The sequence below is a fragment of the Ambystoma mexicanum genome, chromosome 10 (assembly GCF_040938575.1).
Source record: "Ambystoma mexicanum isolate Mex_15411 chromosome 10, UKY_AmexF1_1, whole genome shotgun sequence".
Classification (NCBI taxonomy): Eukaryota; Metazoa; Chordata; class Amphibia; order Caudata; family Ambystomatidae; genus Ambystoma; species Ambystoma mexicanum.
Window position 1 is genome coordinate 1,028,755,572 of NC_090932.1, and position 288,358 is coordinate 1,029,043,929.

Sequence of the window (288,358 nt, forward strand, 5' to 3'; positions counted from 1 at the left end):
TTGGGTGGGGACCGTGGAAGAATACTTACCTGGAACTTCTTCCAAGGCTATTTAAACCACGCCCGGACTGCCACACGTGCTTCGCGTTGCTCTGCATTTAGCAGCTGAACGCTCACCGTGCCTGCTCCTGCATCTTGCCTCCAGCCACGCCCGCCTCGATCTTGGGATACCTGAAAGGAAGGAAGGGAAGAGAAAAGGTGAAAACCAAGAACTTAATCTAACTTCCTACCTGTGTCCGGAACCATCACGCCAGCGATCCTGAAGATAGACATTCTTTAAAAGCATTGCGCTACTTGTTGCAGCGCCGCGCATCACTGACCTGCCTCGTGGGCTCTTCACTATCCACCGCGACCTTCTGGGCATTCCGCCACATCTCTGCACCTGCAGGGGAGAAGAAGAGACAAAAGGTGAGCAGGAGGAACAAATGAGGAAAGCCTGATTTTCCGTCACAAGACTTACCTGGCCATATCTGACGGAACCACTCCTCATTTCGGGTCGGCGCCACTTCTTGGCCTGGTACCGCACCCCGACCCCTAACGGGAAAAAAGAAAGACATTACTAGAGGGATTCAAAGACATTTAAAGGGATCATTTTATCACAAACTCACCTGAGTTTATCTCCGGCAATATCCCTCGAAGCATCACTTCCACTCTGCACCTGAACATAAGGACAGATCGCAGGTTAAGAAAAGCAAACAAAGAGAAGACTCTACTCTGGAACTTTTTAAACTGCATACTTACGGCTTTTCGCCTTCCGAAACCAGTGAAGTAACTGGTCAAATAAGCGCCCCTGCACCAGAAGCAGGATGGAGAGCTCATCCATTCAAACATTAAGGTGAGCCTTGATTGGGGATTTCGGAGGTGGTCAGAGAAGAGCAAAGGGGAGGTGGGAAGCAATCACAATACTCTGCAGACAGTTAATCCCCTTTCTCAACCTACAGATAGATTTTTCTACGGGCCAGACAAGCCAGATTTGGGGGTCCAGTTCAGTCGGTGTTTCGAATCCTGCGCATCACGCTTGAAGAGGTCACAGCAAACCAGACCAGGTCAGCGCCTCCGTGGGAGCCAGGTGAGCGTTACACTTTGTCTCCCTAGATGTCTTGGACTACAACTCCCATAAGACCTGTAGGCGCCATCAGCATGTATGGCTAATTAGAGTTGTAGTCTAGCAATGTCTGCAGAGCCATAGGCCTCAGTCCCATGATTAACTGTGTCTCAAAATATCTATTGTCGTTTATGTGAATCAATTGCTTGTGGTTCCTGGGAGTGAATAATGAAATGTCAGCTTATGAGGACAATGCCAATTGCACTTTTTAATTCCCTTGATCCATAGGTCTGTAACCTGAGGCTATCTAGAAGTTATGCACTAATACTCCCATGATCCCTCCCCATTCACTAGGCTCGCTAGAGCCGATGGGGATTGGGGTCCATAACATCTGCTGAGACAAGAAGTGGCAGACCCCTGCTAGGCTTTCCAAAGAAACTCTTTGGCGAATGTGCTCCTTCGGATAGTACGAGCACCTTAACATTCGTTTACTTGTGCTAATGGCCACACTTGATCTCAGAACGTTACAAATGCCATATCATATCAATGACAGTGCATGCTTGATTTGTGTTACACAAGCTAAGTGACAGACACGGGGCCAGAGTTGAGGAAAAAAGATGACCAAGCACGTTAGAGCTCAAATGACATAAATTCAAATGTGTTCTTATGTTGTTCCCCTGCCCTGTTTCGACCCTGTTCTCTACCCTTATTCCTCCCTGCATCCACTTCCTGGCTCCCTTCCCTCCCGCATCCCAGTCCACCCTTGTGTGCCCTGATTGGGCCATCCACCTGCTCTGTGTGTCCAGGTTGCCTGCAGCAGCCCTTGCCTCGCCAATTTTCTCAGCGAGACTAAGGTGAGCGCACTGCCTCACTCGACCCTCCTGGGTCTCTAAATTCAAATGTGTTCTTATTTTATGCCCCAGCCCCGTTGCGACCCCGTTCTCTACCCTTATCTCTCCCCGCATCCACTTTCCAGCTCCTTTCCCTCCCGCCTCCCAGCCTGCCCCTGTGTGCCCTGATTGGCGTATTTTCTTGTCATAACTGACCCTCCCAGGACATCCCCCTTCCCGGCAGCCCCTGCGGCTAAGGGCGGCTCCACTGTGGCAGCTCCATATCATGCCTGCATGTGTCAGCAGGGGAAGCCAGTTCCATCCATCATCCAGCAGCGACTAAGTAAGGTAGGAGTGGCCCGGTTCAGGCGTAGAGCCTTCACTCCATCCTGTTAACCTGACCACATAGCAGTTTCGCAGACTTAGGTGTGTTCTTCCTCTTCTTTTCTCTGGTATTTAAAATTGCATTCTGAAACCTGGGCCTTTTTTCCTACTATACAGGGCTCTCAGACTTAGGTGTTTTTTCGCCGGTATTTAAAATTGCATTGTGAACGTATTTAAAATTGCATTGTGAAAGCATTTAAAATTACATTGTGAAACATAGGCCTTTTTTGTCACTATACAGGACTCTCAGACTTAGGTGTTTTTTCGCTGGTATTTAAAATTGCATTGTGAAAGTATTTAAAATTTCATTGTGAAACCTAGGCCTTTATTCCCCCACTATACAGGACTCTCAGACTTAGGTGTGTTTTCCACAGTATTTAATATTATATTGTGAAAGTGGTGCCATTCTGTTTTCATGCCTTCTTAGCAAAGCATTCATCTAGCAAACTTTTGTTCCATTATCTGAGCTCATGTTGTCTTGTCTTATTGTCTCGTCTCTCTCTGTCTCGTCTGTTTGCGCTCTTCCCTGTGTCCTTCCCTAGTGTTCTCCTCCCCCTTTTTTCTTCTCTCCTCTCCCCTACCTACTCTATGGTGCTCTCTGTTTCTCCTATCTTTTCAAACTGATTCTCTATTGACTATCCTCTCCCCTACCTACTCTATGGTGCTCTCTGTTTCTCCTATCTTTTCAAACAGTTTCTCTATCGACTATCATGCTCTACTCACTAAATCTGGTAGGAAGAAGTTTTAAAAGGACATCCTGGTCTCCAACCCAGGCATCCCTATCGCTGACAACTATACCAGCGCCACCTCCAGGCAAACCCTCACTGACATCCTTTTTGTCGTTCCCTCGTCAGACCTATGGACTCTTCATATGGTCTCTGTGCTTTCTCCTTTCTCTTCTTCTCCCATTAATGGTGGCACCTGGTGGGAGGCCCTCCTGGACCCCTTCCACTCCTCTTAAGGTAATCATTAATGTTTATCTGAATGGTACCGTCTTGGTCCAAGGCCCTCAGGCCAACCTTCTCCTCTTTGATTGACGCTTCGCATGCCTCATCAATTTCCTTTCCTCTTCTGCTGTCCCCTATCTTCCACATATAGCTTCCTTGCCTCCCCCTACTGTCTCCTCCTTGGCTACCTTGCCCTCTCCTCCTTCCTCTTCTGCCCCCCCTCAGGCTTCTTCTACACCTCCGTAGGGCGTACCTCTGATATGTACCCCTCCCCAGAAGTCTTTCAAGGATGGCAACGTCCTCCATATTGCCACTCTCAACTCTCACTCTGCTGTCAAACACTCCTCTGACATCTGCCGTCTCCTGGAAGAACTTGACCTTGATGTCCTTGGTCTCTCTGAGACATGGTTTACAGCCATCTCTGTCATGAGCTTTGACACTCTCCTCCCTGATGGCTACAATATCCTCTCCGCGCCCAGACCCAACCGATCTGGTGGGGGTGTAGCCCTGATCTTCCCAGAGTGGACCCCTGCCGCTATCATTTCTACGCAAGCCTACTCCTCTTTCGAATGCCTCGTCTGCAGGCTCTCTCTCCTAGCCATTCCCGTACTGTGGCTACTATCTATCGGCCATCTGGTCAGATTTCCTCCTTCCTCTCTGAGTGGGCGGACGTCTCCTCTTCCCTCCTGGTATCGACCACTCAACTCCTCCTTCTTGGAGACTTTAACATCCGCCTGGATGCTTCCTGTCCTTCCTCTGGACTCTTTTCCGATCTCTGCGACTCTCTTTCTCTCTCTCCATTCTCCCTTCTAGCTGTCAAGTTCACCTTCTGACAATTCTTCCCCCCACTCCTCAACTATATCGACGGGACTGATGACAGGATATCTTTTACTTCTGTAGTCCTTTTTCTTATGGAGGTAAGGTCTACCACAAGAGGCCGCCACTGTGAGCACTCATAGGACAAGTCGTCCAGTGGCGGGGCTCCCGGGATAGCAGAGAGGGGAAAAAGCCAGATTGGCAAAAAAAAAACCTGGTTGTAGAGTGTAGAAGGTCCGTAGATTTCCAGAAACAAACTCCTCCCAATATGTCTCTTAGTGCAAAGTGGCAGTTGTAGATCCAGTAATGGTGACAATAACGTAGCGATATAGTCCAAAGTAGAGTATTCAAGACCCAAAGAGGAAACCAGCACTCATGGGTTGAAACACGGCGTCCGTCGGGGAGAACTGAACAAAGTACTTCCTGGTGGCGGCCATGCTGGAAACAACTAGACCGCTGAACTACGTTCATAGAAAACGTAATGGCCCGTTAATGGCGTCTGGAGTGCCATTTGTCCCACAACCGCCAGGAACGATGGAGCATGACACTAGCCCAACTCACTCTGTAGAGCACACTTCGGATGTTCTGATCTCTTCACACCTTCCCCTTTCTATCCTTCTCACCACTCCTCTTTCCTAGAGTGATCACTTTCTCCTTTCCTCCCAGCTCATGCTCTCTACCCCTCAGGCCAAGCCAACTCCAACACTGCCACCTACCTTCTCGGTTATCCGACCCATGAAGTGTGTGTCAGTTGAGGCTTTCGCCACCACTTTCTCGCCCCCCTGTACTCCTTTGGCTGACTCACACCCTGACACAGACCATTCCATGCTCCACTCTGCTATATCTGATACTCTCGATGTTCTTGCCCCTGCCATGAGGATCCGCTTGAAGCCCAAAGCCAAGTGCAACTCCTGGTATGGCTCAGACCTCGTTACTCTCAAACACAAGTGCAGGGTGGCTTAAGGAAATGGCGTGCTTTTGGTACATCCTCTGACAAACTGTCCTGCCGCCTGCTCCAAAGGCAATACCGGCTCTCTGTCTGCACCAAGGAGAGAGCTCACATCCAAGCCCGCCTCTTTGCGGCATCTAACGACTCGTCCAAACTCTTTAAAATCTGCAAGGAGCTGGCCAATCCTGCTGCAGTCTCTACCTCTCCTGTCCCCTCCCAGGCCCTCTGCATGGCTCTGGCTTCTCATTTCATCTCGAAAACTCAGGACATCCTGTCCTCTCTCTCGTCCGCTCCCCCCTCCCTCTACCCCGTGCTCTTCCTCTGGCCCTTTCTTCAGCCCCCTTAACTCCCCCCTTCTCTAACTTTCCCGTGTTCTCCCCAGACGAGGTTTCTAGACGAGTCTGATCTATGAAAGTCTCATCAAAACAGGTTCATCCCTGTTCCTCCAAAACCATCAATGACCACATTGACTCCCTGGCTCCTGCTCTGGCCGACTTCTACAACCACTCGTTCACCACCAGAGTCTTCCCTTCCCCCCTGAAGCACTCCCTTGTGCACCCTCTTCTTAAGAAACCCTCTGTCGACCCGTCCTGCCCAGCTATCGCCCAATCTCCATCACTCCTTTCCTGCCATCTTCCAGTTTAATCTTAACACTGAATCTGTTGGTTGTCTTCATGACCATCGGTCTGGCTTCAGAGCTGCCAGAAGCACGGAAATTGCTCTCCTGAACATCCATGAAGACCTGCTCTCCAAACCTTGATTCCAACACCCCCGTGTCCTAATCTTACTTGATCTCTTGAATGTAAGTGTCCCCAGAAACGCACCCCCCTTAGTGAGAGGCAATAATGGACACACCCCAGAAGGGGAATGAGGCCAGGACCAAGTGCGGGTAAGATCAAAAAGACCTTTATATAATTCAATAGAGGGCATGCAAAGGACTCTGCAAACTCTGAGAGCGCTCTGTCTGACAATAGCAAAGACAGTTAGTTATATTACAAATACATGTCATGCATGAGGTAAGCTATAGGGGCCACAGAGTCTCAGGGATTGGGTGGTGATGGCTAGGTGGTATACATTGTATACAGTTCCTTCTCCACGATTGGCGTACGTTGGTGCTGGGCCAAGTGGGGTCGGAGGTCAGCTGGGCTCATCGGGATGTAGTGCTGGGCCGGACATGCCTTGTGACATCGATTGATAGCTAAACTAACATTTGCCCTTCTGGCCACACATTCCCAGCCATTCATCACACTTCATGTGTCCTGTTGAGTTGCAACTTCTTGTAAGCGCTGACCTTAGATCAATACATGGCCAGGAACATTGATATGCGATCTGGAGTGTCTTAATACATTGGTTCGGGAAGTGCCTTAGGTTCAAACAATCAGGTCCCATGGGCGTAGTCAGGGACATGGCCACGGGTGCTTGACTAACCATCCTTGGCAATTTTGGTGAGGGATAGTATTATGATCTGTTGGTACACGTGTGTGCGCCCCCCTTTCTAGGGTCATTAACTCGGGGTTGAAGGAGGTACTACTGACCCGTGGGGGGCATGTGACCGGTGCCTGAAAGGCGGCGGGATTTAGGACCAGGTAGCTCGTAAGTCACATAGACAGGCTGTGGTGGCCTCTGACACGGGGGAGGGTGGCGGATGCTTGAAACGGGTCCAGCAGGGTCGGGAGGGAAGGCAAGGCTTTGCTGTTTGAGCACCGTCTATCTCGAGAGAGCCTGGGCAGGGGGAGGGTGAAATGGCCTTGCAGCTCCGTGCGTGGCATCTTGCACGAGGCAGTTTTACTGTCGTATGGGTGAGGGGCGACTAACAACACAAGGGGTTGCTGAAAGCACTCATATATATTTGTATTTACATGGGCTACTAGCTGATGATCATACTTTTTTTACATAGCATTTCACATTTACAGTTGACATACGAACATGAGGTAGTGTCAAGCAGTTGTGTGTAAAGAGTGTATTAAGAGAGCAACACAAGTTTTTGTTCACAGTTATCAGCTGTCTAGTCTTTGTATATCTCTTAATTACATGTAATATCGTTCGCACAACTTTCTCTTTACCCATTCTCCTTTATATTAGCAGCGAACGTTAGTCAACAAGGCACATATTACATAAATGGTTTCTGCACGTTGCAAGGGCTTTCGGGGTGTGTAGGGGTGCAGGCACCACGCCGTCTATAGCTGGGGGGCTTGGTGCAGGGGTCAGGGCCTGCAGGGTTTGGGCTGATCTCAGTTACATCTTAGTATTCTCGTTCATAGCTGGGGCAATGATGTACTGCGGAAGGTCAACAGCTACAGTGTTTAATTTTGTTGTTCGCTCGCGTCTGGTGACTCGTGAGAATGAGTCTTCAACGGATCTGCCATGCAGTGGGAGGTGAGGGAAGTGTGGGCCTCTGTGAGCGCGGTCAAGTGGGGGTCACTCTGCAGCATTCAGTGTTTCTGCCTTGGATTAGATATGCACGTTTCTAGCAAGATGGAGATGGCTTAATACAAGATGGCGTCTATTCTCTGCCACATAACGTGATGGTGCAGCCCCACGTGTCGGCCGGCAGCCGCCCTGCCGCCTGAGGCCGGGGGGCTGCTGACGAGTCATGGGTCTCAACCAGGGTGGGGCATGTAGTGGGAGGGGGTCCTATTGACCTACCCTTCCCTACACTCTCTTCTGCCTTTTGATACGGTCAACCATGCCATCCTGCTCAACCGTCTCCATGACAACCTGGGTAGCAACGGCAGGCCCTGGCTTGGCTGACTTCTTTCCACTCCGATCGACCCTCCAAGGTCCAACTTGGTTCCTTCCTCTCCTCTATCTCTATCTCTACCTGTGGTGTTCCCCAGGGGTCTAACCTCTCTCCCTGGCTGTTCAACCAATACCTGGCACTTCTTGCCCACCGCATTGCCGCCCTCTTCCCCAAATTTCAGTGCTATGCAGATGACACCACAATTTGACACAATAAGACCCTTCCTGTCACAACAAAATTGCCTTACCATTGCCAGGGCCATAATCGGATCCAGATTGGACTACTGTAATGCCCTCCTGGTAGGCACCTCAGCCAAGAATCTTGCTAAACTACAAATTGTTCCGAACAATGCGCTCAGGGCCGCCACTGGACTCTCGCATTGGGATCATATTTCTGCACTTAGAAGGCAGGTCCACTGGCTACCAGTCAAAGAAAGGATCATATTCAAAACCCTTGCCCTGACACACAAGTACCTTCATGAACAGCCCCCCCCTACTTGGCACAGAGAATCTCTAAACCCCCTTCCTCCAGGCCTACCAGAACCCCCTACTCCAATTTGATTGCTATTCCTATAACACGCAAAGCCCGGGCTGGCGGCACCAGTTTCCCAACTATGGCAGCCACCCACTGGAATTCACTCCCCCCTCACATTAGGACTATTGACTCCCATGCGGCCTTCCGCAAGGCCATCAAAACCAGTCTCTTTGTATGACTTGCATTATGCAACCGCAATCCCCGCAATGTACCATGATCTAAATATGTATGTAACCCTATACCATGCATTGTATCGTCACTAAGTCTATCTACCTGGGCGGCTTCACTGTAACCCTTAAGCGAGCCTTCTTTGAGTACTGCTATAGCGCCGCGATGCCTGTGGGCTGTAGTGCGCTCTACAAATACAAATAAATAAATAAAAATGACACTCAGCTCATTTTCAGGCTACTGTCAGCCACCTCTCCTTCTCTCATCTCTGACTGTCTGTCTGCTATCCAGGAGTGGTGTGCCGCCAATGATCTCTGCCTTAATGCCAGCAAGACTGAGATTCTCCTCATCGGCACACCCGCTCCCGCCTTTCCTGTCACTCTCTGGCCAGCCTCTCTTAGCTCTCTTCCTGCTACCACCTGCGAGGCTAAAAGCCTCGGGGTCATCTTCGACTCCACACACCTCTGACGTCTCTAAGAAGTCACACTACCAGCTGCACCTCCTCAGAGGTATTTTCCCTTTCCTCTCCTTCCCTCAGAAGCTTACTGTCTCCAGAGCTCTGGTTCTCTCTAGGTGGGACTATTGCAACAGCCTCTTTCTAAATCTGCCTGCCCCTACTCTCCGCCCTCTGCAACTCATCAGAACAGAACTGCAAGACTTGTCCTTGACCTCAAGCCCAGGGATCGTATCTCTCCAGGACTGAAATCTCTGCACTGGCTCCCAGTGGCTTGCGATGATTAAGTTCAAAACCCTTTGCATTGTCCACAAGGCCTTCTGGGGCCTGGGGCCTCAATACCTTCAACTCTCTCTTCCTAAATATCTTCCTTCTCAAGCTCTTCACTCATCCGCCTCCAACTCCCTCAGGGTCAGTCGCTTCTCCAAGCAACGAGTTAGTGGTAGATCTCTTTCTTCGGCTGGGTCCGCCCTCTGGAACTGTCACAGCTGCGGCTTCCAGGCCCAGGAGTGGCGCGAACCAACCACCCCCTCCAAGGTCTCAGCGCCTGCAAGGCAAAGCTTACACAAGGCTCTGAGACCCTAGCGGGGAAAGAGGGTTAGGATCTCGTCGGTTGGATAGGTAGAATCATGCAGGATCACCGGAAAGAGGGTTGGGAAAAGGGGGAGTGGTTAGGGAAGGGAAAACACAGGGAAACACAATGCAGTACAATTATACTACGTTTTCATTCACAACTTTAGGCAACCAGAAGAGACTTATCTCTGGGGTGAGTGCTGGCCTCCTGCCTGCGCACTCTCAGGTCCGGAATCCGGAGCAGAATCAGTGCTGCAAAAAGAGTGACAGTTACTGACTAGTGTGTCACCTCACATACCACACACACATTATTGGTTGGTACAGAGTACAAGGTTATGCTCTTGCTTCGGCTGCTGCTGCGGCCCACTACAGGGTTAAATATCTGGGCTACAGCCCGTTCAATGCGGATCTACGCCGCGTGTGGCTCCGCGGTGAAATGCGTGCGTCTGGCCACTACGGGGTTAATAAGTTGTCTGATATGGGCTACTGCCCATTCCATGCGGATTTAAGCCGCGCGTGGCTCCGCGATGAAATGCGTGCGGTTCCTGGCCAGTGCAGCCCCCAACTCGATCCGTTAGTTGAGGCGAGTGTTTTTAGTGTGCCGGGAGCAAGCTGCGATATGGTCAAGAACCGCAGGCGTCTCAAACGCGCCTGCGCTGGTAGCCGCGGCACGTGGCTAATTTAATATGCAAATCGTATGCACTGCTCGCGTTATGGATGCGGGCTGAAATCGGGTAGCAACCCGAAGCGCTATAGCCTATGGAGCCTAGGACTTAGCTTGCTGGAGCAGGGGGAGCGGGAACCCTGGGCGATGCCCCCCTGTGCATGCCCCTCACTGCCAACTCAGCTCTCCCTCTCTCTCTACGGTGCGGCGCTGGGCTGGCTTCCCCCGTGTGACCTTGACTACCCGAGCCCACGGTACTTAGCTTTTGCAGGCGAGGGGCCTGGAGTGAAGTCAGGTGGGGCGTGGCCCCTCGTGTTGAACCCCGTGCTCGGAGCTCCCTGGAACACGTCTTCCTCGGTGAGACTTCGTAGCACAAGCCCCGTGCCTTTTGCTGCGTGCGCATGCGTGCGCGTGTCACGCCCAACGTGGGCCTTGGAAAGTAGTTCCTGGCCCAGGGCTTCCTGGGTAATGTAGTCTGTAGGCGATTTTGTCTGAAATAGGGACAGAAAAGCCCTTTATACGGCTGGATTCTTTTGCCTTTGACTTGATTTTGCACACAGTGTTCAAACAGAAGTCTGTGGGCCCTGATAGGGTCCTGCACACAGAGTCCTAGACTCTGTTTCATGACAGTACTCCCCCCCCCCGCGCAGAAGGATCTGGGTTTAGGTTTGTCTGGGTAGTTACGATGAAATGTTTTTATCAAACGTGGAGCATGTATATTACGAATTGGTTCCCAAGATCGCTCCTCGGGCCCATAACCCACCCAATCCACCAGATAGTAGAACCCATCCTTACGTTGTTGGGAATTCATAATTGCTTTCACTTCATACTCGGGATGTCCCTGCACTAAAACAGGTGTTTTTTTTTTAGTGCGTATGGTGGATGGGGCTGGTTTCAGTAAGGACACATGAAATGTAGGGTGGATCTTTATTTGACTGGGTAGATTCAACCTCACTGCCACTGGATTGACTATAGCGGATATAGTAAATGGGCCAAGGAACCTGGGTTGTAATTTACGAGGTCCTGGCAACTTAACGTTGCGTGTGGATAACCAAACCCAATCTCCTACCTTGTACAATGGGCCTTCTCGTCTTTTTTTATCTGCATAGGTTTTATAGGTTTGTTTTGCTTCCTGGAGATTTTTTTGTATCTGAGACCAGACATATTGGGCATGAGTGTGGTGTCCTAACAAGGTGGGCAACTGTATCAATTGGGGGCCAGCGGCGGTGGGCAAAACCCTTGGGTGAAGGCCATATACTCCAAAGAACGGAGTATGTTTTGTGGAACTGTGCACGGTATTGTTATAAGTCAGTTCAGCTAACCACGCATATTGCACCCACGAAGTTTCTGCACTGGTGGCATAACAGCGTAAGTATTGCTCTAAACCCTGATTTACCTTTTCGGTCTGGCCGTCAGTTTCAGGATGGTACCCTGAGGACAGACTTGCTTGCATGCCGATCAACTGGCAGAAAGCCCGCCAGAAGCGGGAGGTAAATTGAGGACCCTGATCGGTGATTATTCGATTGGGTAAACCATGTAAACGTACCACGTTTTGCAGAAACAGTTCAGCGAGTTCACCAGCCGTGGGAGCCCCTTTACACGGGATGAAGTGACTCATTTTTGTAAGAGAGTCAACCACAACTAGAATCGAGGTGTGACCCTGAACCGATGGTAAATCTACAATCAGGTCCATGGTTACTGTATGCCATGGTGTTGGTGGGGTAGGTAAAGGCTGCAGTAGACCCGCCGGTTTCTGATGACTAGCTTTTTGTCTTCCACAAATGTCACAACCTGATACATATATTCTAATGTCCCTGTTCATAGTGGGCCACCAAAAGTGCCGAGCCACGTTACATTGAGTTTTTGATATTCCCGGATGACCACCTGTTGGGGCATCGTGACACCATTGCATAACTTCTTGTTGAAGTGCTGTCGTAGGTAGGTAAAGTGCCTTGGCATAATAGGGGAGCCCATTCTGCAATGAGTGCTGCGCCCCTCTGGAACACCAATTGTGCAAGTCCTGTATTGACATAGCCTTAAGAACATCCTCGAAGATATTAGGCCTACCCACGACTCCTATGATACTCGAATCTGGGATAATTGGGCGAGATTTTATCTCTTCCTTAGCATCCCCTTTGGGATATCGTGACAACATATCGGCTTTTTTGTTATGTGTGCCAGGACGATAGGTGACAATGAAGTCAAAGTCAGCAAAAAATAACGCCCAACGTAACTGACGCGGACTGAGAGTCTTTGCTGTCTTTATAAATTGTAAGTTGCGGTTATCAGTTATAACCGTCACTGTATGTCGAGCCCCTAAGAGATAATGTTGCCATTCTTCGAATGCTGTTTTCACAGCCAACAACTCTCTGTCTGCGATGGTATAGTTGATCTCCGCCGGGAGTAGTTTTCAGGAATCAAACGCCACTGGATGCAATAACCCTGTCTGTGGATCCCGTTGTGACAATACCGCTCCTAGGGCATGGCTGGAGGCGTCTGTCTCTACTATAAAAGGCAAAGCAAGGTCTGGGTGTCTTAACACCGGAGCTGAGGTAAAAGCCTGTTTTAACCGGCGAAACCCTTGCTCTGCAGCCTCGTTCCATTGATATGTTTTTCCTTTTTTCAACAATGCCGTAATTGGGGTTACAAGTTCAGAGAAGTTCTTTATAAAGCACCTGTAGAAATTTGCAAATCCTAAAAAGGCTTGCACTTCTTTGACCGTTGTGGGAGCTGGCCAATCCAAGACTGCCTGAACTTTTCGCTGGTCCATCTGTACCCCAGCAGGTAATAGGAAGTACCCCAAGAATTCTACAGTGGTCCGATGAAATTCACATTTTTCTATTTTGACATACAGACGGTGTTCTCTCAACCTCTGCAGTACTGCCTTTACATGTTTTATGTGTTCCTGCAAGTTCTGAGAGTAGATCAGTATGTCGTCTATGTATACCGCCACAAACACGTCCAAGTATCCGTGCAACACTTCGTCTAGAAAGTGCTGAAAAGCCGCAGGAGCGTTACAGAGGCCGAACGGCATGACCTGGTATTCGAACAGGATGAATTTGGTACGAAATGCCGTTTTCCACTCGTCCCCTGAGCGAACCCTGACCAAGTGGTGTGCACCCCGCAAGTCCAACTTAGTATAAATCGTTGCACTACGCACCTGATCTAAAAGGACTGGTATCAACGGTAATGGGTAACGGTTTTTTATGGTAATTCTGTTCACCCCGCGATAATCTATACACGTTCTCAAGTCCCCGGTCTTCTTTGGTATGAAGAAGAGGGGGGACGAGACGGGTGAATTAGAATGCCTAATGAACCCATTCCGCAAATTTGTGTCTATGTAATTTTTTAAATGCTCAGTTTCAGCCTCTGTAAGCACGTATATCCTGCTACAGGGCAACACTGCCCCTGGCTCCAAGTCAATGCGACAGTCAAATGGCCTATGGGGAGGCAATGTCTCTGCGGCTTGTTTACTGAATACATCTTCATACTCCCGATATTCCGGGGGTAGGGAACTCAAATCTATACCTTCTGTGGTTGCAAGACCTGTGCCCACTTCTGGGTTCTGCCTTGGTGACTGCTCTAGTTCACCCGCGACATAGTGGGCTGAACACTTTGAGGAAGTTAAAGAAACCTTTCCTGTGGACCAAGTCACAAGCGGATTGTGTTTACAAAACCATGGGAGACCTAAGATTATACCAAATTGAGGTGCCGCAATTAAATCGAATTGGATTTCCTCCAAGTGCTTGGACTGACTTCGTAAAGTTAACACCTGTGTACAATGAGTAATGGGTCCTGAATGCAAGGCCGTACCATCGACAGCCCTTACAACTTCTGGTGTGGTTTTATTGGACAAAGGCACTCCCAACTTTTTAGCATACTCTATATCAATGAAGTTACCCGTGGCCCCAGAGTCTAAAAGGAGGGAGACATGAACCTCCTTACCCAGAAATCCTAACTCCCCCGGCATACTGACAAGGGGGGCAAAATTAACGAACCTGATGGCTGGGGTAACTTTTTTCTTTTGGCCCGACCGCACTACCCCTACAACTGCCGAGCCGAGGCGTTTCCCTGTGACTTGGGTTTGTTAGGACATTCCTTTACAAAATGCCCAGTAGCTCCACAATATAAACATAAGCCTTCCTTGCGGCGGCGTTCCGTTTCTTCTTTGGCAAGTGGGCCTCGTGTAGAACCAATTTGCATAGGTTCATCCATCACACTTTTATCTGGGGGGACGGAAGATCGAGATGCACGATACTGATCAAACCTAGCTATGGGTCTCACTTCCCCTCGCCTCTTATCTCCTCGGCGCTCCGCTTGACGGTGATCTAAGCATAGCGCAAGATCCATCATGGCTGCAATTTGCACTGAGTCAAAAATGTTTGGTACTTCTGGGGATCCCCTGAGTATCTTTCGGGCGTAGCCAATGGCACCACAGCTTCTGGAAAAACGTGGACCTGCACGGGAGACGGCCCCGCAGAGGCACTGGGAAGGGGGGACGCCTGAGCAGTCAAACTTCGCACTTGTGTTGCGAGTACCGCATAGTCGTGCCTAGTGGCAGTGAGCTCGGCTTGTAAATCTTGCAAGACTTTCGTAAGTTCCTCCATGGTTGGCCCGTACCACCCAGGGGCCTGATTCACTTGGCTTGTGCTTCTGTCACAGCTGCGGCTTCCAGGCCCGAACCAACGACCCCCTCCAAGGTCTCAGCGCCTGCAAGGCAAAGCTTACACAAGGCTCTGAAACCATAGCAGGGAAAGAGGGTTAGGATCTCGTCGGTTGGATAGGTAGAATCATGCAGGATCACCGGAAAGAGGGTTGGGAAAAGGGGGAGTGGTTAGGGAAGGGAAAACACAGGGAAACACAATGCAGTACAATTATACTACGTTTTCATTCACAACTTTAGGCAACCAGAAGAGACTTATCTCTGGGGTGAGTGCTGGCCTCCTGCCTGCGCACTCTCAGGTCCGGAATCCGGAGCAGAATCAGTGCTGCAAAAAGAGTGACAGTTACTGACTAGTGTGTCACCTCACATACCACACACACATTATTGGTTGGTACAGAGTACAAGGTTATGCTCTTGCTTCGGCTGCTGCTGCGGCCCACTACGGGGTTAAATATCTGGGCTACAGCCCGTTCAATGCGGATCTACGCAGCGCGTGGCTCCGCGGTGAAATGCGTGTGTCTGCCCATTACGGGGTTAATAAGTTGTCTGATATGGGCTACTGCCCATTCCATGCGGATTTAAGCCGCACGTGGCTCCGCGATGAAATGCGTGCGGTTCCTGGCCAGTGCAGCCCCCAACTCGATCCGTTAGTTGAGGCGAGTGTTTTTAGTGTGCCGGGAGCAAGCTGCGATATGGTCAAGAACCGCAGGCGTCTCAAACGCGTCTGCGCTGGTAGCCGCTGCACGTGGCTAATTTAACATGCAAATCATATGCACTGCTCGTGTTATGGATGCGGGCTGAAATCGGGTAGCAACCCGAAGCGCTATAGCCTATGGAGCTTAGGACTTAGCTTGCTGGAGCAGGGGGAGCGGGAACCCTGGGCGATGCCCCCCTGTGCGTGGCCCTCACTGCCAACTCAGCTCTCCCTCTCTCTCTACGGTGCGGCGCTGGGCTGGCTTCCCCCGTGTGACCTTGACTCCCCGAGCCCACGGTACTTAGCTTTTGCAGGCGAGGGGCCTGGAGTGAAGTCAGGTGGGGCGTGGCCCCTCGTGTTGATCCCGTGCTCGAAGCTCCCTGGAACACGTCTTCCTCTGTGAGACTTCCTAGCACAGGCCCTGTGTCTTTTGCTGCGTGCGCATGCGTGCGCATGTCACGCCCAACGTGGGCCTTGGAAAGTAGTTCCTGGCCCAGGGCTTCCTGGGTAGGCTATTTTGTCTGAAATAGGGACAGAAAAGCCCTTTATACGGCTGGATTCTTTTGCCTTTGACTTGATTTTGCACAAAGTGTTCAAACAGAAGTCTGTGGGCCCTGATAGGGTCCTGCACACAGAGTCCTAGACTCTGTTTCATGACAGGAACAACCTCCCAGGCTCCCTGAAACTTGAGGATAGCCACCTCTGGTTCCAGAAGCACCTCAAAACCTTCCTCTTTGCTTCTGCCTTTTCTCCTCCTCTCCCCTGCTGACCTCTTGGCTGAAACTGAAACTGCACTGGTTAACTGGCCACCCTCTGATCTCGGGCCCAGGTCCCTCCCCCGCCAGTCATACACACCTGCCCTGCCTGCCTGGCAACCCCTGCACTTGTAGACTGTTTCTGTATCCCTACAGTCTCACTACCAGCACTTGACACCTGATGTCTGCACTTACCTTTGCACTTGCCACCTGCTGGCCGCTACTTTTACTTATTGCTATTACACTATCTATTCCCATGTACTGCACTGTCCCTTCCCCCTCCCCCGCACTTTTCCCCTTCCCCCATCCCATGCACTTGATAGATCTGAATGATACCTGGCCTAGTAGGATCGTTGTCTGTCCTCCCTTTGTTCCACCTCCCTTGCCTCGTCGCGCCTTGAAACGCTTGTGTATAGGCGCGATAAAAATGCCATATCATATCGGCCTCCAACTCCCTCAGGGTCAGTCGCTTCTCCAAGCAGCGAGTTAGTGGTGAAGATCCCAGTGTTATTTCAGACTACTACCACAATTGCCTCACCCTCACAATTGATGAAGTAGCACCGATCAAAAGTAAAACATGCCGCACTGATAAAAGGGCCCACTTTTGGTTTAATGAAGAACTAGCCTCCTTAAGAAGAATCAAACGTTCTCTCGAACATGCCCATAACAAACAGCCCACCCCTGAGTCTGCAAAAGCCTACAAGGACTCTAATAAAATCTACAAGTCAGCCATCATATCCCACAAAGCCAATGCTTACAATACACGTATAAACAATGCCTCGTCTGATGCCAAAGAACTCTTCTCTATCATCAGAGAATTAGAAAATCCTACACCCAACTCCACTTCAGAAAAGGCCAGTAAGGAATGGTGCACCACCATTCAAGACGCCTTATCCGCGAAAATTACCTTACTACAAAATAAAATTACCACTAAAAGACAGCTCCTAGCTGACAAAAACCCCATAGACACAAACCCCACCTACCTCCCGCGATAAACCCAAGCCTCCCTTCCACTTCAGTCCAGTCTCCCAAGAAACTGTACTCAACACCATCACCAAACTCAAAGCTTCCAACTGCAAAGGCGATAGTGTCCCAGCTAAACTAGTGAAGGACTGCGCAAGCACACTCCCCCCCTATCATTACCAATTTTGTCAACTCCTCCTTCAACACAAATTCAGTCCCAGTCAGCATCAAAAAAGCATGGGTCACCCCACTCCTCAAAAAACCATCATTGGACCCCACATTACCCACAAATTACCGGCCTATAACAACGGTCCCTTTCCTACTCAAAATTATCGACAAAATAGCTTATACACAAATTCAAGCACACCTTGAACAGAACCAGCTGATAGGAACCAGACAATCAGGCTTCAGGCCCAACCATAGTACGGAAACAGCACTCCTAGACCTCAAAATCCAGATGGACACTATTAGAGATTCAGGTAAACTCTGCATTCTCCTGTTGTTAGACCTCTCTGCTGCTTTTGACCTCGTGGACCATGATAAACCCTGTACATCCCTAGCCAATGACTTTAATTTCTCTAACGATGCCACAAAGTGGGTGAAATCTTTCCTGGCTGAACGTACTTCCAGAGTGGCCATAGGCAAGGAAGCTGCCGACCCAATACCAGTACCCATAGGAGTTCCCCAGGGCTCATGCCTCTCCCCTACACTTTACAATGCTTATACCAAGCTCCTCTTCTCTGCCCTTGACGATATGGGTGTCATCTACACCAATTTTGCAGATGACGCCCAGATCCTCATACCCATCACAGGCAACTATGACCAAGGCACCATAGTCCTTAACACAAATTACACAATCATCCAAAACTGGATGGCATTGAACAGTCTCTGTCTCAATGATGAGAAAACTGAAATTCTCATTGTGGGATCCCCAACTAAAATCGCCTCACTTCACCTGGACTACACCACCATCAACATAGACGGATCTCCAATCCCAGTTCTCAAGCAAGTCAAAACTTTAGGGGTCCACCTAGACGCTAACCTCACAATGACCAAACACATCAGCACCCTCTCTTCATCCACAGCATACACGTCCAAACTGATTGCATTAAGCCGCCAATTCCTGACCCCAACCAACTGCCTTACATTAGCCAGAGCGCTGGTATTATCTAAATTGGATTACTGCAATGTACTTCTGCTAGGTAGCTCTAAGGCTAACATCAGTAAATTGCAACTTATGCAAAACAAAGTTCTAAGAGCAGCATTAGGAATAAAAAAATCTGATCACATCTCAAAGATTAGGAAAAATGCACATTGGTTACCAATTGAAGCAAGAATAATCTTCAAAACCCTATGTATTACACACAAATGCCTGACTAAAAAAGCATCCATGTATCTGATTAATGTAGTACAGAAACAAGAAAGCATCAGAACACTATGTTCTAATGACAACCACTACCAAATGATTTCCCGCTACAAAAACACCAGAGCGGGGGGAAGCAGTTTCCGTGTACTAGCACCACATCACTGGAACTCTCTCCCTACCCACATAAAAAAGACACCACATTCCCCAGCTTCAAAAAGCAATTGAAAACTGGTTATTCAACCACTACTAATACCCGTCTCTCACCTGTACTAGCCCAATGATTAGCTTTTTAATCAGCAACCCGGATTGTACCTAACCTGTATGATGTATGTACCGATGTAATGTATGACTCGTATGCCTGCTTGACATGCTTCCTGTTTTCCTTCTACAAGCCTTTCCTTTACTGTAAGACTAATTATTAAGATGTCTGTAACCACGCCGTGATACCCCAGGGTCTGGGCGTGTAACAAATGTAAAAAATAAATAAATAAAATAAGTGGTAGATCTCTTTCTTCGGCTGGGGCCGCCCTCTGGAACATCGTCCCTTCCTCCCTGAAACTTGAGGAGAGCCACCTCTGGTTCCGTAAGCACCTAAAAACCTTCCTCTTTGCTTCTGCTTTCTCTCCTCCTCTGTCCTGCTGAACTCCTGGCTGAAACTGCACTGGTTACCTGGCCACCCTCTGATCTCAGGCCCAGGTTCCCTCCCCCGCCAGTTGCCCACCCGCACTGCCTCCCTGGCAACCCCCAAACTTGGGGACTGTTTTCTGTATCCCTACAGTCCCCTACTGGCACTTGACACCTGATTTCTGCACTTACCCTTGCACTTGCCACCAGCTGGCCGCACTTTTATTTATTGCTGTTATTTATTCTATTTTTTATTGTGGTTCCCATGTACTGCACTTTCCCCTTCCCCCTTCCCATGCACTTGCGTGATCTCAATGACACCGGGACTAGTAAGGTCGGTGTCTCTGTCTTCCCTCTGTTCCTTTGTCTCGTCACACCTTGAAACACATGTGTACAGGCGCGTTATAAATGCCATATCATATCATATCAGATGGAGTGATTATGAAATAGCAAATATTATGCCAAAGCTAGTATTGGCTGCGTGCAAAAGAGTAAAACCGGGACAAAGGTCTTGAACAAACACGCCTGGGTTACACTTGCTACAGGAGGTATAAAAGAAGAGGACAGACACAGAGAGAAAGCAGTACGCCACAAGGGGGAGAGGCGACACTGACCAAGAGACCTGAAAACTAAGGGGTTTGTGAAAACTAGTGAGAGGGCCTGGCAAACTGGAAAGCAGTGATAGGCTGACAGAGTATCGGACTGGGCATGCACTAGAGAAGGGGGGAAAGGACTAGACTGGTGGGGTACAGCAGGGTAAGTCAGGGACAGCAGATACAGGAAAGAAGGGAGGGCACGTTCAGGATAAAGAAAACGATATAACGTAGTCAATAAAAGAACTGAGAAAAGAGGATAGAGGGAAAAAGAAAAGCGTGGACAGAGAGTAATAACGAACGGCGAACACAGGATACATAGAGGGAGGAATAGGGGAGGGGAAGGGAAAGGGTGTTGGTGAACAGCGGCCGCGGGCACCATGGTTGCCCTCAGCGCAGCGTTACTGGTGCTGGCTGTGACCCTCCTGGCTGTGCAGTATTTCAAGCTTCAATGGTCCAGGGGCAGGTTTCCACCCGGACCGAACCCACTCCCCCTCATCGGCAACATGTGGACCCTGAGATTCGAGCTTCGCCACGACAAGCTCATGCAGGTACCGTACTCTCGCGAGACCTATCATGGTTCGTTTAAGTTTAAGGAAATCCTAGCTCAGTGTGTCGTGTATTGCATGCATCTGCCAGCGTTTACATCATACTAGTTATGTGACCTGGCAAACCATTAGTGCCAGGTCTGCAGCTTGTGGAGAGCTTTGTACATTGGTCTATGTGTTATTTTTTTGTATTGTACTGTTTCAGGAGCGGACCTAGCTCGAGGGCAGCAGAGAGCTGCACACAGTGTGGGTAGCCAGCATCTGGGCTGGCATCTTTTAACAGTAGCTCAGTATTGTGAGTTGGGGTTTGTGTGTCGCAGTATTGTGGGTTGGGGTCTGTGTTTTAGTATGTGCATCCGGTGGAATTAGTGCTTGTTTGTGAAGAAGAAGGAGACGAAATAAACACGATATAAGCATAAAAAAGAAGACAATCGCATTATGTACATTTATTATAAGTCTGAAACAATTGGCTCTCCAGGTGTTTTGGCCTACAAGTCCCATCAGCTCTAGTCATAGTCAATGGTGAGGGATCATGGGAGTCATAGTTCACAATATCTCAGAGCTGCAGCTTGTAAACCCCTATGAATAGGCCTAAGAGGGTAGAGGTTAGTGGGTTTTTCTTTGGATTGGCTAGCTGCGTGTCAGCTGCCTTGTCCAGTTGGACTCCTGGAGAGGAGCGATCGTATTCTAGTGGGAAGCCTGGGTGGTAATCCGGGGCAGAGCCCATCTCCAAATCTTGGGGGGCTGAATGGCAGTTATAAAAGTTGGTATTAAAGCCGCTGTGCTGTGAAACCCACCCCTTAAACCTTGCCTAGCAAGAAAGTTGGCACTGCCCATGGGGGGTGGGGAGGTGGTTATTATAGTGCAAACAGTAACATGTCAAATGTGCTGGCTGATCACTGAGAAATGTCTGTGGGTAGAGTCAGGCAAATTGGATTTGCTCAGCCACCATGTCTTGGAGTCAGCATTCTCTAATAAATGCCCTTGAAGGGGCACAATGTAGATTCAATGTCAACATGGCTGGACCATAGTTGTGGACCAGCGCTCCTTCTGTAAAGTATGCTCCCCGCCATTTTCATTGCATTATCAGCACCAGGTGGGCATACATTCCACTGAACCTCCTCCCCCGGCTCTGTGCTGAAAGCTTGCCTGCATCTTTGCTGCCTGCATAGAATGTTCATGCAGTGGAGAGGCATGACACCCTGTGGATTCCACCTGTGCTTTACACCGCTTAGAACCTACATTGCGACTGGCATTACTGCTTAGAACCCACGTGGCAGCTGGCATTACTGCTTGTTAGGTTGAGCTATTAGGTGTCGGTTATGACACCTATAAGCCAAAACTATTGCATTACAGTACAGAGAGGGAGGAATGGCATATGAGGAGGGGCACAGCCTGTAGCTGTTGTTTGGTTATGTTCCCACCCATTGACTGCCCATGGCCATGCTAATCCCTATGACCATTCCCACCTATTCCTGCATCTTCCCGCCCAAACCTCTCCTCATGGGAACTCTTTGAGCTTGCTTTAATCAAGCCTTACCATCAAACTTTGCACTCAAAGTGTCTGCCAGTGTTTTTTCACTGCAGTCTTCTGAGAGTTAATGACTTCATTGGACTGTAAAGCCCCTACTGGGTTAATAAAAGCATCTTACCAGACCTGCCTTCAGCCACTCCATTTATAAGCACTCTGCATGTCCTTCACAGAAGTTCTGTTAAAAACAAGCATTGGCAAAGCCAACAGTTTTGACTTTTGTTTAAGTATTAAGGTTTTGCCAGGCACTGCTATTGGATGCCCAGGTACTCGCACCATTTTGCACTCACTACCATCAAAGGTTAGTTAATACCACTTCCGCAGGAGAGTAGACAGTATTGCAAGAGTGTGGGGGGGGAGCCACGAAAAAAGTCCTGCTACTTCCCCCCAAATACAGTGCGTGCAATTCCATATGGTCTCATTTGCTCCCACAACCCGCCCACTCTGCCCCAATCTACTTTTTTGGTAACATTAGTGGTACATGGCATTTTAGCACATAACAAAAAAAAGAAAACTTCAGAATCATTACAGATGCAGGAAACACATCTATTAGAGCTCTGTCCAGGCGATCTGGGTCAAAATACATACAAACCTCATAATTTGCATATGGCTTGCACCAACAGAAATGACTTCACAGAAAAGGACATTGCAAGGAGCATCATCGGTCTTTGATACTTGGAGGCACCATGCAAGTGACTTTATAATAAGTTGCCATAAGTTTTACCAAGTGGCAGGTAACTTTGCAATGCAAAATACCTAAATTGCACTATTGTTATATATGGAGCAACTCTATAGTCAGGCTTTTTTTTTTAAAATAACAGCATGATATATTAACATAAGCTCTGATGTGAATCAGAGAGCTGCAGATAAGACACAGTGTAATTAAATGATCTGCCCAGGATCACACACTTTGGCTAAATGGTGAAACCGGGATGTGGACAATTTTAGCAACTGAGCACATTTTCACAGGTTTAGTTGATATAGATATTTATTAAGGTCTCCCTTTGTATTTCATTTGCTTAAACAATACTTTATTTATAGCAATGCCTCGGAAGCAAAGCACATTACATAAGAAACTACCCTTTCATAATTAACTTTACACTATATACATCATCATAGAAATATATTGAGCAATAAGAGGATGGCTTCAGTTTTATTCTCCCCATCCTGCATGCAAAGTCACAATAGCGTCATGCAGATTAATGTTAGCCTAACAAATCCCCCTTGGGTAAAGCCATAGTCATTATTTCATAAAACCTGCAGCATGATGCACCCTTCTCCCTGCTGATCACTCCTTCCCATGCACATTTCTAAAGGGCCAAACGTTCCTGCTAATAGTCCCCCCTCCCTCCCATCAGTGCCTAATGGCTCACATTGAAATGCTCTGTTAACACAGAGCAACGTGAGAGCCCCTCTGCAGCCCGGAGCTCCTTGGGACATTGTCCTGGCAGTTGGACACTGTTCCCGTTCGGAAAGGGTAAGGTGTCCTGCTGCCAGGAAAATGACCGTGCTGGGCAGGAATTGCTCAGCACACGTTGTCCTCCCAGCGGGACACCTTTCCCGTTGGGCACCATCATTAAGGTGTTGGACAGAAGAGGTGTCCCACTGACAAAAGTCCTGGTCAGGCTCTCAAAACAGCCTGTGGGGGGCTGCTTGCCCTCTCTGTCCCTCCCACCCCCCGCTCGGTACGCCACTGCACTACGGCTGTGCCTGGCAAGTGTCTTTCCCATGCCTACACAAAAGCCCAAACTGCATTGCCAATGCTTGTTTTTAGTTAGGGAAGCCAAAAGTCACAGAGACTTGGGCCATTCCGATTTGCATGCCTTTTTTACATCCCTAAGAAAACAATCAGAATTAAAGTGGGCCACCGATATACATGTGTTATCGGCCGCGGCACTCACCAGGTATATTACAGGCCACCTACAATGAGTCCCTCCGCCTCCGGGGTCCGGGTTTTAGCACCTTGCCGGAGGTGCACTAGTTTGCTTGGGGGAGTTTTCCATAGTTGTGGTGCTGGACCCTGTATTCACTGAGCTTTTCACATCTCCTTTTTGGGTCTGCCTTGAAAGAGGTTGATTTTTCACAAAACGAATGCCTACTATTCACATGGACTGTTATCCAGACAAACAACCGTCGGCCAGTCAGACTTAGGGTGCCACTCGCCTTTATTTATGAAAGACAGTCAAGAAATGAGGCCCTCCGTCCGTTGTCAATGTTAATATACTTTGCACATGGCATTCGTTCGTTTTTTAGCTGAAGCAACGTTTACAGGTCAAACTGAACCTGATGGAGCTGCAGAAAAGGAAAGCTGCTCACCCTGCTACTGCTTCGAAGGAGGTTTGGCTGCCTCCCCTAGGTGTACGCTTCCCTGGTGGGGGTGAAGGGAGGGGAGGTTTCCCTTTATGCTGCCCAGTTTACAGCCCCTCTTACCTTCACACATTGGTCCTTCCTAATCCCTGGTTTTGGAGCCTGGAGAATGGAACTTTAGAGTTCTGTCTGCTGCGTACCAAGGAATGAAAAGCACAAATGGATGCTAAACCTCCAGGCACCTGCGACTTTGACAATCGGACAGTTGTGTAGATGGGGACTTCACCTGCTGGACCCTGGCTGGATGGGAAGGGACCACCAGGCACAATAGAGAAGCATGAAGGCGCTGGACAAAGTATCCAAAAGCGAAAAACCCGCAATTACAGGGTCGCTGGGTTGGGCGGGCAGGGGGCGGCCAGCTGAGAAGGAGCAAGTGGATGACTGTTGGTACTGGCTCCCCCGTGGGGTGGGGGGGTGGAGGAGAGAGGTGGGGAGGTGGCTTTTGCTTGCTCAGGTGCGGCAGGGGAGGGGGCATGGAGGCACCAATCCTGGGGGCATAAATAGTGCCCTTTGGGGACGAGGTGAGCACAGGTGTTCACCTAGTCCTGTCGGATTGTCGCCGCCGTGCCTGCACTGCCGCCTGGAGCCCTCAAGCCACCTGGGAGTTCTTTTCACACCCTACCCACTCTGTTCTTAGGAGGAGGGGGGCCGGTGGGGGAGGACCATGGGGACAAGGAGATTCCTTTCTGTTGGACTCCAGAGCCGGAATGGGGCACAGTGACCGGAGGAGCCCGCCGGGGAAGGAGGCGCCTGTCCGGGGCAGCTAGACCCGGTCAGAAAGGGCGGCTGCCTCCCGGTGACGCCTCCAGTGAAGGGCATGGTGGGGAGGGGACAGATAGCCATGGTCCGCCTGGACCACTTGACAGCAGAGAATGTTGTGAATTATGTGGAAATTGTTGATAGTGTGTAATATTTGTAACCTCACATTTTTGGGAGTGCATTTATGATTTGCTGTGAGATAAAAAAAATGTGGCCGGTTTGTCATCCAAAGAAGTTATGTGTCACATATGTTCACTCTTCGCCTGGGCATGCCCCCTTGCACAGCCCACTGGCGGGTGCCAATGTGGCTAAGCTCTGCTTGGTTTGCTAAGAGACTGTCTGCTGGCCACGAGCCCCAGAAGAGGATGCAAGTGGTGGGCTAAGACGTGCTGCATGCAGCTTCAGCAGCACGGCCGCATCTGACTGCATTCACAACCATGGCTGTGCCTGAGTGCAACATCCCATCCATCTTGCTATTGGCAACAGGTAAGCCGGAGGTTGGCTAATGATAGTCAGCTGGTGTGAGGGAGAAACCAATGCCCAATACAGACACATACAGATTGCGCTGTTCCGAACAGTCTTACTGGGCTGTGGCACCACTGGACTGAGCACACTGAGATCTGGCAGCTGTGAGAAACCTGAGGGCATGCTCACATTTACTCCCCTTGGATCCTTTATGCAGGAGGCCAGGGAAAGGCCATCGCTTTTGGATAATTCCACTGCGGGTGGGCAAGCGAGGGAGGACCACCTGGATGGAGGGTTTTTGGGGTTCGGAAGTAGGATGCCCTTAGGTAAGATGCAGTATTCCACAATCTCCTTTCAGGAAGGAACCCCTATACCAGAGGTGATTATGGGATATTGTTCTCCATGTTCTCTTGTTCCAGAGAAGGACAGGAGATATTATCACCCCAGACGTTTCAGAAAGAGGAGGAGAAGGTTTGAGGATGAGGTACTTCGGGACAAAACACAGTGTTCCCCTTGTAATAACCAGCATAACCCTTCCCTGACCTTCAGGGATTCTTGTAGAGTAGTTCCCTTTTATTCCCCTCTTCGGGGTACACTCTAGTACTGAGATGAGGAAGAAGCCACTGAGAGTAATGAACACCACTTACTTTCACCACGTTGGTACTGAGATGAAGAAGATGATGAAAGAGGCACACCAATATACTGAACAACCATGTCCCACTAATATGTTCAGGCAAAGTCCGGTAACTGAAATCAGGTATACTCAGCTGTAACCTATGAAAGTGTCAGGAGAGTATAAAAGAAGTGGTCACTGGAAGGAAGGCGATTGAGTTGGGAAAGCAGCTGAGATGCCAGAGTCACCCAGGACCAGTCGGTGGAGAACGAGACCCAGAGATAGAGTCTGCACAGTAAGGCTTTGAGAAAATACATGGCGAAGGAGCCGTGTCTCCAGGGAGCTGGAGAAATCCAGAGAAGGGAGACGGAAGGTGTGCTGACACTTTTTTGAAGTGGTTCGGCGAAATGCTCATTCCCATGGGCTGAAAAGGGAGCCCAGGAGTGTCTTAGGGGCTGATGGCGAGGCCCTGACCCAGCAAGGAAAAGACGCTTCACCCATTTCCAGCGTGAAGCAAAGAACACAACCGGTGGGCTTCAACTAATAAGAAACCCGGTATGTCAAAGGCGCTAGTGTAAATAAGAAACCCGGTATGTCAAAGGCGCTAGTATAACTGACTGACCTTGTGTGAACGAATACATGTCCTCAATCTCTGAACAACGTTAAACAAATGAACAATGCTGAAAATAGAAGGCTAAGTGATACTTAGTGACAGAGTGGTCATGTATCAAAGGATATGTTCTCGAAAGCCTCTGGAAAGAAAGAAAGCCTTTTGATAAGCAGGGAAGCCACGCAAAAAGCAAAGTATGAGAAGAAATACTGAACTGAATGAAAATAAGCAAACTGCTAATCTAGAACATTGAATTGAATTAGAAAATAAGCACATTTCTAATTTTGAATGCTGAACTGAATGAAAATAAGCAAATTGATAATCTTGAAATATTGAACACCGAACTGAATGAAAATAAGCAAACTGCTTATATTGACCACTGAATGTAAATACAACAGCACATTGCGAACACTGAATATTTAACTAAATAAAACATCAAGAAGCTGCCTTTAAGAAACCACTTGTTTATTGAATATTGAGCTGAATGAAACAGCAAGAAGCTTGTAAGAAGCTTTTTGTTTATTGAATTTTGAACTACACAAAGAGAACTTCCTATTTTCCTTTTGTTGAACAACAACCACAGGATACCCTTATGGCACCCATGGGTGGGGGTACACCCTTGTACCTCGTATGTGTGTTTTTGGGCACCTGTGTGTTGCCCACAGATCAGGGTCTGGGCTGATGACAGCTACATGCTGACTTGGCAGTGGCCCTGAGTGTCCTCCATTTTTGGAACACCCAGGCACTGCCATAGGAATCATTGGATTCCCGAAGGAAGCTAAGATGGCCACTGTAGCCTCTTGGTTGCTATTGCTTGTACCTTGTTTCCCAAAGCCTTGGGAAGCCCTGACTCGGCCTCTTCCTCCTGAATGTCTATTGGTTGAAAATACCATATATGGCTCTGGGGTTGCCTCCTGTCAGACTGAATGGAACTTTCCCAGTGGCTCTGTGTTGTGCGTACACCCTTGGGGTGGGACCTGTGTGAATTGAGTCTGAAGTGAACTCACATTCTGTGTTATCAGTGTCTGCTTTCTGTGTGTGGCACAATGCCTGATACAGCCCTGACTAAAACAGACATGAATGCAGTGCAGTGTGCTGAAAGGATGGGTGCTTACCCCAATCCACATTCTTTGTTATGGGTGTCTGGGTGGAGTGAATGGCCTGAATGCCTGTGAGCCTGATTGGCTGCCTGTCTGCATGAATGCCCTTCTGCGTGATTGGTTGACTGAGCCTGGCTCAGCCTGAGTAAATGGGGAACACATGTGTATAACTAGGGTCCCTGCACTGACCACTTTGTTCAGAAGATGAAGTTGAAGCTGAAGCAAGAAGAAGTTAGTCCTTGAAGCCCAGCTGGAGGAGATGTATGCTGCTGCATTTTCTTTGTGTAATCCAAAAGCTACTATGTTCTTCTAAGGACTGATCCAGAGAGGACCTGCTAAGGAGACCTCTCCCCATGCTACGAGGGACCATTGTCCAACCTGCTACTCTTCATCTGAAGTGTCCTGTAAGCCAGTCTTGTGTGCCTGCCATCTGGAGAAAGGGTCTTTGTGAATCCAGAAGATGAGTACCCGGACATCTCGAGTCAGAGATGTCCATTGGTGTTACGTAGTGTCCAGAGGAGCGTTTGTGACCGCTGGAAGCCTGTTGTGTCTACCGCCCAGAAGATGGGGTACCCTGGCATAGTGCTGCTTGACACCCAGAGTTGCGAAATTTCCAAACTGCCTAAGGATACTTCAAGGGACATCCTTGCCATTATCACTGACCACTTTTCCCCACCGGAGAAAGTACATGGCTGCTGAGTGCTGAGGAATGTCTGCATGTGGGTTTCCCATCACCAGAATCTAAAAAAGACCCTCCAAGGGTCCAGATATGGTGCGGGTCCATGGTCGAATCCAGGTCGACAGAAGCCACCCAGAGGTCCGTCCTGCCTCTGCAGCACCGAAGTACCGAAATGTGGAAACCGTGATATTCTGAAACCTGACACCAAAAGTGACATATGCACCTGTGGCTGCCAGAAGTCATCAAGGGTTCCCATGAGTCTTATTCTCATCTGTCAAGCCTTTGAGGATCCCGCACCAAGTTTCATCTTCCCAGGACCTCTACCGTCGGAGAAATCATCGATCAACAGAGAGCACTGCAAAGAGCAAAACTGCTGCACTTCAGAAAGACTTTATTTCCATTTTACTTCTTGTACGCAGCATCCCACTGGCTCATTCTTCCAAGGGGGGTGGTCCATCCTCCAGGGGAATCGTCGAGTGAAACCGAGAAACTCTGCCACAAAGGTACTGTGATGAGGAAGAGCATCTTCTAGCCTTTGGAGTAGTTCAGAGGTCCCACATTCATCTTGGATCCTATTCTCCTGTGGCCTCTCAGGTACTTTGGGGTGGTAGAAGCTTAAATAACAACGTAGAGGGTTATTGAATGTTTTTGGACTGGACTGTAAAAGACAAGATAGGTTACTCCCTAACTTTTCCATTACAGGTTGCCCAGTTGGGGGGACCTTCACACGGAATTACTTATCTAGTCTAAAGAAAGTGTTCTGCCACTGCTCATAACTAACCTGCCTTTCTTCCCTAATCTATGCTGTTACACCTCACTTAAGAATTCTCATGCCTATTTAAAACTCTCTGCAGTTGTTGCATTTATAACTGAATTTAAGTATTGTGTGGTACCACATAGAGTGTACATATTTACCATTCTTTGAATAGAACTGCCCGAGTGTTATTATTTATATGTATATATATATATTCAGTAAAAAAGCTTTGTTAAAGGGACGTTATGGTTCAAAGTAAAACCAAAAAAACCCTGAAATTCGCTAGTTATGGTAAGGTAAGCAACCATAACTCGTTCCACCACTGTGTACTGCTAAGACTAACACCCAAGACATCAAAGATGACATCACAAAGGGGGCAGGGATGGTATCTTTTTACTGGACATCTATCAGTAAAAAATGTCATGCCTGCCCCCTGGACCCCCAGCACCAATTGCAAACTGTTTGGCTATTTACCCATTTTTTTGTTAAAAGTATGCTCTACAATGCAACATTTTAACCCATTATTTAAAAAACATTCACAGGGGGAAACCCCCCCGAACCCTCCTTTATTGGTTCTGGCTCCCTCACTATGCTCGGTCGCTATGGCATTTTTGGGGGAAATAGTTATGCCCCTCCACTTAAAAAAATCACCAGCCGCCACTGGCCCCTTAGACTGTGTTGGAAACGGGATGGGGGAACCCACATTCTATGGTGGTAGCACAATGGGCGGGAACCATGGGATAGTGGTGGGAGCAGAGTGGGGAGAGCCCAGGGTGTGTGATGGGGAGCGGAGAGACCAGGGACTCGGTAGAAGTGGGATGAGGGAGCCCAGCGACTGTGATGGGAGCAGGTGATGTAGCGCAATATATACTGTCCATTTGGCATTTCTGGGGGGTCCCAACCTGCCCAAATTTTGCTCAGGGGTGCCCCTGCCAAAAGAATTTGAAGACCACTGGCCTAAGGTGAACTGCCCTGACGGCACTAAATCATATGCCCCGCCCTTGAGCCTCAAATCATCAAACCTAGTGATATTGTCCGCCTTTCTCGGTGACGTTCCTGAGCAGTGTACCCAAACGCGCCCAGTCATCACCTACGTGACGTGATGCAGAACCCGAAAATCAACACACAACTTCTCACAACACAGCATGGCACAATTCGGAATACTAAACCGTACTTTAAAAAGAAACAACAAGACTGTACAATTTGTAAAGCACTTTTATTTCACAATAAACGCTCCGACAACATACGACTATTGCCATATTCAATCAAATTTGAAATTTCTTTCTTCACTCACGATCCAAAATGTTTATCGTGACTCACGCGTTGTTCTTTTTGCGTACACAAGGTGTTAGTTTTGGATAAAAGAAGTGCTTGGGTCGCACAGTGAATTCCAGGGCTTGTGCATCAACTTGAAGCTAGTCCAACCGTAAAGGATGTTATGTTGCTCCTAATCACTAGTACAGCGTAAGGGCATATCTGCCCTTGCCGATCGTCTCAAAAAACTGTCAAACACATCCAGTTGTTCACAAGTAGCTGGAGCTGCTGATTAAAAAATCTGTCAGTTAGCATCTGGAATCTATGACAATCGCAAAATGGCAAAATGTACCAGTTTCGGAAGCATAATAGAAATATGTCTCACTAGCCGATCTTTATTACAATTTGCTTCCAAGAACATTGCTATGTAGTATGATCAACTCTAAACGGGATACGAAAGCTGATGCTACAATTCTATGTGCTCATACATGGCATTTTAATGAAATATTAGCGTTGAACCTGGGAGAACTGAGTAGTATTCTACATGCATATCAATGCTGGCCTGCCCATCTGTAGGGTAAAAAGAACATTACACACAAAGGTTATAATTGCGTTTCATTGTAATATGCCATACAGAACAAACAAGTACAATGTAACCCACAAATAATGCTCAGATAATGATAAATTGATGCTCATTTGAGTCTAAAATCATCCAAAATTAAACTTACATTACATTCACCATTTCCATTCTCTTGGTGTAACTCAGACCGTAAGGCAGACTCCGTTTGCACAAACAATTTTTCATAAACTGAATTTACATGTTCCTTAGTCCACTTTTTGAATACATAACTTTATCATATCTTACATTATAACAACCCTCCTTCATTTAATTCCTTTCGGAATGGTCCCTTTCTCTCAAGGTCAAAAAACAATTGAACCTTATACTGTGTGTCCGATGCGTGGGCTTCCTGAGCTCGCAAACAAAAATTAAAAGCTGGTGACCTTCACTCAGAATCAAAATACATTCTTACTTTGCAACAACTTGCCACCCCGCATCCATGAGAACTGTAATTCTCATGCACGTGCAGGGCAGTCTATGCATCAGTCAGTGCAGGTGGCTGCCTGAGGTGCCGACTGTAGGAGGCGCCAGTCTGACTCCATTATTACTTTCATTACATTTTCACACAGACATGAATAGCCCTTTCTTTGCCACGCTCTGGGTGTAGCACAAGCACATCAATTTATAAACATCAAGAGTTTTAATTAAGCGTGTAAAAAAACCTGAAATTACTTCTATTTAATATAAATAAATATTGGGCAACCAATATAAACAATATAGAAGAACGGGCATTCGGAATGTAGTATTACTCTGTAATACCACAAGGTAAGGTTGGCGTTGCAGACTGCAGAAGCAACAATCCCACATGGGGCTATTGCTAGAAACACTTTGACTCTTTTTTGTGTACCCTCTACTTCAATGTTGGAGTAGGGCGCATTCTGTCATTGCAAAGTTTCCTTACCCCTTAGCAGTGGGTAGTGTATCACTTCTCTGCACAGTGCTTTTAGCCTGCAACCTTCACTAATTTTCAAGTTGATTGCATTATTTCAGTGACAACACAGATGGTGAGGCAGAAACGCAAATGGTGGACTTGTAAACATAGATTGTAAGTCAATCAACCACTTCTTCCGGTCCTGCACAGGACTGTTCACGAACATCCTAACTGTTTGCACTTTTCCAACAAAAAACACCTATTTTTTGCTTCTTGCAGCCATATCCCATCCCATCCTCATCACCCCTCACCTCCCCAGAGATTATTTGATAAGTTTGACAAGTGCAATGTTGTGTTTTTTAATATGTTTATACCGCGATGTCCGCGGACACCAAGCACAGATCCAAAATGGTGGGCGTTTCCAAAAATCTGACGCACTTCACGCTCTTCACCATCCAATCAGGGGACACGTCGCATGTCCGCGGACATAACGTGAGCCGATTAGCCAATCGGTGTCCTGCCCGCAGAGCGAACAGGGAAGTGTGTCCACGGAGAGGACATAGATATCACAAATTTTTTGTGACCTGCTTTTTGGTAGTTTTTAAAAAAACTACCAGACAGATTTTCACCAAATTTACAAAAGCACGCTTTCGGGACCAAGCCGCTGCTCCTGCCGCAAATTTGGTGAAAATCCGTCCAGCGGTTTGGGCTGTAGGCGTGAGCAAAGTTTTTTCCCCATTCAGTCTATTGGAAAAAAAGTTTTGGGACCCCCCCTCTATAATATTTCCCCCCCGCACCAAACCTCACCAAACTGTGCTAAAACATTCAGAGTGGGCCATATACTATTTTTGCAAAGTTTGGTGTGGATTCGTACAGGGGGAGCGAAGTTATAAGCTGCCCAAAAAGTGCTCTTCCTATGGGTTTAGCAACTTAACCATAACTACACGGCCACTACCGTGGCAGTGTAATATAACTGAACCTTATTTTATATAAAGAGGCTATGTTATCATCTAACATCGGGCCTCATCACGAGGTTGGCAGTAGCCCAGCGATAATTGCACCTGGATATCGCCAATGCAAATAGCGCTACCGCTACTCAGTCCTGTGCTATTAGCGCCGGATCTCGAGTAGCGGTAAGGCAGTAAATCCCCATTCACCAATAATGGGATTTTTCGGCGCTATTACGGCCGGCGCAATTAGTGCTGCGCTAATAGCGCCCAAATTACCCATACCACTGGCGCATTCACCTGCAGCTACAAGCTGGAGGTGACTGTGGCCATTCTCGGGATTGGACCAACCCTTAAATGTGGCAGTAATAGCATTACCACCACAATGAAGGGCTACCACCCATCTCCTGATGAGGCCCATAGTGTGTGGACATTCCTTTGTGGGGCTTCGGGACTCACTGTACTTAAGAACCTGCCTGCATCACCTCCTGAGTGCTTAAGCCTTGGTTGCTCTTCCAAGCTGCCATTTAGAGAACCTTGGATGGGGTGCTCTGTGCCTTTGTCACAACCATATAGAGGACAGCAGTATAGATTCCCACCTCCAGTCTTTACATAAGGCAAGACCAGAGAACCTGTATATGCTAACAGGGAGACCTGCTAATCTGTTGAGAGGAAAACTACTATTCATGCCTTTGAGACTTGGGGAAGGGAACCCTGAGCTGTGACGAATTGCTGAAAAAAAAGTTTAAAGACCAAGCTTCAAGATACTTCTTTTGTGCCATCTTTTTGATATTGAACTTGGAGAAGGGAACCCTGTGAACCACTAACCTGGAATTACTTTGAACTTGGGGACGGGCCTCCTTACATTTATAAAGGTGTGGAACTTTACTACTTTAAGTCCAAGAGAAGGTAATTTAAAAATTGGAATGAACTTGACTTTTGGGTGAAAGGAAGCTGAAGATTAATCCCGAGCTGGAATAAGCTCAAAACTTTACTTTTGGAACACTGTTTAGTTTATGGTTAACATCCCTCATCATTGTTTTGATGTTAGTTGTGAGGACAAGCATAGGGTTTGGACATAGACAGACATTTGAGTTGAACCTAATGACACAGAATGTCCTTAGTATCTTTAGATAGGGAAATCTCACCTTAACATAGGGCAGGTTAGGCCTTACTCCATCCTGACATTTTCTTTAATAAAAGCTGTTTGTTATGCATTGAATCTGTGCTCTGTGTCTACTTTCCATGATGCCAACCTCACACAGCACAGTGTTCACTGTGCATTCTGGCACCAAGAACCATTGCAACAGCTGGGCATACTGAGATCTGACACCACTGTGCATCCCTGTAGTTGGCACCATTGGAATAATGCCATAGCGGGACCAGGGGCCACTGTGCCATCTAGGGATAATGGAATCTAGCTCTACAGTGAAAACTGCTTGTGGTATATTCTGGCACTATTGTTTATTTATTTAGGGTATTTATTGGGTGCAGAGTTAACTTTGAGATGAAGCAGAGCGCTTTACAACATTGCGCTACTTAGAATACAGGTATGGGGACACAGGTTACAGTAAGACATTAAATTGAAACAGCATGAGCAGTGATAATGGATGATGTGGGGGTCAGCCGGTGGGCGGTTTTGGGGGCGTCTACAATGCATGAAGAAGGTGCTCTTTGAAGAGAAAGGTCCTCAGCTCCATTCTGAATTGCATGACACTGCTATGATAACATATCACCACTGTGCCTACTATGACTGAGTGGAGGTGGCATTGCTGTGTAACTGTGCAAATGTATCCAGCATTACTGTGCTTTTTGTAACAGACCCTGCGATAGTTATGCCAACTGGGCCTAACAGAACCTCCTGTTGCTCTGCTTCTTCGGTGTAATGATATGATATGATATGATATATGATATTTTATTTATATCGCGCCCATAAACAAGTGTTTCAAGGCGCGATGAGGCAAGGGAGGGTGTACAAGAGAGGAAAAACAACGATCTTACTAGGCCCAGTGACATTGAGAACGCGCAAGTGCAGGGGAGAGGGATGGGGAAAGTGTGAGGGGTAGGGGAGGAGTGGAAAGTGCACAACACAAGATCAAAATAACAAAAGTTAGTGCGGCCATCGGGTGGCAAGTGCATGACTTAAGCGCAGACAGCGGGTGTCAAATAAGTGCAGGAGAGGGGACTGTAGGGTTGCAGATACAGACCCAAGTGCAATGATTGCCAGCGGCAGTGCAGGTAAGTCGCAGGATGGGCACGGAATCTGGGCCCGAAATCAGAGGGTAGCCAGATGCCCTAAGCAGGAACAGACAGAAATCAGCAGGGTAGAGGAAGAGAGAAGGCAGAAGCAAAGAGGAACATCTTAAGGTGCTTCCGGAACTGGAGATGGTTCTCCTCAAGTTTCAGGGAGGCTGTTCCAGAGGGAGGCTCCAGCCGAAGAAAGAGATCTTCTGTTAAGTTGTTGGTTAGAGAAGCGACTAACCCTGAGGGAGTTGGAGGTAGAGGAGCAAAGAGCTTGAGTAGGAAGGTATTTATGAAGAGAGAGTTTGAGGTATTGAGGACCCAGGCCCCAGAAGGCCTTGTGGACAATGCATAGGGTCTTGAACTTAATCCTCGCAGCCACTGGGAGCCGATGCAGAGATTTCAGTGCTGGGGAGATGTGATCCCTGGGCTTGAGGCCAAGGACAAGTCTCACAGTCATGTTCTGTATGAGTTGCAGTAGGCGGAGAGTAGAAGCATGCAGATTTAGAAAGAGGCTGTTACAGTAATCCAGTCTAGAGAGAACCAGAGCTCTGGAGACAATGAGCTTCTGGGGGAAGGAGAGGAAAGGAAGAATACCTCTGAGGAAGTGTAGTTGGTAGTTTGACTTCTTAGAGACGTCAGAGATGTGGGGAGAAAAGGAGAGTGTGGAATCGAAGATGACTCTGAGGTTCTTAGCCTCACAGGTGGGTGCAGGAAGAGGTCCAAGTGAGGCCGGCCAGAGAGTGACAGGGAAGGAGGGTGCACGTGTACAGATGACGAGGATCTCCGTTTTACTGGGATTAAGGCAGAGATCATTGGCGGTAGACCACTCCTGGATAGCAGAAAGACATTCAAAAATGAGAGAAGGAGAAGAGGTGGCAGAGGGGAGCCTGAAAACAAGCTGAGTGTCATCCGCATAGCACTGAAAGTTGGAGCAGAGAGCTGCAATGCAGTGGGCAAGAGGTGTCAGGTATTGGTTGAAAAGTCAGGGACAGATGTTAGACCCCTGGAGAACACCACAAGTAGAGAGTAAGATAGAGGAAAGGAAGGACCCAAGTTGGACCCGCGAGGGTCAGTCAGAGAGAAAAGAGTTCAGCCAGGCCAGGGCCTGATCGGTAATAGACAGGTTATCACGGAGATAATTGAGCAGGATGGCATGTTTGACTGTCAAATGCAGAAGAGAGATCAACTAAGATGAGGACAGAGGGGATATTAGAATCGAGGTTAGAGAGCAGGACTTCACAGATGTTCAGGAGAGCAATTTACGTGCTTCTGGCTGCTCTGAAGCCAGACTGATGGTCATGGAGACAACCAACAGATTCAGTGTGAAGATTAAGATGGGAGATGGGCAGCTTTTCCAGGAGTTTGCCCAGGAAAGGAGAGATAGAGAGCGGGCGATAGTTTGCCAGGCAGGACGGGACGGCAGAGGGTTTCTTGAGAAGAGGGTGCACAAAAGAGTGCTTCAGGGGGACAGGAAGGCTCCAGTGGCGAAGGAGTCGAATGCAATCTGATACTGCTGTCCTGACTGCATAATAACATCGGAGATGGCTGAAGTTATTTACAACACCTACATGTTATTTGTAACACACACATAGTTGACTCCTTTGTTCTTTATTTCGACTGTTTGATCCATAAAATTCACAAAAACATAACTACATCAATTACAATTTATACACTATTAACAAGAAACATTAATGCCATAAGCATCCATAAGGTACATATTTATACCATAACAGTTCATGGTATTATCATGCAAGCATAGAAATATATACACAACTGATTATACCAATACATTTAACACAAACAAATGCCTTAGGCATACACTATTGCACTTTCCTTCGTCTAATTCTTATGGCTAAACAGAAAAAAGTACCCAAATGTCCAACATATCTTCATATCCCTTGACTCACAAAATATTGTACATGCTACTTGACATTGCCTAAAAAAAGAACAGAACATGTACATATGTCTAGCAATGCTAGGGGCAGTACAGGAGTGGCAAAGAGGGGCTACACCAAAGTATGTGCTACAAGTCATTGTGCCTCATTACGAGTCCGGTGGTAACTGAGGCGGTAAAACCACCTGGTTACCGCCGGACTCGTATTACCATTCCGCCTCTGTGACTCCCGGAATTACCGGGGCATTACAACCCCGGTGTCCCATGAATTCCGGAGGCGGAATGATGTTAATCCCCATTCCCATTGAGTCCCATAGGACTCAATGGGGATGGGGATCATGGAAACACCGGCACCATCTTGTGATGGTGCCGTTGTTTCCTCGTCCCCCTGCAGGCGGGTGGTGTTAAACACGCCAGGACAGACCTGGCGGGTTTGACGCCTCCGCCTGCAGGAGTTGTGATCGCCCGGCATGGAAACAACAGTGGCGGCGGGTTTACCGCCACTGTTGTTTCCATACTGGGTGAGTTATAATGAGGCCCAGTGTATTACATTTACTGAAATGACAACTTATTGTTCAGGAATAATATACCTAATAACAGCAGCCACGAGTGGAGCAATATCCCCGTAGATTGCTTTACAAAAAAGGGTAGTGTTAAGTGAGCAAGAAGTGAACTAGATCGAGGGAGATACCAGTTGGAAAATGAACTGGACCTTCGCAAATTGACAATGCATTTTATGTATTATTTACAGCTAGGTCTATTTATAAATTGTTTACTGTTAATTAGCTCCCAGGGTGGGGGAAGTAACCAATTAGGTTGCTCTGATCGTGGGCTGAATCTACTGATCCAAGCCCGCATTCCGAGCAACCTGAGGGCTGCTACATCATACCATGTAGGGCTCAGTCCTGATGAAGGAGTACCACTCCGAAATGCATTGGCTTTAGGGTTCTTTTTGATGAGGCAGCAGCAGGCCTCCCCTACGTTTCATATTAAATTTTTATTTTTACAAGAAAATCCTACAACTGGTGTTTGAAGCTTTATTCTACTTGAAGAAACCATTCATAGAACCTCTCAGAAGGGACATCTCTTACACTTACCTTTCTGCAATTCAATAGTTACTCCGGAAAGGGAACAGAGCGATGTGAATGGCTAACTGTGTGGTTCCCACCCAGTTTTTTTCTGCTTCCTCTGCCTGCCATCTTCTCCTACCCTTCTTATTTTTAATCCCCCACCCCCACTTACCTGCTGACTAATGCGGCGGCAGCACCTGCAACAGCTGCTGCTGCCTCCGCTTTGTTGTCTCATTGGCCACCATGGAAATGGAAGAAGGACTCTGTATGGAGCCCCTCCTTCCAGATCCATAGAGGCCCTCTTTAGTAAGGATTTTATTTGAATGAACGGGACGCCATGAGGCGCCTAGCACCCCAGGTTACCGGATTGGCAACCCGGGGTGTAATAGCAATATTCACACGTTCCACAGGCTGGAAAGGGTGGTAACAACACTGGAGACTCTCGTTCAACAAGTTTTAACTCAGGTCTTGGACTATTACCACCCGTTCCAGCCTGTGGAATGGGTAATTATTGCTAAATGAATTGTATTTGCCTTGGATAGGGATGTTGTGGAATGGCAAGGCGTGGGAGGTAGGGGAGAGCAGGAAGATGCCATGCAGAACTCCAATGCCCCTTCCCTGGAGAGGGGTGCTTTTAGAGAACATGAATTGTGCCCTTTTTTTTATATAAGGTGGTGGGAGTAATAGGGGAGGAGCAGAATTGGGACACAGCACAGTGGGGCTATGGAAGTGAAGAATTCAGTAAGGTACTGAGATTGCAGAGAGCCTGGTGGGCAAAAATGGGAGACAGAGCTAGCTGGATTAGGTGAGGGAGCAGACCATGAATGGATTGGAATGCAAGTAGGATGAGTCTGGGGAGTGACACCTGCTTAAAGGCAATAGGCAGAGGCAAGAGAGGACTGTGGGAGGTTGTAGAGAGAGTGAGTTGTAAGGTCAAGTATTTCTGGGATTAATATGAAAGAGTAGAGAGGAAGGCCAGGGGGGGGTTCGAGCAATAGTCGAGACGGCTGAGTTGAAGAGTGGCCATCAATGTTTTTGTCGAATGGCAGGTGAGGTGGTGATGAATCAAGCGTGTGTTCAGCAGGTCCATCGTGGCAGCAAGGGGATGAACTGTTGAAGCTGTAACTGGCTGTCAAAGAGGCATGCAACGTTGTAATCTTTGTGGATGGGGGGAAGAGATCAGGGGAAACAAATAGTAGGGACGGGAGAAGGGGTGCAGCACAGGGAGCTGAAATTTGGGTGACTCTAATCTTAGAAGTGGAGCACTAGCCATCAAAGTGGCATCCAGCGGCCTAATAATGAAATAATCAGAAGTGCCCAGAAAGTGCCTGTTGAAGCCTGGTGGAGCCGGGCTGGAGTCTGACTGATGCCACGTTTCGTATAGCAAAAGCCAACGAGACTGTTTTCACTTTGAAGTCACGTGCTACTTCGCCCCGCCCCTTGTCTATGGCAAACTTTCTTCAAAATGCACAGGCATGCGCCCCTAGGCATGCACCCCGGAAGTGCCCAGAAAGTCCCTGTTGAAGCCTGGTGGAGCCTGGCTGGAGTCTGACTGGTGGCGTGTTTTGTATAGCAAAAGCCAACGAGATTGTTTTCACTTTGAAGTCACGGTGCGTTTACTTTACATCCCATCATCTGCTGTATTTGTTATCATTGGACATTGGACTCGTGTTCTGGGACATTGGTATTTATTCTTTTTTTTTGTGTGTTTGTTTTTTTTGTGATTGCAGTGCTACTTCGCCCCGCCCCTTGTGTATGGCAAACTTTCTTCAAACGGCACAGGCAAGTGCCCCAAGGCGTGTGCCCCGGAATTGCCCAGAAAGTGCCTGTTGAAGCCTGGTGGAGCCTGGCTGGAGTCTGACTGGTGCTTCGTTTCTTTTAGCAAAAGCCAACGAGATTGTTTTCACTTTGAAGTCACGGTGCATTTACTTTACAGCCCATCATCTGCTGTATTTGTTATCATTGGACATTGGACTCGTGTTCTGGGACATTGGTATTTATTCTTTTTTTTTGCGATTGCAGTGCTACTTTGCCCCGCCCCTTGTGTACGGCAAACTTTCTTCAAAAGGCACAAGCACGAGCCCCTAGGCGCGTGCCCCGGAAGGGCCCAGAACGTGCCTGTGGAAGCCTGTTAGAGCTCTGTGAGGGTCAGGGTTCCAACTTATGTTTGAGGTGACATATATTGTTAACCAACAAGTGATGCAATATCATGCAAATAGGTAATTGGCAATCTCTTATTTTTTCACCTTGCATGATGATTTGACAGCACTCGCTTAATTCTTAATGACGAAATATGCCCTATGTGTACATCTGTAAATAGTGAGTCATTGCCTAATGCAAGCACGTGTTAGGTAAATGTACAGCGACTATGACGCGTGCGTATAGCTCAGAAAAAATCTTGCCTTGTATAGAGCGGTCACAAATAGTTGCCGGTAAAAATCTTGAGTACTTCTATGTGAGTGGTTGCCTAGCTGCTTATAGTGGTAATTGGAACAAAGGAGTTGCATGTTGTCATTATGGGCCTCATTACGACCCAGGCGGATTTCGCGGTGCTAAATGCACCGCGAAGCATGGCGGAAAGCCGCCGATAGCGCCATGGGGGTTGGCGGATTTACCGCCCCATTCCGACCTCGGCGGAGCGGTAAATCCCCAATCCCCATTCTGCCCTTCCCCATTCCCATTTTTGCCCCATAGGGTATAATGGGAGTGGGGAAGGAGTTAATTACGCCACCGTAAAATACGGTGGCGTAATTAACAACGAGGTCCCGTAGCGCCATGGTTTTCTCCGGCTGGTAAAACCAGGCGGAGAAAACCTCCATGGCGCTACGGGAACTCGTAGTATGGCGGAGAGGTACGCCATGCACTACGCTGGCGTAATACCCTCTCCGCCAGGGTCCTAATGAGGCCCAATGAAATGTTCATATAATTGTGCAATTGTGTGAGCTCTAAAGGTGTATTTGAAGTGGTCAGCATCGTGGAACAAGAGGTTGAACAAGCGAACTATATGGTTCCATTTCTCCAGTACAAGTTCTGGATCCAAGGATACATTTGGACACTGTGAAGTGTTTACGTAACTTTAGTGTTATGTTTCTCGGAATGAATGTCCTATATGATCCTCTGTTCTCTAGTTAAGGCTGATGCAGCCATTGTGCAGAAAGATTTGTATGAGAAGTGGGTTCCTAAAATATGGTTGGTTCGCTGCGTAGTGGCAAATTGGTACGGTCAGTAGTGGCAGAGAAAAAGATCTATTCACTGGCCATTTCTTCTCTTGGCACTAACACTGAGGCCCTCTCTACCAGTCCCCTCGACCTCCTGTAACATTGTTAAATATGTTGAGTGATAATGACGAGCAACCCTCATTGGCAGACGGTAGTGATAAGTGCACAGGCACTATACCAACCCTTGCGCTAGTTGAGTGTAACGGCGATGCACCGAAAAAATTTGCCTGTGTCTGCCCCTCTTCAAAAAAACCTACTAAGCATTCAGGAAAATCAGAATATTCAGCCGGCTGGGAATGCAGAAGAGGCTGAAAATCCCAAATCTGGGGGGGATACCTCCCTATTGGCTCCGGTAGTTCGGAGTTGGGCAGAAGGGTACGTTTGTCTAGGGGACCTTCCACCCCAGTTAGGGCCAGGGGGGGCTGAATTGATAGTGTTTATTTACTTGAAGCATTCTTACCTGTCCCTGCTATGACCCCCACAGGAGAAATCCACTTAGGATCTCAGGCTGAGACTCATAGGCCAGGGGACGTAGGATGGGACAGTAGAGATGGGGCAGGACAGGGAAGCCCTCCCGTCACCGCTCAAAAACGCTCCAGTCTTGCTTCCTCTCTCCAACCTTCTTCCCCTGACCATGGAGCCTCTCTCGCGGGTCCCATATTTGAGGGTCTAAACACAGAGGATATTGCCTCTTCATATGCATCTTTTCCTGTGTTGACCAGAATCTTAAATCTCCTTAAACGCATATGGATATCCAGGAACTTAGGTTCTTGATTCTGGATAGCTCAGAAAAGATAAGCAAATTGGAAGGTTTTGTTTTTGCAGTGGAGAGATGCTGCACACCAATGGGGCCCACTATGGTGCCAGCTAGATTGATCACCCATGATCAGACCTCACAAACTGAACAGGAGAACCAGGCCGGGTCAAAATCCTATGCGGATGCTTTGATGAATGAAAATAAGGACGCACTATCAGTTCTATTGTTTCAATAAGACCGGAGGCGGCAGGCCAATGCTGCCCCAGGTAAAACCCCCGGGGCCGTAGTTACAGGCCCGAGCGTAGTGAGGGCCTTAACGAAGCCCCGGGGGCATTACCGTGGGGGGTATTGGGCCGCCGCCGAGGGTCTTATTGCCATTAGTACCCCGGCCCGTTAGACCAGGGTACTAATGGCATTTTTTTTCTGTTTCGTGCGTTTCTAAACAGAAAAAAAAAAATGTCCACCGCGAAAGGGAAAACGTAGTCCGTTTTCCCTTTCCATGGCGGCCATCGGGAGCAGACGCGCTGGGAACAGAAGTTTTCCCAGCGAGTTCGCTCCCAAGACCAGAAGAAAAAAGAAGGTAAGTGGGGTTGGAAGGGTCAAAGGGAGGGAAGGGGAAGGAAGAAAAAAAAATAAAAGTACTGCAGTCTCCTAAGGGGGACGATGGAAGCCTCCAGACGTGTGGAGGCTTGGAGCGGGGATGGCCCCACTCCGAGTCTCCACACGACGAAAGGTTTCCATCGTCCCCCGCCGGAGACCGCGGGATAGAAGGTAAGTGGGGTGGGAGGAGGAAGGAAAGGGAAAAGAAAAAAAAAATGTCTTACCTGAGTCCCCAGCGGGGGACGAAGGAAGCGTCCAGCCATGGGGAGGCTCGGAGCGGGGATTTCCCCGTTTCGGGCCTCCTCATTGGCTGAGGGGCTGCCATGCCCCTCGCCGGGAACAGAGTACCCGGCACGCACGGAGTACAAGGGAATACCGTGTGGTATGGCTCGCAAATGAGCCAATCACCACGCTGTATTCCCCTTGCGCCGCGCGTGCCGGGTACTAATCAGTAGTATGGATGAACTAAAGATCATGGTGTCCAAGAACATTGAACAGATTAAAGGCAGGGAGACTCGGATGGACTGGGTTCCCCCTTCTGCAAATTCGGGTGCCCCAAATCAGGCAGCAAGTGAGTCATCGACATCCACCCTAGATAGTCCATCAGCTTTATTGAGGGTAATTGAGGAGGAAGGTGGAGGATTGCATTCACAGAAGGGTGGTTCGATGGATAAGGACTCCTCGTTGGAGTCTGTTGCTGCCTTTATACCACATATCTCTCGTAGAGAAAGGAAGATGGGGGCAAGAGCTCTCAAACGCAGGACGGTTAGCTCTGGCGCAATAAATAAAAATCCATGCAAAACAAGTAAGAACTTACCCTCTCTTAAGGTCCTGAATACTAATGCTAACATAAGAGATATTTGCGGACTATCTGCTGAAGGTGGTGGTATTGATCTATCACAGCTGGATGAACGAAGCCAAAAGGCTTTAGAACTAAAGGAGTCAGGCCTCCAATAAAAAATAAAGAAGGAACAAATGATATACGCAATGAGTTATCTGCTCATCGGGCTATTGACTATGGAAGGGAGTATGGAGAAGCCTCTAATACCCTGACAGAGGCAATGAGCCACAAAAGTACTAATAAAGGAAAAAAAAAAATGACTTAAAAAAAGAAAATATGTCTATGGAGAAAATGCCCCCGCAGGGCATAAAGCCCTCCACAGACACACAAAAGCCACACAAAAAAACTCTTAACAAAAAAAAGGGGTGACCGTGAGTCTGGAAATCGAAAAACTGAGGGCTCACCCAACAACCCGGGCATTAAGCAATTCTTTACACCTAAACCCAAGGCACCCCCAACTATAAATTCATTAGAAGATCATAGGCAGGCCTCGCTTAAAAACCAAACGATCTCCTCTATGCATTTACACATAAATTCCCTCAGCAACATATCCTTGGGGGAACACCCTCCTGACATACCCATGGAAGGTACAGGAGGGGGGATCTCAAAAAACTGGCCAATGCAATACTCGCTCCAAGTGAGGATATTAAAATACTAGTCCAACAGACTTTGACCAACATATTAGAGGACGCAAGAAAGTTTGGGTCACAACTTCCTGGTCATATAAATTGGGCACAAAATAAGTTCATGCTGCCAGGAAACACTGATGAGATTGAAAGACACTTGATTGACCCCACATCAATGACAGGACCGGCAACCCAATTGATCACTTTGGATCCCAATCCAATTATTTCACTTAGGCATGGGGGACCAATCAATGCCCAGTCCGCCAATAATTCGGAAACTGTGTGCCAACTCAAAGATTCTGTGTCAATGTCACATCAATCCAGTTCCTTAATGTATAAATCCTGCAGAGAATCACGAGTCAACAGAGCGGATCACCAAAATGGGAAATGGTTACCAGAAAGGAGTAAAAACTACTCCCAATATAGGGAGTGGGAAGTGGGTCCACGCGAAGAGCGAGCTGCGGAGGAAGGCAGCAACATACCACGCACTCACGAAGAACAATTGCAACTAAGTGAATCCCATAATAGACTGGAATGGAGGTCTCCCCATTTTTTGGAATTCCCTAGCGTTATGCTCAATTTTATGTTCCCTCAAGGCTGTCCTGAGACACTAAATCGTGAGAGAATTTTGTCGTTATTCAGGGAGGTGCCAAGATTAGCATTGATCTCCTCCGGAGATATCAAATTGGTTGACTTTATCCATCCTCTCAGGTTTAATTATGTTAGGCTGGTCTTCTACTCACAAACCATTATGGAACTTGTGTTCTCTGAAATTGATGCTCTGCATCGTTTTGGCTTTCATCTTGAAGTCTATAATGATAGGCTCTTTGGGCTGGGGGTGGTGACCAAGGGGAGTAGATTTAAAGATACTGACTTAGCCCCACAGGAAAGAAAGAATGACCCACAGAGTCAAACAAAAGAAACTGATTTTACGTGGCTTGCTCAGACACTCAAAGATTCACTTGAAAAAATCCATGCCCTAAAAAAAAAGCCATAGATCGTTACTCCACATATTTTTATATCTTGGAATTCTAGGGGTAATCAAGCACCTCACCAGACTTCCTCCAGTGTTACGCTGTTACCTGATGCTAGCATCTTCTGCCTGCAGGAAACCTGGGCCTTGGCCCCGCTGGCGTTAGATGGATTTCTTGTGCATCAAGTACTTACTGAAAAAAAAATCCAAAGGGAGGCCGTCAGGTGGTCTTCTTGCTGTAAAAAACTCTTCATTAGTTAAATGTATTACACTCTTTACAGCACACAGGGGGTGTATTGCTATGCTCCTAAATTTTTTCATCCCGATCCCCTTGGCAATCTATTGATCGTTAATGTGTTCTGGTGCCCTGATCTTGAGCTGAATTTATATATTGAAATGATTGACTGCATTATACAGGAATGTCAAGTCCTATGTAAAATACTCAATATCATTATTACAGGGGACTTCAAGGTCGATGTGGGTCCAGGGAAATTTGATGCACTTGAAGCACAAAGCGTTAACCCTGTAGAGCATAGCTGATCTCGAAAAAAAGTGCAGGGAGCACTGTGGTATAATTTCCTTTCTGATTGGGGTCTTTTTTGCACTAATGAGCTCCTGAGGGCTGACATGGATTGTAATACATGGACAAATGGGACAGAATGCTATGACTATGTTTTTGTAAATAGGGCTCTGTATAACATAATTTCAGACTTTGCCATAATACCCACAACTGACATTGATCATAGATTACTCAGAGTTTCCTTCCTAGCGCCTCAAGCTCCCTGTAGGAGGACCTTTGAGCAGTCGCTGGAGCTGAATGAAGCATGCAATAGGATTAATTGGCATTGTAATAATATCTTGAAAGTAAATAAGGCTTTTTTGCAAGATTTTGAAAGGAATGGTTTTGAGGCAAAACGGATAATTTATACGCATGATGATTTTGACAGGTATGTAAAAGGTATTATTCTGGGACCGTTGGGTATCAAGAGATCTATGGCAGCTCGTCACTCTCGTGTGCATGTCTTCAATCCATCTATGCACAAACTCAAGAAAGAGAGGAATCGCGAGATTCACTTATTACTAAAAATGCCTGGCATCCATCTACTCAGTGGTGACATAAAGAGGGTAAAAAATAAATGGAGAACAAGAGCTCGAATTTTGAGAGCCTCTCTGCAACAGAAGGATGCCGAAAATATGTTGCAGGCCCTCTCCCAGGCTAATTCTCTGAATTTCTGGTCACTAATAAACAAGAGAGAGGATGCTCAACTAAGAGCACAAATAGTCTGTATCTCCTCTGAGGCTTGGGAAGGGCACCTTGGCCCACTTTATAGTTCCCCTGACAGTAAATGGAAGGTTTCGCATGATATTAGGTCATGTCAATGGACTGTTCCCTTTGAACTGACTGATAGTCAGAGAATGATAACTTGTTGTTCTGCATCTCAGGCACCGAGACTCAACCTGCTCGCTAATGCATTATTTAAGGGTAATCCAAATTTGTGGGCAAGGATCCTGTTCTTCCTAATTAAAGACATCATACTTACAAAAATATTCCCGAAGAGCTGGCATTTGTCCTATATAGTGCCCATCTATAAAAAGGGTGACAGGTCTTCCCCTTACAGTTATAGACCAATTGCCTTGCTCGATGCGGATTCCAAAATGTTTGCCTCTCTCATTCTGGAACATATACAGGACTGGATAGGGGCTAACAGGATCCTCTCCCCCTTCCAATTTGGATTCAGAAAGCATGTGGGCACGGACGCAGGGGGCCTTTTGGTAAACATTATGCAGAAACAGGCTTGGATCCCGGGAAGTACCCCCATTTATTTGCATCGACCGATCTAACGGCTGCGTTTGACCTAGTGAATCGAACCAAACTATGGGGGAAACTGTATGCAATGGCTATGCCTGTGCCGCTGTTATCCATACTTTACTATCTGCATTTAGAAACAACAATAAAGGTGCGTTTGAACATGGATGGAGCCCTGTCAGAAGAAATCAAGGCCAGTAATGGCCTCAGACAGGGCTGCATATTTGCGCCAACGGTTTTCAATTTGTATCTCTTTGATATGGGCCCCCATCTGGAAGGTTCCTCTTTTGCAGCTCCAAAAGTAGAGTTGGACAGCATACACAGACGTTATTTTGTATGGCCACACTCCCATCGGTCTGCAACGTCTGCTGTCCTCTTTTAAGAACTACACTCATGTTAACTCATTAGTAATCAATCATTATAAAACTATCATATTGCATCTAAGCCATCGTAAAAGCCCCATCAGGCTTTCATGGTTTCTTGATCATGTGAAGCTAACAGTTTGTCATGCCTTTAGATATCTGGGCTTTCCCATCTTTGAGGACATAAAAAGGGCACATTTCCGAGAGTATCTGGACAAGAAAATCAGTCCTCTGATCTCTCAGTTGGGTAAAATAGACAACAGGTATGGGAAATTCTCCCTAATACCTTGTCTTCATATGTATAGACACACAACTGTGGCACAGTTTAGCTATGGGCTTGAACTTGCCCCGTTTTGGTGTAGAAAAGAAATAGTTAAATATGAGGCCAGACTGTTAAGATCTATCCTCTGGTGCCTACCTAAATGTGTACCTGTGGCAGCAATTCAATATGAATTGGGGCTATTTTCCTTATCATCTACAATCGAATGGAGAAGAGAGTCATTATACAGGAAATTAATGGTGGGCAAGGGGACCAACCTGTATGGAATTATGGATAGGGGGCTTGTCAAAGGTAATGCCAAATCCAGTGTCCTGGCGGATCTGGAAAGGGAAGTACTTGAACTTCTTCGAAAAACAGGAGTGTCCCGAGAGCTATTGATTGCAAACCCTGTGAAGGTTAAGAGTTTATTGCAGCATTGTGACTGGAATACCACGGTCAGTGAAGTTTTTCAAAAGAAACTCTATTGTCAATTGGTATCCAATAATAAAACACTGGGCACTGCGGAACCCTATTTTATTAAATTTCCCGAGAAAGTGTGGAGGCAGGATTTTTTGAGATTACAGGAATGATACTAAAGATTAAGTCTGGTGATTCCACCACAGTCCATCACTGTAGATTCTGCAAAATTGAGGCACAGGTTGAAACACTGGAACATATCTTGACTGAATGTGTTGGCCTAAGGTCAGAGTGTATTAAATGTTTTTTCAGAATTCGTACCTAATAATGAATGTGTTGATCTCAAAGCCTTATGGCTAGATCTGCTACATGGGAACCGAGTTAGACTCCAACTTGCTGTTCTTCGATTTATAAAGACCAATTGCGGATTGTGATGATGACATTTTGCAAGAACTTTACTGGGTGGCGACTGAATTGTTGTCATATCTGGATGTAATTTTACGGAGTGTTTTATGCTTATTTTATATTGAGAAGTTGTACTAATTTCCTTGTCTTTTGCTATGTGTCTAAATATAACGTGTAAATAGTGGTACATGTATTTTGTCTTCTTTTAAAGTTATAATTGAGTCTTTTTTTGTAAAGGTTACTGTGTAACCAAATGTTTTTTTAAAAAATAAATAAATAAATAATAAAATAATCATCAGGATTACTCAAGGATGACAGATGGCAAGCCGAAGAATAGGGTGTCCTTTGCCAACAATCTAAGGAAGTGATTACTTTATCAAGAGAGAAGGCAACATTTTAAAATGGAGTCTTAAATATTGTGAGTTAGCGATTCTGATACATCCCATTGGATTTGGTGGTGTTTTCTCCCAATGAAATCTTTTACAAATGATGGGTTGAAATGGTGAATTTTGTATCAAAATATTTTGGGAAAGTTTTATACAAAGCCTAGGTTTTACCGGTAGTTATGTGTGGAAACATGCACCATCTTCCAATACTGTAGATGCTAGTTCACCGTCAGTACACAGGAACATTTTGCAGCAGCAAAGCATGTGTGTGTGTACCCATTAGAAATGTGTGTTTCTAAGAGATGTGTGAATAGTTGTGCCACTTCCCCAAAGCAGTGGCCGTTGCAGCGTACCAATATCACCAGGAGGAAAATGTCAATGGTAAATCATATCCAGTCTAACAAATGTGCATCACTGCTCCTGTACTAATTAATAAATGTAATCAAAATGACTAGAACATCATATTTAAGAGGAATATACGTATGCAGTCCTTTGAGGATTGTGAACCAAATTCATGCCTGCTGGTGCTGCAGCTTGAAAATAACGTACCTTCTCTGCACTGCCTATCCTGGGAGTGCCACGCTCACTGTGCTCTGCCATAGCAAGCCACGGAGAAAGAAGGACATTTGATAAATAGCAGAAAAAGAGTCCCTTTGCTGTCCACTCATGGCTATAATACCCAGAGAGGGCTGCCTCCCTCTGACAAAGGGAAGTCTGCAGGGCACCTGGGCAGAGCAGCCCCGAGAAGAGGAGATGGCACTCGCATTAAACAACATTTCTTGCAGGCCTTCTGCTAAATTCGAACAGCTAACTTCTTTCAATGCAGAACCTACCTGCCAAGTGGCTGTGATTAGGCGCATCTGTCAATTATCGGATAAAACCTGCAACAGTGTTTTATTTAACAAGTTAGCATAGTCTCATAAAATAAAAGGAGGCAAGCATTGATTCTGTAACGTCAACTGAATTGGGTAAATATTTGAATTCAATGAATGATGAAAATGTGCAGTCAATCATTATTTATTATAATATTTGTTGAGCGCCACACACCCAAAGGTGTATGTAACGCTCACCTGGTATCACCTGGGACTTCACTCAGCCTGTTCTGACATCTTACGACCTCGAACCCTTTCCTGGAGGCTATTTGACTGGAGACTGGGCCTTGTTTTATTGGATAGTGTGCTCTCTGTCCTGCTTTCAGCGCGGGGCGTGTTGGTTGATGCGGGCTCGTTGCTGCCTAGTTACTTCACTGGCAAGAGTACGACAGGTAAGTATAATGAGTCTTTTGAACAATTCTCTAACTTCGTTCATTTCCTTCCTTAGATGATGGCCGGCGTCCGGGGATGGCGGCGTGCTGCTGAGATGAGTAGCGCTGAAGGTGAGTGAGAGCACGATGCGCGATGCACCCCTTTCGTATTTGCATTGAACTGAGTTCTTTTTCTGTGTCTTTTAGGTGCCGCGACGTTTTCAGCGTGGATGCCGGTTATGAAGAACAAATGTGGTGGGTAAGCGCGGTAAGCGGCGCCTCTAGATGTTTCCACGCTAACCTGGAGTGTCTTTTCCCTCTTGCAGATGGATGAGAAGTTCCAGAGACAGAGTTCCCCCAGAGCGGCTGGGATTCAGGTAAGCGTTTGAAGCTCGTACAGTATTTAAAAATAAGCGAAGATTTGCAGAATGCTTACTAATGCCTTTTTTCTGTTCTTTTCCCTTTTCCTTAGGAAGCCGCCTGCCGGGATGGGAATGACACCGCCCAAGATGCCCGCAGAACAGAAGGAGCGATGAATGATGGGCAGAAGCGCCACAAGCTAAAGCTGTTCCCAACAGTGTTCTTGTTCTTGCAGGAGCTGAGCGCAGAAGAAAGATGCAGGGCTACTGGAGACCGATCAGAACACGGTGAGTGTCACGCTGCAGATGCAGAAAACGCAAAGCATGTTTCTCAGCCTGGGTGTGGCTTAAATAGTCTCTGGGTATCCCAGGTGTCTCTGGGCTGAACCACACCCAAAAGACTAGACCGCGCATGCAGTTCTGGGAACCGAAATATGTGGGGGCATCCATCTTGTCCCCATCCATGCACTACAAGTCCAATCCCCAATGTTATCCTATTGGAGTGAGTGAGTCTGGTGCCACAAGCGCCAAGTCTGACTCCAAGTGGGTCTTTGGAGGGATGGAGAGGCCCTTGAGGGCCATGTAGGTGATTGTGGCCTGGCTCCAGCCTGACATCTTGGAGGGCTGGGGACATGAGGGGCAGGAATCATGACAGCGTCAGAGCGCTATTAGACAAGCCACAACACAAAGCTTGTAGAAACTGATTGTGTCCCTGCCAAGAAAGACTTAATCTATCCCTTTATTAAACAGATATGGTTTAAGGTCCTTTTTCAAATTTTGGGATACATTGACAAGCACACAATGCAAAAGGTAATTAATTTCATGCCTTCGGAGACCAATCGTCAAAGCATGTGACTCTGTATCTTGTAAGTTGAAAACAGGATTGGCTAAGGGATGTGCCTTCATTGGAGCGTAAAGCTCTTAAGGGGGTTTTAATGTGAATCCGGTTCTTCAGAAAGTGTGGAGCAGACCCGGACACACATTTCTTAGTCAGTGTTAAAAAATGTTGTGTTTTATGCAGTGTTGCACTGGTAGCCATGAAGGTCTCGTCGCCGGGAGGTGAAATGTTAGCCTCTCATGAGGACATGAATAGCAAGTGGTCTGTGTGGACTGTAGAGGCTCCCTGTGCTCCTGTATAAACACATTCTACTTGTGGAGAAATATGCTATGTTATTTACAGCGCCCGTTCTGTGGTGGTGCTGTTGCTTTAATTTCTGAGAAGGCTGGGCGATGCAATCAGGAAGAAGACGCTTACCAATATAAAATTCCCTTTTGGCGCGAAGCGCGTGCAGAAGTGTGGGCAAGTGGTTTGTGGTGGTCTGTGGGAGACCAGGGGGGAGGGGCCATAGGGAAGTATCTTCTATTAAAGCTCAAGACCTCAAAATTGGTAAAGTGAACATTTAAATATTTAAATATGTTTGCCTTCTTTGACTGATTGCATTACAATTGCGATACAAGTGAATTATATTTTAAGCGAGGAAAACCCTGTGCCAAAAACGAATTAAACGCTTGCTATTTTACCTCGGTGACTGCGGGGCTCTTGCCCTTTGAGCCGCTGCACTTGTAAATCTGTACTCCTGTTCCTGTGTTTGGACTTGACTGCTGTGGTCTAGGTGATTTCAGGCCACAGTGACTGTAGGGTTTATCTACTCTTTGAGCTGTGGAAGTGAACTATGACAATCTTCCCAATCTTCACAATTTGGAAGGACTATTGTGAACTATTGAGTCTTTTTACCTCAATGACTGCTGGGTTTTTTACCCTTTGAGCCGTGGGATTCAATTGTGTAGGAAACCTCCTGCGTGGTGAATTATGGCCTTGCGCTCGGCTTTGAGAAGCCAGATTGGGGCCACGGGCCCTGCTCCTCTACCACCCTGGTAAATAGCAATTATAATTGGGCACAGGCAAGCAAAGTTATTAACTTCATTGAACATGGTCCCATTTTAGCCGGCCAACCCCAAACGGAGGCAGAAATTGTTGCTGTACTGATGAATAATTTGGGGAGGACTGTCTAAATGTAATGGAAGCACAAGATAAAGAGGCTATGCGCAACCTGTACTCGCCCCAAACAGGGAAGGGTTGCAACAAAGTCTTCAAAACGGTTTCAGGGATGCAGCTCATCACCACATTCATCGATGCGCCTAATTGCAGGGCAGACTATTACTGACTTTTTCAAAGTATCAGATGCAAATACATTGAATAAATCTGCTTGTGTTAAAGCTGTCTCTAAGATAGACTGTACCCATATGAATTATCTGAATGATCTTAGTTTAATTGAGCATGTAAACTCCATATTTATGGAAGATGTAAGGCGTAATGGTAACGGCGTAGTACAACATACCTGTGATCCATCCCTCTACGGTTCCCCCGACGGAACTTACAAACATTATAGAAAATGTGGTGGAGGATGATTTAACAACTAATTTTGGGAAGGTTGATGGTTCATATGGGGTTGATAATATCCATCATACCCTTAAAGAGGTGGACGATCATATTCCCTTTACCTCAACTAGCATACCTACCTCACCTACCTAATACAGTTTTAAGCTCTTTCATTACCCTTTATGACAACATATTCCACGAGGTAAGAACACATACTATCATGCTTGCCAATATCAATGTTAAGATGGAAGAACTGTCTACTACTGAACGTCCTCTAGTTGCTACTTGTCATACTCCCATAAAAGAACATCCTTTGAGGCCTGATATGCAAATCTCAAATCACTCGCCAATTGTAATTTCAATAGAGTCCAGCGAAGAAGTCAGAACGACTACTGCCAACATTGAAGTTAACACTATATAGATGTGAATAAAGATTTTCACTCATCTGTCAATGATAAGGATATATGCTCAGTCCAAACTGTCTCAGAGACATAAAATGCAGAACCAAAGGATGGTGGAAAGATGACGGACAAAGATTCTGTGGGCACGACTTTTCAAATAAAGAAAACAAAAAATCAGAGAATATTGAAAAGGAAAAATGCGTCTTCTCGTACATGTCTAAAAGATTTGACAATAATGGAATCACTGAAGGGTAGGAAAATTGTCCTATTGACATGCCTGCTGTTGGACAGTTATCACAATTGGATAAGGGGACAAACAGCAAGCCTGTTGGCAATCATGGCCTCAACCATTGTGTTAATAAACCTCCAGCTAATAATGGCACAGGTAGTGCCACATGTGCGGTTCAGACACGATGTATAATTCTGTGGAATCTAGTAATCATGCTTATACAATTGAGACTGGTATTACTCATGAAATAGAGATGGGTGGGAAAAGTCAGTCCACTGTCACTATGGCAACTCAGACAGGGTTAGAGTCGCTTGGTTTAAAAGGTCCATATAAGCAGCCAACTAATGTTGATATCAAGCATTTTAAATGTTTACAGAGGGCGTATATAGCTGATCTGGCCAAAAATTCTATTTGTGAGGTGGCGAAAGATTCAGCAGCTAACAGTGAATGTGGGATTATGATGACTAAAGGAACACTAGCTAATGATTCTCAGAAGGACAGCAATAGCTCTCCTTCATTACAAAACAATGTGGGTGCCCAAACGAATATCTGTTATGGAGAGTTGACGATGGATGAAAGAAGGCAAAGAGATAATCCAACTCTGGTACCTTCTCTACTTATTAGGAAGGGGGACAGTGTCAATTTCTCTCCTCAGTTAGAACTGGGTGCCAAATCAAGTCCTGTAACCAATTGTTTTAGAGAGAACCCCTCTCTATAGAATGGTAGCAACTATGTGCAAGGTTCACATGCAAGCGCAAACCCAAATTAATTTTTACAGCAAATGTATAAACCGCCCACGGCGGAATGCAATACTCCACATTTAATTGGTCATCTTGCTGAGCAACACTCCAATTACTCTGGTAGAGAGAACATCCCTAACCTAAGTGAGAAATCGAAAATCACTGGAAACAATGGGCCTCATTACAAGTTAGCCGGTCCGGATTTAACGGTGCCGGTAAAACCGTACCAGCACCGATTCCGGACCGACTAACTATGAGTTCTGCGGCCGGTGGTTTTACACCCGCCAGGTCTGCCCTGGCAGGCATAACGTCACCGGCCGCAGATGTACGTGGAAACACCGGCACCATTACCATGGAGTCCTATGGGACTCCACGGGAATGGCGAGTAATGGAATGCCGGCTGCAGAATTACCAGACCACTGGGGCTGTAATGCCCCGGTAATTCTGGCAATCACAGAGCTGGTAATTCATTCCAAGTCCGGCAGCTACCTGCTGGGTTTTCCGGCTCGGTTACCGCCGGTCTTGGAATGATGCCTAATATGCCCGTAAGTATATTAAGAAATGTAAAAGGTTCTGAGGGTATGGATGTTACCATTCATGGATATCAATCTTGTATGGATTATGAGATCAGCCAAAACATAATGAAAACGTATCAGCTAACGTTTACAAACATGTTGGGAAATGGATACAATTTGTGTTTGAAGAGAAGTAATGCTCTTTTGATCTTTGCTGAAATACCAAATCTTAGGGTTTTGTCTACAGTGGATATCGAGAGAGTTAAATTTCCTGATCAGATAAGTACAAATTGCTGTATACTGCATTTTAACTCTGAATTGGTGTTTGAGTTAGTCCGCTTTGAAAGGCAAAAACTATGTAATTTTGGCTTTACAGTGGACTATCTCGATTCAGTAAAATTGAAAGAACTGAGGAGCGAGAGAGGTGATTGGCAAAGGAGCTGTATGCTGCCTGGTAAGACTAGTGGGGGTGTAGCAGCTAATAACTTGCCTAAAACTATATAAATACAGTCGACTGGTCTGCCATCACCTCTTCTTTGTGGAGAACAGCACATTGGTGACAGTAAGCATTTGGGGGCATCATTGAACGAAGAGCCTGAAGCTATTATTAACCATTGAATGAGTGTAAATGTGAACCCATTTTCTTCAAACTTACATTTGAATCTGCTGTTCGAACCCTGGGATCACTACATCCATAGGGAGGTGAGCTCATTTTGATTCGTTTGGACAATCTTTGAAGTGGTTGAAGGGATTGAATCTAGTCTAGGGGGCCATTAGTAGGTTTGAACGTTATACCTTCTAGGTTCGAAGGAATGAATTACAGTCTATTACACATTGTCTTGATGACTATTGAACAAGGGAATGGAAAATATGAGGACAATATGTATAATGTTTTCCTTAAAAAAGTAGGGATCTAGATGGATTTACTAGATGGAAGGACAGAATGTTCTAGAAAGCAGGACTTCATTTGCGGAATTTGTAGACAATGACTACATGGAAATTGCATTTAATGATGATAATGTGATTGAGTTTATTATTGAGATTAGCAATTACACAATGGAGTGCATCATAATTATTTGTTTTTTGGAAACCGTCTACTGATGTACTTTATTTATACTTTTTAAAACTTATGTAGAATACACCCCAATAAAAGCGTTGGGCTTGAGGAATAAACACCTATGAAAAATCAAAGAAATTTGTCTTGTTTGAATTTGGATTCCAAGGACTACCTTTTGAAAAATAACTGTTCACAGAAGATGTGATTTTGAATAAATCTTGCTTATGATATTACTGCTATTGAGAAGCGTTGTGAAATACCAGAAAACCATTGTCTCAAATATTTTCCCTGGGTGGGTGTACTAACCGCTAGTCCACCAATGTTCTGGTGATAATGCGCTTCTGTGCCTGAGAAACATGGGCCCAATTGCGTCATTGACAGGGCGCACATGTGCAGGTATAATGACCACTGTTGAATGACTAGGACGGCCTCCCTCCACTAACGATTGTGATTGGCCCTTATAGCGGATTCGGCAGCGGATTCCAATGGAATTTGTCAGCTTTTGCCAGGTGGAAAGGTCAGGCAGATTTCATAGGAGTCCATTGGTTGAAAGCCAGAATGAAAATACATGCTACCGTTAAACAAGGTGTTTTTTAGGTGGAGTAGGGTAACGTAACAGTCATGATGTTTCCATTCCGTGCTGCCACTCCACAAGCATTGACAAAGCCAATAGTTTGGCCTTTGTTTAGGTATGTGAAAAGCATTTGCTAGGTACCAATATAATTTTACTACGTGGCCATACAAGTCTAGCAGCTGAAAAATGATGTGATTACCTGGACATTTGACAGCAGTGCTTGGCAAGTGTCTACTTAATACCTACACATAAACCACAACTGCTGGCTTTGTTAATGCTGCTTTTTAACAGGACTTCATTGCAAGGAACAGGTAATAATCAAGTGTCTGATGACACACTTGCTTAAGACATGTTTATTACATCACTAGCCATTTTTACGGCTACAAGTAAGCTATTAACTCTCAGCAAACTGCTTAGGAAAAGGACTGGCATGCTAAGGTTTGATGTTACTGCTTCATAGAGTGAGCTCAAAAAGATCCCAAGGAGGATGTGTTTAGGGCGGGGAGTGACCGGCAGTGGGAGGAATGGCCATAGAGATTAGCATGGCCATGGGCAGTCAATGAGTGGGTAAATAAACAACGCACAAAAGCTGTTTATCCCTCCTTATATGCCATCTCCCTCCTACCTGTACTCAAATGCAAATGTTTCGACTTATAAGTGGCGCTGAAGTGCCACCTAATAGCTCAAACTAATGAAAGACCCACATACGATTAAAGAAGGCTCAAGGCAGCCGTAACACATACATGTTTTTCTTAACATCTACTTTAATGATTCATGGGACTTGTAAAATGAGCCTGAATACCTCTACCTATCATGTTGTTTGATCTAGCAGTACAGACTACTTGTATGGGGCTCCTGCACACTGCATTATTTAGCAAAGCTGGGTTGGAGGAACTACATTGATCGCAAAAAGAGAAAGCTTATTTATTATTTGTATTTACTTGAAATTTAAAAAGGTGTATTTGCGTACCTTTTCCTAGACAATAAAGATGTGTGTATTAGAACAATACTACATTGTGGCATGAAGACACAATGCCATAGAGTAATGATTTTGTGAAGAACTTTGAAATTAAATAATTTAAAAATGGCCTCCTTGTTATAAGGCCAGTTGACACCAGTGTAACATGCTCAACACATGTTTTTGTGTGAAAAGGAAAGCATTTGAAGAATTGTTTTCAATGACAAAAAATCCCAAACAAAGTGTTCTTAATTTTGAAATGCCAGTTCAAGATTTACCTTGCCATATATCAGTGGTCTTCAAACTGGGGGGCTGGCTCCCCTAGTGGGCCCCAAAAGATGTCTGTGGGGACCCAGACTCTTCAAAAAGTGATTAAGATGACTGCTTTAATATATAAAAGGTTTAAGGTCGCTACTTTTAATAGAAAATATAAGCAGTAGATAATCTGCTTATATTTAAAAAAAGCCTGCCCCCCTGCCCCGGACATCCTTTGGGCCAACTCCTAGGTGGGGGATGGCCCAGAAACAATATTTTTACTCTCAGGGTTGGGGGGAGAGGGGCTCGGTATGAACAAGTTGGAATACCATTGCTGTGGTATTCAAACATGTTCATACCGAGTAGTATATACTCATACTAAAACAAGGTGTATTTCTAAAGCAAAACCTATGCACATGCTTAATTACCCCATCCAGGAAATATACCTGTTTAGAATGTCTATACATTACGGTTAATCTTCACGTCTTTTTTCTACCGTTTACCAAATTTGATGCTGAAAAGGGATTGATTGGGCTAGATCCTAGAACCAATCCATGTCAAACTCTGTAGGATAACTATCCGATGTGAAAGTGACCTTGGTGTACTAAAATCCCCCTAACTCCAAAAGGGCTCATAAAGTCTGTGTGTAGACCGGGCTGAAGATGATCCACTTTCCTTTTTTTTTCTTTCACAAATCTTATGTCTGCGAGAAAGTGGACAGAGAGATGAACTGCAAGAGAAATGCCACCTATTCCCTTAAATCCCAGGCACGTCAGCGGAACCAAAAGAAGGAGCAGCGTGAGAGATGAGAAAGCAGAGAGGGTCCCGCAAGCAGGGGTGGGAAGACCTATAGGGAACTCTGGAGCTTTCCCACTAGGCCCCTGCACCCTGGACCCCTTTTGTGTTGTAACCTATTTTATTTCTACATGTTCTCATAGGAAAAGGGTTAGGCTTGCTGAAAATGTGCAACATGGGGCTCCCTGCCCACAAGGGCCAGAAGAACTGCCTCCAGACAAAGCAGAGCAAGCAAAGCCAGGGACTAGACAAGGAAAGAGGCAAACGAAGGCCAAGGAGTAAAGATGGAAGTTGGGGTTCTAGACCCAAGGCTCAAGCGAGCCTTGGCAAGTCAATATTTGAAAGATAATAATTCGGAGGAAAAGCTTGATGTTGGGGAACTGAGCACCAAGGCCCATAGCAATTTAGGACTCAGTCATTCTGAGAACGCTGCATGTTGGAAGACTGAGTCCTGAGCCCCAGAGCTATGTGAGAGTCATTAATTCTGAGATAACGCTGCCTGTTTGGAAACTGAGGAATATGTGCAACAGCGATTTGATGGACGTTCCTTCTAAGACAATGCTACATGTTAGAAACTGAAGCTTATGTCACATAGTGATTTGAGAAGCAATGATTCTGAGTTTCAATGCTGGGAAAATATGTCACAAATCCCAAAGAGATATTAGAGACCATGCAGCATATTTTGAAACTAATTCCTAAGCCCATTAGCAGTTTGAGAGGTATTAATTCTGAGATAACAATGCTTGTCTCGAGACTTCAAATTCACCTCTTCTATTAGCTGGTTGTTTACTCTTTATTTTCTGATTTGGATTCTGTTGATGAGTCGCTCCCTCTAAATGGCAAATTTAATGCATATATCACTACTATATTATTATTATTATTATTTTTATTTCAGTGTTCATTAGGTTGCCCGGAGTCTGAGCTCCCGGGCCACACTCCCATGAACCGTTGGCGTGCTGCACATGTACAGCTCCCTGATGCTTCTCTTGGCCTCTCTGCTGCTGCTTCACCATCACCGCTACTGCCTCTACTTCTGACACAATTTTATTGGGATTTCTTTTATACACCTTCAGCCCTTTAACAGGCTGCAGGTGCGATTGTGCAATCATCCGACCCGACCTTCATTATGGGGACATGCCTGACCTCTACAACTCTCAGCCGGCGTCTTCCTCATCCCAGTACGAGAGTGGTAAAAGCACCTAGTCGTCATTACTCCTGGTTGCCTCATCTTCACCCCAGTACCGTTATTGGTTATATATGAGAAAGTCAGGGAAATTGACTCACAATAACCCATGAAGGTGAGGGAAGGGTTGGGTTGGTCGTTAGTAGAAAAAGGGGAATACCATGTCTGTCCCAAGGGCATCCCACTCCCAGTCTGCAAAGAACCTCCACCCAGGTGATCCTCTTTCGCTTGTCAACCCCCAGGGTCAGGATCCAAAAGAAATGACCTTTCCCTCGCCACTTGCACAGACCCATGGGGAATAGAATTGAGAATACCCCCCCCCCCCCCGGTTTCTCACAGTACTTACTTCAAACTCAAACCCTTATCCCCAAAGCCCTGACACAAATGGTGTCTAAATTGCTATTTTACCATCAACCAATCTTTTCATGTCAATGCGATCAATGCAGCAGATACCTCATTCTGCTCATTTGATTGTTGCTATCCCCTTCTAGGTGAAGCAATATGGAATAACCTTTTCTTGTTGCTTATGAATATGGCCCCATGATGATTATTGTAACCACGAAGCATGTCAGACCATGTTCTGTTCTTCTCGAATACTCATGTTTTATGGTTGCAATCTTTTTTTTTTTGAACTGTTTATAAACAAGAATTATTTTGTAAAGGATTTTTAAGAGGGAGCATTTCTGCAAAGATAATCCCCCCACATGAAGGCAGTGTGCAGAGGCGAGCCAGGAATGTGGGGCGTTTTATAGGGTATGGCTGACAAAGTTTAGTACTTTATTGAAAGGAGCAAATAATTAGAGGAGGAGTTCCCCGAAGAGACCAAAGCAATAATGCAACCTGCTAAGGATGGCACTGTATATAAGTGTTTTGGAGTGTGTGGAAGTTTAGATGGTGGTGGATCATGAAGATGTCTTGCCGAAAGAGCTTGGCAGACTTGGCTGTGGAAGTGATACATTGTTGAAGTTTGGGCTAAATATCAAACAGGACCCAAGACTGTGGGGATCATGTTGGATGGGGTAAAGCAACAAGATGGAATTGATAAAGAAGAAGGTAGAAGCAGTGTGGTGTTTGAGGACGGGATATACACTTCTTCTTTTGATGAGTAATTGCACCTCTGGCAGTACAGCTCCATCCGGTTGTGAGTGGAGGTGGGGCAGTTCGGAACACAACGATATAGGTTTGATTTAAAGGACAGAAGAAAGTTTGAGCGTGTTTGGCAAATAGTTGATATGAGAAGCCACAGGGGGTGATACGTTTTCCAAGAGAGAAGGTGCATAATCTAAATGAGAAGGCACTGAAGACAGAGCTTTGTGGAACTCTAGCCAAGTGGATGTGATAGTGGAGGTACTATGTTTTCACCAGCTGGAGAGCCAAGTAAGATGTGGCTCATGCAAGGGCAGTGTCCCCATAGCTAAGAGGAGAGAAAGTCTGGAGGAGTAGCAGAAGATCAACGGTGTCAAAGGAGGTAGATCCATCTTGTAAGATAAGGATGGAAGTGAGGTGACGGCAGCAACCAATGGTGAGGATGACGCCATGTGAGAGAGTGCTTCTTTCCTGGACTGTCTGATGTGGAATCCATATTGGAGAGGATCATTAAGTCGATTGGCTTTCAGGTCGGCAGTGGAAAACCAAATTTACTTGGACTTGGGAGTATTGGAAACTAATAAGGACCAGTCGATAGTTGGCTGGGATATTGGGGTCAGATGAAGTTTTCCTCAAGATCGGAATGAGTACAGTCTTTTGGAATCAGGCTGAGAAGATACCAGTGTAAACCGATCAAGAGTGTAGATAGGTGTAGGTGGACAGAAGGGAGAGTACGGCAGAGTATCATGCGTCTTGAAGTTCTTGAAGGGTAAGTATTTGGTCACCAGTTGAGAGAGTGGAGAAGGACTGGGCTGAAAGGTTTAAGTACTGACTGGAGGGCATAGATACATTGGGCCTCATTACACGGTAGGCGCTAAAAAATGTGATTTACCGTCATGGCGCCATTAGCGTGTCCGCCATCGTAGGAGACCGCTAATAGCGTCACATTACGAGTTAGCGGACACGCGCATAGGGCCATGACGGTAAATGACCCCACCGCCATGGCGGAAAAGCACCTTACCGGCTCCGACCAAAGTGCTGATAGCACCTCCGCCCTCATGCTGCACGCTATTAGCGGCCACCGCTGTTAGCGGTCACTGCTATTAGCGGTCACTGCTATTAGCGGTCACCGTAAAACACCGGAACCGGAAATAGCGTCATCGCACCGGAACGGGAAAGAGCCCGGCGGCCATCTTTAAAAACACAATCCATTGCCATCCCCTGCACTCAGGACCTGCAGCAACACCACGACTGGCAAAACCACATCCCAGAAGAACAAACAATGCCCAAGGCCCTAAAGAAAGCCGATGCGCGCCAGCGCAAAGAACGCTTCTCAAATGAGGAATTGAAAATGCTGGCAGACACCCTGGCTGCAAATGCAGAGGTAGTGTTCGCTAGCGACATGCGGCGCCCGGCACTCCTGAGAAAAAAGGAAATCTGGGCTGAGGTGGCGCAGAAAGTCAGTGCGGTGGGCTCCACCCCCCGCACCGTAAAGGACGTGCGCAAGCGGTGGGATGATCTGCGCCTCCGTGTACGCAGCATTTTATCGGCCAACAGGAATCTGGCCATGGGCACAGGAGGCGGAGGTGGATCCCCGATGAAGATGCAGGAGTGGGAGGAGACATGTGCCAGCACCATTGGCATAGAATCCATCGAGGGAGTGGGCCGAATGGAGTGTGGTGTGGCAACAACGTCAGACGGAGGTGAGTGACCACGCAAGACACAGCAATGCCAAGCATGAGTCCCTCCCCTAAATGTGAATTGGGAATCAGCTAATGGATGGGGTCATCACACACACATGTACACAACCCTGCATATATGCCCTGCACATCCCCACACAACCACATGCATGCAGCACCTCACACACGTGTCACCCTGACACATGTCCGGATGACCCACCCATCTGGCCAACAACCTGCAGGCCCAAAGTAGATGTCCAAATCCAAAGAACTGCAGCAACAACAACATATGCATGATGCACGTTGACCCATCACTGATGTTATCCCTGTCTTGCTCCCCCACAGGGTCACAATCTGACAGTGAGGAGCTGGACGCTGCAACGCAGGCCCCACCACCCAAAAAGCAGGCCAAGGGAAAGGATGCAGGCACCAGGCCCAGTACATCGAGGGGCACTGGGATATCTGGAGTGGCCCAGCGTACAAAAGCCACCCACGCAACGACCACACCAAGGGTCGAAATGCCATCCGACACTGTGGCAGCACCCCCACCACCCACCCCCACCACTCAGGAGCCAGTGCCAGAAGGCACGCCGTCCGCAGCCAATAGCTCCGTTGGGGAAGCAGCAGCCACGGCACCTATGAGTGATGTGGACGACCCATGTCCGACACCGGAAGGGCAGCGTACACCCAGCCCCCAGCTGTCCCCACTCCACAGCCCATGCAACACATCCAATGGCAACATCCATGAGGTGCATGCCGGAGATGCAATGGATGGGTCATTCAGTCCCGTGGCGAGCTCACCTGATGTCGGCCACATGCAGCAAGCTGCGCCGAGGAGTAACAGGGGCAGGGCCGCAGACGACACCATGAGCCTGATACGCCAGCGCCAGGAGGAGCTCAATGCCCTGGTTGCCCGGCAAGTGAGCGAGGCTGCCTCGACCAGGGAGGAGATCCGGGGGTTGTCAAGGGACATGAAAGCTGCCATGGACAGCAACACGACGCGCCTATGTGAGGAGATGGCCGCTGTGAGGCAGGTCCTAACGCGCATTGCTGAGGCGATGGAGAGCATGCGTCACTCACAGGGAGCAGATCAACCAGCCACGCCCTCGTCTACTAGCTCCGACCAGACAACCATCCTGCGCAGGTCCAGCCGGTCCTTGCGGCGGTCAGACTCACAACCCCCCAATGGTGGTAGTGGAGGAGGGAAGTAGGGCCAGCCTGTCCCTGTTGACACTTGGGAACTAATGCAGCACTGATGTGCACACCATGTTCGGTGGAGTTGTGGGGGAAGGGGGGTGAGGGTGTTTGGGGGAGTTGTGGGGGGAGGGGGGTGAGGGTGTTTGGGGGAGTTGTGGGGGGAGGGGGGTGAGGGTGTTTGGGGGAGTTGTGGGGGGAGGGGGGTGAGGGTGTTTTGGGTGGAGGGTACATGCACGTTTGAATGTCATAATGCTCAATACAGACGTAATGGCATGGATAATCACATGACTGGACATTGATAATTGTGTATGTGTGTTTTATTGTTGAAGGGTGCACTGTGATTATGTCCTCCATACACCCCGTGCCCTGAGCTGAACACCAATTGCACCCTCCTAATCCATGTGCATCAGAAACAATGGTCTATCATGTGCTGCCGCACAGCACGTCCCTCATGGGCATCGCCACCTGCATGACCTGCAGCCCCCTCTCCTCCATCCTCATCCCCGTCATCATCCTCAGACGGTGGTCGCAGTTCTATGTCAGGGGGCATTGGCACATTCCGTCTGATACACATATTGTGAAGCATGACACATGCCATGGTGATCTTGGCCACCTTCTCATGCCCGTACAGGAGTGCCCCGCCCGACCTGCTGAGGCACCGGAAGCGTTCCTTCAATAGGCCGAATGTCTGCTCGATCACCACGCGGGTACGGGTGTGTGCATGATTGTAGTCCTCTTCGTGCCTGTTCTGTGGGTTCCGCACAGGGGTAAGGAGCCACCTCTTCAGGGGATAACCTGCATCACCTGCATGGGTGCAACAATGGGTATGTGTAAGTGTCTACATAATGTGGAGCGTGCACATGTCACACAAACAAACATTGCATATTCAACGACATCCACTGATCCAAGCACGCATGGCAATCAGGGTAACTGCAATGTGGGAAGGTGAGGTGGTCCTTGCAAGTGGACATGCACCATGCATGCATACAGCAGGGATTGCCATGTCCCGCCAGAGTTTAAGTGATTTGTGTTTCCTGGCCCTGGCAACGTTAGTGCCACACTGCTAGTACACTGCCATTCCTTAGTTGATGTCCCCATGCTGTTTGATGGCAATTCTGTGGTGGGGTACGGGTGTGCCTCACCACAATGGCTACAGGGGATCCATTTGTATGCACTCATGTGCGCGGACCATTTCTGATGTAGTTCAGCGTACATTTCAGTTGTGATTTTGATATGCATGTTGCTGATTTGTGTAATGGGGGAATGGTGTGTTGTGCGGTGTGCATGTTGTTTGGAATGGCCTGTTTGGCGTAATGGATTGATATGTTTGCCGTGGCACTCACTTCCGGCATGTGGTTTTGTCTCTGGTCCATTGTGGGCTGCCTCACTGTACAGTGATGCAAATATGTATGTCCATTCTTCTCATGACACAAGTTCACGCACAGTTGGAGTATGCATCTCCCCCCCCCCATTCACGCCCAGTTGGAGTATGCATCTCCCCCCCCCCATTCACGGCCAGTTGGAGTATGCATCTCCCCCCCCCACTCACAATCCACATCACACTGACATGTGGTCAGCCTGCTACTCACCAAGTAGCCACGAACGTTGTCCAGCATGTCGCTCCATGTATCGTGGTATTGTCGAGTTCCGCAGGACCATTGCATCATGGGTTGAACCGGGATATCGGGCACAGCAATGTGTGATGATCTTATTGGAGTCACATACCATTTGGACGTTGATGGAGTGGTATTGCTTTCTGTTACGGTACACTACCTCATTGGCATGTGGGACCACCAGTTCTACATGGGTACAGTCGATGGCCCCAATGCAACTTGGGATGCCTGCCAGTGTATGGAAGCCTACTTTGGTGTTGGAGATCTCCTGGGCAGTCCGTGGCATGTATATGTGTTGACTTGTGTGCTGCAGGAGGGCATCGAGCACCTGGTTCAGTGTGCGTGAGAATACTGGTTGTGATATGCCATGCATCTGACCTACCGTATGCTGGTAGGTGCCTGTGGCCAAGAAGTGGAGCACTGTTACTACCTTCAGTAGAGGGGGGATGGCAGTACGGATGTCAATGAGACTCACAATGTCGTTGTATATCATGTCTACTATGGTGGTGATGGTATCCCAGTCCAGACGGTACAGGGTGTGTATCTGCTCAGGGGTTAGGTTGACTGGACTGGCTCTGATCCTGGGAATTGGTGGCTGCCTCTGTGGTATCACTAGGTGCACTGGTGGTGCTTGCTGCGCCTGTCTTGCCCTCCTCCTCCTGCGTCTCCTCTGTGCTGCCTGTTGTTGTAGCTGCTGCACAGCAATCATGTCCTCTAGCCCATGTAATGCTGCTAGTATTGCATCCATCTTGGTGTGGGAATGGGTGTGGGGAGGGGTGTGGTGTGCTCTTTTGTGCTGCCAGTCTCCATTGCCTCCACCTGTGCTGATTTTGTCCACCTGTGGCAGGTTGGAACTCTGCTGTGCTCTTTTAACGTGTGGTTCGCGATGCCGGTATTAGCGCCTTGCCGGTAAGGGTTCTTTGGGTCTAGTACATGCCGGTATTGCCATGTACGCATGGCTCGTGATGCCGTGATATTAGCGCTATGCCGCTATTTCCGGTCTGAGGGGCCGCGCGCTCACGGACTTGCCGCTAATAGTGCCACCGTACTTTGCGGTGCCGCTAATAGTGGTATGTCCGGGTCGTGATTGGGGAGGGGATTTACCGATATCGGTAATCCCTTACCGGTAACGGTATGTCCCTACCGCCTACCGTGTAATGAGGCCCATTGTAAGGATCTATACTAAAATGGGATGTTATCGTGTCGAGCTACCTTCCAATTTATGTTGATAAGCACAGTATTATAATGACCAAATATCATAGGTAGGAGGGTGAAGGCATGGTTGCAATCAATAACCCAAGCCCTAGGTCATACATAGTAAAGTTAAACCAATGTGACTAAAACACATGCGCTCCTGAACTCCCCCAAAACATTTTTTTCAAAACCAGAGCCTGTAATGAGTAATGTAGTAGTACCAATAAACATTCAAGTCTCTAGTTGTAAAGAAATACGCAACAATTTGCTTGCTTCAGTCTTTTTGCGTCATTGGCACGCTGCACCCAAACACTGGAGGAATGCAGAACCAGCCACATGTCATTGTCAAGAGAGCAGAGATAATTTGAGCACACCGGATTACTGCGGAAGTATGAATGGGAACTGTTTCTCTTACATTAAACAAAGACTCAAGTTACAGATGTCCTTGTATAGGTTTTTGAGCACTGTAGCCAAAGATCGGATGGGCATTTCGAAACTGGGTCTATTGAGGATACAGCCTGTTAAAGGCACTGTGTTGATTTAACACTAGCCCTGATGAAGACATGTGTCAGCGGCTATTCTGTAGACTATAAAACAAAAGCCTTAGACTTTGATCTAAATCATCTTGTTGTGTATTTCTTTACAACTAGAGATGTTTGTTGGTACTTGACCTATATTACACATTACAGGCTCTGGTTTTGAAAAAATGTCTTGGGGGAGTTAAGGAGCGCATGTGTTTGAGTCACATTGGTTTAACTTTACATTGTACTGATGACTGCATAGCGTTGATGATTTTGGTGTAGTAGAACCACTTGGCAGAGTCAAGGGCAGTGGTGAGGGTAAGGAAGGGTTCTTTGTAGGAGGCAGGGAGAGATGGACAGTGGGAGTCCCAACAGTGGAGCAGATGGAGTTGAATGGGTGTGCTCAGCTGGTAAACAGCTGTGGAGATTCTAGGTTGAGGACATAGGAAAGATGGATGGAAGGAGCAAACAGCCCCAAGGTAGGTGCCATTCTAATGTCGAGTTCAAGTCCAGAAAGAACTAGTAAATGGAGTTAGTGAGAGGCGGAGAAGGAGTTTAAAGTGAGGGTCTGACTTGATCAAGATATGGGATCATGGATTTAGGTTTGAATGTATGTTTATCGATAGATGAGGATTTGGTGGAGAAGTGGTGGAGAGACAGGTCTGGTGATGGGCATGTAGGAGTGGTTGGAAGGAGAGGTATTATTGGAGATGGCAGTCACATTGATGGAGGAGGAGAGGAAGGCAAGGTCAAGTGAGTGGAGTGTGAGTTGGCTGCTCATGGAGGACATCAGGCAAGAGGTTAGAGTGTGTGGAATCCAGCTGGTGTCATTGGGCCTTGGCCATGTTTGGGAGGTAGAAGTCTCACATGAACATGGCTGGGAAAAGATTCAAGTAGGAGGTTAAGGTCCTGGCAGAAAGGGTTGACGGGAACATGGGGCAGTAGAAGAGGGGGTAAAGTTAGAGATGTACAGTGTGCTGGGCAGGGGTGTTGCTAGGTCTGGAAAAGATCCAAGGCTATGCTAATTCTGGGAATGTTGGGACTGGGGGCTAGCTAGCCTTTTTGGTTGTAACCCCTGAGCTTCTATCCAGTGCTACAACCCAAAGACCCAGGGCTATAGCCCCCTCAGCCACCGCCTAGCAACGCCTCTGGTGCTGGGTGGGCTGGCTTTGTTGATCATTATGTCAACCAATCCACTATCCTTAGGTGACAAAAGTGGGATAACATTGTTGGTTGGCTGTGCAACGCTACAAGAATATCATTTCGTTCTACCTTCCCAAGGATAGAATTTTGGCTGTGCATCTGAAATTTAGAATTTGTTTTTTGATGCATATGTATTTTCTGCTCGCCTGGGAGGTTAGAAGAGATCATATAATTCTGAATACAATGGTACAAAGTGAGAAAGCAGGGGGAAATTGACTAATGGCATTCAATTGAATTCTGATTTCATGCCACTGAAGCTTCAACACTGCTCCTGAACAGTCCTGATGTAGCAGAATCTGTTTCTCAAAGGTTCTTAATTTCCCAGGGCTTTTCCAACTTTCCTCTGTCAGTCTCTTTGCTTTCTTAAGTTCTAGCACCTAGATGCCTGTTGGCTATGTGTGCTTTATAAATGTAAAAATAAATAAAATAAATAAATCAGCGTGTGGCCACTGCGCTCCTTTTACAGGTATGTCCACTAGTGTTGAACAGCAAGTTAATAGTTTTTTTTTATCTCTATGACATAAATCTTTCTTCAATGTCTATGAATGATTTGCATTACTGTTTCCTTTCCCTTGTTCAGTACTATAGATACTCTGAGGAACTGTACACCCAGTTAGTGTGCTCCTGGACTGACTTGGAGCACTTTTTATTTTCATCTCTAGCTTGCAAAGACCTATGGCAACATTTTCACCGTGTGGCTGGGGCATACACCGCTGATCATGCTGAATGGATGCCAGACAGTCAGAGATGGTCTCATTTCCCACTCAGAGGAACTTTCAGGACGACCTACGACCGCTGCTTTTGATGAACTTTCAAAAGGCAAAGGTAAGTAGATCTTTCTGGACAGAAATACTCCATAAGACTGAAACGCCCCAGGGCAGCCCAAAAGCTAACAATGGAAAAACAGGGTTCACCATTTAGTTTGTCGTCGTTGATGAAAGTATATCTATCAATCAATGAATCTTCATTCTAATTAACTATACATTGGTAAAGCTTCTACCTTGGAATCACTCTTTCACAGATGGCAACTGATTGTCCTCACATCCTGAAGGTCAATGCAGGCAACACATATAGGTATTTGTGTAAGTCATACTTTATTAAGCAGAACACAAGGTTAAGTGCAAGGGGACATTTCCAGATGTTGTGGTATTCCAGTGAAGGCAGGACAATGTGTTGCTGCCACTTTTTGTGTCAAGGAAACATGGCTGATTCAATGTTGTACTAGGTTTCCTTCACTAAAAGACAATAATGGTAGCCTGGGCATGGTGGGGCTGTAATAATGTATTAACACAGACCAGCAATGGGAGTTAAAACATTTAATATACCATGGTCTATTCTATGAGGGATTAAGGTAATGCTTTAGTCAAACTTGAATGCATTGGCTAAAGATATCATTTGGACATGTGCAGCCCCCCCTGATCAGCTTCATGAAATGTATAATAGACGTTGGAGATCCTACACACAACATTACTCGATGACACAAACATTTTGAAAGGAGACTTTAATGACTGCCTACTTGCAGGTTAACTGAGCGATGAAAGACTGAGGAACCTACATGAATTCTGGTGAGTCCCGTAAAGATGCAAAAAGGAATTTGGCAGGGGGATAAACGACTATATTTTACTAATAGGTTAAACTTGTGTTGTAATCAAAGTTGAGGTCTCAGCAGATGACACAGGAGGATTTAGGACAGATTATCAAAGATCCTTTCCAGTTACTCTTGATCTAGCTTATAAATTCACTGGTCACCTCACTTGGGCTAGTTTAGCCCCCAACTCACGTGCAGGGAGAATAAATAGCTTCAATGCACTCACCCAAAATGCTCCCACTCAGAATAGCAAGCAGGACACAGTACTTATTCTCTTACACATGACACATTCACAGATCACACTCCCTGCCAACAACTCAGTCACTAGAGCCAGCACTCTTCCCATTTTTACACACCAAGAAGTGCTAACAGATATGCCCAACAACTTGTGTTTTTTATATTTGTTTAAATGGAACTGCATATACCAGGATAAAAGATCTTTGTAAGTCAAAAGCTCTATTCCACTAGCCCACTACTGATTATCTCTATATTTCAATCAGAGAAGCTGTACTATGGAACTGAGTCCTAAAACAAGCTACGACCATCATCCATTTAAGTATAATAGTTATGTAAGATACTAGACAAGATAAATACTAACATGTGATCGGGTTATTCTTGCAGTTAAGAAAGGGTTTCATATAAGGTGGACCCAACATGCACATACCTATTGAATCTGCATTTAATCTTTTACCAAATACTTTTGTCCAGAAATCAAAATATGAAGAACCTGAAGCACCTTGAGTCTTTCTGGAGAGAGATTAAAAGGGCAATTTATAGTATCTTAAGTGAGCGGAAAAGAAGAAATAAAACAATTGGCTTCCTGTAAAAAACAACACATAGGTAGTATTTACTGAAAGTTAAGTTTGCAAAAAAGAGTTAACAAATACTCTAAAAGAGAGAAAGGACAAACAAAGTGATCAGACGTGGATCGAGCTACTAAATGCCAGGAATGCTAAATAGTTTTGGGTTTGCATTGCTAAATGAACAGAATTGTCCCAAATGCGATTCTTAATATTACAGACCTGTACAAGGTCCCATTACACACAGATTGCTGCGACAAGTTTAAGAAGTTCAAAGATCCTGGAGCTGTCACACGTGGTCTGCAAATGAGGTAACTAGAACACACCCTTTGCAAGCTAAATGAACTGATGGAAGCCCCACTAGTGTGTTGCAGCAGACTGTGAGAAAATGTCCCAATATATACGGACCAATAGAAGGAGGCGGTTGTTTGGGTAATGGTATGGCCACTTTTTGATAATTTGAAGGAGTGGTGCAAGAAAAATAAACCCTACCACTCAAAGAAACGGTATCCAGTGATAATGTTGCCTGTGGAAATGTCACCATGAGGCAATGTTTACTCAAATCTGCACACTGATTACAATTAAGCACTTTCCCAAATATTCAAGGACTGGAGTTTAGAATAGTAAATAATACAAGTCCTAGAATAAATTGGGAAGGATTATTACAAGGCAGGAAATCAAGATATCTCTGGCAACACTTTGCAGGTTACATTTTCACATAGAACTGAAGACACTGCTTTTTAAGAGACAGAATCCACCTCGTACAATTGTTTAGCATCAGGAAGATGAAGTGAACAATAGTTCTAAAAGAAAAATAGGCATTTATTCTGTACGTTATCTATTTCATTACTGCATTCACCCCAGCAGTCCAGGTCCCATTATGGCTTAAGTTACATACATGGGGTTTCCTCAGTGTCCTTGAATGCCTTTTAGTAGAATTGCAACTTAATGTTGTAGCCACATTACTTCTGAAATAATAACATATAACGGCTGAAGCAGAGATGTATTTTATCTTCTTTTGCCTTTTATTATTTATGTCTATTGCTATACTGGAAAGCCCACAAAGATGAGTGTTTCCTCCTTTGCTGGGTACAGAGCAAGTGTAAAACAGAATTAAAACAAGGCTGTGAACGATGGGCAAAAACAAATGAAACTGAAACCGAGTTGGAAAATTAACTTTGTATCAACAGTCAGACTAGGTGATTACCACATCCAGCTATAAAATACAATCAATTATATTTAGCGTTCTGGAATTAAGAATGATGACAACTAAAAAAAGTATCTTTGGTCAAAAACATTTTCCCCTTTTTTCTTCTCTTATTTTCCTTAAATCTTTCTTCAAAATATTCTTTTTTTATCTTTCCAAAATGTATCCTGTTGGTTGTGTGGGATGTTTTAACCCAGTAGTCCAGGCCCTGCAACATTCCTGTGCATTGCTTGCATCAGGAACATCCGAATGGCCGCCGGAAAGCATGCTGCTCACTAAAAATCACCCAAAAGTGCGCAGTAAAAATCTGAAAAATAGGCCGCCATCCACTTTTGCCTATCTCAGTGTTAACACAGGAGACCACTGCCAAAATCCACCATTGGCTGCCCACAGAGCAAGGCTGATTGCAAAAGAAACACAGAGCTCTGTGGAAATCTGTTTTTTTCTTGGTTGTCAAATTTGCAAAAATCATGGCTCACAAACCACCCAAAAGATCCAACATCCTGTTGGGTGTTGAACATCATTCTACTTCAAGAATCCACATAAATATAATGTCAGCAGAAGTATATGTTATCTGAACAAAGTCCACTTTTGAAGATGGTTGCTGGAAAGAAATATGTCAAAAATGGGTGCAATACCATTACTCACCTCTGTCAGAAGCTAGCGATTTTTAAAACCTGTCATGTGTAAAGTTGGACATTGTACTCAAAGTATGCCAAAGAAAGATTTGCCGTCAGAAGCCTAAGAGGTGGAGACAATTCAAAACTATATTTTGAAAGGGCTTGAATTAAGAAATTGGTTGATGTATTTGTTAAAAATGTAAGTTATATTTTAGGACAAGACAATTTCAGACATTGGGTTTAAAAGTTAAAGTTTCCCACACTGAGCTTCAAACACATTCCACACCTCATCCCAAACAAAGGAATCTGTTCCCCTGTGCTCTGCTGAGTATCTGACAGGCAAGTGTGAAAGGAAATGGGAGGGGCACTCTGGCTGTTGCTCTGGGAAAGAGACAAAGAACTCCTTTGAGCTGAATGAAAATGCTAATTTGGGTGTGACTGACATCAACTGCCCTGGCAGGAAGAAGACCATGTGACTCTCTGACTCAGCCAAGCTTTGGAGGCGGGCCAGACTGAAAATGTGGATTTGAAACTGGACTAAATATATGTTTAAGGAAAAGTACCGAACTGACAAAAATATGAAACTTACAGATTATTAAAATGGAAAAATTCACTCACAGTTTAAAACTAGTCTGGAATCTGTGTGACGTTCAGAGACTGAACCACGTAATTTTTAATACTTTAGCTATTGTGATTATGCTAGGAACATGAAAAATTACAGGAATATGCCCAGAGGGTATGTGCATGTATGTATAAAAAACTGTACAGATCCGAAAATGTGTAACCAACCAAAAGCGTGAAATATTGTCATTTATGAACCAAAACTCGTAGGAAGATAAGATTTGGACAGAAACGTACCTTAGTCAATCTGTCATGTAATTATGTATTATTAACAAGTTGTGCATATTGAAAATATGTTTTTGGGAAAAATAGATTTTCTGGGTAAACGCAAAGGAGAGGTTCTTCCCTAGATTGTAAATGGCAGCATCACTCTGACACATCATGACACACTGTTCCTTTCTCAAATCAGGGGACAGGGATTTCTCTGACCTATCAGATCCTTATAGGGTTGGGCATAGACAATCAGCCTTCCTACCCACTTTGGAAAATGGATAAATAGGGACTGTTGAGGACCCAGAGACACACACTTTCACTAATCACTGATCCACTGGCGAAGCACCCTGCAGGAAGATCCAGACTCCAGAACCTAGAACCAGACTCCAGAATTCTGAAGCAGAAAGGTCCAACCCAAAAAGCTGAACCCTTTTTAGCAGGCCTTTAAAATCTTGTAACCTGATTTAATCCCTAAACTTCCACGGGGCCTAACCAATTCAACAGCCTGGCTGTGCTGTGTGGCTACCTCTGGCCAAGAACCTGTTCTAGAACCCAAGATCCAGACCAGTCGAGCAGAGCTGTAACCCAGAACCCGGCAGATCCAGTCCTAGAGGCTGCAGAGATCAGAGTGCTGAGAGCAGAACCAAGCGCCTGAGACCTGTCCGGTGGCGAGCGAAGTCCAGTCCAAACCTTTGACCAGATCTTTGACGGGTCCATTTGAAACCAGAGTTGTGAGTATTTAGCGTAGAACTGTCCATAGTCATCTCTTAGTTTAAAGTAATCCATCCAACCCATTCCAACATATCCAGACTGCATTGTAGAATCTCTTTTGTCCATTCTGAATCCTTTCTCATCCATCTAATCCTGTGCTAATTGTTAGTGTAAGCCAACCTGTTTGTAATTCAAAGCGCAATTTCATTAGAAATCTTGACTCCTTTTGAGAAAAATCAACCTCTACTAAAACCTCTCTAACCTTTGAACCGTACGTCCTAGAAATGAAATTTAAATGTCATTTTGAAGCTAATATCCTCAGATTTCAAACGAACCCGAAGCCATTCCAATTCCTTATAGTTGTTCCATAATCACGTTTCCCGCATGCAGAAAAGCTGCAGCAAATTTGCATTTGGCTCAATTTCACCACCTGTAAAAACAGCTATTTCTTGCTTTCAACTTCTGAATTTCGTTTTCCATCTGCCAACCATTCAACAATCATTGATAGTGTCTACCTGAACCAATCGAAAGCCACGCTCACTAGTTCTGAATCCCATTTAGTGAATTAAAATCATTTTTAGCATTTTCCCCATTCAATCCAACCACATTTAAAAGCAATTGACCTGTTTTGAAATCATTACTGTTCTCTCTAAGCTTGCTGGGGGGAATCGGGATTGAAATTGCAATTGTTGATTGTTATTCCTGATACTTGTGTGCCCTCATTCATCTTTTCATATTACATATTGGGGGGAGTGACCAACAACAGGGGGAAAGAGTGATTATATTGTCTTTGGTTGAATTCATATCCAGTTTCTTTCTGTGTTGCATTCTTTCCTATCATAGCATTTCCTTGAACTACACAAAGTTATTCTCTGCTACATTATTCTTCCTATTCCTACTCCTAATTGATTAAAGAGATTGTTGATATTGTAATATTACCCATTGCTGATCATTGTTCATATTCATAAGTGTGATATTCAGATATTATCCATACTTATAAAAGTGTGATATGTATATTGTTCAATTCTTCAAATAAATCTTTTAATTTGCAAAACAAATCTATTTCTTGGTTCAGTGAGACCGGGGGAATTCAAAGAGAGGGGCGTTATATAAGGGTACATCATCCAGAATTAAAAGAACTTTTGACATAAAAATATATAAATAAGGGTTTCCATTGGTCATCCCATACTATGCATTGACTTAGTTGGAGTGCTGGGTTAAAATCACTTAGAGATGTTGTAAAATTTGTTTCATATGTGATAGAAATATTTGTTGATGTTAAAAGATTTAATTCATTGGCTAATTTTCCTTGAAGAATCTCACTCAGGATCTCAGATGGGACGAGATTGTGAGAATGGCGCATGCGTTGGCATTCAGATAGGCTCGCAGAGAATTTGTTGAACATTTTAAGAAAAGGTGTAACCAAGAAAAACAACATATTTTTTCTTTGGGAAAGGGAACCTATGCAACATGTTGTTCCTTGGGTTAGAGTTATTGGTGCATTCAATAATTTAAATGCTATATTGTATTTGCTATACTTTTTCAATTCTTAAATACATCAGATGAACAATCAAAATTGTGTGTTGCACAATTATTGAGGTTACTGTTTATTGATAAAACAAAGTCAAATCTTACATGCAGACAATGCTATCTGCTTGGACTTAACACCAGAAGTGCTTCAGTATACACTCTTGTGAATTTCATATCATTGTAAATCACAGAGTCTAAATATAAATCTTAGTAAGATATATTTTTACAATACAATCTATGTATAATATTGAAATGTTTGGCCCTGTCCTAGACGCTACTAGGAAAAAGATTGCTTTAAATATTCTGCGTTTGTTGTGATGGCTTCCATTGAAATCCATTAGCACCTATTTCTGTTTCCTGTGGAAACACCACCAACTTCATTTACCATTTTCAACACTCACAATCCCAGTAAGAGCAGCGGCGGAATACGAGTGGCAAATGGCACGATTGTTCCCCATTCCGGGAGCCCATACAACTCCATTGGGGAGTTGGAACATTGCCCGCTGCTTAAAGTTTTGCTTGCGATAAATTGTCAATCATTTTGAAATAAAGTATAGGAAAGAAAGCAACTGCTCAAAGTATTTCCTCCCCTTTACACTCAAACTGAGATTTTGGCGTTGCAGGAAATTGTTGGTATAGCAGTGGTTGGCGAATTACCACAGCATAACTATTATTTTTCTTGACTGGCCAAAATGTTATGAGGCCCTGCTTATTATTTTTTATGTTGTATGTAGTCCTTCATGTCTTCAATCTAAACTCCCTGCAATGCTCGTCCATAAGGGAGATCACAGGAGTTGGAAAAGGGGTCAGGAGGGCTATTTGCAACAAAAAATGTTAGATGAGTAGCTTTCCACTACGGACATCCCAGGGTTCTGTGTACATTATATTCAAATTGTAAGTACAGAAGGGGCACCCCTTGGTTATTGAGGTTCAACTATAACAAAACGTGGTTGTTAAATTTATACATGTCTTTATAACTTTAGTTCTAGCATTAAATGCAATTCATGTAGCAGGGCATGTCTGCCAATAACTTGAATTGTCCACTGGTTGAATTCAATTACTTTATTTAGCAAATGAATTAATTCTGTGGTGTATGTATATTTTTATCATCATTTTTTCTTTTGTATTTACACATCTGAAAAAGCAGAGAAAGAACATATATTATACTAAATATTGTATGCGATTTATTTCAAATTCATGTTATGATAACAAATTTGACGTTCTGAAACAAAGACCTATCCATAACATGAATAGAAACGGACACAATTAACAAAACAATTGACACATCGTACTTCAATGCAACATAACAACAAAATGTGCAAATGAAAGCAAGCCCACTTTCGACGTAAGCATTGGATTGCAACATAGAGCAGGCTTTACTATTTTCACAACTCCTTGGGGGTAGATTTCAAACAGCAATCTGTGTTTGTCAGCCAACTCTCAAACGGGCAACACAATTTAATTGTTTTGTGAATCAATACATGGGGCAGTCTGCTCTACAACAGTGTGTGTTACAGTGATCATTCTTGCTGTGCTAGTTTGAGCGAAGAGCCCACCCCCCTGCTCTTAATACTAGGAAACTCTTTTGTGATTGTCAGAGTATTCAATTTTAGAGTCTCTATTACTGCTGTCTACGTCTCCAAACTTTTGGAAAGGGGTCATAGTTTCCCCACTATTACAACGCGAAGAGCTTGAACCTTGGCCTGCTCTCCGATGGAGGTTTCAGTGGAAGAGTCATGAGGCCATCTTCTTCAGGACTTGTTTTTTTTCTTTAAAGTGTTTTTATTGGTATTTTGCATGAGTAACAAACAGTACCAACCCACCCCCTCTTCTTTCGCCCGCTCCCTTTTGGTTCTTCTGAGACATTTATTCATTCGAGTTCGCACTATTGTACAAAACCCCACAACAGAATGCAGGAAGGCATGGTATCAAGAATAGACAGACTCAAATGATCACAGTTCAAGGGTGTTTATTAAAGTCTATAGGTGGGGCAGAAAGACATCTAATCTAAACCTAAATTTAAGATGGGAGCAAGCTTTGACCATCAAATGAAAATAAGGCTGTCCTAGTGGCGTATTGTCAAAATAAAAGAGCCTATACAACTAAATACCAAAAAAGAGTCTGGGATGGGATTCACAAGAAAGAAAGAAGTGTTCACAAATGATAAGTCAGGATGTGCTAGCAGGGGGTCTCCCTTCCCTACATTTAGAGCACGGGACAAGATGAGACTCCTGAGCACAACAATCGCTCGAACTTTCCCAGCACAAGACGACAGTTCCCATTCAGGTATCAGGGCCGTCGGTGGTCAAGTCTCTTTTCTACTAAATGTCTCTTGCCTCTGAGGACCTGATAGGCTCCAAAATAATAAACCAAAAGTTCATTTCAAATGTACACTAGGTGATGCCTTTACCCTTGGGTCCGGCTCTTCCGGACGCAGACCCTTCTCAACTCGTTTGCCTCTGTCCGTTCACTCTGGCTTTTGCAAAGATATTTTCTCCTTGGCATTCACAAATCTTAATGTCTTATTACACACCTCCCTCTGCCGGGTTCAGTTTTGTCAACACACTCTTTCTTGGGACTTTCGATTTCACCCCTCTTTATTGGCATCCCTCCTTCGGGTTCACTCTTGCCACTTCTCAATTCCTTGTTCTCTCTCTCTTAATGCGTGATTCACTTCCCTTGCATTTTCAATGGTTTGTCGGTCAAAGAATTTCGACTGTATGGGGATTTTACTCGACCCCTGAATGACCACTTTGAACTGTCTTTGCGGCTCTCCTATGGCCTTCTGGCATTTGCAGTTTCAATCAACACAGGATCAACCAGAGTCTCCTGAGTGAGCACCCACGTGGTGCCTATTCCCTCTCCAGCTGTTCTTCCCTTAACAATGTACAGTTCTTTAAACTTTTCTCAAAGTGCCACTTTGCGACTTTCATTCAACACAGTTTGGTTTCTTTATCGGTTCTCCCGTTGACTCACTGGCTGTGATGAACCGCTTGGGTTTCTTCATATCTGGAGTCAAGGCCGGTACCACGGTAGCAAGAGTCTCCCTCTGTCCTGCTTATCAGCGTAGGCACGCTCTGTGTACTCTTGGCATCTGCTGCAACACACTTGAGCTATTGTTCGCGGTCTTACGATTCCTTCTGTGAAGGTCTTATTGGCCTGGCTCAGAAAGGGCAAGGTCGCTTCTCTCCTTGTTACCCTCTTGGTTCGCACCATCTTTCTTCTCCTCTTGAACTGCCGTGCCTTTATAGCTGTCTCGTCGTGTGGTCTGCCTTGCTCGTATTGTGCTCTTGTGCTCCACCTTTTATCCCTGTAGGGAAGGGAAAGGGCAGTCAGGTGTGTGTGATTCTGGTCAATTGCCTGACTTTGTCTGACCCTTTCATTGGTACATGTCAGGTGAACGGCTCAGGTGTTAGTCTGTTGTCTGTGGTGTGCAAGAGTGTTCATGTCAGAAAAGGGGGGGGCAGTGGTTTTGAATATCCTACATGGTAGAATGGGGAAAAGGTGTTGAAAGAAGGGGGATATCATGTTGCACATGTCAGTGTCCCACTTCCACTCCCCAAGGACCCCCCATCCAGGTGATCCTCCCTCACTGGTCCACCACCAGGAATTGGATCCAATAGCGATGGCCATGTTCTGGCCACCCAGATGACAGATCCTAAGGGACTTAATAGGGAGACACCTTCAGGTTTCTTACATACCCATCCTGCATGTGATTTAGCCACATTTGTTTCACATGGGAACCGGGAAAGAAAATCTATGTTTCCCTGGTCTTTTCCTTTTCGCTTTTCCACAGTGAAACAATAGGGTTGTAGCTCTAGAAATCATTGCATGACCTGAGAGTTGGAGTCTTTGCTTTGGCTAATCCAAACTAGGGGTGAGTGGTCTGTAACGAGTGAGAACTTTCGTCCCAATAGGTGGTATCTAAGATGGATAATGGCCCACTTGATGGCCAGGGCCTCTACTTCCAACACAGAGTAATTATTTTCACGTGGGAACAGCTTGCAGCTGGTGAACAATATGGGACGTTACAATCCATCGCAAACCTGGGACAGGACAGCTCCTAACCCTGTAAGGGAGGCATCTGTTTGTAAGAAAAACTCTCTAGAGAAGTTGACTACCTTCAGGATTGGGTTCTGGCATGGAGTCTGTTTTAAGGTGTTCTAACATATCTCATCCTTGTCATTCCAATGAAGTTTCTGGGGTTATACAGGGAAACTGCCACTTCCTGAAGATCTGCCCTTTTTCATCGACTGCAACGCCACCCATATGTCCGCCTCTTCAATTGGCCCATCCAGCCCTTCCCTGAGTTCTGCTGCCAGGACTGGCAGCTGAACCAGCTCTAGCAACTCGTCCGCCTCTATTGGTAAATATATCCCCTCACTTGTAAACAAATCTTGTTAAATCGAAAGGCCTAATTAATTCCTTCATGAGTGCAGGTCAGTTCCCCCATCTCTCTACGGATTTGAGTGATGGTGTGCCGTGGCTGCTCTTGTTGCAGCAGCCAAGAAGCCAACAACCTCCCTGCCTTGTTTTGTTTGTGTTTTGCATTTATATAGCGCTACGAACCCTCGGGCATCTGAGCGCTGCTTATTTTTACCCACAGTGTGTGGTGCTCATTTATTGACCTCGGAAGGATGAAAGGCTGAGTTTGGCCCTGCCGGGATTCGAACCTGCTTCGGCAGGCTCTGCATGGATGTCAAAGCGAGCACTCTACTCGCTCTGCTATCTGACCGCCTTATTTCCCTCCAAATGAATCCACACAGTCCAAGCCCTCAACTACCCCTCGCAATGCTGCTGCTGCTTATCGTTTCTGCAGCCCCGATGTCCCTGTACTATCTAATTCTGGGTATAGCAGACAATTAAAGTGCCCCCCATATAAATAAGCCCTCCCTGTACTCACCCACCAAATCCAACGCAGCAGGAAAATAACCTTTATCATCTATATTTCTCCCCTCCAGTACTCCCGTGTACCCAACCGACCTCCGAACCTCATCCATCAGGACCTTCTCAACCTCGAAAGCAACCCCTGAGGCCACCCAGATAAATACCCCTCCTTCCATGGGACTAGTAGGACGCTCCCACTACCAACCCCCCCATTGTCTCCTAAGTGTTTCTGTATCTTTCTGGACCTTTTTCCGATCCCTCAAACATTCCACACCCTGATTTTCAGGCAATCACCCTCTTACTGCACCCACCCTACATATCTTCCCCAGTCTCCCCCCTTTACCCGGCCAGAGCCTCCTGCACCGTCTGTATGACCAGTATAAACCGTAATCCCATCCCCTCGACCACAGTAACCTCAACTACCCATGCGGCTTTCCCCCCAAGAACCCCGGACAACTATACCAATGACCTCCAAACTCAACCCCCCCTTGTCCCAAAAGTCCACCTCTGCCCTCCCTACCCCCTCCCCAGGACTCCCCCAACCACCCCCTTTCCCTACTCTCCTTCTCTACCCTCCTCCCCTCCCAATCCTCAACATCCCCCTCCCCCACCCACTCTTCGCTCAACATACACCCTCCCCCTGATCTTATAGTCATCCCATCCACCCCCCCTCCAGTGAATAAGTAACCATAAGTCCGGGACCTGACCTCACCAGCCACCCGCTCTGCCCGCTTGACCAAAGAAAAAATCACATCGATGTCTAGCTGTCACTCCTCCAACTACCAATCCTTCCAACCCCTATCCTGGTCCTTTCCCCAGTTTACCAGCCCCCTGCCACAAGCTGCTCTCAGTCTTCAGTCTGTGGGGCTTTTCCTGCCACCTCTCACTGCCATTCCGCGTGCCACCTCATGGATCCAGCCAGGCCCACACCACCTACAGTGTTGCTGGTTGAAACATCATAAACTTCATGTTCAACTTCCTGAGGCGCTGTGGCACCCCATCAAAAGTCATACGTTGCTGCTGTACATCCAAGGTAAAGTCCAGAAAGATTTTTATTTTTGAGCTGCAAACCTCGTAATAGCCGACCTTGCAGGACTCCTGCAGGATAGCGTCCCTGTTCCTGAAGATAAGAATCTTCATCAGTATTGCTCGTGGTGGGCCCCATGGCAGAGGGGCCCTGCCAGGCACTCTGTGTGGCCCCTCCCTACTGTGAAGAGCTTCGAGAGCCACCTCACTTGCAGCTTCTCCAGGAGCAAACTCTCCACAAACAACTCTACACATGGGCTCTCCTCTTTTGATGGTACGCCCACCAGGCTTATGTTACACCACCAGGAACAACTCTCTACATCTTCTGCTCTAGCTTCCAAGGTCTGAGTCGATCCCACTAAGCCCGCCATCTGATGTTTGAGGTGCTGTATGTCTTCCTCCACTGATCTTACTCTCTGCTCTACCTCAGTTACCCTCTCGCACACCTTGCAATGGTCCGCCCGCACCAGGGACACATCTACTGCCTTTCTACAAGAGGGCATACCAGCTGCTTCTGTCGAAACCTCTTTCAAAAACATTGGAACACATGAAACAATATTGCATCATTAGAGCATCAAAGGTAAAGTTGACCAGCACACGTAACTTTCCTCCCAAGTAGGGTAATTTGAAAGTTTTAAATCTGGCATACTCTGACAACCTGGCAATTTCAATACTAAGTATGTCGCTCTATGTAGAAGGGCGAATGCAGTGATTGAATAGGCCAAACTTAACAACTTGATCGTTAACCTAAAAACATTGAAATGTATGCACTTTATAAACATTAACAGAGATAAGCAAAGCATTGTGACATCAGGGGAGATTTTGCACTAAGTGTATCACTATTGTTACCTAGGATACAGGGTCAGATCGCATCCAGACGATTTATTGGCTCTAGAAAAATGTATACTGAAGCTATTGCAATAATGCTGGCGATAAAGGCATTTGTTATTTCCAGTGCAAATTTTAGTATGATTGGGATTTGAACACTCTACTGTCAAAAACTAGTAACAAGTATTTCATATGCACTGGAATACACTTATATCAAACATGAGCAATGGGCCAATCAGTTGGAGGGTCGTATTTGGTGCCATATAATAGGGCTTACAAATGCGACACCTATACAGGCTATAAGATTCGAACTAAGCTTAACCTCCCTGAGCATGATTCCAAATGTGAATAGAGGGAATCCGTTTATAAAAATAATGTGCGATGAATTGTCATCTGTTCTGCGTCTGATTCGCTCTTTGTTGATAGCATTTAAAAATAAAGCCCTGGAATGTGACTGACCTGCTGCCACGACCACATAAGAAGGTTATCCTCATTATGCACTTAATCTAAACTATATTTTTTCCTTATCCAAAGGCCCACAAGTATATATATATCAATTTCCCAACCCTAGAGCTAGGCAGATATTTATGCAGATGAGGTTTAATAAACTTCTGTTTATGGAGGTTAAAGGGGTATGGTTGAATCTCCCCAGTGAAGAATGTGGTTGTCATCTCTGCAAGGGAAAGCAAGTCATTCAATCTCTCTGACATGCACTTACATCGTGTAGTAATATGATCAAGTATTATGCTAAACAGTATATGTATTTTGCTGACAGTTTGCAGGATCTACAGGGAGAAATGTTTCGGTTAAATACCCTTTTGGCTGTAGTATGACCAGATGTCTTGCTCTGGTCAAGGTATGGCAGACATTTGAGTTTGAAATCATTGGTTTGGGTGAAGTGTGTTTTTAATTTGTGAGCTAAGAGTAGCTTGACTTTCTCACCGACCCATGACCTGACTGGTGCTATGATATTGATCTATATATAAACCTTCGAGAATTTACGTTGATACTAAGTGGGGTAGAAGGAAATTTACATTTTAACGTGGTTTTGTATTGTGTTTTGTAATATGATTTATAGTTGAACGTTTTTACTTTTCTAGGACAATTTTATTTTTTAGTGAATATTTTTAACTTGAATTTGTTTACATTTGATAACTTTTATATTTTGGAATATTTTTCTATTTTTTCATATTGTAAATTTGTGAAAAGTTTTTGATGACTTATAACACAATAAAAAAAAGAATTGAAAAAAGTTGACAACCAAAAATACTATGGGCCTCATGACAAGTATGCCGGTCTGGAAATAGCGGTGCTGGTCACTCCGTACTGGCACCTCTTTCCGGATCGGCATATACCGAGTCACGATGCCGCTAACACCATCCCCGCAAATGACCTACCGTATCCGGCATGAACGGAATCTGCGGAATAATGTGTCTCCCGTGCCAGAGACACCGGCATGTGTCATGGTGCATGCTCCCAAACCCTTGAAACTGGTGAGGGCACCCTTGACACTGGCATCCTTAAGGGCTTATCAAGCCCCTAATGAGTACCCAAGAATCTCCTGGACTCAGTCCTGGCGCTGCTGGCTCATGGAACTCATGGAACTATATTCTCGGCTTAGTGAGGCTGAGCCTTCCGGTACAGGGTGTGGCTGTGGGACTACTTTACCTGAAGTGGTGGTATACGGTTAAGAGACTATTTGCCTGGAACTACTTGCAAGGCTATTTAAACCGCACCCTGCAAACAGAACACGCTTCGCGTTATTCTGCACTCTTGCAGCGTAATGCTCACCGTGTCTGCTCAGCTCTTCTTCAGCCACGCCCGTCCAGAGTTTTCTATCCATCAGCACCTGTGAATGGAAAAGAGAAGAACAGGAGTTATTAAGCGACGAAGGCCTTACCTGCAATCGAACATTCCGGCCCTGCCTTCCGCTTATTCCTGGACCGCTGCATCTGCATAGAAGAAGCAGAAAAGAAGGTACCGCACGAGCATCCACCCTCACCTGGGCCGGCATCTTCCAGGAACTTCATCGAGCGGTCCTTCCATCATCTTCCTGGAATCGCACCGCACCTGCTTAATAGAAAAGACACAGCGGGTTAGTCACGCATAGCAAGAAAGGCTATTCAAACATTTGGCTCGCCTCGCATGGCGTTATACTCGCCTGCAAGAAACCTGCTTAACATTGCAAGGAGAGTCAATCCATCATCCGGAAACCGCTCGACGATACGCCTAAAAGAAAAGAACAAAACACTAGTTAAAAACTTGGGCGACAGAGACTTTAAGCATCTATTCCAAGAAGGCATTGGTATAGAGACTTACCTGCTTACTCAGGTTCTTCCAAAATCAGCAGAAACCTCCATCGGATCAGTGAAGTAACTTGATCTTGGGGAAAGACTGTACATACCGCGCACCTGCCAGAGAGTGCAGGACGGAGAGCCCACCTTTTAAAAACCCAAGGTGAGCCAGAAGAAGAGAAGGAAATCGGAAAGTGGTGAAGCCAATCCGGCTCCATTCAGTTGGCTAATATCTTGTTTCGACGTTGCAGGCAAACACCTTCCGAGGTGAGAACGAAGGGAAGGCGCGGGCTAGCACCATCTTAGAAGCAGTGCAACACCAGTGCAGACAGCAGCCTTCAGCCACGAGCTACGCCCCCATGGAGACCAGGTGAGCGTGACAGTATGGCGATAGTATGTGCACACTCTGAGTACCATGTACACGGAAACACCAGAATGAAAGTGGCAATAGCACTGTGATGACCATGCTGGAAACACCGGCTTTGCGGACGTGGCGTTAAACAGTACCAGGTGTTCATAATCAGGCCACAGGTGGCCCAAATCAGCCCAGGTGTCCACCATGAGCACTGCAAAATGCACAAAAGGACCAATCCCACACCCCTTCCAAAACTACCATACTTACAGCAGCAGTAGCAGTAATGGAGCTGGAGGCCCAGCATGCAGGGATACAACTTGAAGAGGCAGAGGAGCAGAGGAGGCGCAGGAGGAAAAGGAGGGCCATCATGGCCATGCAAAATAACAATGTCCAGCTGGTTATACCCTGCAGGCAACCACCCATAACACGCATAAGGGCCACACCGTTCAACCTCAGCCAAACCCAGATCCACACCCTGTACCGGCTAGACAGGGACACCATCACATCCATAGTGGAACTGATCCACAATGACCTTGTCAGCCTCATTGAGATCCGTACTGCCATCCGCCCTTGCTCAAGGTAGTGTCTGTGCTACACTTCCTTGCCACTGGCACCTACCAACACACTGTGGGTGAACTGCATGGCTATCCCAGCCCTGTTTTTCGCGTGTACTCTTTCAGGTTATTGATGCCCTCCTTTAGCACGTGTCTGATCACATAGGCCTGCCCAGAAAACCTGACCAGATTAATGCCATGAAAATGTCATTCCATCCCCTTGCCCGCATGCCCAATGTGATTGGTGCATTGGACTGGACACATGTGGAGCTGGTGGCCAGGCATGCCATTGAGGCAGTGAACAGAAACCACTCCCTCAATGTGCAGATGGTGTGTGATGCACAACACCTCATCACCCATTGCTGTGCAAGATTCCTGGGATCAACCCACGATTCCATGGTGCTGCGGAACTGCATGCTGCCAGGGTACATGGCACATCACAGCGGAGAGTGTACCTAGCTGTTGGGTGAGTGTAATTACTAAAGCATGTGCACTGTGGAATTGGGGGGGGGGGCATAATATAGCAGAGAGTACCTGGCTGTTGGGTGAGTGTAATTACCAAAGCATGTGCAGTGTGGAATTGGGGTGGCATAATATACCCAAGCATACCTGGCTGTTGGGTCAGTGTAATTACCAAAGCATGTGCACTGTGGAATTGGGTTGGGGGGCACAACTGTCTGCAGTGCATGTGTGCAATGTAATGTCCGACACACAAATAGCATGCCTGAGTTGAAGGGCATGACTTGCATGTGGCAATTGGCCAAATGGAGCATAAACATGCATAATAACATCAACGCTGGACTGCAACATATAAATGCACTACAGATACCAGAATGCATCACACCAGTGTCCCAAATCCCTGCAACAAAACACTGGGCACAACCCACACCGCCTGCAGCACATACGAATCATTCAAATGCAGCATAACACCGCACCTCCAGACCACTAGCGTACCCCACAGCATGTAGCCAGGTCGCCTGCCTGTTCCAAGTGCACATACGCATGTGACCTGACCGGCAACAAAATAGTAAGACATATGAATTGATGGGTCATATGACCATCATAGGACATGCAAATCGAAACCAAACCAGAACACGCATTAGTCTGAGTTGTGTGTGTCGTAGTCAAAGGGTCATAGGGCAAGGTGGGTGTAAATGGGCGATGGAAAAGTGCCAACAACCCACCCATCCACCACGCGCAGTGATGAAGCATATTGACTGCTTGACAATCCTTAGCCTGTCATCGCCTTCCCAATTCAATCAATTCCTTCTATGGTACCCCTCTGTGTATAGATCCACATCCATCATTTTGTCAGATTCATAGATGCTGATCAACCCTTCCCATGCAGCAAATCATGTACATCAAAATGCAAGTATGCCTTCACACATGTACTCAATCTCTAACTAAATGCAGTTATTTTTTTGCACGTAAAGAAACGTTATCACCTGTGACAGATCTGCCTACGAGGTCTGCGGCCCCCGGCAGGATCTGACCTGTCGGGCACACCGACTCTGGCAGGCAGTTTTCTATTTTGCAGGCCCAGAAACAAGCCACCTGGTAATGCCACCGGCACACTTACACCCGGACAAGCGAAATTTACAGTTCGCCCGTGTCATTCCATTGACATTGATGAATGCAGACAGAAATCGGTCATATCACTGATTCTACGCCAAACTGTCGATACAATGCATACACATCAATTACCATTGACAATGCGCATGTTACCATGCTCATCTATGACATATAGTACGTCTTCTGCCAATCGCATTTAATAACGTGCATTAGTGAGTGAACACTGTACAGACTGTACCAACATGATGCAGGCCCACAATGATTTTTCACCCTTTCTGTCCCTCCCGTGCAGGTTATGCAGGATACCCCTTGATGCCATGGCTGACGACCCCCGTGAGGCAACCACAGAACCAGCATGAGCAGGGATACAACCCTGCTCACATCAGGACACATTGGGCCTCATTACAAGTATGGCGGTATGGCAACAACAGCGCCGGTATCGCTACCGGCGCCGTTGATACCTTACCGCCATACTACAAGTTCTGCTTGCGGGTGCCCTTGCAGCCACCAGGTCTGACCTGGTGGGCGTACCGGCGCCAGCAAGCAGAACATGATGGTAGCACCGGTACCATAATTATCGGTACCAGTGCTACCACCCTCCCCATTCCAATTGAGCCCTATGGGGCTGAAATGGGAATGGGGATGTACGAGGCCTGGCACCCGCGAAAGGGCAATTATCGGGTATGGCTGGACCGGAATAGCCCGATAATTGCCCATACGCGGGTGCCGGACCCGGATGCGAGTTTGGAGGTAGCCTTGCCGGTTTTACCGGAAAGGCTACCTCCAACCTCGTAAGGAGCCCATTGTACGACTGAGCAGACATTCGGCCTGTTAAAGGCAAAGTTCTGCTGTCCTGAGCAGATCGGGGGGCACTAATGTATAACCATGTGAAGGTAGGCAAGATAGTCCTGGCCTGTGCCATGTTGCACATACCACTGCCCCCAGACGTGGACATGCACCCACCTGATGCAGAGGATGAGAATGACATTGATGAGGAACTGCCATTGGCACATCACAGGGATGTACTGATTCACCACTATTTCAGAGCACATCACAAAAGCACATGGCCTCAGACAGCTAATGCACTGAGCACTGTACAGGAAATAAAACACTCAGTCACACTAAAAATTAATGTCCAGGCATGATTTCAATGCAACACCAAGTGCAATTTATAAAATTGAATGATAAACAAATGTGGAACTACATCAACTACCCAAACTATCCCTCCCCACTGCCTCTCCCCAACTATCTCTCTACAACTCCTGTCATGTTTTCTAAGTAGTCCTTGCAGAAGACACTTACAGGGCACATGTCTGTTGTGGGCCTATTTGCGTCTCCGCTTGCTATCTGGCGTGTGACTGTGTGCAGAGGAGGACAGGGGCATTGAACGTCGCCTTGGGTAGCTGGGCACAGAACTTGCAGGTGTGGAACTTGGGGATGGTGTGTGGGCCTGCTCAGTGGGCTGTCTGTCAAGGAAGGCCTGAAGGCACATTGCCATTGTCTCGGCAATGGAGGACATGACACTATTACCCTCATGTACCCTGCTGGAAATCTGGACGATGGCAGTTGTGCAACATCCAAGGGCACGAGCATTTCGCCAGCCACTGGCCTGTACACTCTCAGAGATGCTACTGCACTATGGCAGTTAATTCAGCCTGACGTTCCTCGATGCCCCCGGAGTCTGCCATCCATTTCCCTGACACTCGGGAAGTTTGGGCGTTGTGGGCTCATTGGGTCAGTTGGGCTGAATACTAGAGGCTCATAACTACTGTTGTCGCTGGTCTCCCCTGTGTAGACTCCACCATTGTCAACTATGTCCTCTGCACTTAATAGATGGGCATGTGCATGTGGCTGCTCTGCTGGTGGTGGTGGTGGTACTACAGCAGCTGGGGCTGGCGGGATGGCCACAGTTGTGCTCACAGTGATTGTTGGGGCTGGTGGAATGGCCACAGCTGTGCTCACAATGATGGTTGGGGCTAGCGGGATGGCCGCAGCTGCGCTTACAGTGATGGTTGGAGCTGGCGGGAAGGCTGCAGCTGTGCTCACAGTGATGGTTGGTTTGAAACAAGGGGGCACATCCTGTTACATAAATTTGGGTATTCACATTCATTCATGCAACTGTGTTAGTTTATCATCTTGACACTGGTATCTCAATGTCTACTGTTATCAACATGCAGGTAGAAGAACATTGTACTAGATTGAGTTCACACAGCTTTTATTACTAGGCTTGTGAGACTACACCATTAACAGATTTTTAGTATAATTCTGTTAACTATTTGACTTTTTTTCTTTCTTTGGTCGTGTTTCATTCATCATAAAGTGAACAGTGCGGAAGACGGTGCAACAACAAATATATACAACAAAAATAGGTAACCAAACGTGTTCTGATTTGACATATCATGAGAAAAAGGTTCTCATGTGCACGTCAGTACTTCACTGACTTTAATAGTGTTTCTCTAAAAATGGTCCCTCTAGTTGAGGAAACTGTTGGCTCACGTTGGTCCCGTGGGGTTTCTAGCAGTGGGCACTACTGTAGTATTCTGGGAGGGAGGGCCGAAGAAGAGAATAGAAGACTCATTTTAATCTCTTGCTTTTGTGCTCTCAGGGTTCCCTGCTCAAGGGACCATATATTGGATAAATTAATTATACAGTGGATGTCGTTAACTGGTAATTGCTTATGTGATGTAAGCTTTAATAATCCGACAGGCAGTCAAGATAGTCTCTCTTTCCTGTAGGGTGTCAGGTCCTATGGCTCCCTGGGAATGTAGAACATTAGCATTAGCATGGATGCGTGCTATGTCTATAGTTTGTGAGCTAGCGGTCGTTATTGTTAAAAGGACCGTGGTGCCAAACATATTAGGCAGGGTGACTGCTGGACTCCATTGCCCGCATAGCTGGTGCAGCTGGTGAAGGAGGTAGGCAGTCGATCGATCCGCGGGCAGTGCCTACACAGCTACGTGGCATCTGCTGTCTACATAACCTTCAGGCGTATCGGGAAATGGAGGTTCATTGAGCTGTGCAATATATGTATTGCGCGTGTGCTGGAAGGTAGTATTTCAATGTGGGGGCATGCGTTTAAAGCTGTTGCGTCCCATTACCCCGGGAGACCAATGCGCTGTCTGTCAGCTATTGTAAACTGGTGCTGCGATAAGCTGGTGAGAGCAGAGAGTTGAGGGGAAGGGCAGACCAGGGCTGATATGTTGGCGGTAACGTCCTATGTGGAAAAGAAAGTTCAGGATAAAGCCTGAGGAAACCTAATAGTACGTGTTAATGGCTCACTTGGGAACATATATACATATTTCTGAGGCTTGTGGAATCTACTTAGATCACATGCTGTGCATAGGCCGACATCTAGTGGAAGCTGCGGAGTATTACAGTGTGTTTTTCGAAACTCGAAAATGGGCGTCGACCTAGGGCGTGCCAGTAATACTATCCCTAGTGCGACATCCACTTTACCCATGATCCCTCATGCGTGTAGGACCCTCAGATTGTTTTTTTCCGCCATACTTGTCGGAAGCATAGTTGCGGAGTTCCCTGGCTTTCAGCCATTTGTGATTAATTATTCATAAATTCCCCGTTCCTCTTATCCCACGTCGAGGCTCCGAAGATCGACGCCGGTACTGAAGAACGAACAGCCGTCGAGACTGCACAACGGACCTTGGGCCTTGGAAGGCCTCTGGCCTCGGCCGGGGCCTCGGAAGGGCTCTGGCCTCGGCCCTGCAAGTAGGGAGAGTCGGGGGTGGACATACTCACACTCGTTTATTTCCTACATACACTCGCCCGCTGCCATACATTAACATATGGAGAGTACTCCTTTTAAATTCTGCCCCAAGTGCAACCGTAAGTTCCCTTGGGTGGATAAGCATAACACCTGTAATCTCTGTTTGCCTAGGGACCACCCCGAAGCCAATTGCAGAGCATGTAAGCTCTTTAATGCTAAAACACTTAAGGACTGCTCCACCAAATGTTGGGCCCATTACGCCAGGCAACTGGAGGCCATGGACGCTGTGGGTTCCTTCAGTGATGGCAGCAACGCCGTCGTTTCGGACGGTGAGGGTACTGGAGTGTCGTTAGACACCCAAACGCGCGCCCCGACCTCGGAGGACTGTCCAGCGGGGCACTTATGGGGACCACATCCGGTGGCATGAGCGCTACTCATATACCTACATCTAAACACACTAACCCCTCCCGAGACTCGACACGCATGTCGAGCGATCGGCAGAAAAAAGCACAAAGAGAGCAGTCCGCAGAATCAGTGTCCTCTGTGCGTTCCAGATCTTGATCACCTCACGGCACACAGCAACCGTCTACGATTGCTAAGGGTGCCACGCTTCCTAAAGTCACGGAGGTTTGGTCATCCGAAGACAAAACCGACCTCCACCCCCAAGCAGCACGTTCAAAGTCGGCTCCGGCAGTTCGTTCTACGTCTGCCTCCGAGTCTCGACATCCCCCCTCTAAATCTTTAAACCCTATGGAACCCACCTCCGAATCTCGACGCCAGGTGTCGAAAGATTCAGGGAAGTCCAAGGAGTCAGGGAAACATGCCTCCACACATGGAAAAGGGGACAAACAACAGAACAAACCATCAGAACACCAGGTTCAGAAGGACAAACATAGATCTTCTGAAATGACTAAGACCCCTGACCCTGTCACTAGGCCTAAAGTTGTCCCTCCCACTCCAGAGGATATGGGAATGGAAGATGAACCTCAACAAGAGGTGATCGTTCCCAGTTCCAAGGAATGGAGCGCTGAAGACATCGACAGGGTGATGAGGCAAATGTCTTTTATGGTAGATGTTTATGAGAAAAATCCTGATTACTTTCTGAGCTATCAGAATACCCCTGCTACCTCTACTCCTTCCAGATCCAAAGACCCTCAGCCTCCTAGTAAGAGACCTCGCACTGAGACTCCAGTTCAGGGCCTGATTTCGGACCCACTCACTATTCAACCTTACCATCAGTATGCTGAAGATCCAGACATACAAATACTAGAAGACCAGGCAGGGGTCGAATATTATGGGGACGATGAGGACCAGGATGAGGAGGAGGAAGACGAGGCAGAGGCCTATAGTCTCGACTCCCCTATTCCCAAGGACCCACCGGTGAATGACTCACCTGTGGATAATCAGCCATTACTAAATGAGGTCTTAGCTAAAGCTGCAGAGCACTTTCAGATAGACACTCAAGGGGCTCAAGAAGAGAGGGACATTGCAGAGGAAATTATGGGGGATAGGAAATCCGTTGCCCAAGCCATACAAATTCTGAAATCCATGCAACGCAGAATTGATCCCTCCCTCCTCACCCCTAACCTTACCCGGGCAGTCAACTCAAGAATAGAAACATTATTCAGGGCCGTCCCCTCCGACTCACTTTATATAAGGGGTCAGCTTAAAACCGACTCTTTGGTAGTCACAACTACCAGAAAGAGGGCGGGTACACCTCTAGCATCCTCCAAAGCTCCCCCAGACAAGGAGAACAAGAGGACATATGGACTAGGAAGGAAAGTGGCTTCCACCTCAGTTTACCAGGCAAGAATTGCTAATACCACCACTCTGTCACCAATGGGAGCAGGTAGCTGCCCTCATTGCCTCCACACCTGAACCTCTAAAGGGCCAGTTGGCCCAGATTGCATCAGAAGGGGGATCGGTGTCCGGATGCATTCTCAAGACGACTTTTGACGCGGCAGACAATGCAGGCCGGCTCATCGCAGAAAGCACAGTCATCAACAGACACGCTTGGCTAAGGCAGTCGGGGTTCAAACCCGAGACACAAGCCACTCTAATCGACATGCCGGTGGAACCAAATGTCTTGTTTGGGAAAGCGGTGGAAGAGATACTCAAAACAGCAAAAGATGAATATGAGACCCTTAGGTCCCTTGGTCAGCTAACCAATAAACCCACGAACCAACGAGGGAACAATAATTTTCGTCGCTCCTGCGGCCAAAATTCCCAAAGAGGGTCCAATTACTCCCAAGGGCAAGGTACATCGTGGGGAAACAACCAACAGAATACCTAGAATTTCACCAGAGGTCAAAAAAGGGGCCGTGGTAGAGGGAGAGGCAGTCCAGGTAGAGGCGGTTTGCCTCCCAACAAACAGTGACGCTCCGCTCAGGGTCCCTTCCCATGCATCCCCAGTAGCGTGGCGCATTTCCAGCTTCACCCACGCATTAGGAGGGGATTACATCGGACAGATGGGTGCTGTCCACAGTGTCCGCGGGATACTGCATCGAACTGTTGGAGCGCCCCTGCGGCCATCCTCCAAGACAGAAAATACACTCCTTGGAGCACCAAAGAATACTCCTCGACGAGATCGTCATTCTTCTTGCAAAGGACGCAATAGAACTCGTCCCGGGCAACCAGGTAAACAAGGGTATTTATTCAACTTACTTCCTTGTGCCAAAAAAAGATCTAACAATGCTCCCAGTATTAGACTTACGCCCTGCAAACAAGTATGTCAAGCATCAAGAATTTCGCATGACTACCCTCCAAGAAGTAATCCCCCTACTAAAAAAGGGAGATTACATGGCAACATTGGACATGAAAGATGCCTATTTTCATATTTCCATGCTCCCAGCGCACAGAAGATTCTTGCGCTTCAAGGTGGACAGACAGCACTACCAGTTCAAGGTGCTGCCCTTTGGTATAGCCTCGGCTCCAAGGGTATTCACCAAGGTACTGGCGGTGGTGGCAGCGCACCTACGCAGGGAGGCAATCCCAGTGTACCCTTACCTGGACGACTGGCTCATCACGGGGGAGACCCCAGTAATTTGCAGATCCAACAACCAAAGAACGATCAACCTCCTCTTCGAATTGGGCTCCTCAATCAACAAGAAAAAATCAAGCCTGGTGCCAAGCACCTCCAAACAGGTCTTAGGAGCTGTCCTAAACACTCAAGAGGGGTTGGCCATTCCATCAGAGGAAAGAAATCAGAATCTATAACTGCAAATTCCTCAATATCAGTCCGGTCGTCAGATAAGGGTTCGCAAAGCGATGTGTTTGCTAGGCATGATGGCGTCATGTATTTACCTGGTTCCCCAGGCGCACCTGCGCATGCGACCCATGCAGGAATGGTTGGCAAAACAGTGGTCTCAGGCAAGTGGTCAGTGGGACGATCTAGTGGTCGTTTCACCAACACTAGTACAGAATCTTCGCTGGTGAACAAGGGAGAATCTTTCAAAGGGGAAACCCATTACGATCCAGAAATACAGGCTGTAGTCACTACAGACGCGTCCCTCTCAGGATGGGGAGCATACCTCCTTCACCACACAGTGCAGGACCTCTGCTCTCACACAGTGGCCAAGAATCACATCAACCTGCTAGAGCTTCCGGCAGTCTTCAGAGCACTTTGAGCGTTCGAAACCCACCTATCAAACCTGTCAGTGCAGATCCTAACGGACAGCATGACAGCAATGTTTTACATAAACAAACAGGGGGGCACTTGTTCGCCAAATCTGTCCAAGCTTGCCCAGAAAATGTGGATATGGGCACTGAGACGAAACATTTACCTGTCATCTCAACATGTTCCAGGGGATCTCAATTCACTAGCAGACGCTTTGAGCAGAGACCCCCTCCCGGTAGAACACGAATGGTGTCTACATGAGGAAGTCGTAGGAGACCGCTTCTCACAGTGGGGTTTTTCCACTATAGACCTATTTGCCCCAAGGATGAACTGGTCGGGGATGTTTGCCTACGCTTTTCCACCAACCCCTATGATGAGGAAGGTGGTGAACAAGATGCACAGGGAATCGATGATGCTCATCCTAGTTGCTCCCATGGGGGCGAGACAACCGTGGTTCCCGCACCTGCGCAAACCGACAGTGTGCAAACCCATCAGACTCCCGTGCTGGCACAACCTACTATCCCAGCACGAAGGACAAACAGTGCATCCCCAACCCAGCTCGATGAACTTGGCAGCATGGCTCCTGAAGTCATAGAGTTTGGCCATCTCAATCTACCACAGAGATGCATGGATATCCTAAAAGAATCAAGGAAACAAAACACAAGACACTGTTACTTTGATAAATGGAAGAGATTTGTTATTTGGTGCCAGAATAAACAAATCAACCCAGTTGATTGCACTCCTTCCAATATTGTCACCTACATGCTCCACCGGCTGGACGCAGGGTTGGTATTTAATTCACTCAAGGTACACCTGGCGGCGCTGTCAGCCTGCACCACCTCCCATAACAAGGTGTCATGGTGGAAAGTACCAGTGGTTAAGGCCTTTATGGAAGGGGTAAAGAGACTCCACCCTCCAATATCGAACCCACCACAAGGATGGGACCTTAATGTGGTGCTTGCTAAACTCATGGGCCCCCCCTTTGAACCCATGCATAAAGCTAGTCTCAAACACCTGACTTATAAAACAGCCTTCTTAGTAGCCATAGCATCCATAAGAAGGGTCAGTGAAATTCAGCCTCTGTCAGTGCAGGATCCTTTCTTTACTGTTCATAAGGATAAACTGTTTCTACAAACTCACCCTAGGTTCTCACCTAAGTTAATTTCAAAATCCCATGCTAGCCAGTCCATTGATCTACCGGCATTCTCCCAAGAACGCAAAAGCTCTGCTGAGGTGAAACTACACACAATAGATGTGCGAAGAGCGGTCCTCTACTATGTAGACAAGACCAGACCGCTAAGAAAGACAGATCAACTATTTGTCTCCGTAGCTACAGGCAGAGAAGGAGATTGCGTATCTAAAGGTGCCATCTCTAAATGGATAGTCAAATGTATCCAGCTGTGTTACTCCCTTTCAGAAAAAAACACTGCCTTTTACGCTAAGGGCCCACTCTACAAGAGGCACAGGGCCACTCTGGCTTTAATTGCAAATGTACCCCTTGACACCATTTGCAAAGCAGCTACATGGAGCTCTATTCACACTTTTACCCAGCACTACTGCATTGACACTCATTCCAAGACAGATACTGAAGTGCGGTTCTAAGACATTTATTTGCTCATGACCCTTCTCACATCCCACCTCCTTCTTCTAACACACTTCAGAAGGGATACATTACTCACCATAATCGTATTTCTGATTCTTGTATCTGCTTATATTCACATGCGCCCACCCTTCCTCCCCTCTGAGAGAAGGCGCATGGAAGCTTGTAGACTTATCTATCTTATCTGCTTGGATACTCTGTACTCACGCTACTCCTCATGCTACCTCATGTCAGAAAAAATACAATCTGAGGGTCCTACATGCATGAGGGATAGTATTACTGGCAGGCCCTAGGTCGATGCCCATTTTCGAGTTTCGAAAAACAAACTGTAATACTCCGCAGCTTCCACTAGATGTCGGCCTATGCACAGCATGTGAATCTAAGCAGATACAAGCATCAGAAACACGATTATGGTGAGTAATGTATCCCATATGCATCTCGTCCCTTGTGGCAGAGCTGCCAATCTGGTATGCAAAGGGGTGACCTTACAATAGCTTACAGACAGCGCGTTGGTCACCCGGGGCAACGGGATGCAACAGCTTTAAACGCATGCTCCCACGTTGAGATACTACCTTCCAGCACATGCGCAATAAATATATAGCACAGCTCAACAAACCTCTGTTTCCCGATACGCCTGTAGGTTATGGAGACAGCAGACGCCACGTAGCTGTGTACTGCCCACGGATCGATCGACTACCTACTTCCTTCACCAGCTGCACCAGGTAGGCGGGTAATGGGGTCCAGCAGTCACCATGCCTAATATGTTTGGCAACACATTCCTTTTAACAATAAGGATCGCTAGCTCACAAACTACAGACGCAACACGTATCCATGCTAATGCAGATGTTCTGCATTCACAGGGAGCCATAGGACCTGAGGCGCTACAGGATAGAGAGACTATCTTGACTGCCTGTCGTAATATGAAAGCTTACATCACATAAGCTAATACCAGGTTACGACTTCCACTGTATAAATAATTTATCCAATATATGGATCCTTGAGCAGGGTACACAGAGAGCACAAAAGCAAGAGATTAAAATGAGTCTCCTATTCTCTCTCTTCATCTCTTCCTCCCAGAATACCACAGTAGTGCTCACTGCTAGAAACCCCATGAGACCAACACAAGACATTTCATGAGCCAACAGTTTCCTCAACTACAGGGAGCATGTTTAGAGAAACACTATCAAGGTCGTGAAGTACTGACTTGCACATGAGAACCTTTTTCTCATGATATGTTTTTTTTTTATTTGAGTTGTTTTTAACACCCTTGTGTACATATGTAGTTAAGAAGAGCCCTTCACTAATTGAGCTGCATTTCTGCCTATAGGGAGACCTTGTCTGTGGCCCAGAAGAAGGCTATTCCACTCAACAGCCGAAACGTCACTGGACACTGCACCGTTTGTGCTAGCTGCCCTCATTAAGAACCCTCAGTTTATGATTCACCCCTTGACGTAGACCTATGGTTAGGTCACCCTTCTGCCTGGCATCCTTGACCTTGGAGAGGTCTAGAGAAAGGAGTTTTTGACTTTAAAGCACTTTTGAAAATAAGCAAAAGCTCAATTTATACTTACCTGTATGTAATGAATTATGTGACACCAGCACGGGACTGAGATATGTGAAATCAGAACATGTTTGGTTACTTATTTTTGTTGTATATATTTGTTGTTGCACCGTGCTCCGCACTGTTCACTTTATGATGAATGAAACAGGACAAAAGAAAGAAAAAAATCAAATATACTTTATAGAATACTAATACCAATAGAATTATACTAAAATGTAAGATGTAGTAGTCTCACAAGCCTAATAATAAAAGCTGTGTGAACTCAATCTAGTACAATGTTCTTCTACCTACATGTTGATAACAGTAGACATTGAGATACCCGTGTCAAGATGATTCACATTGCATGACTGAATGTGAATACCCAAATTTATGTGACAGGACATCCCCCCTTGTTTTCTTAGCCAACAGTCCTCTCACAAATAGGGCTGTCCTTCTTGTTACTCCTCACAGTGATGGTTGGGGCTGGCGGGATGGCCGCAGCTGTGGTGACTGTGGCAGTTGTGCTAGTGGAGGCTCTGGTGTCCTGGGTGTTGGTGATGGTCCGTGGTGTCAGGCGCCACCAGCGGCTTGTGCCCCTTGAGGTGCTTCCATGGGCCACTTCATTGTCAGATGATGTGCCTGAGGGAGTCAGAAAGGCATGTTGTCAGTGAATAGTGTGGATTAATGTAGCAGAGATACATACATTATGTTGGTTGTGGCTGTGCTGTGTCAGGGACATGGTGTGGTACGTGGCATGGTGCACGCATGCTTGTGTTATGCGTACTGAGCTGCAGGATGTGTGATGTTTGTCCATGGTAGAGTAGTGCGCTGGGGTTACTGTCATGGTGTACTGCCACTTGCTGGGTACAGTGTTAGAGGGGGACATTCAAGCTGTGGGATGTTGGGGTGGGGAGTGGTGTGGTATGGATGAGGGAAGCATGGGCTTGCTGTCTTTTCCAGCTACGGGGACAGTTGTGCATTTATGATCAGGGGTTGGGCTGGCGGGGTTGAGGGGCCACATGTTGACTTTGTGTACAACAGTGGTCATTTGTGAGTGGAGATGGGGCTTAGCACTGCTGTGATTTGGTGCCAGGGGAAGCACGGTGGGCACACATGCAGTACGCTGTGGCAGGTTAATGTGTGTCTGTGTGGGAGCAGATGCATGTTCAGTTGGCAGTACAGGCTGCCGGTGCTGGGATCTATGTGTATTACTGGGATGGGTCATAGTTTGGTGGCCAGGGTGTATGTCTATGTATGCACCCAGGATGTTGTTTTCTTGGGAGGGCGGCATGCAGGGGGTTTTTGGGGCTGTGGATGATGCAATTACCATTTCTGCGATATGTTGGTACAGTGGTGGGTGCAGGGTGGCCAGGGATGTTGATATTACATTGGGGTTACGTGTACTCACTGGCCTCTTTGGGTGCCCCGGCTCTGGCCTCTGCAGCGCCAACCCTTTCAATGGACAATGGACTCTAGGTGCAGCACACAGCTGCACGTCTCCTCCCATGGCATCAGGTGTATTGGGAATGTGCTCACGCCGCCTGTGGCCATGCCCTGTCTCTGCTGGGCCGAGAGGAGGTTGCGTACCCGCAGGCACAGGTCGTCCCATCGCTTGTGGCAGTCTCACACTGTGCGTGGGGTTGTGCCGACTGCCGACACCTTATGGGCCACCTCCTCCCAGATGTTCTTTTTGGGCAGCTGGGTTTGCCTGCTCTGGTCATTACTGAAGAGCTCTGGTGCAAGGTGGACAATGGTGTCCGCTAGCATGTTGAGCTCGGGCTCAGAGAAGTGTGGCTTCCGCTTGCCGGTCTCACAGATTCTAGATGACATGCTGACAGTGGAGTTTGTCTGGTCAGCAGCGGTGGATGTTGGCTGTGCTTTGAGGATTGGAATGGATTGTGTTTTTGTAATGGCCACCGGCCAGTTTCCTGTTCCGGCGATCACTTTATTTGCAGTCACGATAATTGCAGGACCCATGTTACCGGTGCCGGTGGGTCTGGCTTTGTGATGCCGGAATCAGAGGATGACGTGTTGTCAGTTTTGTGATAGTTTGATGGTGTTTCCATGATGCCGGTACTGGCGTTTCTGGCATGCCAGAATACGCATACCCGACAACACATAATCATCCGGTGATTCCGGAATCATGGGTTGCCGGTAACGGTGGCACCGGCATGACGGTAACTGGGAATACTAATCGCCAAACTTGTAATGAGGTCATATGTCATTTGGGCAGTTTTGGGCATAGCGGTGATTTTCAAATCCTGTTTCATGGCTGAATTATTATATTTACAGTGTCCACTATCACCTTTGAGGCACCATAATGGTGCTTAACAGGTTAGGCAGAGAAAAGAAATGGCTGCTAAGAAAAAGGACATACAAAGTGAACCAACCAGAGTAATATACACATTGGAGCAGAAATGCTTTTTTTGGTGCAAGTTATGCTCAAGTGCATCTCATTACTTGTGCCAAAAAAGGAGCACCCCAATCCACAAAGGACATCTGAATGAGCGCATCTCAGATGCGCTCATTCAGATGCCCTTTTCATACCTTTGCGCACTTGCACAAATCAGGGAGCATTTCTGAAAGTGCATTCTGAATTTACAAATGGGATGCGCTTTAATTGTTCAGAAATTAAGGTCAAACCCCTGCACCTCTTTTTAACAGGTGCAGGGGGAGTGGACATAATGATACAGTAATTTCTGACCATGTCGTGAATTTTTCTTTGAGAGAAACCGCTGCATTTGTATCGTGATGCTCACACCTACATCTGCAAATGCCTTTTTTCTCGAGCATCTCACAGAGACAGTCATACATTAGTGTCGGGAGCGTGCTTAGGAAGGGACTCTTCCATTGTATTAATTGTTTTTACTCTGAGTCCCTACAGAACATTAATCATTTTGAGAGCTTGTTGCCTCCCTTGCAAATGATTACCACAGAGTGTCTTTGTTGATAAACAGGTGCAGCCTTATGCACACCTTGACGCTGACTCAGCAATAGTATAATGCTTGAATGCAAATGTCTGGTCGCCTGGACGTAGACAAGATTTCTTGCAAATCCTTGATTTTTAAAATAAATAGTGAAGTAACACATTATTGATTCCCCAAGGCGTTGTCTTTTCCAACGGACACAACTGGAAGCAGCAGAGACGCTTTGGCCTCATGACCATGAGGAACCTGGGACTTGGGAAGAAAAGTCTTGAAGGGCGGATCCAGGAAGAGGCGCAGAGCCTGGTCGAGTTTTATGCATCGATAAAAGGTAAATGAACAGTCTACCCGATTTTGCACGATTTTGCACTATGTGTCCATTGTCGCAGTGCTCTTGTGGAGTAATGTGGTGCTCTGTGCATGCACATTTTGCATGTGACCCCATCGTGGTACTGTGCTCCAGTTGCTCTCGAGCAATGATTTATCCTGATTGGGGAATAACAGGGTCTGGCTGAAGGGAGCTTCACTTGCTTCCAGGGAGAGCTAGTGAAGATTTACTTATTGAGCGCAAACCTAGCTTCGGGAAGCAACAGAGCGCTTTAAAATCATAGGGGGAAGAGCACTGAAGGAATACATGGAGGGCGGCCTGGGTGTCAATTCTGCTGCTTAGTCATGCTTACCCAGTGCAGCTCAGTTTTAACAGTGGCCATTTTGTAAGGGCCAATGGAGCTCTCAAAGCTGGGGAGAAATTTCTGAAATGCTGCCTTTAAAGGAAGATTTTGTTTCCATGATGCTTGGCAAATGTATGTTTTTCACTTTTGCAATATGTTACACAGTGTTTTCATTTGTTATTTATATGTGCTTCTATGCTTTCAAAAGTATGTTTTCATCCCAATGAATCGTATTTAATACATTAAAACTGTTTTTTTTAAAGTTTGACAAAATATATTGATTAGTCAAATGAAAACAGACGTTACTGTTTATATATCTAACTTGTGACCCAATAATAACACAATTTCATGCAACACAGCGTCTTGGATGTCAGCCAAGTACAGCCTATGTTACCTTTAGGTTGTGTACTGTGGTGTACGCACCGCCAGTTACTTCCGGCCCAGTGGGCGGCCAGCAGAGAACACATCAGACATGGTCCTCATATTGCATGTTTTATTTTCATTTTACTTATAACAACAAAACATGAAATAACAAAGAAATTCGTAGCAAAAACTATATACATAATTACAAACACATAAATACCCCTGCCTTTCCTTACAGATGCCAGGTACACATCATATAATATTAAATTGTCAGATTCAATACAATGTCAGAAATTTGACCCAAATGTTCATATTGCATAAACGGTTAAACTGGGATTTCCATGTTAACTGGGCATGTAATGACCAAAAACAATCAGAATTATATGAACTGGCAGCATCTCCTTTCATTTCACAGGGCATACATCCAGCCAGGTGTTACATTAGCACTGCGTTCTTGGTCCCTTCACTAGATGCTTAAATGGGGCTCTTCCCATTTTTCCAGTTTCAGCCCATTGCCCTCCCTCCAACCTCTCCCTATTGCAACCAAGGGTGCAACTAGACTAAAACATCAGGGGCAGGGGCCTAATCCATCAAATGTTGGGTGAGGAGCCAACGTCACAGACAGTGAGGGTAGGGATAAACCCCCAAGGCAAGTTTGTGGGAACTAGTGGTAAGTTAGCAGCAAACTGTGCAATTTAAAGCACATCAGGCCACTGCCACTGCCTTTAATCATCATAGGATTGAAAGCTGCACATTTCCATTGGTACTTGCCAGCAGGGCAATGCAGTGGTTGGGATGTGGTGTGTGCTTGGCTTTGTCAGCTTCTAGTTCATTGTGCATATTTCTATTGGTACTTGCCAGCATGGTAGTGGTTGGGATGTGGTGTGTGGTTGGCTTTGTCAGCTGCTAGTTCATTGTGCATATTTCTATTGGTACTTGCCAGCATGGTAGTGGTTGGGATGTGGTGTGTGGTTGGCTTTGTCAGCTGCTAGTTCATTGTGCATATTTCTATTGGTACCTGCCAGCATGGTAGTGGTTGGGATGTGGTGTGTGGTTGGCTTTGTCAGCTGCTAGTTCATTGTGCATATTTCTATTGGTACTTGCCAGCAGGGTAATGCTGTGGTTGGGATGTGGTGTGTGGTTGGCTTTGTCAGCTGCTAGTTCATTGTGCATATTTCTATTGGTACTTGCCAGCATGGCAGTGGTTGGGATGTGGTGTGTGGTTGGCTTCATCAGCTGCTAATTCATTGTGCATATTTCTGGTGGTACTTGCCAGCAGGGTAATGCTGTGGTTGGGATGTGGTGTGTGGTTGGCTTTTATCCGCTGCTTGTCCATTGTACATATTTGTATTGGTACTTGCTTACACGGTACTGGTTGGGATGTGGTGTGCTGTTGGCTTTGTCAGCTGATAGCTCAGTGGGCATATTTCTATAGGTACTTGTCAGCACAGTTGTCTTGGGAGAATATCTCCAGGGCAACATGCTCATCTTGTAAGCAAGACGACGCGGTTCAACAGAGGTTCAATCCCTGGGTCTATGCTTGGAGACCTCTCGGTATTAAGCGCGCTATACATAACCAATTACAATAATTATAATTCTAGTAATACTGTGGGTGGGATGTGGTGTGCCGTTGGCTTTGTCAGCTGCTAGCTTCACACTTGCCAGCAGGGTAATGCTTTGGGTGGGATGTGATGTGTCTTTTGGCTTTGTCAGCAGCTAGTGCATTGTGCATGTCCAGCTGCATTGTAGTACAATCCCATTTAAACCGGGGTCTCGCTATGGTTGGAGTTTTCGTTTCGTCTTAAACTAGTAGACTTCCTGAATATATTCTCAGCTTTAAAAGTAGCTTTATTTTGCGAGTCACTTTCTTTCTGTCGGCATTTTCGACCATATTTAGGGCATCCCTACTTGTTTACACATTGTAGTGAGACTATTCTGGAGAAGCTTTAATGTTCAAAACAGTTAACTCTCCCCTTCATGTCTTAAACTCGGCACTTACATACTGTTGTGATGCTGAGTTGTGTCCTGTTTCTTTCCATGCACTCACCTGGCATGCAAGTCCTAACATCCAATCGCCGTTTCAATTGCCTAAAAATGTATGCATGCATGCGAAAAGCATGGTTGCTAACAATGAAATGTTTTGGCAAAGCCAATAGTTTTGACTTATGTATAGGTAATAGGCATTTATCAGGCACTGCCATTAGATGCCAAGGTACTCACACCATTGTGCACATGCTACCATCAATGGGCAGTTAATACCACCACGCCAGTACCTGGCAAGTGCTTTTCTCATGCCTACACAAAAGCACAAACTGTAGGCATTGACAATGCTTGTTTTATTTTAGATGTAAACAATACTGAGCTGGACACGCAATTGTCATGGGATATTTGAGAGCCAGGCCTTCTCACTTGTATCCTTCTCCCCGTGAACGATGACAAGTTATTCACATCCACTTCTTATTCTACCAATCCGCCCCAGGCACATTTGGTTCCACATAACATTGCTGTCTGTACACTACATTTACATTTTGTGTGGTAGCTTGCTTGCTCAGAATGACCTTACTTAAGCAATAAGCCCCGAGCCACGGGGGCATTACTCAGTCAGGTAATGCCCCGGGGCCCATAGTTACAGGCCGAGCGAAGCAAGACCGGGTTACTAATAGTTTTGTAAAATAATGGCTGCTGGGAAGGGAAAACGGAGTCCGTTTTCCCTTTCCATACCAACCATTGGGAGCATACGCACTGGGGACAGAAGTGTTCCCAGCACCTTCGCTCCCGAAAAAAGGACCAAAAAAAGGTAAGTGGGGTTGGGAGGGCAGGGAGGGGATTGTTTGGAGGGTGGGGTGGGGGAGAGGGACAAAACACTTACCTGAATCCCCAGCGGGGGAGGATGGCAGCCTCCAGCTTTGTGGAGGCTCGTAACAGGGATTGCCCTGTTTCGAGCCTCCTCATTGGCTCAGGGCTGCCACGCCCCCAATCCCCCCCCCCCCCGGCCGGGAACAAAGGAAAGAAATCCCGGGCAAGGGATTACCGGTCGGGTAAAGCCCTGGCGAGGGCCAATCAGATTGTTTGTTAAATTCTGATTGACCCTCGCCGGGTACTAATATGTTATACAATGTCACATTTATCAATTGCCTAAATGCTTGATAAGATTCTTATAAGTAGCTTATAATAATTTGTTAGAAATTAGCAGGATTTTGGGAACAATAATAAGAGATTTGTAAGAACTTATATGACACTGAAATACATATTTAATTCTTTTAAAACATTATAAGTTTGAAGTGGAATTTATGTAAGATCTTAAAAGATTCTGATATGATCCTTATAAGAACATCAATAAGAAAGGTATGGGAGAAATGCCCTGCATCCATGCCCCATTTATGCCCACTTTACAGCAGATGAGAGGCTGATCGTGTCTGGGAGTGGCAGCGGAGCATCAGTAAGTGAGAGTGAAACTTAAAGCATGAATGAGAGATGGTAGCTTGAGGTTGTGACAGGGGGCACATTTAAAGGGGGGTGTAGAAAGGGAGAGAATGGGAGACAGAGGTAGGAACTGAGATAGTGGGAAGAAAAGTCAGAGGGGGAAGACAATGGAGGCAGATGACATGAAAGTTGGGGTAGTACGGAATGAGACTAAAAGGGGGAACACATCACAGATTATGCGGCAGTAAATAATCAAAAGGTATTTCAAACACAGAAGATGGGTGTTTGTGTCCGAGGGATAGATGGACAAGGGTGTGCAGATTTACCAGGGCAGGTATTCAGCTGCAAAATAACTATTGGTATACTGAATCTCGGCTTCGAGTAAGTATTCGGAGAGGTGAGAAGTGAGCATGGTCTGTTCCTATGGGAAAGGCCTATAGAAACTTAGAATTCACAACAGGTAGTGGGGCCAGTGGGCTGCAATAGTCCATTATGTCAGCCACAGTGACATGCCCCCAACTAAGAGGCCTCTGGGAGGAATTCCATGTAGGAAAATCCCTCCAGTTCCGCTGGGGCCTCTCTTCGGATCTATGAGAACTCACTGTAGGGAGCATTCCCCTCTGGCATTTTATGGGAGGCCAGCTCCCCCATACCCTCTCGTTCTACTGCCCCCCCCCCCCCTTACTGCTTGACCCTCTACCACCATATAAATGCTGGCAGTAAAATGCAATAAAAAGTCCACTTACGTGCCTGATGAAATGGTTGTGGTGGGTTGGTGGGATTCTCAGTCTGCCAGAGGGAGTCCAGAGCGATCGGTGTGAGGACCTTATGAGGGACACAGACAGAGAGATATGCTCTGCTGGTGAAATTGGAAATTGGAAAACTCGCTTATTGGAAAATCTCTCAAGCAGCATTGCATGCCAGTCTGCCCGACAGGAAAAGTGAGAGAGATGAGAGAACCTTTCTGTGTGGACAGCTGTGTCTTCTGGTGTCCTTGGTTAGAGGGATTAGTGAGAGACATAGAAAAAGCCATAGAGCTTGCATGCTGTGGGGTGATGGGAAGGAGGTCGCGCATGTGGACGTGGATTGAGAGTTCATGGAATCAAGCGACTCTCCTCAACAGGCAAGTTACTTCTTGGAGCTTGTAGGGTTTTGCCCGGCTCCAACACTGCAGGCCTCTTTGGGAGAGTCCTCTCCCACATTTGGCCTATTGGGGAGATACAGCTACTCATGTAGCATGTACCCTGATCCCGTGTCCGGCACTGGACAGAAACCATTTGTACATTACTTTGCAATGTGTGTGAATCACAATGGCAGTTGCAAAGTGCCATTTCTTTTTCGCTCATTGCAACCTAGTGCTGTGCATTTGTGAAGCCAAAGTCCGTCCATGTATTTGGCCCATGCTTTTTTGGTAATGTCTTCTTTTGTGGCTTAAATAGTTTAGTTAAGGATCATACGTTGCTCAATAACAAGAGAAATACATGAGCCATGAGACCACATTTAAAACAGTGCTCTAATTGTTTACTAAAAAAGTGTGTTTTTCAAGTTTACAACTTGATTTTTTTAACTTCAACATATTTGCAAACTTTATTTGGCTTTGGCCTAATACTTGATTATTTGGTGTTTGGCTTATGGTCTCATTACGGGTTTAGTGTTAATTCAGCGGTAAATGTGCCGAATTACCACCAGGTGTGTTTACCGTTAATGCCACTCAGTGTGGTGGCATTAGCATAGGATTATGAGTGGTGGAAGGGTAGTGTAAATCACAATTTTTGGAGTCCATAGGACTTCACTGGGATTTTAGCAGAATAACCACAAGCTGCCAATGTACCCTTCGTAAAGTGGAGGATTTGCCTCCATGATGATGATGATGGAGGTAAATGCTCTAATTCAAGGTCAAACTCACAATTCGTCTGGACAGTAAACACAGTCGTAATTGCATTACCACACAAAAAAGTGGCAGTAAATGCATTAACGCCAATTTTTTGCTGCACCGCCAAACTCGTAATGAAGCCAAAAGCATGCAATTCAGTGCATCCCTAAAGATAACACACTTGCCAGAACAGTGACACTAGGTACGTTACGTTGTGTTATGTCACCCACAATTGCATGCTGTCTGTCTGCTGTAACTCTCAGCTGCATGGCTATTTAGTTATGTTTTTTATAGATATTTTAAGAACGTTTTACCAGGTTAAGGGTTGTTCTTTACTTTAAATAATTATCATGGGTGTAGCAGCACTCCGCTCACAACCATGGTGATTGTAAAAGACACATGACCCTGCTACAATTATGATCATTATGTCCCTTGTCACATGACCCATTGTGAATAATGTTCCACCTGGCAGGCACATGAGTTTTCATCATCAATGGTTCCATGTCCGTTTGCCGACAATCATTATTTTTGAAGTAATTGCTGATGCCGAAATTACTTCGAAAAAAACTCATCTAATGTATTTTTTTTATTGGGGTCCCCCACAGCCCCTCTTTCCCTGTACTATTTACCCTCCCGAAACCCCTCCCCATATATATTTCAGTGAGTTTACAAAAAAGTAATTTTGGCATCAGAATTTACTTTGAAAAAATGTTTGTCGCCAAATCAACGCGATACCTCATCAATATGTGTGATCATAAAACAACTCACACCACTCACTTCCGTACATATCCTAGAAATGTGTGCTCACACATTTGCTTCACATAGAGAACAATAATTAGAGAGAATAACGACGGCCACTGTGACAATCACTGCGAGCTACTTTGTCTCAGAGCTGTGTGTAGCATCGACACTGATATGCGGGGGCCCATGTCACAGGTAGGACAGTGTTGGAGGGTAGGGTTAAATGAGGATGACCCTCCCACTGCCGGATATCATCCAAGGAGACAGATAACTAGATAACCACTGGGTCTGGCTTGCAGCCATGCAGTAAGGCAGCTGAATCCCAGAGCTCCCGACAGATCCTTTTAAAACCTAAATAAAATGCTCCAATTTGAGTTGAAACTCCACGACGCGGTGTCGGTACACTGCAGGAGCAGATGTTTGAAAAACCACCATGGGAGAAAGTAAGAGGCCAGCACACATCAGCTTGTAAGATGGAGGTGGAGCGTGGCGTGGCAAGATGGTGGACCAGGGCTGACTGGTCTCCGGAGGACGTTGAGGTGGCGCGCAGGCAAGTGGCAGCTGGAGGAGCCGGAGTGCAAATACGAGGGAGGCGGTGCTGCAGGAGTGAGTGTCCCCTGGAGGAAAGCAATTGCGTACCATGCTCGTGGAGGCGGCGACCTGCGGTGACCTGAGAAAGGGAGAGGAGGTTGGCGCTGCAGGGGTGCGTGTCCTCCGAGCAGGACAGTGAAGCGGACCGCACTGGTGAAGATGGTCGCCAGTAACAACGTGGGAAAGGGAAGGTGAGCCTTAACAGACACAGCCTGCGACCCACTGGGGGACATAAGGTCCGTAGGGGGGAATGAGCTCAGAGGGCACTGTAAACGGCAGTCCCCTCCCCTCACAATGATAATAAAGATCTAGCTAAGATTAGATAGCCCGCGCCCGCGAGTGCAACGGGTGACCACGCGCGACCTGGGGGGGCACGTCTGATTAAAAATTCATACATATCATAGCCCCAGCTTTGCCCAGACCAACATTGGTACAGAACATTTTGCTGAGCAGGCAGGGGTTGGAGGAGCTGCGCCCCTCCCTGCAGCGCAGATAGGGCACGAAGGAGCGAAGCACAGCATATGAAACAAGGAAGGAGGCTAACACATGATGAATAGGAGTGGGGGGTACACTGCAAGCATCAGCCCCCCCATCCGAGAAGATCTCAAGACATAAGTGCAAGACCAGGGGCACAGGGGCAGAGCCTGAGACCAACTGAGTTGAGTTACCCGCTGTCCCAGACTGTCAATCCACTGGGCTGAGCGCCACTTCCAGGAGACCTCAGACCAGCCTGACCAGGCTGCACCTGACCTGCAGCAGCGACAACTACTGAGGCAACTGCGAAACCCAGGGTGATAGCAACATGCCAGAAAAACAATGTAGGGGCAAGGCGTAGGACTCCAAACCAGTATGGAGTCCTACGCCTGCAAGGGCAAAAGCAGCCCGCACTCTTCAGCAGATACGGGCGCAACAAGGTCAGATCAGCAGACAACACGCCAAGAAGATGGCCCTATACTAGAGGCGATGGCAGCATTGAAGACAGCTCTTGCGCACAAAATGGACGCAGTAATTGTGGACGTGGGCCTGCTACGCCAGGACGTGAGGCCCCTGGCGGACCGAATGGGCATAGCTGAACAGCAGGTGCAGGACAACGCTAACGGCATCGCCAGCACCCAATTCCAAATCACAGGCACGCTGGGAAGAATACAAATTTTGGAGCACAGAGTTGAGGACGCGGTAGGGCCAAAAGAAACAACATCCGTATTGTTGAGCTACCTGAGGGAGAAGAGGGCAAAGACCCTACGAACTACATAGAGAACATGCTGCTGCAGGAGGTGGGTGCGGGCACATTGTTGCAGGGCTTTGCAGTGGAAAGAGCATATAGATCCTTGGTTAAAAAGCCCCCCGGCCCCCAGGATCCCCTCTGAATCCCTTGATAGCTAAAATCATTAACTTCCTTTTTGCTTAATAGTATTTTATTTTGCAATACAAACAAATAAAAAATAACAATAACCAGTCAAGTGTTCTGCATTAAAATATAACAGACGTATACCATATAACTGAACAACAACAATAATGAATTAGCCAATAAAATCTAACTAATGAAGTCAAAGGAAAGAAGATAAAATCATTAACTTCAAAGATCGAGAAAAGATCATTACTGTTTCAAGAGAAGGCAGCATGATCACCAGGAATTCGTCAAAGCTTGCGATTTACCCAGACTGCACAGCACTTGTACAAAAGCAGAGAGCGCAGTTTGGCCCAACAAAGGAGCGCCTCAGAAAATTAAACTTATGATACATGCTACTATACCCTGCTAAACTAAAAGTACTGCAACGGAAGTTCCTATTTCTTCGAGAACACCACAGAAGCCCATGCCTGGATGGACCAGCAAGGCATACCTTTACTGGAGGCCAGGAATAATAACAATAAGGACAATGCACCTCCATAAACACATGAGTTGACATGCTTGAGAGACCTGAAAGGGAATTTAGACTGACACAAATGATGTGGAACCAAGACCAACATGATTAAGAAGCGGGAGACCGAGAAAGGGTAATCCAGCGGCTGCCTTGACAGTTGCCCTAGCAGGCAACCCCAGACCGCTGGTAAAGTTTACGATGCCATTTGGAAGGCATTGCGCTGCAGCGAGCCACTGCCAGGAAACTGGGACTCGGCAAGAGAAGCAGCAGAGCCTGTGCAGGGAGAGGGTGGCTGGGCATTTGTCTAAAGTTCAAGTGTGTTGGTTAAAAGTTGAAACAGAGGCAGGAGAACCCATTATTTGTTATGGACATACCAAAGACGCAGAGGGTAAACCGGTACACACAATAAGTAAACCAGAACCCTACAGGACGAGCGAGGAGTGGGCAAAATCCCCTTGGCCTCCCCTACTGGACAGCCCGAGACACAGTGATGAATCCTACAGTTATAGGCACAAAGGTGAGGGCCCTAGTAGAAACAGGCAAGATGGTGAACATGAGGAACAGATAGGCCCATGAGAAAAGAAAGGCCATACGAAGAACCGTTGTGATCAGTCCTGATGGGATAAATATTACCACATGGAATGTACGGGGTCTGAATAACTATGTTAAAAGACAGAGAGTGTATGCATGGCTAAACAGAATGAAAGTGAAAGTGGCACTGCTACAAGAGACACACCTGACAAAAGAAACACAGTCCAGGATAGCATGGAAGTGTGGGGGTAAAGTATATGTATCAACCTACTCTACCTATGCCAGAAGGGGGCTGACGTGGATAGCCCCTAACATCCCCTTACAGCTTACAACTGTGGAACAAGACAAGGAAGGATGGCTTGTAATAGTACATGGATTAGTAGAGAACAGAGAGGAGTGCGTGGTGAACACGTATGCACCGAACCATGATGCCACAGGGTTTTTCGGAACGCTTGCTCCCCAACTCTCCCCATACAGAGGAGCGGCATACATCTGGGGAGGGGACTTAAATTCACACTTAATCCACTGTCAGGCAGGCCAGACACCAAATTCAGGAAGCCAGCTCCGCCGGTAAAAGCCCTAACGATACTTCAAAGCCAGCTGGGTTTGGCGGACACCTGGAGAGAAAACCACAATGAAACCCGTAGTTACTCCCATTATAGCGCCCCACACGGTACGCACACACAAATAGATTATGTTTTCACTGGGACGGAAACCCTAAGCGAGTTCTCAGACATAGAATTTAATGCAAGGACCCTTTCTGACCATGCCCCGCTAGTGACAACATGGAGGTACACAACCATGGGGACTCCTATGCCAAACTAGCGACTGAGAACGGAAGCGTTATTGGAAAGCGAATTCCAAGACACATGCAGGAGGCCATAGAAGAATACTTCCAACTCAACACAGGCATGTAGATAAGGGGGGAACTCTGTGGGATGCCTTTAAATTAGTTGTCAGGGGTGCAGCGATTGGGAAAATGGGGTGCCTCAAGAGTAGCATGCCAAGGGAGCTATCTACCATAGAAATGGACATAGCGCAGGCCAAACGGGAAGCTTGACTATCTGGGGTGGAATCGGCTGCATTAATAGCACTAAGGTTACAATGCACTGCCCTTTGGGAAAAATTGGGGAAACTAGATTATGGGAAATACATGCAGAAACTGCATACTGACTGCGATAAGCCAGGCAGGCTCCTCGCTTGGCTAACCAGGCAAGAGGTGCAACAGGACCCGATCAATGCAATACGAAACAAGGAGGGGGAAATCGTTAGAACCCAGAAGGATATAAATCGGGTATTCTTGCACTTCTGTGAGGAACTGTACTCTCCGAGCCACGGCACGGAATCCGCAGAAATACAGGATGCCATATCCCAAATTGAATTACCAAAACTAACCGAAGAACAGGTAGCAGTTCTAGACGCCCCACTAACAATAGAGGAACTGGAAACAGTAATCGCAAACCTCCCAGCGGCCAAGACCCCTGGTCTGGACGGACTACCGGGATAGTTTTATAAGAAATATAAAGCAATAATACCACCCAAACTGCTTGAGGCCTACGAAGAAGCATATACACCGGCCAAACTACCGGACAGTATGCGAGAGTCACTAATAATACCCATTCTGAAATCGGGGAATCCACCCCTTGACTGTGGATCATAAAGACCACTCTCTATGATCAATCAGGATAGTAATATCCTCACGGCAACCCTAGTCAAAAGGTTAAAACAGGTCATACATACCTTGGTGCACCCAGACCAGACGGGATACGTCCCGGGGTGTAACACTACGTGTAATCTGAGAACATTACACCACATCATAGACCAAACCAACCATAGGCAAGAGGAAAGTGTGGTTGCTTCCCTAGACGTGGTCAAAGCCTTTGACTCTGTGAGCTGGGTACAGGTTTCCTGCGGTGGATCAAGTTGATATCTATGAAACCCGTGGCTAGGGTGAAAACGGGCAGACACATCTCAGTAGATTTGGAAATGCAAAGAAGGACGAAGCAGGGTTGCCCACTGTCACCAATGCTCTACATCCTCGCCCTGGAAGCACTGGCATTCTTCCTCAGGAGGGAATACGGCAGTGCAGGAATAAGCATACACACCACCGCTCACCTAATTTCGTTATATGCTGTGCTCCTGTATGTCAATAACCTAGAAGATAACCTGCCACATTTACTGGATGTCATAACAGAATTTGCTAAGCTATCGGGCACATGCATCAACAGGGATAAATCCTCCTTGTTCCCCTTGGTGGCACTCAAAGAACGAAACATCGACCACCTGCCTAATCTGGGCTTGAAATGGGCGGCAACCTCCTTCCACTACTTTGGATAGATACACACCATGACCCGGCAGAGTCACACTGACGTAACACACTAGTGGCACTTGGGAACGCCACAAAGTCCATGGCGTTCTGGAAGACACTGCCTATGCGGATGCCGGGCGGGCGGCCCTGTTGAAAATGATAGTGCACCCCCGCCTCCTGTACCACTTCACCAACATACCCTACAACATACCTGGCCTGTTCTTTAGGCAACTGAACACAATAATAAGAGAATTTCTGTAGGGTGGGCGCAGCAACAGATTAGCAACAGGCACACTACAGAGAGATTATGAGCTGGGCGGGATTAAACTACCACACTTTGAGCTGTATTACCTGGCAGGGCAGATGCAGTTTGTAGCTGGGAGACGAACCTTCTCTAGACAAACTACTCCTGCAACCCACACTACAACGCTGCTATCTGAAGGAGATTATATGGATGAAGAAGCCTCTACACCAGAAACTCCCCTTACTCGTCACGCTGGGCCTAACCCTATGGCGAAGAGCATGGAAGATCGTGAAATGCCCTGACCCCTTCTCAGTACATGTCCCTCCAGCAGGACTGATTGATACACTACCAAGCGCTCAACGCATATCGTAGACACTGGGTAGCCAAGGGAATAGCCCAAGTAGGAGAGCCATGGAAGATGGGGCAGTGGGTGGAGTTCCAAAGACTAATGGATGAGAACAATATACACATATGCCAATTCATACTACACAAAAGCATGGTGAAGACCATGAATGACAAATGGCCAGGTCTTAATACCGGAGAAGGAATGAGTGAAGTACTGGAAGCATGGTAGGATGTGGCGGAAGGAGGGCACACAGTGTCTAGACTGTACGAATTGCTCCTTAGTAACCAAAACAACACAGAACTGCCTGCACGCGTGAACTGGGAATTGGAACTTCAAAAAAGTTACACAGACACAGAATAGGAAAGTGCCTTGATGTATATTAAGAAAGTCTCCAGAAATGCGAGATTCAAACTAACGCAACTATATGTCACGCAGAGAGCATATCTCACTTCGAGCAGAATATCAAAAATGGGGAACAAGGCAAAACAGACCTGCCCCCGATGTGCAATGGAAGACGCACATATGCTGCACATGTTCTGGGCCTGCCTAGTGATAGCGAAATTCTGGGAACATATCAAAACAAAAGCTGCTGCATGGGGAATTCACATGCATGCTTGGACGCCGGAATCCTACTTGCTGGGACTGTGCCCAAGAAGCAATAGACAGAGAGCGCATCTGGCTAAAATGAAGGATTTAATATGCATCCTAGAGAAACGCCAAATAGCGATAGCCTGGAAATCCAGAACAGGCGCGCTAATCGTGGCATGGTGGGCAGCCTTGAAGCTATGGTCACTGGCTGAGTCGACAGAATGGACTAGGGCATTACAAAGGGGAGCCCACGAAAGTAGTGACACGATAGCTGCATACACACTGGTGCAGGAAATGCTTGCACCCCAGACCGAGAACATCCTGGAGTGCCCCAGCGAATGAGGAAACTGCAGTCACGCACCTGGACAGAGAGCGGATGCTCAACAGTAACTGCGACCCATTAACAATTGGAAGCTGGCAGACTGAGTTTGTATCCCCCCCACTCCCAAGGGAACACACCCAGCAACTCACATGCAACAATGGGAAAAAGGACACATAGTAAGACCGGAACAGCGGCAAGAGAAAAAATGCTGTATGGTACTCCCGCCACTGTGTTGTATTGTATGTAAGGTTGGATGGTTGTTTGTTGGTTAATGTTTTGTGCATAAAAACCAATGAAAAAGATTTTTAAAAAATAGATAACCAGGGGTAACAAGGCTAGAACGATATGTGTGCACCAATTTCCCATATTAAAGAAGTACAAGTAAGATGACCGGCCCAAAGTGAGTAAGTCTGTTTACTATTTCTATGGCAAGCAGGATTACGAGGAAGGGATCAGAGAGAGAGGGCAGACAGGTACGTTGGGGGACAGGTTTTTCGTGGTGATTGAGGAGAGGGGGATTAAAGTGTCTGGGTCACTAGCTGAGTGAAAAAATGGCGAACCCGCAGGAGAGAGTCAAGTGGCCAAGATGGAATGTGGGTATTTACTATCAGATATTGCCAGGGTTCCTGGCCACATTATTGGCTGGTGACTCTCCTGCATGTACTCATAAACAGATGGTGCACCTGAAATATACCTTTCATGTCTTACTTGGTACTGTCTCTTCCGGTGCTCTTATAGGAAAACCAACTGACCCTTCTCCTTCTATGGTCCATTCTGTCACCAATGTGATCTCTGCTCTGGTGTTTGGGCACAGATTCTCCAGTGAAGATAAAGACTTGCATCAGCTTGTAGAAGCAAATGATTTCCTTACGATCTTTCTAGGCACCATGTGGGCACGGGTAAGTTTTAAAGCAACATTTTATTATATGTAACAAAGTAATCATATGAAACAATGTTCATGTGCTGCTAAAGTGAAAAAAGTGGAGGAGCGGAGGGGAAACAGGTAAGAAAGGAGGAGGGTAGGTAAGGCGGAAGGAAAAGAGAGAAGGGTTGGCAGGGGAGTGAAAGAGGAAAGGATGATAATTTAAAGGAAAGGAGAGAGGAAATTTGAAGAGAGGACAATAACAGAGTGACACCTGGACTACTAATTCACACATAGAAGAATAAAGGAGGAATTCATCTTTGGTATGTTTACAATGTACAATTATCATGATTCCAGAAATCTGCAGAAGTGACCTGTGTAGTTTCACAACAATTCCATCAGTGCACACATACATGTATGCATACACTGTTGCCTGTTGTATGCACTACTCAGTAATTATTGGCAAGGGTTATAGTTTAGGTGTTCGTGGCCAGAACACCTCTTAGATATCTTGTGCAAAAGGCAAAGCAGAGCATGATTTACTTGGTCTAAATTCATTTATTTACATACAGGAAGCATGCAACATATTGAAGAACAAGTCCATATTAATCTATCAGGGCATGTATCTGGAACCTAACAAAGTCTTTGTGAATGCAAGGTCAAATAGACTAGTAGCTCCAAGTCAACAAAGCCCCTAACCTTGCCTCTGCTGGAAAATGCTCTCTTAGCAAGTCTCTGCAGAAGGACCATTGCCACCCGGAAATCATCAGCACGTTTGTAATGCAAGTATGCACAACTGGCAGGGCTCAGCCAGGGAGAAGGTCCAACAGAGGAACAGAAGAAGGATGATGCCATGTTGCAAGGGAATGCACCCTTCTGGCAATATCCCTTACATATGACGCAGTCAGGAAGTGTGACTTCACGAAATGTAGTAACACAGGGCATTAAAAGCCATCCATAGTCATGAACACATACCCTTATTTCAGGTATTTTTCATCAGCACAAACCCATGCGAACCAAAAAAGTCTACATTTTCTGTCCTTTTAACTGTATTGTTAACTTCAGTGATACCTGTGGGATGAGAGCATCTGCTGACACCAATCCTCTGCCAGCCTCCGTGAACCGCCATTCATCCTTCTCCACTGCTACTCTTACATCGGTCCGGGTGAATCTCAGTCACCAGCCTCAGTGTTGTAAAGGCGGAGTAGGTGAGTCGCACGTCTCTGTCTCAATCTCAGTCACCAGCCTTAGTGTTGAAAAGGCAGAGTAGGCAGGTCGCATGTCTCAATCTCAGTCACCAGCCTCAGTGTCTCACAACACACTGGTTGGACTCCTCTGTTTGCACCTACAAGTTACATGCACAGCCCCTTCCCTAACCTTAAGATGCCCCTGTCTTTAATATCTGAGGACAGTGAGCTTTTTTACATGCTTGATTCTTTTAACCCACCATTCCCGGACACACAGTTGCTGTTCTTGGTCAGTGTCTGTCAGGTTTGATAGGGTTGATAATAGCTAAATAGGTTCGAAGGACAATGAATGTTTCATAATTTAGAGCTTTGAATGAGATGTGAATATGAATTATTATCATACTGGAATGATGAGGTTTTTAAATGCCTTTTTGATTTGTAAAGTTTAACTAATGCACATCAGAGTGAGGGCTCCCCAAGCCAACATGGAGGAGGTGGAGCTGATCACTGATTGGAGGCTTCATGAACTTCTGAACTCTCTCAGGATTCTAAACTGTTTTTCATTGTTCACCTTCAAGCAGGAAGGTCCTGTTTTAGTGATTCCCCAGGTTTAAGGCCCATTTGCAAAATTACATGTGGAGAAACCATTGGTTTACCAATTCCTGTGTGTACAGATCTTCGTGGGACAAGCTCAGCTGACAAGTGGTGGGAGCGCAGCGTTTAAAGTTTAAGAAGAGTTAATTCAACTTTCAAGTTTGTTAATTTTAGGTATTTAGTTAGTTAGGTAATTAGTTAACTTCAGCAAGAGACTTTGAGACTGATCAAGTGCTGAAAAGGAACTCTATGAATGTATCAGTACTTATGATGCAGCATTTCTCTTCAAAGAAATGACAGCGCAGTTGTAATTGATTAGTGCTGGCAATATTGACATTGCAATGTTACACGCACATGCGCGAAAGAGAGTAACGTTGTGTGGAGATCTCCATTCTTAACTGCGCAACTGTGACTGTTTAGTGCTGGTTGCCATAATCCATAATTGTTACGATGCTACTCGCTCATGCGCAAAGGAGAGTAGCGTCTTGTAGAGGTCTTCATTCTTAACTGCGCAGCTGTGACTGTGTAGTGTTGTTGCAGTTACTCTTATGAGGTTTCGTACATGCGCGAAGGAGAGTAGCGTTGTGTAGAAGACTCCGCGTCACGCGTCTGATCTTTGTTCTAAAGGTATTTATGATCAGAGCGTGTTTGCGTTTGAGCATATCTGTTCGAACAGTGAATGTTTTCTAGAAAGCACATCTGGAAGACTTTGATTAAAGAAAAAGTGCGCATGAGTGTTGTTGTTTCTCATGATTGGAGAGAGGAACGGGAATCACGCCTGTGCACTAGAATGTGAGATCGTTTTTTTTTTCATCAGTTCTATGTTTGAAGATTGAAGGAGACTTCGACTGTATTCTCATGCACATAAACCATTTTTAGCAGTTTTGTTTTTGTGCTAATTATGACAGCCGTCCATCCAGAAGGAGAACTGAAGTTATAAACTTTTGGTGTTGGTTTGACTACAGATTAATCTATGAACCATATAATCCATGAAAGCACCAACTCAAGCAGAGTGATATTGTAAGATTGTGAACTCTAATTAAGAGACCAAGGATCTTATTATTTTCAAACAAAAAGAGTGTTACAAAACCAATTATTCTTATAAGGAAACGAAGAATTCAGAACTCTTCAACCTCCAAGTCAGTGATGGAGGTTTGGCAGGTATGGGTTATGTTAGGTTGCAAGATATGAGAAGTTAAATGTTGGAATCTTGAATATCGGGTAATTCTTATTTTTTCCTCTACAGATTGATGCTGTCCAGGAGTAGAAGTCTGTCGCTTTTTATTTTATCCACCTCCCCTTTTCCCTTGGCAGTGCTAGTTCTTCAACTGGGTCTCAAATCAGTTGTTGGTCCAGCGTTCTTGAGGGATCTGTGGGGCTCAGCATCTCCTGTGGACCAGGAAGGCAGGACCGGACAGTGTCTCTGCAATTCTCTTCCAATCTGTTTGCGAATGCAGAGCTCCTCAGAAAGCACTGAACACTCCCCAAGTCTGCTCGGGTTCCTCCTCTGTGCTCTCATTGATACTTTCTGCATTTATTTACATTGACACCTAGACGCTGTGAAGTGTGTCCTGTCCTCTATGCAGCTGACAAATGTACATGAATGTAAACATAAACATATATGGCCAGGTTCTCAAAAGTTTTTTGGCACAAGTCGCAAGATGCACTAGCGCACCTCCTCACTTGCACCAAAAAAGGTGCAGCCAACCCTCAAAGGGCATAGGAATGACCGCTTCTTTGATGTGCTCATTCAGATGTCCTTGTCCCCCCTTTGCGTATTTGCGCATTGAAAAGTGCGTTGCACATTACAAAGCACACAAACGGGAAATGCTTTTAAATGTGCAAAAAACCCCTGCGCCTTTTGGCAACAGGTGCATGGAGCAGTGCAAAGCGTGGCAGGGTCATATATGACCCTGTTATGATTTGTCTTTAAAATGTGTCAGCTAACCGTGGCTGTCATGCTAGCATTTCCATCCCGCAAACAGGGCTGGAAATCCTTTGTATTCCCTATGGCATTTCACCAAGTCGAGCCCTTTAACAGCCTGCCTCTGAAATGCGATCCCCGCAACCACATGGTTGCGGGAAGCCTATTATGCTCCCAACACTAATGTATGCAAGAAGGCTGGACAGCGCATCTGAACAAGGTGACCTGATCATTTCAGCAATGAGCACAAATGAAATGAGCACATTCTCTGCACTCTTTTCATGAGAATCTTGCATGCAGTCTTCAGATACACCCAAATGTGATTATCAACTTAATTTAAAATTATTTAGCATCTTCTAGATAACAAAGCGAATCATAACCAATACCTCTTTCATGTCTATTGGCTGCTTATCAAATAATGGACAGTTCATTTCTGCAGCACTATAACTCTGTGAGGAACAGCCAACAACATACACTTTTCTTTCAAATGCAACTCCTTCCACAAAATCCTACTGTTAAAAATGGATTCAGGTTTCCATTAGATTCCTTCCTCCCACAGATTCCCATCTTAAATACAAATGTCTTCCAGAGCCTTGTTCACTAGGAGAGGAATTCGCTGACGGGCCCATTGGTCAGCACTCACCCTCTAGAACTTGTAAGACAAGATAGCTGCACCATTTGAGGACAGGGGGTGCAGGATTCACTTACTCCGACACAACACAATAACGAGGACTCAGTAGTTTGGCAAAGGGAAGTCTGTTTAATGATACATACATCAAACAGGGAAACAAATGGGAATCAGCTGTAGTGCGATCACCGGTCTCGCTCTGACTTCCACGAACTTTGGAATAACAGCAATTCTTATCACCAAAAATCGTCATCACTGACGTCTAATTTCTATAAAAAATCATCATGCAATATAATTGTTTAGGAAAGGTAACTTAAGTATAGGTGCTATATCTGTATACAGAAATAAAGCATGTGGATTGGATAACTCTTATCGGGTGGGCGTCTACGCCCATCCCTCTATATCACACGTGATAGACGTCACTACAACTACGACGTCCTATTGGTTACAATATCTATAGGACTCCAGATAACTTTGTCCATTGTGATTGGGCAGGTTCCACCCCTAGACATAAATTTCCACTTTTAATTAGCAGCATGCAGAATAGACACCCAGGTTCCTAGTGCCCAAAGATTCACCCTTCCTCCTTTCCATCAATCAGTGTTTTAGGGCTCTGTGTCAATTAGTTGGCTGGGTATGGCCTCGGAACTGTAGTCTCTTATCAGGAAAAGGTATGGCATCCTTGGGTTCTTATTGAGGTAGATATACGGTTGGCGCTTGCCGCTCTATCTTCAACTAAGCATTGCAAGCAGTATCGATTTCTTAGCATCTTGCATTTCAAGCCTATTTACACACGTTTAACGGGGCGGTTGCTTCCATCTTGTCTTGCAACACTGTTTCCTCACATTGTAACATTGTCTCCTCTCTGTGCCTATTCCATTCAATTTCGTAGTTACTCGCACTGGCGTGGTATCTTCGATAGCTGCTTTTGTTCATTCACGGATCTGTTCAGGCCCTTGTGTCATTTCCACTGGCCTTCCATTAAGGCTTTTGGGATCTCTTCGTGGACCGTGTGTAGGTACTCCTCATTTCGTATCAGAGGCTGGTATGGCTGTCTAATAGGGTACCATGCTACCCAGGGTTGTCTGGTTATGGGTGCTCCAACCGGTATGGATCTTCTGATGTATACTGGGCAGAGTCCCAGTGCAGCTCTTTATAGGTTCATTTGCTCTTCTTACGTCACGTGCCTTGGCGAGTTCCTTCCTGGTAGCTCGCAATGAGCGGCAGGGGTGCAGGTCATGTCTGGGGCCTCCTTTACAGCCTGCTGTCTTGGGAAAAATGTTTCAACCAGTATGGGGTACCATGTGGTTCTGCGTCATCCCTGCCTGACTCTAATGCTCACCGGTGACTCCGTACGGGACTTCATGGAGCAAGATATATGGAGCCATTGATGCAACTTACCCTCGGTTCATTTTTCCTGCTGGCTCAGTACGGTGCTCAGCAACACCAATGGCATTTTTCAAAACGTAAATGCTTCATGGCAGGTCCAAGGTGAGCTTCAAGCCTTGTAGGGACTGCTCAAGGCAGATGTCCGATATTGACACCTCACATGGTCTGTCTTTACTGACTATGGGAGGAACAAAATACCAAAGTCTACAGCTTGTGACAATCCACGCAAAGAAAGAACCTCAGGAGTATAATGGCAAACTGTACGCCCTTCCTGGGCGGGAAATCCACTCACTACAAATCTCTTGTTGCTTCGAAGCCGTCTTCCAAAAAGGTCTAGTTTTTAGAGGAGAAGGGGGTGGGTTTTGCTCAAGGAATGACACGCATTGAGATTCCAGCTCACACAAAGTGGACCCGAAGGAGAAGAAGAAGAAGCATCGCAAGAGGTCTCCTTCTCCCAGCACATGACCTGAAGGCCATTCTTTTACCTTATTGTCCAAGAAGAAGAGCTATCACCTTGTTTCAAGGGCGATGAAGAGTCTTCAGGGAAATCCCCACTGTTGAAGGTACCAGCCCCTAGTTACGCTTTTCACACAGAGCAGCAGGAGGAATTCAGGCAACATATTCTAGATGTCTCTGCAAAGGCCCTGGCACTGGCATCAACGGTTTTAGCACTGGTGGCAGGGCAAGGGCGCAACATCTTTGGACAAGCTGGCAGAGGCATCTCTTCAGACAGTGACTGCATACCTGTTTGTTCATTTCCAGTGCTGTCAGTCAAGACTGCTTCCCACCAACACTGAGTGGCTCCATTTTTGAGCATTGTAGCCCCAGTCTCGGTCACGTGGTTGGAAGGGGCTTAACACTGGCTGTGGAGGATTCCGGAATGCAGGCAGCAGAGGCAGCAGCATAATCCTGTATCTCATGGCTCTCTCCTTTTCTTGATTATATCAGGTTATGAACTAAAAAAAAAGATTGACACTGCTGAAAACCCTATCCCTAAGAAACCTAAACCAGCTTCAGAGATGAGTGAGGTTTCAAATACACAAGATATGTATTCCTTGCTTCTGAAAATGGCTCAAGATCTCAGAAATGTGGCACAGGATGTTGGGGATGTTAAATCCTCCATGGAGGATATTTCCCTGAAGGTCTCCCGTTGGACAGCCGCGTTTCTGCTTTTGAAAGTGGTTCAACATCGATTTCTACAGAGATTGCAGGAAGTTTCAGGGCTTACAACAGCTTGAAAGATGATTTGCAGAAAGGGAGAGAGAAGAGCTTGGAATTGGATTTAAAGATCAGAAGCAATAACCTGCGGCTGATAGGAAAAGAAGAAAACACCAATGAAGAATTGTTACATATGGTGATGGATATTCTGAGAACATGCTTCAGCTGTGATCAAATTTCTCAAGGTGTTATTGATAATGTATACAGAGTTGGCAGGAAGACATGTCCAAAGGCTAGACACATTCTCATCTCGCTTATGAATACAAGGACTAAAGAGGACATCCTGAGAGTTGCAAGAAAGAAAGGAAATGCTAACTACAAAGGTAAACAGATTTTCGTTTATCCTCACTACCCTAAGGAATCACTGGCTATCAGAAAGTCCTTTAAAGAAGCCAAAGACCTAGCCAGACTTGTGGGTGTGAAAGCGTTTCTTAATAGAGCCAATCTGCAGACTCTGTCCCTTCCTGGCGATGAGTGAGAAAAGCACCTTGGATCCTAAGGAAGCTGTAAACTGGATGGAGCCCTTGAAAATTGAGGGTAACTGAGAATGTATTTGATTAACTTTCTCCCCACGTCTGTTTTGAATTTTTGGCATGATTTTATGAAGGTTTTTTTCATAACTCTGATATATTTTTGTTTGTTTTGCTTTAACATGATGGAAAATGGCGCTGGTGCATGTTTCAGTTAAACAATCTTATTTTTCAAAGATCGCTGATTTTGATTCTAACATCGCAATGAAGAAGACAGAGTTTGGAAAAAATGACCCTGCAACGTGCCCTAAGCATGGGTCAGCTGACTCATGGAGGTCCATTTGTCCTTTCACCTACGCGAGCTCTGGGTACAGTTATTGGCTGCGCATTGCAAGAATACGTGACGATTGATTTCCGGAAAGGGAGACACTGACATTGCACTCAGACTTTGGGCTTCAAGATCAGACACAACAGATCACGTCTGAGGTAAATGTATCGCACTTTAAGGATGTCATCAGGTACTCGCTTATCGGACCAGTTTTTTTACGACCGAGGGATTCAAAGCCTGCATTTGTGTGACTGCTGTGTTACGTTTAGGATCATTATGATACTGGCTACCCTTTATCCATATTGTGATAGATGTTGCAAAGTTCTGAACGACATAACCTATTCTAATTCTGATTCTGAAACCTGGATGACTATCTATAGATACATGAAGTGGATTAAGCATATTGTGGGCATTTTCGTGGCCTTACCTCAAGTTATTAATATTATATACAGTATATACTAAAGTTAATTTGTGCTAACCACCTAAGTTCTTTTATTAGGGCTTTTGGATGACTTAAAATATGTCGCAAACCTGTTCTATTACTATTCGCAATTGTTTTTTAAGGTGGCAATGAGATGAATGATCTAAAACAGATCTCTATGTACACTATGAGCAATGCATTTATATCGGTCTTGAAATTTTGCCACGAAACTTGTATAGCCTAATTATGGATTCTGTGTTATGTTTGTTCTATTAATACTATGAATAGGAGGGTGTACATTGACTTTATCATTTGTTATTTCATAGACAGTAATTGCACATATTATCGTATGAGTCTGGTATTTAGGATTCGTGATATCAGCTATGACTTGCATGCAGGGAAATGAATATCAGATACAAGATTGGGATCTATTCAAGGCTGGTTTGGAGATATGAGATACAACAAGAGTTGGTATGATGTCAAGCTATGCCTTAATTGGTTGAGTTTTCTGAAGGAGTAATGCTTACCTTAGAATATATTAGGAGTAACCAAGTAGACGGTCATTCGTAAACAAATATATGGATGAAGACGGGCAATCACTTTATAACTGCGATACTCTTACCTTCATCTTAAATGATAGACAGGGTATCTGTGATTTGGTTGCATAAGTTGCGGTTGAGTGTCTCATCATTTTTATTCATGAGTGGAGATTATGTAAATGGCTCAGGTTTAACAACAATCTATATAAACTAATGTATTCTGAAATTATGCTACCTGGGAGTTAGATAGACCGTTAGGGGCTTGTGCAGGTTGACTTCAAAGAATGACAAAACCAAACGGGCTTGATGAGGAAAGGGACAAGTGCTTAATTAGCTATAAATTCTGTCGAGGTCATCGGAAGTATCAGGGTGCGGATTAGAATGTATATAAAGAGTACCGGAACAAATGAGTGATTGAAATAAGTGCAGACCAAGAGAATTGGCTTTGGGAATTGATAAAGCTCTAAAGGAAACAGCGATGGAGTTTGAGAGAAGAGATAACTCTTGTTATGGACAATATGATCTAGCGCAATCAGGGAATTTTGCTGATATTACAAACATAGGCAGAATGGATCTAGTTGGGGGGACCTAATATCTACCATAAAATGAATAAATTATAGAACTGATAATGTAATTTGAGCAGTAAACTAGACTCAAGGCTGTTGGTGAATTCAAAATTCCCAAAGGAGGAAGAGAAGAAAAACATTTGCAGGATTTCACTTTACTAATGATACCATGTGATGCTGAGTCTGGCAGTTGATGGGTGAATTGCATGTGGGGAGTGGGTTAGAGATGGGGTTTTCAGAAATTAAATTGTGTGTATATAGTTAGTTTGAGTTCATTTAGGAGAGGTAGCCAGGGCACTAGGAAGCTTGGAATGTTTTATTCAACTTATTACATTAAACTGTGGTTAGCGTACTGCTTCTGTTTCAGAGGGGGTGGGATTGGGTACCTTGTTGTGTGTTTAAATATATTACTGAATTTAGTACATTTGAATGATCTAAACTCTGTTGTGCAGTTGGAAATGAGTAGAGTGGGGAAGATGGTTGAAGATTTGCGTGTGGTAACTTGGAATGTAAATGGCTTGAATAATGTGAATAAGAGAGTGAAAAGAAATTATGGACTATTTGAATGACTTAAAAGGTCATGTGTGTTTCATTCAAGAAACGCATCTTGAGAGAAACTGAGGAAGGGCTGGGTAGAGAAAGTTTATGGCTCCTCATTCAATTCAAAGTCTAGAGGGGTAGCAATTCTGATTAGGAAGAACATTCCTGTTAAGGTACTAAAAGACATTTCAGACAGAGAAGGACGGATAATTGCATGTTAGTGTATATTCAGGGTCAAGTTGTGTCCCTTTGTAATATTTATGTGCCATCTGTAGATGACGGGTCTTTTTTCAGGAAATTGGCACAGACATTACAAGATTTGGGTTCTAGGGATATTATCCTAGGTGGTGATTTCAATATTGTGTTAGACAAAAATATGGACAGAAGTAAGCCAACAGCTAGTAGGCATAATGATAGGCAATATTTGGCCTTGAATAATTTACTTTTTTAGCACAATTTAAAAGATTGTTGGAGGTTGGAGCACCCTTCAAGTCGGGGGCACACTCAGTTTATTCAAGACTTGATATGTTTTGACAGCTGGGAAAATGACAGAGAACTAAGGCACAATCGGAATTGGTAACATTCTATTGGCTGACCATGCTCATGTACTTATGCACTTGCGCTTGGAATTTGCGCTGCACAAACAATATTTGTGGAGGATGGATACCTCGATCCTACAAAATGATGTGGTGGAGAGAATAGTAAATTTGTGCCTGAAAACCACCTGGGGGGATTTGAGTCCTGGTATTGTGTGGGAAGCTTTTAAGTGTACCATGTGTGGACATCTAATTGGTGCGACTAGCGGACAAAGAAAACATTACGACAACAAAGAAGCACAACTGGAGGGGAAGATAGGTGAATTATCACAAAGAGTCATGGCTAATCCAACAAGTGTAGACTCAATATCTGAGCTTAAGAAAATGAAGAAAGATTTGAAAAAACTGATAGATGAAAGTACAGAGCGGAAAAACTTGTACCGAAAATGTGCATATTGCGAGAAGGGGGAAAAATGCGACAGATGGTTAGCTTATAGATTACCGAAGAGGCAGGCTGAGCGGTCCATTACATCAATCCGAGACAAGAATGATAAAATGACCTATCATCCGAAAAGAATTAACAACATCTTTTGGGATTACTACGTGGAATTATACCAAAATGAATTAGGCATAACGGGCAAAGAGAATAACTTCCTGGAAAAAACAACATTTTTAGAGATTACAGAGTGTAATTCACAACTATTGGAAGAAGATATTACGAATGATGAAATAAAATGGGCAATTAGTAGACTGAACGCAGGGAAATCCCCTGGCCAAGATGGATTACCTGTAGAATTTTATAGCTTATTACCGAATTCCGCCCTAAACCTGTTGAAGGACATGTATTCTGCGTCATTGGCGAATGGCTTGCTACCAGCTACTACGATACATGCGATGATCTCTGTCTTTCCAAAAAAAGGGAAGGATGATACCCTCCCCACAAGATATAGGCCAATAAGCCTTATTAATACAGACAACAAGATCTTGGCTAAAGTTTTGGCATTAATATTGGAAATTCTACTTCCATCATTAATTTACAGAAACCAATCGGGTTTTGTGAAGGGGAGAAAAGCCTCGAGTAACATCAGGAGGCTATTCCATACAATCTCCAGGGCAAATGACCAGCAGGAAGACATTGCTGTTCTATCCCTCGACGCCAGGAAGGATTTTGACAGGGTAAACTCGGATTTTCCCTTCTCGGTACTCGATGGGATGGGATTTGGGGGAAAATTTGTGTCATGGATTAAATTACTTTATAATGAACTGACAGCTGAAGTTAATACCAATGGAATACGTTCCAACACCTTCACTCTTAAAAGAGGAACTTGGCAAGGATGCCCTTTGTCGCCCTTATTATTTGTTATTGCAATAGAACCATTCGCCGCGGCCATCAGGGAAGACTTTAGGAAAATGGGATTTTCGTGCTGGGGATTACAGCAAAATCTATGGTCATTTGCTGATGATATGCTTTTAGTCCTCAGGGACATGCGGCAGTCGATACCGTCACTTATGGACATGTTGCCAGAATTTCATTTGTGTTCTGGTTACAAAATAAATTGGACAAAGTCTGAGGTCCTCCTGCTGGTGCATAATTGTATAATTGTGATACAATGTTTGTGACGGAGTTAGGATTTAGATTGTGCACTGACAGATTGTTATATTTGGGAATTTGGTTGACACCCAAGATGACAGACATGGTACATGACAACTAGAAAGTAGTTTGTTGTAAATTCAGGGATGATCTGGAAAGATGGAGTCTGTTGAATCTGTCACTTTAGGGCAAAGTGAATGCATTGAAAATGTTTTCTGCCCCGAAGATTAACTATGTCCTGAGTATGATTCCTCTGACCATAACTTCTACATATTGCAACGATTTGGACAGACTAATTCAAGCATTCCTTTAGGATAAAAAACCCTGAAGGTTAAAACTATGGAAGTTGCAATTACCACTGCCAAAAGGTGGGTTAGGGGTACCTAATTTCAGAGCCTATTACCTGGCATATATTTCTAATTGTATTGTTCCCTTCCTAGAAGCTTCACATCATGGTTGGGTGTTGACAGAAACTAGTTACAATGGCCCTCTGTCACCGGGAGCGATCTTGGCCTCAAACTCGAGGCGAAGTTGTGAGAAAGATCCATTGATTGCATGTCTGAGAAGCTCTTGGAAAAAGCGTTTGATTTACGGGGAGTGGACACGTTTACAGAACCTGGGGCGTCAGTGTGGATGAACCCATCTATTAAAATAGAGGGCAGAGTGGTTTTCTGGGCTGAATAGTTTCTAGGTGGTGTTCAGTGGATAGCTGATCAATTTAAGGATGGGGTCTGGATGACAGCGAGAGAAGTACAGATGCGTTATAACATTATGAATTTCAAAGTTTCAGACTACAGAAAGCTCAGGAGTGCGATTGGAGATATTGATTTGGAGAAAAGGCTTAACCTAGATTTGTTTACAAGGAAGGCAGTGAGGGGGGAAGGTGGGTTAGCCAGCCGTGTTTACAATATGATTGTGTCTGAGTACAAAGGTAATGACTCATTAAGAGAAGAATGGAGTAGTAGAATTGGTTCGGATATCTCGGTGGAGTTGTGGATGCGAATGTGTGTGAATGTCCGGCTCTGCTCTTTAGGATTTAGAGAGATCACGACAGATTAAGATCCTAAATCGGGTCTATTGGACACCCAAAAGACTGTGGGTGCGTGGTATGTTGGAGAATTCAGACTGTTGGTCATGTACACATGAATCAGGTACCCTGGAACACATGTTGTGGGACTGCAGGAAGGTGAGAGTGTTTTGGAGGGAGATAGGTGCAGTTTGTGAAAAGGTGATTGAGGGAATGCCTGTTCTGGACTTCAAAACAATGGTGTTGGGGAGCGATGAAACATTGGAGGATCTTACTCAATGTCAGAAAAAGTGGTTGTTTAGAGGAGCCATGATTGGAAAGAAAGTAATTTTGAGCAATTGGAAGTCTGCTTTGAACTTGAAAAGTGAGGCTTGGACAACCGACATGCATGCACTAGCAGAAATGGAGAAAGTACTGTACAGGGGGGGGGGATTATTTGAAAAGATCTGGGGAACATTTCTTTCACTGTACTAAACTATGCATTATAAGGAAGTGGATCTGAAGGGGTGGGTGTTTGGGTGGTGTGATTAGGGAGGTGGGGTGGATTCAATTATAAGATGATGCAGACATTGTATCCTTCCCTGTAAATAGCTGTATTGTTTATTTGATTCGTATGCTATTATTCTGTCCATTTGGTAGCATAACTACGATTTATTCTGTATTTTGTTAACTTGTAAATAAAAGTTCAAAAAACACTGGCTGTGGACCCAGTCCTTGCCAAAAGCATTGTCTAGCTCTTGCTGATCCAGGTTTCCTGTCTACATACCCCAATCCCGAAAATATGGTGATTCAGGCCTCAATAATCGTCTCGAATTCGTCCACATTTTCCGTCCTTGCCCCAGATGGAGAGAGCACAAGTTGTATGCTTTTATCCAAAAGGTGTTTGCTTATGGCAGCCTAGCCTTCTCAGTGTTGAATGCCACCTCCCCCTTAGCTAAAAACACACTTTTCTTTTGCAATGTAATCTCTGAGGCAGCAAAGAGTCTCCTTTTTCCCATGATAAAAAAAGGTTTCACTTCTCCTGTTAATGAGAAAGATAAGGCACAGGTCCTCCTGTTAGGGCTTGACATGGCAGACTGTGCAGATAGACCTATGGATACAAGCTCTGTCAACCACAGACATTCATGGATGTGACCATCTTGTATTGCCCCTGACACTAAGGATAAACTCCCTTATGGTTATGCCCTTCGATGATGAAAAGCCCTTCAAAGCCACTGCAAAATCCATACAGTTGCTCGTCCAACAGCCTGCCTCTGCTCCCTCCAGGGGTGAACTATTTTTTGTGATTTCGGACTCGCATAGCATGCAAGACCAGCATCGTTTCCCCTACCAAACAAGGAACAGAGCAGCAAAGTGGGGTGATGTTGCCTCTGCCTCCTTCCCTGCTATGACCCATGTCCAAAACCCCTCTGAATCAGACTTTTCCCCTCCCTCTCCATTGGGGAGGAGTCTGTCCTTGCACACCAGGGTGGGGGCACTCGGCACTTCCGACGTCTGGCTTTTGCAGGGTATCTCACATGAATCTTGCCTCCCATTCTTTCAATGCCCTCACGTCTGTCCCCATTCTCACACACTCTCCCTCAAGATGCCCTACTGCTTGAAGAAGTGTATGAAAAAGCTGGTGTGTTCAACAAAGCCTGGAAAGCGGTTGGAACTCCCTTTGCCTTCTTCTGACAAAGGACTTTGCACTTGGAGCTGAGGCTTCTGAACTTGTACCTGTGCAAGGGCAATTTCAAAATGGTCACCTTGGCCAAGATTGTCCTGCCCCTCGAGTCGCCAGACTGACTGGTGTCACTGGATATTCAGGACCCCAACTTCCACATGCTGATTCATACCAAGCACAGGAAGTACCTGAGATTTGTGGTTGGGAACACCTCCAGTTAAATGTCTTGCCCTATGGACTGTCCTCTGCTGGGAGAGTCACCACCAAGCTGTTAGCCCATCCCTTGTTAGAAATGGCTTGGAAGGTTAACAGAAATAGGAAGTGTGCAATTAACCTGACCCATAGTTGAATAATAATAATAATTTCCTCAGTATACAACTTATTTACTTCTAATCTCTGAGTCTGTCCGATGTTCATCCCTTTTGCTACGTGCACTTCGCACTGGCAATGTGAAAGAACATACATAAGCTTGTCTATTGTTAAAGGTTCTAGATTCATTGGAAGTCATCACACATATCATATATTCTGATGCATACCATGCAGTAACCTCTGCACAAGTGTTAGCTTGGTAACATTTGAATCCCAACTCAGATAATAGACTGATGCAAGATGGGGCACTGCAGCATCTCGTTTGAGCTTAAGGGTGGGTTTTTAAGACTGTTTTGCTAGAGTGCAGATAAACAAAGTGTAAACCGCCCTTTTCAGTTGAGTAACGTGTGGTAAAAACGTGTTCTCAGATATGCCAATCCAAGTCTCGAAATCCTTTTGCATTAACAGGAAACATATTTTCAGATTTGTAAAATGCCTATGAACCCTTACATATGATGCACAATTCCTCAATCCAGGTCGGTTGTTCATGTATCTGTGTAGGTGACATTTCCAACAAAGCAGCGAATTGAGATTGTCCATCTATATTTGCACGTGGTGTTTGGTATTTATGTTTTGCTATCTGACAGTACAGACATGTCAGGGCAATAACAACAACCACTGTCCACTACGCACTTTATATCATGCACTAAGCACTTTGACTATTCAGTCATTTTGTATGCACTGTGCGCTTTACTCGAATTTGCACAAATCTATTGCCTCTACATATCATACAAATGCCATATCATATCATACATATTTGGGTAATCAGAACAAGCACTGTGAACTACGCACTTTACTCCACGCACTATGCACTTTGACTATCCACTCATTCTGTATTCTGCATGTACTGTGCACTTTATTTGAATTTGTACATGACAAGCGTGGAAGGAGCTGATTCTGGAGTTCTAATTTCAATGATGGACTTAATGTGTTTGCACAATGTATTTCACTTCTGAATATGAAGTAATTTGGAATCTGTTCTTACCACCACAGCTAATGTCTGGCATTGAAGATCTATTATTTGATCGCCTGGTTGTCTTTGTGCAAGACCAATAGGCATTATGCATTATATATTTTATTCTTTGCATCACGCACTTTTGTCTATCTTGCCATAATGTAATTTGAATGCACTATGCGCTTTATTTGTATCTGCACATGTACTTTAATTCTGGATGCGTTTACCAATTACTAATTCGAATACCAGACCAAATGTTTTGGCATTTTGCATTACACTTCTGAATATTAAGTAATTTGGTTTCTGCTTTTGCATCTGCAGTTAATGTTCGACATTAATGATCTGTTATTTGATTCCATGGTTGTCTGTGTGAGATAACAATGGGCACCATGCATTATGCACTTTATTTCATGCACTAGGCACTTTTGACCATCTTGCCATAACGAGAGTTGAATTCTTTGTGCATCCAGTCCGGATTTAAACCAGTACTGTAGCTTGTTTTGGAATTTCGTAATAACTTAAGTGGTACAGGTGCTTTTTCACTGGTTTTACACTAGTTCTATACTGCCTTCACACCTTAAGCATAGTTTGGAGTGAATGACATATTGGTTCAAACATGTCTAAAAATGTTTAAAATGGCCGACTGTATTTGCTAAGGCTTCGTCTTCATTACTTTAGCCACACTGTAGCTATAGAAATGATGAAAGGACTGCCTGCAATGAACCATAGAGAACATGAACTGTCCTCCTTAAAACACGATCAGAGCAATGATTGAATTGTATATGAACAAGTGGCCAGCAGGCTATGAAACGTGAAATACTGTGTTTCCTTTTTACCGTGTGATCAAAAATAAACTGGAATTGATCCTTTACACCTTTCTTGGCTGACGGAATTTATTCTGGGCACTTTTGTGGGACCCCAGCGACTGCAACCTCACAACATGATTAAATGCACCTTTTCTTCTTTTTAGTATGTATATACGTATGTATATATATATTACAGGATCTGCGCTAGCGACCCTGTAGTTATGGTTAAGCTGCTCATCTCATCGGAAGAGCAGTTTTTGGGTGACATATCTTTGGCGCTGTTTGACAAATCCTCACAAACTTTGCAAAACTCTGAATAATTTTGCGAAGTTTCATGCGATTTCATGAAGAAGGGAGTGCGGAGAGGTATACTGGGTCATCTCAAAACGTTTGAAATCCGGATAAACTTGAATGGAAATATATTTTGCTTGTGGCCACAGCCCAAACCACTGGTCCGATTTGCACCAAACTTGCGTGAGGATCGGCAGAGGCCTGGTCCTGAAAGCGTAATATTGCAACTTTTCTGGTAAACCGTCGTGTAGATTTTTAAAAAATGCCCCAAAGGTAGGTAAAGAAATGGGTGATATCTCTGTTTGGTCCAATGGACTCACTTCCTGGTTCTGTGTCCGCGGATGCCTCTGGACTAATCAGAGAGCTGGTCAACATTCACAGATCGTGTACGCGGCCGTTGATTGGTCAATTGGGAAACATGAGATGCATCAAAACATTTGAAACAGACACCATGTTGTATTTGCGAACTGCGCCCGTAGTCCACGAAGATTGTGGTAAAAACATATTCAGAAAACACAACATTACACTTGGCAAACAAATTAAACAATAGTAGCTTCCCCAATTACAAGTCAAAGGGTACTTGGGCCCCAACAAAATCCCTGCTGCGAGAACGGATGACTGAACCATAGGGCAAGGTTTACTGTGTTTATTATCAAACTAAGTGACAGGGATCTCACTAGATAGGCATAGCATTTCACAGGTTCTCATTCTCCAAACGTGTGTTGCACCGTTTTAACCATAAATGATGTCACAAAAGCAAGTTACACCATCCACAATCTATCAGAGATGGGGATTGGTCAGTTTAGGAAAACTACATATATAATACAAAGGGGTTAGTTTGGTTATTGGATCGCCATATCTGGTGGCTCCTCCTAGGACCACCTCTAAATGTAACAAATACAAAGTTGCAGGTTAAAAGGGAAATAGCTAAGGATTGGACAGAACATGTCTTCCCAGCCTTGGGACATTGGACAGCTACCAGGCTGAGTGGAATCACTCAAGGTAACAATCACGAAGGTGCTGTATGTTCCCATCATGTTGCCATCTCTGATCGCCTAAGCCGTGAGAGCATACATCCAGCTTTGCACCTGTGTAGCAATTGTATCTTTCCACCTCTGGTTTGATGGGAAAAGATTTCCTCCATCTGCCTCGAATGAATAGGCACTGTCCTAGTCTTCCAGGTCATGTGTGTGTGGACCACGAAATGGAGCTCTCCGGCTTGTAATTATGAAGATTTTAAGCTGTATTCCTTGCAGGTGTCTTATCGCCTTGGTAAATTGGAGACTTTCCATCTCTGCTCGTCCTTGGCTAGGATGTGCACTGTTTCTGTGCAGGAAGCTTTGTCTGGCTGCCTTCTACGGGACCAAGCTGCCAACTTCCTCATGTATTCGAAGTCTGTCTTGTCTTTCCCATTCACTTCAGTGCACCTATGGCTTCCATCTTTGTTCTTATGGCTGCCCATGTTAGTCGCAGTTAAGCATGTGCAAGCTGAGTGTATGAATTCTTGGTGTTTTGCTGTTTCTGCGTAGCTTAAGATTTACTGGTGTAAGTGTATCATTCCTCTAACTACCATGAGTCATAAGCATTTGTTTTGTGCCTATCTGCAATAAAGTAAATGTGTTGGTGTAGCTTTGTGCATGGATGCCTATATACTTCATGTCTAAATGCATCTAGGTCCTGATGTCAATAGTGATGTCATCCGCTTTCAAAATTCTAGTCAGTCAACTTGTTCGATCGATGACAACTCTATCTCCTCCATATTGTCAATCGGGTACGGTTGAATGGCTGTCTGAGAATGTAACGTTTCTCACATCTGCGATACATTGACGATGGTGATGAATTGCCCAAGTGTAATGTGCATCTCTTGTTTCTCTGCCTTCGGGCTGCAAGCCAAGTGGGGTCATGTAAGTGACTTCAATCCAGCAGTCCAACTAAATCAATGTTTAGTATGGGATGCCCAATGGAAGCCCTTATTTATATATTTTTATGTCAAACTTCTTTAAATCTGGATGATGAACCCTTATATAACGCCCCTCTCTTTGAATCTCCCCTACCTCACTGAGCCAAGAAGTAGGTTTGTTTTGCAAATTAAAAGGTTTATTTGAAGAATTGAACAATATATATCACACTTTTATGAATAGAATAATATCTGAATAGCACACTTATGAATATGACAATTATCAACAATGGGTAATATTACAATCTCAACAATCTCTTTAATCAGTAAGGAGTAGGAATAGGAAGGATAAGGTAGCAGATAATATGTTATATGGTTCAAGGAAAGGCAATAATAGGAAAGAATGCAACACAGAAATAAACTTGATATGATTTCCATCAAAAGATAATATTATCACTTTTTCCCTTGTGACTACTCACACCACCCAGTATGCAATATGAAGAGGTTGAAATGAGGGCACACAGGTTTCAGGAATGCAATCAATAATGCAGTTCACTCCCAGTTCCCCCAGCAAGCTTAGAGAAAACAGGTATGATTTTTAAACAGGCAAAATACTTTTGAATGTGATTGCAATGAATGTGAAAACTATGGTAAAATGATTTTAATTCACTAAAGGAGATTCAGGATAAGTGTGAGTTACTTTGGATTGGTTCAGGTCACCACTAGCAATGATTCATGATGATTATCAGATTGAAAACGAATCCTAGCAATTGCAAACAAGAAACAGCTATTTTGGCATGTGTTGAAATGGAGTTAAATGTCAATTTGCAGCAATTTATCTGCGTCCGTGAAAAATGATTACGGAAAAACTATAATGAATTGGATTGTCGTTTTGGGTTTGTTGGAAAGCTTAGGATCTTAGCTTCAAAATGACAGTTCAATTTTGGTTCAAAAGTTGCAGATGTTTTTGTGAAGGTAGATTTTTCAGAAAAAAGTCAAGATTTCTAATATGACAGATGTGCTTTAAAGATTTGGAACCAATATGGACTTAAACTAAGGGGTATGAAGAAACAAGACACTCAACGGGCAGCCACCAGAACAGCAGCGCCACCGCCCTGATCTCTGTCCGTCAAAACACTTTCCCTCTTCAGAAAATATCAGCACAAAGACGATTATTGCTACAATTATCAAGAATTATGTGGAGGAGAGAAGAATTTAGGATAGACAAAAGAGGTTTTATAATGCAGTTCTGGACAGGTGGAGATGGTTGGAATAAGATTACTTTAAACTAAGAGATGACTATGCACAGTTCTAGACTAGATACTCACTCCTAGGCTTTAGAATGGAATGGGCCTCGTCAAAGATCTGGTCAAGGGGCCACCGGACAGGTCTCAGGCACTCTGGGTTCTGTTCTCAGCACTGCACAGCAGTCTGGGTGGCCTCTTGGACTGATTCTGGCGGGTTCTGGATACAGCTCTGCTTTCTGGGTCTGGACCTTGGTTCTAGCACAGGGTTCTTGGCTAGAACAGCAAAACAGCTCAGCCCGGCTGTTGAAGGTGAGAGCCCCTGGGAGTTTAGGGGTTAGAATCTGGTGGCTAGATTCTGCAGGCCTGCTGAGAAGGGTTCAGCTTGTAAATTAGGCCTCTCTGCTTCAAAGTTCTAGAGTTTGGTTCTAGAGTCTGGTCTCTGGAGCTATCTGGAGTCTTCCTGCATTGTGCTTTGCCAAGAATAGTTGAGCAGTGGAAAAGACTGTGTCCTATCTGTCCTACCAGTCCTTATTTAATAATAATACATAATAAATGTATTGTGAATTAGTTCAAATTTGAACTTTACACAAAATATACAAGTACAAAGTACAAAAGTACATAAAACTTAACACAAACATAACAATCAATACATTAAATGAAAATTATGTAAGGATTATGTAAAATTGAATACAATTATACATATATATATATATATATATATATATATAGTCAGACATAATACAGTACAGTGCAAAAATGTAATACAGAGATAAAGTGTAAAATACTCCGTACATGTCCTATTCAACTCCATACACAAAGAGCCTAGCACAGAAGAATGCTTGCTGCCAAGTACCAGATATCAAAGGTAATGATCCGGCCTCAGACTACAACCTTCAAATATCAAGCATAGGGGCTAAGTCCTAAGTACCTAAGGAGCCCCGCACATTTCCATTAAAGCCAGCTGGATGGGTAATAAACTTTTAACTTTAACCCAAACACTATATAGTGCCAGTTGAGTCTTAATTGAGACCGAGTTTAGAAAGTAATCCCACAAGGACTCACCCTTAATAGTCTCATAGTTGTTTACCAGCTTCTCCAACAAGCACATATCCAACGGACCCAAATGAGGGCACATAGTCAGGACATGCCTAGTGGTTTCTAAATGTTCTCCCTTTGCACAAATACGACAACACCTGTCCTTAGGTAGAATGCCCAGCCGTGGCCCAGTGACTGCTAGCACCGGTAACTGGTTCGTCTGCAGCCTTAACATGAATTGACGTACCTCCGGATCTGGGCATAATAACAGGTATTGTTGGGGCTTTCTATATCGATGGATTACATGAGATACGGCTTCGTACCCCTTCAAAGTTGACAAATGGGTGTAGTTCCGAGTCCAGTCCCATCTATTCATTTTTTGTATAAAAGATTTTTTTGATGTATAAATGGCATAAGCCGCTTCTTGTCATGGGGCCAGTCTATGTCAGCAAAGAGAGCTTCATTTAGCTGTTTATAGCTATTTCCTTGAGGAGACCTTTCATTATCATAATTAGTGCTGGCCGGGGTAAGCAGTTTACAAGATAAAGGGGAGATAGCTTTCAGATAAAACACACCTCAGGCTCGCAATGCCATGCCTTTCAACGATGTTAAACCTAATTCCAACCAAATATATTGGACAGAATAAGCCGGGCCCAAGCCCAGAACTGCTCGCCAGTACTGGCCCTCAAGGATGTTAAGCCAGTTCATGTCTTGAATAGCTAATGTCTCTAAGCCATATAAGATAGCGGGGACGAAACACTGTTGGTAGAGTTTAATAATCCCCGCAATACTGAACCCCGCTGTGCCTTTGGCAAATTTACAAGCCTGCAGGAGAAGAAGTTTTGCCCGCCTCTTTTTTTGCGAGATGATCAAATTGTAGTTGGGATGAGTGTCAAATTCTAACCCAAGGTATGGATATGATTGATCAATACTTATGCTCCCTAAGCTAGTCTCAACTCCTGACCGGCAAGGGCCACTTTTGGCAATTACCAATATCTTTGTTTTCCTTAGATTAATAGTAAGTCCCAACTCCGCTGAGTCAAGAGACTGCTCCTCAAGCATACTCTTTATTCCAGACAACGTACGGTCCAACAAAATTAGATCGTCCGCATAACGCATCCCAACAATAGGAGTGTCCCCCAATTTAGGGGGGCAATTTGCTTTAGCGGCCATCCTGGGTAATAAGTCGGCTATGTCCAAATTATAGCACATGGGCGCGCCAACACAGCCATGTTTTACTTCCGTGTTAATACTGATGGGATCGGTGACCTCTCCCTCATTACTAAGTCTGACCCTAGCACTGTTGTTACTATGTACACTAACCAATGCATGGAGTATCCACCCAGGGCACTTCAAATTCCTTAACTTGTCCCACAGGGTCTCCCTCTTGACTTGGGCAAATGCACTACAAAAATCGACAAAAAGTACGTACAGGGTAGTGTTTTTATTGCTCAGAGTATTATTAATCAATAGATCCAAAACCCTGATATTATGGGTTGTCCCAAAGCCCGGTCTAAACCCCGCCTGTGCATAATTCAAGATGTTATTTCTGGTGACCCAAGATTCAAGTTCATTAAGGACAAGTATCATAAAAATGTTACTAGTTACATCAAGCATGGAGAGAAGTCGGTAGTTACCAGCATTGCCTCGATCTCCCTTTTTATACACTGGTATAAACACCAACCTTCTCCATGAAGCTGGAATTACGGCCGAACTACAGATACGTGAAAATAATGTTAAGAGTACATGTGCCCAGTTGTCTGGGTTGCTTTTTAGTACCACGTTTGCCAACCCGTTCGGGCCAGGGGCTTTGGAGGGTTTAAGTGTCATAATAATCTGCTTTATCACTTTATGGCTTAAAGGCAAGGGCCAAGGGGATATATTTGATACCACGGTAGAGACGGGTGTGTTTGCGTTAAAAAACTTGTGCTTAATATGTTCTACCCACTGTTCCTCACCAATAGGATTAACAATTCTTAGTCCCTGGTCCCCTCCTGCCTCACCTAATAATTGCCAAATTCTACGGGTATTTCTGCTCATAAGAGTCTGAATAAAGCCCTCCCATCTTTCACGTCTTTGAGACTTCCGATAGTGATAAAGCCATCTGCGATACTGTTGCTTTATGAACTTAATCACAGTCATACTCTCCTGCAGGCTCCCGATTTTGAAAGAGGCGAGTCTACAAGAACGAATTTCTCGCCTCATTAGCCTTTTACGATCTCAGATCTTGATATCAAACTTGCCCCTTTCAGCAGCTTTCCATTTCTTTTTCGAAGCCTGAGTATGCTGGGACAGGGACTGGGTGAGAGATTGTATCCATACCTCTATCTCCTCAGCGGATTTTCCCCTTAATTCATTCTTCAGACAACAGCCCTCCGGGAAAATCAAGGTCCTCATTCTTTCAATGTTAATCTGGGACCAGCAGATCGGATTCCCTTGGTTTGTTGTAATCACATTGCCACAAACATTCCCTGAGCCTTTTCCCCCTCCCCCACTCAGGGACAAGACAACTGGAAGGTGGCCACTATAGGTGTTAGGTGCAATATGAATACCCATGACGTCACCCAAGACACCTTCGGAAACCAACATATAATCGAAACTGCCCTCTTTGTGCCCATATTCCAGGTTGATTGACCTGGCTTATCACCGGTTGTGCGACCATTTAGAATTATACACCTGCATTCATTTAAATAATCAACCCATACCTTGCCTTTGGTATTAGAGGTAGTTTGTGGCATTTGGCTGAAGTCAGACACGTTTTCATAATTGCCACAACCTTCTAAGTCCACACATCTCGCATTCAGATCACCACATAATATGATCAGGTTGCTTTCATGATCAGCATCCCAATTCATTAATATGGTGTCCAATTGCTCGAGGATAGACTCAGTCTTCAATGTACCTGGTGGATCATAGATATCAATGATTAACAACTCTTGGGATTTACCTTCTTTCTCCATTATGGTCGCTGCCACAGCTAACAGGTTACTACCTGGTTTAGGGTCATGGACAAGTCTCGGGCTATATGATGACTTTATACCTATTAACAAGCCACCCTTACGGCTACCACTTTCCCCCTTAGTGGCCTCTGCTTGGAAAGTCACATACTCATCGAACGCCACATCAAAAGTAATCCAGGTCTCTTGAAACACAAAACTTTCATGGGAGAACAAAACTTCCTGTGCGCTGCCACCATTAAGCCAGTGATTAAACTCCCTAGTAATCCAGCTCACCACTGACCAATTTCAATCTGAGCAGCTTTTAGTAACAATCATGTTCTTTAGCCATTCCCAGCCTTGCGTATCATTACATTTAACTGTTGACTTCAATTCAGCATTGGAGACCCTTGTTTGAGACTTTTGACAGTTGCATTTAGTACATCCTTCTTCAGGCACCGCCATCTTTGGCGGTATGTCTAAAACATAACCTAAGTATCCCAAAGAAGCTGAGTGGAGTCTGATTAGGGCAGTGGGTTCCAGCAAGCTACAATGTACTTTGGTAATCATAGCATTCAGAGGTCTCAGTGGCTCCACAAAGTCAAAATCTCCACTATTGAGTAACCTTAAAGAAGGGACCTTGTTAAGCAATGACAAAAGTGTAGCACGATTCAACAGCCGCCCCTCTACCGCTGATTTAGGTGCAATAGTTAAAGTTCTCTGGGGTAACATCACTGAGATAGTAGGAGATGAAAGCACCGCAGGAGAATCGAGGGAAGGAGCAACAGTATTACTAGAAACCGAATTTATGATAGTCAGTGGATTCTGGATCACCTGCGGGGGTACATTAGGTCTGGCTACTGAATTGAGGTCTACATGAACCTGTTTTGTGACTGTATCCTCCTCCTGTAAAGACGTGGCACAGGCCGGACCTTCCTCTATCAGCCAGCTAGTAAGAGTGCCCACAGTTTGCGCCGACCGTCTTTTGCGTCTTGCAGCTCTTTTTCATTGCTTTTTTGACATGTTGGCACTGCCAGGCCTTATTGTGGAGTTTAAAACAGGGCGGTTCACATCCTGGTTATCCGACGGTTCAGCACTGATCTTTTTTTTCATTGGGATGTTCTATTTTATCTGCTTCCCCTGCCGTTGAATAGCAGGCCCCATATCAGATACCCCCCTTGTAAGGTCTGCCAAGGACAGAGGTAGGGGCCTGTCCAGGTTTACTGCCCTCGGTTCCACAATGGCGCAATCTTGTGACGCGCCTTTTACGGCAGGCGATTTCTGTTTGGCAGTCTCCTGCAAGTCATTAATTGCCCTTTCTTTGTGCTGCTTTTCGGTTGAAAGATTTTCACATTTATTTGCAATTGCAACCCCCTGCAGCTTCAGATCTTCATGTATAGTGCCACATAGTATTTTTACTGCAAAATTTAAAGTGCTGTTATTATGATTTGCAGAGGTCTCGTGGGTGCTGTATTCCTCCTCCGTAAGCGTACTTGAGGGCAAAGCGGTGCCATAGAACATATTAGGACTGGCAGATAGCCTGACTGCCCCCCCTAAGTTGGACTGTTGGGGCTGTGGGATTTCCTTCATTTCCATATCCGCAGGAGAACCCACTGCCGCCCCCGTGGGAGGTGCTGTGCCCGATGAATTCTTCTCCCTTAACAGTAAAGGGACTTGAGCCTCCTTTACGTATGGACGGACCGGAAAGGAGGGCTGCAGCTGTAAAGGTGCTATATCTTCAGCCTCTTCATTCCTCCCCCTTACAACAGGGGAGGTACGATCTTGTAAGGCATAACCTAGCTGCAGTAAGGAGTCATTATCCAAATCCAGCGGAAGATAGCTACTGTCCGCCTCAACTAGCGGTGGAATTGCATCTAATGCTGGCAGAGAAGTTATCTGGGCAAAGGTTTTAATGGGAAAAAAGGCATCTAATGGATCTTTTTTTTTGTTGGTTAGACTCCTCGGGCACTTTCAGTCCTGTGTCCCCATCCTTATCGCCTTTCTGCAACCCAATACAGCCTTCGTCAGGCTGCTTAGTGGAGCGCAGTGCATAGGGTTTTTTCCCCCTAGTGCCAGCTGCTTTGCCGCGACTGGAAGCTTTCCCTGGCATTATCGATCAAAAAAGTAAGGGGGGGAAAATGAGAAAGCGGGGCTGTGTAGAGAGGAAGAGAAGAAGATAAGTAACAGCACCAGAGCAAGTTGGTTTTACCCAATTGGGCTTACACACTCCCCTTATTTGAGTATTAGTGTTTTTATGGCCTGTGTAAACAGGGCATTAGGTAGCAAAGAGCTATGCCCCCAACCTCCTGGCGCCCACTCACCCCACTCACCCAGCTCCTGCGTGGCAAGCGTAATAGATGCAGCAGGCGTGGAGGCAAATAAACCTCTGTCTCCAGGATCCAAAATCCAGAAGGAGCGGAAAGAATCGAATGGCCGCACTGGGCACTGGACACTCCCGGGGCCCGACTCCCAAATCCAATGGACAGCTCATGACTTCACTCAGGGCTCGTACAGGGCTCAACTCCTACAGTTTGCTCCTTCGGTCCGCAGCCTGCAGCCCGCTCGAGCGTTTCAAGCAAGGGACCCGGCACCCAGCCGTCATGCCGACACGCTCACAATCACGTGACCGTCAAACCGACACTGCAGGAAATTACGCGTTACGTGTTACGCGTTACAACAGCGAAGGATCTGCAGCCGCTTCCGACAGTCAGAATACATTATGACCAGTCCTTATTTATGTATTTCAAAAGTGGGTGGGGAGGCTGATTCTACATGCCCAGCCCTCTAAGGATTTGATTGGTCAAAGGATTTCCTGTCCCCTGACTGGAGAAAGGATCAGCGTGTCATCCTGTGTCATCTTTATGGCTTAGGGAAAAAACCTCCCCTTTGTGTCTGTACAGGATATCCTATTTTCCATAAAACACATATTTACAATATACACAACTTGTTAATGCTACCTAAATTGCATGACAGATTGCCTAAGGTACATTTCTGTCCAAATCTTATCTTCCTAGGAGCTTTGGTTCAGAAATGACCACTTTTTGCACTTTTGGAGGGTTTCCCAAGATTATTTCCGCACTCATTTTTAGCCACGCATTCATATCCTCTCTGGGCATATTACTGTAATTTCTTATGTTCATAGCAACAACAGAGCAGCTGCAATATGAATAAATTCTGGGGTTTGGTCTCAGAACATCATCCAGCTTAGTCTTAAATCGTGAGGGAATATTTAATTTTAAGAACCTCAAAGTTTCCCATTTTTGTCAGCTTGGCACAATTTGTTGTAAGCATTTTTATAAAACATACATTTGCTTACAATTCAATTCACATCTCAATCTGGTCCGCATCCTAGAGCTGGGCTGACTCAGAGGGTCACATGTCTTGTTTCCTGCCAACACTGTGTTGACAGTTACACCCAAATTTAGCATATTCCTATTAATCCCAAAGAATCCATTGTCTTGACTGAGAGCAACAGGCCAGGGTGCCTCTGCTAGTTCCTGTTCACACCAGCCTGTCAATCTCTTGGCCAAGGGCAGGGGAAGCTTCCTTTGTCCAGGGAAAAGGTGTGAAGGGTTCCCAGGAGAAGCAAGCCTTTTGGAGTTTTAACTGCATCAGGTTACTTTCTGCTCAATTGTAACATAGTTCCTTGTGAAAAAAAATAACATTTATAAACTTAAAATAAGCAACATATCTTTAAATCAAGTCTTTTTCAAAATGAGATCACTGTGTGGCACTCTATATGGCATTTTGATGGAATTCTCTTCTTTTGGCATATTTTGGGTTCAATTGTTCAACTTTACACAAATGGTTTTAAAACGCCAGCTTTCTGGTAGAGGTGAGCAACAGTATTACACCCATTTTGACAGCTGTCTTTCTATCAAGTATCTTTAAAATAGGATTTTGTTCTGAGAACATATGATTTTTGCTGACATTGTATTGATGTGGATTCTTGCAGTAAATGATGTGGAACACCCAACAAGGAGGTTGGATCTTTTAGGTGATTTGTGAGCCATGATTTTAGCAATTTTTGACAATCAAGAAAACAGATTTTCAAACAGCTCTGTGTTTCTTTTTCAATCAGCATTGCTATTTCCAAGTGGTTTCAGGCTACTTTGTGGGTAGCCCAATGGGGGTTTTTGGCAGTGATCTCCTGTGTGACCACTGACATAGGCACAAAGTAGATGGTGGCCTATTTTCCAGGTTTTCACTGCGCAATTTCTGGTGATTTCTAGTGAGCAGCATGCTTTCCGGTAGCCATTATGATGTTTCTGCTGCCAGCAATTCACAGTGATGTTGCACGGCTTGGATGAGTGGGTTGATACATCCCACAGTCACGAGGGCCACACTTGGACCTCCGTCTTCAATCCCCCCTCTGATCGACAAGCGAACCACACTCCCCAAATTAACCTCTCTATTCACGTATAGTTTTGGGACCCAAACATTTGTTACTCCTCCTAGATGATCATGATACTCCGCATGGTCATCCAAACTCCAGGTCATGTAGCTGCAATCTCTGTCAAGGACGCACCATACACATTTTCCCAAATAGCCACGAGAGTTGGCAGGAAACTCAAACTTTGCGCTTTGCAGGAACAGTGGACACTGCGTCATTTGTGCCTTCCGCACATTACATATTTATGGGCCCTCGTCCTCTTCTGTTTCTACATGCAGTAATACTTTCATCCCTATAGTCTTTTCAGTAGTCTTTCTGCATTGTGATATTGCTACTTTGATGACATAGAAGGTGAATAACACTAGTATCAGTGCTGCTATCAGTACTTTCAATCCGCTGGCCACCCATGATGATATCCAGGAAAAGATGTATGACAACCAGTCGTCATCCTTTCCTACAGCATTTGCCCTTGCCTCCATTCCAGCATGCAGGTCTGATAGTTGGGTGATAACCTCTTTCAGGGTACCATTCTCTTCATTGTGGGCGGGTGAGAATGTACAGCAAGAAGGCCTGATCTTGGCATAAATGCCTCCTTAGATGGTCGTAAGAAGGTCTAGAAAATATCGATTCTGCAGGGCCATTCATTTGACTGCTCTCAATTGTTCTTTGATGGCATTGAGCCCCTTAACTGTTGAGTTTATTGTCTGCATCAGTTCCCATTGTGTAATTTTGAGCCACTTGGAATTCACATTAACTTGAACCACAGGAACAATACACGCAAAGAACATCTCGGTCCTGCTGAACAGCCTATGTTCTGGTGGTATTACGTCAAGTGCATCTTCCATTTCTGATGATAAATAGTTCCCTCTCTTCACTCGTGTCAGTTCTACAGATCTCTTTTTCCTTTGATGAGTGTCCATATTGGGGAACCTGTCTACTTGTATGTCTTTACGGGGTACTTCTAATGCTGGTGTGTTTAACTGTACTAGAGAGCATATTCCTCCCCAATTAGGCAGCAACTGCATGTATGCCTTTGATCCACAGGCCTAGTAGTGGTCCATTAGCACTGCAGTGCCGACCTTCATGTCAGGTATATTCGACATCTGCTTGCATCCCTTATTATCTCCAACCTTTACTGGACCATCATTCTGGAAACACAATGAAGCACTCTCGAGTGGCAGAATTGGCATAGCACCTGCTTCATTCTCTACCCTTGTGAGCAGTTTTGCACTTGCTTCCCATTCTTTGACGAAGTTGTCGTTTTCCGTCTGTCCCACTTCTACTGGAACTGAGAGGAGCGCATGTGCTTTGCTCCCAACCATTCCCTCTTTCTACCCCTCGGCTGTGCAGATTTGTCCATATAATAATACTATGGTCGTTCCCAGCATCGTAGGATTCCTCCTATTTTCTTTTGTGTTGTCTTGGGTCACTGTAATTCCTTTTGTGCCACTACATTTGCTTCTCCACTGTGTGGGCCAACAGGAATGTACACTATTGTCTTGTCCGTGCTCCAGTAGTTATCTTTCATGTCTTGAGTCTTGATGTAACAATTTTCATAAGGGAACGTCTTCCACTTCATCCACCTTAGTGTATCCCATTTTCCTTGAAATCGACCTCTGGTGGTGCAGAATGACTAGTGCTTGAGGCATTGTGCTCTGGCGGCTGGAATTTCAGTTGCTATGTATGTTCTGGATGTACTCATTGCATAGGGGATGGGAGAGCATACATAACAGCTCTCCCTCATAGTTTCTTTCCCCACCTTGGACATGTGCTTCTACCACATGTTGTTGGATAGATGGGACAAATCCGTTGGATATGAATTTACCTGGCCAGTCTACGTCTGCACTGCATTTAAGTCTTCTTGACAGCATTTGCCATCTGCCCAGATATGGCTTCTGTAAAAGCATGGATCGGGGTTGCATGAGTAGGAGTCAAAGCATGTGCATGCAAAAATAAAATCCTTCATAGTGCAAAAAGGGTAAAAAAGTAGAGACAACAGAAGGAACTAAACATCAATACCGCAGTTTGAATTACTGTTCCCATTTTTATAGTACCGGATGTCCTCTGTATTGTTCTGAAAGTCCGTAAGAATCCCCTGAAAAGCCTAAAAAATGTGTGATTATTGTTTTAGTGTGTTAGTTAAGCTCTCCGTCTAAAATATTGAGCAAGTGCTGCATAAAACAACCATTCCCATAGTATATAAATCCTAGCACTGCTCAACAGCCTGAAAATGGACAGATCCATGTGGGACAGACGTGGGTGAGTTTGTGCCACGTAGAGCAGAAAAGCATGAAAAAATAATCTAGGAAGGATCATCCGTTCAGTCTCGGTTTCAATTACAAATCTAATAAAGTGCACCTCAAAGATTGTGTGCAGGTACGGAATCATATCTTAAGCAGTCCTTTTACTTTCACGATTTAAAGATAGTGTGCTTAGTCTCATTCTACGTTTTGTCCTTCACTAACTTTGGTCATAGACCGAGTCAATCTTTGTTGTGATGCTTCTCTTTTGTCTTGTTCTTCTTCCTGCAGCAAATCATTTTCGTTCTGGCGGGAGGAGGTCTCACCTCGGCAGGGCTTGATGTCTCCAATGTAATTCCAGGCTTTTTTGCCACTTAGCTTAACAGCACGGTCAGTGGCCTGCTCTACAAAATAGGGTGCCTCAAACCTTGGTTTGAACCAAGGCCTGACACAAGTACGTAAAAACACAGACTCTCCTGGATAAATTTGTGGTTGCTTTAGTAGCTCGGCGTTCAGTGCTGGTGTATTGTCTTCCTCAATCTTCTTTGACCTCTCCCGCCGGGATTGAAGCTGTTGAGAGATAAAAGAAGCAGCAGCCATCGTCAAAGCAATGTAATCATGCATTTTGTCACGTAAGATAACAGCAGAAATGTGGGCATCTGTCAGCGCTCTAGTGGGAGGAGCAAGTAAAAGTTGCATGCGTCGCCCTGTCACCACCTCATGAGGTGTTAAGTGGTGGTCGGATCCAGGTTGATTGTGCAATGTGAACGAAGGTAAGGGCAGGCATTGAAGTCATCCCTTTTTCAATGTGGCTTTGATTTTGGCTATTTTCTCTTTTAATGGGCCATTCAGAACACTTGCATATACCATTTGCTTGTGGGTGATACACACAGGATAACCTGTGCTTGATCCCCAGTAGAGCTGTTATATGCTCAAAGGTTTCATTTACAAAATGAGGTCCATTGTCAGACCGTAAAACCTTGCACCCTCACCCCCTCATCGTGGAACCACCTCTCTAACAAGGAATCCTGCAGCTCCAAGGGCATTGCAGTGTGAACAGGGACCAGCTTCAATCCACTGGGAATAAGGGCATACAACTATTATCATTCAATAGCCTTGGCAAACTTGGATCATGTCTACTTTATCAATGTGGATATGTTGGAACGGCCCAATCGGGCAGGGTATTACTCCTCACACTTTTACACAAAGTATGGCCCGCGTTATACTTTTTACAGACAGTACAGTTTTCCATGAATGCAGCTATATGCTCCACCATATTTGGACAAAACCACTCTTCCCCAATATGTTCGGCAAGTACATCACTACTTAAATGAGTGGGATGATGCAATTGCGTGAGTGCAATTTGCAACAATGCTACTGGACTCTTTCTGCTGCTTTCCTGATGGTGACCTTCCTTGAAACTCTATCATTTATAATAATTATTATTTTTTTAAAAGTCTTCCAAAAGCGCATGAGTAATATTAGTGAACTATACCCTTAATTCAGTATCATATTGCGCATGCGTATCCGTGTGTTAGATGGAGTATTAAACTCATCTATTTCTACAAAATATGCTGCGCGCTTCATTTCTGCATCTGCTGCTTTGTTGCCATGGGAAACTAAGTCGTCCCCCTTCATGTGTGCTTGGCACTTCATGACCGCTATGGCTGATGGGAGTTGTGGCACGTCGATGAGTCTACCCAATAGGGGCACGCGCTGCACTGGTGTGCCGTCAGCACATTGGAAGCCCCTCCTCTGCCATCGTGACAGTCCAGCATGTACTGTAGATGTCACGTAGGCCGAATTGGAATACACTGTTACCTCCTTGCCCTGGGGCACTTCGAATGCCATTATGAGAGCCACTAAGTCTGCTGCCTGTGCTTAAAAATTTGAAGGCAATCCTGCGCTTGCTACTACTTCGGCTTTCCCGTCTGATTTCATTTTCACCACTGCTGTCCCAGTATATCTTTCAGCCATCTTCTGGTCTATAGTTGATGACCTGTCAATAAAAAGACTCTCACCCCTATCAGGGGCATTCCTCACCACTTTAGGAATGTTGTCATATTGTTCCATATGCATAGTACAGTCACGGAACTGGTTCAGCTATAATGGTTTCTAGGTTTACAATTCTGCATCTCACTACCTTTATCGCTGGATTCGAGATAATCAACTCATATACAGATGCTCTCTGGGTAGTCGAGGACCGCTGCATCCCATTGTGATACTCGCCGACTTTTCTACTGCAAATGGGTAGCTTCCGTCGAAACGCTACATAACATTGTCGCTTGATTGGGAACTAATGGAAATTCTGCCTTAACAATTTGGTTCAAAGGATGTAAATCTTGGATAAAACGGCACAATCCCCATGTTGCCTTCTCCACCGGGTACACAGCGATATTGCACTGTGACTCCGAAGGGACTAGAATGCCTTGCTTTACTAAAGCAGCAATCGTTTCATAAATGCCTTCGTCTGCCTCTCTAGATAGAGGTTCTTGTCTTGCCCTCAGTAAAGTAGCCCCTGGCTTGAGCTTTATTTTAACAGCTCCTATCCATATTAACAGGCCCAAGTAATATTGATAAGAGGGATAGCTCGGGGGCAATGTGTCTGTCTTGGAAGCAAGTCAATGCAGCGCAACACAGGTGTGAATTCCGATTACGTGCTTATTAAGCGTCTTATAAAAAAAATGATTATAATTATATGGACTGCTAGTCCCTAGAACACTGGGTACTCACGCCATGTCTTCCTCGAGAAATGGTGGTGGCGCCTTTTTCAGCAACCCCTTTCTCTGTGGTACTTCCCTGTAATGTATCCTCACCAAACGGGTAATGCTCATGGAAAACATTGTTTCATCATTGGAACGATCATTTTGAAACAGTTCCTTATCTGTCAAATCAGTCAGTCTATGCCCTTATCCCAACGCGATTACTGTGTTTCATGCTTGTCCTGTGTTGTCAGTCCCATGCAATACTACTCTCTCATCCTTTATTATAACCGCCTCCAGTTCTATTGGTATCCCCTGCCCTTCCTTCTCATCTAGGGTAACCTACGGTCTAAACAAACTTGTTGGCCATACGTAGCAGTTTGCCTTGTATCCCTGGAAGCCATGCTATCAGCACTTCCACTCCATATTGGAAAAGCCAGAGGTTTGCTGGCACCACCCCTGTAAAGTCTGCCAGCAATATGCCTGAATGATGTCCCTCACATACATGCAGTGAATTCCTGGAGTCAAGCACACTATACCCTGGTCAGTGAATTAAATGGTCATGTTAAGTTGCCTCATCATGTCACTACCCATTATGTTTACTGGTGTCTGTCTGGAATATAACAATGGCATAGCCAGGTTGCGTTCTCCTATGGAAATCAGAGCTTTGTCAGTGTTAGGATCCAAATCTGCAGCCCCAGAGAATCCCTGCACGCTTATGGCAATTCCCGTCATCAGGTATCTACCCTCCCTAATACAGGATTAAGTCACCCCAGTGTCTACGAGAAAAGTGAGTCTTGTGACCTATTGTCACCCCTATACGTGGTTCCTCATTTGGGTTGAATGTAATGGATAGGTTCGCACACATCAGGTTTGTCTGTGGACTGTCCTGTTGTGGATATAATGACATTCCTGTCCCGGTAAAAGGATTGTCCCCCACTAGACACCCCTCCCAATTTTCATACGGGAGTCTGCATTGTGGAGTCTATGTGTATCATCGCTATAATCTCCTGCTGCATCGGTGCTTGCTATGTTGGTTGGGGTGGCTGTGTATGATCCTGTGCTTGCAGTGCATGTGTCATGGGTTGGTATGGCTGCATTGGCATACTCTGTGTCTGCGCCGGTTGTGGCGCGTATGTCTATGCGTGCGTGTGATCTTGGGCATGATAGTCGGTTTGTTCTGGCTGATATTTTGGCTGATGTGCATTCCTCCATTCTGTTGCATTCCGCCCCTGCTTCTGCACATCCAAGATATGTGACCTATCCTTCCACATAGCCTGCATTGTATTGGACCCCCCATTGGTCTCAGCTGTGCCCCATTAAATCCATCTTCACCCTGTTGCATCAGGTGTTACGCTCACCTGGTATCCACAGGGACGCCACCCAGCCGGGTTACTCGCTGGTCTGCTTCTCAGCTTTGCACTGATGTGGTCTGCGGGGAAGGTTCTGCCTGAAAATACAGGAGGACTGTGTTCAAGACTGACTGACTGGGGAAAGTATCCTCCCTCCACCCCCGTATGCTTTCAGTCCCTCTGGCGCCCTCTCCTCACCTTCAGGTAGAATTAGGCTTGCTCTCCGTCCTGCCTTCTTTGCAGGGGCGCGTTGTCTTTCATGGGCGAGTGCGGTCCAGTTACTTCACTGACGCCGGCCCGTTTGATATTGTTCAGGCAGGTCTTATTGCTGTTCTTTAGTTTTGTTGCTATCCTGCATGCCTTTCTTTATTTAAAATGTCTCTTTTTTCTCCCTTAGGTATGCAGAGCTTGAGCGCGGCGAACTGGCTTGGTTGAGCCCCGCTGGTAAATGATGGCGCATTAAGAGCGCTATGATGCGGTAAGTAAGCACTATGCGCAGCGCTGCAAAGTCTTGCCTTTGCTAACCTGTGTGCTCCTTCCTTGTAGGTCGCAGTGTTCTTCAGCGCGAGTGGAATGTCTGGAGTGGTGCCAGCCGAGAGGCGACCAGCCAGGTAAGCCTTTTGAGCAGTTCGTAATTTGTAAATGTCTCTACAGCTTTCTTTAATGTTGCCTCTAACTTCCTCTTTCAGGTCGTTCTGTCCGGGAGGCGTGCAGATTTGAGGAAGCTGTTCTCAGTAGTTGCAAGTGTTTAAAGATGAAGACTGCAGGTAAGATGCTGCTGCTAATGATGTTCCTTTTGTCTCCATGCAGGTTCTACTTCTTCGAGGTTCGAGGGAATAGCTGGACATGGTGAGCGTCACGTTGCAAGCTGCAAAGTAACACGAAGCATGTTCTGCAGTCAGGGTGTGCTTTATATAGCCCAGGTAAAGTAGTACCAGGGAAAGTAGTTCCAGGCCTGCAACACCCAAAACACTAGACCGCATAGCTTGGTTCTTAGGGAACCAAGCTATGTGGATGCCTCCATGTTGGCTGACAATACAATAAAGTAGTTCCCAAGCACATTGTTGTTCATGGTGTATGAGCCTGGTGCCATAGGTAGAGGGTTTTTGACGAGGATGCCAGGCTCTAGAGGCCCGAGTCCTGAATCCACCTGGCCAATGGGTTTGCCACAGGGGGTTTTGGGCAAGGGTTGTGACATCAGGTATCCGACCCCTCTTCCCCGGGGCATTCCTCCCCTTCCCCTTGGCCAGTGGTTTGCTTCGCCCCTGCCTATGAAGTCTCCACCTACTGCCTGTGGTCGATTTGGTATATTCTGGGTAACATCTCCCCTTCCATTGTGTACTTCGATAGTTTTTTCTGCACTAACTTCGGTTATTCCTGCTTTCTTGCCTCACGCTTCTTCCTCGCATTTTCCTCCATTAGCCGACAATAGTGCACTATAGTTGTGGTTTAGCCTCCATCCCCATTAATTTCTTCAGTTGTTGCTGTACCTGTTCCGGCAACGCTTGACATGATATATGGTAGAATAACCCCACTGTTTTATTCCATGGTTCTCTTGTCTCAAGATGCCAATGCTCTTGAATCTCCTGAATGTATTGGAGTGGATCTTCGTCTTCACACATTCTCCGTGCCATAATCGCGCCTATGTCAGATGTGTCCGGCTTCTGTACCCTTAGAGCTTGCCATATGGCTGTTCGGCAGTTATTGAATAGTGTACCATTGTGCACCATGTTCTGTGCTGTCTCTCCGGGGTATACTGCTCTTTTCCAAACGTCGTCTGCTATCTCCCCAAGAATGTCTGAGAGTAGGCTTTTCATGTTGCCCACTGCCAATGTCGTCCCTGCTGCTAGTTTTTTTTATCTTGTAAATCCATTTCCCAGCACCTGCAGTCAACAAGGGTAGCTTACACCTCAAGTTGTCATCATGCATCTTTTGCCACGGTATATAATGCGGTCATCCACACCCCTTCTCTAATAACGGGAACTGTGTCAGCCTCATTCCCTCATCACGTTTCCACATGTCTCTGGTGGCTCTTAACACCCTTATCACCTCTGCCTGTTTCCGTCCAGCCAGGGCTCTGATACTCTCCGCATATGAAGTAATTTTGTCTGCACTATGTGATCTGTCCCTGTGGCGCTATAATCGTCCCTCAGGATCTCCCTCGTCTCTTCCTGTGTCATCCCCTTGTGCCCATAATGTGTCTCTATCTTGGCTTACTTCCCTGGAGTGGCTGCAGGGCCTCTCCCTCTCATCATCACTTTCTTGTCAATCTTCATCTGACCCCATAGTCCCAATACTGTTGTCACTGTCTCCTTCTCTTTCGTCCTCAAAGCTGATCCTCCTTTACATCGGTTTGTCCTGTTGTTTTCCCTTTGTTTTATCTAAACAACCAATTTCACCCTCAATGAGGATTGCGTCAAACTCTTACTTCCATTTGGGGCAGCCAGACTGTCCCTTCTGGTCAAATAGAGTTCCCCTACTCTTCTCCATATCCCCTCTCCATCATCATCATTTAGACATGTCAAGTCCATCTTTGTGTCTGCTGCTTTCTTAGAATGTCTCTCTTTACTTTTGTCTCTTTCCCACTCACATCTCCTATCCTCATCTTCCGCTCTGCATCAGCGCTCTTTAATAAATTGTTAGACTTCCAACCTTCTCCTTTCTTTCTTCATTTGCAACTGTCTTTCCTTCTCCTCTTCGGCCTTCCTCATTGCTGCCTCCTTTAGCTCTCTCTGCCTTTTCTTCTCTCTCTCCTCTCTTGCCCTTTCATCTGTTCACTCTCATTCTCTTCTCAAATTGTTGTATTCCTCCTTCTCCTCCCTTTCTCTTCTCTGTACTTCCTCCATTATCTCTGCTCATTCTTTAGCTTCTTCCTCTGCATCCTTACAACTTGGAGCTTCCTGTCCTGTATGTCCCAGCTTGCTTGTGGTCTTATTTATTTATTATTTATTATTTATTGGACATTTGTATGGTGCCCATGCACAAGTGTTTCCAGTCACCACAAGAGAAGAAAGGGGAGGCGGCTTGGGATTTCATGAGTAAAAAACAGCAACAGGAAAAGAAAGAGAGGGTTATATTGGCCTTGTGACAATCCTACTGTGCAAGTGCTTAAGGAGATAAGTGCAAGGGGCTGGGGGTAGAGGGAGAAGTGCAAAGGGGGGGCACCACCAGTGGGTGTAAGTGCTGTACAGGACCAGGCGGCAAGTGCTAGGGAAAGAGAGGGGAGGGGAGACCAGTGCAGTGGATAGGAGGACTGGGTAGGGATAGTCAGGGAAAGAGGGCCCATGGGCAAGTGCTGGCAAAGGATTCTGGGAGCGACTGGTAGGGGGGTGTTGTCCCTATATGACTCAGAAGGGATCAGGACCCAGTCGCAGTGGCAGGTGGAGAGCTTAGCAAGGGAGGTGGAGATGGAAGGCAAATGAGAAAAGGAAGGTCTTGAGAAGCTTCCGGAACTTAAAAAATCTGGCTCAAGTCTGATGTTAAAAGGGAGGCTTTTCCAGAGGGAGGCGCTAGCCGAGGAGAGGGATCTACCTCCATCTCTATGCTTGGGGAAACGTTTAACCTGCAGAGAGTTGGAGTCGGAGGAGCGAATGGGTTCTAGCTGGGCGGTATTTAGGGATGGAAAGCTGGATGTAGAGAGGTCCCAGGAACCAGACAGCCTTGTGGATGATGCAGAGGGATTTGGATTTGATCAGTGCAGTCACCGGGAGCCATTGTAGAGACTTTAGTGCTGGAGAGATGCAGTGCCTGGGCCTGAGACTAAGGATAAGTCCTGCAGCCCTAATTTAGATTAGTTGGAGAGGGTGAGGGGAGGAAAGAGGAAGGTTGAGGAAGAGGCTGTTGCAGTAGTCAAGCTTAGAGAGAACCAGGACTCTGGAGACATTAAGCTTCTGGTGGAAGGTTAGGAAAGGTAGAATGCCCCGGAGGAGATCGAGCTGAAAATTGTACTTCTTGGCAAGGTCTGTGATATGTGGAGAGAAGGAGAGAGAGGAGTCTAAGATGATCCCAAGTTTTTTTGCCTCACAAGTGGGTGAGGGGAGGGGACCCAAGGAGTCTGTCCAGAGAGTGAGGGGAAACTGGGAGCAGGGATCCCAATGAGAAAGCTCTCACTTTTGCTGGCATTGATGAAGAGATCATTGGCAGAGCACCATGCCTGAATGGTAGTCAGGTATAGAACAGGCAGAGGAGGAGGAAGATGTAGGGGAAGGCAGCCGGAAAGAGAATTGTGTGTCGTCTGCGTAACACTGGAAGTGAGGGGAGTAGGTGTAGATCAGGTGGGCCAAAGGGGCCAGGTAGACTTTGAAGAGCCATGGCGATAGGCTAGAGCCCCGAGGAACGCCACAAGTAGAGAGGTATACAGTGTTAATAATGACAGGAAAAATAACTAAAACATTTTCAGTTAATTAAATAACGAAAAATCTTTTGTTGAATAACATAAATAACGAATTAATGAACTTTATTTGAACGTATTATAACATATAAAACTATTATTCTTTTAAATATTTTTTTGCAACTTCAATATTATTTTCGCCCAGTATGTGTCACTCTTTCTTTGGCCTTTTGCAATGTATTTCGACCCGAAACACTCCATTGCCATTTATGACTTCAACTTTTTACGCGATCGGATGCCTGTCATTGGAGTTTCTGTTTTGTTTGGATTTTTCATTTTTTCATGATTTTTCATATGCTGGTTGCCGGATTTCTTAAATTTTGGGTACCTGGATTCGGTTCGACACTGCTTCTTCGGATTCCTGGGATCACTTCTCGCATCATATACTTCAGGATTCCAGTTGCATTTCTTTGCTTAATATGGGATTTTTTCAACTTTTTATATGGATTTCTTCCTGCCTCGGTTCCTGGATGTGGGTTTTTGGGCACACTGAACTTCATATTTCTGGTTGCATTTTTTCATTTATCTTGGGGTTTATTTCACCATTTTCATGGTTTTCTTTATGACTTGGTTCTTGGATGTGGATTTTTGCTTTTTCTGCTCTGTGGACTTCTGGTTTCCGTTTGTATTTCTTTGCTTATCTTTTGGCATTTCCTCTATTTGTCCAGGGCGCACTATGGTTGTGTTATATACATGTGTCGTTGTTTAATTTTCGTTATTTGGACACTTTACATTGGACGCACTGCATTTCGTTATTAATGTTTTTATTATTAGATTTTTGTTATTTAATCATTTTGATGTTTAGTTTTTGTTATAAAGACATTGGAACCCAGTGGAGAGTGAGGTGGAGGACAGAAAAGGACCCATTTGAACTCAGGATGGTCTGTTAGAGAGGAAAGTGGTATGCCACACCAGTGCCCTGTCTGTGATGCCTAGGGTATCACAGAGATGGTTTATGAGGATGGAGTGGTTGACGGTGTCAAAGATGGAAGAGAGATCGAGGAGGATCAGCACAGATGGAGAGTTAGAGTCCAGATTAGTAGGTCTTCTCGAGTATTCAGGAGAGCGGTTTCAGTGCCCCTGGCTGCCCTGAAATTGGACTGCTGTTCATGGAGGCAGCCAATCATTTCAGTGTGGAGGGTCAGTTGGGGGATGACTAGTTTCTTCATGAGTTTGCCGAAGAAAGGGGTGATAGAGATAGGAAGATAGTTAGCCAGGCAAGGGTGGTCAGCATACAGCTTTTCTAGGAGAGGGCGTACAAGGGAGTGCTTGAGAAGTTGAGGAAAAGAGCCTGTGGCAAAAGAGTGGTTGCAGAGGTCAGCTAAGGCAGGGGCAAGAATGCCAATGTTGTCCTTGAGGGTTCTGGAGGAGCAAGGTACACCTCTTTAGAGGAGACTTTCATAGAGCAGACCACTCTAGAGATCTCATCTGGTGCAATGGGAGAGAGGGAGGAGAGAATTGGGGGAGAGGGGGATCAGAGGAGGTGGAGGACAGAGGAGGTTGGAAGGAGGGAGCAGATGACAAAGAGGACAAGATGTCAAGAGTTTTGGAGGAAAAATGGGAGGCCAATGCAGAACATATTACCTGGGAGGGGGAAGAGGAGAGGAGACTGGGCAAGGATTGGAGAGTTTGTTGCAGATTTTGAAGAGTTCAGCCGAGTTGTTTGTAGCTCCAAAGATGCAAGATTGGACAGGAGCTCTTTTTTTGGAGCAGATGGAGGGATGGTATTGGCTTTGTAGTGTACTTCCCTTTCAATTTAAGCAATATCTGTCCACCTAGCCATTCATTTGTCGGGACTGTTGTCTCATGTTCCCCACTATATCCTGTCCGTCCCTCATCGTCTTTTCTCATTTCTGCTTGCAATCCGCTGTGCTCCTTATGTTTGCCACTGATCATTCCTGCCTTTTTATTCACCTGCTTCACGCTGCTAAAAGTGTCCTTGCTGCTATACGCTGGAGGTTGAAAAATAGGATTGGTGTATCCTGACTCTGCTTTCAATACCTTTAAGGGGTCAAATCCCTTAATTTCTGTGATTGGGGCTATGTGTGCAGTTTGAGGAGGAGGAGGGAGAGCCGAAGGCGATTCGCCTCCTGCATTGCGTTTACTCAACATCCATTGCGTCCTGAGACATTTTCCATAGTTCTAATATAGGCGATCGGTTACTTAATTTCTTGCCCTTACAAGCCGCATGTAAGTATGCAGTCATTTGTTGCTACACACATATGGAAAAGCTTCCGTCTTTGGGCCATGGCTCTGCCAATTTTCCCTCTGTGTCGCAAATCCATTCCATGCTATACCTGCGTATTTTATCCCAATATCACCGAGGGACTGGCATAAATGTTGTAATCGTCAATACTGACTAGACATCAAATCAGGATTTCGACATGTTCAATTTACCTTTTGCCATTTTTACATAATTAACATCACTTTTCGATACAATTCTTAACAATATAAAGAACCTTTGCAACAACCTCTCTGACTCACCACCATCAACAAGAGCATGCTCTGCGCACCGCCCACAATGTGTTTTCCGCCCTTAAGGCCCAAACCACAAGGTTATCCATGTGCTCCTTGAGCTCCGCCTTAATGGCACAACACTTTTCATCAATTTAAACAGTCCAAGAGAATGGAACCTTTCAAGCACCTCAAGTCCTATTCAACAACCTCACATGTGGCCAACAGGCCCTCCTTGTATTGTGACTTCACAAACTGTCAAAAGAAAAACCCCTGATACTTTCGATATATGTCTGTTTTTGACAACATAAACATGATAACAAAAATAACATAACACACGGCCGTCTTCCTGCCTCACAGGGTATCCCAAAAAAGATCATGTGGTCCTTCTTCTATACAGCTGCATACAGGAATACATCTCAATGAGATAAATTAAGAAAACCACCTTTTTACTTTGCTTTACTTTACTTTAATTAATTTATATGGCGCAGCAATGGACACAGAGGCATGATGGCGCTGACATAACATAAAGCCAAAACACAAGGGGCGATCATGGGGGGCCAGGTGGTGAATCTCTGTAAAGTAGGGTCTGAAGTTATTTATATCACCTTCCGTGATATAAGTTAGCATCTCTTGCTAATACCTAATACATATTCATCCAAAACACCAAGCTAAACTTCCTAACTCGTAGGTTTCCTTTTTTTGTGTTGTTTAGTAATTTTCATTCATAAACCAAGCTAACGCCTCGAATACGAGTAACCTTTTAATATTATTTTATGTATTTTTCATCCATAAACTAAGCTGATCGTCTAAGCTGACCACCTAAACTGACTGCCTAAAAAATGGGTAACCTTCATATATACCACAGAAATGCAACACTAAGTGGAACTTCACTTTCCCCTGTATTTGCTGTATACTTGAGTATATACTTACAGTCCGAGATCCGCTGAAGCCCCTCGGACACTGACTCTACCAGAATCTGCCACTCTGCCGTCCGGTCTGCTTGGCGTCCTACGGGGAGTGGGCAGGAATTCCCCCAAACCGGTTCCTTACGGCCTCTTCAATTATTCCCACATATGGTATTGGGGTCCGATCCTCGTGGTCGCTGCGCAGCTCTTCAGGCATGCCGCGGGATGAGGCGGGCTTAGTGCCGAAAAGGTCTTATCGACCATTCCTCTGCTACGGCTTGTAAAGAAGCAGCAGGGGCACTCTTAGCAGCTACCCCAATTACCAGCAGGAGGGTACTTGGGCCCCAACATAATCCCCACCGCAAGAATGGAAGACTCAACCATAGGGCAAAGTTTACAGTTTTTATTATCAAACACAGAGACAGGGAGCATACTAGAATGGCATAGCAGTCCACAGGTTCTCCTTCTCCAAACATGTGTCACACCGTTTTAACCATAAATGACATCTCACAAGCAAGTTACACCTTCCAAAACCTATCAGGGATGGGGATTGGTCAGTTTAGGAAAACTACATATAATACATAGGGGTTTGTTTGGTTATTGGATGGATCACCATATCTGGTGGCTCCTCCTAGGACCATCTCTAAATGTAACAAATACAAAGTTGCAGGTTCAAAGGGAAACTATCGGCCACTGCAACATAGTGTGCCTTAATGTGAAATGTAGCTATGGATGGGACAGAATGTGTCTTCCCAGCTTTGGGACCTTGGACAGCTACCAGACTGAGGGGAATCACTCAAGGTAATGGGAACGATCATGAAGGTGCTGTATGTTCCCATAATTTTATACAAGAACAGGTAATGAAGGCCTCAATGTCACACATAATCCACTCTTTTCTTTTCTTATACACTCATAGGGCCTCATTACAACGTGGGCAGTAAGGGATTACCGGCACCGGAACCGGTGCCGGTAATCCCTTACTGCCCTACTACGAGTTCCCTTTGCGGGTCCTCCCTTAACACCTAGTTTTTCCAGGCATTAAGGAATGGACCCGCAAAGGGACTCTGGAGCTAATAACGGTACCGCAATTTGCAGTACCGTTATTAGTGCCTTCCCCATTCCCATTGAGCCCTATGGGGGCTCGAATGGGAATGGGGAATGGCCCTGGTGAATGGGGAATTACCGGTCCCGCCAACCTTGGAATGGACCGGTAATTGCTCCATTCACCAGGGCGGAGTCGGAACGACTTTGGAGGCAGCCATGGCGCTAATAGCGCCATGGCTACCTCCAACCTTGTAATGAGGCCATAGTTTCCCAAAAAAAGATAATTTTATTCATATATCAAAAGTAAAAAATGTAATGTACACATTTCCACAGACAACATATGGACATTTAAACCTATTATATAACATAGTTCTAGGTCTATTCAAATTTCCAGACACAAAAAAAACCTTGGTTTTCGACATAAGACCCCAAAATACAAAGATCCAACATATATGTGTAAAGTGTAAAAAAAAGCCCCTAACTCATTAGGGGACCCTTCTAATCTTGCTAGTGCTTTTCTCTTATGACCTGCACTTTATTTACAGTGTCATCATTGCTTCTTGGGAAGTCGCCACAGTGTGTTTCGGCCATCTATAAACTGTAAACTGTAAACATTCCGTCTCTGCTCGTCCTTGGCTAGGATGTGAACTGTGTCTGTGCTGGAAGCTGTGTCTGTCTGCCTTCTACGCAACCAAGCTGTCAACTTCCCATGTATTCGAAGTCAGTCTTATCTTCCCCCCTCACTTCAGTGCACCAATGGCTTCCATCTTTGTTCTTATGGCCGCCCATGTTAGTCGCAGTTAAACATGTGCAAGCTGATTATATGCATTCTTGGCATTTTGCTGGTTGTAAGTATATCAGCCCTCTAACTACCATGAGTCATAAGCATTTGTTTTGTGTCTATCTGCACTAAACAAAAAGTGTTTGTGTAGCTTTGTGCATGGATCCCTACTTGCTTCATGTCTAAATGCATCTACATCAGGATGTCAATAGTGACATCATCATCTTTCAAAGTTCTAGTCAGTCGACTTGTTCGATCGATGACAACACTATCTCCCCCATATTGTCAATTGGGTATGGTTTGAATGGCTGGCTGAGCAGTTAACCTTTCTCACATCTGCGATACATCGACGATGGTGATGAAAGGCCCAGGAGAGATGTGCTTCTGTGGTTTCTCGCCCTTCGGGCTGCTAGCCGAGTGAGGGTCAAAAGGGTCACTCTTGGACCTCTGTCTTCGGCCTTTGGCTGTGCCCACTGTACGGTTTAACACATTAAGGGGCCTCGAGCCAAGGCCTTCAGCCCTGGCCAATGGCCACAGCCTTTGGCTGTTCGCACTGTATATTTTAGCTCAGTAATCGTACACTAGTCATGGCCTTTTAACACATTACGGGGTCTTTAACCATGGCCATCAGCCATGGCTAGTGTCCACGCCCTTTGTGCCATGCTCACTGTAAATTTTCAAACACTAATGGACCCAAAGCCATGGCCATTGGCCATGGCTAGTGAGCACACCCTTTGGCCGTGCCCACTGTATCTTTTACAACACTCATTGCCACTAGCCATGGCCTTCAGCCATAGGCAATGGTCCCAACCTTTGGCCGTGCTCACTGTATATTGTAACACATCCAGGGGCCACTATCTATGGTCATCGGCCATAGTCAGTGGCTATGGCCTTCATCCATGCCCACTGTATATTGTACAACACTAACCAGCCACTAGGCATGGCCTTCGGCCATCCACAGCCTTGGCCATGGCAAAGGCCTCTGCCTAAATTGTTATGTTAAGTCATACATGATATTATGTCTGATGCCATCACGGATGAAATCAGTGGTGCTGTATATCATGTAAACAGTGAGGTCGCCAGTGATGTCATCGATGATGAAATTAGTGATGTCATCATTGTGGTCATAGGCTGCACAACAGGGGACGTGAAGTTAAGGTGAGTTTAGCTGAATTTCAGGGGTTTGTTGCGTTAAGTTCTCACCTTAACGTCCCTGTAACAAAAGTTTTTTCCTTGAATTTCAAGGGTTTTGTTTTTCCATAGATCAGGGAAACTAATTGCAGGAACAAGTTTCCTTGAGGACAACCATAGTTCAAAACTCGTGTCGGCTGTGTTAGGTTTCCTTATTAAAAATATTGAAAATTATTTTTGGAAGACATATCATTGAGAACGTTGTTACTTTAGTCCATTAATCTCATCATCTCAGCGCTGCCTGACAGCATATAACTTTTCTTTATTATGTTAGGCAAAGAGTGTACAATTGTAGCAATATTCCCCCCAACCCTCATCTTGACTGAGAGACTACAAATACCAGACTGCCATTCAGCAAAAGGTTGGAACATTTTCTGTCAGAGCTCTCAGAGAGTACTGGGGACATAGAAGAGCTTTAAACCATATTGGGGCATTTTATACATATAACAAAAGGTTATTCGAGTTTGCCTCACACGTGAAAGCTGGATTTGCAATTCTCTATTTGCAGCTCTTTTCATGTGGGCATATGTAGTTGTCTTCACAATTCCGACCAAATCCGTCACGTAAATCAAATGTTATTAGAAATTTTGGGGGTTTCCTATGGGAGTCTGACTCACCTTAAGTATAGGGCGGGGACCACCATGATATGGAAGATTGCGGGGTGATAGCTGTCCCTTAAGTAGAACAGTCATAAATTCATCTGGTGTATTTGTCGCTAGTTTATGATGCGCATTAAGCTTTGTCTGGAGTTGCTAGGAATACGGGCTATTTTGTGTCTAAAAGCAGCCCGGACATAAAAGGAGGGCTAAGAATTCCTAATGTCCCCTATTTGCCTGCAACTTTGGTGCAAGGTGGCTATTAGCACCAGGCCACTGGCCAGTTTCAGCCTTCATTTGTCAGGAGAAATATTTAAATATTTCCTTTCAATTCAGCTGCCGAGCAATGGGTGCTCATGGCCTGGAGTCACTTTTCGCTTTTGTAGATACTCAAGTGGAGTACAGCCGTATTACGAGTGGAAAGTCCTGCCAAAGGAGTGCCAGCAGGGGTGCAAGGAAGGCAAGAGGAGATTATCAGAGTTAGATAACGTAAGGCAGAGCTAGGGCGGCGGCGGGAAGGGGCCTCCAGGTGATAATGAATTCCTGTCGGTCAACAGGAACCAAGGTATACCAGTGACTAATTCCCAGTAACTCTCACTCCTGATTGGCCCACAGGAATGTTACGTTCCAACTCAGGTGTTAATAAATGAATAAGACAAGACATTTCTCACGATGGGTCTAGTTGCTAGGGTACTGACATTGGAGCCTGGAGACCTGACTTATGATCCCGGTTGTTGAAGCTGGTTAAATGTGGCGAAACTCTGGGAAAATCACTTGTTATCCATGTGTCTCCAATAATGTTCATGTGTAGTTTAAGAAGAATACGTAAAAGCACATGCACTGTTCATTACTGTTCCAGTTACGTACATTAACCCGTCCCGATCACATTCTGTTTTCAATGATGCTTTCTCCTTCAGATCTCACAGGCCGTATTCTTCTTTGTAGTGCACATAATCTTTAAAATGATCTCCCTGCAGGAAATAGTCTGCACAAAGTCCTTGAGCAAAAACCATGCTACGGCAAATTAAAAACATAAGAAACCCTCTATTTCACCATGTAGATCTTCGACATTGCCCCCTGGCTGATGCGGCACCTTCCAGGTCCTCAGCAAGATATGTTTAAGTACAACACTTTCCTGGAAACATTTGTGAAGATGGAGATCAAACAGCACAAAGAGAACGGAATTCCAGACGAGCCCCAGGACTTGATCGACTTCTACCTGACTGAAATATCCAAAGTAAGTCCCCTCTGCTTCCATGAGGTTTGGCCTTGTCTGATTGACGGATACTTAGCTGTATCAAATGCAGTCTGGTGAATTATTTATACTTACTAAAAATGCCACTTGAAGAACAAACTATCAAAAGAGCATAAGTAATAGGAAAGGTTTTGTGGTAACGTAAATGGCCTCGATTGTCTTTCCAAGGCTGCAACCATTGGCCTTATGGATCCCAGTCTACCTTGCATGTGACTTGTTAATGCCATCTGTGTATTCCCATGGATTGATTCCATGATCCTGTGTTGCTTTTCCTCACTCCCTCACTGATCTCATCTTTGACCAATGCATGGATTTTACCACCTCAAGTAAACAGATGTTTCCACTGCCTCTTCCTCTAGCACTGTGGCCATCTTTGGTGCTTCTAGTTGAGACGTGGGACACACCCCAACGATTACCTAGTTTGTAGCTGCCAAGGTTCAATTTCCCATAGAACTGGTCTGAACCCATCCATCCCTTCTCAGGTTTGAGCCATTGTTCTCAGCCTTTCATGCTCTCTTCTTACTGTATAGTGCAAACCATAAACAGCCCATCCAGCCTCCAGTACATTTTTTCGAATGTGCTGCAAAATGTCTGAAATTAAACTGATCGGCAAATCCATCTCGATTTCTGGTGTCCGCTGATCATAGAAACAGTGGCTCTAAACCCCCCACATCACTTCTGTGCATCAAATCTCTGTGTGATAAATTGCTTATAATCTTAGGGCACAGTAAAGAAATAAAAAATTGAATTTTGTACATTTAGTAGCTACCTATAACTATTTTATTGAGCATAAATGCTGCAAAATATACCTTTGTGATGCAATATTTCAATTTTCTTGCTGAAAAATCTGGAAATTTAATGGCACTATATCTTGAGGAGTCTGAATAATCTATTGCACCTATATGCAAACAAGATCAAAATAATTGCATCCATAAGTACCCCAGGCTTGAAACCTCAGTCTACCCATAACAACATTATTATCCATTGTTATTTATTCCAAATTGGAATGGAAAGACAAAACCTCATTATCCAATCCTCTAGGGTGATAGTCTAGCTGTGTGTCCCATTTTCTTCCAGTTTGAATGCACTCCAGTTGATTAATATACAAACGCCCTGGCTACAATCCTTGACCTTGTCAATTATTTTTCAATGTTGCATATCTTCACAATCTCATAATTCCAATTTTAATGCTGCTTTGAACATCTTCAACCTGCCAAACACGACTCTAATCAACTATCTAATCAACCCACACAGGTTTCTAATGAGCCCACCTCTGCATATGATGAAGAAAACATGATCCGACTAGTGACCGATTTATTCGGAGCCGGCACAGAGACTACCACTACCACCTTACGCTGGGCGCTTCTCCACATGGTGACTCAACCAGCTATGCAAGGTGAGAAGCTAAATCGGTGAAATCCGAGCCAAGTGCAATACTGTCACCTTGTTAAATTCAAAAAGTGTATGGAATCAACATGCCAAGTAGAAGTAAAGTGTATACTTGAAGTCTTTGGGTGTGCGCAGCTCTGCTAAGAGATTGCATTTTGACACACACTGGTGTCATCTCGCATGGACTCCCTGTGCTTGTGACAGCTGTCACAGCTGCTGGTAATGAGGCAGAGTCAGTAGTGTGCACATAGTTAGAGCAACAATAGCATTCACTGAGGCTGAGGGTGGACCCCCTAACATTTAGGCCAGCGTTGAGTGTCTCTATTCGAGAACACTCACCACTTCTAAGAATGTGTCTCTTGTGATCCTCTCAGAGCAGGGGAATGAGCATTAGAGATATGAAATAAGCACAAGGTTCTACTTTTACGAGGTTTGGTTTGTACCTCTGCTTCAGACTCAAAGTTCTGAATTCTCTAGAAGTGCAAGTGGACCAGGTTAAGACCAGTTCTGAGCGCATTGCCGGCTCAATCTAGCCTAGGTTGGTAGAAACTAAAACCAGTCAATTCTAGATGAGGTTTGACCATCTTTATAAAGCGATTTGATAGTCTCTGACTACTTTATAGTGGGCTAGTGTCCACTTCCCTGAAATCCACTATCACAGTGGCTACCCATTGGCACTTAGTTTCCAAATGACCAGTGCCTAATTGAAGCCATTAATCAGCTCAGATGAAAAACAGAGGCTTGTATTAGGAATAGGCTGATAACCATGCCCAGAATCGACTCAGTAATAACATCACTTTTTAATGTAGCGCTTCTTGCATAATTCACATCCGAGACCCGAATAAATATAGTTATTATTGCTAAATTAATGCTACTGAATTTATCAACCTGGGAAGGTGAAATGAATCAGTGATGATTCCTCCCAGAAATCTGGTCTGGGACCCTTCTCATGTGGCCAGGGAAAGGCAATTGCTTCCTGATCCCAACCCTAGGGGTGATGTACTGCCGGAAGATCACATGGGGCTAGGGGAAACAAACCAGGAAGACTGGGAAACCCTCTGTTTAACTTTCCCCATAATCCCACAATGTTGACGGCCGTTTGCCAAACAGCAGAATTAAAAAGAACAAATTATGTTGTTAGGGACTACATGTCTCATAATCCCAAGAGTACTGGGAGGAGGAATAGGGCTGAAGAGGCATTCTATGGCAGTAGTCAGGCAATTAAACCTAACAGTCCACACCTGAAGGGACATGGGAGGCATAAAAGGCTCCCTAAGGTGCAGACAATCAGAGGGAGCTGGAACGGTGACTGGAGAGAGCGCTGTAGAAGCAGAGGCAGAAAGAAGAGGACACAGTGCTGGAAAAACAAACAGAAGTGGGAGAACCAGAGGGATGCCAGAATGTGCATGCAGAAGATTTCATCTGCTTGTTCTGAGATGGTCCTGGTTTCCCAAAATCTGAAGTGCAAAGGCTGCGCAGCAAAAACTTTCAGGGAGGTTGTGCTTCCCCATGTGAGTCTGATTGGCAGGTTTGCAGTGCAGTAGCAGTGTTGAAAACCGAAGCAAGGAGCTGCAGGTGAGTCGCAGGACTGGGGAGCGAGAGAAGCTCCAAAAGGGAGTGGCTGAACCGCAGCCAAATTCAGCGAGGAAGGGTGCATGTCCCTGAAAAGCCAGAAGCAACAGAAGTCATGCCCGAAGTCGTAGAAGTTGGGCAATCCTCATAAAAATATCACAGAAGCCGGTGAGTCAAACCGGGCGTTCAGATTCCTTACGCAAACAATGTCGGCAACAGTAGCCAGCTCCAATATTAACTCACTTCTAAATTAAAGCGAGCTGAAGATTTTGTTGAAGTATTTAAACAAAGGGACAATGGGAAAGTAGCACTCGCGTGTGAACGAGTAATTCACATCTCACTTGCGTGAAGAGCAAACGTTGCAAAGGGCATTGTTAAACCCTTAAAACTCAAAGCCTTAAAGCTCATAAACTTTATGAAGAAGTGGTCACAGGTGCAGGCAGATGGGGAGCAGGTGCAAGTGGATCTAGGTCACCTGGCCTAAGCCCCGCCCACCTGGTGCCTTCCTGCCTGCCGCTCTTTTTCACCACTTAGCAAGCCCCACCCACCTGGTGCCTTCCTGCTTCCCGCTCTTTTTCACCACTTAGCAAGCCTCGCCCACCTGGTGCCTTCCTGCCTGCTGCTCTTTTTCACCACTTAGCAAGACCTGCCCACCTGGTGCCTTCCTGCTTGCCGCTCTTTTTCACCACTTAGCAAGCCCCGCGCACCTGGTGCCTTCCTCCTTCCCGCTCTTTTTCACCACTTAGCAAGCCCCGCCAACCTGGTGCCTTCCTGCTTCCCGCCCTTTTTCACCACTTAGCAATCCACGCCCACTTGGTGCCTTACTGCTTGCCACTCTGTTTCCCTACTTAAGGAGCCCTCCAGCTTCTTTTCCTTTGCAGATGGGGAGCAGGTGCAAGTGGATCTAGGTCACCTGGCCTAAGCCCTGCCCACCTGGTACCTTCCTGCCTGCTGCTCTTTTTCACCACTTAGCAAGCCCAGCCCACCTGGTGCCTTCCTTCACCATCACTGTCTTGTGCCAATGCTGGATTTGACTTTTATGGACTTCATTCATTCACGGTGCGTCACTCTTTCTCAACTCTCATGCTGGACTTCCTTTGCATCTTGTACTCATGGTGGCCCTGAATCATGCTGTTCCCATCTTCATCTTGTATCCTGGCTTGCAACATTATGTGTTACTACTGACTTCTGCAATTGTATTCGCTCTCCACTCTTGCTTCTCCACTCTTTTTGTCTGCTTACTCTCTTTTCTCTCCTCCTTTCCCTTCTCTCTTTTCCTATCTCCTCCCCTTACTTTCTTCTATGCACTTACTCTATCAGAATAGTACCTGGACCTAATATGATAGCAACCTCCTCTGTTTCCTCCACCCTCCCATTACTGTTTTTTTCCTCCCCACCACCCCACCAGCACTATCTGCAATGTCGTCAGGCCTAGTATGATAGTCGCTTGTTTTGTTCCTCCCCTCCCTTTCTGCACCCCTCTCCCTCACCTTTTGTTTTTCTCCGGCTCTACCAGAAATGTCGCCAGGCCTAGTACGGTAGTCGCCTGTCTGTTTCCATTTTCTTCCCACTCTCCCCCTCTCTTCCTTATCTATGTCGTAGCTCTTGCACTATCTGAAATGTCGTCAGGCCGAGTACGATAGTTAATTTCACATCCTTACTGTTCATGGTCTGTAAGAATGTGGTTGTATTTTTCCTTGTTCCCTCCCTTGCCTTGAAGCGCTTTGAAACACATTGTGTATAGGCGTTATATAAATAAACAATCATATCATATCATGTCTTCGATTACACCAAATAAAATTTCGAAAGACATTGTTGAACCTCTCTAACCTTTGTAAAACCTATTAAGAAGTGGGTGTGTGTGCCTAATTTCAATTTCGAAAAGAATACTGAAATCTAATCCTTTATTAACACAATCACAACTCATGCAAGAAGCCAAGTGGATAAACATTGTATCATTGCATAGGCGATTGAAGAGAAAGTGCAAGCATTGCCCAAGCCAAGAGTCTTTCCCTACTTACCACTGAAAGCAGCCTTTCTCAGAGCCAGAACGCAATTGTATCCATACTCTAAGGCCAATAGAAGTACAATCTTGCTTAAGACATCAGTGTGCAAGTACTACCTGAAGCTAAGAGGGTGGCACTGAGAGATTTGGGTAATTGTTGGCTAACAGTTGGCAGAGAAAGTGAAGGCAAAGTTGGCCAAGGGGAACGTGCTGCTCATAAAAATTGGTGAAGTTGACACAAACTATATTGCCAAAGACTGGTAGAGAAGTGGGCCATAAAGGCACCTTTGGATTTGGGTTGTTACTGTGGCAGACAGACAAGAGCGGCAAAGAGGCTACCTCTTTTGAAAAGAGACACTCAGGGGAAGAGTGCCTTGCCTGTGTGAAGGTGTTGAAGTACTGTGAAGGGAGTTTTGTCAAAGTCTGTCTTGAGTCTTTAATACTACTGAAGAACTGGTGGTGTATCTGATTGTCTGATGTGCGGTAAAGTGGTAGTATTTCCGTTACCACACTTTATCGCTGCATTACTGCACTGTCGTACTGTGAGTTCTGACATTAAGATGGAAACTTTGCCCCCAGCAAAAAGATCAAGGTAAATCTTCCAAATTACTCCCAAAACACATTAGATTTACTGTGCAGTATTACTGCTTGTGGAAAATCTGCTAATAAACCCTATGGAGACTAACTTCACTGGGCCGCCACTTGTAACACCATGGTAAATCTACGGGACCCTTTGGCAGTAACAGTAAACACATTTGCTGATAATAACGCTGCCGAAGCACTAAATAAAGACATTAGGCCCATATCTTAAATAGCAAAAGAGCCTTTGAGAGCCAGTGGGCAAATATGATAGTGAGGGAATTGTATGGCGTCTGTACCTCCATCTCTAACAATCTTTCCTCTGTGTGTGGGAAAATTACTTCACAGAAATGGAAAACCCAGACTCCAGTAAACAAACAAACACATTTATGGAGATGCTGTCATCTCCAGAATCTATGGCCTTTTGTACCTCACAGGCATCTTCAATAAAAGATACAGTCAGCTTTATTTGGGGTGCATAAATGGCAGCTGATTGAGGGAGCCATAAAATTCTTTTGCTAAAAACATTTTCAATGGCTTGTAATTTCTTTGGGTTTCCATAACCAAAAATCCCACACCATACAACGCTGTGGATTTGGCATGTGCTTTGCATATTCCTAGCATTATCGCGACTCGTTGAGTTGTATAGGCAGTGGCAAATTTAAAAAACCTACATATACCCTGCTTCGTTTAGGGGCCTGCATACTTATATGGCTTTGAGGAATGAGATTATAAGTAAATCGAATGCCTGGGCAATCGTAGTGCTTAACCGCTTGTATAGAAATCTTTGAATAAATGGAGGTCTTCCTTTTTTACACGAGAGAAGTATATTTTTGCAGACTTTGTGACAACAACCTCCAGATCCAAGTTATTTGTAGCTGCTGTATAAGCAAAGTGACACAAAAACGAGGATGAACATAGAGTAAAATAATGTGTGTAAAGCGAGAGTGGAGTCCAGAAAAAATCAATTCAAAGATGACTACAGGGCAGATCCACATGCTGACACTTGTTGGGACGCAATGGGATTGGTTTTGATTGGATTGGTTGGGGTGAGGTCATGTTCGGTTGATTCAGGCTCCCTTGGATTGGGCCTGACCTTTGGTATATCGGCCCCCCTGCAAATGTATTCCCACCTGTAGGGATGGCATGGTATCACAAGTATGACACTGACACAATGGTTACAATTTGTAAAACCTTTATTGAAATGGTTGGGGTTGGAGAAACTCCTAGTCTGCCCTATACCTAAAATGGGTGTAGTCTCGACCATCAAATAATAAATAATGCAGTCCTAGTGGAGTCTGTCAATCAAAATGGCCTATGCTAACAAAACCTAATGCATGCCCTATCTCTTGTACAAAAAAGTGAATAAAGGAGAAATGTATGCACAAGGAAAGATCAGTGTTCAAATTAATAAATGAGGTTGAACCAGCTCTCCTCCCCACGTTAGACCTTACGGAGTAAGGATGTCCCTGTAGGCAGGATGAAACACTCTAGCTCAGCTTTTAACACAAATACAGTTCTGGAACATGGATCGAGGCCCCTCTGGCCTTCCATGTTTAAGTCTCCTTTCTCGAATTCCAAAAATAAAGTTTCAACCAAAAAGTTCACAAAGATCCTCCCTCTATCGGGCTCAGACTTTTCACCACACAGTTCTCATAGGTCCCCCTCTGCCGGGCTCAGGCCTCTCACGATAAATTTCAACACAAACTTGCAAGGGGTGGGGGGCTCCCTTTCCCAAGCTTACTTCACTTCAGTTTTCCCTCTGTCGGGCTCTGACCACTTTCAGATGTCGAAGGCTTTCGAATGTGCATGGTTTACTTTTCAGATTACTGCAGGACCACTTTGACTCAAAATGTACAGTTCAACTTTTACTTTCCCCTTTCTAGGAGTTAATCTTCCTTATATCACTTTTGCTGTATAAATGCTTTCTCGCTTCAAACAATTTACCTTTCACAGAGACTTTCGAGTGGGCTGTTTCCTTTCGCCAGACCACTCTGTTACTTAGTATTGCTGAACTCTCAGCCGTCTTGTACTTCAAAGTTCGTTCACATGTCTGCCTTTCCTCGTGTCTCATTCACACGCATGTAGCCTTCACTTGTGATAAAATGTTGCTATTTCAACCTTTAACACACACCAGTCTTTCAGGTTGCTTGCCAACTCACAGGCTGTGTGTGTCTCTTCTTTGATTTACAATTTCCACTTCACGGGTCAAGGCTAGTACCACAGGCTTGGCCTCGTCTCCCCAACTCTGCCGTTCACTCGGGAGGGTTGCTGGCGTCCTTGAAACACAATGCAGTTTTCACTTGTGGGATCTCACCTTCTCCACGTGTCTGTCACGGCCTGTCAGAAGCAACAACCTCCAGAAGGGAACTCTGGGGCTTTCTGACCCACTGCTCTCATGCCTTGGTCCGTCGCTCTGCTCCAATAGGTTTGCCTTTCTCTCGGAAGTCCTGCTCATTCTCGTGTTCCACCTTGCTCAGAGTGTGTCTTTAGGATTTGCCTTTTTATTCATGTGAGGAGAGCTAACTGGTATCAGGTGTATGCACTTAGTGTAAAGTGCCTGACTTTGCCTGACCCGATTAACGAGACATGTCCAGTATGATGAGAGAGAGTTAGTCTGGTTACTCTCAGTCACCCTCTTCCTCAGCTAAGTGTTTGTGTAAAAAGGGGTGGGGGTGTTGGGACATCAGAAAATCCTATAAAGTAGCGTGGGGTAGATGAACATAAAATGGGGGACTATTAAGTCTCACCATTGGCTGTCTCGCCCCCACTCCCCGAAGACCCCTCACCCAGGTGATCCTGCCACACTGGTCCACCTCCAGGGTCTGGATACAAAGGCGATGGCCGTGCCCTGGCCACCTGAGAGAAAGATCCCCAGGGACTAGCGCCTGAGGCACCCTCTGGTTTCTCACACACTGCCAGCGGTATACAAAGGCCTTAGTTCACAGTTACTGTTCCGAAAAGTGAGTTCCGACTGCACCTCAGGTGCTGCAGAGGTTCAAGTTACGACCATGAGAGTGGCTGAATATTCAAATGTTACTATCTTTCCACGTTCTCAGAATAACCTTAAAGTCAGATTGCTCACTGGGCTAGAAGGGAACCAATCCTCCCATCTGATTGAAACCCATGGCAAGGGAAACCTGGAGCTATTCAAAGTTCTCAACCTTTTGTGTCCCCAGGGTTGGTGAAAAATGCATGTGCCCGCAAGTGGCTTGATGGGTGAGCAGAATGATTACATGGTGGGTGACACTAACCAAAAGCATGTGAGTTGAGAGGTAGGTAGGAAAGCTCCTCGTACACGTTCACATGTTCATTTCAACTAATTTGTAACTATCTCTCACCAGAGAATGTTCAGAAGGAGTTGGATTCTGTCCTCAGAGATTGCCAGATCATCCAGTACGAAGACCGAAAGAGACTTCCGTACACCAATGCCGTGATCCACGAGATCCAGCGCTACAGCAACATTGCATCCACTGGCATTTTTAGACAGGTTGTGAAGGAGACCTCACTTCAGGGGTTCCGCCTTGAGAAGGTACAGAAGCACCAGCATTGGCAGATTAATTGTGAAGGAGTCAGCATGTTTGTCATCTAACAGGTTACAGGCATTCAGTTTTGTAAGATAGTTAACTATCTGTGTAGAATAAGACACAATAGCAAAGTGAGTCAGTGTATGAACCAAAACTGGCATGGTTTGTTAACTAAGAGAGTATAGACTAGATATTGTTTTGAGATGACATGTGACAGACGTAGTGCTGGAAGTTTTTTTAAGTGGTTTAAGGGTGCAGAAAAAGGAGGTTGACACAAAGGTGGCATGATTGGGGCTAAAGACTTTTAAATCAGAAAGAAAGAGAAAACCCCCATTCCTAAGAGAGCTTTGCCTGCCTCAACCAAAGAACTAAGGTGTCAGGATATCTATTAAGAGTGTCTACCGTCCTGTGTCAAGAAAATCTTACTTCTGTCCCTTGCACTAGAAACTAAAGAATAAGGCAGTACTGTTCTGGTCCCAGGAGAATGGGTCCCTTCTCCTGGGTATGAATAAAGTTCCACACAATGCTTCCTTGGTGGTCCAGGAGAATTCCTCCCTTCTCCTGCCATCCAGTCTCAGGTAGCCCGGGCAATGACTTCCTTCCCTAGGCATGTTGGACATTACTCCCGGTCAGAGTTACCAGGAGAATGACTCCCTTCTCCTTGTAATTTTAGAACAGTCTCTTACAACCAGGGGGAATGACTCCCTTGCCTTGGTCTTCTCTTCACTAGGCTTCACACCTACAACACCCAGCTGTGAGTGTTAGGAGGGTCCGCAACCGTGGCTTCTCTTCTTCTTTGGTTTGGCCCACATTGTTCACTTCCCTGCCAAGTACTGCCATGAGGAGGATGACTCGTATCACTCTTCTGGAATATGCTAAAGTGTGTTGCTTTATAAAGGGCATGATCTCTATCAATAATCCTCTGTATATGCAGGAAAATCACCACTAGCAACCGGGCAGTCAACTCAGAGTCTAACTGGGTTAATAGCAAATTTAATAATTTTTAGCATCTTACATCGCTTTTGTTTTAAAAATAATGTAGACAGTGCAGCGTGAATTCCTTTAATAACTAACAATTTTCCAGAGTGCACTAGATGCTTTAGTTTTCTGCATCTCCTAACACGTTTTTGCTTCAATAAGGAACATGCTTGCATACTCATAACGCTGGATGAAGAACAGAAAAAAAACTTTGCATAATACCAGTCTCTTTCTTCCACCTAAAATATTGAGCCATGGGTGAGGGGATAGCCATCATAAATACACTGGCCCTCATTACGATACCGGCGCTAAACCATGGCGCTATTAGCACCATGGTTGGTGCCGGTATCGTAACGTGTCCGCCATGGTGAAATGGGGAAATACCACCCCATTCCAAGGTTGGCGGGGCAGTATTTCCCCATTTCCCCATGGCCCTTCCCCATTCCCATTTTTGCCCCATAGGGCATAATGGGAATGGCGAAGGCGCTAAGTACGGTACTGCAAATTGCGGTACCATACTTACCGCAAAGGTCCCTTTGTGGGTCCCTACTTTAACGGCTGGTCTAGACCAGCCGTTAAGGTCGGGTCCCGCAAAGGGACCTCGTAATTAGGCACTAATGGGTTAACAGCGCTGCAGCCTTTTACGGCACCGTTAACCCCTTAGCGCCAGGGTCGTAATGAGGCCCACTGTTGTTAGAAATAATAACCATCAGGAATAATGAGTCAGGACAAAATATACTACAATATATCGTGTAGCCCCATTATCCACATGAAACAAGGGCATCTAACACCTAATAAAAGGAACCATTTCACATGAGAAAAATGTGCAATCATCTCTAATTTAAGCCATTCAATTTACTGAAACTCACACTTTTGTCAAATATCGATTTATTACATAGACAACATAAATTACTACATATATATTATGTATGGAACAATTGGAACAACTTACACTAATTTATATTTTTGGAAAGTTTCATTATTTAAACTTTTCAAATACTTGCACCAAATGATGATAATGACTCAATCTAGCTGTCAATACATTGAAAATAGACCAATTAATTGTGAAATACTCAAATTGATAATAACCAACATTCTGTACAAATGCTAATATACTAAAAGAGAAAATAATGATTTCTAGTAAACAAACACATGATCTCATCTAGTTGATAAGATAAAGGTCTAATAATGCTACTAGTGCCAATAATCTCATCAAGCAAATAGTCTGATGGTCCACTAAAGTTGATGGTTGACTAGTTATGAAGCCAGTCTCATAATTACTTGGGTCCCATCTGCGGCCTCACGTAACGACTGATGCAGGACAAAATAATAAATGTATGTAATAGCAGCAAATGTTTTCCATCCAAAATATTGAGCCATTGCAGAGGTAATAACCATCATAAATATAGTGTCATCTGAACTAATGGCCATCAATAATACTGGGCTAGGGAAGAAATAACCTCAACTAACTGCATGGATCCACTTTCAAAACACCTGAGACTGCTCCTTCTCTCATTCCTCTCATCTGGACTCCCACTTATTCAGCTATGCCCAGTTGCTTATGTGTTTCACCTTGTCCTGCCTAATAATTGTATTTAGCAGTGCCCAGTGGCTGATGTGTTTCCCCTTGTCCTGCCTAATAATCATATTTAGCAGTGCCCAGGTGCTGGTGTGTTTCCCCTAGTCCTGCCTAATAATCGTATTTAGCAGTGCCCAGTGGCTGATGTGTTTCACCTTGTCTTGCCTAATAATTGTATTTAGCAGTGCCCAGTGGCTGAAGTGTTTCACCTTGTCCTGCCTAAAAGCCTTATTTAGCAGTGCCCAGTTGCTGATGTGTTTCACCTTGTCCTGCCTAGTAATCGTATTTAGCAGTGCCCAATTGCTGATGTGTTTCCCCTTGTCCGGCCTAGTAATTGCATTTAGCAGTGCCCGGTTGCTGATGTGTTTCCCCTTGTCCTGCCTAGTAATCGTATTTAGCAGTGCCCAGTCGCTGACGTGTTTCCCCTTGTCCTGCCGAGTAATCGTATTTAGCAGTGCCCAGTGGCTGATCTGTTTCCCCTTGTCCTGCCTAGTAATCGTATTTACAAAGAAAAAGGAGGGAAAGCACACCCTATCTTATATATATTTTTTCTATAAAAAGTGCTTTATATATTCCCTGTTTTTCTGATCCACTGACCCTTATACTAATCAGTTTTTTCTGGGTGCCGGGGAGAAAGAGACTGACTCTGGTATCAATAAGTCAACAACAATATGAGAAAAAATGAAGTTCCTATCAGTAATAGGAACTCACGTCCCCTGCACACCATTCAGTAGTGGAAAGGTAACTTTCCAAACAAATCTCAATACTTTCAGTAATTCCAACTGTTAGTTGTCTCGATATATCACAAATTATTTGGCAGTAGTCAGAGTAAACAAACACTGCATGTGGGATTCAATCAAAAAATATTCACAATTAAAGTTCAAATTGTTTTACTGATTTTCTCAGTCTTTCACAAAATAATATTTTTGAGTTCTATTCACTCAATGACTCAATTGCAATTGAACAACTAGTCCACGCAGTTTTCTAAGCAATTTCGAAAAAAAAATTCAAAAATAATGTGGTTATTAATGAGCTCAACGCGTTTCGAGAGTTTTGCCTCTCTTCTCTAGGAGCAACAACTTGTTTATAACTAATACAGTAATCAATATTATCAACAATTCTTTATTGTAAGGTGAAGACAACATATCCTTTTTGATAAGTTGTGAAAAGAGAAAAATAATATGAGGCCGGGAAACCCAAAGGAAACACACCAAACACCATTTACAAAGGAACACACAAAGTACTTTATTTTAAGGTCAAGCAATGACAAAGTCAATGACTAATCGGATAGCTATCGGCCCTCAGTACAACACAACGAACTTCAACGGGGTTCGATGTATTCAGTGAGAGACTGTACATTGGGACATTCAGGCTTTTATACATTTCTCCAGCCTGTTGTCCAGCCCCTTTGCAGGTTAACCATTCCATTAATGTATTACTGGTCTAGGGTCTCTGCCAGGTCAATTCTAATGTATTCATCAGTATGTGCATAGATCAGTTCCGTTGATACAGGTAATACATTTACACACAGGTCAACAGAAGGACAAGGTCTCAGTTCACAACCCTAACAAGTGGCCTGTAGGCAAGTTATACATTAGCTGTACGGAGGTCATGTCGACCAGATTCTGTTCGGAATGGCATTGTCCACCATTTTGATGTACAGGGTGACTTTTACACAGCAAGAGAACCTAAAATGGCGGTTTGATTCAAGATGGCGGCCTACATCAATTTCTAAGGTCAAGACCTTGCCGTAGAGAGTTATTTGCATACAGTTTTAAGCAACTTGGCGTAGGCCAATATACATACAATTGTTTACAATAGGAGGCATAATTTAATATCCAGTTTGACAAACCCTCCTTTTGGCCTATGCCAAGTGCTAAGACTACTTCTGATCTCCTTGCAAGTAACTCCATACGTCATCATCCATACACCCTGAATCGCTGTCAGAGATATCTATGGCCATTAGGTTGTTCACTAAGATCTCTTTTAACACATACTCCTTGGAAGTTTTGTCCGGGACATATACTTTTTGTCCTATCGTACCTATCGCCTGAACACAACATCACCCTAGCATCGAACATATACTAGGCAGACATTGGATACAACAACAAAGGAATAGCAGAACTCCCAAAATGATCAACAAAACTGAAAGTACCTTCCAACCCCAAGGTCGCAAGAAATCCCAAAACCAAGCACTAAGATTCCAGTTCCCCTCGGGAACATGCACTTCTGAGCTAAGGACGAGCAGATTCTGAATTGCTTTGAAAATGGTTGGGGAGAAGTCTGGTACGAAAACACAGCAAGCGGACCCCACTAATTTACATAGTCCACCACGTTCAGCCAGAATGACATCTAATGCCATCCGGTTCTGGAGTGCTACTAATCTTATCGCTTTCTGTTCTAATGTCATGTTATAGAGTATATCTGTGGTCCGTTTGATGGTTCTCTCCAGTACTCTCGCTAGTCTCCTGATGTCTTCGGAATCTGCTATCTGCCCCCAAAATGGCACAACTGATTTTACTATATCTCCCATCACTTGTGCGGGGGTATCACCATTCTCGTCCCGTCGTGAACGAGCCTTTGAAACTTCCAAAGTGCTTGCTATGAATACCCCAGGTAACAGGATCCCTAAATAACACGTTCCCTGCCAATCCCCGGGCAACCATGGAAATGCTACATTACCGCAAACGAAATAGACAGGTTCGCCCACATACAAAGGTCTGTCTTCCCCAGTCAAATTTGCAACGTTTGCACAGCCTTTAAAATCTCCCATTGACCGGGTACCATTCCTCTGTATGCAGAAAGAAACTGAATCGGGGCTATGGTTAACAGAGTAAGAAGGAGGCACGGCATCCTTATTGCCTATCAGAGCGATTTTAAAGGAAATCAAAGATTGGAAAGGACGAGATAGTCTATCAGAAGGCCTAATTGAAGCAACGTTGAGTTTGCTCCTATTTGCGAAAAGCGAGCATCCCAGGGGAGTCAGAACACGTTTCTCAAAGCTATTCAAATTAGTTCCATCAAAATTCCCCGAGATGCTATCATTCCATCGGCCAAAGAACAGTGCTCTAAGAGAGGCATAACAAGCAGTTGTCAAAGGTAAGGGATGTATATACCAACCTAGCCCCTTATTCCCATGTTGCCGTAAATGCAAGCAGACCCAGCAATTGGCTTTGTTAAAAATGGCATGTGTCGAATTCATAATCAGCATCATAGTATTATTGTGATACTTCTGTCTATGCTGAGAGTCCCTACGTGACAGAGTATGCAAATGTACAAAAGGAGTAAAAACAGTAGGTACAATTTCAGTTGGCAAAGGAGGCTCTAGAGGATAAATCTCCTCGGCGACCCAGAATCCTAAAGCAGTTACTATAAAAACCCTAATTATTATCATCAAAACACAGCAATACGTTTTCAGGGCCCAGGCACATTGTTCATTGTCCAAGTTGGTCACCCCCTTATTTACAAGTCCAATACGGGCAGTAGCGGTGGCAGGCATCGTAGTCTTCGGATGGAAACCCCAATGTTCGTTGCTGGTGACCCCCCGGTCGCGCGGCTTCTTAGTCCTTCGCCAACCCTAGCCGACAGAACCCTCTTTCTCAAAATTTGGGCAAAAGCAAACCCTTGATGATCCTTTCCTTCTTTTGAATGCACAGTCGAACCGTGCCGTAGGTCTATTTTCTCCGCCGTAGATTGTCTGGTGCTTCCCGGTACTGTTTGATCCGAAAATAAGGTAACGTCACTTTCTGAGGGAAGCAACGTATCAGAGGCAACGGAAGTAGCAGAATTCGAAGCAATGGTTTCCGCAAATGACTTTTCCAAAGAGTGTGGAGACAAAATGGACGGTTCCCCAAGCCCCACGGGCTCAGAGAGATTCTCCGACTCACTCACAGTGCTATTTGCTGCTTCAGGATCATCGATTGCAGCGTTAGTGAGGGGTTCTGTTACTTCTGTAACGTGCAGCGTTGGGTGAGGAAGTTTCTTGACATGCGTCGCATGTATCCAGTTCTTCTTTCCAGCCACCTGCACTGCCGTTTGGGTGACCAACAAGACCTGGAATGGTCCCCGCCAGCGAGGCGCGAGGCAAGAAAACCGCTCGTATGCTCTCACCAGGACCCAGCTTCCAGGCCGGATGTTGTGTCCTGGGCCCTCATAGCGTACAGGTAAAGCTGATCGTACCTGATGATAAATGAAATACAGATTTTTAGTCAACTGGTTACAGTAGTCTGAAAGCAATACATTCTCAACATTTCTCAGTGCTTTAGGTTTCGGAAGACCCCAAATATTGGCAGGCCTCCCCATCACCACCACAAATGGAGAGAGCCCAGTCTTAGTTTGAGGGGTAGTGCGCATGGCTAGTAACACGATCGGTAAGGTGTCCGGCCATTTTAGTTTGGTACCGGCACACGTCTTAGCGAGTTTGTTCTTTAGGATACCGTAATGTCTCTCTACCAACCCGGCACTTTGAGGATGTCTAGCCGAATGAAATCGCTTATCAATATGTAGTGCCGTACATATCTGTAAAATTACAGCAGCAACAAAATGTGAACCATTGTCCGACCAAATGACTCTCGGCAACCCAAACCGCGGGAAGTACTCCTTTATCATAATTTTCACAGTGGTCATGGCTGCAGCATCTTTGACAGGGAAAGCCTCAACCCATTTACTAAAGGCACAAATAACCACAAGGACATATTTTAAACTATTGCACCGCTCGATCTCAATAAAATCAAAATGAATCACTTCAAAGAGGATAGAAGGAGGCCCAAAGCTACCCCTTGGAGTTACCGTCCCCTTCCCCACATTGTGCTGTAGGCAAATCATACAATTTTGGACATAATGCTGAGCAATTTTCGAAATCTTATCATTTACCCAGACTTTCTCTAACATTTTCGTAATCTGTTGAGCCCACACATGTGTGGGACCGTGTGCCATAGTAACCATCATGACTATGTAGGCATTAGGAAGTAACCATTTCCCTTCAACTGTGTCCACCCAACACCCATTATCATCTAATTTCCCCAAGCCTTCAGCCCATTTCTTAAATTCTTCCATTGTGGCATCAGCTTGGATATCCCGCACAGACCCAATATCCTTGTCCATTACATAGACATCCCTAGTTTCCCATAGAGCATACATTTCTGTGCGAAGATCTGTGGCAGTTTGTCTAGCTATCTGATCAGCGAAAGCATTCCCTTTTCCTACATCGTCTGTGATCTTGCGATGCGCTGCGCATTTCATGATCGCTAACTGACTAGGGAGCGCGAGCGCTGAGAGCAATTGTACTGTCAGGGGGCCATGCTGAATCTTGGTCCCATGTGAAGTTAGAAACTCTCTCTCTGACCAAAGTCTCCCAAAGTTGTGAGCCACCCCAAAAGCATACTGACTATCAGTATATATATTCACTGTTAGCCCTTCGGAAAGCTCACAAGCTCGGGTTAACGCTATAATCTCTGCGGCCTGCGCGGAGTTATGTGTAATTCGCTTGGTCTCTACAACCGTACTCAATGTAGTGACTGCATAAGCAGCTGTGGATGTACCATCCGGAAGTTTGAAACAGGAGCCATCACAAAATAGCTTTCCTTGCGCATTATCCAAAGGAGTGTCCTTAAGATCAATTCTGCCCTTTGTTTCTTGTTCAGTAGTATACAGGCAGTCATGTGACTCATCATCACCGCAAACAGTATTTTGCGGGAAAGGTAGGAGTTCAGCCGGATTAAGAACACAACACCTCCTAATTTGTATGTGGGGAGCAAACAAAATCAATTCATATCTCGTCAATCGTGCGGAAGTGAGGTGTTGCGTTTGAGTTTTGTTCAATAGAATATCTACAGAGTGACACACCATCAGGGTTAAATCATGGCCTAGGACCATTCCCTCACTCTGTTTTACAGACGCGGCAGCAGCAGCGACAGCTCGCAAACATCTTGGCAAAGCGCATGCGACAGGATCAAGGGCGGAAGAGTAGTAACCGCACGGCCTATTCTTCCCTCCATGTTCCTGCGTTAATACAGCCAAAGCACATCCATCACATTCATGCACAAACAACACAAAGGCCTTGTTGTAATTTGGTGTAAAACCGGTGCAGAGCATAATGCAGTCTTGAGAAGCTCAAATGATTGTTGATGTTCCAATTTCCATGGCAATGGCGAAGAAATGCCCTTCTTTGTCAAAGCCAACATTGGTTTTATCACTAGTGAAAAGTTCGGGATCCATAACCTACAGTAAGAAGCCATACCTATTAAGGCTCTGACTTCCTTCTGTGTACTTGGGACAGACATGCCAGAAATGTGTTTTATTCTTTCAGGTGTCAATCTTCTTCCCTCCTTTGACAGGAGGTATCCTAAATAGGCGACCTCCTGGCAACAATATTGAAACTTTTTAAGCAAAGCTTTGTGACCATGCTTAGCTAGATGGATGAGCAACAATACAGTGCCCTCTTTACAAGAGCTCTCAGAATCTGCGGCTAAAAGCAAGTCGTCAACGTACTGAAGCAGCGTACAAGTAGGGGGTAATTCAAGAGTATCAAGCTGTTCTTTTAAGACCCTACTATAAGTGCTAGGACTCTCGGTGTAACCTTGAGGTGCACAAGTAAATGTGAACGAGCGTCCCCCTAAGGTGAATGCGAACAAATATCTACTGTCCTTGTGCATAGGAATACTGAAGAAAGCATTCTTCAGGTCCACAACACTGAAGTAAGTAGCCGTAGCTTGAATCATAGTTAATATCGTCGTCACATCAGGCACAATTGGAAATTGTGGAGTGGCAACTCTATTGATGGCACGCAAATCAACTATAAAACGAAACGGAATATCATTATCGCCTTTTTTGTACACGGGTAGGATCGGACTATTACACAAACTTCCTGTAATCTCCTCAATCACTCCACAATGCACAAAATCGGAAACAATGCTCTTCAAAGCTCGCTCACCTTCAACCGAGATCTTATACTGCGGAATACGTGGCAGCTTAATACCATGTTTCAAGATTATTTTAACAGGCTCAATCTGTAGAACACCGACATCATTGTCGTCAGCCACCCACAAACACTCCGGGACATTACTGAATTCCAGTGGCAAAGGTCTAGTCAAAAATTGTGAAACAGAAAACTGCTGTGGTGAAATCGTCAAACGCACTCCATCACATGAACAATGAATTACCGCATTTAATTCCTTCAATAGATTCAACCCCAACAAATTCTCTCCACAATTTGAAGTCAAAAGAAATGGACAATGGACTGTAAAGGGACCCAAAGAAATAGGTACCGACGAAGAAACCGGACAAATGACTGGTGTGCCAGAAAACCCTACAGAGACATTGGTTTGCCCTGACAGTGGAATGTTTGGAACCTGAGAATGATCAATGGAGCACTTCTGTGCTCCAGTGTCTATCAAGAACTGATGTTTCCTATTTCACACTAACATTTCAACGTAGGGACCTTTCTGACTAACGGGAATAGTTGTAGGTTCCAAACCCTGCACCGGGCAATCCTAACGAAACAGAATATCATCAGAAGGAAGCTCCTCACAGAGGTAAGCAGCAGAAGGGTGATCGAATATGTTTCTAGTATCCACACTTGAAGTCTGATTGTCCTGTGAAAAAGGTTGCTGAGGATCCTGCGAAAACTGACCTCTACCAGGGCCCCCCACCCCGGGGCGACCTCTGGGTCGTCTACCCATACTCCCAAATGTGTTATTCGACCTCTGTCGAAGGACGGGGCATTGTGCACGCCAATGACCCTCCTGGCGACAATAGGCACACTGGTTAATGTTTACAGGACCCAAGGGCACATTCCCTTGTGGAACATACTGACCTCTAATCTGCGAACTACCCCCTCTAGGGCCTCTAACAATTTGTTGTAACAATACTTTAGTCTTTAAGTCTCCTTTTCTCTTTTCTAGTCTATCTTTTTCATTATTGACACGGTTCTCGTAGTACTGAGCCATGTGCAGTACTTCTGATTGGGATTTCGCCTGCTAAGCGCTCTCAGAAGACATAATCTGTGACTGGATGTCAGGCAGCAATCCACGCACAAATTTGTCCACAAATAACCTTTTCCCAGATTCTGTGCCTAAATCCTGTCCACTGAAGTCCGAGAATACTTGTTCGAACCGATTAAAGAACTCGGTGGCACCCTCAGATTTTCCTTGGACACAGGCCGTAAGCTTGTCCCAAATAATTCTTTTTTCGGGAATTATAGTTTTTAATTTCGCAATGATTCTGTCAGGCAAAGTGAGTATTACCTGAGGCGGTCTCTCACCAGCTGGCCTTTCCCCGTCAAGCCTAGCTATATTAGCCCACGTATCTCCCAACCCAGATGCATCATCTATTGTTCTAACCTGCTTCCACAAATCTACGGGCAGGAGTACAGGGAATAACAAGTCAATATCGCCTAGGGTGAACACTGAGGACTGCAAGACGGACTCTATCTCTTTATAAAATCCTGTCGGATTTTTCCTAATGTCAGGAATAGATTGCCTAATAGTGTTCACTTCCTGTCGTGAAAACGGGACGTGAACAAACTGTGATACATAATGTGCAGGAATGTCCACAGCAGCTATACCTGCTGCAGCATTAGCGGCAATCTCAACTTTTGGGAATAATGTCGGAGGCACCTCTCTCATAGGCAACTGAGATATAGGCAACTCCGAACGCTTACTAAGCAACAGAGCTAAGTCGAGCGCTAAAGAAGTGTCAAGTGAAAAAGCTCTCTTATAAATACCCAGTTACTCTGTGGGACAACTAACCTTCTTCCTCACACATTCATCCTGCAGGTACTCTACCATTACCTGAATCACCTTCCTCTGCATTTCTAGCGTATATTGACTGTATGTGTCATATACCTCAACCGGAGTTATCGATAAATCCAAAATCCATCTAATCGCATCTCTTGTACAAATTTGTGCTTCCTCAGATGCCCATTTACGACACGGAAGAAATTGTTTCTGTACATACATACTCTCTTCTTCGTCATCCTCATTCCGTAACTTTTCCAAATCTCTCCTATACTCAAACAACCTTTCGACATGCTCATGTACTTTCTCCACAGTATCTCTTGATAGTGCTAAAATATTCAGATCCCTCAGCCCTTGTGGGAGATCCACATTATTTAATTTACCCCACATTACGCATAAATGAATCCCTAAACCTTCAATAAAAACATTTTTCTCAGGAAAATAATCCATATTAGACAGTGTGACAAAAACATTAGCTCGATCATCTCTCTCCATACAATGCTTAGCCCATGCAAACAAATCCCGCTTTTTATCTGTAGGGACAGTATTATGAGTAACAACCTTCGACCCCGCACCCCGCTCAACTATAGTCGGTACAGAATCACTCGGGAGTGGAGGTGCAGGTAAATTCAATGGAGGTGTTATCACTGGTGCAATGGGAAGAGGTAGTAGAGCAGGCGGAGGAACAACAGCCGGAAGAATAGGAACAACAGGTTGAGCAGGGAGAGCAGGAATAACAGCAGGAAGAGGCAAAGCAACAGGAAGAGGAACATACGGAGGTGGTGCAGAACCACCAGGCCTTAGCTCGTTTAACAATTTGTCGAGAAACTCGTCAGAAACATGAAGGTCTTTAGAAGGATAGATTTTCTGAATACCAAGTGAGAAAACCCTATCCATATTCCTAACTGACTCAGACTGTTTGTCCTGATCATATAACAACGCCTTTTCAGCGTTCGTTTTATGATGGTGTGCATGTTTTTCCCTAGTCTTAAGCTGCTGCAACGCTTCTTTTTTCCAATTCTGTAGAACATTAAATGCTGCGGGTCTGGCCTTTTTCTTTAACAAGACCGACTGTAAGTATTCAATACGAGGGATCTCAAAACTACCATTGATTGGGCACTGAAGTTCGGAGGCATGTCTGGTTTGTCTGTGCCAAATATCATTAAATACTACACTTCCAATGCCATGTTTACAATACATAGTAAACGCCGGCGACCCCTCCTGTGGTGCCAGGCGGCTAAATTCCAAAGATTGTCAATCGTTGCGGAATAATGCCCTAAAGCAGCTAGACAATTTCCCAGGCATTTCTCAAAAACTTGGTGTTACCTGGTCAATAATTGTGTCTGCAGATACAATGCGCCAAATTTAAATTGTCAGGGTTAAATTAAGAGTCGGGTCACGACTCACCTGACCAAACCTAAGGAGGACCGTACGGTTTATCAAAGAACTTACCTAACAAATTTTACCTTGTGTTTGGTGATTTTGGCAAATCTGCCCGCCTCAAAAGTGGACCCTCGTCAAGATGCTGTCTCAGACCGCACGGCTATCGTCCAAGGATCGGATTGTGCAGCGCTGTAGAGGTGTCGCGTCTCGTTCAGTCGGGCCCGTAGTATCACACCGTCCGATCCCGGTCCGATAGCATGCGTCAACCTTCAAAGGTCCGGCATCAATCTTGAGGGTCCCTATTCGGGCGCCAACTGTGAAAAGAGAAAAATAATATGAGGCCGGGAAACCCAAAGGAAACACAACAAACACCGGTTACAAAGGAACATACAAAGTACTTTATTTTAAGGTCAAGCAATGACAAAGTCAATGACTAATCGGATAGCTATCGGCCCTCAGTACAACACAACGAACTTCAACGGGGTTCGATGTATTCAGTGAGAGACTGTACATTGGGACATTCAGGCTTTTATACATTTCTCCAGCCTGTTGTCCAACCCCTTCGCGGGTTAATCATTCCATGAATGTATTACTGGTCTAGGGTCTCTGCCAGGTCAATTCTAATTTATTCATAAGTATGTGCATAGATCAGTTCAGTTGATACAGGTAATACATTTACACACAGGTCAACAGAAGGACAAGGTCTCAGTTCACGACCCTAACAAGTGGCCTGTAGGCAAGTTATACATTAGCTGTATGGAGGTCATGTCGACCAGATTCTGTTCGGAATGGCATTGTCCACCATTTTGATGTACAGGGTGACTTTTACACAGCAAGAGAACCTAAAATGGCGGTTTGATTCAAGATGGCGGCCTACTTCAATTTCTAAGGTCAAGACCTTGCCGTAGAGAGTTATTCCCGTACAGTTTTAAGCAACTTGGCGTAGGCCAATATACATACAATCGTTTACAATAGGAGGCATAATTTAATATCCAGTTTGACAAAGTGTATCGCCAGGATTTTTCTGTAACAACTATTCCGTTGTGAGATCATGGAAACTTCATCTATTCATGTTTTCCCAGTTCGTTAATGGTCATCTGTGAATAATATGATGTATATATTAATAATTTGGTGGAGCAGTAGATTACTGTTAATTAATAGAAAGCTATACCTATGTATTCATGTATTCATCAATCTGAGGGGAAAGCCTGTTCCAGATTTTAAAAACGAATGTCCAGTGTGGAGTCTTGGAGGTGGGTGGCCTAAAAGGTAAGTATTCAGACTATAATTATATGTGTTTCAAGCACTGGCTGAACAATAATGGCAATGCTATCTAGGAAACTCACCGATTTGTACTTGACACGCGGTCACATTCAGAATTTAAGGAAGTGTTCCATAGTCGGTTCTAGTTTCATCCCTGTATTTATAATTAATCAAATTAACGTGATGTATTACATCTTTTTGTTAATTTTATTCTTAAAATCAATGTGAGTTTACATCATGCTTTACCTGTAAAGGTGACTGTTTCTACCGCCTACGTCTGCCTCCTCTTTCTTGCTTTCTTTCATTTGTAGCGTGACTACCTATTAAGAGATGTTGCGTGTTAACGCCGTACTCAGCGTATTTTTTATATAAGATGTTCACAAGTAAAGAAAGTTACGCTGTACCTAAGTTATAGATTCTGCCGTCCATGAGCCTGTATTTCCTCCTTCCTGCTTACTCCTGTTAAACCCGTCTCCTAGCAACTTTGCACTATATTGTCATGTGATCTGGCCACCTGACAACTATGAATTGTGGGAGTCGTAGTTCCGATTGAACTCTCTGTATATGGGTTTGTACATGAATTCCTAACGTTATGTATGGCAGAGTTTCCGATATTAAGCCCGTATGTTGGTAAAGGGTTCAATTTACTATTAGAAATGTGCATAATTTCATGGAAAAATAGTAACACCTATGGTAACAGTTCCCATAATTATGTAATATGAAGATTATTGTTCAGTTTAGATCATCTTTCCATCAAATCACAACGTAATTTACATCCATGTTGTTAGTTCATTAATGTAGTTCTCCTACTCTTCTCACGGATACAGGTTGTAGTACCCGAGTATCCATTTTTCTGAATGGTAAATGTCACTTTGATTCACCTGCTTTATTCCTATGTACTTATGATAGATCTCTAATCCGCTTGTACCTCTATTCATAGAAATGCACTCAAACAGTATACTTCACAGTATTCTTCATTCATTCCTCTATGTTCCAGGGCATCTAGCTTGTGGACCCAGAACATTTCTCTGCGTGTTAATATTTGTTCTAGATTAGCTCCTCTGCCGGGTCTTATTATCTCCAAAATCACAAATTTCAATTGGGAAATTGTGTGGTGTTTCTCTTTAAAATGTTTTGCAACTGGTGATTTCATGTTCCCAGTTCTGATGTTTGACTTGTGTTCTGAAATGCGATCTTTTGCACGTCTAATAGTTTGGCCAACGTAATATTTGCTACAAGGACAAATTAATCCGTATATTGCGCATTTGTTGTCACATGTTGCATGATGTTGTAAAGTGATTTTTTGTCCTGTGTATGGATGCCTAATTATTAGATCTTTTGCACATTATTGCATTGACTGCAATTCAGACAAGGGAAAGTTCCCTTTTTTTGTTTTTAGGGGAATCGTTGTTGCAACGTGCTAACTCTTACTCTGCTTTTACTAATGAGTCACGTTAATTCTTTCCTCTGTTGTACGCCATTAGTGGTGGTTTTGGAAAAAGCCCACAGAGTTGTGGGTCTAGCCTTGTTATTTTCCAGTTCTTCTGTAGTGACCTTTTCATCTGTGCACTTTTGGTGGAATATTGTGATAGGTAAATCAGTGGAGGATTGTGTTTATCTTCCTTTGGTTGTTGTATTAGAAGTTCAGTTCTTTTCTTCAATTGACATTTTTCTTCAGCTTGAGATAGGATGGATTCTGGAAATCCTCTCTCTTGAAATCTTGTGAATTGTTCGTTCTCCATATCCTGATATGTGTCTTCCTTACAGATTATTCGTTTAATCATTTGTAGTTGACTCAATGGTAAGTTCTTTTTCAGATGGTGTGGGTGATGACCGGTAAAGAATAGACTATTGTTGACATCCGTGGGTTTCCTGAACACAGTTGTATGTAGTTTCCTTTGTTCTGGATACATTTCACATCCAAAAAGTGAACTGACGGATTACCTATTTCCAGGGTGAACTTTATACGATTGTTGCATGCATTCAGATATTCAAGAAATTATTATAGTTCCTGCTTGGTTCCTTTCCGAATTGCAAAGAAGTCGTCTATGTACCGTCTCCACATGGCTAAATGATTTGACCATGTCGAGTTCTCCAGTATGTACAGGGTTTCAAAGTAGAACATGAAGATATTTGCATAGGCTGGGGCCATTGAGATACCTGACGTCTGTAGATAATATTTGCCTTGGAACCTGAAGTAATTATTGCAAAGTATTGTCTTTGCTAATTCTATGACAAATATTTTATTGGCCGGAAAGAATTCTTGTTGTAGTAGTATCCATTCCAGGGCTTCCAAACCTTCTTCATGTGGAATTGATGTATAGAGTGATTGGACATCTAATGTAAATAGAATCCAATTTTCTTCAATTTGGTTGATGGTATGTAAGACGTAATCGTATTTAGCAGTGCCCAGTGCCTGATGTGTTTCCCCTTGTCCTGCGTAGTAATCGTATTTAGAAGTGCCCATGTGCTGATGTGTTTCCCCTTGTCCTCCATGTGTTTTCACTGTCCTGCCTAATAATATTATTTAGCAGTGCCCAGCGGCTAATATGTTTCACCTTGTCCTGCCTAAAATCTCAAACTCAGCTGTCCCATCTGCAGCCTCTACTCTTGCCCCCTGTTTATCCTCCTCCCTTCCACCCTACCCCACCACCCTCTCTGCTAACACTCTCCTCTTTTCTATCTTCCATGTATTGTTGTTGTAGTGTCCCCTCTACTGTTTTCAACCCCTCCCTATTCTCCTCCCCCACTTGCCCTTCTTCGCTTACCTTAACACCGCTTAAACTACTCGGAGCATAGAAATGCCCAGTAGTCGACCTTGCCTACCCACCTCTTACTTCCCCTCTCACCTTCCCTTACCCCCCACTGTTTTTATGTCACGCCGCTTTATAATTGCATGATCCATTTTCAAATTAGCATTGTATCGTAGCACGTCTCGTTCTACCCTGTCCCTACCCCCCCAACAATTTACCCTATTTGTGTATGGCACTTGGAAAAACAAAGGACTGTCGTCAGACATGAAAGAGTTATCTTCACTGTTATCTGTATTATTTTCACTTATCCCTGCACTTACCCTGCTCTGTGCAGGCTTGTTATCATTCAGAAAGTCAGGGGCTGTGAATGACTGTTATTTTTTCCCATTGTCCCTTCCACCTCCTAGAGCACTTTGAAACACATCTCTGTGTATAGGCGCTATACAAATGAACAATAAATAAATAAACAGTCAGCAGCAATGTTCTTTGCATAGTAGACATATTCCTGTTTAGAAGTACCACGCACTGATGCTATAAGCCTATGAAAATGGCAAGAGAGGCAATTGCATATGATGCCTATGAGGATATCCTTGCAAAAATGTTAACAGACAAAAAAATGGTCTTACTCAGTTCATATAAATAGATGTTTTCTCTGAAAATCTTAAAGAAAAATTGATGAACAAAATACCTGCCCGACAAAGAAAATTGATTGTTTATTTTTCAAAAGAGAAGCACTGTAAGGGTGCAGAAGTGTGAGTCTGACACAGTACTTGCATGTTTCTTATCAAAGACTTTTATTATAGAATAAAAGAAAAGTAAAAACCTATCTTCTCCTATTTCTATGACGGATTGGCCTGGCTCAACTCAACCAAAGTCCAACCTTAACAATCATCAACTGAGATAAAACAATAGGTAAAAGAAGAAAAGAAGAATAATTACCCAAATTATTTAATTTGGTAATACATTCTTGTATCCTGGCTTGCAACATTATGTGTTACTACTGACTTCTGCATTTGTATTCGCTCTCCCCTCTTGCTTCTCCACTCTTTTTGACTGCTTACTCTCTGTTCTCTCCTCCCCTCTCCCTTTTCCTATCTCCTCCCCTCCTCCCCTTACTTTCTTCTACGCACTTACTCTATCAGAATTGTCCCTGGACCTAGTATGCTAGCAACCTCGTCTGTCGCTCTCCCATCCCCTTACTGTCCCCCCCCCCCCCAGCACTATATGAAAAGTTATCAGGCCTAGTACGATAGTCGCTTGTTTTGTTCCTCCCCTCCCTTTCTGCACCCCTCTCCGTCACCTTTGGTTTTTCGCCGGCTCTACCAGAAATGTCGTCAGGCCTAGTATGGTAGTCGCCTGTCTGTTTCCATTTCCTTCCCACTCTCCCCCTCCCTTCCTTATCTATGTCTTAGCTCTTGCACTATCTGAAATGTCGTCAGGCCGAGTACGATAGTTAATTTCACATCCTTACTGTTCATGGCCTGTAAGAATGTCATTGTATTTTCCCTTGTTCCCTCCCTTGCCTTGAAGCGCTTTGAAACACATTGTGTATAGGCGCTATATAAATAAACTATCATATCATATCATAAATACACTTACAAGTTCAAACATTCTAAAAATCCCACTATTGCAATACATAAAGCTTGGATAAGCACCCTTTCCAAAATTGCTCAGGGTTCATTCCCTTCAATTCATCTAAACATTTCCAAAAGGAATTCTGGTGAGGGATACACAGAGCTACACTGTGCGAACACAAATGTTCCTGTGTTTCTATAAATATAGTATCCGAGCAAAAGCAGCAGTGAACCGCATCTTCACCCCCGTTCTTGATTTTTTGCTGCACCATTCTTGTCCCTAAAATGTTACATCTAAATTTAGCAAATCCTGTCTTATTTTAGGGCATTAACACATTTTCCAAATTGGCGCAAAGGAGCCACGTTTCTTGTGTACATGTTGAAGGTGTGACATGCTCTTATGTCCATGAAATTCTATAGTCAAAAAACACCAGTCATATTCCATAGGTTTTTTTTTTACTTTCCCCAGAGTCAGTTTTAAGTCCTCTGTCACCAACCCTATCTCGTCCAAGATATATTCACATCTAAGACGGAAGGAAACAATTGCATTCTCTTTCTTCAATTCCATAATTAAGTGGAGGTCTTCATACAATGATTCAGGGCAATGAACCAGTAATTTATGGAAGAAAGATAACCATTTACACCTAAGGACAGAACAAATACCACATGTGCCAAGGTCTAATAGGATTGCTGATGTTGGCACCGCATTAGGAATCCCCAAAACTCTATGCCATATCCTACTTTTAAACTGTCATGGCCATTGGACAAGGGTCCAGGTGTTTGTCACCCCCAGGGCCCAAATGGACCCAGTCCTGGCACCTCTGGCACCAGGCTCATGGAAAAGTGTGCTTTGCACACTCTGTGCCTTGGGGACGTGCATCAGGGCCGGGCGTGGCCATAGACTATCATTGAAAGGCATGTGCAAGAAACCCAGGCAGGGGCAAGGTGGAGCCACAAGGTGGGGTCAAAGGGGGGGGCCAAGGCCAGCCTATTTAAGGCCAACCCACCCACATGCCTCCGCTTCGCGTTATTCTGACCTCAGCAGCGTAACGCTTACCGCTGTCCTTACCTGTTCTTCATCTCGTCGTGCATCCACTTGATTCCTGCTGCTCCATCGCTGAAGGTGCCTCTTACCTGAATCCAGATACTCCATCGCTGAAGGCGTATCTTACCTGATTCCAGCTACTCCATCGCTGAAGACGCCTCTTACCTGAATGCATCTACTCCATCGCGGAAGGCGCATCTTACCTGGTTCCAGCTACTCCATTGCTGAAGGCGCCTCTTACCTGAATCCAGCTACTCCATTGCTGAAGGCGCTCCTTACCTGATTCCAGCTGCTCCATCGCTGAAAGCGCTCCTTATCTGATTCCAGCCGCTCCATCGCTGGGCTTGCATCTTACCTGCATCCCATCGCTATCGGAGTCAGAGCTTTTCCTCACCTGATCCGGGCTTCCAGCAACGCAGAGCTCCTCTTTCTTTCTTCATCTACATGGTACCTTCATCTGCAGCTGCGGAGCTACTCCTGAGCCTCCAAACTTCGCTCTACGCCACCAGTCTTCTCCTGCAAGGGAAAAGGAACACAACAGAGTAGAAACCATATAAACAATGAACGCTTGGCCGTGCCGTACCTGAGTCTAGAGTTCCATTATAAAGGCCAACTTACCAGCTAATTCGGGAGCTCCATCATCCTGAAGGGAATCCCCGGACTCGCTCCATGATTGGCCATCTTCACACCTATTGGGAAAGAGATAACACATTGCAAGAATTACCATTAATAATCAAGGCAAAAGACATTATAAATAAAACGAACATTAATCATAACCAAAAGACTTACCTTCTAAGTGGATTGATCGCAGCCGGTCTGGATCATCACTTCCACGGACTAGTGAAGCAACTAGGTCCACTCTACGTGCCCCTGCTACACAAAGCAGGATGGAGAGCTCAGCGTAACAAAACCACAGGTGAGCTTGCATGGGAAAACACTTGTGCACTTCATTTTGGCACAAGAGGGTCGAGGGAATTCACAACACCACCACGCCATTCTCATTGCCTCTCATCTTCTCAGTCTATCCAAGGGAGCCAAGTCGAGGGAGGGCTCCAACCATGCCCCAATGTCCCCGCAGAGACCAGGTGAGCGTAACACAAATCTCAGTAATATACGCAGCAGCTGTTCCGGATAGACCTCGACCCCATAAATTAGCTTCGGTATTACGGTTGTAATGTAGAAGTAGAAAAGACGAATATAACAGTATTTACACTATTTATATTTAATTACCTTCATCTGACTTATTAGTTGATCTACATGGTGTCCTAAAAATATCATATTTTTCATATTCATGATGCCTTGAATGATGAACCCCAAATAGATCATGTTTTTCACTCTACCCAGACATTTTCCTCCCATGCACCACCAGTCTTTATTTGTTCCTAAAGATCATTCAAAGGCCATTGTGTTAGTTTTCATAGTATTTACCTTCAAATACATTTTTGCAGCAAAGCTTGCAAAGGCATTTCATATTCTTTGCATCCCTACCTTTGTGGTGTCTAACAGGAGAAAATTGTCTACATAGGCGATCCAACACATTCTAAGGTGGCCCAATCTTGGAGGCGCATAGATGACCTCTCAATCTCTTCTCCCACATTTGAAACATAAAGACTAAACACATTGCACTGTGCTGTATTTGTCATCGCCCCATTACAATTCAATCTCATCCGCACTTGGGATGAAGAATGGAGCTAAATAATCAACTTCAACAAACCAGAAGTCTTCAATCTCTTTAGATTTCAAACTATTGATATTGCCCAATCTGTTTGAATTTAATTGATCGAATGGTAAATGTCGCCGAATTTGGCCAGTACCAATTGATGGTAAGCGGGGGTTGCAGGGGTGTACTCCTTTTCCCATGTTTGGTAATGATTGTCTTGGGAGGATAATAGTCCTGAGGACTGGAGGTGGGGGACCGGAAAAAAAAGAGAAAAGCGGACCCTGCAGCGTCAGATCCCTCGGATCCGACCTGCGTAAGAGGGACTGAACTGACGCCACAGGGTCAGAAGGAAGCGAAGAAGCAAAAGGTAAGTCGGGGATTAGGAGGATATATTGTGAAGTGGGGTGACAAGGTTTTGCTGGATTTGGACACAGCAAAATTGTATTTGCTGCGTAATTGACCACGGTCAATTCCGTGGCGAAGAATTCTGCCATGGTCAAATCACGTATATCCAAACTATCCAGCATTGCTTCTGAATCTTGCTGTTTTAACCTTGCCCATTGGGATCTAGTCCAGTTTTTAAGTTTTCTTTTAGTCTTGATCATACTTTCATTTATCACATTGTTTTGTAATGTCTGTTTTCTCAAATCCCTAATTTCCCTTCTGGCTTCCTTCTTTTTTTCCACTAATGTCAGATCAAATTTATGTGAATGAGGTCTAACTTGTACTCTATTGTGTCCATTGCACATGCTTACAATGATCAAGCACATTTATTCTCAGTGATTGTTCAAAGGTATTAACCATGAAGCACATACTTTTTTGTTCCAGAGTTAGCAACAGCAAATACCCATCCAACATCTTATTAAATCTACTAATCACCCCGTTACTCCAGGATACTCTATTGCCCTTAATATTAACATCTACCGCTTGTGGATAATGGGTGCAATAAAGCATAAGAGAAAGGTTCAATTCAAAACTAAGCTGGCAATGATCACTTAAAGTGGTTGGGATAATCTCTAATTTCCTGCATTTTTCAAACAAATGTTTATCCAGAAAAACATAATCTAAAGTAGAATAAGAGACTTCCCTGGACCATGAGGGCTTTCCTGGGTTATCACCCTCCACTGTTTCATACAATTTTATCCATCCCAACCTATACATAAGTAACAACCACTTAGTGCCGTTGCTATTCTTGTCTTTACCGCAGGAGGTCATAACAAGGGCTAATTTATCCATCTCATTTTCTCCCATATTGGGGCAACTAGAATGAATGTCTCCTAAAATTAACAGAACGCCCTGTTTCCTCAACCTGGACAATCTTTCTACATAATACTCAATCTCCGCTAAGATGGTTTCAATCACACAGATTCCCGAATGCCAATAAATATTAATCGTTAGCATGTTCAATTCCTCCCCTTCCAAAATTAGGGTAAATTCAGTTGCAAGAAGAAGTCCCAACGTCTTTAAGCTTTTCACCTTTAATAGTTTCTGTGCCTCAATGCCAGTAAAATTGAGATCCTTCTGATTGGGACCCCTGCTCCCTCCTCCTTCCCTTCTCTCTGGCCTCCCACCTTGGGCTCTCCCTCTGCTCCTTCTTCTGAAGAGAGAAATCTTAGAGTCATCTTTGATTCATCTCTCTCCTTCCTCCCTCACACTGAGGACATTGCTAAGAAGTGCCACTTTCAACTCTTCCTTCTTAAAGGAATTTCCCTTTTCTCACTTTCCCCCAGAAGATGAATGTCTCCCGAGACCTGGTTCTCTCTAGGCTTGACTTTTGCAACAGCCTCCTCCTCAATCTACCTTCATCCACCCTGCGACCCCTTCAGTTTATCCAGAATAGAGCAGCAAGACTTATCCTGGGCCTTAGCTCAGGGACCGCATCTCTCCTGCCCTAAAAAGTCTCTGCTGGCTCCTGGTTGCTGCACAGATCAAATTCAAATACCTCTGCATCATCCGCAAGGCTGCCTGGGCCAGGGACCACACTACATGCAACTCTCTCTTACAAAATACTCTCCTTTTACACCTCTTCATTCCTCTGGCACCAAATACGTGTGTGTAAAGCATTTCGCTAAACAGAGAGCAGGAGGTTGTTCACTTTCCTCAGCTGGATCCTCCTATGGAACAGCCTCCCCGTCCGTGTCTTGAGCAGGAGCTTCTTAAGTTCCGAAAGCACTTCAATTCTTTACTCTTTTCCTCCTCCTTACCTTCTTCCCTCCTCTGCTAATTTCACAGTTGCTGTGCTTGGTGTCTTGGACCCTTATGCATCCTCGGACCCCTGACCACACACATCCATTCTCTCCAGCTTCTGTCTATCTTCAGCACTTGCCTCAGCACACCCTCCACACTGGAGACTCACATTTTCCACACAGCGTGGCTCATGGATGCATAGCACTTACCATAACTTGCACTTCATCAGTGGCTCTCCTTCGAACACGGACACCCCAGCACCTACCCTACTGCCCTCTTCCTTGCTGCACTTGCACGTTCTGAATACTCACAAGGCATAGCAGGTTAGGCCGTCCCCTACCCAACTGTATTTTTTATATATTTAATTGTTCTTCAATCCCATGTTCCCTCCCTGTTGCCCTGTGGGTGCTTTGAAACAGAATGCATTTGCTGTATAAGCGCCTAGCAAGCAAATAATAAACTAAACTAAGCTAAATTAATTTGAATGATGACATCACCCCACCCGACAGGTGCCCAGTGTTATGTTTTTAGCCGGCTGAAAACAACTTTGTAAACTGTCCAGGATGGGTTAATTTAGTAACCAATGCTCTTGAATACATATGATGTCATGGGATTGTAAGAAGGAATTAAGTTCCAGGTTGTAAAACAATGCTCTATGCCCTCTCGTATTCCAAGACACAACTTTCAACCGGGTAGGGGAGCTTAAATCTTTGTTCTACTATTTCCAGTGAACGCCGGACTGGCCGATGTCCCACTCAACCAGGACCATTCAACATCCTTCTTACTTCTTTTATTGGTAGAATTCGACAAGTGTCTACCAATTCCATCACTCTTGTTGTTGTATACTCACACCTTAATATTCTTTGCTTTGTTCACTGATTTAGGGACACACTCTTCATTAAAGTGCAGTTCCGAAATAAGAAAATATTTTACTGTATTTGTACATGGTAGGTCATAAAATTCAACCCTATCTATTTCCTTTGAGATGATAATCGTTAAGTCAGGAAGTTCTGCGAAAATTGATTGAATCTCAGACCTATTAAGGGTGACAGAAGTCTCTTTCTAGAAAATACTTTCAAACCAAAATACATTACTGGAATTCTCTTGAGTATCGAGTTTGTATTTAGTAATTTGTTTCTCTTTAATAGGTGAATCACCGGAGTGCATTACAGAGGGATTGTTTATGGAGAAGTCTTTATCCCGTGCTCCCCTCAAAACACTAGAAACCTGCTGTTTCCTATCCATCCCCATATGTTGAAATCCTAAAGTCTGTTTCTTCGGTTGAGATCTCAGTTTCTCCAGAATTGTGAAAGCTTAAGGATCCAGTGCCACTAGACAATTTGATGGTCCAGCAGGCCTATGACTCTGTTGCTCCTCAAAGTCCAGTACAACAGCACTGGTTTTGTTTCGACAATCCTTTCATTTCTCTTTGATCTATTCTGTTTGTAACACTAACTTTCTTCCTTGTTTTTTTCAACTCACAAGAGGGGTCTAACCCGCCATGGTCATCCACTCCCCTTCTTGTGTCACAGTCCAATTCTTACGATCATTCAGATGGTTCATAAGAGGCCGATTCCTTCAAACTACAAGAGGGCATTTCGATGTTATTGATGGCTTTGTTCAGATTTTCATGTCGTAGCAAGGGAGTTGGTTTTTCCATTTGGACATACTCCTTCATTTGCGACTAGCTGGAGGCAAAATTGAGATTACTCTTGCCTCCCAGTTCAGTTAACTGTAGTCGAGCTGATAATTGTTGCTTCCTCATATCAAAGAACTTTATAGGAGAGGTAACACCCTCTCGCTTATTCTCAGTTGCATCAACTTCTGCGTTATATTTAGCTGTCAAACAAAATGGATTTGTTCCCTTCGTAGTTGTGCAAGGTATCAGCGTCTCATTTTGCATCCAGTTTGTTACAAGCGAACTTACTAGTGCTGGTGATGTGGTGTGGGATGTGCCTGATTTCCCCCAAACCCTTTATCATCGTGGAGGTGGCCGCCTCTCTATAGATGGTATTTGCGATTACCGCTACTTTTGGGAGAGAGGTAAACCCACCCATTCTTTCCTTATTATGAGTTCAAACTAGGTCAAGTTCACATTGAACTTCTGAACATCTGTACTGCTCTTCCACCGGCCTTTTCAACTGAGAGACATCTGGCAAATTCTTTTTGCATTCGCCGCCCGAGTTGTATTACCCCCCAAGTTACAGGAAATCACGCCATCAGAAAAAGAGTCTGTAACCACCACTATATTCATTGACAGCGACGTAAGACAGTCACTCTGTAGCGGAGGTCTCACCAACCTATTTTCAGCTCCACGAGACATATTTGACACTGCATCTTTAATCGATACAATACAAAAATTATTTTTAAAAGAGTTTTTATTCAATTTGGTCACTGGCTGATTGATTGATTTTTTTTGTTTGAGGTTTTTCAATATTTTTGGATTTCTGTTGCACCTTTCTCTTAAGCTTTTGCAGGGAATCAATGATTGCAGTCAATGGATCCTCACACTGAAAAACTGAATTATTTTCCTCCAATATTAGGTTCTCAGCAATCAGACAGGGCTCTTTCCCCAGTTCTAAGTTCGTAACTATAGCTGTGCCTTTATGCGAAGCAACTGCCACCACTGCCTCATGGAGTTCTTTGCTATGAGCTCCTACAGGTGGTCTTATCTCATTTTCATCTATTCTTCTTAGCATTTCAATGGCCTGAGTTAAGCCCGAAGGGCCTTGATTCTGTGTTGGATGCTTCAATAAAAATAAAGCTCTCAGCTCCGCTTCATTCGAGGTTGCCTCGATTTTTCTTTGAATCGCCCGCAAGATGATAGTATGGCTCTGCACTTTAGCTTTGATACCCTCATACAAAGTGACATACGAAGACAATACATTGTTCAAAGCTATCAGGGATTTCTCAGAGTTTATTTGTGGTAGAACAGATTGCCCCGTCTTTGGACTGTTATGGCTTGTATCCATTGTTTGCCTCCATCTATTATTGTCAAAATTAGGAAAAAGGGTCAGACCATAGGAGGAGTCAGAACAGTCCGTCTCTGAGTCCTCCTCCTCTTTCAAGAAAATTGATCTTGAGTGCAAGCTCTGTCTCGCTCTCCCTATTAAAGCAGGGTCCCAATTATCCAACAGGACTTCCAACCCAGTGTCCATATATACTGAGTGAGCAGACCCTACTATAATCGCCTCTGATGCGGATTGATCAGGAACAAGCTTTTGTAGGGACGTATCCCTGGCAGACAAGTTAGTTCAAACTTGGGGCACCTTCAAGATGCTGACCATGGTCTTCCCCAGCGAGTGAGGTAGAGGAAGATTCCTCGCCATGTCGAACATCTCTTCCACAATTGTTTTGTCTGGGGGTTTAGAGAGGCTCCTTAGAGCATACATTCTAAATTCAAGTGCTCAAATAAATATGTCACTTACTGAGTTGTCACCATTCACTTCCAACTCTCCAAACTGTAGCGACTTAGCCTACGACTTTGAATGCACTTTGCGCGTTCTGAAGGTTTTTAAAGAATTGGCAGTCCTCACTGATAACCGAGCATCCGATGCTCATAGGCAAGATCAATGGATGGCAGTTCTCCGAGTTCGCGGACCTCGGCACTCAACACTCTGAGAAAAGCATTCTGTCTCAGGGCTCCAACACTGCCTGCCAAACTGTAGTGACTTAGCGCACAACTTTGCTCTGCCTCAACCAAAGCACTACAGAGTCTGTTAGGATGTCTGGTTAAATAATAAGTCCACCGTCCTGGGTCCAAACCTATTTCCGTACCGCACACTAATAAGCGATTCCTCAAACACAATTCACAAGTAACTCCGATATCCCACAACTGTCTCTTTTACATGGGTCCCAGATCCCTCAGAGTTCTTTCGGGTTCTTCCCGACTTGTTTGACTACTCTTCTCTCTCTCTGCTGTGTGGGTCCCAGACCCACCTAATGTTCTCTCTGGTTTTTCCCGACTTGTTCTGAGCCTCAGCCCCTTGACCATATACTCCTTCTCTATTGTATGGGTCCCAGATCCGTGTGTTTGGCTTTTGTGGATCTTGTCCACTTTTATATATGTCCCAGATGTTGGTGTCTTGCTTTCAGGGTTCTCTACTCCAACTTCACTCACTCACTGAACAGACCTGGTGTACGCTCCTGCCAGGTACTGTTCCACATATGATAGTTTATACAGTCTGTTTTAATCTCTCTCTTCTTGGTTTTCTCAGGTACCCCGAACCATCTACTTTGGCTTTGCCTTTGCTGTTCACTTGGGTCCCATGCCCCTTTGTATTGGCTCCTCATGACACTTGGTTTCCTCCCCTGCCAAGTGTCTATGGATGCAGTATATGGTGTTATGATTTTAGTCTCTCCCTTCTTGATTTTGTTGGGTTCCTGACCCTTTTACTTTGGTCTTATCTCTGCAGTTCACTTGGGTCCCAGGCCCCTTTATATTGGCTTCCCAGGACACTTGGTGTACTCTCCTGCCAAGTGTCAATGGATGTTGCAAATATCTGTATCTTTATATCTAGGTTGGGTTCTTTGACCTTTATTTTATCTTGTGCTTTAACTCGTGTCGGGTCCACAACCCTCTTTAAGCTCCCCCTGATCAGTTTCCAGCCCCTCACTTGGACACAAGCAACACCCATACCTTGCATTCGGGCTCTTATTACATGGTGTCCTCCTTAGCCTTCTCCAAATCTCTGGGTGGGCCTGTGCTATTTTTTATCCCCTCTCATTCAGGTACGCGTCCCTGCTCCAGTTCAGCGAGTCGGCCTGTGCGGCTTCCCTCCAGGAGGTGTTACAAGTCTGCCGTAGCCTTGGCTTCTGTCTGCTTTCCCGTGACCTGTCGGATCTTGGCAGACTCCCCCTCATGGACGGCGGTCTCTCCCAACCAGCGTCCCGGCCCACAGCTGCTTCCCACGCTTCTCTGTCTGCCGTACTCAAACTTGGCTCTCGGTTCCTTGGGGGCTAACTTGATGAATAACATTGTCCTTCTTCTAATTTGTACTCTGTTTACTCAATGGGCAGTCTCCAACAGTTAGACTTCATGTGACAGTTCTGATAGGCATTCTTCATTGATCCATCCTTCTTCCTCATCCAAGTACTAAATTGATGATCATCACAACAATCAGTAACACTCTTTTCTTTGTCTCAGTTTATTCCTCTGTTTTCCCAAAGTGATTGTCAACGGTCCCATGGATGGTTTCCCTCCCGATGAGATCTACACGCTGAGTACCACCCCCAGAAGGACTATCGGGTAGTGGCCCCTGCTCCCTGACCTCATGGGAAGGGGCTTCCGCCATGGAAGCGGTGACAATACCCTGGGACTCGTCACAATGCATATTCAAATATACTGAGCAATGTGTGGTCAAAAGGAGACCCCAGCCTAGTCCACCAATGAAGAAAGGAAAAAACCCAGAAATAAGCCATTCAAAATAATTCAGTGATAAAATAAAAGTTCACAAGGAAAAAATTCTCTGTCTCCATGCATTTCGAGACCAATTGTTCCTTCTTCAGGTTTGTTGAGGATAATTGACAGCTACGTTTCTTTTCCAGCGAGCGTGATGTTCTTCTAGATGCCACAGCCCGTGCCAGGAATGAGGAAGCAATACTCTCTCTCCTTCCCATGAAGCTATTAGTTTGAACAAAGTAATACCCAATGAAATTGGGTCCGCTTTGTAATATAACCAAGGATCACTCTTGTAAGTCCTTCATCCAGCCTCAAGCATATGTGTACTTCTTGCACATGCATGCCTTGACTAGACATAAACCAATCACGAAGAACAAGTCCTGAAACCTATCACCGAGAGGACCTATCCTCCAAGAAATAGTTGGATTTTCATTTATGTTGGTTGACAGGGAGGGGAAATAACTCCTTCATTGAATTATTGCCGATAGAAGTGCCTGGCTTTATTGGCAAGTAGATGTACCATGTCAAATTTAATTCAAATAATTCAAGTCACTTTTAGGTAAATGGAATATGATTTTGATGCACCCCGTGTCCAGTGCTATGACGAAAACAGTCCCAAATGTTACAACTATTCTAATGTTTCTAGTTATTTTGTTTTAATTGTAATTACATTTTTTTGAATGACAATTACAGGGAACACACTGTATTTTCTACCCAAAAATATTTCCCTTTAACATTGATAAACAGAGCAGAGGACCATAGGCGAGAGAATGTGGATATAAAACCAGATGATGCACGCGAGGTAGAAACACGAACCAGGGATAAAGACACTAGAGTATGATATAGGAAAAGGACAGTGGAGGAAGTACTAAGTTTCAGGATGAAGAGATAAGGGACAAGTGCCGTGAGGTTCTCGTAGAGTGGTAGGGGGAGAGCAGAACAGGGAGACGTGATGGCGTAGAATGCTATGCAATTGGTTCTTCAGAATGGAGGAGAGCTAGGAGGGTGGATTTAAAAACAGAAGTAGTGGGAGAAGTGTGGAGAGGGAGAGGAAGAGCATTCCAGAATAAGGGAGTGAGAAGAGAAAGAGAGCGAAACGTAAGGGGGCACAAGGGGCACAGATGGTGGCAAGGATGTGAGCTTAGAATACGCAGCGAGCAAGGGAGAGAGTAAGGAGTGTCATGGGCTGATAGGTAGAGAGGGGCAATTACGCAAATAGTTTTGAATATGATGGGAATGAGTCTATACTTTGCCCTCAGTCTCATGGATAACCAGCCTAACTGATGAAAGGCTGGGCAGGTGGAGGTGAAGCGGGGAAGGTTGAAGAGTGTACGGAGAGCAAATGTGAGGACTTTGGCTGTGAAAAAGCATAGTTGGGAAGGTCATAGAGTAGACTGGCACAGTAGTCAGATCGAGTAGTACTAAAGAGGAGAGGAGGTGCTTAGCAGTATGGAAGGGAAAAAGATGTCTTATTTTTCTGATGTTCAGGAGATAGCAGTTGGGTCCTGCCGAGACTTACTGTTCATAGAAAGTATAGCAGCTCTTCTGAAAAGTCCACTGCCAGCTGCACCTCCTCAGAGGTATTCTTCCTTTTCCCACTTTCCCCCAGAAGCTCACTGTCTCCAGAGCCCTAGTTCTCTCTAGGCTGAACTCCTGCAACATCCTCTTTCTCGATATGCCTTCCTCTACTCTCTACCCTCTGCAACTAATCCAGAACAGGACTGCAAGACTTGTCCTTGGCCTCAAGCCAAGGGACCGTATCTCTTCAGCCCCGAAATCTCTCCACTGGCTCCCGGTGGCTGCAAGAATCAGGTTGAAGACCCTATGCATCATCCACAAGGCTTTCTGGTCCCGGGCCCGCACTACATCTCTTCCTAAACACCTTACTTCTCAAGACCTTCGCTCAGCCACCTCCAACTCTCTGAGGGTCAGACGCTTCTCCAGGCAGAGAGTGGGGGGTAGATCTCTCTCCTCTGCAGGTGCCTCCCTATGGAATGGCCTCCCTGCCCCTCAAACGTGAGTCGGAACACCTGAAGTTCCCAGAAGCAGCTCAAGACCTTCCTTTTTGCTTCTGCTTTCTCCCTCTCTCTCCCCTGCTGACCTACCTGTCCCCTACACTGACCGGTGGCCTGGCTACCCTCAGAGTCTCACTGGGTACCAGGCTCCTCCATGACTAGTAGCCATTGCACTGCTTCTGGGCCTAACACACACTTAGGGGCTGTATCTGGAACCCCGCCCCACAGTCCCCTGCCTCCTTGCCCTTAACCAGAGCCACGCTTCCCTGGCTGCACTTAGTCAGAGCAATGCTGCCCTGATTACATTTCCCCCTATACTTTGTGTATCACACTTGCACTATCTGAATGTCACATGCCATAGTTAGATCGTCCTCCCTCTCTCTTCCCTGCCTGTCTTGTCACACCTAGAAATACTTGTGTACAGGCGCGTTATAAATAACTTATCATATCATATGCGTTCCTATTGATGTAATAGAAGCCCTGCTAAATAAAGGGGCATGCAGTTGCATTAAACACTGAGGAGTCTTGCTGAGAAGTACTAGTATTGTCAACTTGCTCAGAATTACCAGCACTGTCCAATCAACGTACAGACGCCCTGCTGGAAAGTGCTCATCTTGCCTCATTAGATGTCTTACATCCCTTGTCAAATTTGCTTTCAGCGAAGTGTGTCATTTGTCAATAGTAAGTATTCCAAGTCTGCAGAGAAATGGAGACCTAAGACTGTCCAGCTGTGGTTTAATCCATTAACCTATAGCTTGTATACACATCTCTGCTCGTGCACATAAATACAATGAACCTGTTGCTCTTGTTACCCACAATTTAAACATAAGTCTCTGCTGCAGCTTCATTATCTAACTAAGCTATATTTTTCAACAAGTCAATACAAATGGAAGGCCTATAGGACTCTGGCAGTGTCAGTCACTTTGAAAGAATAGCTGGCATTTCACTTGCTCTGGCGTCTGTGAAAATTCTGTAAAATAAAGAATGGAACAGTAGTTGGTCAGGTGCAGGAGAGGAATATGTCATCACAGTTGGCTGACTGAGACCACTTTGGTCTGCAGCCTTTCATAGTAATTGGAACCTCTAACACTGCCACTCATTGTCCACCACACCTTCCGAAGGGCAAAGAAAGGCAGTTTACCCGCAAGGTCCATTTAGTGCTGTAATTCACTGCTGAGATTTCGTACAAGCGCTGGTATTTCGAAATTGAGAGTATGGCCGCTCCTCTTCTAAGAGAATGTTTTTTCCTATTCAATGTACTCTAGCTCCTCTGAAAATTGAAGGTTCGGTCACATAACAATTCCTTTAGCTCTTCTTCAAAGTGCAAGCACTGTCTAATTGAAAATATGTTATTCCTGCCAATAAATACTGGCACTATGTCATTAGGAGTATACAGTAGCAGCCCGCCAGGTAAGTACCATTAACATGCTAGTAACCTTTCTGAGAATTGTGGCCACCGTGCCTTTAAAAGGTATGTGTCACTCCCACTGAGAGATACTGGAACTCTGCCATTAGAAGTACAGCAAACCTTTTCTGAAATGCTGTTAAAGTCCCAGTAACATTATAGCAGATCAGCTGAAAGCATATGACTCTCCCGCTGCAAACCTGTCGCTGCGCCCTGTGTAGCAGTCGATATGAAAAGTGCAGGTGCTGTCTCTTAAAAATATGAATAACAGCAAAAGTAAGGCAGCCCTGTTGAACAATGCTGGTAGATTCTCACACTACTAACTCATGTTCTAACCTAGGCAGGAGGGCTAAAGGGGAGGTTGAACTGCATTGTCAGTCACTTATTGGCCACGCTGACAAGGTTCAGTTTCCATCTTTTCAAACATACACAGGGCCTCATTACAAGTTTGGCGGTAAATCCACCAAAATACCAGAATTACTATTGCTGCCACCTGGCCCTGTGGATTTACTGCAGGATTACAAGTAGTGAGTGTATGATGTGTGGGTGCGTGACTGAATGTCGTGTGATTGTATATGTGCATGTGTTGTTGCTGGGCCGATTTTGCTGGCCTGATTTTGGTGGGCAGTTATGCAGTGGGGGCGTGTAGCCACAAAACCATTTTCTACTGGTAATATATCACAGAGGCCAGTAAAAAATGCTCTTGATAAAACAATGGTGATATGTGTTATTATGTAACTCGATTGGCATTGTGGTGCAGCCAGTCTAGCCATGTGTTGCCATTTTTTACTGGGCAGCTATGATGAAGCAAGCATGATAAGTGTTATGATGTTGCTAGACTGGCATTTTGGTGCAGCCAGTCTAGCTAGTTCTTATTGTGGCATGGTGTTTTATTCTGGATATCTCTGAGAAAGTAAGCATGGCAAGCGTTATTACGTGGCAAGATTGGTATTTTGGTGCAGCCAGACTAGCTATTTCTAGCTAGCACCACCTATAATAAGCCAAAACTATTGCATTAGAGATAGGGAGAACTTGCATATGAGGAGGGACATTTGGTTGTTTGGCCACCCTTTGACATCCCATGGCCATGCTAATTCATATGACAATTCCCACCGAGTTCCTGCCCCTTCTGAGAGTTAATGACTTAATTGATATGATATGATATATGATATGGCATTTATAACGCGCCTATACACAAGTATTTCAAGATGCGACGAGGCAAGGGAGGGGAACAGAGGGAGGACAGACAATGATCCTACTAGGCCAAATGTCATTCAGATTGTGCAAGTGCGTGGGAATGGGGCAAGGGACAGTGCAGTACAAGGGAATAGTTAACAGCACTCTGCTGAATGCTTTTTAGTCACTGCTGGTAATGCCAAATTTAGGTGCCTTTTGCTGTATGCATTTTAGTCGCTGTTGGGATTGTCAAATTTAGGTGCACTCTGCTGAATGCATTTTAGTCACTGCTGGTAATGCCAAATTTAGGTGCCTTTTGCTGTATGCATTTTAATCGCTGTTGGTAATGCCAAATGTAGGTGCTTTTTGCCGTATGCATTTTAGTCGCTGCTGGGATTGTCAAATTTAGGTGCCCCTTTGCTATCTGTCCCCCAACATGTGCACTACCAAGACTTGCCTTATATACGCACTTTGCTCCCTTCTCTGGACTATTCTAACTATAACCACAACAATGGCCCACACTAACTCCACACCTTGGAACATGCAAGAGAGAAACACGTGACAGAGCGAGGCTGCCACGTCTTTATGACCTTAAAAACAAAAGAACTAGACCATCAGGTTCTATATCAACTCTAACTGCCTCCGACCCCAACCCTTTTGCCCGAGCTCCAGAAAGGCGCCCTAAAATACAAACTGTCTTTATCCATAACCAGAAGAGACCCAACCTTACCAATCCTAGACTTATCCAAGAAAAAATTCCAACCCCTACCTTATCAGGAGCCCTTATCAATGCGAGGTCCCTCATAGCACATAATACGGAAATTGCCGACATACTTGCTATGGATAACCTAGATCTTCTCGCTATCACCTATCACTGAGACCTGGCTCCACGATGCCGCAGGTCCCGCACTCATGATTACCATACCAGACAACTACAATATACTAAGAGTCGATCGGCCCAACTCTAGGGGAGGTAGCCTGGCCATCATTGCCAAAACTAAGTTAGCTGTAAGACTGACCCCACACCCAGCAATTACATCTTGCAAACTTCTCTTTGCTAAAATACCTATCTCTAATAATAGCACACTAACTGTCCTTCTGGTGTACAGACCACCAGGCCCACTAGGTAACTTTGAGGAAGATCTATCCAGCCTCCTCACTAATAACATCAACGATTCCAGTCAGCTCCTATTACTAGGTGACTTTAACCTGGGATTCAATGATGATAAGGACAAACAGGCCCATTCCATCCAATCTATCTTAGTCGATCATGGCCTTACCCAAAAAGTTCTAGCCCCCACACATATAAAAGGGCATACATTAGATTGGATAGCCAACCAAAACTGTGCTACTATCATCTCTAATATTTTACCACAAACCTGGACTGACCACCACCTCATCTGATTCTCATCCACTATAGAGCCTCCTAAACTAGATAAGCCGGAAATAGTGCCACCCATGCCAACCAGAAGTAAAAAAGAAATTGCGGCTGAAAAACTACTCCCACTCCTCCTACCAGCTCTCACTGCTAGCGCTGTTAACTCTGACAATAATACGCTAGTTGAGACATTCAACAACACTATGTCCAAAGCCTTGGACATAATTGCCCCTATCAAACTACGTAAAAGTAAACGAGAATCTCATCTCAACTCATGGTTCACCCCTCACCTCAAAGAACTCTGAATCCAAAAACGTAAACTCCAAACTATCTGGAGGCATACACCTTCTGCTGAGAATAAAACTCTACTCGACAGCCTTGCTAAAAAATACAAGAAGGAAATAACTCAAACCAAAAAAGACACATTTAATGAGAGAATTAGTAAAGCTAACTCTAACTCCAAAGAACTCTTTTCCATCCTCCGGGAAATGGAAAAACTGATTTCTCCTACAGACAATGGGGGTCATTACGAGGTTGGAGGTAAGGGATTACTGGCACCGGTAAGGGTGCTGATGCCGGTAATCCTTTACCTCCGTATTCTGAGTTCCCTTTGCGGGTCCTTCCCTACCTCCTGGTTTTAGCAGGAGTTAAGTACGGGACCCACAAAGGTACCTCGGAGGTAATTACGGTACCGTAATTTAGGTGCCTTAATTACCTCCTTCCCCATTCCCATTGAGCCCTATGGGGCAGAAATGGGAATGGAAGGGCAAAAGGTGAATGGGGAATTACCGGTCCCTCCAACCCTGGAATGGGCCGGTAATTACTCCATTCACCATGCCGGATTTGGGACGGTTTCGGAGGCAACCATGGAGCTAATTTCTCCATGGTTAGCTCCAAACAAGGACAAACAATGGTGGGTGCACCAGCATCCAAAATGCCTTAGCTAAAACCATCACAAACTTACAATCTAAAATTGCAAAGAAGAAAGCGTCCTTGAGTTCCACTGGAACCCATACCACCCATTTGACAGATACACCTACAACAGTTGCACAAAGCAACTGCAAACCATTCAGATTTACCAACATATCCATGTTGGAAACTGAAAAGGTGATATCATCCCTGAAACCATCTAACTGCCAAGGTGACAGCTGCCCAGCACAAGTTATTAAGGACGCAGCTAGAGACCTAGCACCCTTCATCTCTAAATTAATCAACGCCTCCTTTAGATCTAGCACTGGACCCACACACCTCAAAGAATCCTGGGTACTGCCTCTCCTTAAAAAACAGACCCTCGACCCTGCTATCCCTACCAATTATAGGCCCATTACCATGGTCCCATTTCTCCTTAAAATCATTGATACAGTAGCCTACCTCAAGATCCAAAACTATCTGGAGACAAACCAACTACTAGGATCACGCCAATCTGGATTCAGACCACTACATGGTACTGAAACTGCCTTAATTGACCTTAAGACACAAATCGACGAGTTGAAGGATAAAGGTAAAACAGCTATGCTCCTCCTCCTTGACTTATCGGCGGCCTTTGACCTCTTGGACCTTGCAGTGTTATGCAACCACCTAGCGCCTGCTGCCTATTTTTCAAGCAAAGCTATAGCCTGGGTACAATCCTTTCTAGCCAACCGTACGATGAGAGTGTTCTCCCCCTTAGCCTCAGCTGACCCAATACAAATCACCTGTGGCATCCCACAAGGTTCATGTGTCTCCCCCACAATGTACAACATCTTCACTAAGCCACTCTTCGACAAACTTGACAGACTGGGGGTAACTTATACCAATTATGCGGACGATACGCAGATCCTCATACCACTATCTGGCAACTTTGTCGAAGACACACCTCTTGTAAACAAGATTTACCTCCTCATGCAGGCATGGATGGCCTCCCGCGGCCTCTGTCTGGATGAAAACAAAACAGAGATACTGATCCTGGGTTCCGACGCTAACCTCAAAAAACTCAGCCCTAATTATCTCGCCTTCAACATAGATGGCAATATAATTAAAGTGGCAACTGAGGTAAAAACACTAGGTTTCTACCTCGATTCCACATTATCTCTCAAAAAACAAGTCAACTCCTTGGCTTCCTCCACTGCTTACACCTGCAAATTAATCAGGGCCTGCAGACCCTACCTTTCCAAAACCAATTTCATCATTGGCTTGCCAATGCCCTAGTAATGTCTAAACTAGACTACTGCAACGCCCTATATGCAGGAGACAGTAAAACTGTCATAAACAGAATGCAAATACTGCAGAATATTGCTCTTAGAGCAGCCTTGGACATACCCCGCAGAGCGCATATATCCAACATCAAGGAAAGACCATCATTGGTTAAAAATTAGCGACAGAGTTCTCCTCAAGACGCTATCTCTCACCCATAAAGGACTTAACAATACTGCGCCCCCATACATCTTGGCTAAACTGACCAGAAAATCCTCTAGTCACCACACTAGAGTTTCTAACCACTTCCTACTTGAAACTCCCAGATTCAGACTAACAAAAGCGGGTGGAGCAAGTTTCCCTGTTAGAGCTGCCCGAGCCTGGAATGCACTCCCTACTGCATTGAGAGCGAATCGACCCTGATCTAGATTTAGATGTAATGTGAAAAGCTGGCTCTGGACCAAAGACGACCAACATACCGATCCCCTGCTCTAGGCCCGGACCATTGCATATAATTACCTTGATACCACTGAAACTAGACTATAGACTATCTTATTGCCCCTTGTGATGTGAGGTACCCACATCCTGAATCTCTTCTATATATGTATTGTAATACATTAATAACACTTGTAATGCATCCTCTGTATGTATCCTATGTATGTAACCTAAGCCTAAGTATTCTTATGACTGCTGCGCCGGGCTACCCCTGGGTTTGGAGCGCATTATCAAAATAATAAACTAAACTAAACTAATAAGTAAGTAACGGCGAGCAAGTGGCAAGTGCAGGGGTAAGTGCAGACAGCAAGTGTCATGGGCAAGTGCATGGTTAAGTGCAGACATCAGGTGTCAAAAAAGGTGTCAGGGGCTGGTAGGGGACTGTAGGGATACAGAACAGTCCTCAAGTGCAGGTATTGCCAGGCGGGCAATGCAGGTGTGTGACGCTGGCAGGGAATGGACCTGGGCCCGAGAATCAGAGGGTGTCCAGGTAGCCAGTGCAGTTCCGGTTACATCCAGGAGGTGAGCAGAGGAGAGGAGGAGAAAAAGCAGAAGCAAAGAGAAAGGTTTTGAGGTGCTTTCAGAACCGGAGATGGTTCTCCTCAAGTTTAAGGGAGGCAGGGAGGCTGTTCCAGAGGGAGGCACCAGCCGAAGAAAGAGAATTGCAGCTGTAAACCTGCTACTGGTGTAAGAAAAATGTCTTAACCAGGTCTTTCTACAGCCATTCAACTTATAAGCACTATACATGTCGGTCACTTAAGTCCTGTTAAAAATAAGGCTTGGCAAAGCCAACAATTTTGCGTTGTGTATAAGTATTTGTCATTTGCCAGGCACTGCTAGTAGATACCCAGGTACTCGCACCATGTTACACCTGCTACCATCGGGCCATCTATAATAAAGTAAGCTTGATAAGTAGTAGTATGTGAGTATGTGTCTAGACCAACCTACATGTGGACATGTTTTGCTTTTGTTGCATGGTATTTTTAAAGGCAAAAACAACAGGAGTAGTTTTTTATGTGGGGATAATAGCATGCATTGGCAGAGCCAGCTTGCACATGTTTCCGTATCGTATCCTTACTGGCAATATGTGCAAAGCAAACATCGGTATGTTCTTATATAGGAATACTGATATATATTGGTGCAGCCAGCATGGAAACGTATGGGCACAGCCAGCATAAATACAATGTTATACTGCTATATATTGTGGGAAAAGCCATCATGAAAATGTGCTGGGAAATACTCTTGTGCACTATTGGTGAATTGCATCTGTTGGATTTTTGGTTTATAGTTATCTTACAAAACCAATTGCAAACTTTCTGTTTTTTACCCAATTTTTCACAGAAAGTTTGTTGTATAATGCACCATTTGTACCCATTAATCAAAAAAACATTCTCAGTGAGGGAAAAACCTGTGAACCTCCCTTAGTTGTTTTCGGCTTCCTGGCTATGCTCGGTCACTCTGGATTATTTCTGGGAAGTATTTACATGCATCAAATAAAAGAAATTCACCATCCGCAAACTGGGATATTATGTGTTTTCTGGCTTGGAGGCCATCGTAGGTAGGGCCTCGAAGTGGGTACATAGCACACATACCATGACCCACCATGCAGAGAAGCATGGAGATTCTGATTCAAACATAATTGTATCCTTTTGATAGATTATGCCTGGTTAAACAATATGTTTATGTTTATTAAATTTATATAGCGCTTTAACCCAAAGCGCTTTACAGTACAACAACAGGTGCAATGGATGGAGAAGCATATAAACAATCATGATACAAACCTGTGTAACAGTACGTAGAACAGTTTCCTTAGAGGGAGGAGGTAAGGGAAGGGTGAGGGGGAAGGGAGTGGAGGTAGTCAGGGAGGGGAATCAAATTCAGTTGTCTGATTTAAGTTCCAGGGTATGAGAAAAAAGGGGGGGAAGTGGGAGGTATGAAGGGTATAGGGGGGAATGGGGAGAAGGGAGGAGAGGGAAGGAAGAGGTCAGGGGGGAGTGGAGAATGAGGGCTTTCAAGGCAGAGCTGAAGGAGGAGTAGGTGGGGATGGAGCGGATGGAGAGAGGTAAGGAGTTCCAGTGTAGGGGGGCCAAGAGCTGAAAGGAACGGAAGCGAGAAGAGGCACATGGTGAAGGGGGTACAGTGAGTAGGAAAAGATCAGCGGAGCAGAGAGAGCGGTAAGGAGTGTAGAATGAAAGGAGAGAGGAGAGGTAGGGAGGGGCAAGGTCATGGAGAGATTTGAAAGCCAGACAGAGGAACTGAAACTTAAGTTGGGAGAGGAAGGGAAGCCAGCCAAGGAGGGAGAACATGTAGGAAATAGAGATTCAAGGACCTAGGAGACGGAGAGTACGGATAGAGGAGTGGTAGATGGATTTGAGGGGGGTCAGATGAGAGACAGGGAGACCAAAGAGGAGAGAAGAGCAATAGATGAAACGGGAGAAGATGAGAGAGGAGATTAAGAGTTTAGAAGTGTGAAAGGTGAGGGAGGATCGGATTTTACGAATGTTGTAAAGGTGATGTCGGCAGGCGCAAGAAGTGAGAGAAATGTGGGGGGAGAAGGAAAGAGAGGAGTCGAAGTGGAGACCGAGATTGCGAGCATGGGTAGAGATGGGAAGAGTAGAAGGGGGAAAGTTGATTGAATGAGGAATAGGGGAAAGTGTGTTAGAAGGAAAGAAAAGGGCTTCCGTTTTGTCAGTATTAAGGGAGAGAAAGTGAGAAGACATCCAGTTTTTAATGGCTGTAAGGCAGGAAGATAAGGAGTGGTGGAGATCAGGAGTGAAAGAGGAGAAGGAGAGGAAGAGTTGGGTATCGTCGGTGTAGAAGTGGTGGGAAAAGCCGAAAGAGGAGATAACAGCGGCGAGAAGGGAGGTATAAAGGGAGAAAAGGAAAGGGCCAAGTACAGAGCCTTGGGGTACACCATAGTCCAAGGGGATGTTGGAGGAGGTGCGGCCACCCCAGGAGACAGCGTAGGAACGATTGGAGAGGTAAGAGAAGAGCCAGGAGAGGACACTGCCTTTGAATCCAAAGGAGGAGAGAGTGCTAAGGAGTAAGGGGTGATCGTATTATATTATAGCTATTGTATTTATAATATAAATCCCAGCACCATTAAAAAGGAGTTGTCAATACCTTTACAACTGTGTTTGGTACCATTTTTAACAGTCTGGACGACTCAAAAATGACCCCCTTTGTCTCTTTATATAAATGTTCCCCACTTGTGATATTCCCTTTTTTCCAGTGTTGCCATTGTGTTTAACAGATTCCTCCCAGAGGCCTGAAATCAAAGTGATGAAACACAAAGGCTCATTTTGGCAACACAAACGAGCGCAAACAAAAATGTAAAACCTTGTCTCAGGCATTTACGTCTTTCATTTGCGTTACACCCTATTTTTTTCAATGTGCATATTGGAGAGGGGCACGGAACGTAACTTGCGTTTCCGCTGCTCCCTTCCTATGCTCTATATAGATACGCCAGCATTTTCACCGGCATGGATTTTCATGCTGGTGCAAATGCTGGGGATCCCCATGGAGTCTGTTGGGTTTTGGTACCAGAAACACGCTGGCGGACTCCACAGGAATCCATTGTAATCCAGTGGAAATGCGTACATGGCAGGCAGTGTTTACTCAATTTGCATGGTGAAGTGAAAAAATGGAGGCCAAAAGGTGACGTACACTCTTGTATGCAGCCTCTTGCCCTCCTTTTTTGCACTACGCCATGCAAATGCCGAAAATGTGCTCTAAAGTGGATATTTTAAGTACCTCCTCTGTGACACAGATTTTGTTTTTTGTTTTAATCTTTAAAAGTTCTAATTTGGGAAAAGGTCAAATGTTTCTGTATACTCTTAACAAAAGGGACTTTAAGATCAAGTCTTGCAAATACAGCTTAGTATTTTTAATAAGAAAAACATTTTCACCCCATCAATTATAACCTACTGAGGATGATGGTGAGCAGTGGGGATGGGAAAAAATGGTCAGGTAACCCAGAGGTCTGTTGTATTTCTTGCAGGGAACCATGGTGCTACCTAACCTGGCTTCTTGTCTGTTCGACCCCCATTACTGGGAGACACCCCATCAGTTCAATCCAGGCCATTTTCTGGACAAGGAAGGGAACTTTGTGACCAATGAAGCCTTCTTGCCGTTTTCCGCAGGTGAGTAATGTTCAAAATTGAAGAAATTGAAACAGTCATGACCAACTACAGTAAAGTGGCCATATTTCTCTTTCTTGATCTCTCTTTCCACTATTCTCTATGGACTATTTATGCCTATTCTGCTATTGCTAAAGATAGTATGATTATTATGACATTATTATTATTATTATTATTATTGTTATAGCCAGGATCTGCAACCGTTACCTTTACCGGTGGCGTTGGACTACAACTCCCACCAGCTCTAGCCAGAATATTCAATAATTAGGGCTCGTAGGAGTTGTAGTTCAAACACCTGGAGAGCCACAAGTTGCAGACCTGCCATAGAGAACTGAGTCGTCCATATTGATCACGTAAATATTTCAGTAGGACGATGACAGGGTTTTGTATTTTAAAATGGTCAGAAGGTTATACTAACATGCTACCAGCCTTATCAGAGATTTTGTATGAAATAATATAGGTATCCTGTTCTTTTATCAAGTAAATGACTTCGAAGTACTTTACTTCATTGTAATCCCTTCAATTTACTTAATTGGGAATTAATTATGTAGAGGTAATTAAGGGTTAGGGGGTGTAAGGGGCTATAAAGGGGTCAGGAGTAGAGGCGACAGTGAAGGGGGAAAAGGGGACATGGAGTAACCAACCCATACACAAATGTGAAGTAATTACAGCAAAGTAGATTGCCACAAAATAATTTATTTCATTATAATAACGTATAACCATAAGATATTACCCTAGGGAACCAACCAAGTAAGCAAGACACTCAGCAAGGCACACTGAAACCAATGATTGTACACAACTGAACAAATAAGACTTATGCATGTCTCAATAGCTAGAAATTGTGTCCGCTAGGCTGGGTCCTCTGGGCAGGATGCCCATGGGATGGAAGCTTCGGAGATGGCACGGCATTCTTCAGGACAATAGTAGAAGAACTGAGAGTAACTCTGGGTAGATTAAAGGGACATAATGTGTCCTGTCACTGGGATCGAGGGTCTCCTTGGCTAGATACAGTGGGGCCCTTTTAAGGTTCTCACCCGACTTTGGCAATGGTGCTGTCCCGGTGTCTTTGGAAGCCCTCAAAGCCCAAGCAATGCAGGCTGCTATCTAGGGAGCAGAGATGTGGGGGCATATGAACTGCTCCCTAGTAACCACAATTGAAAATAAATATCTGTAGAAGCTGCTGGGTTTCCCTTTGGCTACCCTGAATATACCGGTTTGGTTGGAAACAGGGATCCAAAGTATTGGAATCTACATGTCGACTGCGGCCAATTTATTATTAGTTTTGTTTGTGGTCAAATAACTCTTAGTCAAGTACAGGAAGGCCATCAAAGATGTCCTGCCACAGGCTGGGGGTGCGGCCCTGCCGTGGTTCGTGCATATTAAGGAATAAATGAGAGTACTGGGCTTGAGGGAGCTTTGGTGCATTCCCTCAGCTATGACTAGTGCAGTCAAGGCAGAGGTGAAATCAGCAGCTTTGATGAATTTTGAGCACCGCGTTGTTGCTAAAGTAGAAGGTTCAGCTGCCTTGGAACATGAAGCAGAATAAGGGTTCTGAGGTGTATCTGGATTTTGTAAACCCCAAATATGAAAGATCACTATATGTTTCCAAAAGGGACTTTACCGATCGCTAGCCTCTGTAATAAGTGGGACCATTCTGATTCTGCGGCTTGCCCCCTGTGTGGTTACATTTGTGAAACTTTGACTCATTTTATGTTCATTTGCCCAGTTACCTTATGAGCTAGGACGTGTTATTTGAAGCTGCTGTTTCTGGCTCGTAGAGTACGAACCACCACCTAGGCATTGTTTTTCTGCTCTGATTCTAGTGATGTGCCAGTAGTTTTCTCAACATGTAAATATCTTGTGTGGGCATGGAGATTGAGAAGGATAAGACCATGTTGACTGTATCTGGGGACATTTTACTGTACTAATGATGATCATTGCAGAGGTGTTCTCCTCTGTGGCTGGTTTTTGATCTGCACTATTGGAGGTTTCATGCCTTGGTATGAGTGTGTATGCATACATCTAAAGAGTACTTTTTATTTTTTTTTACATATGATTCACTGAATGTTATATGATGTGTGCTAGGGCGTAATATTCATGAATTGTAAGATTTATTGTCTTTTAACTTTTATTTTATTCCTTTTACAATTTGTATGGTATTGCATGCATTTTTGCTGTGTGCTTTTATGACATTGTATGTCGAAATAAAGCTTTTATGATGATGATTTGTGCTGTCCAGAACACTCATTAATTGCCATAATATCTGGGAGGGTGACATCAGTCAATGGTTTTCTTAATATTAATTTTGGAGCCCTTGCAGTTGAACCTATTATTCAAGTAGCAGCTGCCTCTATAATTATATTAGTAATAAACACGTATTGGAATGAATCAATAGCACCCATGTCTAGTTTTCTAGAAAGATTGGTATTGTCCGTAGAGGACTGGCATATAAAGCAAGTTAATGGTTGTCCTTTTGGCCCGTGATCTAAATTCCCTATGTAAAGATGGGGATGATCACATATTGGGCTTGTTAAGTATGAATCCTGCCGGTAACGAACTTAGGGGCTATAAATGGCTGACCAGTTTTACGCTCATTAGGACTGTTTATGCTTAATGGCAACGTACCCGAGGATGTTCCCATGCAAGTAACATGGAGGCGAGAGAAGGACACAGCTAACCTTAATTATATGTTCGCAGAAGAGTTATTTAAATTATGTACTTCTGTTAGGGTAGTCCACTCCCCTCTTAGTGATCATTGTATGATTAGCACAATTATTTCTCCTAATGGCAACGTACCCGAGGATGTTCCCATGCAAGTAACATGGAGGCGAGAAAAGGACATGATTAACCTTGATTATATGTTTGCAAAAGAGTTGTTATTTAAATGATGTTCTTCTGTTAGGGTGCTCCACTCCCCTCTTAGTGATCATTGTATGGTTAGCGCAATGGTTTCTATCAGCTTACTTGCTCCCGAGAGTAGTCATCTACAACAGTGTAAGGTCAACTCAAGTGGTAACCACCTTTCTTGTACCCCTTAAAGTATGGGACAGTTAAATCATGCCTTAGCCAACATTTTAGCTGATACAATGTCTGGTTGGAAAGTTGAGACTTGTAATTCTAGTTATTTCCAACTTCTTATTGACACCTCTTTGAATAGACGTGCAGGTAATTATGTTGCGAGGGGTATAAAATCTAAACATCAACATAAACAAAGATTTGATTCACAGTTTAAGGGTAAAAGGAAAAATCTTAGACAGAATATTTCATCTGTGCATAAAGAGTGTTGTGATTCAATTATAGCCGCTTCAAAAATAAAAAAAAAGTAAGAAGACATATCGCAATTGGTCGAGGAACCATCACACTTCAAAGGGGTGCCGGAAGCATGTTAAATATTGTTAATTCCAGAGTAGAAACCAATTTTTGGGAAGTTATTTATTCTATTGGGAATAGTCAGGGTGAAATACAAGAAAATCAATAATGGAAGCTACATGGGTCAAACATTTTGAGGCACTTTATATGCCTCAAAATCCCTATGGGGGCTCAAATGGGAATGGGGAATGGTTTTCAGAATGGGGACTTACCGGGTCCTCCAAGGTTGGAATGACCCGGTAAGTCCCCATTCGGACTACCCGGACACGGGTTTGGAGGCAGCCATGGTGCTAATAGCACCATGGCTGCCTCCAACCTAGAAATGGGGCCCATAGTTTTAGAATGTCCTGCACTGTACATACATGGCCCTTTATATTTTAGTAAATTTGGGGGAAAGTTGGATTTTTCGATCGCAATGTTCTTTGGAATAGATTAATGGGCTTTCCAACCTCTGTTGCCTTAGCGACAGTGGCTTTCTTGCGGCATTTAAATCTGATGGATAGCTCATGTTACACTGACGTTTTTGGGGCATTATGAAATATAATTAGAAAGTATTTCAGTTATTATTGTGCCTGATGATTTGAGATAATAATGTTGCTATTTTTCCAGTTATTATGTCTTGTATATTGTGCTAATATCTTTTAGTGGAATTGTAAAGGTTGAAATGTTTTTAATCAGATACAATAAAAGAATAGAATATGTCATCTCTCCGCTCACAACCCACAAACTTTCTATGACCTCCGGGCCAAACTTCCATGCCCTCCATCCTCTACAATCTTGGCTCTTACTTCTCCACCAATAGGGTATGTGTGAATTCCTGTCAACCCTCCTGTTTCTCCATCCTTCCCCTTCCATCTCCTCTCCCCAACCTATTCTCACTACTGCAATTCTAACCCCCACACCCCACTGAACCTGTACACATTCCCAGCTAGGCCAACATGAGCTCTGCTGCTTTCAAGCCCTGTGTACCATAAACAATCAAAGAAACGTGCACCTGTTACCTTACCCTTCCCCCATCTCCAATCTCTCCCTCTTCTTAGGCCTTGTCCCCAATTGCTATTAAGTAGCTACTGTCATACCCATTATCAAGAAGCACACTGCTGACCCTAACTGTCCCCACAAATCCAAAGGCCTTTAGCGAGTTGTCTTTTACTACATCAGGTACCTTGACCATTGCTCACTCTGCGACTCTTTCAAACTGGATTCAGGAGCAAACATTCCACAAAAACGACTCTCACCCACATCTCAAACTCTAACCATTGCTCACCACTCTTATCTCTCCTCTATTCTCATCCTACTTGAGCGCTCCGCCGCCATTGACACCACCCATCCCTCTCAACTCTTGACTTCACCTGACTGACTGGATTTATATCTCTCAGACCATTTCTCCATCTCTTGGAGCTCAAACTCCTCTTCTCCCAAGTCCCTTCCAGTGGGCAACGGCCAAGGATCCACCATAGGCCCAATTTTCCTGATGCTCCATACCATGCTCCTGGGCAAACGTAACTCATTCTTTGGCTTTTGCTACCATCTCTTTGCCAGTGACCACCAGATCATCTTCTCGTTTCGCTCATTTATCCTTGACACCTCTCAAGGTATCACTAGCTGCCACATAGCCATTCGTCACAGGATGGCATTACTCTGCTTGATGCTGAACTCTTCCAAAAAGGAAGTCATATTTATCCCTGACTCCACTGCCAATTCCACTCACCATTTCCTATCGCCTTCCCTCTAAACATCTGCAACCTCTCACCTAGTGCTTGCAATCTCAGAGTCGTCTTTGACAGCAACCTTAGATTCTAACAATTCATTATACCTACTGCTATGTTAGCAAGAGTAAAACTTCTCAAGGTTAGGCAAATCTGTCCCCACCACGTGGCCAAAACAATGATCTCTACTCTTGTGCTCAGCAAATTTGACACATTTTTGAGATTACTTCTTGGTCTCCCTTTTGCTTCTTGTCTCCCCTTCAGGCAATCCTCAGCCTTGTAATTTGCTCCCTTTATGCCTTGAATTTATCCTCCCCCGCCTCTGCACACAGCCACTAGGCATGATTGCTCTCCATGCAAAGTCGCTCTTGTTTTAAAGATATACTTCTCATCTACAAATCCATTCATGTTCCTGGACCCCGCACGCTACTGATTGCATCTATATGTACTCTCACCATAAAACTATACGTTCCTCCTCTCTCCTTACTCTGTCCATCACATTACTCCTGGTTCCCTTCCGCCCTTCCTCTCCTTCTCCCTATCCACCATCTCCTCTGGTATCCCCTTCTCTCATACATAAAAGCAACCCAATCTGTGGAACTGACTCAAGCTCTACCTATTGTCCAGCAAAGCGGCTTCTCCCGCCTTCCTCCCGCATTCTTGCTACTCCCCTGCACAATTGGCCCCATTCCAATGTTTCAAATGTAACTATATAAATATGTAATTAGATATTCCACCAGTTGCCTTCACGATAGGCATGAAATGTCACTGTGATTTATGACTGTTGCCCAGTGTGTGCCCCTTGGTGATATCCCATTACTCCACCCCTCATCACCGGGTTATTCTCAATTAGATGAAGACAATCTTGGTACAGGCACCCTACCCAAGGATTACCTCAGTCACCACTACTGTGTGCGATTTCAGTTCAAAAAGACACCCCAACCTTCCACAAATCCAAACACAGTTGTAGGAGAAAACTAACATAATCATGGCCCTCTGGAGACAACTTTGTGGTAAGCTCCACTGCCCGATTAACCACAGATAAACACTTAGGGCCTCATTACAAGTAGGGCGCAAAGGGATACCGGCCACCGGTAATGACACCGGTGCCGGTAATCCCTTTGCGCCATACTACGAGTTCCCTTTGCGGGTCCTTCCTTAATGCCTGCTTTTAGCAGGCATTAAGGACGGGACCCACAAAGGGACACCGGGGTCAATAACGGTACCGTAATTTACGGTAAAGTTATTGCCGCCTTGCCCCTTCCCATTGAGCCCTATGGGGGCTCAAATGGGAATGGGGAATGGTTCCCGGAATGGGGACTTAGCGGTCCCGCCAAGGTCGGAATGACATGGTAAATCCTCATTCCGGGAACGCGGACCCGGAATGCGGTAAGGGGGTAGCCATGGCGCTAATAGCGCCATGGCTACCTCCTACCTCGTAATGAGGAACTTACTGTCCTTAGATCATACATCCGTAAGACCATTTCAATAATCATTGCCTCTACCAGTAAATAAAGTAAAATATGAAATGCTCAGATGATGAGCTCCATATCGCAGACAATGGCGTCCCCTGCCCTTTGGTCTGCCTCACTCGTTCTGCAGCCTTTGACCCCATCAATCATCAAACACTTCTAAAGACACTGGGTCTCATTACAAGGTTGGAGGTAGCCTTGCCGGTAAAACAGGCAAGGCTACCTCCAAACTTGCAAGAAAATCCAGCACCCGCGAATGGGCAATTACTGGGGTATTCCAGCCTTGCCGGACCCGGTAATTGCCCTTTCGTGGGTGCCGGAATCAGGTGATCCACATTCCCATTAAGCCCCGTAGGGCTCAATGGGAATAGGGATGCCTGTAGCACCGGCACCGTTTATAACGGTGCCGGTGCTACAGGCATGCTGTGCTCGCGGGTGCCTTTCATTCCGCCAGGTCAGACCTGGCAGAATGAAAGGTACCCGCGAGCACAACTCAGAGCTTGCCGGTTCGGATTCAACAGTACCGGCAAGCTTACCGGTACTGTTGTATCCGGACCGGCAAGCTCGTAATGAGGCCCACTGTCTTGTTGTATTGGATTCTGTGAGACCACCCTAAAAGATGTTCATAATATCTATCAAACAAATATCAATTTATCCAGGTGCAAATCTCACCACACACAGGGCAGTTCCGGCATCTCTCCCATCATCATTACTTTTTTTTCTTTATAATGGTTTTATTCAGAATTTCCCCATCAAAGCAGTACGGAATACAAACCAAATCAATGACCATTCTAAAAACAACATGCAGCATGTACTTCAAAGTTTAGGCAAATTATCACACAGATTAAATACATTGTTCATGAAACCAAAATATATCTAAAAATAATAATTAGATGTGAATCTTAAATTACCCAAGCCTGTTAATCCAAGCTGACGTAATATAGGAGCCAACCACGTGTGACCTTTTCGAATCTACACAGGCCGATCACCTCCTGTAGTGTTGTAATACCATAATCCCCGAACAGCGCTAACAACCAGTGTCTCCTTGGATGTGTTCTGATGGGAGACCAAAATCATCTAAATTATGGAGGCGCATTATCCATTTAGTATTTGACCTAATCTTCCAATGTTTAGTAAAACTAGCCAATGGGAATATCCCTATGCAAAACTTCACGTAAAGATATTTTATGAAAAAAAAGTTCCACTTGGGGTTATATGATGCTCCATACCAAGATCCGGTTTGGTTAAAATATATAACGTTCAAAGAGGGAATTGTCACAACCTGTGTAATGCATCTTCCATAGCCCAATTCCAATAAGATTCTTTCATCTTTTGAGCATGGGAATGTTTTATACTTTCAGGATAATTCCAAAGGCAATGCCAACCAATTTTACACAGGGTTGAGTGAACATGTCCAGGTCCTGTCGGAGTGCAGTACATGCTGCATTGCCCTTTTATGAGGTATACGTTTGGGAATCAACCACAGGTGAGGCCATAGTAGTACAGGTTTAAGTTTGGCAGCATACTCCATCCCTAACCATCCACACTCCTTACGCAAGGGTATGCTGGGTGCACTATTTGGGAGTGAAAGTCGTTTTTTAGGAAATTGCTTTCTGCAGGAATGAATACTTGATTTTTGAGTGCCCCCAAACCTCAGGAGCATACAACATGGCTGTGGTCACCTGAGCTCTAGAAATCTCTTTGCTTGGTGCAATGGCCCACTGCTCAAACCATTTCGAGAAGGCTATTAAAACCCCAGCCCGTCATTTTAGAACAATCTCACTTTTGTCAATTTGAGGAGCCCAATCATTCTCCATATATGGAGCCGCTGAGAAGATTGCTTTTCAACAATGGAATCCACAGCTTCTCAGAAGACACACAACAACACTTACCAGTAATCTCTAACACAAATGCATGATGATCAAAGGAAGGAACACCTGACCGCCATCATAAAAACAAGTACCTATTTAAAACTAAGCCCCAACAAGACCATATGTGTTCTATGGTGATCAATCCCCGACAGGGCCAGACCCAAGCCATCAGACATAAAGGAAAGTGGGTTCACACACCAGCTCACCAACAAGGCTGCATCTCCTCCACTCTACTTAGACACTGAGCTCTCCTTTGTTTACCACATTTCCAAGAAAACCCAGGCCGAATGGCACCACTCTAACTCTATCACAAAAATAAACATTTCACCTGAGACCCATTTGGGTTGCACCATTTAAGCCCTTACCGTCTCTCACCAGGAGCATGGGAACAAAACTCCTCAAAACATCAGTCACCCCATTGAATAGAACGCTAGGCGTTGCTACTCTCCTCATCAAAGGACTGATAACATCTGTCCACATTACGGCTGCCTCTCCAACCAATAGCATTTTCAAAACACTTTTTGCACAAACATGAACCAGGAAAATAACCCTACCTGACTGAGAAGATGAGCCGTCCTCTGGGCCAGAACAGCAACAGCAACCAGAGCACTGTCAGGCTTGAAATCAGCAAATGCAAAAAAGAAAAGATAAGGCGGCAAACCTTCTCCAACTATGCACAGGTTCTGGAAAAATATCTTATTTCACACCAGCATTCATGCAATCCCAAAGAGAGCAAGAAAACTAGCTATAGGAACACTCAATTCAGAGCCAGTGAGGTCTAATCCATCACCTGCTCCCCCTCGCTCCTTGTGCACCATCTGGAAAAGTTGTTCAGGTATTGCATTCCATGTGTCCCATCCTATCAATGTAGAGTTATCAATGACTACCTAGCCAGGTTTAACAGTGTATAAATAACAAATATAACAAGAATTGGAAAAGCCAACAGTTTGGGCTTTTATGTAGTCATGGGATAGGTGTTTTCAAGGGCTGACAAAATTGTACTACCTGGCCATAAAATGGCAACAACTGGAAAATTATGTTAGTGACTGGGTATTTTATGACAGTGTGTAGCAAATGTCCATACAAGAACAAAACCATGTTGGCTTTTCCAGAGCTTTTTTAAAAACAGGAATTCGGTTCAAGGATCAGATGCCCAGACACACGTTACTTATAAACCAAGAGGCTGAAGCCACACTTGATTTAGACAAGAAGAGCTGTTTTCACATGCAATTAAGCCTTCACCTTTCAGAAGAGTGCTAAGAAATAGCTTTGGCACCCACTGTTCAAACACTAGGTCAACGAGGACCTGCAGATTGAGTGTTTTGGGCTGGGAGTGACAAGTTATGGGTAGGGATGGCCTTAGGGACTACCATGGCCATGGGTGGTCAATGGCGATGTTTTTTTCATATGCTATTGCACCTGTAATAAGGCAGCATTCCAGCTGTAAATACCTCCTGCCTCCTAGACCGCAATGCGGTAGGTGGTAGGAGAGGCAGTACTTCTGGAGCACCACCTGATCTGTGCCCAATAATGGTGGTGGTGGAATGTAACCAGATGATATGTTCCACTGGTGCTGGATGAGCATGCTCATGTGCTCTTCTCCAGTCACGTTCAGGCCTCCTGGACTGGGAGGCCCAGGAGAACGTCAGAGAGCCATGAAGTCAAAATGGACCTGCATCATTCTGCAGTTTGTTTAGTTTAGTTCCTTCTACTGAAGATTAGTAGCAATCTAGTAAAACTATTAATTGCAATCAAGAAAGAAAATGTAAGAAGAAGGAAATGCAGACCTCAAAGGTGTGATTCAGATTTTTGGTTTTAGCACATTTGGTGGTCCTATTGCCACATATATGCCAAAACAATGCTACAGCTGAAAAAGAGAGAGTTGAGAGAGAGAGGGTGTTAGGACGCAGATTGTGTGGTTGGCATTAGTCTTGCATTTCACCCCTCTTGAAAGCATGGGATTTGTGTAATGGTCACATGGTGGTAACCATGTGGCCAACCCAATTAAAGGACGAGTCGTTTCCGGGTGGTCAGTTGACCAAGAACGGACTCCGGCGTGTTTGTGGTTAGCACCATGCTGGTGCCACGCAGTATGCCGAAAGCCTATTGGTTTTGCCCTGCATTCGACGTCAACACCGTCCCAATGGTAGGTATGGTTCTGCTGTGTGATCACAGCCATTGGTGCAACCCCGGACTGGGTGCCCCCAGAGCCGGGGCTGCGGTTAGCTGGGTGCCCCTAGCCCAGGTCTCCCCCACAGGTGATCCGGAGTACGCAGGGTGCTACATTGCTGTGACCTGAACAATTCATATGTATTGTATTTCCGAATGCATTGCATTACCCTTATGTGCAACTAAGCTGTGAATCTTCTTATGCAATGCTCCCTGATACCCTTGGGCCTGGTGCACAATACAAGTAATAAAACAAACAAACAAACTTAGTTTAACCGTATGGAAATGCATTGTGGTTGCATGAATGCCCTGTGTTCTTTCTGTGAGTGTTGGGAAATTGTAGGTGTGTGGGCATTTCCTTTCAGATTTACCAACACAAGTGCAGGAGCTTGGAAAAACAGCATGCACCAAGCCTTCAAAATAAAGCAATCAGATTGGCTGTTAGTGAACACCAAGCAAAGCAACTAGGCCCCAGAAGGAGCCCGCCCTACCACAATCCTTTATATCTTATCTATATACCCATGACCACACCACCACAACCCACCTCCATACCACCACACCACATAAACACACCATGGTACACCTCCACACCACCACTCCACACCTCAACACTACCAAACCATGCCCGTACTCCCCCACTCCACACCTCCACACCACTTTACACTTCCACACCCAGTGCACCATATCCCAATCCACACAATTTCACACCACCAGTCTAAACTCTCCACTCTAAGAGTTTAGTCGCTACTCTTCTCTCAGCCCCATTATACCCCAGACCAGTCCATCCCTACCCCACATCACTCTAACCCAACCCACAATTCCTCACCCAGCTCTAACCCCACCCACCCTTCCTCACCCCTCTCTACCCTGTCCGATCTCTGCCCTCAATATCAAACTCTTCTGCATCCGCACTCACCCCACCTGACCCCACATTACCCCCACAAAACACCATCTTGCTCCACTATACCTCACCCCACACTGGCCATCCCATTCTACCCAGACTTTCCCTGCTTCACCCCTGCCCAACCCCTATCATGCCCGCCCTACCTCACATATGCCTATCCCGAGCAGCCCATCCACTGTAGTTTGTATTTGTCTACCTCCACTCACCCTAGCTCCTCCCCAAACTACCCCACCCAACTCTATCCCCACCTTCCCTTTCTCATTACTGCCCACCCACCCTTGCATACACACCCTACACCCACCCCTCCTTACTCGTGCTTATATCCACCAACTTACCCTTGCTAGTTCTACCTTCACTAACCCTAGTTCATGTATGCCTTAGCTCACCCCTTCTCCCTTCCACCTTAGTTCACCCGTACTCCTGCTACCCTAGATCAGTCTTAGAATCACAGCGCTTACCTCAACGTGTCCAAACAAGGTGTTTGCTGACAAGTAACATTTGTACTACAAAATGTAAAAAGACTTCTGCACTCTAAAGTGAAGCAAAGTACTCTGTTATGTCTATTACTTATGTTGTCCTTCTACAAACACTAATTTGCAGACATGTTTGGAACTACTGGTTAAATGGAGCACACGTCCTTACTGCGTTCTTGCCTATAAATGTAAAATGCAATACACAACCGAAGGCCAAAACTATTGACTTTACCAATGCATATTTTTCCCCAAAGTTGGCACCTGTCCCCTTCCCCCAAGCTCCTTAGCACTACAAAGATCCAAAACCTGTCCCTATCCTAAGCAACCTGCTGGTGGAACTCGCTGTATCACCCTTTCATATCTGTTTCCCTGACCAGCCTCGTCCAGATCCCTTACCTCTCACACCCTTTCCTTCCCGCCTTCCTGTGCAGCCCTTCTTTCCTTGGAAGATATGTGTTAAAGTAAAACTATCTCTCTACGAATCTTGGCCTGAGACCCTATACTTCTTCAGGGAATTTCACGTCTCTGTTCTGCTTGGAAGCATTTTCCTGTTTTCACAGAACCTCTCAGGATGATTTAGACTGTCTGATCAGTTTGGGATGATCTGTGACTTGCCCTGAATGCCTGGTAGGAATGTCCTGATCCCTACCAATTTGCAAAAATAAAACATGATAAAGCGCTGGTGGCAGCAACATAACATTTGTTTTTATTGTCAAGAGATAATAAAAGAACCTGTGATGGTGGAGAAAAGAAAAAGGCGCCTGACACCAGGTTATATTTCCTAGACCAGCGGTCTACAACTTTTGGCTTTCAAGATGGTTTGGACTACAACTCCCACTATCCCTAGCAAGTACTGTCAATGGTGAAGAATCATGGGAGTCGTTGTCCAAAAAATCTGGAATGCCACAGGTTGCAGACCCATTATGAAGTTGTAGGCTGAATACTTGAAGTCACTTTGCATGCAAACCTGAGATAGGCCTCTAGCAAAGGTACCCCTGGTCCAGTAACACCTAGTATATTTGCTTGTGCACATTACAGGATACAATGTCCAAAAGACCTCACCCCAAATCTAAAATTTCCTTTTTTCAGGTCATCGTGTGTGTTTGGGGGAACAGCTGGCTAGGGTCGAGCTCTTCATCTTCTTCACCAGCCTGCTACGGGCCTTCACGTTGCGGCTGCCCGAGGGGGTGAAGGAAGTCAACATGGAATCCATTTTTGGATCTACATTACAGCCGCACCCATATAAGATCTGTGCCATTGCCCGCTAAGCACGGGTGGGCCCTGAACACAAGGAACTTTCTATTATTCAGAAATGCTACATGGATAGTAGTATCAAAATTCCTACTGGCTCCAACCATCTTTCACCTGCTTTCTGCATTTCTTGTTTAGTAAATAGAATACCTTCAACAATGTCGGGTCATACGTTTTGCAAAAATGAGTATGAACGAAATGATGCCTTTGTATTACAAATTTAATACAGAGTTTTTCAGTTGCTTTTCCCAGTTTCCATGTATTCATAAAGTATTGTAAGTTCAAACAGTTCTGAATGTAACATAAAGTTGTACAAGAGCATAATGTGATTGAAGTTTGTCATATCTAATGATTTATCTCTTAATCTCCATTAGACCTAGTCTAAGCCATCCTCATCCCAGTTCTATATCCGTTACCCGCTGCGCCAGGCCCAATGGAAATTTACTCAACCAGCCCTACATGTGAGCTTGGGTAATTAGAGGAAGTGGTCACGATGCTGAGGTCCTTCATGGGTAAAAGGGAAGGGTGAGACATTTCTTAAAGGGATGGAAAGTGCCTGTCGGCGGAGGGTCGCTCTTCATGCAGTAAGGATTGGGATGAGGATGGATAGACGTGGACTTCTTTATTCCCTTCCCAGACAAGTTTCCCAGTTGCATGCGTGACACCTCCATTAGGTCCTGGTTTTTGCTTTGGAACTGGTAGTTTTGTTTTTCCCATTGCAAGGATGGGCCTACAACTCGCAGAAAGCAGTGCAGAAAAAAACAGGACTGTCTCTAAGATTACAGTGCGAACAAGCAGCAATGATTCCTCCTTTAGTTTTTCTTTGTGTTTTTCCATAGATATCACAAAACACCAATGGTGCAGCTACGTAAAAAGGTCTTGATTAAACGCCCTCCACTTTTGGACCCAACACTATCAGACTCTGTGGTAGATCAAAATGGCAGAACATTCCAGCTGCGTGATTTGAAGAACTGCCTTCTCGGTCGCATAGAGACAACTCTTGGCAGCCATCTTGACCAGTCGTATTTGTGTTTTATGAGTGTCAGATATATATTCTTCAAACAGAAACCAGCACGTGCCTGCAGTGCATGATGCATCCATATGTATGTGATAAGAAGGCATCAAAAACCAGTGGCCGGGAGATCAGGGCACTCCCGTGGTAAATCAAGGTAAATCTGTTGAGCCATTTCCAACGCACCCTGTGCAGTAGCCAAAATGGTCTTCCTCTTTCTTCATGAATGTTTTCAATAAAACTGTGAACTATTTGCACATTTGTTTCCGTCTCTTTTTGAAATAATGTACTCTTCCAGTGACAACTAATTTGTCACAACACTCACCCGAAAATTGTTTGTAATCATGACCCTATGTAATAATTCGGACAGCCTCAGGATTTGGATCAGAGGATGGAATGGCTGTGAGAGCTCTCATTCCATTGGTGTTTGAGGGCCATCCTCTTTCTCGTTTTTGAAGATATTTACGCTTCCCAAAACCATGATCCTCTGTGGATTTAAAATTAGATGGTGAGTCTCCAAAGACAGACATCTTTGGAAAATTATATATGTGGGATGTCGTTTTGGCTTAATAGTTTTCATTTTATTTAAAATGTAGAAAAAAATAGCAGTGAGTTATTTTAGGGGACAATCATCGCTGCTGAGTTAAAGAAATAGTAAATTATGTATTTGGGGGTGTATGTACAGATGTGCATTGTGTGGGTATATGTGCAAGGTGTGGGATGGTGGAGAATGGGCTTATGGAGTGTGTGTTTGTGTGAGAGTGGGTGTGTGCGCAGTTGTAAGTGCCATGTGGATAATTACGTTCGGTTTGCGGGTACATGTGTAATTTGTAAATGTATGCAGAGTGAGTAGATATATTAGCAGGGTGTCGTCACATGCCTACTGTGAGAGTGTGTGCATTGAATGGGTGTATGTGCAGTATGCATGTTTATGTGCAGTCGAAGTGTTGATGTGCGATTTGGGTGTACAGTTGGAGGGTGTGTCAAGGTGTAGGTACATCTGCAGTGTGAGGGTGGGAATGCATTTCTGGGTGCATATGCAGTGTGTGTGGGTGTAAGTTCAGTCTATGGGTGTCTGCGCAGGATCTTTGTGTGTGTGAGGTAGTTGTGGAGTGTGTGGTTGTGCGTGCAATGCATGGGCAGATGTGCAGTGTGTCTGTGCATGTGGGTAGTGTGGCGCTATGTATGCAGTGTGTGGGTGCATGGCGAGTGTGTCACGCAGTGTGTGTGGGTGAATGTGCAGCTTATCATCTGGTATCATAAACCAAACCAAGACTAAGGGGCTCTTTGTGTGTATGGCAGTGCAGTAAAAACAGTGGCATTACTGCTGAATTAGAGCTGAATTACTGCTGAATTACAACAACAGCGGCATTACTGCTGAATTCCTGCACTGCCGAACTACAAGTTTGGCGGTCGGCAGGTATGATTACCTCAACTAAATGTTAAAGTTAAAACATCCACCTTACTGCCAATAATCATCTGAATTATTGCACCAAAATCCCCATGGAATCCTCTGGACTCCAGAAATGGGGACTTATACTGCCCTACTACCACTTACAATCCTGTGGTAGATCTGCTGGACCAAGTGGTAGTAACGGTAATTCAGTTGTAATGAGGCCCTAAATCTCTGAGAACGTTTTCGAGGATTTAACAAGAGATGCCAAAATAAAACAATGGGAAAAAAAGAGTAGGACTTGCCTACTCAAGACTTTGAATCCCAGCGCTAGCCAACGTGACCCTACATGTTTGTTAAGAGAGGATTCTTGTCCTTTACACTGTTTTGGTTAGAAAGACTTCATGGTCAATTTAGGTCGGGTTTTAGGTTTTCCCACACTCTTGTTCTTTCTCCCAGTTTAATTTTTTCTCACTCTTGGACCTGTGGTTTTCCTGCACCCTTCTGCTCTTTTTCAGTATCCTAGGCTTATGGGTTTCCTTCGCACTTACTTCTTCTGGCTGGCACTCTCAGACTTAAGGGATTCCTGCACCCTTCCTTCTCTGTCCGCACCTCTTGCTTTAATTCCTGTTTTGGTCTTGATGCCCAAGAATTATTGTAGGTGATGAGGAGTTGACTTGAAACTCAATGGAATCTGGAAGTGATTTCCCAGCAGCTTTAGGTAGAGCCAAGAAACCTGTAAAATCCTGGCCTGTCCCAGTGACTGCAAAAGGTTTTCTGACTTCCCAGGGCCAGAGAGCCCCAGCTTCTGGATGTCCCTCAATTATGGCCTTGGCCCTGCTGAATGTTGCACAATGCTCTTGTGCCTACCCCAATTTTGGGGCCAGCCCCTGTGGATTAGCGCTTTCCCCATACCCAGTCCCTAGATTCTCCTCAAACCTTCTTATGCTGTCGGTCTACCTGCTTCTTCTGTTCTTTTGCAACCTCCTCCTGGTCTTCATGAACCTTCTCCATGTTTCCTCCGGCCATCTCCTCCTGTCATTCACCAACATTTCCTTACTTTCATTTACAACCTCCTACTGATATTCACCAATTTCTGCTGCAATAAATGTCTGCACTTCATCTGGATCTTGACCAGCCTCTCTTTGGCTTTGCCTTTTCCACAGCCACTGGATCTTTACCATACTCTGCCCTAATGTTCTCTAGCACCCTCTCCTGAGGTGCACCAACCACCTCCTCAATTCTTTCTTCCACCCGTCCTCCTGATGTTGGAAACATTAGTCTGCAATCCCTCCTCTCACCTGCTTCTGATGTTGACAAACCTCTTCCATTCCGCCATCTAAAACCTCTACTTCAATTCCTTCTTCCATTTCTTTATTGCCAATTTTAACATTTAACCTCTTCTCTCAATGATATGCCATCCAAACCTCCTGCAATGCTCCCTCTGCCCTTCAGGTTCGTCTTTCCTTTCAGGGTCCTTCATCTCTGCAAACATCGCTAAACACTTGTCTGTAGCTCCTTCTCCAAACACCCACACTCTCTGGCTCAGTGTCTGGGCTTATAGACCTGTATCCCTTCCCTATGGGTTGGACTGTCTGTGAGGGTTTGAACCTTTGATTGCACATTGATGAGAGACTGGTATTGGCTGTCTTCAATAGGTTCACTTGTGCTCACTAATTGATTGGGAAGGTGTCTCTTTAAAAGGTGGGTACACCATCTTGATTTCATGTATGTCATTGCCATGGTCTTGCAGGGGCCATGGATCCTGTGTTATGCTGATTTGCTGATCTACTGAGGCGTGTAAGTGATTTAATCTTTCCCATTTACCTTGTGGTTGCTCTTCTCAGGGAGGCAGGATACTCTGTGGGTCTAAGTTAGGCACACGGGAGATTTGCTGGAACTCCAATGCTTGTGAGATCCCATGACCGAGGACGCCTAGCATTTCGAAAAGACCAAAGGGTCCCTGATGTCTGACCTGGCTCTGGGACGGGACAGTAGTTTCTTGCGCAATGTACTATGTCTTTGCATTTGTAAAAGTGTCAGTGTGGCTAGTATCGTGCTTCATGAAAGTGTGGAAGTGGTTGGTGCTAGGTTCACAGGATAGCAGGAAATGGATGGTTTGCTGATATTTCTAGCATCTGCTTGCCTCTTTGATGTTTCTAAAAGGCCAGTGCCATAGTTACTGTCCCTGTGACTTTCCCCGGTCCTATGGAAAGGGCAAAGTGGGGGTGACCAGGGGACCCTCCCCTTTCTTCCCCGCCATCCATAATCCTCCAGCTTGGACAGGTACTCCTCGCCCTTGGTCATCCCACCAGAAGTCCTCCTAATCAGGCATGGGGCTTCATCACAGAGTATTTGTACATTGTGATTGATTGTGCCCATACCTTGCAATTACAGACTGCTTCAACTACTGGAAATGCCAGGTGTGCTCTGTCTTCTATTGGCTCTTGGCAGGTCACCCACATGCAATCCTAATCTTCTCGTCTATCGCTGTCCCTCTCTGACTGCACAGAATAACACGTTAATGATGCCCTACAGCTGCTGGTGTTAGGCCTGAGCTGTCTGCGGATGTATATTCCTGTACTGACAGAGCACTCAAGTGCAATGCCAAGCAAGAATTGTTCACCCAGTCCAGTTCTGCACTTATATGAAATTCAAAACTACAATCACCAGACCCTAAAACTCTGGGACTGGGTGACCTATCCATTTCTGAGCTTGGACCACTTAAGTACTCTTGGCCATTACAAGAGTGGCAGAGGTTCTCTCTACCCTTTGCTTCAACTGTATCTTTATGCAATGTTATATTATGTTAGGGCATGTTGTGTTATATTTGTATAGAACCTCCTGCCATATGTAATGGTCTACAAGTGCTGAAGGACCCATAGCCCAGACCGCAGTTTGAAAAGATAAAAGAGAGAAGCAGCGCAATGCATACAGCAGAAATGGTAGTTTAGGCACACAGCGTAATCCAGAGAAGTCTAGAGTGAAGATTTTGGAAGCTGAAGAAATGATGGAGAAGAAGCAAAGAGTATATTAAAGATAATAGAAACTATGTGACAGCTGGATATAATTTATTTTGTGGGGCTCAGCTGTATGCAATGGGGCGCAGTGCTGGAAGGGGAATGTAGTAGGAATTAACCGTGTATGAACCCAAAGGACAACTGTCTTCAGTTGAGGGATCTGCTACACTTTACATGCAGTTTACATTCACGTGGTAGAGATTGTGTGACAGCTGGACCACATTTTTCATGGGACTCAACTGTGTGCCATGGTACGGAATACTACATGAAACGTATGTGCGCTGTGATATATCATATGCAATAGAGCTTGAGCAGATTTCTGACCTTCACTCAGCAGTGCTGTTGTAGTACAGCTTCTTATGTTTTGGCAACACAGTCCTCACAGTAGAACACATGTGCATTTTTTAACAGTATTGGCAAAGCAGGCCTCACAGCAGTATGCCTGTGCATTTGTTAACAGTATTGGCAAAACAGGCCTCACATCAGGCCAGATGTGCATGTGTTAACAGTATTGCGAGTGGTCTTGTTATAGGGTATTACCCAAATTGACCTTTTACAATTGACCTTTTGCACAATTACCCAAATTGACCTTTTACAATTGACCTTTTGCACAATTGACCTAATTATAGTTGTCATAATTGACCTTCTGCACAATTGACCTTTATAATATTTTACTTATTTTATATATGTATTGGGTTGGTTTTGGATTATAAATAATATAAGGGATTGGGTGGGGGGTTGCAAGGGGTTTTGGATTGGTCCTACTCTCAATATAATTTTCAACAATATTTCAATACTACAAGCCAAGAATTCATTCTTCCATGTACTTACTAACCTTTCTAAAGGAATTCCTATGTATTCTTCCTTTGGGTTCTGCTCAGGGTCTTACCCAGAGGCCTCTTCATGTATGGCTTCAGACAGTTGCTCTATCCGCTTGAGCAGTGATTAGTAAGACCAGCTCTTCAGCTGGATAATATGTACCTAGCGTTCTTCTGTCTGATGCACTTACAGAATTTTTATTTTATAGGCAACCATAGATATCGAGGCTATTCATTTAAAGCATCCTCCACTAGAATGTAAAAACATTCTCTGCTTAGATTAGCTCCTTGGAAACCTATAGAGGTAGACAGTTTCATACACCTTGGACTACCTTTCTGAAGTTCCAAATTCATATTAGGTCTTTGTATTTAATACAGATTTCTCAAGGTTTTGTTAAGTATAAGCGAAAGCGTGTTGTAAATGTTTTTGAACATTTTTGACACACTCATAAGCAGTGGTAAATTACCCAATTTCTGCTCTTGTGTTTGGTATAACAGATGTTGAAGTAACAGCATCTTTATGCAAAGTCAAATGAGGATATCCACGTGGCTGAATAAGGGGAAGAATTCTGTGCCATCCGAACCAGTGGTAATCAGAAGTCCCAACTGGGTCCAGAGTCCAAAAAAAACTTCTTTAGGCCACCCACACTTTTTGATTGTATCTCTACTCTCCTCAGCTAGCTATAGGCAATGTAGCATTTCCATTTCTCATAACTTAGACATCAATTTGCCGGAAAGTGACTACCTTGGTCTGATTGATCCATCAACATAGGAGCCAAACAAGAAAAGATGTGCTTGATTATCAAAGTTGTGTCAGTCTCTACGTTGCCGTTTGGGGTTGGGACACATTTGATCCTCTTTATAAAAAGGCAGGTCAATACATCTTTTTCCAAGTGCAAAACAAATCTCTGGTCCATTACAATCAAAATGTAACTTAGAACAAGAAAATGTGGTCATCCTCTTTTCTGCAGGGGGCCCTAGTGTGTGGCAGAAATGGGCTGAAATTGGAAATAAAGCAAATGGCACTTTAAATATGTTTTTAAATACTTATCCATGTGTGACCAATAAGCTACCCACATAGAATATTGATAGTATTTTGCAACCCCTATGACCGATGTTTGCCACATCATGGTCCTGGTTTAGCATGATGCTTCTAAATGAGGTCAGTACTACCCAATGGTCTTAACCAGGTTGGGGTTTCCTAACAATCCAACTAGAATTTGGAACATTTTTTTAAATTTCCTGAATACTCTCAAACCATTCTTCCTCTGATTATCTTGTCGAGACAGAAACAAGTTTACTGAGTCCTGTAGGCATTGACAACCTCTACCTATAATAGGGTCTTCCTTTAATACAGTAATCAAATTGGCATCTGGAGTATCTTTACCACAATGGGCTCATTACAATTTTGGCAGTCCGGAAACAATGGTGCCAGTAGCAATGTACCAGCACCCTTTCCGGACTGCCAAACAATTAGTCTGCAGGTATGGCCACGGAACTTCTGACAGGCCTGACCTGCCGTGAATTCAGGCCCCTATCGGTAGTGTTTTTACTGAAGCACCGGCACCATTAGAAATGGTGCCGGTGCTTCAGTGACCCCATTCTGTGACTCCACGGGAATGGGGATTTTCCGTTCCACCGCCTGCCGTAATATCTTGGTGGCACCGGGATGTCAGGTGGGGAAACAGTGTTACAGGGTCCGCCTACCATCAGGTTTTACCGGCAACCCTGTAATGAGGGCCAATGGCCAGTTAAAATGTTATTTTTTTTTAAGCCTGTAGAGAAGAATAATATGAAGTATGAAGATAGGACAGCAAGTCAAGGTCTCTAAAAGAGTGGGTTCTTTGCACTGCTTTTCTGAATGGCAGAGTGAGGCATGAAGGCAAAGGTGAGTAGAAGAAAGGCAAGGTTGGACTGGGGACTGAGAAGGAGAAAAGGTTGGCAAGGGATAGTGTAAGTCCAGTGTAGAGAGAATACCAGAATTAAACAAAGAAAGAGCAGAGTTGACTGAAAGAAGTGAGAATACAACGAGCGCATTGGCCCAATAAAGAAGCTGTTGTGGACTAGAGAATCTGGTCGGAAAAACGGACGTGTCGGAAGTGGCCTTTAGTGTCTGTGAGGGGAGGCACGGCTTGATGCGTGTGTGAGGGACGAGCTGAGAATGTGCAGTGGTCCTTTCCTCAGATGCGAGTAAGTAGTGGCTTGCTGTGTGCCACAGAGCTGAGTCGGTGGGCTGAGCTGGGTACAGTGGAGCTTGGTGATGGTGATGGCGTCACCCCTGGAACAACAGTCTGATTTAATCTGCTGTGGTTGGTGCAGCAGGAGGTACCGTGTTAGAGGAGGTACCATATTACGATCGCGCTAGAGGGATAGATACAGCAGGCATATAGTCTCAGGACCCTAGCTGTCCTCAACTGTCCCTAACTGGCCCTAACTGGTGCTTACTAAGTTAACTTCTTTGACGTCCTCAGTAGTATACGGCCATTAGTGTACTTGTGTGGTACTAGTGTACTTATTGACACTTGTGACACTCTTGGTGAAGTAAAAGAACATTGGTAGTGCAATTGTGCTAAGCATTTGTGTTTGGGGGCCTGGTGGATCTGAGTGTGGCCAGCAATCACGCTTGTATCCCCTATTCCACAGGGGTTGCCAGGGCAGGTTGCTGGGGGTATATTGTTTGCCTATGCCCTATGCCATGTCCATGTCTACAGTGGCAGGTGGTATCCGCTGTTGAGCATTGGTTGGCAACCTCAGGCAGACTTGCTCCCATGCATGAGGTATGCTAGAGTTGCCACGGATGAGCTGTCTGGATTTTATTGACAGTGCTGGTTAGTGTGTCTGCCTGTTGACTGTCCAAAAAATCAGTGGGCTGGTTGTCCGGGGGAGTTAATCCCCTTATAAGAGTGTTATGACCCCCTGAAAAAGGTGGGTCACTGATGTAAAAATGTGCAGCTGGTGGCTTCGGAGCAGGCAGCAGTAAAAGGACTGCGGCAGTGAACCCAGCGGTCCTAAAATCAGTAACATGTCATGCATGGAAGGGGTGCAGAATAACTCTTACACCAAATAATCAGACCAACTCAGGAATCTTCTGTGGTTGGTCCAGCAGGAGGTACCGTGTTAGAGGAGGTACCAGACCCGCTGCAGAGCACACGGCGGCCTGCCTGAGCGTGTCCCTCCGGCTTGCCTGACTCCTCCATGCCGGGCGCGACGCGGCACCACAGCGAGGCTGAGCCTCGTTCCGGGCACATCAAAGCCCCTTGCCTCCGCCGGTAGGCGGATACGCCGGCCTGCACGAAGGCCGTACAAAGGCCCTGTTTGCGCCTGTTAGCGCAATGGTAGCGCACAGGCGCTGCACCTTATCTACCTCTCCGGCTCCACTGAGAAACTGAGAATCTCACGGTAAGGCCCTAGGGGCATTTACTGCAGGACTCATATCACTATACTGTACCTGACCCGCAACTCTTGTAATATTGCATCTGCCATTCAAAGTCAGTTGCTGTTGGGGCTATGTCTAAAACCAGCTCTCATTGATAACCTGAAATGCTTGTCCTACTTTTCACTGCATTCCAGCCCCGCTAAGTAACTACTGCTCTGCCCACTAATGATCACCATGCAATGACACTTGGACTATGCCTGTATATGTTGCACTGTCCATTACCTATTAGGCCCTCATCTGACGCTAACACTAGGATATTTGTATAGCCGAACTCTGTTGCGCCTCACAACTTGAACTTGAGTCTGATCGCCCTCAATTGCTACTAGCCTTAGCACATAGGTATTGGCTAATTTTGTTTCTGATGACCCTTTTGCCTATGCACCCTGCTAGTGACCTATGCTTTTGTGCCTTGATTGCTAAAATCGAATCTAGGTGACCCTTTGCCCATGCACCCTGCTAGTGATCTATGCTTTTGTGCCTTGACTGCTAGTGACCTATGCTTTTGTGCCTTGATTGCTAAAATCGAATCTAGGTGACCCTTTTGCCTATGCACCCTGCTAGTGACCTATGCTTTTGTGCCTTGATTGCTAAAATCGAATCTAGGTGACCCTTTGCCCATGCACCCTGCTAGTGATCTATGCTTTGGTGCCTTGATTGCTAAAATCGAACCTAGGTGACCCTTTTGCCTATGCACCCTGCTAGTGATCTATGCTTTTGTGCCTTGACTGCTAGTGACCTATGCTTTTGTGCCTTGATTGCTAAAATCGAACCTAGGTGACCCTTTGCCCATGCACCCTGCTAGTGATCTATGCTTTTGTGCCTTGATTGCTAAAATCGAATCTAGGTGACCCTTTTGCCTATGCACCCTGCTAGTGACCTATGCTTTTGTGCCTTGATTGCTAAAATCGAATCTAGGTGACCCTTTGCCCATGCACCCTGCTAGTGATCTATGCTTTTGTGCCTTGATTGCTAAAATCGAATTTAGGTGACCCTTTGCCTATGCACCCTGCTAGTGACCTATGCCTTTGTGCCTCGATTGAAAAAATCGAATTTAAGTGACCCATTAGACTAGACCTTACGCTACTGGATAACAACTACACTGTACTAGCCTTATCTTGCCCAATATCACAATGTATCTCCATGCGCTTTACACAGTGCTACTGAGATCAATACTGCACATCTTGAACAGCCAAAACCTAACCATGCTACCCAATTTACCAGCACTTGTGCCCGCATATAACCCATACACATCAACTGAAATGACCGCCACACCTTGCCCTGTTCTCATGAGGAACTTTAGATTACGTACCAGGCTCTCAAGGCTCCATGACCCTCTATCTAAACTAGCCCACAATAAGGTGACTAGGACTCCATCCCTACACCCTCTTCAACTGAACAGTAGACTCCACCGTGAGCCCATCCGTGAACAGAAAAGTATGCACGAATCTGTGCCACCACCCCTACACCCAGTAGATCTCGGGACTAAGGGTGCACTAATAAATGCCCGCTCCATGGTAGCCCATGACTCAGACATTGCCGACCTGCTACACAACGAAGACTTGGACTTCTTAGCAGTCACCGAATCTTGGCTCCACCCGACGGCAGGCCCTGCAATTATGCTAGCGGTACCAGATGACTACACGCTATTAAGACTTGATCGTACCACCTCTAGAGGCGGAGGTCTTGCCATCATAGCCAAAACTAAATTCCCTATTACAATTGAATCACCCACTAATGTTACTTCCTGTGAATCTCTAACCGCCAAGTTAACACTATCCAATACCCAATCCATCTGCATTCACCTTATCTACCGACCGCCGGGCCCCTTAGGGTCATTTGAAGAAGACCTCACAGACATCTTATCAAACAATCTTAAAAATTTCTCACAACGCATCTTACTAGGAGACTTTAACCTAGGATTTAGCGACCCCGCAGACGCCAATGCCAGTACAATCAATAACACCCTAGAGGAACTGGGCTTCACCCAGAAGATCACTGAGCCCACCCACATCAAAGGGAGAACTCTGGGCTGGCTAGCTGTGCACAACTGCCCAGTCCTAGTCTCTGCCATACTCCCGCAGCCTTGGACAGACCATTACTTGATCTCGTTCACCCTAGAGGCAACCCCAGCACAAGCTAACAGCATAGCTCCAGCTGTCCAATCCCGAAATAAAAAAAACATCACCCCCGAAAACCTGATCCCGCTAATCACACCAACCTTGAATGCCATCCCGGCTCATACAGATCCATTCACGATGGTGGACATCTATAATAAAATCATGCTCTCATCCCTTGACGCCATAGCCCCTTTAAAGCTAAAAAAGAGCAAGCCCCGGAAACACATCAACTCCTGGTTTTCGCCTCATCTTAAAGCCCTCAGGCAGGAAAAGCGACGCTGTGAAAAAATCTGGCGAGCTTACCCCTCAGAAAATAATAAAAAAAACTTGAGCAGTCTAGCTTCCCAATATAAAAAAGAAATTATATTGGCCAAACAAACGTCTTATAGTACGCAAATCTCACTAGCTAAATCTAACACTAGAGAGCTTTTCACAATACTTAAAGAGGTTGAATCCCCGATCCAAGTGCCCGACTCATGTATCAAAGATAAAAACTGGTGCACGGGCATACAAAATGCCCTAGCGAACAAAATCTCCGCCCTTAAGACTAAAATAAGCATTAAAAAAGAAACTCTGCTCTCCTCTACTAAGCCGAGTACCGCCTCCCATAAAAAGGCTCACCCGATTCAATCATCCCCCTCAGCGCACAACCCCACCTTTAACTTCCATAAAGTATCCACCAAAGAGGTAGAAAATACTATTCTCACCCTCAAACCTTCAAATTGCCACGGAGACCTATGCCCCGCTCAACTGATTAAGGATGCAGCCCATGATCTCGCACCATTTATTACCAAACTAATAAATGCGTCTTTCACATCAGGCACCGTACCTAATAATTCAAAACAGTCCTGGGTCCTCCCTCTGCTTAAAAAAACAAACTTAGACCCATCCACTACAACTAACTACCGCCCCATCACCACAGTACCGTTCCTTCTTAAAATCATCGACAAATTAGCATACCACCAGATCCAACATTACCTTGAGCACTTCCATCTCCCAGGCGTCCGACAATCGGGCTTCAGGCCACAGCATGGAACCGAAACTGCACTTATAGATCTCAAGGCACAGATAGACGAGCTGAGAGACCAGGGCAAGACAGCACTATTGTTACTCCTCGATCTCTCTGCGGCCTTCGATCTGGTCGACCATGAGATCTTGTGCAACCACCTACAAAAAGCTGCCCACTTCTCTCAAGAAGCAACCAACTGCATCCAATCCTTCCTCAATAACCGCACGATGAGAGTCTTCTCATTGTCAGCAGCAGCCGACCCTACACCTATCACTTGCGGCGTGCCTCAAGGATCTTGCGTCTCCCCTACACTTTATAACATTTTCACGAAGCCCCTTTTCGATGATCTAGACGATCTGGGTATCACCTACACTAATTACGCCGATGATACCCAGATCCTCATCCCGTTGTCGGGGGATTACGACAAGGATTTGGCCTTCGTTAATAAAGTGTACCTCATCATCCAGGCATGGATGGCCTCACACGGTCTATGCCTGAATGATGACAAGACGGAACTCCTTATTCTAGGATCTACACACTACCTCAACAAACTGGGCCACAAATACTCATCGTTCATAATTGACGACAACAAGATCAAAGTAGCTAAGGAGGTTAAAACCCTCGGCTTCTACCTAGACTCCACACTCACCTTCAACAAACAAGTGAATGCAATGGCCTCCGCCACCTCCTACACTTGCAAACTCATTAGGGCAGCCAAACCCTTTCTCTCCACCACCAACTGTACCACCCTGGCCAGGGCGCTGATCCTGTCAAAGCTGGACTACTGTAATGCTCTATATGTAGGTTGTAACAAATATATCTCAAATAAAATCCAAATCCTCCAAAATAATGCCCTTAGAGCGGCCCTCAGTATCCCAAAGAAAGCCCATATCTCAGTTTCCAGAAGATCTGTCAACTGGCTATCCACCAAGGACAAGATATTCCTTAAATCGGTATCTCTGATTCATAAATGCCTCCACGAAGCAGCCCCTCAATACCTCATCGCCAGATTTACTAGACCCACCCTCTCTCGCCCCTCGCGAACGGCCAATTCCAACCTTCTTCTGGTGCCCAGGTTCAAAAGTACAATGTCTGGAGATAATAGCTTCCCAGTAAAAGCAGCGCAATTCTGGAACTCCCTTCCTCCTACCTGCAGGGAGGACCTACCCTACCACCAGTTCAGAGCCAGGACTGTCCACTGGCACAAATCTCTCAACTCATAATGACTTCCGATGCCCAGATGCGCCACTACCATGTGGCTCCTTACCGCATTGAATGTAAATATGTATATAGTACAGCCTACAATGTTTATGTCCTACCCTTCCTATTTGGTGTGATACGTCCGGCACTGTAACCGCAGCTGGACCTCACCCCACTGTATGTAACTAAGTTTTGCAACCCTCTTGCTGCCTTTGCGCCTGGCTACCCCTGGGTTTGGTGCGCATTATAAATAAATAAATACAAATACAATACAAATACCATATTACGATAGCGCTAGAGGGATAGATACAGCAGGCATATTGTCTCAGGACCCTAGCTGTCCTCAACTGGCCCTAAATGGTGCTTACTAAGTTAACTTCTTTGACTTCCTCAGTAGTATACGGCCATTAGTGTACTTGTGCTGTACTAGTGTACTTATTGACACTTGTAACACTCTTGGTGAAGTAAAAGAGCTTTGATAGTGCAATTGTGGTAAGCATTTGTGTTTGGGGGCCTGGTGGATCTGAGTGTGGCCAGCAATCACACGTGTATCCCCTATTCCACAGAGGTTGCCAGGGCAGGTTTCTGGGGGTGTATTGTTTGCCTATGCCCTATGTCATGTCCATGTCTATGTCTACAGTACAGTGGCCGGTGGTATCCACTGTTGAGCGTTGGTTGGCAACCTCAGGCAGACTTACTCCCATGCGTGAGGTATACTAGAGTTGCCACAGAGTAGCTGTCTGGGTTTTATTGACAGTTCTGGTTAGTGTGTCTGCCTGTTGACTGTCCAAAAAATCAGTGGGCTGGTTGTCCGGGGGAGTTAATCCCCTTATAAGAGTGTTATGACCCCCCTGAAAAAGGTGGGTCACTGATGTAAAAATGGGCAGCTGGTGGCTTTGGAGCAGGCAGCAGTAAAAGGGCTCCGGCAGTGAACCCAGCGGTCCTTAAATCAGTAACATGTCATGCATGGATGGGGTGCAGAATAACTCTTACACCAAATAATCAGACCGACTCAGGAAGTTGTCATAGTCTCATCCAACTGTTTTATTATCAATTGTCTAAAACAGGGAGTTACAACAGACAATGACAGACGTTAGCTTGAGCTGTCAAACATTTTACATAGAAAACATCCTTACATGCATAAAAATAAGTCCAACGTGATGTCATACTTAGTGGCAAATAAGAGAAACCTAGGGGGTGTTGTGGTTGGATTAAGAGGAACATCTAAGTATACTTTCTATAAGGGATCGGGTTGTGATTGGGTCTCTACAGTCAGGTGGACCACTTATGCCCCCCCCCCAGTGCAAGTCATCTTCATCCGTTATTAGATACATGGTATATCATTGGCTCTTCAAACTATAAGGCCCTTTGTTACATGGCCTCCTAAAATTGGTTGGCAAGCTCGTGCCCTTCTGGAACATTCGACTCACTAGCAGCACGTAAGCTAGCACCCCAGATGCCAGTGGATGGACTTGACCATGTCTCCCTACCCATCCATCATCACCCATGCCTTCTGACATGTAGATTGTCTTTGAACTTGGCCTTGCAAAGTATACTTGCTCCTGAGATTATATGGGAGTGTGAGCATGCGCTTTTCTGAAGTCTAGAGCTGCATGCCCAATTTCTATTTCCATCCATAGCGCATGTGATTGGAGGCAGTGATTCGGCTCCTTTCTAGCATTTAATTGTATTAAATGAATAAAACTTGGCACTCATGGTGTTCTTTCCTCGCACCTTAACAAGGGATGATTTGGCTTCTTACGTTCGCTGTTCTTCAAGGATAGATAACCAGTTCTTGGCCACTCCAGCCTTTGACACCAGACCAGACAGCCTTCTTGGTCTTTCCACAATCTTCAGCTGCTTTTTTGCTACAACACAGCTTTCGATCCTTCTTTCTCTGTGGGTCTGAGCTTACTAAATTTGTGACATCAAATGTCCAGATTCTATATAGTGGCGGCACCGCTTGCCGTCTATTCACTACGTATAGCCAGCCTTCATGATTACTTAGTCTACTTGCGTTGCTGCATCTCTACAGTTATAAAACAACCTGCATTTTCTGCAGTGCTTTTCACACGTGAAATCTTCACTTTGCACATGAAAGTTACTTGATTCCTTTATTTCGTCATCAGAGCTGTACATTCTTTTCTTCAGCCACTCTTCTCAGTGCACCACGCTAGCTTCTTGTGACGACACCAACTTCTCCTTCTCCCATCTTCATATTCCTTCAGGAATCTCTTCCAAGAGATTGTCATCTCTTCGGAGATGCATCAGATAGGATTTTCTAAATGGATACCTTTTCTCAAAGACTCTTCGTGGGATTGGCACGATCACTGCTGTTGTGCATGTCGTAATTTCCAGCTTCCAACATATAGGAAGGATGGGGCGGGACTTCCATCAGAGGCATTCAGCTGCTCCTCTACAGCAGTCCACAAAAAGCTGATTGGCTTCTCTAAGGACGCCAAAGAAGAGGCGTGTAGTAGGGCAGCCCGTGCTGACTCCACATATTATTTACCTACATTGTTAGGTGATGGCCAATTGTCTAACTTCCAGCTTTTGGATATGTGGCATGTCTCCACTATGTATTTAGAGGGAAAAATTGGGTAGGTCCCGAAATTTTTTGTTTTAGGGGAATTTAAGCAGTATAGGGACCACTTACATGGAGTTTAGAGCAAACAAGACTGCTAAATTACCCCTCTCCTAGTCTACCTTTAGAAGGAGCCAGAAGAAACAAACACAACTGGATAAATTATCTAATTCATCTGTCCAGGTAATTATGCCAAACAGGTAATCATTTAAAAACACATTTTAATCTATATTCAATTCAATACAAAATCGTACTATGTGTGCTGTCCAAAAGGCATCACAAACATTTGAGAAGATTTTTTTTTTAAAAAGAACAAATTAAGGAGAAAACAGTCCAGAATTATCGCATTTATATACCAATGTTGACTTGTGTTAGTAATTGACATTCATAATTCATCACATTGACAGCAAAATTTGTTACCAAAAACTAATAATGGCAGGGGAGAACTCTGAATGTACAGCTTTAGCTGAAAGTTCGTTTGAGAAAAAGAGAGCTTAGTTGGGGTGTCTGTGAGATGTCTACATATGTTTCGGCTGAACAGATGTCGTCAACACCTTCCCTGGTGTTCCGCTGTTTATATTATAGCCCTCTTCAGGACGGTACGTAGTTATTGGTGAGTTGACAGAAAAGTTCAATATCAATCCCCGATGTGTCAGATAATTGTTGGAAACTAAGAAATGAAAGAAGTTCAGAGGATTGTTTAGGTCGATAAAAACAACTTGTTTTTAAAAATAACTGAATGGCAATTTTTATTTAGTGTAGAGGTTTTTCTTCTACAAAGGTTTATTCTACTGACCTTTTCTGATCATAAAATGGTTAGACTAGAGCGTTTATCATTTGCACCAGGATGTCACTTCCTTATTGGTGATTGCATTTTGTGCATTGATGGATTTCCTGTTTTCATTGTTCATTCAGGTTGGTAATTACTCAGAGGATCTTCAAAATAGTAGCGCAGGACCTGTTGTGAGATAGGACCCCCGTCTTATATTACTGTGCATCTTTTATTACAAATTTCAGTTGCTTTGAAAATAAGGCTTACGGGCATAAAATGCCTCGTTTGGAAAAAATCGTGGCCTCAATCTCAATTTTTTACCTCTCTCTTCGCGTTCGATCTGTGATGGGGAGATCTTCCGAGATCCAGGTTCTCGAAATGCTGGTGTTCAATGTGAAAGTCCAGCGTTGTTGCTGTGTATTGCAGTCGGTCGCTGATGACGTGGGCACGTATTGATGTGCTGGGTTAACTGAAAAAGGACTATTTTATCCTCTGTCCGCCATGTTGAATGAGTGAAATAGCATGGGGTTTGTCCACACTTGGCTACGAGGCCAATATTTTTGACAAAGATATTTTAAAAGAAAGTCCTTTAGAAGAAAGTTCTTCAGAAGAAAATTCCCCATTCCACTGTGGAATTCAAACCATTCTTTACTGTGTCAAGGTCATAAATCCACTTCTGTTCACATTTGTGAAGTGCCAAATCGCGGTCACCCCCTCTCTTTGATGTTTGTACTACTTGGATGATGAACCAGAACATTTCACATTGTTTATGTTTGAAACGTATGTAATGAGCCACCAATGGTTTGTTTGGAGTTTGATTCCTGATATTACATCTATGTTCTCCAATGCGAGTTTTAATTTGTCTTTTGGTTTTTCCGATATATAACAAATGGCAAGGACACTGGATGGCATACACAACACATTGTGAAGCACAATTGTTGAACGTTTTCAAGTGCCAGGGTTTCCCTTTTGGCGTGATGCATTTTAAATTCTTGGTTAGGGAGCATACTGAGCAATTGCCGCATTTAAAATGCCCAATGACGAGGGCAGGTCCCAAAGTGTTCGCTGTGCTTCCGTGTTGGTGTTTATTTTTGAGTACGTATGGACTAAGTTGTCTCGTAGATTGTATTGTCTTTTGAAAGCAAATCTGGGTGGTGCTGGGGCAAAATCTTCTGTTTTTATGATGTGCCAGTTTTTCAAAACTGCTTTTAGTAGGTTGTGGCTAATGGGGCTAAAGGTGGTGACACATGTAATTTTATCCACTTTGGTTTTCTCCACTGGATGTAGACAAAGGTCACGATTTCTGTTTTTGGCTGTTTTGTATGCCATGTTTATTCGTTTTTTGGGATATCCTCTTTGTTTTAGGCATTGTTTCAATTGTTTTCCATGGATTTTATAGTCTTCCAGACTGGTGCAGTTTCTCCAGACTCTTAAGAATTGACCTATCGCCAGGTTCGCCTTCAGACTCGCCAGATGGTAGCTTTGAAACTGTAAAAGAGTGTTTTTATCTGTTTCTTTTCTGAAGAGATTGGTGGTTAATGTCCCATTGTTTTGTGTTCTAATTTCTAAATCCAGAAAAGGGATCTTGATGGTATCATGTAACATTGTGAAACTGATGTTACTGTTGCATTGTTTGAGCCATTCGTGAAATTCTTCTAGGCGAGTGGATGAACCTCTCCATACCGTAAAGCAGTCATCTATGTACCTGTGCCAAGCCTTTATGTTCTGTTTATACAGGTTATTCAGGTTGTAGATTGAATTAGTTTCCAAGGTGTCCATATACAGGTTGGCAATATCTGGTGCGAAAGTCGCCCCCATACTGGTACCGTGTCTTTGATTGTAGAATACTTCTTCATAAAGAAAATAGTTTTCCATTAAAGCCAATTTTGATCATTCAAGAATGAAGGCAGTGGGGACAGTTTTGCTGTTCATAGTCCGTTGGTTAAGGTACTGTTCAAGAATTTGCAGGCATTCTATTTGAGGAATACTAGTATTTAGGGCCATCACATCCAAGGTGACTAAGATGTCGTCTTTTTCGATCTGAATGTTGTCCAGAATGTTAATCATACTAGTAGTGTCCTTTATGTAAGATTTCATTTTCAACACGTAGGGTCTTAAGAACCAATCAACATATATGGATAGGGGTTCCAAGATTGAATCTATGGCAGAGACTATGGGTCTCCCTGGTGGTTTTACACTATTCTTGTGAACTTTAGGCAACAGGTAAAAGGCCGAAATGGTCGGGTTGCTTTTGATAAGGAACATTTTTTCGTCATGGTCTATCCACCCTTCTTCTTGGGCATGTGACATCAGACTTGATATTTCTTCTTTCAGTCTTTGTGTCGGATCTCCTTGTAGTTGTTTATAGAATTTCTGGTTCGATAGTTGAAGCTGGGATTCTTCATCATATGCATCCTTATTCCATACGACAATGCCCCCTCCCTTGTCTGTAGGTTTAATCACGAACATCGTGTTTGTTTGTAGATCTTTTAAGGCTTTTCTTTCGGTCGAGCATAAGTTGTCTTTGGAGAAGTTGTTTTTAGAAATTAGTTTCCTTGTTTCTTCGATGATCTTATTCTCAAAAGTTATGATTGCTGGGCTGATCATAGTTGTGTAAGGACAGAACGTTGATTGTGGTTTCAGGCCTGTGGTGCTCTTTTCTTTTTCCTTATTGCTCGTGGTTGGAGTCCTGAAGAAATATTTTAGACGAATATTTCTAAAAAATGTTTGCAATTCGATTTCTGTTTTGAAATTCTCTGCTTTTTTGACAGGAACGGAACTTAATCCTCGGCTCAGTACTTTGGTTTCTCCGTCCGTCAGGACATGTGTAGAAAGATTGAAGATAGGTATTACCAATTCTGGACAGGACTGTTCGAATTGCGTGTTTGCATTTGTGGTGGGCCTTGTGGTCGATTGCGGCCTCCTCGGCCCCTCCCTTGAAAAAACTGTTGTTTCTGGCTTTTTCCTCCTCGTGACGTATTTGCCGTTGTGCTGTTATCAGAGTCACTGCTTGTAGTGCTGTTCGTAGTGTTTGAAAAAGTCACATTTTGTTTCCTTTGGTATCCATTTCTTCCTCTTTGTGAGCCTGATTTGTTGATATTGTCATAGAAAGTTTCAACAAGATAGGGATAGGTCTTTGTTTCTTTGTACATGTCAATGTCTTTTTTTAATTTCCAGATTTTTTTGTCGATTGTTCATTTTTTGAACTTATTAATTTCTTCCTCTATTTTTTCCAATTTTTGTTTGATCTCCGTGATGACTTGGTCTGATTTTATTTTTTCTCCCAGGAAGTTTATTTCTGCCTTTTGTTCTTTGGCTTCTTCTTGTGCAATATCTATAATCAAAATCAGCCAATCTCTCGCGCGTTTATTCCCAACACTGCTGAATTTACCTTTAAATTTTGCCTTATCTATAAAAACGCAGGGGATATTTTTTATCTGCATGCCTTCCGGGATGATTCCGGCTTTTAAATATGCCAGCATGAGTTGACCGTGCGATTCCGTCCTTACCAATTTCTTTTTTTTCTGAGTCAATATTTCGAAGTCGTTGCCACTGGTATTAGTCATCGGGGTAGTATCTTCCGGGGTCATGAATGATGGTAAATTTATTATTTTTTGATAGTATTCGTCTGTGAACGATACTAGGTTTACAGCTTCCATTTTGTTTTGCTGTAGGTTTTTCTTTGCAATTTTAGTTGACACAAAGAGAGCTGTCGCCTTGATTAGCAAGTTATATTTTACCCAACAACTGCCCGGTTGTCCTGTGATAGGAGGAAAAAATTGGGTAGGTCCCGAAATGTTTTGTTTTAGGGGAATTTAAGCAGTATAGGGACCACTTATATGGAGTTTAGAGCATAAAAAATTCTTCTCAAATGTTTGTGATGCCTTTTGGACAGCACACAACGTATGATTTTGTATTAAATTGAATGTAGATTAAAATGTGTTTTTAAATGATTACCTGTTTGGCATAATTACCTGGACAGATGAATTAGATAATCTATCCAGTTGTGTTTGTTTCTTCTGACTCCTTCTAAAGGTAGACTAGATGAGGGGTAATTTAGCAGCCTTGTTTGCTCTAAACACTAAGTATTTAGAGACTGAAGTGGGGGAGCAGCCATATTTGTCAACCTTTGCGGTACGTGTACGTATGGTGACCCAAAGATGCCTAGTGCTGCTATAACATCAGCTTCAACATCAGTCGGCCTCAGTGAAATGAGCACTCGGGGGGGATCCAGGTTGTCCCCCCCTTGTTATATTTCCTCAGTCAGACAAATTGATCCTAGAAGCCCTGGAACGTTCAATTGACCGACTGTATGATGAGAAATGTTTGGGCATCTCCAGTGAAGTCATCTTCAGTGAAGTTATCCCAGAAGGAGCAAGCGTCTCAGTGCGGGATATCCTATTTGGGGACGATGATCATGATGAATTACAGGGTTGTCTGTTGCCCATCGTTGTGCAGGTCAGTGAAAGATTGGGAGGTAGTCCCATGCGGCAGAATGGTCAACACTCGCAAGCTACCCATAGCACATGTTTGGGCGATGTCTTGCTAATCATGTCCTCAACAGGTGATTTCCACCCATTTCCAGAGGTTGTGGGTGTTATCCATGACACAATGAAGGGTATCTCAGCAGCCTTAGAATCGGCATCATCAAGGCGGACCCTTTGCCCATGCACCCTGCTAGTGATCTATGCTTTTGTGCCTTGATTGCTAAAATCGAATCTAGGTGACCCTTTTGCCTATGCACCCTGCTAGTGACCTATGCTTTTGTGCCTTGATTGCTAAAATCGAATCTAGGTGACCCTTTGCCCATGCACACTGCTAGTGATCTATGCTTTTGTGCCTTGATTGCTAAAATCGAATTTAGGTGACCCTTTGCCTATGCACCCTGCTAGTGACCTATGCCTTTGTGCCTCGATTGAAAAAATCGAATTTAAGTGACCCATTAGACTAGACCTTACGCTACTGGATAACAACTACACTGTACTAGCCTTATCTTGCCCAATATCACAATGTATCTCCATGCGCTTTACACAGTGCTACTGAGATCAATACTGCACATCTTGAACAGCCAAAACCTAACCATGCTACCCAATTTACCAGCACTTGTGCCCGCATATAACCCATACACATCAACTGAAATGACCGCCACACCTTGCCCTGTTCTCATGAGGAACTTTAGATTACGTACCAGGCTCTCAAGGCTCCATGACCCTCTATCTAAACTAGCCCACAATAAGGTGACTAGGACTCCATCCCTACACCCTCTTCAACTGAACAGTAGACTCCACCGTGAGCCCATCCGTGAACAGAAAAGTATGCACGAATCTGTGCCACCACCCCTACACCCAGTAGATCTCGGGACTAAGGGTGCACTAATAAATGCCCGCTCCATGGTAGCCCATGACTCAGACATTGCCGACCTGCTACACAACGAAGACTTGGACTTCTTAGCAGTCACCGAATCTTGGCTCCACCCGACGGCAGGCCCTGCAATTATGCTAGCGGTACCAGATGACTACACGCTATTAAGACTTGATCGTACCACCTCTAGAGGCGGAGGTCTTGCCATCATAGCCAAAACTAAATTCCCTATTACAATTGAATCACCCACTAATGTTACTTCCTGTGAATCTCTAACCGCCAAGTTAACACTATCCAATACCCAATCCATCTGCATTCACCTTATCTACCGACCGCCGGGCCCCTTAGGGTCATTTGAAGAAGACCTCACAGACATCTTATCAAACAATCTTAAAAATTTCTCACAACGCATCTTACTAGGAGACTTTAACCTAGGATTTAGCGACCCCGCAGACGCCAATGCCAGTACAATCAATAACACCCTAGAGGAACTGGGCTTCACCCAGAAGATCACTGAGCCCACCCACATCAAAGGGAGAACTCTGGGCTGGCTAGCTGTGCACAACTGCCCAGTCCTAGTCTCTGCCATACTCCCGCAGCCTTGGACAGACCATTACTTGATCTCGTTCACCCTAGAGGCAACCCCAGCACAAGCTAACAGCATAGCTCCAGCTGTCCAATCCCGAAATAAAAAAAACATCACCCCCGAAAACCTGATCCCGCTAATCACACCAACCTTGAATGCCATCCCGGCTCATACAGATCCATTCACGATGGTGGACATCTATAATAAAATCATGCTCTCATCCCTTGACGCCATAGCCCCTTTAAAGCTAAAAAAGAGCAAGCCCCGGAAACACATCAACTCCTGGTTTTCGCCTCATCTTAAAGCCCTCAGGCAGGAAAAGCGACGCTGTGAAAAAATCTGGCGAGCTTACCCCTCAGAAAATAATAAAAAAAACTTGAGCAGTCTAGCTTCCCAATATAAAAAAGAAATTATATTGGCCAAACAAACGTCTTATAGTACGCAAATCTCACTAGCTAAATCTAACACTAGAGAGCTTTTCACAATACTTAAAGAGGTTGAATCCCCGATCCAAGTGCCCGACTCATGTATCAAAGATAAAAACTGGTGCACGGGCATACAAAATGCCCTAGCGAACAAAATCTCCGCCCTTAAGACTAAAATAAGCATTAAAAAAGAAACTCTGCTCTCCTCTACTAAGCCGAGTACCGCCTCCCATAAAAAGGCTCACCCGATTCAATCATCCCCCTCAGCGCACAACCCCACCTTTAACTTCCATAAAGTATCCACCAAAGAGGTAGAAAATACTATTCTTACCCTCAAACCTTCAAATTGCCACGGAGACCTATGCCCCGCTCAACTGATTAAGGATGCAGCCCATGATCTCGCACCATTTATTACCAAACTAATAAATGCGTCTTTCACATCAGGCACCGTACCTAATAATTCAAAACAGTCCTGGGTCCTCCCTCTGCTTAAAAAAACAAACTTAGACCCATCCACTACAACTAACTACCGCCCCATCACCACAGTACCGTTCCTTCTTAAAATCATCGACAAATTAGCATACCACCAGATCCAACATTACCTTGAGCACTTCCATCTCCCAGGCGTCCGACAATCGGGCTTCAGGCCACAGCATGGAACCGAAACTGCACTTATAGATCTCAAGGCACAGATAGACGAGCTGAGAGACCAGGGCAAGACAGCACTATTGTTACTCCTCGATCTCTCTGCGGCCTTCGATCTGGTCGACCATGAGATCTTGTGCAACCACCTACAAAAAGCTGCCCACTTCTCTCAAGAAGCAACCAACTGCATCCAATCCTTCCTCAATAACCGCACGATGAGAGTCTTCTCATTGTCAGCAGCAGCCGACCCTACACCTATCACTTGCGGCGTGCCTCAAGGATCTTGCGTCTCCCCTACACTTTATAACATTTTCACGAAGCCCCTTTTCGATGATCTAGACGATCTGGGTATCACCTACACTAATTACGCCGATGATACCCAGATCCTCATCCCGTTGTCGGGGGATTACGACAAGGATTTGGCCTTCGTTAATAAAGTGTACCTCATCATCCAGGCATGGATGGCCTCACACGGTCTATGCCTGAATGATGACAAGAAGGAACTCCTTATTCTAGGATCTACACACTACCTCAACAAACTGGGCCACAAATACTCATCGTTCATAATTGACGACAACAAGATCAAAGTAGCTAAGGAGGTTAAAACCCTCGGCTTCTACCTAGACTCCACACTCACCTTCAACAAACAAGTGAATGCAATGGCCTCCGCCACCTCCTACACTTGCAAACTCATTAGGGCAGCCAAACCCTTTCTCTCCACCACCAACTGTACCACCCTGGCCAGGGCGCTGATCCTGTCAAAGCTGGACTACTGTAATGCTCTATATGTAGGTTGTAACAAATATATCTCAAATAAAATCCAAATCCTCCAAAATAATGCCCTTAGAGCGGCCCTCAGTATCCCAAAGAAAGCCCATATCTCAGTTTCCAGAAGATCTGTCAACTGGCTATCCACCAAGGACAAGATATTCCTTAAATCGGTATCTCTGATTCATAAATGCCTCCACGAAGCAGCCCCTCAATACCTCATCGCCAGATTTACTAGACCCACCCTCTCTCGCCCCTCGCGAACGGCCAATTCCAACCTTCTTCTGGTGCCCAGGTTCAAAAGTACAATGTCTGGAGATAATAGCTTCCCAGTAAAAGCAGCGCAATTCTGGAACTCCCTTCCTCCTACCTGCAGGGAGGACCTACCCTACCACCAGTTCAGAGCCAGGACTGTCCACTGGCACAAATCTCTCAACTCATAATGACTTCCGATGCCCAGATGCGCCACTACCATGTGGCTCCTTACCGCATTGAATGTAAATATGTATATAGTACAGCCTACAATGTTTATGTCCTACCCTTCCTATTTGGTGTGATACGTCCGGCACTGTAACCGCAGCTGGACCTTACCCCACTGTATGTAACTAAGTTTTGCAACCCTCTTGCTGCCTTTGCGCCTGGCTACCCCTGGGTTTGGTGCGCATTATAAATAAATAAATACAAATACAATACAAATACCATATTACGATAGCGCTAGAGGGATAGATACAGCAGGCATATTGTCTCAGGACCCTAGCTGTCCTCAACTGGCCCTAAATGGTGCTTACTAAGTTAACTTCTTTGACTTCCTCAGTAGTATACGGCCATTAGTGTACTTGTGCTGTACTAGTGTACTTATTGACACTTGTAACACTCTTGGTGAAGTAAAAGAGCTTTGATAGTGCAATTGTGGTAAGCATTTGTGTTTGGGGGCCTGGTGGATCTGAGTGTGGCCAGCAATCACACGTGTATCCCCTATTCCACAGAGGTTGCCAGGGCAGGTTTCTGGGGGTGTATTGTTTGCCTATGCCCTATGTCATGTCCATGTCTATGTCTACAGTACAGTGGCCGGTGGTATCCACTGTTGAGCGTTGGTTGGCAACCTCAGGCAGACTTACTCCCATGCGTGAGGTATACTAGAGTTGCCACAGAGTAGCTGTCTGGGTTTTATTGACAGTTCTGGTTAGTGTGTCTGCCTGTTGACTGTCCAAAAAATCAGTGGGCTGGTTGTCCGGGGGAGTTAATCCCCTTATAAGAGTGTTATGACCCCCCTGAAAAAGGTGGGTCACTGATGTAAAAATGGGCAGCTGGTGGCTTTGGAGCAGGCAGCAGTAAAAGGGCTCCGGCAGTGAACCCAGCGGTCCTTAAATCAGTAACATGTCATGCATGGATGGGGTGCAGAATAACTCTTACACCAAATAATCAGACCGACTCAGGAAGTTGTCATAGTCTCATCCAACTGTTTTATTATCAATTGTCTAAAACAGGGAGTTACAACAGACAATGACAGACGTTAGCTTGAGCTGTCAAACATTTTACATAGAAAACATCCTTACATGCATAAAAATAAGTCCAACGTGATGTCATACTTAGTGGCAAATAAGAGAAACCTAGGGGGTGTTGTGGTTGGATTAAGAGGAACATCTAAGTATACTTTCTATAAGGGATCGGGTTGTGATTGGGTCTCTACAGTCAGGTGGACCACTTATGCCCCCCCCCCAGTGCAAGTCATCTTCATCCGTTATTAGATACATGGTATATCATTGGCTCTTCAAACTATAAGGCCCTTTGTTACATGGCCTCCTAAAATTGGTTGGCAAGCTCGTGCCCTTCTGGAACATTCGACTCACTAGCAGCACGTAAGCTAGCACCCCAGATGCCAGTGGATGGACTTGACCATGTCTCCCTACCCATCCATCATCACCCATGCCTTCTGACATGTAGATTGTCTTTGAACTTGGCCTTGCAAAGTATACTTGCTCCTGAGATTATATGGGAGTGTGAGCATGCGCTTTTCTGAAGTCTAGAGCTGCATGCCCAATTTCTATTTCCATCCATAGCGCATGTGATTGGAGGCAGTGATTCGGCTCCTTTCTAGCATTTAATTGTATTAAATGAATAAAACTTGGCACTCATGGTGTTCTTTCCTCGCACCTTAACAAGGGATGATTTGGCTTCTTACGTTCGCTGTTCTTCAAGGATAGATAACCAGTTCTTGGCCACTCCAGCCTTTGACACCAGACCAGACAGCCTTCTTGGTCTTTCCACAATCTTCAGCTGCTTTTTTGCTACAACACAGCTTTCGATCCTTCTTTCTCTGTGGGTCTGAGCTTACTAAATTTGTGACATCAAATGTCCAGATTCTATATAGTGGCGGCACCGCTTGCCGTCTATTCACTACGTATAGCCAGCCTTCATGATTACTTAGTCTACTTGCGTTGCTGCATCTCTACAGTTATAAAACAACCTGCATTTTCTGCAGTGCTTTTCACACGTGAAATCTTCACTTTGCACATGAAAGTTACTTGATTCCTTTATTTCGTCATCAGAGCTGTACATTCTTTTCTTCAGCCACTCTTCTCAGTGCACCACGCTAGCTTCTTGTGACGACACCAACTTCTCCTTCTCCCATCTTCATATTCCTTCAGGAATCTCTTCCAAGAGATTGTCATCTCTTCGGAGATGCATCAGATAGGATTTTCTAAATGGATACCTTTTCTCAAAGACTCTTCGTGGGATTGGCACGATCACTGCTGTTGTGCATGTCGTAATTTCCAGCTTCCAACATATAGGAAGGATGGGGCGGGACTTCCATCAGAGGCATTCAGCTGCTCCTCTACAGCAGTCCACAAAAAGCTGATTGGCTTCTCTAAGGACGCCAAAGAAGAGGCGTGTAGTAGGGCAGCCCGTGCTGACTCCACATATTATTTACCTACATTGTTAGGTGATGGCCAATTGTCTAACTTCCAGCTTTTGGATATGTGGCATGTCTCCACTATGTATTTAGAGGGAAAAATTGGGTAGGTCCCGAAATTTTTTGTTTTAGGGGAATTTAAGCAGTATAGGGACCACTTACATGGAGTTTAGAGCAAACAAGACTGCTAAATTACCCCACTCCTAGTCTACCTTTAGAAGGAGCCAGAAGAAACAAACACAACTGGATAAATTATCTAATTCATCTGTCCAGGTAATTATGCCAAACAGGTAATCATTTAAAAACACATTTTAATCTATATTCAATTCAATACAAAATCGTACTATGTGTGCTGTCCAAAAGGCATCACAAACATTTGAGAAGATTTTTTTTTTAAAAAGAACAAATTAAGGAGAAAACAGTCCAGAATTATCGCATTTATATACCAATGTTGACTTGTGTTAGTAATTGACATTCATAATTCATCACATTGACAGCAAAATTTGTTACCAAAAACTAATAATGGCAGGGGAGAACTCTGAATGTACAGCTTTAGCTGAAAGTTCGTTTGAGAAAAAGAGAGCTTAGTTGGGGTGTCTGTGAGATGTCTACATATGTTTCGGCTGAACAGATGTCGTCAACACCTTCCCTGGTGTTCCGCTGTTTATATTATAGCCCTCTTCAGGACGGTACGTAGTTATTGGTGAGTTGACAGAAAAGTTCAATATCAATCCCCGATGTGTCAGATAATTGTTGGAAACTAAGAAATGAAAGAAGTTCAGAGGATTGTTTAGGTCGATAAAAACAACTTGTTTTTAAAAATAACTGAATGGCAATTTTTATTTAGTGTAGAGGTTTTTCTTCTACAAAGGTTTATTCTACTGACCTTTTCTGATCATAAAATGGTTAGACTAGAGCGTTTATCATTTGCACCAGGATGTCACTTCCTTATTGGTGATTGCATTTTGTGCATTGATGGATTTCCTGTTTTCATTGTTCATTCAGGTTGGTAATTACTCAGAGGATCTTCAAAATAGTAGCGCAGGACCTGTTGTGAGATAGGACCCCCGTCTTATATTACTGTGCATCTTTTATTACAAATTTCAGTTGCTTTGAAAATAAGGCTTACGGGCATAAAATGCCTCGTTTGGAAAAAATCGTGGCCTCAATCTCAATTTTTTACCTCTCTCTTCGCGTTCGATCTGTGATGGGGAGATCTTCCGAGATCCAGGTTCTCGAAATGCTGGTGTTCAATGTGAAAGTCCAGCGTTGTTGCTGTGTATTGCAGTCGGTCGCTGATGACGTGGGCACGTATTGATGTGCTGGGTTAACTGAAAAAGGACTATTTTATCCTCTGTCCGCCATGTTGAATGAGTGAAATAGCATGGGGTTTGTCCACACTTGGCTACGAGGCCAATATTTTTGACAAAGATATTTTAAAAGAAAGTCCTTTAGAAGAAAGTTCTTCAGAAGAAAATTCCCCATTCCACTGTGGAATTCAAACCATTCTTTACTGTGTCAAGGTCATAAATCCACTTCTGTTCACATTTGTGAAGTGCCAAATCGCGGTCACCCCCTCTCTTTGATGTTTGTACTACTTGGATGATGAACCAGAACATTTCACATTGTTTATGTTTGAAACGTATGTAATGAGCCACCAATGGTTTGTTTGGAGTTTGATTCCTGATATTACATCTATGTTCTCCAATGCGAGTTTTAATTTGTCTTTTGGTTTTTCCGATATATAACAAATGGCAAGGACACTGGATGGCATACACAACACATTGTGAAGCACAATTGTTGAACGTTTTCAAGTGCCAGGGTTTCCCTTTTGGCGTGATGCATTTTAAATTCTTGGTTAGGGAGCATACTGAGCAATTGCCGCATTTAAAATGCCCAATGACGAGGGCAGGTCCCAAAGTGTTCGCTGTGCTTCCGTGTTGGTGTTTATTTTTGAGTACGTATGGACTAAGTTGTCTCGTAGATTGTATTGTCTTTTGAAAGCAAATCTGGGTGGTGCTGGGGCAAAATCTTCTGTTTTTATGATGTGCCAGTTTTTCAAAACTGCTTTTAGTAGGTTGTGGCTAATGGGGCTAAAGGTGGTGACACATGTAATTTTATCCACTTTGGTTTTCTCCACTGGATGTAGACAAAGGTCACGATTTCTGTTTTTGGCTGTTTTGTATGCCATGTTTATTCGTTTTTTGGGATATCCTCTTTGTTTTAGGCATTGTTTCAATTGTTTTCCATGGATTTTATAGTCTTCCAGACTGGTGCAGTTTCTCCAGACTCTTAAGAATTGACCTATCGCCAGGTTCGCCTTCAGACTCGCCAGATGGTAGCTTTGAAACTGTAAAAGAGTGTTTTTATCTGTTTCTTTTCTGAAGAGATTGGTGGTTAATGTCCCATTGTTTTGTGTTCTAATTTCTAAATCCAGAAAAGGGATCTTGATGGTATCATGTAACATTGTGAAACTGATGTTACTGTTGCATTGTTTGAGCCATTCGTGAAATTCTTCTAGGCGAGTGGATGAACCTCTCCATACCGTAAAGCAGTCATCTATGTACCTGTGCCAAGCCTTTATGTTCTGTTTATACAGGTTATTCAGGTTGTAGATTGAATTAGTTTCCAAGGTGTCCATATACAGGTTGGCAATATCTGGTGCGAAAGTCGCCCCCATACTGGTACCGTGTCTTTGATTGTAGAATACTTCTTCATAAAGAAAATAGTTTTCCATTAAAGCCAATTTTGATCATTCAAGAATGAAGGCAGTGGGGACAGTTTTGCTGTTCATAGTCCGTTGGTTAAGGTACTGTTCAAGAATTTGCAGGCATTCTATTTGAGGAATACTAGTATTTAGGGCCATCACATCCAAGGTGACTAAGATGTCGTCTTTTTCGATCTGAATGTTGTCCAGAATGTTAATCATACTAGTAGTGTCCTTTATGTAAGATTTCATTTTCAACACGTAGGGTCTTAAGAACCAATCAACATATATGGATAGGGGTTCCAAGATTGAATCTATGGCAGAGACTATGGGTCTCCCTGGTGGTTTTACACTATTCTTGTGAACTTTAGGCAACAGGTAAAAGGCCGAAATGGTCGGGTTGCTTTTGATAAGGAACATTTTTTCGTCATGGTCTATCCACCCTTCTTCTTGGGCATGTGACATCAGACTTGATATTTCTTCTTTCAGTCTTTGTGTCGGATCTCCTTGTAGTTGTTTATAGAATTTCTGGTTCGATAGTTGAAGCTGGGATTCTTCATCATATGCATCCTTATTCCATACGACAATGCCCCCTCCCTTGTCTGTAGGTTTAATCACGAACATCGTGTTTGTTTGTAGATCTTTTAAGGCTTTTCTTTCGGTCGAGCATAAGTTGTCTTTGGAGAAGTTGTTTTTAGAAATTAGTTTCCTTGTTTCTTCGATGATCTTATTCTCAAAAGTTATGATTGCTGGGCTGATCATAGTTGTGTAAGGACAGAACGTTGATTGTGGTTTCAGGCCTGTGGTGCTCTTTTCTTTTTCCTTATTGCTCGTGGTTGGAGTCCTGAAGAAATATTTTAGACGAATATTTCTAAAAAATGTTTGCAATTCGATTTCTGTTTTGAAATTCTCTGCTTTTTTGACAGGAACGGAACTTAATCCTCGGCTCAGTACTTTGGTTTCTCCGTCCGTCAGGACATGTGTAGAAAGATTGAAGATAGGTATTACCAATTCTGGACAGGACTGTTCGAATTGCGTGTTTGCATTTGTGGTGGGCCTTGTGGTCGATTGCGGCCTCCTCGGCCCCTCCCTTGAAAAAACTGTTGTTTCTGGCTTTTTCCTCCTCGTGACGTATTTGCCGTTGTGCTGTTATCAGAGTCACTGCTTGTAGTGCTGTTCGTAGTGTTTGAAAAAGTCACATTTTGTTTCCTTTGGTATCCATTTCTTCCTCTTTGTGAGCCTGATTTGTTGATATTGTCATAGAAAGTTTCAACAAGATAGGGATAGGTCTTTGTTTCTTTGTACATGTCAATGTCTTTTTTTAATTTCCAGATTTTTTTGTCGATTGTTCATTTTTTGAACTTATTAATTTCTTCCTCTATTTTTTCCAATTTTTGTTTGATCTCCGTGATGACTTGGTCTGATTTTATTTTTTCTCCCAGGAAGTTTATTTCTGCCTTTTGTTCTTTGGCTTCTTCTTGTGCAATATCTATAATCAAAATCAGCCAATCTCTCGCGCGTTTATTCCCAACACTGCTGAATTTACCTTTAAATTTTGCCTTATCTATAAAAACGCAGGGGATATTTTTTATCTGCATGCCTTCCGGGATGATTCCGGCTTTTAAATATGCCAGCATGAGTTGACCGTGCGATTCCGTCCTTACCAATTTCTTTTTTTTCTGAGTCAATATTTCGAAGTCGTTGCCACTGGTATTAGTCATCGGGGTAGTATCTTCCGGGGTCATGAATGATGGTAAATTTATTATTTTTTGATAGTATTCGTCTGTGAACGATACTAGGTTTACAGCTTCCATTTTGTTTTGCTGTAGGTTTTTCTTTGCAATTTTAGTTGACACAAAGAGAGCTGTCGCCTTGATTAGCAAGTTATATTTTACCCAACAACTGCCCGGTTGTCCTGTGATAGGAGGAAAAAATTGGGTAGGTCCCGAAATGTTTTGTTTTAGGGGAATTTAAGCAGTATAGGGACCACTTATATGGAGTTTAGAGCATAAAAAATTCTTCTCAAATGTTTGTGATGCCTTTTGGACAGCACACAACGTATGATTTTGTATTAAATTGAATGTAGATTAAAATGTGTTTTTAAATGATTACCTGTTTGGCATAATTACCTGGACAGATGAATTAGATAATCTATCCAGTTGTGTTTGTTTCTTCTGACTCCTTCTAAAGGTAGACTAGATGAGGGGTAATTTAGCAGCCTTGTTTGCTCTAAACACTAAGTATTTAGAGACTGAAGTGGGGGAGCAGCCATATTTGTCAACCTTTGCGGTACGTGTACGTATGGTGACCCAAAGATGCCTAGTGCTGCTATAACATCAGCTTCAACATCAGTCGGCCTCAGTGAAATGAGCACTCGGGGGGGATCCAGGTTGTCCCCCCCTTGTTATATTTCCTCAGTCAGACAAATTGATCCTAGAAGCCCTGGAACGTTCAATTGACCGACTGTATGATGAGAAATGTTTGGGCATCTCCAGTGAAGTCATCTTCAGTGAAGTTATCCCAGAAGGAGCAAGCGTCTCAGTGCGGGATATCCTATTTGGGGACGATGATCATGATGAATTACAGGGTTGTCTGTTGCCCATCGTTGTGCAGGTCAGTGAAAGATTGGGAGGTAGTCCCATGCGGCAGAATGGTCAACACTCGCAAGCTACCCATAGCACATGTTTGGGCGATGTCTTGCTAATCATGTCCTCAACAGGTGATTTCCACCCATTTCCAGAGGTTGTGGGTGTTATCCATGACACAATGAAGGGTATCTCAGCAGCCTTAGAATCGGCATCATCAAGGCGGAGAGCTGAAGAAAGGTTCCTTGATGAGGGGGCATCGGATGAGGCAAATCATTCTGCAGGGAGGAGGACCAGCACTAGGTCTCACTAGGAATGGGGCAGAATGATTTCCTGGCAAATATCATCGAGAGGTTGACAAGACTGGAAAATTTGTGCAAAGATCTTAGGGCCATGATAACCTCAGAAATGGCTTTGAGAGAAATTTGTCTAGGAATTATATACAAACTGATCTCACTGATCCCTATTACTACTGGCTACATGACCCCGGTGGATGTAGCTAATGCGGTTGGCAGACCATTGGCAAATTACCCACAGGAGGCTCCTGCAGATGATCGCTTGAAGCATAGGGCTTGCAAACTCGCAGCAAGAAATGTTTTTAAGGTTTGTCAACACCGAAGGTTTGAAAAGAACCTGGACCAAAATGGAAAAGTGGTTCCGCTGGTGATAGTCAAATCCAACCAGGGAAAAGACTGTCCAGTAAGGTCAGTTGGGGTCCAGGGAGGTGGTGTGTTTATGGAGGTTTCTGGCACCCATAGGGGTGAGATATTGGTTTTAGTGCAGAGCTCACACGAGCCCCCTGCGCCAAAGGTGATGCTTCAAGCACCCCCTAACCCCGGTGGTCATAGCTTGGTGTGACCATAGCTTCCAGGTCAGTGACTCCAGGTCTAATATCACCACTCCCTGTGCAGATGCCATTGCTTACAGATACACCTCCAATTATAAATACTGTTTGCTCTGGGACAGATCCGTTGGAAGGCTGGAGGCAGTTGGATTTGATTTGTACGTTCAAAGGCATGACTCATGCTAATAAAATCTCTCACAAGAGATCATTTGTAAGTGTCCTGAGGACTGTGATGGGCTCCAATCTTCAAGATTTTCTTCCAGTTCAAATTTTGCCCGACTGTATGTTCTGCGTTGGCTGTAATTTACGTATTGGGTACAATAACCCCTAAATTAGAGCCTGTGTTATCCAATGCAGAGAGAGGCTGACAAGTATGGGTATTGAGATCTTTTTGGATTCTGCAGCAAAGTACGATAATATTGTTCCAGGTTTTGTGGGCAGGGTGATTGACGATGCAAGGGAGGGCACCTATAGTCAAATTTTGCTCCCCCTTGTAAACTCGCATTGTACGCGGGAGTGCTGCCAGCAAACCCTGCAAGATCTGTTTCAATATCTAAGAGAGCTAAAGATCCTGTTTACAGCTGCTCTTCAGCGTGACGGCAGAGCTGCCTCTAGGGAAGGCGGGGGAACAGGATATGTAACCTGAAATTAATTTCCTGGAATTGGTGGGGTTAAAAGACAAAATTATAGATGAGTAGTGTGTTAATTTTACTTGCCGTATATCTAGTGATAGGTGAGTTTCCCACCTTTCTAACATTTTGTTTTATGCTGGGGCACAGGGAGGACCCATCAGGACAGAGTGGGGTGCCGGGGATGATCCCATTGTCTTTTCGCAAAAGGAGATATTGGCCTGTGTAAAGGCTCTCTCAGCGGGGAAGGCAGCTCTTTAATGCAATTTCAAGCTCTGGGGTTATACCAGTTTCATGGGAGAAAGCTACAATCATCGTGAATTTTTAAAAATGGCTCGATTAATGACCCCCCACTGTTACCGCTCAATTTCACTATTAGACATCCCTAGTAAAATATTTAATAAATGTTTGACGAATAGAGTGGAAGAGTGGGCACAAAATAACTCTGTGATAAACCCCTCCCAAGCAGGGTTCCGGAGTGGCTTCTTATCCATGGATCACTGCCTTATTCTATGGGCCTCGTCATGAGTTGGGCGGTAGCCCAACGCAATTAGTGTTACTGCAACTTGGTCTGGCGCAATTTGCGCCCGAGCTCTAGTTGTGGGTGAGGGGGAGCAGTAAGTCTCCATTCCCATTGGGTCCAATGGACCCAATGGGGCTGGGGGCGCTATTACCGTTGGCAGTAATAGCACCGGCCGTAATAGCACCGAAAATAGCCTTGAAGCCGGTACATTCACCTCCAGCTCAGAGCTGGAGGTGAATCCCCCGGAATAGGGGATTGGGCAGAGCCGTAAATATGGCATTAAATGTGTTACTGCCGCATTTTACTGCTCTGCCCAACTCATGATGAGGCCTTAAATATTTTATTTGAGAAATACTGTTTAATCAGGGGAGGTAGGTTATATGTAGCCTTCCTGGACCTGGAGAAGGCCTTCGACACAGTCAATAGGGAGGCCTTGTGGCAGAAACTAAAGGACATGAACGTCCCACCCAATTTGCTACATTTGATTTTAGGGAGTTACTTGAATACGGTAACAGTGAGGGGTAGTTAACAGGGGCAGACTACAGAGGATTCTCCCACAAATCGAGGAATTACACAATAATGATCTTTGGCCCTGCACCTATTTATTCTTTTCCTTGCAGAGTTTAACCCTCTAGCCTATGGGGCAAAAATAAAGCTACTTTTATTGGGAGGGATGCTGTTGCAACCCTGCTATATGCTGATGATACAGCTTTGATTAATGAAACTCTGGCAGGGCTGCGGGCATGTCTAGAATATCCTTCTAAATATTAAAAAGCTAACAAGTTAAATTTGAATAGGGAAAGAACTAAAATTTTAGTTTTTAGCAAGGGCAGAATAAAGGTCAACCACTCCTGGACCCTAAATGGGGAGAAAAATTGAGGTGGTGAATTCTTTTTGTTATCTGGCTTTGATTTTTTAAAGTAATGGGAAGTGGGGGAAGCATTTGGAGATGGTTATTGTGAAAGCTAGGATTAGGTTGAGTGGTTTAGTGAGATTTTACCACAGGTTTGGTTGGTGTATGCTTAATAAAGCTTTAAAGGTTTACAAGAGTAAGGTTGGGAGTGTGTAACTGTATGGTAGTGAACTATGGGGGTTCACTAAGGTTGACAAGATGGAGGTAATCCAAAATGGTATCTAGAAGTGGTTGACCGGCCTCCCTTCGGTTACGCCCAACTGTGCTCCATGCCTGGAACTGGGGGACCACTGGCCAAAATTAGATTTGGTAGTTTATTCTGCTCTGTAGATGGTTTCACAAAGGCCTTAAACTTTGAGGAAGGGTGGGATAGAGTGAGTGAATATGGTGAGAGATTCAAGTCTGGCAGTCTTGAAATCCTCTATTAAAGGGGGGTGTTAAGAGAGGACTAGGCCAAGGATTGGAGTGCAGCACATTCTTTGGGATCCTTGAGCCTGTTTTCGTCCTTGCGATACAGCCTGGAGTTGGGTGGGGGCGTAAGTACAATTCCCTCCCCCAACTGTAGGCGTATTATTTTGCTGACACAATTAAATATGTTGCCCCTGAAGGCTCGTACCAAACATGGAATGGTTGAACCCCTGAAATGCTGCATGTGTGGGTTGGCAGCAACGGAGGATCTCTGTCATTTTCTTCTAATTAGTAATTGGTATCTGGATTTGCAGAGGGTCCTTTTAAGGCCTTTTACTTGAAAAATTATATCCGGGATTGTGAGAGGGCCTTTTATTTGGAATTGTATGCACATATATTTTATTTTTAATCTGCGCAGCTATGTGAGACTGGCTTTGATTCGAAGGGCCAGAAAACGGTTAATTTTGTATTTTTAAAATGGATCTGGAGGGGAGGAGTCTTAGGGTTGGGGGTTGCTGAGAGTTGTTTTAAAAAAAATGAGAGTGAAAGAAAGAAAGAAAGAAAGAAAGAAAGAAAGAAAGAAAGAAAGAAAGAAAGAAAGAAAGAAAAAAAAAAGAAAGAAAGAAAGAAAGAAAGAAAGAAAGAAAGAAAGAAAGAAAGAAAGAAAGAAAGAAAGAAAGAAAGATCGGTCATCACAGGAAGTAGCCAAGGGCCCATGTGATGATACATGATGAGAAACCCAATGAGTAGGGTTTAAAGAAAGAGGAAAAGTGATCTTCAAAGTTAGAGTAAGATGAATGATTAGAAGGTGTGGGCGAAGGAGAGCAAGATGAGTGAAAAAATGTGAGTTTCACCACCCTTGCCTGTATGGCAAGAAGAATGAGAAAAGTGTGTACACCAAACTTTTCTCATTCGCCTTGCCTATCATTTAAGATGACAAAGCTGAAGCTGTAGTGGCATTCGATAGAGAAATCCAGGCCATTTTGGACATTATCAGAATCGGAAATGATTACAAGTTCCTAGAGTTGGTGATTTATAGCAGTGAGGGCAGCTTCATTGATGGCTATCCTCGCAGCCACCTGACTACTCTGGCAAACAATATTTTTTAACTGATTGAGTGTTCAGAGGTATCATTCACCCAATGTGAGATTGCAATTCGTTCTCATCATTTTCAACGATATGTTAAGAGCATCCATCCACATAAACTGTTGGCATCCCCTGGCATGTGCTTTCTTTATACACCTTATGTAGGAATCCAGGTATTCTTCAATATTATCAGTTGCTTTTAAATCTGCTACTGCTAGACAATAATGTTCTACACAGTCATACATCTGCCAATTATTGAGCCATTAGATGATTTTCATGATGGCCGTACCTGATCCCTATAAGGCAACCATGCATACAAATAACCTTTAATAACCTGGGTGAACTCCCTTCCCCATGATTCAAGGTAAATTCAGTTCCAATGTCCAATGAAAAGAAACACGGAAATACATGTAGATGGAACAGTCTCAGTCAGTTCCAGGTGGTTCAATGTCAAGGTAAAGCTTTGTTAACCAAAGTTCCAACAACAACAAAGCTTCTCCTCTGTGGGATATTTTAACCCACTCCGCTGTGCTATACTACATCACTTTGCTGTATTGGTGCAAGAAACAGCACAAAATGGCAGTGCTGACTCCTGTGCGTGCCAAGAGCTCTAAACTGTGTTTTGTAACAACCAGAAAATGGCTGCACTACCTTATTACCCAGATTTCAGGTGGGGTAAACCAGAGTACTCACTGTAGGAATGTGCCAATGTGCTCTGCAACATTAAACATGGAGTGAAAGGAAGAGGCAGCATTATTTTGCCGAAAAACCCCAAAATGCCTCTTTAAAATGTCACTTTTTCAACCTTGAAAATGCTGTTTGGTGCTAAAACCATCATTTCTCCTGAACCACTGTGATTAAAGGGCCCTGCAATGCCCAGGATCATCCATCGTGGCTCAGAGGAACTGGGCCTCATTTGAATGACAGCTCCAGTCAAAAGCATCTTTGGAAAAGCAACAAGGGACTTTGTTTTTCATTTTCGACAGTAAACGCAGCTAAAACCTTGCAAGTGTATCTAAAGAATCAGCTGTAAGAGAAAGACTCTAAACAGATGCCTGATTGGCGTATCCATGCTGCAAACAACTCCAGCACTCAAGGAAGGAACTAGAGCTGTACAAAGTGTATATTTGCTGCAGATGAAAACCGAATTGAAAGAAATCAGTTAAATGTGCTTTTTCCTGAATGAAGAGCAAAATCGCCTATTGAAAAGTACATTTTTGTGTAAAGGCATGCTCATTTACAAATGTAAAAATATGTCTTGATGGTAAAAGTACTCCTATAAACTGTTTTGATTCCTAGGTTTCAGGTAAGATTTAAAATGAGAAAATAAAGCTAAACCCAGGATGAGTTGGTAAACTGCTTTGCCAGTGCCAGCCCTGAGAAATGGTGACACCTCATAAACTGCTGGCACAGGAAAGGCTAATTGCTAACTTGGAGGCTTTGAATACCCAGGACAATGGAGCTAAGTGGGAGGGGCAGGAAACTTCAGTCAAGGGAGAGGCCCCTCATCCTGCTTCAAAGGAATTGACATTTGCTTACACTAGGGGAAAAGAAAAACAACTGATACGTGACAAGAGACTTCCTGTTGGTTTTAAAAAGCCTATTGTGTAACTGAACTTTCAAGACATTTAACTTTGCAACAAGAATGAGGAAAAATATGAAAGTTGGTAGTTTTAAATCTAATTTTATGCTTTTTCTGTGAAGACTTGGTAGAACTCACTACTGCATAAGGAACAGAAGTTGTAAAGAATGACAAATTGTAGGGAAATTATTGATATTGCGCACATAGCATTTGGTACACACATCTCAGGGGTAAATGCAAATCTATGTTCAAAGTTGGGAAATGTTAGGCCAAATCTTTCATGGTTAAAATTGCCAAAATGTAGCAGGAAGGCTAAACCAGGTCCCACAGACTTGGGGCTTGGATTGAAATATGAACCACAAAATAAGTAACCTGTCTATCTGATTTTGTCAGAGGTCATCACTGTATAAATATATATTTGTGGTAAAATAAGATTTTTGTTCTAGGAGCTAGGGGCGGTTTCTAGACATTGTAAAACAACACCATAAACATGACATCCTTTTCTCTGACCCAATCTGCGAAGAGCAAGGTCGGAAACTATGCTCTTGCCCAATCCTAGCATTATGGGTGTGGGTAGTAAGCCTGCCCCTGCCATATACTTTAGTGATGCCATTTGGCATGATAAATAAAGGAACCTGACAACACACAGGGGCACTGATTCCTGACTTTCTTCCTGATTTCCTGTCGGGCGTCCAGTTCCTGATTCCTTCATACTACTTGATCCTGATTCGAGATTTCATTGCAAAGCCAAGGCCTATGCATTGCTGAACCTTTTTCAGCCAGGCCTCAAACTCTACAAGTCCCAAAAACCCAAGGGAAGCATTCTGATCCAGCTGGCTTGCTACTACTGATGCATGCCTGCTGCAAACTCGCCATCCCACTGATCTCCAGTCTCCAGTAACCAGAAAGGCCAGTCCAGTGGAGTTCCATGCAGTCCAGTGACCAGAACAGTCCAGATGATCCTGTCCCACCCGAGTTGCACAGCCGTCCTTGGTTAGACCTTATCCGTGTGATGACCAGAACCCCTGACGGTCCAAAATCCTAAATTAAAGTGGACTGTAAGTATTAATAGGAATCATAGCAAATCATAGCATACCTTGCCTTGTCTTGTCTCATCCCAATCTCTAAACCATCCTATCCTTACCTTAAGAACGTTTAACATTGTCAGAATCCTTATTGCAATCCTATTCTTGATTTATCTTGTTATAGCCCATTTCTTTAGTCATTTTATCGTGTGTAAATGTTAAGCCATCCATCCTACTTCAAGTGATCCGACTGGGTCCGCCAGAGAGGACACTGGGGATTTGGTGTTGAAGTCATGAATCAACTCCAGAGCTTACTTTGTCCCTCCTTGGTATTCTAGCCGGAATGCTCTAGTCATAAAGTAAAACTATAGTAAACATTTTCTTGTCCAAACTGAGTTTCTTTTCTGTTTTCACTACCCAATTTTTCTAAAAACGACTCTCATTCAACCTTGCATAACTTCATTAGTTTAATAGCTAGAGACTTCAGTTTAATAGCTAGAGACTTCATTTCAACTCTGTATTATACACAAGACCTTTAGCTACACCCCAACCTACAAAGCACTCAAAAGCAGTGTATTTCACCCGTTTTTCTTAAAAACAGTTTGGTAATTTTAGGCGGGAATCCACAATTTTGCAAAGATTTACATGTGTGATTTTTAGTTTAAATTATTTTCAACTTTCCATTCAGATTCCAAGTGTTTACTTTTGCTCATACTATAGCTCATACTTGTTAGTATCTTTCCCATGTTGCTCCCATAGAGATTTGTATTGATTTAAGGATTTTTGCAATCATTCATTGTTTTACACAGCCATTTCCGAAATGTCATTTTAAAAGTGAAAGATATAAAATCCGTTTTTCTCTCTTGTTTGGGGAGGGAAGGTTGTATTCACATTCTGTTTGCCATTCCTTATTCCTGATTACCTGCTGCCTCCTTATCTCTATTTAGAATTGTTTAGTTGTGGGTTGAGGAATTTTGCATGTGGAAATCCTAACTTAAGTGCCATCTGTCCAAACAAGCCAAAAGTGTTTTTTTCTCTGGTGTTTTATATTTTGTGTTGCTAAAGAGTTAATTTAAGTGCATTACATACCTTCTTATTTGTTATTGTCACCACAATGGTGATTGCTGCTCCATATTAAAAGTATATGTTTGATTTGAATTTTAAATAAATAAATACATATTGCCCTTACCAACCAGCATGATTCCTGGTCCATTGTGACCTGGGGTATTTGAGAAGGGATGTGATATGAGTGGTATATCACTCAGAATATTGAACCTATAGACATAATAAAATAAGCATTTCAGCTGCGCGCTTCATAATAGGCTGAGACCAGGGTGTATCACCTGATTGAAATACTTAACAGATTTGGGGGCTCGTCCAGGATTTTGAGTTACCACCCGTGACAGTCTAGCACAGCAGATTAACCTGCAGGGTAGGGACACCTTGCTTGGTTGGTGTACTGTGCTACACTTTACAAGCACCTTCTAAAACAAATACTCCAAGATCCTAAAACAAATACTCCAAGATCAGGATTGTCTGTAAAAGTAAAAGTACATCAACCCTGAAATAATTAATAAAGAAATTGATATTTCCAAAATGGCGATCCCTGTAGAAATTAGTATGGCTAGGGAGCACCTCCTGCTCAAGCTTTTTGTCAGGGGTGAGTGGCCAGAACAGAATGAACATGTCTGGCTGCAGGAAATCACAGAACAGGTCACTGCCATGAACCTGGATATATGGCAGGACAAGGGCCCATTACACCAAGCTCTCAGTGAATTTTACATGGCCCCAAAAGTTAAAGAGGAGCAAAGCAAAATTGCCAGAATTGCGGCCTACCTATACCTCCACATAGGAGTGATGGGGGAAAAGCAAGCTGAAAACATAGTTCTGGCACAGAATCAAATTGAAGCACTAGAGAGAATCCAGAAGGATCTAGACTCTGCAGAAAAAAAGCTACAGAAGAGCCAAGAATTAGAGGCAGAATCTAGACAGTATGTCACAAAATTAAAAGAAGATCTGGCTCTTCTACAGAAAGAGAATGCAGAGCAAGACACCCAATTACAGGCACTAAAAGAGGAGTGTCAGGAAAGGGTTGACTCTCAGCAACAGAGTCAACAGAAACTGGCACAACAATTAAATTATAATAGAGCATGGACAGAACAGATAGCTACCCCACAAAACCTGATAGAAACCTTGAAAGAGCAGAATAATAAATTAATTATGAGGGACCTACACTCTCAAACAGAATTTGATGAGGAGCGCCAGAAATCCAATGCCATCAAACAACAAAGGGAGGACCTGGCTGAACAGAGGGGCACCCTAAGTCAAGAGAGAGACGCCTTAGGCCAGGAAGTAAGCCAATTAAAAACCAAGCTAGAGGGAAGAAAGCTGGCCCTCCAGGAGCTCAATGAATCAAAGACAGAGTATGGAAAGCTACTAGAGCACACCAGACGGGTAGAGGGTGCTCTGGAAGAAAACACCCAGACCAAAGATGCTAAAACTCAGGAGGTGAGTCTCCTGCAGCAGAAATTGGCCCAGTATTCCCGGACCAGGTAGGACGTGAGAGACAATGAGGCTCTCTGTGAAAAGAATGATGTGCTCCACCAACAAGTAGCAATGCAAGAGCAAATCATTGAGACCAGAAAGGCCTTGATGGAGGAACAAAAGGCTCAGATTTTGTCTTATAACCAGGAAATAGGGGTTGAAAAAGAAAAAGTAGAGAGGGACAGAGCAACCCCTGACCATTATATAAGAACCCCTGTACTCAGGGACTCAAACCCCTTCAATAACATGAACTCTGCCAGCTTCATGTCTACTGGCTCATATGAACCGGGGGCCATGGGGATGGTAGAATTCAATAGAGCGGGTAAGATGGGACTAACAGATCAGTGCCCCCCAGAAATTGATGGACGGGCGTCCCTGTAGAGATCCCCAAATGTTAGGGCTAATATCTCTGACCAGGAAGACTCCTATGAGGGGAGAGTCAGGGAACTGGATCCACAAAAATACCGCCTTCCAAAAGATCAGTTGGTGAAATTTGGTGGGGAACTCCAGGAAATAAAGCCCAAAAAGAGTATCCTGAAGACCTCTACCCAGTTAGAGTAGTGGGGGGGGTACTCCGCCAATCCTGGGAGCAGGGAAGAGTCAGAAGACTCTTCTGAGCACCACAGGAATAGGGAAACTAGGCCCCAACATTCTGCAAGCCCTTCTCAAGCTCGCAGAATCAGGGAGTGCCGAGAGTATCAAGAAGCCACCTTCAGTAGCAGTGCCTCTGAGTCTGAGAACTAGTGGACTCGGGTGACTAAAACCAAAAAGGCAAACAAAATTAAGAGAGCTATGCAAAAAGATCCCCTTAAGCAGATCGAGGCCATTAGGGTGTAATAACTCCATATCATAAAAATGCAAAGTATTCCGTCTGGGAACACCTAGAATTATATGAACAGATGATGGATACTTTTCATCTGAAGGACAGTCAGAATTGCATACAGTATGTGAAATGGACTTTCTCTCATGAATACTCCAGTTTCTTCGCGGGACTCACTCAAGATTGTCCACCTACAGGGCAGCCATCCTAAAACATTTCTCTGCACATAGGAACCCCCAAGAGGCCCGCAAGGCGGCCTACAATCTGCAGTGCGGGGAAGATCAGACCCCACAAGAATTTGTGCAGGAGCTCAAACTTGCCTTTGCGCAGACCACCAGGAGGGTGCGCACAGATAGTAGGGAGTTCATAACCACCTTCTTCCATGCACTCCCCAAATATATAATAACCCAGCTGGTGAGGGACTTTCACTAGAAGAGATCACTGGACTGGGTCATAGAACAGGCGACACGCATTTATGAGGTACAAAAACCTGTAGATAGCAAAAACACAAACAAAAACCCCAAACCAGCCAACACCCCTGCTGCTGCTATGGTGGCGGAGGTGAAGGTTGCCCCCATTTTAGATCTGGAGATGGGGGGGGCCTAAAAATATACCTGTATAACAAGATCCATCCAACCAAAGAACCAGGAGGCCCTCGGCCAATCCCAGGCAGGTGGTAGTCAGGGAGGTAATCCCACAATTGGGACCCCTAACTCCCCTGATTACATTAGCCCCCAATACAAGGGTAACAAACCCATCCTGGGGTATGTTTGGACTCCCCCAGCCCAAGGGGGGGATCCAACCAGGTAGGTACCACCCCAGGAAACTTCCCTCCTAACTTTCCCTCGGAGGGCAGTAATCCCCCAAATGCTGGGTTGAGTTTCTTTCCCGGTACCCTCAAAACATCAATCTACAGAACAACCCTCCTTTCTTTCCCCACTTTCCAGAGCCCAGACACCCCAATCCGGGAAAGGGGAGGCCAAGGGGGAAGGGTTACCTACATTTTCCAAACCCAGGGTACTATGGGAGAAGGGACAGTTACCCTTCCCGTGATTCACCTAGGATGAAACAGAGACCCCCGTACCAGCCGGAACAGGTGTCTCAACTGGAGCGCCAGGTCCAGAACCTGTCCCAGGATCTGGGTCACATCTTGAGGGCTCAGCAGAACCCTCAGATGAACATGGCGGCTCAGAAACCCACAAACAAAGCGTTGGGTTCTCCAGAAAAATGACGGGAAGAGAACCCCAACAATTCACCGGTTCCAGAGGAGGAGGCAAGGGGGAAGGGAGGTGTAAAGCCTTAGAGGAAGCTTCCTTCCCCAACCGTGAAAAGCCCCTGGACACCCAGGACTGGAACCAAAACCTCCTGCCCCCGAAAGTCTGCAACCCAAGGAACAGAGGGCGGGTAGGAAAAATAAAGAAGCCAAAAAGGCCCACTTTGTGGAGGAGGTTAGTGTCCTCCAATTTGAAGGGGAAGGATCCTCGGAGGATTCTGGAAAAAAGATCTTCTCCTCCAAGGACGGGGGAACTCCTCCCAAAGAAAAATGGAAGACTGGGGGATGTGGGGACTGAGTTAGAATCATCCCTCATTGAACCCCAGAATGATAATCAAGAAAACCACACTGCCCAAACCTATTCTGGTGACTGCCTCCAAAAAGGGGGGGGCAGCCCAGAATCATAACCAGAGGAGCCCAAAACTCCCCAAATATCCAACTGCCACATTATTCTTGCAGATCCCCAAGCTCCCACACAGAATCATGCCCAAACTACCCCTGTGTCGGAATCAAGAATCAAGAAATTGACCAACCAACTTGCCCAAAATGCACATTATCTCTTACCCCTTGAGGAGAAGGAGGGAAGGTTTTATGCTCCGGTCCAAATACAAGGGCAGTGTACAGTGTCGGCACTGGTGGACACTGGATCCCAAGCCACTCTTCTGTCAAAGAGCGCCTTTGATCATCTGAATTCAGGAAGGGGGAGAGATACCAGATCCCTCTCACCCCTCTTCCTGGACAACTTCAGAACTTCGATGGGAATGAAATTCCTGTCGAGGGGAATCGCCTAATAAAGTACATCGTTGTGTAAAGGCATGCTCATTTACACATGTAAAAATATGTCTTGGTGGTAAAAGTACTCCTATAAACTGTTTTGATTCCTAGGTTTCAGGCAAGATTTAAAATGAGAAAATAAAAGCAAAACCCAGGATATATTGGTAAATTATATATAAGAAAAAACCTGCTCTGCCAGTGCTAGCCCTGAGAAAGGGTGACACCTCATAAACTGCTGGCACAGGAAAGGCTAATTGCTAGCTTGGAGGCTTTGACTACCCAGGACAATGGAGCTAAGTGGGAGGGGCAGGACATTTCAGTCAAGGGAGAGGCCCCTCATCCTGCTTCAAGGGAATTGACATTTGCTTACACTAGGGGAAAAGAAAAAAACTGATAAGAGACAATAGACTTCCTGTTGGTTTTAAAAAGCCTGTTTTGTAACTGAACTTTCAAGACATTTAACTTTGCTACAAGAATGAGGAAAATATGAAAGTTGGTAGTTTTAAATCTAATTTTATGCTTTTTCTGTGAAGACTTGGTAGAACTCACTACTGCATAAGGAACAGAAGTTGTAAAGAACAACTTGTGGGGGAAAGTATTGATATTGCGCACATAGCATTTGGTACACACATCTCAGGGGTAAATTCACATCTATGTACAAAGTTGGGAAATGTTAGGCCAAATCTTTCATGTTTAAAATTGCTAAAATGTAGCAGGAAGGCTAAACCAGGTCCCACAGACTTGGGGCTTGGATTGAAATATGACCCACAAAATATGTAACCTTTGCATCTGATTTTCTCAGAGGTCATCACTGTATAAATATGTATTTGTGGTAAAATAAGATTTTGGTTCTAGGAGCTAGGGGAGGTTTCTAGACATTGTAAAAGTAACACCATAAACATGATATCCTTTTCTGTGACCCAATCATCGAAGAGCAAGGCGGAAACTATGCTCTTGCCCAATCCTAGCATTATGGGTGTGGGTAGTAAACCTGCCCCTGCCATATACTTTAGTGATGTCATTTGGCATGATAAATAAGGGAACCTGACAACACACAAGAACACTGATTCCTGACTTTCTTCCTGATTTCCTGCGCAGCGACTTGTGCCTGATTTCTTCATGCTACTTGATCATGATTCCAGATTTCATTGCAAAGCCAAGGCCTATGAATTGCTGAACCTTTTTCAGCCAAGCATCAAACTCTAAAAATCCCAAAAACCCAAGGGAAGCATTCTGATCCAGCTGGTTTGCTACTACTGATGCATGCCTGCTGCAAACTCACCATCCCACTGATCTCCAGTCTCCAGTAACCAGAAGGGCCAGTCCAGTGCAGTTCCATGCAGTCCAGTGACCAGAGCAGTCCAGATGATCCTGTCCCGCCCGAGTTGCCCACCTGTCCTTGGTTAGACCCGATCCGTGTGATGACCAGAACCCCTGACGGTCCAAAATCCAAAAGTAAAGTGGACTGTAAGTATTAATAGGAATCATAGCAAATCATAGCTTACCTTGCATTGTCTTGTATTATCCCAATCTCTAAACCATACTATCCTTACCTTAAGAACTTGTAACCTTGTCAGAATCCTTATTGCAATCCTATTATTGATTTATCTTGTTAAGCGCCATTTCTTTAGTCATTTTATCTTGTGTAAATCTTAAACCATCCATACTACTTTGAGTGATCCGACTGGTTCCGCCGGAGAGGCCACTGGGGATTTGGTGTTGAAGTCATGAATCAACTCCAGGGCTTACTTTGTTCCTCCTTGGTATTCTAGCTGGAATGCTCCAGTCATAGAGTAAAACTATAGTAAACATTTTCTTGTCCAAACTGAGTTTCTTTTCTGTTTTCACTACCCGATTTTTTCTAAAAACGCCTCTCATTCAACCTTGCATGTCTTCATCAGTTTAATAGCTAGAGACTTCATTTCAACTCTGTATTATACATAAGACCTTTAGCTACATCCCAACCTAAAAATCTCAAAATCCGTGTATTTCACCCATTTTTCTTAAAAACCGTTTGGTTATTTTAGGCGGGAATCTACAATTTTGCAAAGTTTTACACATGTGATTTTTCGTTTAAGTTAATTCCAACCTTCCATTGAGATATTAAGGGCCTGATCATGACTTTGGGGGTAACGCCGGTGGTATTACCGCCGGCAGTATTAGCACTACCGCCGAACTCCCCGGCGCTAATCACGCCGGATCACGAGTTCGGCGGTAATGTAATTATCCATTCCCCATTGAGCCCATTCGGGAATGCCCCATTTCCCATTTGGCTCAATGGGGAAAATTTGCGCTCTTAATAGCGCACATTTTTCAGCGGATTTCCCCCCAGCCAAGAGCTGGAGCGAAATCCGCCGAAGTCTTGATTTGGCGGACCTGGCGGTAATAGCACGAATGCCGGATTTAAGGGTTACCGCCAAAGTCGTGATGAGGCCCTAAGTGTTTACTTTTGCTCATACTATAGCTCATAATTGTTAGTATCTTTCCCATCTTTCCCATGTTGCCTCCATAGAGATTTGGATTGATTTAAGGATGTTTGCACACATTATTTGTTTTACACAGCCATTTTCGAAATGTCATTTTAAAAGTGTAAGATTTCAAATCCGTTTTTCTCTCTTGTTTGGGGAGGGAAGGTTGTATTCAAATTCTGTTTGCCATTCCTTATTCCTGATTACCTGCTGCCTCCTTATCTCTATTTAGAATTGTTTAGTTGTGGGTTGAGGAATTTTGCAGGGGGAAATCCTAACTTAAGTGCCATCTGTCCAAACAAGCCAAAAGTGTTCTTGTCTCTGGTGTTTTATATTTTGTGTTGCTAAAGAGTGAATTTAAGTGCATTAAATACCTACCTATTTGTTATTGTCACCACATTGGTGATTGCTGCTCGCTATTAAAAGTATATGTTTAATTTGAATTTTAAATAAATAAATAAATATTGCCTTTACCAACCAGCCTGATTCCTGGTCCATTTTGACTTGGGGTATTTTAGAAGGGGTGTGATATGGGCGGTATATCTCTCAGAAAATTGAACCTATAGACCTAATAAAATAGGCATTTCAGCTGCGCGCTGCATACTAGGCTGAGACCAGGGTGTATCGCCTGATTGAAATACTTAACACCTCTTAGTGATAAGACTTTCCACTACACCACAATAGTATCAATGTTCTTCCTAGCCACAATGCTTACCCACAACTTCCAGTTGTCCAAAATGAATTATCACAATTCCAAGGAAATACAGTTTTTGCAAATGTTAGTGAAACACAGTTCATGGTTAACAGTAATAATGTCTCTCTTTACAAGATTAGGATTCACAACAGATATCTTTGTCAGTATGACTTCACAGTGCTGCTGTTTCTACTTCAACAACTTCACTTCTACCACAGTCTACCATGAGGACATTCTCCTTGGCCTCATAGTATTCCACTTCACTTGTGTTTCTGAGGTCTTGCACCTACTGACAACCAGATATACCATCAAAGCTTTAGTGTTTTGTGATTTCTGGCAAGTTATATCGAGGTTCACTGTCAGGTACTTCATTACCTTTAAATAGGAAAGGCACTCTTCCTCTGAATATCCCTCTTCCAAAGGGGCAGCCTCTTTGCCTCTCTTGTCTATCTGGAACCAACAGCAACCTAAGTGTGCCTTTAGAACCACCTTATCTCTTTCTCTTACAGCCTTTGGCAACATAGGTTGTGTCAACATCAAATTATTTATAAACAGCAAGTTTCCCTTCCACATCTTTGCTTTCATCTCTCTGCCAATGGTTAGCCAAAATAATTCCCCAGAAGCCTTGCTACCACTCTCTTGGCTTCAGGCAATGCTTGCACACTTGCATCTTAAGCAAGGATGAACTTCTATTAGGCTCAGAGTATTCGTTGCATAGTTTTCTCACTTTGAGAAAGGCCGTTTTCAGTCTTCATAGGGGATGACTCTTGGCTGGGGCAATGCTTACTATCTTTCCAATTGCTGATAAAATGTTTAAACACTTGACATTTCTTTATAATCAATTGTCGTTTGCGTAAAAACAGATTCAAAGTTAACTCTGCTCTGGAAAAGCAAAATTAGAAACACACCAGTGCTACATTTCTCAATTGTCCCATTGTTAAGAATTCAACAAACAACTTCCGCTCGCTTCTGCTTATACGAGAGTGAATATTAAGCTGGATATTGTTGCTGCCAGTACTCGTGCAAGGAATCAGAGCGCCACGTTTAACTCACAGTCTTCTGTGATGTGATCCTTGTTACACGTGTTGCACAACTTCTACTGCTTCAGGCTTCGCTTGGGACCCACACTGTTCCTTGCTGAAGGTGTCTCCAGTCCTGCCACTTGATTAAGGAGCTCCTTTTGTTCCTAAGACCCACAGCGCTGCAATAGCTCCTCACCTCACTCTCTGACACGCTTCTTGTAAGGCAACCTCAGCAATTAGGCTCACATGGAAAATGGCAGCCTTCCTGCACGCCTTCCACTCTGCAGTCTCTACACCTCAGAGTTTAGGGGAAAAGGACCCTCACAGAACAAGCAGGTGAAATCTGCTGCATCAAAGTTCTGGTGTCCCTTTGGTTCTCCCGCTTCTGCCTGGATTACCAGGACTGTGCCTTCTACTTTCTGCAAACTCCAGTCACTGTTCCAGCTCCTTCATTCCATTGCCTGCACCTGAGGGGGATCTTTATGCCTCTCAGGTTCCTTCCGGTTTGGGCTGTTAGGCTTAATTGCCTGTCTACTACAGCATGCCTCTTCAGCCCTCTTTCTCGTCCCAGTGCTCATGGGATTATGGGACTTGTAGTCCCCAACAACAAAGTTAGTTCTTTTTAGTAACTTCCTAGAATTAAGGGTAGATTTATTTTCCTTGGAGTCATTTAAGGATGAACCATTGGAATGTGTTGTTACAGAGGAAGATAATTTACTTAAGGCATTGTTTCTGATGTCCTTTTCATGATATCTTTGGGAGTAGGAAAGATGTTTATAGTGAATTACCTTACATGGTCTTTCTGTTATTAAGGTCTGTTCAGCATTTGCGTTCAGATAAACATATCTTATGTGATTCAGATACATCATAATGGCAATAGGCCATTACCTGTTCTGGCAACTTTAAAATGTTCTCCCTTTAAACGGACAAATATTGTGTCTCATCCCACGGGATCTCCTCACCACCCTGGGCCTTGTCTGCTCCAAGGTAATCCTCCCGCAGTACACAACCCCTAAGGTCAGGATCAGGAAGTGCCTGCTTTTCCCTGGCCACCTGGGAGGAGACTTTAGGCGGGGGTTTAATGCGGGATACGTAGGATTCTCCATAATCTCCACCAGGTGTTCTTCCACAGTTTTTATCAGTGTGTCAACCACATAGGCAAAGTCCCATCACCAGCAACGGAGCGGGCTGGAGCCCACCTCCCGCCTCCACCGTGCCTTCAGTGACCAGCGACGACCCGTGCAGAAACCACTGCAGAGCTTCACGATCGCCAACGTACAGGGTGAGAGTTACCCCGCTAAATTCCAGCAGCTGCACAGCCTTACAGCAAAGGCACACGCATTGTGCACAATCTACCTGCCAGCATGAGAAAGTGCTCCTTTACACTCCCTTGCCGCTCTTCACACCGCAGCCAGACCCTTGCCCAACCTAAGATGGCCAGCGCAACGCGGCCTGAAACTGAGGCTGTTTCCCTCAGTTGCTAGGCAACCCCTAGCTCATTAGCCAATCCGTTCCACCGTAAGGCGGCAGCTGTCCTGTGGCAAAGGCTGAGGATAAGGCCCTGTTTTGCCTCCATTTGAATCAGAGTCCCATCACCAGCGACAGAGCGGGCTGGAGCCCTCCTCCCCACTCCACCGTGCCTTCAGCGACCAGCGACGACCCGTGCAGAAACCACTGCAGAGCTTCACGATCGCCAACCTACAGGGTGAGAGTTACCCCACTGCATTCCAGCAGCTGCACAGCCTTGCAGCAAAGGCACACGCATTGTGCACAATCTACCTGCCAGCACGAGAAAGTGCTACTTTTCACTCCCTTGCCGCTCATCACACCGCAGCCAGACCCTTGCCCAACCTAAGATGGCCAGCGCAACGCGGCCTGAAACTAAGGCTGTTTCCCTCAGTTGCTAGGCAACCCCTAGCTCATTAGCCAATCCGTTCCACCGTAAGGCGGCAGCCGTCCTGCGGCAAAGGCTGAGGATAAGGCCCTGTTTTGCCTCCTGGTTGCCGGACTGTGCCGGGTCCTGACCCTTTGGCCTCCCATCACATTGCCAGACTTGTAATGATTTCATGATAAGACCCTAACACGTCTGTGTGCAGAGGAGCTTATCCAAAATAAGCCTGCCCCGCCTCTGGCAGGAACGCTGCATCCCGATCAACCTGGACTATATATCCTACACGTCGCCCTTCTAGGTAACAATCTCTAATCTCAATGTACCTCTGCTGTATTGCTTTCTGGTATGACTTAGCCTCAGTTGCATAATTTAAATCTAGGTGAACTTACGGGCATTCCTCAAGGACCGTCCTTATCTGTACCGCATTGAACAGCATCTCCCATACTGCACTGTCAGCCCCTTTCAACCTATATGTACCTGCAGTTACCAGTGAATCTAGCCCTGTATTTTCTGCTTTATCTAGCCTTGTAGCCACAATCGAATTTAGCATCTATATGCCCTAGCATCTGTATCTGTATGCCCCGCATTACATAGCCTGATGTTCCCTGCAGCTACAATTGAATCTAGCCCTGTTTGTCCTGCATTGTTTAGCATAGATGTGCATAGATGTGCCTGTAGCGACAACCAAATTTAGCCTCTGCCTATCCTGCATTGTTTAGCATAGATGTGCCTTCTAGCGACAACCAAATTTAGCCTCTGCCTGTCCTGCATTGTTTAGCATAGACGTGCTTGTAGCGACAACCAAATTTAGCCTCTGCATGCCCTGCACTGTTTAGCATAGATGTGCCCTGCAGCTACAACCAAACTTATTCTCAACACTGGTATCATGCTACCACGCCCCTCCTCCCAAAGGCTATTGCTCTCCTCATTGAGACTACCCCTCTTACTGTGGGTATCTACCTGTGCATTCCACTTATCATTAGCCAGTCTAACCACACCTAGCACCTTGCGTGCTGGCACCATGGCCCCTACCTACAGACCTTCGGACACCCACCTGAGCATTGAGCTTCAACACCCCAATATCTACCTTAATGCCCCGGCCTTATGGCTTGACCACTTCACTAAAAAACCCACACCTAGCCAACCTCCCTCTACCCACCTAAGAAACAAAAGACTAGGTACCAGATTCTTGGGCATGAAGGGACACCCTATGCACCCTAGCGCTTACTTGAAACCCCCGACGCCCAGCCTGTCCCCGCAGACCCCCATCACACCCACTCCCCAGTACCCCCAGACAACCCCTGCCTCTCCAAGCAAAGGTGGATCGATCAAGGCCGCTTTGGTCAACACAAGGTCCCTAGCAGCCCACGCACTGGAAATTGCTGATGTTATCAATAATCAGGAGCTAGACTTCATTGCCGGTTCATAGACATAATTTCGAATACAAAATATTCGAAAGTCAAAAAGTCGAAAAAAAAACGTCGGAAAAAAAAATGTCGAATTTTTTTTTAATGACGTTTTTTTTTCGAAATGGGGGGGTTCCCCCCAACCCACCTTTTTTTTATTTTTACCTATTTTTTTCACAAAAACTAAAGCCCAAAAAAAAATATCGAAAAAAAAAACAATTCGACATTTTTTTTTTCGACATTTTTGATTCGACTTTTTTGACTTTCGAAATTATGTTTTCGAAATTATGACTGGACACCTTCATTGCCATCTCTGAGACCTGGTTGCACCCTGCCTCGGGCCCAGCACTTCCTTGGCCATTCCACCCTGAGTACTCTATCTCCAGATGCGACCGCACCTCGAGAGGCGGCAGAATTGCATTCATCCATAAAAATTCACTAGGACTTAGAACCCTACTTATCATCAATCTGGAATGGACCGAGTTACTCTCTGTCAAACTTCCACTATCTGCCAACCAAACAGCCACCATTCATCTAATTTACAGACCCCCGGACCTCCCCACATCGTTTGTGGACGACATCACTTCTTTAGTACTTGACAAAGCGAAAACTAACTCTCAAACCATCATCCTAGGAGACCTTAATCTAGGCTACCAAGACACCAATGACCTCGCGGCCACTGACCTTGCCAACACTTTAACGGATCTAGGCTTCTCCAAGCATATACAAGAACCTACCCACATCAAACAGCGGTCCTTAGATTGGTTAAGCAACACTAACTGCAATATTAGCCTGCTCTCCAATGCCCCTCTCCAATGCCCCTTGCGCCTGGTCAGACCATCACATCATCACATTCAACATGGAAGCAGCTCATCTACCCACGCCTCCCGTCGCTCCAGCCATCCCTACTAGAAACAAAAAGAACATAACCTCTGAAAAGTTACTCCCCCTTATCCTCCCCACCCTCAATAACGTCACAGACTCTTGCTCAGACCCTACTATTTTAGCCAACACCTATAACCAGGCAGTGCTCTCAGCCATAACCTCTATCGCTCCGCTCAAACTAGGAGACCCAAACAACATGTGCACCTCAACGCGTGGTTCACACCACAGCTCAGAGTGTTACGTAAAGAGAAACGCAGTGCAGAGTCACATTGAAAAAGTCACCCATCTGACACCCAGAAGGACAGTCTCTTCCTAGCTACTCTCAACTACAAAGAAGCCATACTCCAGGCCAAAAAAGAATCCTACAATAACTGCATCCTATTAGCACAATCGAATACCAAGGAGCTATTCAAACTTCTAAACGAACTTGAGACTCCTGCAGCACCCCCTGACTCCTGCACTAAAGATAGCAATTGGTGCAACAATATACAGACAGCACTTCTGGGCAAAATTGCAACCCTCCAAACGAAAATCAGAGTTAAACAACAGTCTCTGCAGTCAGACCACCTCTGACCATTCCCACAGCAAGTACCTGCCAAACCAACTTGACCTATTAACTGTTCGCCTTCTCCCCTCTCACCACGCTTGAAGTAGAAGGAATCATAAAGAACCTCAAACCCTCTAACTGCCAAGGTGACCCTTGCCCGGCACCTATCATCAAGGCAGCCGCCCACGACCTAGCCCCCTTTATCACAGCCTTCATAAACGTCTTTCAAAACTGGCATAGTCCCTGACAACCTCAAGGACGTCTGGGTGATCCCACTACTTAAAAAACCATCCCTTGACCCTAACATTCCGACCAACTTTAGACCAATCACTACGGTCCTGTTCCTGTTCAAGATCTTAGATCGGGCAGCATACCTGCAGATCCAAGACTACCTTGAATCTAACAATCACCTGGGGCTAAGACAATCCGGCTTCCACCCCAAACATGGAACCGAAACAGCCTTGATTGACTTGAAAACTCAGATGGAGACTATAAAGGACAATGGGAAGTTAGCGCTACTCCTTCTCCTTGACCTGTCCGCGGCATTCGACTTGGTTAACCACCAAATACTTTGCCAACATCTCAAATCTGTGGCCCACTTCTCAGACTCTGCCAATGCTTGGATCCATTCCTTCATAAGCAACAGGTCCATGCGGGTCTTCTCGCCCACAGCATTGGCTGACCCCTCTCCTATTCACTGCGGCGTCCCCCAAGGTTCTTGTGTATCGCCCACGCTTTACAACGTATTTACCAAACCCCTTTTCGATGTGCTCGACTATCTGGGTGTCTCCTACACTAACTATGCGGATGACACCCAGATACTCATTCCCATCACTGGTGACTACACAGCTGATACCAACTCCTTGAATGATGTCTATCTGGTCATCCAGGCCTGGATGGCCCAACACGAATTGTGTCTTAACGAGGACAAGACAGAGCTTCTATTACTAGGATCAACTCAACGTCCTAATAAATTAGACCAAGCCTTCAAGTCTTTTACCATTGACGGTAATGACATCAAGGTCTCTAAAGACACTAAAACTCTAAGTGTCTACCTTGACTCTGCTCTATCTCTGAACAGACAAACAAATGCAGTAAGGTCAGCATCAGCCTATACTTGCAAACTTATTACCGCCTGCAGACCTTTCCTGCACCCCAAGAACTGTATTACCCTTGCCAGAGCACTCATTATGTCTAAAATCGACTACTGTAGTGCCCTCTACTTGGGGACTAGCCAATCTAACTTTAACAAACTGCAAACTATCCAGAATAATGCCATAAGGGCAGCCCTCAATATCCCCAGACGGTCTCATATCTCTAACGTCAGATCTGATCTACACTGGCTCCCGGTAAAACAAAGAATCCCTTGAAAACTCTAACCTTAACTCATAAATGCCTGGATAACTAAGCCCCACCTTACCTCTCCTCTCGTCTCACACTACACACCTCCACACGGCCCACCAGGTCAGCTGAAACTCACAGCCTCAATCTGCCCAGGTTCAAACTCCAAAAAGCAGGTGGGGTGAGCTTCCCTGTCCTAGCCTCCAAACTCTGGAACTCACTGCCTGCTTCCATCAGAACTGAGCCCTCGTTCCAAACTTTCAAGAACAATACCAAATCTTGGCTGTTCACGCAGAACGCTTGAAGCACCCTCACTTAGGCTTATTTCCGACTTGTAATATATTGCAATTGTGTATATACTCTATAATGTACTGTGTAATGTAATGTGTGCATACTGTATATATTGTAACCTTGAATCTAAGACTATGCGCCCGGTTGCCCCTGGGCCTGGTTGCACTTTACAAATAAACTAAACTTCAAACTTCAAACTTCCTTTTTTTTCTCCAAGACCAGACGTGGTCTTATGTAGAAATATATTAAATTAATTACCATGGTCATGTAGCCAAAGAGCGTTAAAGGTATTTTACATTGGTGTTCATGGAGTACTGAGGCAGTCTAATATCCATTTGTCAAATCAAGTGAAGAGTACACTTTAGATCACTGGATATTTGTAAGTCCTTGATCAACATAAGGAAGAGGTCACGCTGATATGTATACAATTATATGCAATTCCTTTAGGTCTCCTTTGTCCATTAGGTTTTAATGTCCCCAGTCCTGCATTGTTAAAAGTGTTGTGAATCGGAGAATTGCTCCCATAGGATTGCAAATGTTTGTAAATGAACACAAGATGCAACCTGTACTGTTTCACAAATTACTGGCACCCTATCAGTGTCAGTGGGTATGGTTTTTTAAGGTAGAGATGTTTGTCAATTAACACTGAAAATGCTCTAGAAATCCACATAATCTGTCTGAATTGTTGATTTTATTCATCAATCTCATGGGTATCAGCCAGACTAATCTGTTCTTCATCCATCTAAAGGAAGCTTAGGACTACTTCTGAAATAGTAATTTCTGAGTTAGCGCTGGGTAGAAAGATCTCTGTTGATGCGGTTTATCTGTACAGGTGATCCCTTAGGACTGAGGTAGTCACTTGACACTCTGAATACTGTTGTATTATCCAGAGTATGACAGGTCTTCTCTAACACCCTATGGGGAACAGAAAACACACCAAGAACTATACCACCCCCTTGTTGAATATGCAGACTAGTAGATCTCATACCATCAGTATTGTTGTAAGCATCTTCAGTTATCTGACAATGATTCATCTGTTAGGTCAATTAAAAAGTACTCAGTCTCACTGGCCATTTAAATGGAGATGTCCTGACACAAACTGACAATTTGTGGAACATTACTGTCAACCACTATCCAAACAGAATCACCTTTAAGGTCTAATGACTATGGATGTAGAGGCAGGTTGTGCTGCTGAAATAAAAGCTTCTTCCTGAGACAAGATTTGTTTTCTCATAAATTTTAAAGGTAACGTGTGTTGTCTGCTGTTTCCATGAACAGTAGTATCTTCTTTTATTTGGACTTCTAAATCATAGGGCACAAATTGAGTGGACCAACATGTTTTCTCAAGTTTGCTGAAATCCATCCGGTTGCCCTCTATTCTGCACCAGAATTTGTTGTTAACAAAATCCAAATTAATTCCAAATTACTTGCTAATCAAGCGATTATGTCTTTGCCAAAATAAACAACAGAAACGCTGTTTCTCATGACGCATCAATTGTAATATTTATTTTTGTTTTCAATTGTAGTCATCAGCATACACCTTTCCGTAACCAGGTGTTTAAAATCATTAGAATCAAGACCAGATTGCCATTTATTTAGAATATTAAATATATGCATTGTCTGTCACAACCCAGGGGGGGGGGGTATTCACACCCCCTCCAGAACCACAGAAGCCGAATGGGATGACCCCTCCCACCTTCATTGGCACGAGTTCCTGATTTCAGAGTTACAGGGGACAAGGAGATAGCCAATGCGGGGGATTAGGGAGATGTTGTAGATAGATATGTGGGTTTATGGAACCGGGATAGGGTACGTAATTTGCATAAGGTGAGGGAGTTAAGGGAAACATTTCTAAACACCTTGCCATTCTTAATTGTAGCTGCACGCAGACACACATACACACACACACACACACATGCACACACACACACAATTCCTGGAGTAGTCATCCCGTCCTACCCTGTTGACTATGCACACAACATGATTCATCTCCTGCCCCAAGCTTTTTAAAAGTGTGTAAGGTTTCCAACTTCCAAATGACCTATAGCAATTGGCCCAACCAACATGGCATGAGACATGAATTTCTGAGTACAAGCAACATAAACATGAGAAGCACATGCAGTAACATGAACATAATTAATTTATGAAATGGTAAACATAAGTGCCAGCATGCATGGCATGAAATTAAAGCAACAGAATGTGCGCACAAGGACAAACAATGCAAGCTATGCAATCCAAAATTCCATAAGTACTTTCCTCAACTGAGAAGCCATGTGTTTACACTCACACATGTATAATCTTAACATTTTGCAGTTTATACTTAACTGAAGTGGGGAGCCCTGTGAAGCATCCCGGGCGAATGATGTGCTGCTTTGACTCTGCCTGAGCGTGTGGCGTAGTTCACAGCTGTGCCCAAGAGTGATGAATCCTAGGTATCTCTCACTAAAACCCTGCCGGAAATGTCCTCCCAGGTGGCCAGGGAAAGGCAGATGCTTCCTGACCCTGACCTTGGGGGTGGTGTACTGCGGGAGGATAACCTGGGAGGAGACAAGGCCCAGGGTGGTGAGGAGATCCCGCGTGATGTGACACAATATTTATACTTAGAGATCTGCAAAGTTGCCAAAACATGTAATGGCATATTATCTCCATAATGTAATTGAATCACTAATTAAACCGGTGGATGTAGACACTCTCAATATGATATCTGTAAAAACCCCAAGGAAAGAAAGATCATTTGAGGTCTATAAGGATCACAGTCCCCCGTTCTCCCAAAGGTACAGTGAAAAGGAATCTATAAATGTTGCCTTAAATAAACTGCCCTCCTCCTTATTAATGAATTCTGATTATTTGTTCTTAAATACTTTTAAGGGAAATTAATCTACCCTTATAATTAAGAAACTTACAAGAAAACGAATTTCATTATTAGGGACTACAAGTCCCATAACCCCAGAAGTACTGGGATGAGGAAGAAGACTGAAGAGCTATGCTGTAGCTGTACCCGGGCAATTAATCCTAATAGCCCACACCTGAGGGAGGCTGGGAGGCTTAAAAGGCCACTCAGGTGCAGGCCTTTAGAAGGAGAGGAAACTGTGGCTAGAGTGTTGGTGGCAGTAGTAGAAGGAAGAAAGTACGTTCTTGACAATCCAGGTAGAAGTGGGAGAGCCAAAGGGACCCTGGGACCCTGAACCAGAAGATTTGAACGGCTTATCCTGTGAGGTTCCTTTTTTGCCAAACTCTGAAGTGGAGAGGTTGCGCAGCGGAAGGCTGAAAGGAAATATGCTTTTCCCCATAGGAACCTAATTGCAGAGATTGCACAGCAGGAAGCATGCCAGAGACCATGGCCAGAAGTTGCTGTGAAGCTGATGGTCACAGGAGCGAGAAGGGTTCCTTAATTATATGGCCGGACTGAAAAAACCCTCTACAAGGAAGGCTGTTGGTCCAAATAGAAGCCAAAAGTCGCAGAAGTTCTGTAATATGAGGAGAAAAGGAATACAGAAGCCGGTGATTATTACTGAGTGTTCTGATTCCTTGCGCAAACACTGCCAGCAACAGTATCCTTAAACAATCACTTGCATGTGAGAGAAGCAATAAGAAGTTGACCATTGATTGGCAAGCAATGGGGCATTTGAAATGTAGCCCTCATGTATAAGTGAATGTCATTTCTTTCACTCACGCAAGAAGGAAACGCAGTGAACCTTTATTCTTGAACTTTAATTTTGTGGAAAACATATAAAGGAGTAGTTGCGTGTGCCTAATATAAATTCTGAGAGGAAGAGTGAACTCTAAATCATTACTAAAGCAATTTAACAACTTTAACAATAGAAGCCGGGCCTTTGCACTTTCCCTTTACAAGTTGGAAAGAGCAAGCCTTGCCAAGCCAAGAGTGAATAACTGTCTCCCCAATTAGGAGTGAAACCAGCCTTTCTCAAAGCCAAGAAATGGTGTAAGTATTGTCATAAGCCTAACAGAACATCAGCATTGTCCAAGCCAAGAGTGTTAATGCATTACCTTAAGCCAAGAGAGAGTGACAACAATGGTTCTGGGTAAATTATCATGGCTGACAGAATGCAGAGAGAAAGATATGGGCAAGTTTGGGGAAGGGGAGCTTGCTGCTTGTAATTATTTTCTTAGAAGTTGAAACAATCTCTATTGCCAAAGTCAATCAGAAGAAGAGATAAGTATATCCTAAATGCAAATGCGGGTTGTCATTGTTGCAGACAGACGAGAGTAGCAAAGAGGCTGTCCCTCTGACGGAACATACAGAGGAACAGTGCCTTGCTTACTTGAAGGTGTTGAAGTACCCTAAAGTGATTTCCTGTTCTATCTGAAAAATTGTTCAACAGACAAGAGTGGCAAAGAGGGGCCAGCTTACTTGAAGATGTTGAAGTGCCTTAAGTGATTCTTGTCCTATCTGAAAAACAGTTTAATCACAAAGTACTGACGCTGTGGTGGTGGTTTGGTTGTCGGTAAATGTAATACTTCAGTAGCACAATTGAGGTGGAACACTATGAGACAGAGGAGTAAACACTCATGGTGAATCTTGTAGAAGTTAATTGCAGCTGAGAGTTGCATAGATGAAAGTAGAAGCACTAAGACGTCCTCCTGACAAAGATACAAACATGATTTCTAATATTACAAAGAAAGACTTACTAATTGTTAACCAGAAGTTATGTTGCATTAACATTACCAGGCTTTGTGTCCATTTGAATCTGTGTTTTGGAAATAACACTGATGCTATTTGATTACGTGCAACATCTTTATTCCAGAAAGAGGAGACCTTTTTTTACCATTGCTGATGTCATTGTGAATTGCCACATTTTTCTTTATGTATTTCTTTAAGTGGGAGGTCCATATATCCTATGTCTATGTTTTTCCTTTAGTTTCGATAGGCAGGGAAATACCCGCCAGAGTAGGGAAAGTGAGGCGTTTGATGAAATGTAAACTTTAATAAAAATGGAAAAGCTTGAGAAATCATGTAAAAGTTGTCCACCTCACATTTCTGACCCCTCACATATGGTGTCAGGTGTGGGATGTGAATCATTTGATATAAACTGGGGCCCACTATTAAAATAGCAAATGCAAGCCCTTTAATTGGTATGTTTGGGAGTAAGGAAAATAACATCACCTCTCCCAGCATAGGGTCCAGTCCTATAACTTTTATAACTGTAGAAAGATTTAAAACAGTTACATTTTCTACCATTGGGCTGGAACCCCTGGAAAGAAAGCGTGAACCCCTTCTCTATCACCATTCTCTGATGGGGTTTGTTTTTCAACCTCTAACCAACCAAGCCATTCTTCCCACTAGGAAACATGTGGAGGGTAATACTTAAAATCTCTTCTTTCCCCGGCCACATCAAGTACCCAGTAGGGACAAAATCACCATTTCCCTATAGCTCATGGTGGAAGTTCCATCAGGCTCAGCTGTTTATCTTATGTCCATAAGTGGAGAGAGACAAAAGAGAATGTTAAGGGTGCAACCTCTGATGCTTGGTTGGAAAGAAATATAAATTGCACTTTTCAATTCGTCACATAAACTAATACAAGTTAGGAGAGGTGAGCTGGTTTGACTTTTTGTACATGAAACCCCATGGGAATCTCTGCCACATTCTGATACTGGCCCAGGAGATGTAAAAAATCCAGAAAAACAACTTGAGGTGAAGGGGGGCTCAGATGTTTTTTCGCCTGACTCAGAGTGGGAAACAGAGAAAATCTCTGAATCCAGTTACACCCAGAATGAGTCAAGCTTAATACGGAAAGAGAGCAAACTCCAGACATCTCCATAATATCAGAGATTTCTCTCCCCGGGAGAACAGGAAATTGTAATATACTTGAAACTATAGTTGTTCCAGTTGATATGATATGATATGATATGGCATTTATAACGCGCCTATACACAAGTGTTTCAAGGCGCAATGAGGCAAGAGAGGGGGCACAGAGGGAAGACAGACAGCGATCCTACTAGGCCAGGCGACAGTGAGATCGAGCAAGTGCAGGAAGGGTAGTAGGGGAGAAGTGTGGGGTCAGGGGAGGGGACAGTGCAGTGCATAGGATGATTTAGAGAGTGATTGAACATGTGAACATCTAACAAATTGTCTTTA

At 44.8% G+C, this 288,358-nt stretch overlaps 1 protein-coding gene across 1 annotated transcript; it reads left to right on the top strand.

The window, feature by feature from the left end:
- The first annotated feature begins 19,777 nt into the window (after positions 1 to 19,777).
- On the top strand, positions 19,778 to 227,211 carry LOC138491959 (cytochrome P450 2J6-like). Its single transcript, XM_069618846.1, has 9 exons — positions 19,778 to 20,312; positions 68,582 to 68,744; positions 100,308 to 100,457; positions 114,728 to 114,888; positions 162,120 to 162,296; positions 163,569 to 163,710; positions 171,204 to 171,391; positions 212,586 to 212,727; positions 225,781 to 227,211. Exons 1-9 carry the CDS (start codon positions 20,142 to 20,144, stop codon positions 225,957 to 225,959), a joined length of 1,473 nt encoding a protein of 490 aa, XP_069474947.1. The 5' UTR covers positions 19,778 to 20,141; the 3' UTR covers positions 225,960 to 227,211.
- Positions 227,212 to 288,358: the final 61,147 nt, after the last annotated feature.

Excerpts from the sequence above, each read along its gene's own strand:
- LOC138491959 (XM_069618846.1), top strand. The coding sequence starts at position 20,142 with ATGGTTGCCCTCAGCGCAGCGTTACTGGTGCTGGCTGTGACCCTCCTG. Across the intron at positions 162,297-163,568 it reads ACCTGACTGAAATATCCAAA|GTTTCTAATGAGCCCACCTC; the intron begins GTAAGTCCCCTC and ends CAACCCACACAG. Across the intron at positions 163,711-171,203 it reads GACTCAACCAGCTATGCAAG|AGAATGTTCAGAAGGAGTTG; the intron begins GTGAGAAGCTAA and ends ATCTCTCACCAG.